The sequence below is a fragment of the Lithobates pipiens genome, unplaced genomic scaffold (assembly GCF_037356315.1).
Source record: "Lithobates pipiens isolate NorthernLeopardFrog02 unplaced genomic scaffold, aLitPip1_a1.2 Scaffold_23, whole genome shotgun sequence".
Lineage (NCBI taxonomy): Eukaryota > Metazoa > Chordata > Amphibia > Anura > Ranidae > Lithobates > Lithobates pipiens.
The window spans coordinates 259,317,006-259,605,363 of record NW_027507785.1 but is presented as its reverse complement, the minus strand read 5'-3'; the positions used below and the strand labels follow the sequence as shown (position 1 = coordinate 259,605,363).

Genomic DNA, 288,358 nt, shown 5'->3' with positions numbered 1-288,358 from the left:
AAGACAAGTAACAAATTACTTAACCACTTCAGCCCTGCAAGGTTTTACCCCCTTAATGACCAGGCCATTTTTTGCGATGCGGCACTGCGTTACTTTCACTGACAATTACGTGGTTGTGCGATGATGTACCTAAATAAAATTGATATCCTTTTTTTCCACAAATATAGCTTTCTTTTGGTGGTATTTGATTGCCTCTGCAATATTCTTTACTTCCTGCTATAAAACACATCCATTCCAGACAGATCAGACACCTGACACTTTTTTGGGGACCAGTAACATTATTACAGTGATCAGTGCTAAAAATATGCACTGTTACTGTACTCTCAGGGAAGGGGTTAACACCAGGGGCAATCAAAGGGTTAAATGTGTCCCTAGGGGCTGCTTGCTAACTGTGTGGGGGTGGCTCTGACTGGGTGAAGACAGAGATCTCTATCTTCTCCCCTGTCAGAACGGCGATCTGCCTTCTTTACATAGGTAGATTGCTGTTCTGCCTCTCGCGGGAGCTATTGCGGATGGTCCACCTGACCCTATGATTGGCTCCCCCTCCATCCAATTAGCATGTGAGCACGCCACGCAGTGACTATTGCACGAAAAGACATACAGGTAGAGCTGACCTGCCACAGTACGTGTACGTTAGGTGGTGACAAGTGGTGTTAAAGCTGAACTAAACTGTATCTGAGCACCACAAACTGAAAACGCTATTTGATTACATTTTTATAATTAAAGCAAGCTTGCCCATCCTTCTATGTCTAGATCCTTTATTTTGTTAATAAACCACTTTGAAAAACACCCCCACAACATTACTAGTCATGGCCATGATGAGTAAGGGCAGATAATTCATGTAGCATTTGCTTCCTGGAATCCATTTTCCCTTAGCTCTGGCATGCTGGCCAGAGGGTGTGCTTAGGTGAGAATGATCCTCCTCTCCTCCTCCAGATGAGACAAAAAAAAGCCCATAAAGACTCCTGGGATCTATGATCATTTTGGCCTAGGCCAGAAACAAGGATGCAACTGAAGAAATAATGTAAAAAAAAAGTTAAAACAAAAAAAGGTAATATCTATTTCCAAATGGCAGCAGCATAGGGATTAAAAATAGGTAAGGGCACTTTCACACTAATCCACTGGAAAAACACGCATTTGTGCTGTGGTTTTAAAAGGACATGTGACTCAAAAACCACATCAGAAACGCATTGTAGGCTCATTTTTGCTGCATTTTTACCTTTTTCCATTGCTTTCAAAGGGAAGGTATTTTTTTTAAGGCTCGCCAAACATGCTCCAAAGATGTTTCAAGCAGGATTTTTTTTTTTTCATAGCAGCAGAAGCGCACAGCCCCATTGTGAACACATTCATTGATTTTAACCACCTACCGCCCGCCGCCCATCAAATGATGGCTAGCAGCACGGCTCTCGTTCTGGGTGTACATCATATGATGGCCCTTCAGAATGACCGCTCTCGCGCACCCATGGGGGCGCGAATTGCACCGATAGGTGGTGCGGTGTGTTAGTCTGACACACCGATCTCGGTAAAGAGCCTGTGACGCAGGCTCTTTACCACATGATCAGCCGTGTCCAATCATGGTTGATCACGATGTACACAGGAAGAGCCGTTGATTAGCTTTTCCTCACTCACATCTGACAGACGCAAGTAGAGGAGAGCTGATCGGCTGCTCTCCTGACAGGGGGGGCCTGTGCTGATTTTGTATCATTGTTTACCCCCCCCACAGATGCCCACCCTAGACCACGAGGGAAATGCCCATCAGTGCTCAGGCAGTTGCCAATCAGTGCCCATCCCCAATCCCTGCCAGTGCCATCAGTGATGCTTATTAATGCCATCTATCAGTGCCCATCAGTGTCGCCTATCATTGCCAGCCAACAATGCCCATCTGTGCTGCATAACAGTGTCGACTACCAGTGCCCATCAGTGAAGGAGAAAACGTACTTAATTACAAAATTTTATAACAGAAACAAAACAAAAATGTTAGGCCTTTTTTTATATGTTTAGCAACAAATATAAAATGCAGAGGTGATCAAATACCAACAAAAGAAAGCTCTATTTGTAATAGCTCCTCAGTGTGAAAGGGCCCTAATATTGATTGAGAGGGTGAGTGTAGAACTGTATTATTACACAACCAGTTCCTAGTAAAGAATAAAAAAATTAAAAAATTATTTCAAAGGAACTTCCTGCAAGAAAACACCCTTCATCACCTCCCACTAATGCTGTTGAATAAACTAGACAGGGTGGCATTTGAATACTATGAAAAATGGATATTGAAAAAGGTAACGCAGGTTTATTCATGCGCACACAATTTGTAACTAACACTTTCATAATGCTTGAATTGAAAAAATATACTTTTGTTCTACTTTAGGTTGAGGGTTTCTATAGATACTTTTTTCAGTTAGATCCCCAGAGACCAAAATGCTTGGAATTGTTGTTTTTCTTTTTTAACACAGCAATACATCTTTTTCTTTCATGTTTCAAGAAAAATAGATTCTTCGATCAATTCTTTTAAACTAGGATACTATGGTTGGCTCCAATACCTGAGTATCTAAAGTTTAGCAGCCATGATGAGAAAAACAAATACATTTCTTTCAAGCTCAATTATATCAGTATCCATATTTAATAAAATTGGTTCTCTAGAGAGTTGAATGTTGTAATTAGCAATAATTTTAATGTTAAAGCCTAATCTGCCCAAAATTCTTAGAAATTGTATCAGCATCGTTATATTTTGTAGAATTGAGTAGCTAAATAGTTAGTTGAATCCATGCCAATTATTGTTTGAAAGGCTCATAAGGTACAGTTAATAGACTTCCCAGAGATGCAGTTCATTTTGGCACCACAGTTAAACGCATTATTGATTCTTGGCCCTTTATATGAGTCTAATAACAATTAAATTGATTAAAATTATCTATCAGGATTTAGGTGATACTAAACACTTTCTGTTTAATTGACATTGTCCCTTCTATTTCTGTACATGGATGAGGACACTGTATTTATTTCAATAAAAAAAAAACCCCCATCTAAATACCTGTTTCCTAATCGATATACAGCTGTCACATGACCCAGCTCTTTCCCAGCCTGTCTGCAGGGAAACATAAGCAGGAGGAGCTTCTAGTTCTCTACGGCTGGTCACATGTTCAAAATAAAAAAACAGTCTTTGGAATACAGAGTAAAAATAATAATTATTTAATATCAATAAACTGTTTTAAATTGACAATCAAATATATATTTGAAATTAAATCTTTATTATTTTGTGGCAATAACATGGTGTGGGCAGATTTCTGCCAGTGTCATACCGCTCCAGGCTGTGTCTTAGAATAAGAGGGAGGTGAAGTCTCAATTAATCCACATGAAATATCACGTCCCCATTGTGTTTGGTTAGTTATTGAACATGGAGAAGGATGGGGGGAGTGGGCCAGTGGTGGCTGGTGCTCAATATTTGGGGGGGGGGGCGCAAACAAAATCCCCCCCACTCGCAACCCCACCCCCCCCCCCGCAGGGAGACAGATGGCAGTCCGTGTTCTCATCCCCCCACTGCAGGAGACCGACGGGAGGCCGTGACCGGAAGCCTTACTGTAAGGAGAAAGATGAGAGCTGAGCCAAGATGAAGAGATGAGCTTGACGAGGGAAGAGCCGGGTTCTCTTCCTGGCTGAACAGAAAGCAGGGCCTGAGGACCAGCTTCCTGATTTTCTGGGAGGAGAATCATAAAGACAATATCAAATATTAATTTGCTATTGTCACACAGCTGGGTGGGCTCAGGGTGCAATGGTCTGCCCCCTAAGCCCACCCTTTTTTGAAGCCAATTAGAGCCTCAGGCTCTACTCATGTGCTTCAAAAAAAAAAAAACATTGGAATCCATGCGTCTGGTGCCCTGCATGTAGATTAGGGGCCAGGCATATGGTGGGGCTCAGTGAAAACTGAGCATGTGCAGGGTTACCACCACAGAATACAAAAAACGAATCTCATAGTGACTGAGTGAGAATGAACAGAATGTAATACATCATTTAGCTGAAGAGTTTTGCAGCAGTGCTCATTGAATCTGAATTAGTGTTCCTCCTTACAGTGCTTACAGAGTTCACCAATTGCAATATTTCCATAAATATTTCAAATTGTAATCTGTCTACAATGGGCCCTCTTTGATATTACTCCCCACTGCAATTACATTGTTGGTTATGACTGTGATTATACCCGCCATTAACAAATTTGCCAGTTGGCTACAACATTGTATCTTGGTGTAAAACACTGTTTAATTTCCTGTAGTCTATGCACACCATGGATGTGAGGTGTAGAAAGTACTGCAGATCACACTTTCCTACAGCTTTGCAGACAGTTTCCTGGACCACACATGGAGAAGCTATCAACAGCAAGATCCCAGCTCACAATCTAATGATGGATTTATCAGCTGTGTTACAAGAGCTGAACATGGGGAGATGATGATGCTTCTCAGTCGCACAGAAACATCTGGTGTTGGAGCAATGGCCATCTGGAGACAGAAGCTCAGGAAGAGATATCTTCAACAAGAGACAACCTAAGGGAAGAGACTCTTTGAAATAAATAACTTTGTTAAGAGGAATGGGAGAAAAAATGTGAAACAAAAATATATTTTATGTACATGCCTATTAATATTTTTCCTTAACAATAAAGAGGAACTCCATTCTTAGTACAAAAAACAAGATATGGGAAGCTGCTAAAATCACTTATACTGACAACCTGACAGCAGAATATTAGCATGCATTAAAAAGAGAATTTACTCCAGAGATAAAATGATAATCCTGCCACTTTATGAAAACTCTGGTTCGGCCGCATCTGGAGTATTCTGTCCAGTTCTGGTCATCAGTCTTTAGAAAAGATGCACTGGAACTGGAGAGAGTCCAGAGAAGGGCAACTAAATTAATATGGGTACTGGAGGACCTCAATTATGAGGAACGACTTCAAGCGCTAAATTTATTCTCCCTGGAGAAGAGTCGTCTGAGAGCAGATATGATATACAAATATCTCAACGGGAATCCCAGCTTAAAGAGGTTGTAAAGCTTTGTTTCTTATTTTCTAAAAAGGTTCCTTTAAGCTAGTGCATTGTTGGTTTACTTACCTTTTCCTTCGATTTCCCTTCTAAATGGTTTTTTTCTTTGTCTGAATTTCTCACTTCCTGTTTCTCCTCAGTAAACTTCACACCATCATCCGCGCGGTGTTTAGTCAGCCAGAACAGCTTACTGAACAGTTTACTGAGGAGGAACAGGAAGTGAGAAATTCAGACAAAGAAAAAAAACATTTAGAAGGGAAATCGAAGGAAAAGGTAAGTGAACCAACAATGCACTAGCTTAAAGGAACCTATTTAGAAAATAAAAAACAAACCTTTACAACCCCTTTAAGTATGAAACTTTTCAGTCCCATGTGGTGTAAGAAGACAAAGGGTCACATAAAACTGGAGGAGAAGCGATTTAATCTTAAACTGTGTAGGGGCTTTTTCACTGTCAAGGCCACAAGGATGTGGAACTCTCTTCCACAATCGGTGGTGTCAGCAGAAAGTATGGTTCATTTTAAAAAAACTCCTGGGCGTGCATCTTAGTGAAAACAATATACAGGGATAGGGGAAATTATTTTCTACACACACACACACACCAACACAGGTTGAACTGCATGGACTGTTGTCTTTATTCAACCTTACCAACTATGTAACTGTGTAAGGTATTTACCTGTAGTTTATAAGAAGTATATTGTCAATGCTCACTGTGGGTTGCATTGCTTGAACGCTATGCTAGTCAGTTGCAGTCTAGCCTTGGTAACCTAGCTCCTTTTAATGGGTTTGCAATGTTGGGATGCACACTAGAAAGCTCCAAGCAGTTCAGAGCAGTAAAAGCCACAGAGCTACTTTGTGACTTTGTTTAAACAAGCTGATGATCAGTGATACAGGCATATCAAATCTTCCCAGACATGACAGTATTTGCTGATGAAGGGTTTTCCAAATCCTTGGTTGGAAGTGGAAGCCCCCTAGCCATGTGCCTTCAGGCCAATTCTGACATTCTTCTCCTACATATAAAAATCTGGATTTTTTGCAAGAAAATGACTCAGAATCCCAAAACATTATATATATATATATATATATATATATATATATATATATATATATATAAAGATATATACACACACGCAGTTGTATGCAAAAGTTTAGGAACCCTTGACAATTTCCATGATTGTCATTTATAAATATTTTCAATAGTGAAATGAGGTTTATTGGATTAACAGAAAATAAGAAAATACGCAATATGCATCAAACCTAAATTAGACAGGTGCACAAATCTGGGCACCAAACAGAAAAATCACATCAATATTTAGTAGGGCCTTCTTTAGTAGAAATAACAGCCTCTAGATGCTTCCTATAGCCTTTAATGAGTGTCTAGATTCTGCATGAATGTATTTTGGACCATTCCTCCTTACAAAACATCTCCAGTTCAGTTAGGTTTGATGGTTGCCGGGCATTTACAGCCCACTTCAAATCACCCCACAGATGTTCAATGATATTCAGGTCTGGGAACTGGGATGGCCATTCCAGAACATTGTACTTGTCCCTCTGTATAAATGCCAGAGTAGATTTTGAGCAGTGTTTTGGGTCGTTGTCTTGTTGAAATATCCAGCCCTGGCATAACTATAGTTACTGGCTGCCAGTAAAAATATTGACGGTTGGCAACACTGACAAGCAGATACACATTATGAAGATTGAACATATTACTTAAAAGACATTTCAGAGCAAGTATTGCTGCCCTTGGACACGCTTAGTGGTTTAAAGTGGCATTACCTAAATCTCCAAAAAGGTAATCAATAGATCTGTCAACCAATGAAAATTAAGTTACATCTTCTGGGCTAGGCTTATTATAATTTTTATGAGCCTATTGTCCAAAATGGTATATAGAATCAGACAGACAGACACAGAGGGATCCATCAATTCATAACATCACCAACCTTCATGAAGATTGCTTGTCAGATTATATTTGGAAATTCTGAGGTCGCAAGACATAATTCCTCTTTAACCCTTTCCCGTCCATGCTATAGCCGAAAGGCAGCTACAGCGCGGAACTACATTGCTGGGAGGCTGTCAGTAGACATCCCCCCCTTTGCATGCTCCCTGCACGCCCCCTGTGAGGCGCGCTCTGTGATTACCAAGTCAATGAGACTCGGGTGATCACATATCAGAGTAAGGGGCCGATCCCAGCCCCTTACCACGTGATCAGCTGTCAGTCAATGACAGCTGATCACATGATGTAAACAGAAGATCGGTAATCATTTTGTTTTCTCCTCATGCTGACAGCTTCTGTGAAAGGGACATCAGTCCCAAAGAGGAAGAGGTGCAGCCACCTCACCTGTGCCCACCAGTGCTGCCTGACAGTGCCACCTGACAGTGCCCACCAGTGCATATCAGTGCCACCTGCCAGTGCATAACAGCGCCACCAATCAGTGGCACTTATCAATGCCCACCAGTGCCACCTATCAATGCCCACCAGTGGTGCCAATCAGTACCTCATCAGTGCCACCTAGCAGTGCAGCCTCAGCCTGCATCAGTCTAACCTACCAGTGCTCATCACTGCCACCCATTAGTGCCGACTATCAGTGGTACCTATCAGTGCCACCCATCAGTGCCACCTATCAGTGCCCATCAGTGCCAGCTCTCAGTGGCACCTATCAGTGCCACCTTTTAGTGCCCTTTAGTGCCAGCTATCAATGCCCTTCAGTGTCACCTATCAATGCCCCTCAGTGCCACCTATAAGTGCCCACAAATGCCACCTCATTAGTGCCCACAAGTGCCACCTATCAGTGCCCATCAGCGCAGCCTATCGGCGCCCATCAGTTGCACCTATTAATGCCCATCAGTGCAGCCTATTGATGATCATCAGTGCAGCCTCATCAGCTTACATCAATGAAGGAGAAAAATTACCTGTTTGCAAAATGTTATAACAAAATATGAAACTGTTTTGCTTTATTTTAAAAATGTTCGGTCTTTTTTTATTTTTTTAACAAAAAATAAAAAATACATTGGTGATCAAATACCACCAAACAAAAGCTCTATTTGTGTGAAAACAATGATAAAAATTTAATCTGGGTACAGTGTTGCATGACCGCGCAATTGTCATTCAAAGAGTGACAGAGCTGAAAGCTGAAAATTGGTCTAGGCAGGAAGGGGGTTTAAATGCCCAGTAAGCAAGTGGTTAAGCAAGAAACCATTTTGAATATCACAGCAGCTATTTTAAAACTCTGGTAACCATCATTTCAAACCAGTAGACATTTTGGAAAGGGTAATTATGTTGTATTGATATTTACCCTATATTCATTTGTGTTATCTTAAATATTGATTTGTTGATTATTATATACAGTTGGATAACTATTTCTCTCGAGTTGATAACCACTGTGTAGATTTTTCTCTAAGCTTAAATTTTTTATTATTTTCATGGTTTCCATCCTATTGACATAGCAAACATCTCATTTTATTTCATGTTATTGATCACTTACTAACCTGCAGTATAGTAAGGGTCCTTTCACACGGGGCGGATCAGTTCTGATCCGCCCCGTGGATGTCCGTTTGCTCAGCGGGGATCACTCCGCCGATCCCCGCTGAGCAGGGAGATGACAGGTCTGTCTCTGCACACTGCGCAGGGACGGACCTGTCACAGCGCCGCTCTCCCCTATGGGAGATCGGATGATGACGGACCGCAGTGCCCGTCGTCATCCGATCCGATCCGCAGACGGATGGAAAAATAGCTTTTTCCTCCGTTACACTTTTTCGGATCGGAGCGGGTCGGATGTCAGCGGACATGTCACCGCTGACATCCGACGCTCCATAGAGCTCTATGGAGCACCCGTTCAGGTCCGCCTAAAAAACTGACAGGCGGGCCTGAACGGGACGTTAGTGTGAAAGGGGCCTTACAGTTGAATTTGTGAAATACAGAAATTCTGTCTAATCGTCATATTTACCTGGTTATTGATTCTACAGGGACCTTTTTATCATTTCTGTGTTATTTGAAAAGTACACTAATTCCCATTAGTGGGTGTTTTAATTAGTATTCAAAATTTTATGTAACATTTTTTTCTGTCAGTCAATATATATATATAACTCTTTTGTATGAATACATGTCTGGTGAATAAATCTCCTATTTTTAGTCTGTGTTCATATTGATTGATCCTGTATCTTAAAAACATTGTTGTTTAAAAATGACTTATTCCTAAATACCGTGCAGGAAAATGATCCTCATAAGACAACATGCTGAGGAGCGACCAGACAGAGGCTTGGGGACACCACAGAGTTCTTCTGTATTGACATAAATGGCTTTATTGAACTCCATGAGGATTTGTGGTCATTTTATAATGCTTAGTTGAGCTTTCCCTTTTTTGACTACTGTTTTAAGTGTGATGTATTTATTAGCTTACTTTTCAGGATACTCTAAAAAGCCTTATAAAATGACAATACCGGACAAATTATTGTCCGTTTTATTTTTTTTTGCATGCTGGTCTCATATCAAAATTGATGCAAATTCTATGTATTTTTTTTGTTTCCAAGCGTGCATGGACTTGCTCTTCTGATTTTTTTTGAAGGAATACTGTACTGATTAAATGAAAATTGTATGATCTGGTATTGTACCAGAAAAATGTCCCTTTGGATACTTTTGGATCAGCTCTCGAAAGCTGTGTGCTAACAATCAAATTATCGTAGATCCCTTCGAAAGCAGTATTTTATCCTCCAATTCTCTGATTGTGTATACTAGGCTTTAGTCATGAGCTTTGAAAAAAAAGAGCTCATGGCACAGTTTTGTTGCAAATCTAATTATATAATATTGTACTGATCTCAGCACCAATGTATCCTCATAATCTACATTCACATCAATCCATATTAAAGAAAATAAAAATAATTCTTGAAGGTAAAATGCAGTTGATTAGATTTGCAGTGTCTACTCAATGGACTGATAAACGTTATAAGGTAGAAGACAAAAAAACAGTAGAGGAGCATTTGGGCAGAAAAAAAAACATGGCTTTTTTACAGTGTACGTCGGCAGAATGGTACGGGCAGGCATATTGGCGTACGGGTACGTCCAATCTTTAATGCCGCCTTGCCATCGCGAGCGCGCCGCCGGTCGGGACCCCCATGAGTCCGGTCGCAGATCCCGCGGACTCGATCGCCGCGGACATACCCGCGATCGTCTCACGGGGTGGCTGAACGGAGAGATGCCATTGTAAACAGTGTCTCCTCGTTCTGCCTAGCAACTAGTGATGCTGATCTCTGCTCCATGTGATTGGAGCAGATATCAGTGTTCACTAAATGAAAGCCCAGCCCCCAACAGTTAGTAACACACCCCTAGGAACGCTTAATCCCTACACTGGTTAACCCCTTTACTGCCAGTGTCATTTACACAGGAATCACTGCATTTATATAGCAGCGATTGCTGTATAAATGACAATGGTCCCAAAAATGTGTCAAAAATGTCCGATGTGTCCACCATAATGTCGCAGTCACAATAAAAATCGGTGATCGCCGCCATTACTAGTAAAAAAAAAAAAATTATTAATAAAAATGCCATAAAACTATCCCCATTTTGTAAACATTATAACTTTTGCGCAAACCAATCAATAATCGCTTATTGTGATTTTTTTTTACCAAAAATATATAGAAGAATATGTATCGGTCTAAACTGAGGAAAAAATGTTTATATATTTTTGGGGGATATTTATTATAACAAAAAGTAAAAAATAATGCATTTTTTCAAAATTGTAGCTCTATTTTTGTTTATAGCGCAAAAAATAAAAAAACGCAGGGGTGATCAAATACCCCCAAAAGAAAGCTCTATTTGTGGTGAAAAAAGGACGTCAATTTTGTTTGGGAGCCACGTTGCATGTCCGCGCAATTGTCAGTTAAAACGACGCAGTGCCGAATCGCAAAAAGTGGTCTGGTCTTTGGCCAGCAAAATGGTCCGGGGCTGAAGTGGTTAAATCAACTATTCTCATGCCAGAAGAAATCGTGTCCAGAGAAGCATGTGGCCTTAATGAGATACATGGAAATTCATAACCGCACCACACATATTCCATAAGCTACCACATGCAGACAAATGAGAGTAGGTATGAAATTTAAAGGGGTGGTTCACCTTTAGCAAAAAAACTGCTTATGTAGGGAAGGGAGATAAAAGCAAACTGTGCAGTCTGGCTGAAAAACTCCCAGAGATGGCATCATTGTGTCCTTTCATGTTTCTAGGACGTTGCACACCCAGCCATCCAGGACAGAGTGCTCAAATTCTTGCACATGTGTTGTCCACTATGTCCTTTGTCACAGCAAACCTACTGTGACAGAGAAGGGAGACTGCATGCAAAGGGTTTTTAATTGGCTTGGAGTGTCTTAGCAACATCCTAGAAACAAGGCAGGGTAGAATGATGCCATTTCTTGGAGTTTTTTCACCAGGCTTCAAAAGGTATGTAAATGGCTTACACCTATAGCATGGACATTAGTTAATTTTTGTCAAAACTGCACAGTTTTTTATTTATGGCAGGGATGTCCAATCTGTGGCCCAAGACAACTATGAATGCGACCCAACACAAAATCATAAACTTACTTACCAATTACATTTTTTTAGCAAACACATGCGGCTAATGCCGCGTACACACGAGCGGACTGTATGGCCTACTTAGTCCGTCATACAATCCGACGGACAGTCCGTCATACTTTCGAATGAACGGACATGACCACACACGGATGCACAAACAGTCCGTCAAAAGCTTGCGCGATGACGTGTACAGCACGTACGACGGGACTAGAAATAGGAAGTCCAATACACAGCAATGCACCCTTCCGCCGTGTAAATCCTTTCTGAGCATGCGCCATTCTTAGTCCGTCGAACTAGCCTACTGACGAGCGGATTGTCCGCTGAAACCAAAGTATGACGGACAGAATTACGGAAAATCCGAAATACTTAGTACGCCAGACTGCACGCTGAAAAAGTCCGCTGAAGCCCACACACGAGTGGACTGTCCGCTGAAATGTGTTTCGACGGACTAAGTAGGCCATACAGTCCGCCCGTGTGTACGCGGCCTAAGAAATCGACAGTGTCTCCTTACTGGACATTTATAAGTTTTATCTTCCCAAAAGAAAAATCTCCCACTCTTCACAATCACACCTTATTCATGTCTTCAGTTTTCTTTTCCAAAGGATTTTATTGGATTTTTCAGAATACAAAGCAATACAGAATACAAAGCAATACAGGCATAAGCGACTGTACACAAGACAGAATAATAACAGTTGTCAGAAGTCAGTCTGAACAGGATAAACCGCTAGTAGTATAACAATTCCTCAAAATTAGGAAAATAAGCAAAGAAAAAATGGAATGTGTACTTTACAAGCCAAGTAATGAGGTTCGAGAAACATAGTAGCCAAAGTTAGGGGGGAGGGGATGTGAATATAGGGAAGGGAAAATTGGGTATCTTGGGAAAGTTAGATTAATATATATCTGACTCCGGTCGCCCCTAGAGGGCTCTGACTGCGACCAGAGAAGGGATAGTGGAAGATAAAGAGGGATACGTAGAGGGAGACAGTGCAAGATGTGGCATAAGAATGTCAACTGCAATACAGGGAGAGCACCTCGAAGGACAATTAACCTGATGACCTAGTGAGGTGGAGTTGTCGGGGTGTTCAGGGAGCTGGGCACCCCTGTGTTCCCAGGATTAACGGATGACATGGAATTACGGAAATGTGTCCAACATGCCCATGTTGAACTATAAGTAGTGGGCTTATCAAGTGCCTGGTGTATAAGTTCCTCCATTTCAGCTATAGTATCCACTCTTTTTATCCATTCCGCTACGGACGGAGGTGTTGTGCTCCTCCAGTGTACAGGAACACACAGAGTAGCTGCATTAATGAGGTGAATAGTAAGAGATTTAGTGTATGCTCGTTTGGGTGTGTGAGTGTGATGTAATAAAAACTGTGCCGGCGAGAAGTCAGGGGTGTATGTTGTAATTTGGGAGATCAGTTTGTGTATTTCAGTCCAAAATGTTTGAATGAGTGGGCAATCCCACCATATGTGGAGAAGTGTGCCGATGGATCCATTGCATCTCCAACAATTAGGAGGGGTGGAAGGGTGAAATTTGTGAATTTTGTCAGGGGTTCTGTACCAACGTGAAAGTATTTTAAATCTGTTTTCTTGAGTAGTGGCATTAATCGAGGCCTTGTGAGTATTGTAAAAAATGTTTTCCCAGTCTGCGGTGGTGAGGTTCAAGTTAAGATCTGATTCCCAACGTTTCACTAAAGCGTCTTGCTTAATAACATGTGAGGAGAAAAGAAGCGAGTATACCAGTGAGATGACGTGTCTTTGGGGTTCCTGACTGGTGCATAAAGTTTCGAAGGGTGTGAGGTTTCTATGCCAACAACCACTTTTTTTTGGATCTCGGAGGAAGTGTCGAATTTGTAGGTATTTGAAGAAGGGAATGTGGTATTCCGAGAATCTTGAGGACATAAGGGAATGCGTGAGGAGTTCCCCATTTTGGAAGAAATTGTGTGCAGTTGGTTTAAGTGTAGAGGAATCTGTATGAGGTAGACGTCGGGATATGCCTGCTGGGAATTCTGGATTATGGTCTAAAGGCGTCAAAGGACCCGGGGTAGGTGTCAATTGTAGGAATTTGCAAGCTTCCCTGAATCTCTGTGTAGTGGCCTGAATGAAGGGTTGGGTAACGAATCTCTCGGAGTAAGCGATGAAGATATCCATGGCAGGTGTGTAAGAGGGAGCCGAACAAAGGACTGCTCCAGTCGGATCCAATCTTTGTGAAGCACCTGGGAGTGCCAGTCGACAATTCTATTCAAGTGACACGCCAAGTGATATCTATGGATATCAGGCACCCCCAGGCCTCCAATGAGTTTAGGTAGTATTAGCCTTTCCCAACGCAGTCTGGGTGCTTTAGACATCCAAATAAAATGTCTGCATAAATTTTTGTAAGTTGCAAAAAAAGACTGTGGGAGAGATATAGGGATCGTTTGAAGCAAGTAAAGGATCCGAGGGAGTATGTTCATCTTTAAGATTGCCAGTCTTCCAAACCATGAGAATGGACCTATTTGCCATTTGTGTAAGTCAGCTTGAATAGTGCGAAGAATCGGTAGGAAGTTTTTGGCGTATAAGTCTTTAAGATTGACCGGAATTTGTATACCCAAATACTTAATGGAATCTGGTTCCCAGCTAAAGGGAAAATTTTGGTTACATTGATCGACTATGGAAGGCGCAAGGGAAATATTAAGTGCTTTAGATTTAGAGAAATTAATTTTCAAATTAGATAGGGCCTGGAAAAGGGTAAAGTCTTTAAGAAGGTTGGGGATGGTAGTAATGGGATCAGATAGGAAAAGGAGAATGTCGTCAGCATATGCTGCTATCTTATAAATTTTGCCGCTAATTGAAAGACCTTTAATGTCTGGGTTTTCCCTCAACTTGCGGAGGAACGGCTCCATAGTAAGAATGAAGAGCAATGGCGAAAGGGGGCAACCCTGACGGGTACCATTGGCGACGGAGAAGGCGTTCGACAGTCGACCATTTATTCTAAGTCTAGCTGAAGGGGACGAGTATAGAACCATGATCATTTGAAGCAAACGATGAGGAAGTCCCATCATCCGGAGCACCAGCTCCATGTAATCCCATGCTACGCGGTCGAACGCCTTCTCCGCGTCGAGGGATAGAAAGAAGCCAGGGGTAGATGAGGTCGTCAGCCAATGGTGTATATTGAGAGCTTTGGTGGTGTTGTCCCTGGCTTCCCTACCAGGGACAAAACCAACTTGGTCCAGATCAATCAGACGTGGGAGTAGAGGTGAAATTCGGTTTGCTAGAGTTTTAGCAAATATTTTGACATCTACATTGAGAAGTGAAATGGGACGATAGTTGGTGATCAGCGTAGGGTCTTTTTCCGGTTTAGGAATAAGAGTGATATGAGCTTCAAGGATATCTCTAGGGGCTTCAAGGGAAGACGTGACGTCGTTGAAGGCATCAACCAGACGGGGAAGCAAGATTTCCGGGAAAGACTTGTAATAGCTTACTGTAAGACCATCAGGGCCTGGACTCTTCCCGGGCTTCATCTGTTTCAAGGCGTTTAGGGTTTCTTCCACTGATAGTGGAGCATCAAGGCCAATGACGTCTTCATTAGTGAGGGGGTCCGGGGAGTAGTCGTTAAGGAATGACTGAATAGCAGCTTTCCTATCAATTGGTTTGCGTTGGTGGGGGTCAGAGGGGAGATTATAAAGCTCTGAAAAGTAATGGACAAATTTGTTCATGATGTCTTCCGTTTTAGACACGTTTTCCCCTGAAGCGGTTTTAATGTTATGGATAGTGTGGGATGCTTTTTTAACCTGAAGGGCTCTGGCTAGCAATTTCCCGGATTTGTTGCTGTGTTCATAGAAGAACTTCCGGGATAGAGCGAAGTTGCGTTTCACGCGTTTATGCAATTCCCCTAGAAGTTCTTCTCGAGCATCAGTCAGATCTGCCAACACATCTGCGGCTAGGGAGGATTTATGAGCTTTTTCTAGCTTGTATATTTTGGTGATTAAATCCTTTATGCGTTTTCGCCTAAATCTGTGTCGAGCGGAGGCCATAGAAATAAAGTCACCCCTAATAACACATTTATGTGCTGCCTAAAGTACTGCGGGAGGGGAATCCACTGTGGAATTTTCAGAGAAATAGTTGGAAAGATTTTGGGATATCGTCTGTACATTGGCAATGTCAGTGAGAAGGGAGTTGTCTAAGCGCCAAATATGGGAGTGGGTAGCCGAATCTGGGATTGATATAGTTACGGAAATTGGGTTATGATCTGATAGAAACTGTGGTTCTATGGTCGCTTTGAGTAGTAGAGAAAGGTCATTTTGGGATAAAAAGAGATAGTCAAGTCTAGAATATTTATTGTGGGGCGAGGAGAAGAAGGTAAAGTCTCTTTCGTTGGGGTGAAGTGTGCGCCACGAGTCGTGTAACAATAGATCTTGAAACTGTAGCTTGATTGCTCGAAGGGCCCTGTATGTCAATGTGGAGGTTCCGTTAGAAGTGTCTAGGGGGGGATTGAGGGCAACATTGAAGTCACCACCCACTATCAGGGTGCCGGATTGAAATGCCGTAAGGTGTTGTAGAGTGTTACGAAAGAAAGTAACCTGATGTATATTGGGAGCGTAGATGTTGGCGATTGTGACATGTCTGTTATGCAATAAGCCTTTCAGGAATAGATATCTCCCCTGCGTGTCTGACTTAACATCAAGAATGTGAATGGGACAATGTCTTGATATTAGTATAGAGACGCCTTTAGATTTAGCTTCGCTATTGGGGGCATGATGAACTGTGGGGAAATGTGAACTATGCAATTTCGGGATGGAATCAGCTCTAAAGTGTGTTTCTTGGATAAGAGCAATATCGTATTTGCCATGCTGCAGGTAGGATAACAGATGTTTGCGTTTTTCAGGTGTGTTGAGGCCCTGAATATTGATAGAGCATATCTTAAGTGATCGTTGAGGAGTAGCCAGGGGTTGCAACGATGGTGAGGTGGGCATGATAACTATTAGATGGAGAGTTCGCGTCTAGTGATAGGGGTGCCTATCTAATGCTCCCAGGGAAGGGCCAAGAAGGGAAGGGGGGAGGGGGGAGGGGAGTACTTGTAGAGTGAACTACGAAATTAACCGAAGAGACAGTGAGAGAAGAATGTCTCGCTGTCTCAAAGTGAGGTGAATCGGTGTAGGTACGGCTTAGGGACTGCAAGCCTATCCGGGATCGGACAGGGTTATCAGGCACCTCCGCCGTATGGGGGTTGAAACCCAACTATGACCAGAAACAGGGGATAAAATGTACTGCTAGTAAGCCGACTCACGACTTTCGAGTGTGCAAGGGGGGAGATGTATGGCTAGGTCGAATTTGAGCAGAAAGAACAGCATATTGTGAGTAATCTGAAAACACAGGAATGTAGGAGGAGAGGACAGTAGGACAAATCATATAGATATACATTTGTATCATGTGAACTTAACAACAATATTATACAAATAGTGAACAGGCAACATAGGTAAAAGAGCAAACCATTCGTCAGAGGAGTCCTGTAGAACCCCTAAAATTGGGGATCCGGAGGACTCACCCGAGGCACAATAATGAGATACATATCAGCAAAAATTTGAAGTCGATAAACTGCTAACTGAGCAATTATACAACGGCACAAGCAGGAGGACCATTGCAACAATGCCAGAAGGACTTGGCTAAGTACTCCATCGGAGGTGTCATAAGTGTCGTGGACACCCCGCGGGATACAGAACCAGGTAAAAAACGTTTCGAAGAAAAAAAAAAAAAACCCCCCCATAAATTACACAGGCCGTAAAAGTACAGCAAAACGTGAAAACCTTCTAGGACAAACTGAAAAAGAAACATGCTGCCGTGGCCCAAAGGCAGAGTAATTTAATAAAATATTGCCATATGCAAATAACAGAGAATCAGCAATCATTAGTGATAGTAATGCTAGGTCGGGAAAGGGCTCAGAATAAACATTTCCAGGTCAGAGGAAAGAGGATGCTTCACGTTGAAAAGGAGAGGGGTTATTACAACAATAGAGTTGAAGTACCTGTAAGGTTACGGGATATGCGGCAGTCATAGTGGCTATAGCCCATATAAAATCAAGTGACCGGAGTATCCAGTCAGGCGTAAGAACATCCCACGATGAGGCGAATGAAGCTACAGTACAACCGCAGTAAGTAGGGACATTGAAAAGTTAGAACCGCACCACTGCAGGATGCCTGAGTCTCGATCGTGGTCAAGTAAACTGGGAACTATATATAGGCAGAAGTGTCGCCGGTTAACTTCATGAGAACGCCATGTAACTTCCGGAGACAACATCCTGTAGGGGACGGATTTGTAGCCGCAAAGGGTTTTGGGAAATGTAGTTTCAGATGACAGTTGCGGAAACTCTGAGAAGAAAGATCCGTTGGATGAAAAGCATTACCATTCCCCCTCAGGGTATGCGGAACAAAGAGTAAAATAATAATAATAATAAAAAAGAAAGAATAAGGTGTCCATAGGTAGCAGAACATTATGAACGGGCAAAGTTTTTAAATAAAAGTTAAAAAGAAAAAAGGTCAAAGAAATGAAACTCAAGCAGCAGGTAGTTCAGGTCATCTCAGTGAAACGCGAGATACATTTCAGCAAGGAGAAGGTAAAGGGAGGTCCGAATGGTAGGTAAAGTACTTCCAAGGAGAGTGTAGCTGCAAGGGTCCCGGGTAGAGAAATGCGGATGTTCGGTCAGCGGTCTCTTCTAGCCCTCCGGGAGCTCTGGGTGTAATATGGGCTGTGGCTACGGCGGGGTCCCCCGCGCGTGTCTCGGGTCTCTGAAGCAGAGGGCGATCTGCGCCGACGTAGGCCACTCTCCTGGGCTTCCATAGGGTATACTGGGTGCGTGTCCTTCTTCACCGCCAAGCGGCGGAAATCAGCCAACCAGTTGGGTACCTCCACAGGTGGAATATTGAGAGTGCGGCAGAACTGAGGTAAGTCTTCAGGTACCCTTAGGAGAGCCGTGAGACCCGACACTGTTGCAGAGAGGCCGAATGGAAATTTCCATTTATAGGCAATGCCATTGCTGCGGAGTACTTCCAGTAATGGTTTCAGGTCCCTTCGATGCTGCAGGGTAATGCTGGAAAGATCTGGATAGATTTGGATCGTGGAGCCTGCATGGGTGATCTGTGGTGTCTCCCTGGCTTGCTTGAGGATTTCTTCCTTCAGCTTAAAATCAGGGAGACAACAAACAATGTCTCGTGGGGGATCTGTGTCCCTCCCTCTGGGTTTCAAGGCTCGATGGATCCGGTCCATGGGTATGGGGGTCCGAGGAGATCTATTCAATAAGGTATTGAAAATTTCAGTCACAGAGGGAATGATCTGGTCTCCACCGACAGATTCAGAAAGGCCTCTGACGCGAAGATTATGGCGTCTTCCTCTGTTATCGAGGTCCTCCAAGTGAATTTGTAATGCCCTGAGTTGCAGGGTATGAGTGTCCACATGATGAGTTGTCTTGCGGAGCTGTGAGTCCTGTTTGGTCACCGTATCCTCAACCGCTCCTATCCTTTCAGTCAGGGAGCCAATGTCTAAGCGGAGTTCAGAAATGGCCGCCGAGAGCGTGTCCTTAATATCCGCAGCGATCATCTTAAGGTCGTGGATGTTTAAGTGTGGTTGAGAAGATAAAGGAGCTTGGTGTTGTGAATCGACGTCCTCTAGAGTTAATGCTGGAGAATGCGGTGGAGACGATCGTGGGCCCCTTGAGGTAGACGTTAGATCGTGTGGAGGCCTGTTGGTTGCGGTCGCCATATTGCCCCTGTTGGCGCGGAACAAATCAGGGATCGTGTTGCCGTGGGTCCCCGAATTCCGTCTGGGAGAACGGGACCGGGATGCTGATGAGTTCCGCGAGGCAGTCCCCATGAGAAAGTGCACTGCGGGTAGCTAATATCTCCGTTAAGCTGATAGCTTGTCGTGAGTCGGCAGGAGCTATGGAACTAAGCGTCCATCTTCTAGTCAGGTCAGGCCACGCCCCCCCATGTCTTCAGTTTTCAGCAGCACCTATATTTTAGAGCAACTATTTTCAAGAATGAAGCATGCATATGGCAAAATTAAAACCAAATTATCTGATGAGCACCTTGAGAATTCATTGAGAGTTGCTACTACATCGATCCAACCAGATATTGATGCATACGTTTATCGAAAATACACAAGCTTTATGTTTCCCTCTTTTACTTTTATAATAATAAATATTACAAAAAGATGAAGTTTTAGTACTCAGATCGGTACATAATCTATATCAGTGATCGATAACTTGTAATCTGCTTGACTTTTTCTGCTCATCAACTATCCTTATTGTTAGTGTATTGTGTGTGTGGCACAAGACTTCTTCTTCCAATGTGGCCCAGGAAGGTCAAAAGGTTGGACACCCCTAATTTACAGGCACTTACCTTCATGGGCAGTTTTTTGGTAAAGGTGAGCTAACAGTTTAACACGTTTATTGCAGTAATTAGATTGGATTTTTATGGTTGCAAGAAACCTTTTCTGAACCCTTTGGAATTATTTAGTTTGCAAATGAATGACTTGTAAAACATGGTATGATCCTCATTAATACCAGTGCAAATAAAACAGTTATGTTTAAAAAAACAGAAAGCACATTTTTACATTGTCAATGAATGTTAAAAGAGATTGGTCAGAGTGAGGTTCTGTCACCTGTAGAATTGTAAAAATTGGGCGATGCCATTAGATGCCATTAGACAATGTCGCAAAACACAGGAGTAAATCAACAACAGAATAGCTCAAGCTGTAAATGTTTGTATTCCAGATTGGAGTCCAGACCTCAACCAAATTGAGGGCTGTGGTTGACCTGAGACAGCTGTTCACAGAAGGATTCCCAGAAATATCAGTGAACTAAAACAGGTTTGGAGAAATGGTCTAAAATTCCTCCTATTAGGCTTGGCAGTTATAGAAAACATTTGGTGGAGATTATTAATGCTACAGGATGGTCTAAGTATTGCTGAATGCAAGGGTTCACAAAGATTTACTATCCTGGACTGTGAATATGTGGTCAATAAAGAAATGAAGGAGTACATTTGTTTGTGCGCCTGACTGTTGCTGTAACTTGATGAAAAATCTTGCAGATTGAAAAAGGTCATTTTTTTTAACAACAATTGAAAAATAACTTGAATACCAATTATTTCATTGACATTAATCTTTAATACCAGTGAAACGTTCCTTTAGAATTTAGGGATCTCTTGTATTTGTAGGGGATCTAGCCCTATATAGTATCCTCTATGGCAAAACACCTTGCTGGATGGGGCCTCAGATGGGATTATGCAGGAAAAAACACAATGGGGGAATTCCACATAACGTAAAACCATAGGTTTGATTAAAAATAGATAAGAAACAAAGGTAAAGAACACTCAAATTTTATGATGCCTAAAACCTGGCATCCGGTGTGTACAGCATGGTTTTTTATAGTTCACTCCGGACACCATGTAATATGTGCTGCAAACTACAACACAGCTAAACTCCGGGTGTCTCGTGGGCGGAAGTGATGTCGCGGTGACACGATCAAGCCCCGGTGCGTTTCAGCCAATCAGAAAGGGCTGTTATTAGAAGAAGACCAGCATACCAGCTTTTACAGTTCATATTCTGGACAAACATCATTATCATCACATCCCCTTTTAAAACCTGCCATTACTTTTGCCAACATAGGCCTATTTTGAGACTCCCTGATCTGGCCACAGCAATCCCTTAACAGCTGACAGCAGTCTGTGTGGTTTTCCCCCACAGTAATTCCTTTCCACCACTGGATCCACATTGAAAAGTTCTCTTTTTATAGGATTTTACAGGCAACCAATATGCACAAATTTCCACTTAAAATGAATTGATTCTTTATTATTGCCTTTAGCCTTTAAAATATTTTCATAAAAACATTCTATTTTGTATATCTTCAAGAGTATATTTTGCGACCACAATGCTTTGAGTGACATCAATTATATGCAACATGATAGCAGATGCAAAGTAAAAGAAGTGGTATTTGTCATGGTTTTGCAATAGTTTGCTTACCTGTTTCCATGTGTTCATCTCTAGAGACCAGCCGACCCTCACCTGACTGCTTTTGTAATCCATCCTCTGGCATGACTCCACCCTAGCTCCTATCAGAGAGCTCTATATTAACCTGTGCACTGCAGGCCAACCCTGCTGATCAACCTTTGTGTGTTAGCTTCCTGTTACCTGCCGTGCGCTCTTCTGTTGTTCCGTTACCAACTTTGGCGTGTCCTTGACTATCCCTGTTTGCCTGTGATCCTGACCTTTTGGCGTGTCCCTGACTATTCCTGTCTGCTTGTGGCCCCGACCTTGGCTTTGTCCCTCACTATCCCTATCCTTCTTTTGCCTACTGTGGGTGTGAGCTGGGGGACCCTGGGGGTCGTGACCTGGAGCCAGTTGCAGCCAAGTCCATCCTCACCACTAGAGGCGCTGGTGAACACCTGCTGGCTCTTAGACTCCGCGCCCCAGGGAATCTTACACTCTAATCCCAGTGGGATCTGTCTCCCGTCCGCAGCAGTCAGCCGTAGGGTCTACAACCTTGCGGTGCACTCCTGATCCCTACGGTGTGCATCTGTCACCTCGGCTCAAGGTGACCTGACAGTTTGATCAGCCATGGACCTGGCTGATGTGCCGCTTCCTGCAGTCGATCTGTTACAGGGCTTAGTTCGCAGACTTGAGACCCAAGAATCGCATCAGACCAGGATGATGCAATTCCTTCAGGATTTGGCATCCCGTTTTGAACAGGTTCAGGCCTCATTAGGACCTCCAGTTCAACAACCTCAACCGCTGTCTGCTGCTGCACCTATCGCATCAGTCGCAGCCACACATTCATTACAACTACCAGCTCCGGTCCGTTTCTCTGGGGACTCCAAGGCTTGCAGGGGGTTCCTTAGCCAGTGCACAATTCATTTTGAACTTCAGCCCCAAAACTTCCTGTCCGATTGGGAAAAAGTTGCATATATCATATCCCTCCTGTCCGGCGAGGCGTTAGCTTGGGCTGCCCCTCTGTGGGAACTGAATGATCCAGTGGTTTCTAGCCTGTCTGATTTCTTGAAACTTTTTCGGAATATCTTCGAGGAACCGGGTCGTGTCTCCTCAGCGGCTAGCGCTCTTTTACGTCTCCGTCAAGAGTCCGCGTCTGCGGGACAGTATGCTCTTCAGTTCCGTATCCTCACAGCTGAATTGAGCTGGAATAATAAGGCCCTAGTTGCAACCTTTTTACATGGCCTCTCTGATAGAGTGAAGGATGAATTAGCAGGTAGATCCCTTCCTGCTGATCTGGACAGTGTCATCACCTTGTGTAACCAGATCGAAATTCGCTTTCAGGAGAGGGCCCTGGAAAAAAAGACACCAGCACTCCCCGTTCTTTAGGCAGCCTGAGCCCCCAGTCCCTTCTCTTCGATCCGAGGAGCACCCCCTGCCTACTGAGGAACCTATGCAGTTGGGCTGGACTAAATTATCTCCCGAAGAATGTGCAAGGCGCAGAACTCTGGGCCTATGCCTCTATTGTGGGGCCAAAGGTCATTTCCGTGACACTTGTTCTCTTCGTCCGGAAAAACGCTCAGGGCTAATACATCTGGAAGCTGGAGTAATAGACCCTGAAATATCACCTTCACCTTCTCGTCTTCTCCTTTCTGTGTTGCTTCATGTCGGTGCTTCCTCTTGTTCAGTCTCAGCACATCTGGGTTCCGGAGCCGCTGCCAATTTCATGGATTGGGAAACTGCATCCTCCATGAGACTTACCCTTTTGCCCCTTAAAACGCCATTGGTGGTCTTGGCAATTGATGGCACTGTTCTCCCAGGGGGCCCTAACCGCTTCCAGACTCTTCCTGTTAAGATGTCAGTAGGGACACTCCACCAGGAGTGGATATCCTTCCTTGTCTTACCTAAGGCTTCATCTCCTATCATATTAGGTCTTCTTTGGTTACGGCTCCATTCTCCACACGTCGACTGGTCTGCTGGACAGATCCTGGCTTGGGGTTCCTCCTGTTCCTCTTCCTGCCTACTCAAGGGTACCCCAAAAGGGAAACTTCCTGTTACCCCCATCCCAGTATCTTCTGCTCTTCCCGCTGTATATAGCGATCTCTGGGATGTGTCCTGCAATAGTCGGACTGGTGCACCCTCTGGGTCATGTGGTACTCTGGATGAGGGGCCCACCTATGAACCTGAGTCGATCATTCACTCCAGTTTGCATAACCATTTACCTTTGCCTGTCCCTAATCTCCCTTGGACGCACAGCCAGGCTAACTTGTCTGCAAGTTTCACAGTTGCTATGCCCTGTGATGCGATTGAGATGGTCGCTACACCTGACAATACTATTCAGTTGGCCTCTGCCCCAGTTATGCCAGTCCAGCCCATGCCCAATGAGCTTCCTGCTTCTTGTTCTGGACCTTCTGTGACCTGACCTCACCCTACTGCTACTATGTCCGTTCAAACCCGTTTAAGAGGCTCAATCCATCCTTTGGATAGACTGCCTCATTCGGCCAGGTGGGGTTTTCAATCTTTTTCTCAGGGTTCTCTGCATTTTGTTTGTGTTTCAGCTATCCAGCTTGACTCTTGTGACATGTCACCTTTTAACCAACCTGACTTCAGGGATCCTCTGACCTCTGCCCAGTCTGGTGGTCCTGTTCTGGAGATATTTGCAAAAGACTGGCACAGCTGCACCGTAGACAGCGTGGCACAGGTGCACTGAGCATGCCGTTGCTAATGGCGATCATGCCGTTAGCAGCGGCTCCCGCGCGCATGCACGGGAGTGACATCATTGCGGCTTCGGCCAATCACAGTGCCAGAACCACGATACCCAGAAGGAAGATGGACGCTTCGTGGAAGAGGGGACAGCGGTGACATTGCTGGCTCCTGTGTCAGGCAAGTGACACATAATGGGCTACTGTGCGATGCTTTACCTTTGCAGGGAAACAAAGAGGAAGCAAAACCCATCAGGATTTACTTCCTTTTTAATCACAAACATGTAAGTGCAAAGTTGTGCTTACTATCTTTTTTTTTTTTCTTCTACGCGTGGGTTTTACATGTCTCTTCTCACCAGCTGATAGTAAGCACTAAAACACGGAAAAGGGAAAGCTATGATGGGATTGCACAGTTTGTAAAGGCTAAGACCACCATACATACTATACAACTCTTGTCTGATTTCCTTTAGATTTACCAAAACAGTGTAGTGCAAGGGCCTGCCTCATTGCATACACATTGAATCTCTTAGGCCGCGTACACACGGGCGGACTGTCCGCCCAACTAGGTTCGTCAAACAGTTTGACAAACAGTCCGTTCAAAATTTGCATGAGCGGACTTGACCACACACGACGAACGAACAGTCCACTGAAAACTTGCGCGATGACGTGAACGGCACGTACGACGGGACGAGAAATTCGGCGTCCGATACACTGCAATGCAACCTTCGCCGTGTAAATTCTTTCTGAGCATGCGCGAGACTTAGTTTGCCGAACAAGCCTACACGCGAGCGGACTGTTCGCTCAAACCAAGTTTCAGCGGACAGTCTTACGGAAATTCCGAAAAACTTTGTTCGTCAGACTGTCCGCTGAAACTGTCCGCTGAAGCCCACACACGAGCGGACTGTCCGCTGAAACACTGTTCAGCGGACAAAGTTGGACGAACAGTCCGCCCGTGTGTATGCGGCCTTAAGGTTTGACCTCATATTATATGGTTTTAGTAAATCTGAAGGGAAAAAATCTACAGAAAATTGTATAGTGTGTATCCAGCTTAACTGGCACACAACCCCAGAGATAGGCTTTATTGTCAGAAACCATCCCAAAACTTTATAGAACATTTTTTTTTTTTTTACAAAGGCATACAAATAAATGTAAGTTAGATGGCTTTGTTGTAGTTTGAAACCCCTGCAGAAGATGCAATGCGCTTAGTAGTGTAGCATGTCCTGTGTAGCCATGTGTGTCCATGTGTAGCACAGTGCACTCCACAAATCTGGCCTTTATGGAAAAGTGGAAAGAAGAAAGCCATTGTTAAAAAAATATATATATAAAAAGTCCCCTTTGCAGTTTGTGAGAAGTCATGTGGGGGGACACAGCAAACATGTGGAAGAAGTTGCTCTGGTCAGATGAGACCAAAATTTAACTTTTTGGCCTAAAAGCAAAACTCTATGTGTGACGGAAAACTAACACTAACATCACCCTGAACACACCATCTCTACAGTCAAACATGGTGGTGGCAGCATCATGTTGTGGGAAGATGGATGGAGCCAAATACTGGGCAATCTTAGAAGAACGCCTTCCAGCAGGACAATAACCCTAAACATACAGCCAGAGCTACAATGGCATTGTTTCAATCAAAGCATATTCATGTGTTAGAATGGCCCAGTCAAAGTCTTGATCTAAATCCAATTGAGAATATGTGGCAAGACTTGGAAACGCCCTCCGTCCAATCTGACAGAGCTTGAGCTATTTTGCAAAGAAGAATGGGGAAAAATTTCACTCTAGATGTGCAAAGCTGGTAGAGACCAAAAAGACTTGCAGCTGTAATTGCAGCGAAAGGTGGTTCTATAAAGTATTAACTCAGGGGGGCTGACTACAAATGCACGCCACACTTTTCACATATTTATTTGTAAAAAAAAATTAAAACCATTTATGATGTTTCTTTGCACTTCCCAATTATGTGCCACTTTGTGTTGACCTATCACATAAAATCCCAATAAAATACATTTATGTTTTTTGTTGTAACATGACAAAATGTGGAAAATTTTAAGGGGTATGAATACTTTTTCAAGGCACTGTATGTACCCCACAACTATACAAGGGGTGTCACTCAAGACCAACATTGAGAGACATCTTTGTACCCCTTTATGGCAGCTTTTTGATCTTTATACCAACCACTATGGGCCATTCTCCCAACGCTCCTGTGGTGCTGTGGGTGAACACTTTGGTCCAAAAAATTATAGCATATTATAGTGGTATTAAAGCGGGAGTAAACCCAGTTTAAAAAAACACTTACATTCCCGGCATGCCAGAAATGCTAACATTCACATTGGTTGTGCTCTCAACCAAACTATCAAACCATCCAATGGCTGGTGTCATAACTGATCACATGTGCAGCATTTTGGCAGTTGAAGAAATATTAGAGGCCAAGATGGCAGCTTCCTTGACTGAAAACAATAGGAGGGTTTACTTCCACTTTAAATCTCTGAAGAAGAATTTTTGAATATTTTAAGGATGACTGTAATAAATTATAGATACCAAATATTATAGTAAACTAAAGTAACAGGAAGAGGGGGATCCACAGCTTAATCCCAGCACTCTTACCTATAAGCAGGCTACAATATTAAAACCATGGGTAGTGTTGGTAGCTGGAGGCACTATAGGAAACATCATCCCCGGAAACTGAGGTGGCGGTGACTGCGGTAGCGGTGAACGGAAAACAAGAAGAAAGCATCAATAGAGATGTCATCCCCAATAAATGAGTGTGATTGTAATAAAAGTGCTGAATAAGGGCCCACAGGGCTTCTGTGGAAAAATTGTAAATAAAGTGTATCAACAAAGTGACTACACAATGAATGATTAGGGAAGATAAAAGAACCAGCACCGAAGGTAAGAAAAACAAAGACCAGATCGTAAGTGTAAAGTAGAAACAGTAGCTCACCAAAAAATTTGTGATAGTATGAAAGATAACACAAATAATTTGGATAGCTACAAGGCCAAATATTACCCTTGGTATGAAGTATAAAGCATTGTCCATAGATGGGAATAGTGTCATCAAAGTGCAAGGAGCAGACTGAGTGTGTGCTCCATAAGGGTGTGGAATAAATACCCACCACATCGCCACAGGACCGCACCCACGTCATCTTGCATGCTGCCACGAAGGTGGAGCACAACACCATTTGGGTTTGGTGTTGTGCTTCATATAAAGTCCCACCTTGCCAATTCCCCCCCCCCCCTTTTTTTTCTAGATAGGCATATAGTCTCAGCAGAAGCAGGGGCTCTGTTACAACCACAACCTCTGCTACCTACATCATCGCATGATAAATATTTCAGAAATATTGTTACAATTATAAAACACGATAAATCAAGCCCTTTCCTACTATATCAAGGACCTCCAGTGAACTTTACATTAAAAATAGTTAATAACGAAAACATTTTGTAAATCAATAACCGCTAGGTTAAAGATGCTGCCGTATATAACCCACCGAATGTGAGTATTCTTAAACAATTTAAAAAAAAACATAAAAAGCAGTGCTTAAAAATGGTAAATAATCTCCATTTTTCATAAAACTTTTCAAAAATGTTGTTACAATGTTTGTTACAATGTTTGTTTGAAATAAATGTTAACCCTGACTGAACATTTTGTATGCCTGTTTCTTTTTTTTTTTTTTTGTAAAATCTTTTTTATTGAGTTTTTCAACAGCATAGAAAATCGCCCACACCCGGGCCAACAGTACCCACGCAGGGGCAAACTCTCCACTACGGCTACAACCGCAGCAGGGCATATCAGGTAACACAACATGATCGGTCTGCCTCTGAGGCAACAACAGGCCTCAACCAGGCAGACCGATAAAAACAAAACTAAACGTATCTAAGCCCCCATGGGGGGAGGGTTAACAGCAGGAGAATCCGTGCTCAAAAGCATAAGTACACGATGTCAAAGCATAGAAGTACAAGTAATACCTGGGTCAGTCTATTACCATATCAGGACCTTAATGTTGGTCTAAGGGTTAGTTACTGCATCAGTCGCCGTAGTGCTATCAGCTAACCAACAAGTCCACACCTTTTCAAATTTTTTTGGGCATCCCCTACCCTCGTAGGTAGCTCTATAAAGGGGCAAACTAGCATTCACTAGACCCTTCCAGAACGTGACAGAGGGGGTATGCCTGTTTCTTTAATGTATGTGGGGAGGTGCAGAACGGTGTAGCGGCAGTAATTACACAGACTTCAGTTGCAGAGAACAGAACTTGTATTAATGCAGAATCCAATAATTCACAAAAGACTCAGCGGGACGGCACCCGACCGGGAACACTCACAGCATCAACACATAGCAGAGCAGGTCTCAGATGAACTGAAACACTCAAGGGCTGGAATGTGGCCTAGCCGGTCCGGACCAAAGTGGGGAGATCTCCCGGTAGGATGGTATGTCCCTATCCTTTCCCTACTTGTTGGGAACCTCTGCTGCCATTAATCACTGTCCCTGTCAGACAGGTGACCTGTCCCTACACTACCCACATAGAGGAATCATGTTCCTCTTGACTTCCTCTCCCCTGCAATTCTGCTGCGGTTGAGTGCCACCTGCAGTGGAGAAAGTATATTGCACCTGCCTACAAATAGATGTCAACAATAACTGATATGTAGTTAGCTAAAGCACTGTGTATCATTGAATTTTTATTTATTTTTTACATAAAGAAATATTTGTTTTCACCTTTTCGCTTCCTTTGTTGCATTTCTGTGCTTTTGATCTCTTACAGCCTCTTTGTAGCCACTTACTATTTATATGTAATATATGCAATGCCTACATGGCATTTCTCAGTGTGGATTAACTGATGGTGACACAGTCAACCATACCAGTATAAAGTGTGTTGAAACAGTCACTTGTACTCTTCATCAGAAGCCCATGTGACAACGCAGGAGAACAGTTAGAAGACAGGGACAGAGCGTTGCTATAGTATAACAGGAAGTGCTTGAACAAAGGACCTTCATGGCAGAAACACCAGGTATTTAATGATCACTACAGATTTAATTATATTGAAAATGACTTTTGAACATATTAAAACTTTTTAGTGCTTGGGTTTTTGTATCCTTTACAGCTCATCTCTGTGCAAACTCACCAGCACTTCCCATCTATTCATCAAGTTAAAAAAGAAAAATGTTCATGTACCTTTGCCGCTATCATGTGTCTCAGTTGTGCTAGAAATTAGACCAGTGATACAGTTTTGAAGTCCAGACTGCAGTCCAGAAGATCTAAGCCCTTGTACACACGGTCGGAGAATCCGTCGGAATGTGTCCTATCGGACCGTGTCGTCGGATAATCCGACTGTGTGTGGTATGCATCGGACTGATTCCGTCCGAATATCCGTCGGACCCAATTTTACAACACGTTGGAAATATTTCCCGACCAACTGGTTTGATCGGACATACTCCGATCATGTGTAGTGAATTTTGATCGGACCAAGTGCCACGCATGCTCAGATCAAATTCCTACATCAAAGCTATTGGCTACTAGCCTGAATGTAGTCCCATTGTAACGAAATTACGTCATCACGTTCTGAAAGATCGGATTTTTCGACAACTTAGTCCGACCGTGTGTATGCAAGAGTTTCGGACACAATCCGTCGGACTAAATCCAACGGACAAAATCCGACGGATTTGGTTGGCAGAATCTCAGACCGTGTGTACAGGGGCTTAGACTTGTCATGTGGCAATGGATTTAGGTGAGTATTTGGGGCTTTTAGTTTCTTTATTTTTTTTCTTTTAATGCTGTAGTGACTAGCTGGGGAAGTGTGTGTGTGTGTGGGGGGTAATTATTTGTAGGGGTGCCCTGGCCGGACTGAAACCTTAATCTGAACTCCAAGTATGATATTTATTGCTTACAGCTTGGCACATTGTAAGTATATCAAAAATCTAACATTATTGCGCTGGTAAATGAAACAAGGTGCTGGCAAAAAATAAAAACAATTGGATGGAATTGGAATTTACATGTTCAAAATTAGGTTTGCGCTCACAATCAATAGAAATATAATTTGACAATATAATACGTATATAAAAGATGAAAATGTGTCAAAAGGTGAGTACCATGTGATAAAACAATCAGTTATAACATTTCATGAAAGTTCCAAATGTGAAGGCTCCAATGCTTTTATACACCCAACAAGTGTGTCCTACACTGGCAAAGATGACAAGCCAAAAAAGTGAATCACCCAAGTGCACCTCCACCATAGGATAAAAAGTGGCTTCTTACCAGAAATTGTGGACTCTTAAACAAAAGAGTCAAAAGCGCTATGTGAATATAATTCACTTGGGATAGAAACCATTCACTCCTTCCTTTTTTTTTATTGTAGGGGGGCGTGGCCTGGCATATGACGTCACTGATCGTCTTTCCCTATAACAGGCAACAGACGATTGCTGACAGCCACAGTAGGAAGCATGGGGAGAGGTTTGTTTACACAGACCTCTCCTCGTTCTTCCGCTCTGTGACCCAATCGCGGAACACCAACGGCGATCGGGTCCGCAGGTCCTGCGGCCACAGTCACAGAGCTCAGGACTGGGTCACGATCAGGACCGCGGTCCTTAAGCGGTTAAAGAAAAAGAGAATTGTGCACTGCATTTGGAGATTTCATAATTTACCACATCACGAATGTTACTTCTACATTACAAACGCGAGTTTATGAGATTGACCACTTCTGGTTTGTCAAATGCTTCCGAGCATGCATGTTTGTACTTTTGAATTTTGTCCGACGGGCTTGTGTACACACGATCGGAAAATCCGACAACACACATTTGTTGGCGGAAAATTTGAAGACATGTTAGCTAATATTTGTTGGCGGAAAGCCCGAAAACAATTGTCCGATGGAGCATACACACGGTCGGATTTTACACCAACAGCCTGACATCCAACATTTCCCGTTGGAAAATCCGATCATGTGTACGGGGCTTAAAACTGAATACAGGCATACCCCACTTTCAAGTACACAATGAGGTTTATTTACTAAAGTGCAAAATCAGGTTCACTGCATAGAAACCAATGAGCTTCCAGGTTTTATCACCAAAGCTTAATTGAATAAGGTGGGGTTAGAAGTGAGCCTGATTCTGCACTTTCCAGCTTAGTAAATAAACCCCATTGTGTACTTAAAAGTGGGGTATGCCTGTAGTATATTTATTAAAAATAAGTAAGCACTAGTTACTCACAATGTTAATCATAAAATAAAGCATGCATTGAAAAATACCGGTCCTGAGATCCGATACAACCACCTTGTGTTTTCATTGTGCATGGCGATGTCATGAGCGTGAACTCTGCCCTACATGTTTCGTCACAATTTATGTCATTTTTATATATTGTCCCATTATATTTCTATTGATTGTCAGTGCGGCAAACCTAATTTTTCACACATTCTAAGTATGCATATTTCATATCTGAAGGGGCTCTGGGGAAGCTGACAATCATTGTAGTAGTTGAAACTACTACGCTGATAGCTGTGATCTTCCAGTTCCTGTTTTGCACACTGACCACAGGGGGTTGCTTGCTTGGTACTGCTGCCATTCATAAAACACCTTGTATTTTTTTTAGTGAATGCAAGGTGATTGGTGAAGGTAATGATCATGATGTCACCGTCCCTCAACTCCACCTTGTCTAATCAGAGAAAGCCATGTATTCATTGAAAAAATACAACGAGTGAAATTTATCAAGACCTGAGCAGACAGAACCTGGAGCAGTTTGGCATGGCAACCAATCAGCTTTTATCTTTAGCTTGTTTAAGCTTTGAAAATGAAAGACATCAGCTGATCTGCACAGCTGCTCCAGATTGGAATCCTATCTGGAGTTCTGCTTGGCCTGGATTTCAGCTTAGCTTGGAGTGAATGGCGACAGTGTCAAGCAGGCAACCCCCTGTGGTCAGTGTGCAGAGGGTAAGCATTGTGGCTATCACTGTAGTAGCTCCAAATACTATAGTAGTTGTCCACTTCCCCAGCAGCCCCGGTATGCTCAGGTATGAAATGTGCATTTGTAAATCATTTCAAGTTGTACCAATGTAAATATACAATAAAGAACATACCTGCATGAGCAGGACAACATGTTATCTCATTCTGATGATGGATTTGCTTTAAATGCAAGCATTTGATTATTAATAAAAAAAAATGGCTATCTTCTTCATTATGAGGTAAGAGATCAGACTGGCTTTGTAACGGCTGTCATAGCAGTGCAATTGGAAAATAAGCAAAATCTATGTTTTAATAAGCAGTACCTTTATGTTTTAAATAATGATGCAACACATGTGCTCTGATAAAACACAAATCCTCTGCATGTAGGAAATGGTATTGACTTTGTACAGAACTGTAGAAAATCCGTAACGACGTTGAAGTGGGCCCAGGACAGATGCCAGCAGCTGAACATCTGAAGAGAGTTATCTGCAGGGGAGAGTGAGACCTCTTTGTGAGGGTTGGTAGATCAGCTGTACACATGTGCTGTACAGACCTCCCTTCCCAGCTTAGTGTCAGCCACCTGATTCCACTTTAAATAATTCCTCGGTCAAAAGGGAGGTGGATGGGAAAATTGCTACCAGGGGGCTCCCTCTCCTGACAAGTCCTATGTACTTGTAAAGGATTAAAGGGGGGGAGTGCCTGTGATCTGAAGGGAAGCCTCTATCCCCCTTCTTAGGTTGACAATAGGGGATACTTACTTGCTTTGAAAATGCTTAACCCAGTAGGTCCCAGATGACTATGCCTATGACATCTCTTAGCAATCACATTTAGAGACTTGTCCTTTTCCTCAGGAAGCTTCCCATAGGGAAGTCACATCAGCGGCCCCCTCATTCTCGTTTGCTAATACTGAGCCTGGGAAAAAGCAGAAGAGGGAAACAGAAGACCTGGGGGCTTAAAGACAGACTGGAAAACCTGGGGGAGGAGGGAGCATTGGGATTCCTAACCCAAAAACCATACACTTGTAGATCATATATCCTGGAACATTCAAGGGACTTCAATAAACATCTGTCCGTGCATCTCGTAATGCATAAATGTTTAAAGATTAGCACGTTTTCCTGCACGGTGTATATGGATTTATTTAGGAAAGCAAAAAGTAAAGTTTAGTAATGCATGGCGACCAATAATAATTCATCTTTCACTGGTCTGAGTAGACTGAACCCAAATCTCATATCGGTATTGCGGTTGACACTTTGTCATTGCTCTTTGAACTTCATTTTTAACAAAAAATTCCAAACGAGTTAAATCAATGAGTAAGAAGGCCCATTCTCTCCAGAGCAGTCTGTTGTGCATTTAACGTTACTGTGCTTTGCAATGCGCTATGACACCAGTTAGTTGGAAAGCAGTAAATGCCTAAATGGTACAATAAATGGCACTAAAGTGCACCAACATGTATTGTGCATTACCGCAACTCAGTGGTGCGAATAGGCCCTTATGCAAGTTAATAAGTACTGATAATGTGCTCAAAAGTCAAAAAGTTTGCTTAAAGCAGAGTTCTAAACAAAAATGGAACTTCCGCTTTTCCGCCCCCCCCCCCCCAGTGTCACATTCGGCACCTTTCAGGGGGTAGCAGATACCTGTCTAATACAGGTATTTTTCTCCCACTTTCGTGCATAGATACCCAAGCCACCCGCAGGTATCTATGCCACTCCCCCCCCGCTTTATTCTGGGAGACACATGGATCCCAGAAAACAGCAGGGACCAGTGGAATAGCGCAGCGTGAGTCGCACATGCCCAGTAGGGAACCAGGAAGTGAAGCCTTGTGGCTTCACTACCTGATTCCCTTACCGAGGATGGCGGTGGCAGCATCTGACAGCCTAGGGATAGTTTGGCTTCAGGTACCGACATTGCGGGCGCCCTGGAAAGGTAAATGTCCATATTTTAAAAGTCAGCAGCTGTAGTATTTTTAGCTGTTGACTTTAAAAAAAAAACAAAAAAACGGTGGAACTCCGCTTTAAGGCTGAAATTCAGGAATGATATTTTTCACATACTTACATTGGGCCATCTTGGCTCAATATATAAGTATCCATATCTGGTGAGAGCGGTGTCACTAGCATCAGGCCTCCAGGACATGTTCCCCACATCTACTGTGGGATGCTCCAAGTCCCTGACACCAGGTGTCAGGGGAGACACATGCATGTGCACAGGCACATGGTTCCTGTAAGCCCTGTTCGTGGCTGTTTATCAGGTGTGTGAGTGCGCACACAGGTATGCACACGTGCTCAATGGCACCAGGTGGGCTATTTAAATTGCACTAGTGCCGTGCGTCTGTGCCGTTTGGTCTATTATGCTCCTGAAGCATCTGTGTATCTGTTCCTGTATTGCTTACCCATTGCTGACCTAATCTGCTCATGACTTTACCTGAATTCTGCCTGCACTGACCCCTGGCTTGCCCTTGGACTAAGCTTCTGCCCTATTCTTCTACTCATCTGCCTATTTGTTACTGACCCTGGCCTGATTTCTGACTACACTTCTGCCTGCCACCTGTGTCTGATCTGCCTGCTAGTTGCTGACCTGGACTGTCTGACCTTGCCTTGGCTCTTCTTCCTGCACCTGATCCAGCTGTAGCTGTGCCTGTCATCAGTTCCCGCTCCCAGTGGTTCTCAACCTTTCTAGTGCCGTGACCACTTAACAAAATTTCCCAAGTTGTGGGGACCCCTAACAGTAAAATGCTTTTCGTAGCATGGCTTGTCAGCATCCAAGGCAAGACAAGTAATTTGCGCCCCTAGCCTATGGACATTTAGTGCTCTCTGAGCCCCTACCACTCGTACAGTATTAAAACCCCTTATGGTACATTTTAGGATTTTTTATCCCTCTGTCTAGCCATTTTTCTTGTTTTTTCTCTTATTCTTTCGCTCCCTTTTTCTTTGTTCCCCCTCCTTCTTTTCCTCTCCCTTCCATGTATTCTCTATTTGTATTCCTTCTCTTACTCCTGGGGGGGGGGGGGGGGGAGTGGGAATGATGGGGGGAGTTCTGATCAGCAAACTACTTAGGTGCTCTTGATCAAGGTCATCTGCTGATCTGAGAACTGTAGTGGGGACTTTTAATGACAACTATAATCACAGGTAATGTTACTCACTGTATCTCCGGCTTCACTGTGTCTACGACTTTGTGGTGTCGTAGCAATGACACCTATGCCAAAATCAGTAGATAGGGTCTCCTCCAGCCCCTCCTACTTCACATTCCTCACCAGTCAACTGACCTCTAGTCTTTGGCCCACCAGCCATGCCGTGAACTGAGTGGGCGGCTGCGAAGAAGATGAGTGGGCGGCCGCGGGCTCCAGGAACAGCCCAGCTGGGCGGCCACAGGCCCTAGGGAAAGCCCCGCTGGGTGGCCACAAAAAGGCTGAGAGAGCGGTGCGGGCTTAAGGAACAGCCCAGGATTCAGTGACCCCTGGCAAATCATCATATGACCCCCAGGTTGAGAACCATTGTGCTAGAAGGACGAGAAGTGTGACCCGATTGCCCAGGGAGTCCTAAGACGGAAGAGAGCATTGTTCAGTGGGTGTCAAAATGACCTGGGGGGATAACAAAAATTTGTGTCTGAGGGGAGAGATTTTGTGCTAGGAATGGGATTTTGGGTGGGAAGATGATTTGTGCTGTGAGGATTTGGTTGGGAGGGTAGATTTTGGGGAGGTAGCAAATTTACACTGAGAGATGAGATGGGGGGGGGGTGTTGGGACTGGGAATTTAAGGGGGGGAGGCTTTGTGGTTGGAGGGAAGATATGAGGGAAAGAGGATTTGTTCTGGCAGGGGGAATTGGTGGGAGGTGGAATTTGGGGGGGGGGGGGATATTTGTATTGGCAAGAGGTGGTAAGTATTGCATTTTTATTTAGGGAGAATGTTTTGCTTTCAGAGGGAATTTGTGTTGGGGAAGATGAGCATTCAGCTCAGTGCAGGATTTTTTTTTTTGGGGGGGGGGGGATTTTTGCTAAGTGGGAGAGAATATTGCTTTCAGGGGGAATTGTGCTCTCTCCTGACCCCTACACTCTGCCCATTACACTCCTGACCCCCACACTCTGTGCGTTACGTATTCCTGATCTCTTGACTTTGTGCCTTTATGTCCTCCTAAACCCAACACTCAGCACAGCACACTGTGCATTACGTACTCCTGGCCCCTGCAATCTGTGTATTACTTATTACTAACTCCTACACTCAGGGGGTCTTTTTCATGATCTGGTCATTTTGTGCCTTACAGAATTAATCACTATATACACTATACTGTACAACATACATCTGAGCAATTGTTCATTGTATCAACAGCTGGTTGTTAAAAAGGAACTGCAGTTTGCTCATATAATTTGTAAAAACATCTTTGCCATTCTGAAGCTTCCCTCCTACCACTTTGCATATTCTTTTATATATATTGTGATTCTGTACTTGCCAAATATGCTGCAGAAATCTCCCTTCACTAAGTTTGGTTGCAGCCATTTTAACTGTGGGCAGCTGCTGCCTGTTTACTTCCTGGGTTTACACAGACACACACCTCCAGCTCTGCAGCTCTCATTAGCCCTCTTATGACTCACCCCCTCCCTTCCTGGCAAACTCTCACAAGAGTGAGAGAGAGAGAGCTGTGCAAGATGTCATAAGCCTAGGCTAATTACCAGACAAGAAACAGCAAGTGGGCTGTATAAGGTATTTACTTGCAGAAAAAAAAATGTTTTACTATCTACACTAGCTGTCCCCGACTATTTAATGAAGTTCTTTAAAGTAGGCTCTGACAGAGTATTAGCTCTCTATCCATATTCTGTGTAGAGAAAATAATATGCCATGGGAGCATTTTGTTTTTGTTAAATGATTTTCCTGAGGTTTACAGTATAGATGTCTGCCAGACTCTTGCTTGTGGCAATCAAATCAAAGCATATTTAGTGAGTACAAGAAGGCTTGGATTTCATTTACCTATACCCCTTTAAAACCCTCCCACTTTTAGCATGTCTTGGCTACACCCACTGTCAGTGGTGGCTTGTGTGCTTTTCTTCTGGGGGGGCCCCAAAAAACTAGCATTGCCCCCCCTCCGGGCGGCACGGCACTGATGTACCCCCCCACACCAGGGGTGGCCGTGGGGGTCGCGGTGCTGTCAGCCAGCCCCCCCCCCCACCCCGGAAGTCCAGCACTTACAATGCGGCTGGCTGTGTCCTCCTCTCCTGCTGTGTCCTCTGCACAGCAGCGGGTCCGGCTCTGTCTCTTCTTCCACAGCGCTAGGCATCCATTAGGATCGCCTGGTGCTTTGGCCAATTGGGAAACAGGTCTCACTGACCTGCCTCCTGATTGGCGGGGAGTAACTGTAGTGTGAAAATAGCGAAAATTAATTCACTATGGTCACACATTTGGGTGGGATTGGGGCACACTCTGTGTGCACTGAGCCCACCCTAGTTTGAAGCCTATTAGGGCCTCTGGCTCTAATCAGGTGCTTCAAAAAACACACCCCTGCCCACCCCTTCATAGCAATTAATGCGCCCAGTGTTCTGAAAGGGGCTATGCACATGGATAAGGAGGGCGGCGGAGGTGTTAGGGGAGGAGGTGTCCGTGCGCCCACAATGCATGGGCCGCCACTGCCCACTGTTCTCTTTTTGGGTGCCCAAAGGTTCCCCATGTCATTTACTATCCCAGTAATGCCCTTGTCCGGAGGGCCAGGGAGATGCTGTAAATCACTGTAGTAGTCTGTGCTGCAAACTTTGAGAGCTGTGATCTTCAGAGACCTGTTTGAGTGTTTTTCCTCTGCGCATTGAACATGCAACAGGGTTGCTTGTTTGGCCCTGTATTGTTTTCAATGATACCACTGCCCCTCCTCTCCACCTTGTCCAATTAGAGAATCTTTGAAATGCATATAGTGCCCACACCAATATTTAGGGCATATTTTACTGCTCCCAAAATGCTAAATCATTTCTTGTAACATACAATGGGAAAAATAATTATTCGATCCCCTGCAGATTTTGGATGTTTGCCCACTTACAAAGAAATGAAAAGTCTGTCATTTTTATCATAGATGTATTTTAAATGATAGAGACATAATATCAAAATACCAAAAATCCAGAAAAAAACATGACACAAATGTTATAACTTGAGTTGCAATTGAGTAAAATAAGTATTTGATCCCTAAGCAAAACATGGTGTTATATTTGATGTAGAAACCATTGTTGGTAAGCACAGAGGTAAGACGTTTCTTATAGTTGGTGACCAGGTTTGCACACATCTCAGAAGGGATTTTGGTCCCCTCTTCTTTACAGATCTTAACCCTTAATGTTTATTGGCTGTCGCTTGGCAAATTGAAGTTTAAGCTCCCTCCATAAATTCTCTATACGATTAAGGTCTGGAGACTAGCTGGGCCACTCCATGACCTTAATGTGTTTCTTCTTGAGCCACTACTTTGTTGCCTTGGCGGTATGTTTTGGGTCATTGTCATGCTTGAAGACCCATCCACGACCCATCTTAAGTGTTCTGACTGAGGGAAGAAGTTTCTCATCCAAGATTTTACAATACATGGCCCGTCCATTGGCCCCTCATTGCAGCAAAAGTCGGCCTGTACCTTTAGCAGAGAAACAGCCCCAACGCATAATGTTTCCACCTCTGTGCTTGACTGTATGGATAGTGTTCTTAGGGTCATAGTGAGCATTTTTCTTCCTCCAAACACAGCGAGTTGATTTAATGTCAAGGAGCTCAATTTTGGTCTCATCTGACCACAGCACTTTCTCCCAATCCTTTTCTGAGTCATTTAGATGTTCATTGGCAAACTTCAGATGGACCTGTACATGTGCTTTCTTGAAGAGGGAGACCTTGTGGGCGCTGCAAGATTTCAATCCAAGGTGGCATATTGTATCATCCAATGGTTTGTTTGGTGACTGTGGTCCCAAGTGCCTTGAGATCATTTACAAGCTCCTCCCATGTAGTTCTGGGCTGATCCCTCACTTTTATCATGATTATCCCCACCCCATGAGGTGAAATCTTGCATGGAGCTCCATTTCTTCAATTTGCACATAATCGCTCCAACAGTTGTCTCCTCCTCACCAAGCTCATTGCTGATGGTCTTGTAGCCCATTCCAGCCTTGTGCAGGTCTACAAACTTGTCTCTGATGTCCTTTGACAGCTCTTTGGTCTAGCCCATGATGGTGAGTTTTGAATGGGAGAAAAAGATTCTGTGGACAGGTGTCTTTTATACACATAACGAGTTGTTGTTAGGAGTAGTGGTGTTATGAGTGTTTAAGTAGGGAGCACCACAATAGTAGCAGACAAACTAAGCTAATCCCCATTAAGTCAACGAGTCTCTCTATCAAGTAACTGGTGGAAGAGCCTGATTGGACAAGGAAGGCTTCCCTGACACCTCTGACTCGGGGGCCCCTGATAGTGTGAACAGAAGGCGCAGGAGTGCAGAGTCACACGAGTGCCAAGGAGTTTTTCTGGCAGCAGGGCGGATGTCTTCGTTAGGCTGGTGTAGTCACCAGGAGGTCTCGGCAAACAGGTAGGCTGGTGCAGGAACATCCACAGATAGCAAGGTCAGGCAGGCTGGGTCATACACGGCAGGGATAATCAGATACAAGGTACAGGCATGAACGCAGTCAGGAGGTAAGCTGGGTCTGAAACCAGATCAGTGCAAACAGGAGCCCAAGGAGAAAGCAGAAGATAGGTCACAGGACAAGCCAAGGTCAATGCAGGTGGAGTTCAAGGGATGGTCAAGACAAACCGGGTAGACAACATAGATCAGGATACGGGTTTCACAGGTAACAGGATGCACAGGAGCTGAAGACAAAGCAGCACTGGAGCTAGGCACTGGCTGGGTTTAAATAGTCTTATTTGGCTCCAGCGTAAATCATGAGTGCACGCGGGCAGTTTGCAGGGGATCCTCATAAACTTGAGCCATAGTCTTGAAGAATGAAGTCAGACAGGCATTATTCTGCTCCAGCAAATGGTGGGCCCAGGACTGAGGCTCATCTTGCAGAAGGGAAATACATACTCCACCTTAGTAGCCTCAAGAGAAAAGATCTGGGGCTGTAATGAAAAGTACAGTTCTCAAGCATTATGAAAAGTCCTGAACTTGCTGCGATCACCTGAGAACTTTTCTAGAGTAGGTACTCGGGGTTCAGACAGCAGCATTACTACAGTAGATGCAGGAGGAAGTTCCACTGATGCAAATAAGACTGAAGCTGACATGGGAGAAGAAAGTCAGTGAATTTTCTCCTCAAGCCAACTGTAACCCACCTGCAGATTCTTCACCATTTGTGTGAGTGCTGTAAGGTGATGGCATAGCTAATCCACTGGTAAGGTGTCTTCGGTAGGCTGGTGTAGTCACCGGGAGGTCTTGGCAGACAGGCAGGCTGGTGCAGGAACATCGACGGATAGCAAAGTCAGGCAGGCTGGGTCATACATGGCAGGCATAATCAGATACAAGGTACAGGCAGGAGTGTAGTCAGGGGGCAGGCCAGGTCTGGAACCAGATCAGTGCAAACTGGAGCCCAAGGAGGAAGCAGAAGATAGGTCACAGGACATGCCGAGGTCAATGCAGGTGGAGTTCAAGGGATGGTCAAGACAAGCCGTGTAGATAACAGAGGATAATCAGGATATAACACAGGAACTGAAGACAAAGCAGCACAGGAGCTAGGCACTGTCTTGGTTTAAATAGTCTTATTTGGCTCCAGCATCCAGCGTCAGCGTCGGGCATGCGCAGGTGCGCGCAAGCGTTGGCGCACACGGTATGTGCGACGGCTTCTGTTTGCATGCCAGTTCGCGCATGCGCACTTCTATGTGCCAATGCCCAATTCCTACAAACAAATGGAAAGTGTGTTCTTCTGCGCCTCAGAGTTCTTCTAAGGGTGCGAACTTGCCACTGGCATGTGCACCCTGACACTCGCTGAGTGATCTATACTAACTGTCCTGACCGCATCACTCTATGCAATCTATGCTAGATAATCTTAATAATACCACTTAGTAAGATTTACTGTATGTCAAGATTTATTGTATAACATACTCCTGACCACAATCGTTTATGTTTCAGCTATTTAGGATGGTCAGAGGAATCAAAGATGACTGCTGAATGGTTGTTGTAGGCAAGAACACTTTCCTATTGTTCTTTATGGTGATGGGCAGTATTTGCAGAACAGCACCGAGAAGGGTATGACAACAGGCAGTATATGCAGCAGAGAAGTGTGGAAAATATGACAGTGGGCAATATCTGTAGGAGGGGAGTGCAGAGGAATTATGACAAATGTATTGTTTTGTAATAGGGATGGAAAAGTATGAGAGGGCATGTCTGGATAGCATACATGTTTTTACTCATGGTGTTTTAAGTTTCTTTATTGTGGTGACATATCCTCTCAATGAAGACATCAGAGGTCTTCTTATTGGACACCTCTCTATGAGTTCATCAAAGACAGAGATCCCAATTTGCTTGTGAGCGGGCTTTCCATTTGACTATTCAGAATTTGAATTTTCCTTCACATCAGTACAGATGACAGTGGTCACAAGGACAAGTAGAGATAGTGCATCTCCCTAGTGGGGATACAGGCCGCAATAAAAATCTGGCAGTGGTCCTAGTCCTTCATTACTCTTTCCATAGATGCACTTTAAGATATTTATTTACAGCTAACAAATGTAATTGTGTTTTGCTTTTAGTCTTAAGATCCTCCAAATTTATTTCCAAGTACAAACATTAAAAATCAGAGTAACCCAAAAAGACAAAATTTAGGTGCTGCACAGGTAAAGTTCAATTAGACCGCTGTGTACACAGGCAAGGACAGGGAGCTCATCCTAGCTCCAAACTGCAGCAATGTCAAAGGAAAAGATCCATAAGCCGCACATCATGAAGCAGACCCATGTGCGTGAAATGTGATGAATGGCAGCCTCTGCCTGGACTCCAGCCATGCCACGCCTCCAGCGTGTTTTGCTCCATTCCTTGGAGCCTAATCATGGGGGTTAAGTTCCAGTGGGTGGAGCAAAACACATTGGGGGTGTGGCCTGGCTGGAGTACGGGCCAAGGCTGCGATTCACCTTACTTCGTAGACATGGGTCTGCCTAATGATGTGTGGCTTATGGGTCTTTTCCTTTGACATTAAAAATCAGAACATAAGTGAAAATGATTGTCTAGGTCAGGGATATGCAATTAGTGGACCTCCAGCTGTTGCAGAACTACAAATCCCATGAGGCATAGCAAGACTCTGACAGCCACAAGCATGACACCCAGAGGCATAGGCATGATGGGACTTGTAGTTTTGCAACAGCTGGAGGTCCCCTAATTGCAGATCCCTGGTCTAGGTTTTTTTTTTTTAATATGATCAAATAGTAATGTCACCTATGTATTTGCCAATAGAAGGTTCCAATGCATATTTAGGAATTGATCTTTCCCCCATTGCAGTACCATATTATTTGTGTTAAACTTAATTTGTTTTACCCCCCTATGGAGCCGGTTCACATATCTCCAGGGCGGCTGCGGAGCGCACTGCAGAAAAAACGTGTGTGTCTTTGGCTCATGTTTTAGGGCTGAATTCAGGCATAGAATCGGCCCTGATTCGTCCCTGAAATGGGGAACAGGGACGCACAGCGCTCCTGTGCATTCCGCAGCCGGTTAGTGTGAACCCGGGCTTAATGAATGGGACAAAAGTGTTGGATGGAGGAGAGCTTGGTCATATGACCAAGCTCTTCTCCTATCATTAAGTGTTCCCTGCAGTTTTATGCAGAGAACACTCTGATGGGCACTACAGATCCCACACAGCTCCTTGCATTTTATCATTACAGGCACAGAACACCCTGCAGTGCTCACTGGAGAGTTGAGAACATTATAGGGCTTTAAGTCAAATGTGAGCCCTTTCAGATTTTATGAAGCTTAGCAATATGGTAAAACATTAGGAGCTCTGGATATTTGCAGTGCATTTTCAGTTAGCACATTTTTTGTTGTTGTTTTTAGGGTTTAACTTACATAATTTTTGATATGACATTCACATTTCTATAAGCTTCTCTTCCTTTTTATGCTTATTTTTTTTTTTTATAAATGTGAGGATATACATCATGTTTCAGCCTACGGTAAGCAATGTAAGAATAATTACTACAAGGACTCAATCTAGCATAAACAATTCTTCAGATAAGACATTCATACTACAGTTATGCAGTGCAATGTTGATGTGCATTGGAGTGCAATTAGCTCCACTTAACTATCTACAGTGTGTTACCATGCATTATATAAAGTGCATTATAATAAGGGTCATTATGGTGTGAACAAGCCCCTACTTATCCTTAAGTAGTTAGAGCTGTTTTATGAGGTCACACTGCCCCTGCTTCTCTACTCAGGGTCCAAATTAGTTTATTTCTCCTAGCCAAGTACATATGTTTTGTTCATTTTTTTATGTATTTTTTTAAAATTGTTTTCATACTTAATTATAAGTAGCTGAGCTGTTTTATGACGTCGGACTCCCCAGTTTCTCTACTCAGGGTCCCGATTTATTTATTTCTCATACCCAATTACATATGTATTGTTGATTTTTAATGCGATTTTTTAAAAATTGCATGTTATTTAAAACATTTAAAAACAAGAATGAAAGAAGAGATTAAAGAAACAAGGTAAGCAATGTTTAAAAAATTTTATTCGTGTAAAGTGACAGGATCTTCCCTTTCCTCCACCATTCACTGATACTTTCCCCATTGACCTGTATGAGGTTACACAGGGTTACTGACCTTCTCCGAACCACCGAGTGACAGTGTTGGAGGCTAAATGAGTAAAGTGACAGATTCTCTTGAAGGTAATGCATAACACAGGCATTATTAAGGTTAATATACTAAATGTCTGCACATCAAGGGGAGACTTAAATATTAAAGCATCAACGTATATTTAAAAATTACTCAGAGTAATAAAAGGCTCAACTCCCAAAGATAGCTCACCAGGATAACAATCCTTAAGGAAAATAAAAGATTCAGTTCAACAAGATGTAACGCAACATTTTTAACTTTTTGCTATAATAAATATCCCCCAAAAATATATATAAAAAAACAATTTTTCCTCAGTTTAGGCTGATATGTATTCTTCTACATATTTTTGGTAAAATAAAATCACAATAAGCATATATTGATGATTGGTTTGCCCAAAATTTATAGCGTCTACAAAATATGGGATAGCTTTATGGCATTTTTAGATAAATTATTATTAGTAATGGCGGTGATCTGCGATTTTTATCATGACTGCGACATTATGGCGGACAGATGGGACACTTTTGACACTATTTTGGGACCATTGTCATTTATACAGCGATCAGTGCTATCAAAATGCATTGATTACTGTGTAAATGACACTAGCAGTGAAGGGATTAACCACTAGGGGGCGGTGAAGGGGTTTGTGTGTCCTATGTAGTGATTCGAACTGTGTGGGGGATGGGCTACACCTCACATTACAGCTATTACTGCTCTCGATTACAGGGAGCGATGATCTCTGTCCTGTCACTAGGCAGAACGGGGAAATACTTTGTTTACAAAAGCATCTCCCCGTTCTACCTCTCCGTGACATGATCGCGGGCACCCGGCGGACAACGTGTGCACCCGCAGCAATGCTTCTTAAAAGGGACGTATCTGTATGCCCTCTTGCCACCATTGCCATTCTGTCAGCGTATATCGGCGTGCGCTGGTTGGCAACCCTGATGAAGCCTGAAGGCACCCCTGTTGAAAAAGGCTGCTCTACTTCAGGTATCCCAAGTCCATAAACATAGCTTTGGTCCTCAGTCATCCACTAGGCCTTGCTGCCCTCATCCACTACACGCAGAAAGACAAAAGAGGGCACAACAGCCTTGTGTGTTAACCAAGACACCATTTATGATAAACATATTTAATATACTCACAAATGGTCATTAAAAAAAGGTTAATTTCAAGTCTCAAGAAAGTAACAGCCAGGACTACTGTACATGTCACCAGATGGACTGGGAAGATGTCAGAAGGGCCCGCTGATGAGTTTCAAGTGTGCCCCCACTTCTTCAGAGCTGAAAGTCTGCTTCACTTTGTGTTATAAAAGAACACACATTGTGCAGCAGAGATTCAGCTCTGAGGAAGAGGGGGCCCCCCCGAAATGCGTCAGTGTCTGTAGGCCCTTGTGACATCTTCCCAGTTCACCTGGAGGCATACACAGCAGTTCTAGTTGTTCCTTTCTTGAGATTTGAGATGAGCCTTTTGTTGATGACCAATTGTAAGTGTATTACCTTTTTTTATCTTCTAAATAAATGGTGTCTTGGTTAACACACAAGGCTGGTGGGCCCTCTTTTATCTTTTTGCGATTTTTGTACTGCATATGTCCTTAAAACACGAGTCTTCCATTCGGTGAAAGTGCCGGGAATTTTAGCCTTGAGGACTTTTGGAGCCACTAATGCCTTGTTCACAAGGGTGTACTATGGCATAAATCCACATGAGGACCGTGTTTGCTCTGGTGGGGATGCACAGGTGTTCCATGCATCCTCGTGCAGTAAGTTCCATTCATACCAATTGCAATATGCCCTTGTAAAACTTAGCGTAAACAACCTCATGCATGTGACTTAAAACCTACAGTATGTGAGTTTTGAAATCTGAACTTCAAGCAAATAAAAAAAAAATAAAAAACAGTTAATACAATTATGCATTTATTGAAAATTGTGAGGGAGCAGTGAGAGCATAGGCATGAACTGGTAATTACTGTTCAATCACAGGTTGGGGGTAGGGAGGTAATCTAGCTTTATTGCATAACTGCAGTATGCCCTGTAGACACGGTCGGACATTCTGACAACAAAATCCCTCGGATTCTTTCCAACGGATTTTGCCCGAAGTTAGTCTTGCATACACACGGTCGCACAAAGTTGTCGGAAAAACCGATCGTTCAGAACGAGGTGACGTTCATAACATACGACGGAACTACGTAGAGGCTAGTAGCCAATAACTTTCATCTCCAAATTTTTTCTGAGCATGCGTTTCACTTTGTGCTTCGGAATTCTCTACACACGATCGGAAATAGTCAGATCAGATTTTGTTGTCAGAAAATTTTAGATCCCGCTCTCAAACTTTTTCCGTCGGAAATTCTGACAGAAAAAGTCCAACAACATAATCCGATCTGACTTTTTCCGTCTGAATTTCCAACCGTGTGTATGGGGCAGTAGTCAGGTCATCAGCTTGGATGTAGAGTCTAATGGACCAGTGTAAATATAAAAAATGAATGGCTAGCATTTCCTCTAGCATAGGGAGGAAACTATTCAGTCTTAGGTTGCTTAAGAGGGTACATGGCTACTCAATGAATTTGGACAAGAAGCGGGTTAAACCCTTTCATGACTAAGCCTATTTTTGACATTTGGTGTTTACAAGTTAAAATATTTTTTGCTAGAAATTTGGAACCCCCAAACATTATATATATTTTTTAAGCAGAGACTCTAGAGAATAAAATGGCGATTGTTGCAATATTTTATGTCACACGGTATTTGCGCAGTGGTGTTTTACATGCAACTTTTTGGGAAAAGGGACACTTTCATGCATTTAAAAAAACAAAACAGTAAAATTAGCCCAATTTTTTTGCACAATGTGAAAGATAATGTTACGCCGAGTAAATAGATACCAAACATGTCACACTTTATAATTGCACGCACTCGTGGAATGATGACAAACTACCGTACCTAAAAATCTCAATAGGCAACGCTTTTTAAAAAAATTCCGGTTACCAGGTTAGAGTTACAGAGGAGGTCTAGTGCTAGAATTATTGCTCTCGCTCTGACAATTGCGGTGATACCTCACATGTGTGATTTGAACACCATTTACATATGCGGGTGTGACTTCTGTATGCATTTTCTTTGCTGCGCGAGCTCGCAGCGACGGCGGGGGGGGGGGGGGGGCGCTTTAAAAAAAAAAATTCTTATTTATTTTAAAATTAATAAATAGTTTTTTTTGTTTTTTTTAAATAAATGTGATCACTTTTATTGCTGTCACAAGGAATGTAAACATCCCTTGTGACAATAATAGGTGGTGACAGGTACTCTTTATGGAGGGATCGGGGGTCTAAAAGACCCCCGATCCCTCCTTTACACTTCAAAGTATTCAGATCGCCATTTTCGACGACTCTGAATACTGTATATATTTTTAAATCCGGCACCATTGGCAGCCGAGTAAATGGGAAGTGACATCATGACGTCGCTTCCGTGTTTACAATTAGGAGACTGGAATGAAGCCGCTTACGGCTTCATTCCAGTCCCTCCCTAGCCGCCAGAACCAGAAGTGGCGGATCATGCATCGGTGCTCCCGATTGAACGGGAGCCCCGGTAAGAGCGCCGGGGGGGGGGGGGGGGAGTCCCCTCCCGCTCCTCCGGCATAACAGCTGAGTGGCTTTTAGCCGCATCGGTTGTTATGACTGGAAAGCCAATCGACCGCTCTGAAAAACGGTACTGGGATGATGCCTGCAGGTGCGGGCATCATCCCGGTATAACCCCCAGAAGCCGAGTACGCACATCTGCGTACACTTGGCGGCAAGGGTTAACCTTAAACTGCGTAGGATCTTGGTCAACATCACAGAGACTAGCGCCTACGTTCCTGTTAAAGACTTGCTTGGTTGACATTCCTTCTGGCTTCAGATCTTGTTTGCTGTTCCATTATGCTGATCCCTGGCTTCCTGACTTTCTGGCTTGTCTGACTATACGTTCCGTTTAACGAGCTTTGCCTATGTTTTGACTACATTTGTTCTATTTAGTTTTATTATTAAACAAGTGTGATTTAACTGTACTTCTGTCTTGGTCTGATTCATGGTTTCTGACAGGATAAAACTTTTCCATGCAAGGAAATTTAAAAAGAGACGTGGCCATTCACTAAAATTAGAAGAGAAGTGGTTTAACCTTAAACTGTGTAGAGGGTTCTTTACTGTTAGAGCAGTAAGGATGTGGAATTCTCTTCCACAAGCAGTGGCTTCAGCAGGGAGCATCGATACTTTCAAAAAACTATTAGATAGGCACCTAAACGACCACAGCATACAGGGATATACAATGTAATACTAACATAAAAGCACACACACAGGTTGGACTTGATGGGCTTGTGTCTTTTTTCAACCTCACCAACTATGTAACTATGTAAGTGCTAAACTCTAAGCCACTGTATTTATATACTGCACTGTATTGTGTCCCTAATAAACTTTTATGTATTCAGGTTACAAAAACCAAAAGAAGGAAAAAATGCCCACAAATGTTTTAGTCCCAGAATCCAATGCCAGCTATTTTAATAGAGTAGTTTGACAATCTTAACCATTTGCCCACTGGCTCAAGCCGTTATATGTCGGCAGAGTGGCACGGGTGTGCAAAACCATGCACAGGAGCGTGCCCGTGGACTCGATGGCCCGCGATCGGGAGATGTAAACAAGGCATTTTCCATGTTCTGCCGAGCAACATGACAGGGATCTACTGTTCCTAGTGATCAGGAGCAGTGATCTCTGTCATATTCTAGTGAACCCACCCCCCCTACATTTAGAACACGCTGAGGGAACACACTTAACCCCTTGATCGCCTCCTACTGTATAATCCCTTCCCTGCCAGTGACATTTACACAGTAATCAGTGCAGTTTTATAGCACTGATCGCTGTATAAATGTCAATGGTTCCAAAATAGTGTAAAAGTGTCTGATCTGTCCACCGCAATGTTGCAAGCACGATAAAAATCGCAGATCACCACCATTGCTAATAAAAAAAAAACAAATTCCATAAATGTATCCCCTATTAAAGAAAACATATTGGCCAAAACTGAGAAAAAAAATGAAAAAAATATTTTTTTATAGATTTTTTTGGAGATATTTATTATAGCAAAAAGTAAAAAATATTGCCTTTTTTTCAAAATTGTCGCTCTATTTGTGGGAAAAAAAGGACATCAATTTTGTTTGGGTACAACGTCGCACGACCGTGCAATTGTTAGTTAAAGTGACGCAGTGCTGTATCACAAAATAGGGCTTGGTCGGGAAGGGGGTAAATCCTTCTGGGGCTGAAGTGGTTAAAGTTCTTGAAGTTGTAGCAAATGTAGTCTAAACATGTAAAAGCAGCGTGATGAAAATTAGCCCAATTTCCTGGAGGGTACAAGTGTTTTCCTGCAAAGCAGTCATCTATTTAATAGGGAAAGGGTCTGGTTAAGTAACAGGGACCATCCAAAATTAGACCATCCATGCAATGTTTATTGGGCTCTGTTGTGTCTGTGCTGTAGACTTCCCCACATCTCAGCCAATGAATCCATATACATAGTAGATTGTTGGCACAGCTGATTTCCTTACTTATAACTGGCTGTACTACAAGACAAGTAGCCTGGGTGATCATAATGACTAATAATGGCATAGCGACAGAAAGAAGAAAAAATCTACAGCAGTTTTGCAGCAGAGATAAAATGCCTAAATATTAAAAGTAAATCGACCATTATATTAAAACAGATTTTATTATTTAAAGCATAACTAGTGTTAGGATTGGACTGAGTAGGGAATAGATATTTCTTACTTTACTGTGACATTACGAGAAATAAAGGTCAATCTCACAAATGGGAACACAGAGAGTAATGAAGACCCAAGAGGATCAAATTTTTCTATCAGGAATTCATTTTTTAAATGGATTGAGCTCATCTTTAACTACTTGGGTACCAGCCTGTAATACCCCTTCATTTCCAGGCCATTTTGTCTGACTGACAATTACTCCATGCATTGCTGTATTTTAATGAATATTATCTTTTTTTTCTTTTTTTCTTTAGACAGATAGGGCCTTTTTACAAATGTGAAAGGACTGCCCTGCCCCTGAGGGCATTTGACAGGTGGCAAGATGGCGATATGTCCTCACTGCCTGTTATAATCCCCTAATTGCTGCACCACCACACTGCACGCAGTGCCCACTGAATACGACCAGCACCTTTTTCTTCCTGTTTCTTTTTGTTTCTGTCTTTTTCATTTTCTCCTTCTTTCTCTTTTTTTCTCTTAATTGTTTTTTCTGACCTGTCAGTCGTTGGTTTTCCCCTTTCCCCCCTCTTTCCCCTCCCCATTCCTTTTTTCTCCCTTCCTCCCCCCTTCCCTTTCTCCCTCCCTTTTCCTCGCTTCTTCCCCCCATTTTTTTCAGCCACTTCCACTCCACTTTTCCTCCCCCCGTCTTTTTCCCCCCTTTTTTTCTTTTCCCTCCATAATTGATTATTTGATTATCAGACGACTATTTCATAAGTGATTATATCTATATAAATTCTTCATAACAGTTTTAACTGCCGTCTATGCTTTATGTGACCCCCATATTCGCTGTAGGGAAATCCTGGGTGCTGTGTTGATACAGATCCATCAGTAAGCAGCAGTTTTTGAAATCTCTTCCATCGTGTTTCCACGTTGTAAACCAAATGTCTTTCATGTATATGTACCTGTTGATTTTTGTTTACCATGTATATTTTTGTTAACTCACTACAGACAATACTCTCCTGATGAAGCAGTAAAATCCCACGAAACATGTTGAGAAAGAGTAATGCATGATTTCTGAAGATCCACTATACTTCTGTACCCCTCCTTGAAGAACATCCAGTAGTAGTGACACACGTGTAATGTTGGTATATACTTCCAAATGGCATTAGAACGTGTAATGTATAACTTTTTATGTTATCTTGGGATATAGATACGTGTCCGTATACGGAGCCCACTCTGCTCAGTGGGGGATCACTCCATCGATCCCCTCTGAGCAGGAAGATGACAGGTCCATCTCTGCACACTGTGCAGGGACGGACCTGTCAGAGCGTCACTCTCCCCTATGAGGGATCAGATGAAGACGGACCACAGAGTCCGTCGTCACCCGATCCGATTCGCAGACGAATGGAAAAGTAGGTTTTTCCTCCATCACACTTTTTCGTATTGGAGTGGGATGGATGTCAGCGGACATGTCACCTCTGACATCTGGCGCTCCATAGAGATCTATGGAGCGTCCGTTCAGGTCCCCCTAAAAAACTGACAAGCGGACCTGAACGGACAGTCCGTGTGAAAGATAGAGGCCTTAATTTTATAACAAATTGTGTACTCTGTTCACGGTACCGTGATAGTCCATCCTTCTCTCCCCCTTCCCCTTCTTGGTGACCTGTTGGGGACAGGTTTCCTTGTCCCAATCTTCTCAATGATAGGGCATTTACTTTTATGGACACTGGCCACTTTCTACTTCACTGGCCACAGTCCGGCCCCCCTAAAGTCTGAAGGACAGTAAATTGGCCCTTTGTTTAGAAAGATTGGAGACCCCTGCGCTAGAGGGATGGGGAACTGATCCCCATCTGTCTGTTTTTGGAGGATTGGATTGGATGTTGGCACTCCATAGATGACAATGGAGGGTCTGATCAGGTCTGCCTAAAAAACTGACAGGTGGACCCGATAGGTTTGTTCGTGGGGCGTAAGGCTCCATTCACAACTTTGCATTCTGGGAATCATTATTTCCTAATGACACCCCAAACACAACTAGGAGATGCACAAAATAAAGTCCAGGAGAGCCTTTTATTTTTTAAATCTGTCGTGCGTTCAACTGATGGGGTGTCCTATGCTGTTGTGCAATAAACACACAAAATAAGTGTGAAAAAGTCAGGCAGAAGCGTGTCGTCAGATGTGAATGGGGCCTCAAGTTTAGGATTTCCTCGACTTTCTTGTCAAAGGACACATAGAGGGTGAATCCCCCAGAGAAGGCATAGCAAAAACTTGGCAGAGGGTATATTTCTTCCCCACTTCATCCAGATTTAAAATAAAGTTTTGCCTTTAAATAAACTTTCCCTTTTTATTGTGGTCTGTGGGAGGGATCCCCCCAGGCAGTCAGGTGATGGATGTACAAACTCCATGCAGCCACCCAGATGAGATGAGAGCAGGATGGATCTCCTATGGTGTGTCTTCTCCCCCGTGTCCCCCTTCATCTACCAAAAACTACAGATCCTCCCCCCTTATCATCATCATCCTGTCTACCTCTCTCCCTCCCCTGAGCCATCATCTCTCCTTGTCCCTCCTGTGCCCCCCTCTCCCCCTCCCCCTGTCCCGGCTCCGAGCTCCCCCAGCCTCACACAGCTCCCAGCCTGTAATTACTTGGCCATGCGGGGAGGGAGCGGGCTGCCCCAGCCGGTCCCGAGGCTTTTCCTGCCGCAGCTGCAGTACAGGGATGTGCGCGTCTCTCTGCCGCCCCCCCGGGCTCACCCTGCTCTTCATCGCCAGCCTCTGCCTGCACCCTGCCTCTGCCTCCCGCACTAAGGTAACACGCACCCTGCCTCTGCCTCCCGCACTAAGGGAACGCGCACCCTGCCTCTGCCTCCCGCACTAAGGGAACACGCACCCTGCCTCTGCCCCCCGCACTAAGGGAACACGCACCCTGCCTCTGCCCCCCGCACTAAGGGAACACGGATCCCACCGGCACTGCACGGGTTAACCACCTGACCGCCCAGCCACTGACATGCATCAAGGAAAGGGACTGACACCGCAACACCACTTCTACTATGTGTGTGTGTGTGTGTGGGGGGGGACCCCACTATACACATCTATACATATCTCTATACATCACATCACTACTCTGAAGATCACACATTATATGATATAGGACTATATATATATATATATATATATCTATATACTGTACCATAAGGTGTGTAGTAGACTATATACTGTCATGTGTCATATGATGTGTAATATATGTATTACTCATCATATGACACAGGCCAGTATATAGTACAGTATATATATATATATATATATATATATATATATATATATATATATATATATATATATATATATATATATAAATAAATAAAACTCATCATATGGAACATATCATATGATCATATGGAACAATACTATATATATATATATATATATATATATATATATATATATATATATATATATATATATATATATATATATGTATATTACACAACATATCATATGGCACAAGACAGTATACAGTACACTACAAATCACATGGCATTATGGGGTGGATTTACTAAAACTGGAGCGTGCAACATCTGGTGCAGCTGTGCATAGAAACCAATCAGCTTCCAGGTTTTATTGTCAAAGCTTAACTGAACAAGCTGAAGTTAGAAGCTGATTGGCTACCATGCACAGCTGCACCAGCTGTTGCACTCTCCAGTTTTAGTAAATCAGAGTCGGTATATATATATATATATATATATATATATATATATTACATATCATATGACAGTGCAATCTATCTATCTATCTATCTATCTATCTATCTATCTATCTATCTATCTATCTATCTATCTATCTATCTATCTATCTATCTAATTTAAATGTCCATCAGACAGAAAAATTACAAGAAAAGCAGATGTCTTTCTTGAGCAGATAAAATGTCTTATTTCCAAAACTGTAGCCAAATTGTAACTTTTTTTGTCTGATGAACATTTAAATAAATGTAACGTGTGCTGAAATTCGCCCCCCCCCAGTATTATATTGTTGCTACATATTGAGTCTGGAAAGGAGGGCTCAGGTTGAGTGTATTAGCTACAATATAAGCATTTTTGATTGCACTCTGACTTTCCTGGTACTTGTTCCGGGTCAGTGACTCAAAAGGTATCAAAGCCAGAGGATGAGCATCACAACTTTGCAACAAGCAGGCAAATGAGGATCAGCATCATAGCCCACTGACTTACAACAAGCTGTCATATAATAATTTTGACTTTGCTCTGATTTCCAGGTAAATCCAATATATTTTTTGAGGTCAGTGACTCAGAAAATTGGAAGTCAGATGATCATCACAGCCAGGCAGCTAGCATTCAGCAATGGCAGCCCCCATAGTTTTCTCTCTACAGGTTTACTTTAAATAGCCATGTGTCTGCATAGCTTGTGTGTGTCTATAATTATATGTCTGTTTGTATAGAGCTGTACATTCTCTTTATATATCGTATGTGTATCTGCATAGCTGTCCTGTCTGGGCCATGCTGCATGTCATTATCTTTTTTTGTTTTGCAGCCTAAATAGTTACACGGAAGAACTGGCGGGTATATAAACATGTATATCTGGGTTGCGGAAATGACGCTGTCATGCATTTTGGATTGTTTATATCAAGCTGTTCTACCTGTACCTGGGAGTATTACTCCTTGTGAAAATATCCTAACAGTTTAGAGTTAAAGAAATCATAAAACCCATCTGAGTAAATATTTTACCTTATTTATGAAATTAAATAGAGTTAAAGAAATCAAAAAAACCATCTGAGTAAATATTTTACCTTATTTAGGAAATTAGGAATTATTTAGAAAACATTTACAATAGTGCTAGTGATAAATATATCCAGACTGATGGATACTGCAGAATAGGTCATCCACCCCAGGGTATACCCAGTATAGATTGTGTTAGCAACGTTGATTTATATCAGGGATATGCAATTAGCGGACCTCCAGCTGTTGCAGAACTACAAGTCCCATGAGGCATAGCAAGACTCTGACAGCCACAACAATGACACCCAGAGGCAGAGGCATGATGGGACTTGTAGTTTTGCAACAGCTGGAGGTCTGCTAATTGCATATCCCTGATTTATATATTCCTGTGCATGCATGTTTATCTTCTCATTTAAAGCGGTTTTGTACCTAAAAATTTAACTTCTTGTTATTAAAAGCACATGATAGTATACTTACCTAAATGAACCCTGAAAAAAAAAAATTCAGTACTTACCTTATATTTCAGATGTTTGTGCTGACTTCCGGGCTGTCCTCCCGTGGGAGTAGGCGTGGTTATCATCCTCGCAATGGTCCCTGGGAAATTTCTAAGCTATTTCACAAGAATCCATGGGGGACAATGAAATAGCGAAATCTCGTGAGATTTCGGGAGGACGCCGGTCACATGACGAGGGCGTGTCCGAAATCTAGCTGGTTATATGAGAGTTATCTTTGTTGCCATCACAACGGGGCGGGACTTCCTACGCCGCCGCCCGTTGTGATGACAACCTGTGCAATGGATGGCGGCGATCCTGCGCGTGCGCGAGATCGGCGCTCTAACGGGCGGTGCATGCTGGTCCATCAGCATGCCCGTATCCCGGAAGAGGATGCCTGTGGGCTTCACATGCCCACAGGCAAAATGGAAACGATCGTGATGAAATTTTATAAGTTATCCAAAACGGACAGATAATCGCGCTGAAAACAAAAGAAGCGAGTGCTATATTTAATACTAGTATTGATTGTCATATTGCCAACAAAAAAAATACTTGCAGACAGTGGAATCCCGCTTTAAGGCTCTGTGCACACCTATGCAAATGCTTGTAATGCATTTCCACGTGATGCAGTAACACACGTGTCAATGTATGAATTCCCACAACACATAGATCAGCCCTTACAGTGGTAACGCATGCGCGTTGCCTTAGTGCATTGGAATGTTGATTAAAATAAATGGAACTGTAATCCATCAAATCATGTATTGTGCGTTGTTGCACACCGTGGTAATTTGCATTAGCGTGTACATACGTGCAATGCATAGATGTAAATAAGCCCTTACAGTTTGTAATATATATGTGTGTTGTTTTAGAGAGTTGGGTTGATATTCAAAATGAAAAAACACAGCAATGCATCAACTCAGGTAATGCACATTCCTGCAATGCATAGGGGGAGATTTACTAAAACTGGTGCACACAGGGAGTTGATTTACTAAAACTGCAGAGTGTAACATCTGGGGCAGCTGTGCATAGAAACCAGTCTCCAGGTTTTATAGTCAAAGCTTAAAGAGAAAGTAAACCCTGATGGGTTTTACTTCCTCTTTTGCTCACTGTGAAGCCTGCAAATTAAAAGCATAATGCATAATCGCATACTAGCCCATTATGTGACACTTACCTGAAAATGAATCCATTGCTGTCCCCTGTGCAGGCTGCATCCATCTTAGCCCCTCTTCCTTCCAGGGGGGCGGGGACCCTGGCCAGTCACGTGTGACGTCACTCCCTCGCATGCACGCCGGAGCTGTCAGTAATGGCACACGCTGGGGAAAGAAATGCCACGGAGGTCCGTTTCTTAACAGCGCATGCCCCAATTACATCATCGGCGCACTACAAGTGAAATATCTCCTAAACAGCGCACGTTTAGGAGATATTTCCCCTACCTATAGGTAAGCCTTATTGTAGGCTTACCTATAGTTAAAAGTCACTGGGGAGGGTTACAACCACTTTAAAGTGATACTAAAGTCTCTTTTTTTTTCCTTTAAAAATAACAAACATGTTAAACTTACCTGCTCTGTGCAGTGTTTTTGCACAGAGCAGCCCAGATCCTCCTCTTCTCAGATCCCTCATTGGTGCTCCTGGCCCCTCCCTCCCATTGAGTGCCCCCACAGCAAGCAGCTTGCTATGGGGGCACCCAAACCAAGCCGCAGCTCTGTATGTCCATTCAGACATGGAGCCGTGGTTCTGCTCCACCCCCTCTTTCTCCTCATTGGCTTACTGACTTTGATTGACAGCAGCCGGAGCCAATGGTGCCACTGCTGTGTCTCAGCCAATCAGGAGGCAGAGCCCTGGAAGCCTGAGGCACTTGTGCTCATTGCTGGATAAAGACAGGGCTCAGGTAAGTATTAGGGAGGCTGAGGAGGGCTGCTGCACACAGAAGGTTTTTTTTTTTTTTTATCTTAATGCATATAGTATATTAAGATAAAAAAAAAAACCTTCTGACTTTACAACCACTTTAATTGGACAAGCTGAAGTTAGAAGTTGATTGGCTACCATGCACAACTGCACCAGATTTTGCACTCTTCGTAAATCAGAGTCAGTATCTAGTACGGCTGTGTGTAGTAACCAATCAGCTTCTAACTTCAGCTTGTTCAACAAATTGCCACATTTATTTGCCAATAAAACCTGTAAGCTGATTGGTTACTATGAACAGATGTAGCAGATTATTATTATTATACATAATTTATATAGCGCCAACAGTTTGCGCAGTGCTTTACCACGTAGAGGGGGAAAGTACAATTACAATACAGTTCAATACAGAAGGTCCGGGAGATTCTGTGTGCACCAGTTTTAGTAAATCTACCCCATAGATGTAAATCAGCCCTTGAAGTACAAGTCTTTCCCAAAGCGAGATAGTGGAGGTGTTTTCCAAAGCAACCAATCAGTTTCTAGTACAGGTTTGATTATGAAAAAAATCTGAGACTCCGATTAGATGCCAATTGCAGCAGATACCCTTTACCACTGATACCCTTTACCACCCCACCAAATTAATTTTGCTCCTCTGTTCATTTTAAAACCTTCCAGGGAAGTGATGAGTAATGCCTCTCAGTCTCATGTTGCAGTACAGAGTTAATGGGACCTTATCCTCAGATGACAACATTAATCTAGCTTGTACTGTATGTGCTAATATGAGTCCTTGGAAAACACGCATAGCCACAACCTTTTTATGAAAAGAGTGACTGGCCTGGGGGAAGAACATTCTCATATCCCAGGTTCTGTATTACCGGGTCACATAATGTGCTCTCAGAATTTTCAGATTCTTACTTGATGTGCCGAATCAGGAGGAATTTGCACATTCAGTGGTTTCTGAATTGTAAGACCTCAAGTTACCCTTAGTATAGAAGTCACATGTTTTTTTTTTTTCTAGAGCCCCCATGCAGCTAAAGACCACTATGCCATAGGATTCAACCCAGGTTAACCCTTCCTGCCCAGGCCCTTCAATGCCTGTCTGAGATAAAGGGATTCGTTCAAAGTTCAGAAATCCCAGATTGAGGACTATGCTTGCGGATGGTCTGTTTCATCTGTCAACATTTACAAAGCATCTTTCTTCATTTCCCTCATCCCCCCATTTATCACTTCACACCATCTTCCTAATCCTTTCCTTCTGCTCTTGCCCCTCCAGCAGTGAAGGGGTGGAACATCTTAACTGCTGGCGTCCCTTTTAAGTAGGAGATCAAACGCTTTAGCTAGAAGAGAGGTTTACAGCTTCTAACACCACCAGGCCTGGGGGTAGTGTAGAAGAAAGAAGGGGGAAGACAAATGACCTGCACTCAAGCAGAATCTCTCCCTACCTTTGTAGGATCAATCTTATACTTAAAGCTCTTTAGTTGCTGCGACTTTGAATTTTCCCTGTTGTAGTCCCTCTGTAACTGCATTTTAAATTCTTTGCATGTCTTGTGGATATAGTGGTTCCCTTCTCTATAAGAGCTGCAGAAATAAAGACCGGATAAGCTGACACTTCAAATAGTGCTTTTCTCTCTTCATTTTCTTACGATCGTTAATAGTTTATATTTTCTTTAAAAAGAATTATGCGTGTTATAGCAGGAGAGCTGCTGGATTCACGGTACTAGATACCTTGGGGAAATAACCATGATAGTATAAAAAGTCCAATAACCAAAAATATCCATCATTTCCCTTTTCATCATGATCATTCTTCTTTATAAATAAAGCATTATGGCTAGGTTCACACTTGTAATTCTTAATGGTACCCGCATGCATTGGCATAATGCCGACGTTTGCATGATATCACAGAGCCATCTCATTCCAAAAGGCACAATTAAAAAAAAAAGGGACTGGCACTTCTTTACCTGCTTTTCTGCAGGTAGGGCAGTACATTCAAATGAATGGATTGCCCTACTCACAGACCGTGGGTTGCATTGGTATTATTAGAACCTAACATAATATGTAATTGTGCATCATAGAATAATGGGGTACAAATACAAACTGTACACATGCTGTACAAAACCTGATACAGGATTAGAAGAGGCCCTTGCCAAAATGAGCTGACAGTGGTAGACTAGGTTGATATGCATAATAAAATGTGTAGATGCAATTTCTGTTATGGTAAAGACCATTTGAACTTTCAGTTTAAACCCTTTTGCTGCCAGAGCCATTTTTTGCACACGTTTGAAAATCATTTTATGCCTGAAAATTAGTTAAACCCCCCAAACATTATATATTTACTGAAAGCAGACACCCCAGAGAATAAAATGGTACTACTACAGGTAATTACAGGTCACACAAATCAATACATCACCCAATTTTTTTTGTGAAGCATAAAAGATGAGGTTGTCCCAAGTAAATAGATACCCAACATGTTAAGGCTTCAAATTGCCTGTGCTCGCGAAACAGCGACAAACGTTGGTACCTTATATTTTCCACAGGCAACGTTAAAAAGTCCCTAAAAGTTTACAGTTAACTGTAAATATTAGTTCTGGAATTATTTTTCCCACTCTGATGTGTGTGTATGGGGTCCCCTATATCATTACTTTTTAAGTGGCAGGTTCTGTTTAACCACTTGCGGACCGCCCACCATACATATACTGCGGTAGGGCAGCCGCTCTGTGCCATATCACGTACCTAGTATGTGATCTGACACTTCTGGGTCTATGGCACACGTGCCACTAGTAATCCACTCCCGCTGTGATCACACACATCGGGAGCCCAGCGGCAGTTACTGGGGACACGATTTCCTCTGGCACCCGCTGATTATACAGTACACAGGCAGAATGGTGATCTGCCTATGTAAACAAGGCAGGTTTCCGTTCTGTCAGTAGGTAAGGCAATGATCCTGTGTTTCTGCAAAGCAGGGGCAAGGATCTATTTCTTCCCTTAGTAAAGCACTTCCCACACAACACACAAGCACTGGCTAGGTTGTTGTATAGCAGTTTTTTGTATAGCAGGTTGTTGTATAGCAATTTTTTTACTTTTTTGTTTATAGCACAAAAAATAAAAACCTCAGAGGTGATCAAATACACCAAAATAAAGCCCCATTTGTGGGAAATAAAGGACATCAATTTTATTTGGGTACAGCGTCACACGACCGCACAATTGTCAGTTAAAGTAACTCAGTTCCGGAGGTCAAGTGATTAATAAGGCATCAGGGGTCCAATTAAGTGAATGGAGAGCTGATTGTTTAACACATCACTTTTGGGTCATTACCAGAAAAGTGATATCAGCGATCTCTCTCCCCTCTAACCAGCGGTGCCCACCATGCAGGGGTGGACTGACCATTCAGCTACTCGGGCACCGCCCGAGGGCCCTGGGCCACTAGGGGGCCCAATCAGGGTTGCCAGCCTCAGTAAAACCAGGGACAGTATGTCAAAATCTGTGTTTTTTTTTTTACATCTGTCTCTGAAATGTCCCTTACTGACATCCTTTTGTTCTAAAAATCCTGAGATTATAGCTGCCCCACCTCTCCAGTACCTTCTCAGCCAATAGAAACATGTCTGTGTATACTGTGTGTACAAGTATGTGTATACTGTGTGATTGTATACTGTGTGTGTGTGTTTTTGTATATTCTGTGGCCCCATAATCTCTGATTGCTTTGGGGCCCTATAATCTCCTATTGTCCGGGGGCCCCATGAGTTGTCAGTCCGCCCTTGCCTCCATGCCAGTCCTAGATCTATTGATGGGTTCGTGGAGCCCAGGAAACATGGCGGGTACACTGAGGTGTGTGTATGGGGGCGAGCATCCCTCTTTACTGACTGAAGACAGGTTCTTTTTAATGAGGAATCAGGGGTCCAAGCAAGCTAATGAAGAGCAGATCGTCTTAGCCCTGGTACACACGGTCGGACATTCTGATGGAAAATGTCTGATTGGACTGTGTTGTCGGATAATCCGACCATGTGTGGGCTCCATTGGACTGTTTCCGTCGGAATATCTGACTGACAAAGTCTGTAGGGAATTCCGATTGTACAAAGTGCTACGCATGCTCAGATCAAATTACGAGACCAAAGCTATTGGCTACTAGCCTGAATGTAGTCCCATTGTAACTAAATAACGTCATCACATTACGAACGATCGGATTTTCCGGCAACTTTGTCCGACCGTGTGTATGCAACACCAGTTTTGGACAAAATCCGAAGGATTTTGTTGGCGGAATGTCCGATCGTGTGTACAAGGGCTTACACGTCACATCTGGGTCATTATTACAAAGGGGAGATCAATGATCTCCCTCCTCTCTACCTGGCAGCGCATACATTGACAGTCCTAGATCCGCCAATGTTTCATGGAGCCCAGGAAATATTGCGGGTACTTACAGGGGTGTGTGAAACCTGTGCAGCTTCCACATGACAGTCAGCTTGTCAGATTTACACACACTCCCAGGGGACTGAATGTATGCAAAGCTCCCGACCGCCAAGATGTATCAGATTAAATCAGCTAAATACATTCCAGGTGCATTAAAACAAAATTTGTTCAAAGTCTTACATTTCATTTTTTTTAGAGAGTAGCCACACCCTGAATACAAAAGCCTACCCCCCTGGCATTTACTACATCTTGTGGCCCATGCTGACAATTTTTACTCTCTTGAAGACATGAGCTTGCTGAAGAATCTTCAGCATCTGACATGCTTACAGATGCTTTGGATGCCTGGTCCACCGCTTCTTGCTGCCACCTCATAAATATGCACTGTAGCGACCTAGAGACCAGCAGATAAACCATATTGTGCCCAAGAGGACCACACATCCAACCCTCCTGGTCACATGCTGAAGATTCTTTAGCAAACCTAGCTCTTCAAGAGAGCGAAGATAGGTTGTGTGGCACAAATAAGTATTAAATATTTTCTGGGCAGGTAAAAACTTTTTTGTTTTTTCTATACTAAATCCTGAAAGCCCAATTTAACTTTCAGTTTAAATAAACTATATACATTTTAAGTGCCTTAAAACAAAAGGCACTCATAGATTTACAAATTATTTTCTTTCTAAATCAGCTACAGCCTAAGAGCAAAACAGTCCCCTGGTAGCAGCTGCAAAGTGGGACAATTGTTCTCTTTGCGGAAGTGGTGGCCTCTCTGCAGAAGCCCAGCACATCCCACTGCTAAATCAGAGCCAGCGTTGTCCAATCTGCAGGGAACATGAGCTTTACTGATTGCAGAGCTATTGATCTGAGTCAGTAGGGAATGTATCGGGTCTCTGTAGTGTAGAGAGACCACTGCTACCCGCTGGCAGGGGACTGACTTTTTAACTCAGGCTAGTTGCTGTAGAAAGAAAATTAACTTTACAACATTGTGCACCTAGAATGTACTGTATATTATTGGAATTAAACTGAAAGTTCAGTTGGATTTTAAGGTTTTCATCCGTTGCCTTTAAAGTGACTAAAAGGTAAAAAAACAAATCAAAAAAGATGATACCTGCCCAGAAAAATAATTCATACTTACCTGTCTCACAAAACCTATCTTCGCTCTCTTACCCACTTCAGCCCCTAAAGGATTTATCCAGTTCTTGACCAGGCCATTTTTTGCAATACGACACTGCATTATTTTAACTGACAATTGCGCGGTCGTATGACGCTAAATAAAATTTTCTCCCACAAATAAAGCTTTCTTTTGGTGGTATTTAATCACCTCTGCCATTTATTTTTTATTTTTTGCGCAATAAACAAACAAAGAGCGACAATTTTGAAAAAAAAGCAACAATATTTTTTACTTTCTGCTATAATACATATCCATAAAAAAAAAAAAAAATACAAAATACAAATTTATTCATCAGTTTAGGCCAATATGTATTCTGCTACATATTAGGTTAAAAAAAACTCAATAAGCATATATTCATTGGTTTGCACAAAAGTTATAACATCTACAAAATAAGGAAAAGATTTAAGGACTTTTTGTTTGTTTTTACTAGTAATGGTGGCGATCTACAATTTTTAGCGGGATTGCAACTTTTTGGTGACCAGTGACACCAATACAGTGATCAGTGCTATAAAAATGCACTGATCACTGTATAATTGGCACTAGCAGAGAAGGGGTTAACATTAGTGGTGATCAAAGGGTTATGTGTTGCCCTAGGGAGGTGCTCACTGGCAGTAGAGAGAGATCGCTGTTTCTGATCACTAGGAACAGCTAATCTCTCTCTCCGCCCCCGTCAGAACAGGAATCTGCCTTGTTTACAAAGGCAGATCCTCATTTTTCCCACTATTGTGGGTGGCCCGTGGACACTGAGCCTCCGGCGGCGGGCCCGTGCCCAAAAAAGCCAGTGCCTGAACCGATGTAACAGTATGTCGATTTGAGCAGCCAAGCCACAGTGTAACTGCGGAGGCTGGTTGGCAACTGGTTAAAGAGCTAAGGCTGGGTACACAGGGGCCTCATATCATGCGCTTGAAGAGAAAACATCTGGTATTTGGTCAGTATGTACAGCAGCCTGTCCGACAGAAGCCAGTCTAACGTCCAGCTTTTGTTGAAGGGACATGCTGGGAAACTAGCATCTGATCACGCTGGCAGTGGAGTGTCAGGTGCCTGATCCCGCTATGTGTTCTATGGTTTTATCTGTTGACCCCTAGGTCACTACAGGATACAGTTATGAGGTAGTTGCAGATGGCTGGAACCACAGTGTGCATCAGGGGCTAAACATTCAAAACACCTTTAAGTGTGTCAGACGCAGAAGATTTTTGAGCAAAGATTGGCAGCATGAGCCGCTAGATGTATTTGTTCTTTCTTTTGCATGAAGCACCTTTTTTATTTTTTGGTTAAAGCGGAAGTAAACCCATCGATTTAATAGTAAAAAAAGCAGTTACAATCCCGGCATGCCGGAAATGCTAAGCCCTTGTACACATGGTCGGACATTCTGACAACCAAATCCGTTGGATTTTGTCCGACGGATTTTATCCGAAACTGTTGCATACACACGGTCGGACAAAGTTGTTGGAAAATCCGATTGTACATAACGTGATGACGTTATTTCGTTACGACGGGACTACGTTCAGGCTAGTAGCCAATAGCTTTGGTCTAGGAATTTGATCTGAGCATGCGTGGCACTTTGTCCGTTGGAGTAGGCTACACATGATCGGAGTATGTCTGATCAGAGCATTTTGTCAGAAAATTTTACCGGCAAGTTGGAAAAGTTGGTCCGTCGGATATTCCAATGGAAACAGTCCGATGGAGACCACACACAGTCGGAATATCCGACAAAACGGTCCGATAGGACACATTCCGTCGGAATCTCCGACCGTGTGTACAAGGGCTAACTGTCACATTGGTTGTGCTCTCAACCAAACTGTCAAACCATCCAATGGCTGGTGTCATAACTGATCACATGGGCAGCATCGTGACAGTTGAAGATTAAACAGAGGTCAAGATGGCAGCTTCCTTGGCTGAAAACAATAGGAGGGTTTTCTTCCACTTTAAATAGTGACAGAATTACTTTGAAGCAAAATGCACCTTAGACTGTAAGCAACTTGAGGGCAGGGACTGATGTGAATGTACAATATATATATGTAAAGTGCTGCATAAATAAATTGACAGCCCTATATATTGTAAGTACCTATAATAAATAAAATAAATGTCAATGCACCCAAAATGCAGCAAACAGGGCTTTTTCACATTACATTGCAGCTCAAGTTACTGGTGTGAGCGGGTCTTATTGAGAACAATAGATTTTCGATTGCCCATGCATTTTACTGTTTGAAAATATAAGGCAACACATTTTTGTGAGCAAGGCCTTAGAGGTAGGGGGCACCATAGGTTGGGCAGATGGTAGAGGCTGTTGGCATGGGGTTTTGGGGTAGTGAATGACTAGCTTAAAGATATAGATGGAAATGCAGATCAGAAGAGATCATTTTGAGAGGCTGTTTAAATATGTTGTAGGTTGGAACAAGACTAATAGGAACAGAATTCTCGAGAACAGGTATCTCCTATTCTGAAGTTATCAATGTGATGAACATTTGTAGGTCAGTAATGTGGTGGAGAGAGAAGTTAGGAGAGGATTTGCGTAGGAGGTCAGGTTGATTGGAAGCAAGTGAAAAAGGGTTGGCAGAGACCCATGGTACGCATAAATGGGAAATTTCACTAAATGACGGGCATGAGCTTTCATGATTCTGTCATCTTTCCCTGCATGGGCAAAGAAAACATTCCAAGATAAGGCTACCTGAATAAAGAATAGAGTACCTACCTTTCCCACTGCTAAAAGCTGCTCCATTCAAGAGAAAGCCTTCAGTGAAGTGCACTTAGAAGCAAACCCTTTCAGTAGTGTCGATCACCTGGGCCCCAAGCACTGGGAAACTAACATTTCTGGGAGTGTTGGTCTTCCTTGATCCCCTGCAGGGCTCAGTGGTTCTTCTTGACGACCTTCACGTGACGTCACAACTGTGTCCTGTAGTAGCACTGAGGTGAGAGGTAGTAATCACTGAGTGCATCAGGAGTTCGACATTAACTGAAGTGTTGGTTTCCCAATAGACTTGAGTAGAGGATTTCTCTTTTACAGAGCAGATTACCAGCAAGAAAGGTATTAGATCTCCTATTTTACAGGTATCCCTGTTTGTGATTTTTATTTTTTGTATTAACAGGGTGTCATTTTAAAGGCCCCCCCCCCCCCATCATGGAAAAGTCTGTATTCTGGTACCTGTTTGTGGTTAATACATGCATTAATAGAATTTATTATATGAATTCTTTTTTTTTTGTGTTTTTTTCACTTGTACATGCAGGCTATTTTTCTAACATCATATTGTAAGGTTGAGTTGCTTCAAGTCGCTTTATTTTTTATTTGCCTTTGTTTTACTGCCGAGGTGTTGTGCTGTTTGCTGACGCTCTCTGGTCTTGTCAGGACAGCAGTGAGGTGTGGGATGAAGATGTGACTGAGTGGTGGGGTGAATGGAGCTCCTGGTCTACTTGTTCTCGAACCTGTGGAGGGGGAGTGATGTCTCGCGAAAGACATTGCCTACGCCAGAGGTTAGTGGTTTAGGGTCTGCACTGTGACTACTTGTGCCCTATACTTTTGCATTTACAGATCTCCAATACTTCAATGAGCTGGTGTACTTGAGTCAACATAGCACAGTTTTGGTTATGGTTATGTCTGCTGTCCGGGGACCATTTAATTCCAGTACAGCTGTGAGATTTCCTGTTTAAACTGATCCACCCGCCTGATCCCATAGGGCAGGGTTGGCAACCTTGGCACTCCAAATGTGATGTAACTACAAAAAATCAGCTGGAGTGCCGTGGTTACCTACCCCTGCCCTATGGCTAGATGGGTTAATTCACCTTTTTTTTTTTTAATGCTGTTTAGTCACTATACACAATAGCTTCATGCTAAACTAATTGGATTTTAAAATTTAATGTGGTTGTAAAGGCAGAAGGTTTTTTATCTTAATGCATTCTATGCATTAAGATAAAAAGCCTTCTGTGTGCAGCAGCCACCCTCAGCTCCCCTAATACTTACCTGAGGTCCATCTAGATCCAGCGATAAAATACATTTGGTACCAGAGACCGAAGAGTTCTCTACAAGCACCACCTTCCCTAAATATATTCAAAAAAATACCAAGAAACACAATTGAAGTGCAAAAAATCTAATCAAATTGATATTACAAATTTCATAATTTTATTTAAACATACATAATTAAAAACTTAATAAAGTTTAAAACCAGAACATGAAAAGTCATGTGGCCACAATACAAAAGTTGGTTGCCTCTACATGTTTTGCCATAAGCATGGCTTCTTCTTGAGCTTTTGTAGAACCTTTATACAATGTCACCCAAATGTGATCAAAGTTCCAAAGGACCCTCAGGGGCCACTAAGAGGTCCAATGAGGTATCAGTGTGCCATAAAGGGGGGACATAAGCCCTAAATTCACACCCCGTAGTGATAAGAAGTCAAGGAATTCACAGACTGATAATTATATCACTCCTATAACGTATATTTCATATACTTGTAGTAAGCTTCAAAGGGACCGTGCTATCTAAACACTTCCTTCATTGTGTATAGTGAATGCATAGTGTTTTAACCCCTTAATACCTGAAGGTAAAACAAATATTAATGCTTGAACACAGTTTTGTAACTTTGGTATGTGTTAGTAGAACTGTACATATTATCACAACTACTTATCCAGGTAAGTTATACCTGTTTTTTTTAAGGATAAAATTAGCCTTCTTGTGCTGGTAAATGTTGGTGGATATCTCCTAATTTATTTATTTTTTTCAAATCTTTTATTTATTAAAAAAAACACAGAAACAAAAGAGAACACCCACATTTCTTCTAAAAATAATTCAATTCAATTTTTTTTTTATCAAAGGAAGCCTGGCCCAAAATAGTAAAAAAAAATTAAAATTTTACTTTTTCTTGACATTAGCATAACACACCACCAAAAAAAATCCTCAAAAACCTCCTGCTCCTGACATTGGTGGCGATACTGTATATGTGTTTTATTATTTGTTGTTTGTATCCATAGTGGGGAGTAAGAGTAGAGAGTGGGGAGAGTAGAAAGAAAGTTCAGAGGTTTTACAAGGTGATCACTGTGATAGCCAATCAAGAGCTGTCGCAGCAATCGTGACTGGGATCTGGTCCTTTCTCCTCCTTTTGGTAACGTGCTTCCAGCACAAATGCAGACGCACATATATGCGTCGCCTATGAAGGCCCATCTCTGTAACATTGAATATATGCATAAGACCAGCATTAATGGGTTAAAAAGGTGGACTAACCCTTTAAATATTCCCTGCATTTACATACATCGTATCCTATTCAATATTTTATCTTTTTTAAGTTTAATATTCTATCACAAATTTCTTGTTAAAGGCTATGCATAGGGGTATATTTATAAAGCAGTGAATGTGATCTTCACCAAACACTGACTGCAGGTGTATCTTCCTAGTGCATGCATTTTAAACTACAGTAATTGATTGACTTGCAGTGAATGTTTGGCGAATGTTACATTCACTGCTTTATAAATGTGGTAAGCAAATTTTTTTTTTCTGTTGTATTAGCTTTGTGCATGCATTTAGCACTACTGCTCAACACAGCTCAATGGTAATGCTGTTAACCTGCCCTAAATTGACTGCTTGTGGGTGTGGTGGTACTGGAGGAATGGGGTAATAAAGGATAGATTTACATGAGTAAATATATTCTTCAAAGATAATATATTGCAGCTGTCCATTCTTTAGACGTAGTGGCTTCATTTGTTTTCAGTTTTCAGGCTAAGAACATAGCAAGTACAGAACATAACTATTTATCTTTCCAAAAATGCAACATCCTTGTCACTTCCTGTGAGCTTCCTTCAGCAAACTACCAAATCCCCCCTCCCATAAGGGGAATAAGAGAGTAAGACATGTTTAACCCCCTCCCGCCACCACCTCCAGGCCCTTTAAGAGGTTCTAAAAGCAGGGAGGTGGCGGCGGGCATTCAGGTCACGTGATTGGCTCACTTTGGTCACATGATCGGAAAGTTCCTGATCGCAAGTGTGCCCCGTCGGTGTCTGTGCTAGGAGTGAGCAGAGTGCGCGCTCTCAGCACATAAAAGTGTTTACATAGGGCCACTTATATGCAGCCTCTTGACATTAAAGCTCACCCACTGGGTGACCACATATATGCGCCATGTAGGCGGAAATAATGTAAAGTTTATTTCTACTTTTGAAACCAAATGGAGAGAATGCCTATTTTTTATTTGTTATATGTCCCTATTCATATACAGTGAGGGAAAAAAGTCCATCGCTAAGCAGCTTGGGGAAAGGGTGACGACAGTTGGTGCAATTATTTGCAAATGGAAGAAACGCAAAATAACTGTCAATCTCCCTTGGTCTGTGGCTCCATGCAAGATCTCGTGGAGTTTCAGTGATCATGAGAATGGTGAGGAATCAGCCCAGAACTACCCAGGAGAATCTTGTCAATGATGTAAAGGCAGCTGGGACCATAGTCACCAAGAAAACAATTGGTAACACACTACGCCGCGAAGGACTGAAATCCTGCAGTGCCCGCAAGGTCAAGAGAGCACATGCACAGGCCCATCTGAAGTTTGCTAATAAACATCTGAATGATTCAGAGGAGAACTGGGTGTGTTGTGGTCAGATGAGACCAAAATCAAGCTCTTTGGCTTTAACTCAACTTTAATTGTTTGGAGAAGGAGGAATGCTACCTATGACCCCAAGAACACCCTCCCCACCATCAAACGTGGAGGTGGAAACATTATGATTTGGGGGTGGTTTTCTGCTAGAGGGACAGGACAACTTCACCGTATCAAAGGGACGATGGATGGGTCCATGTACCCTCAAATCTTGGGTGAGAACCTCCTTCCCTTAGCCAGGGCATTGAAAATGGGTCGTGGCCATGGGTATTCCAGTATGACAATGACCCAAAACACACGGCAAGGCAAAAAAGGAGTGGCCCAAGAAGAAGCGCATTAAGGTCCTGGAGTGGCCTAGCCAGCCCCCAGACCTTAATCCCATAGAAAATATGTGGAGGTTCGAGTTACCAAACATCAGCCTTGAAACCTTAAAGTGTTACTAAACTCAGGACCATGCATTCACTATATCTAGCCTCCCACAGTACACAGAACATGGAAATGCAATTATTTTAGTAAATATAAACATCTAAATACCTTTTCTCATCGGCAGTATATAGCAGTCTTGTGACTTCTATAAGTGTCTGGTTAAAGGTTTTAGGAGGAGTTTTCATTCTCCTCTGACTGTCCTATGAGGCTGCAGGACTCCTGACCCTCTGTCTGGACAATGCTGATTGGTCTTGTGCTGATCACATGCATCCTCCCAATAATAAAAAAACAACAACTTTCTAGTAATACACATCGAACTGAGCATGTGCAGAGTGCCCCAATGTTCTGTTCTATTGGGAGATGGATTGGGGACTGTGGGAGAAGGTGGGGGGGATCAGAGAAGACAGGATCAAACAGCTTTTTTACACAATGCGGAGGATTAACCCCTTATGTTCCACAGTGAGTATAACAAGCATGCTTTACTGCATATACAGACTGATTTTACTGTTGTGGGTTTAGTAACACTTTAATGACTTGGAGAGGATCCGCAAAGGGAAGTGGGACAAAATCCCTCCTGAAATATGTGCAAACCTGGGGGCCAACTACAAGAAACATCTGATTGACAACAAGGGTTTTGCCACCAAGTACTAAGTCATGTTTTGCGAAGGGGTCAAATACTTATTTCACTCATTAAAATGCAAATCAATTTATAACGTTTTTGAAATGCCTTTTTCTGGTTATTTTTGTTGTTGTTCTGTTTCTCACTGTTCAAATAAACCATTAAAATTATAGATTCATCATTCCTTTATCAGTGGGCAAACCTACAAAATCAGAAGGAGATCAAACACTTTTTTCCCTCACTGTAGCTAATGAATTGTAGCTTACCTTTTTAGAATGCTCTATTCTGGACCCTCCAGCAAGGAAAAATCCTACATCGTTCTCTTTGTTTATGAGGGGGCTGGGCGGCTTTGTTTGCCAAAATGTACCCTATCTGTATTGTACAGACATATCTATTATCAGTTGTAGCTAGATTTAAACACTGTCTCTCCTAGCCAAACATTAAAGGTGTAGAGGCTGGGCTTCTTACATTACGTGGTAATGAGAACAGACTAATGCCGCGTACACACGATCAAACAATCCGGTGGAAAAGTCCGGCAAACTCAAGTCCGCCAAACAATCCCCCCGTGTGTAGCCTCCGGCATACTTTTTTGACCCGACAGTACGGCGGACTTAGAATTTCGGTTTTTCCAAAATTCTGTCCGTCGGACTCGCATTTCGGCGGACAATCCGGCCGTGTGTATGCCAGTCCGCCGTACTTTAGAAATGAGCGGACTTTTCCCGCCCGGAGAAAAGTCCATCATTTCGAGCGGGTCTCCAGGTAGGCGGGGCCCGCGAAGGAGACGTCGCTGGCCCCGCCGCCTGGTATGGACTTAAAGGGGAACCCCAACGCCGAAAAAAATCGGCGTGGGGTCCCCTAAAGTCCACAACAGACCCTTGTCCGAGCACGCTACCCGGCCGGCCAGGAAAGGGGGGGCGAGCGAGCGCCCCCCTCCTGAGCCGTACCAGGCCACGTGCCCTCAACATGGGGGGGTGCCTTGGGGAAGGGGGGGCCCCGCGGCCCCTCCACCCCAAAGCACCTTGTCCCCATGTTGATGAGGACAAGGGCCTCTTCCCGACAACCCTGGCCGTTGGTTGTTGGGGTCTGCGGGCGAGGGGCTTATCGGAATCCGGGAGCCCCCTTTATTAAGGGGGCCCCCGGATACCGGCCCCCCACCCTATGTGAATGAGTATGGGGTACAATGTACCCCACCCATTCACCTGTAAAATAAAAGTACAGAAAAAAACACAACACACAAGATAAAATAATTTATTGCACAGCTCCGGGGGTCTTCCGTCTTCGGGGTTCTTCTCGCCGGACTCCTCCGCTATCTTCTTGTAGCTCTTTTGCTAGCGGAGGAGTCCGGCTTTCTTCCTAGCCGCCGGCCTCTTCTTCCGACTTCGGGGGTCTTGTCCCCCTCTTCGGTTCTTCTGCCGGGCCACCGCGCCTTCTTATAGCTCTTTTACAGGCGGTGGCCCGGTCTTCTGTCGCCGCCGCCGCCTTCCGTTCTTCTTCTTCTCCTTCTTCTCCTGGAGATGTTGACTCGACGCTCTCTCCGGCTACAATGCCAGGGACGCGCTGCGCGGCCACTTATATAGGGACAAGGGGCGGTGTCCTATGGCTTTATGTCACATGGGTTGGTCACATGGGTTGATGTCACATGGGGACTGTGACATCGTAAGGGGGCGGGGTCACCATGTGACACCAACCCATGTGACATAAAGCCATGTGACACCGCCCCTTGTCCCTATATAAGTGGCCGCGCAGCGCGTCCCTGGCATTGTGGCCGGAGAGAGCGTCGAGTCAACATCTCCAGGAGAAGAAGGAGAAGAAGAAGAAGAACGGAAGGCGGCGGCGACAGAAGACCGGGCCACCGCCTGTAAAAGAGCTATAAGAAGGCGCGGTGGCCCGGCAGAAGAACCGAAGAGGGGGACAAGACCCCCGAAGTCGGGAGAAGAGGCCGGCGGCGAGGAAGAAAGCCGGACTCCTCCGCTAGCAAAAGAGCTACAAGAAGATAGCGGAGGAGTCCGGCGAGAAGACCCCCGAAGACGGAAGACCCCCGGAGCTGTGCAATAAATTATTTTATCTTGTGTGTTGTGTTTTTTTTTGTACTTTTATTTTACAGGTGAATGGGTAGGGGTACATTGTACCCCATACTCATTCACATAGGGTGGGGGGCCGATATCCGGGGGCCCCCTTATTAAAGGGGGCTCCCAGATTCCGATAAGCCCCTCGCCCGCAGACCCTGACAACCAACGGCCAGGGTTGTCGGGAAGAGGCCCTTGTCCTCATCAACATGGGGACAAGGTGCTTTGGGGTGGAGGGGCCACGGGGCCCCCCCTTCCCCAAGGCACCCCCCCATGTTGAGGGCACGTAGCCTGGTACGGCTCAGGAGGGGGGGGGGCGCTCGCTCGCCCCCCCTTTCCTGGCCGGCCGGGTAGCGTGCTCGGACAATGGTCTGTTGTGGACTTTGGGGGACCCCCACGCCGATTTTTTTTTCCGCGTTGGGGTTCCCCTTTAAGTCCATACCAGGCGGCGGGGCCAGCGACGTCTCCTTCGCGGGCCCCGCCTACCTGGAGACGCGCTCGAAATGAGCGGACATTCCTCCGCGTGTGTGGGCGAGTCCGTTCATTTCGAAAGTACGGCGGAGTTAGTACGGCAGACTTAGTACGCTGTATTAGTCCGCTGAAAAAGTGCCGTGTGTGGGCAAGTAGCCCGTTCGGAATTTTCAACGGACAGTCTGGCGGACGTCCGCCAGACTAAGTACGTCGGACAGACGGCTACGTGTGTACGCGGCTTAAGGATAGACTCACTCTAAAGCTGGCAATACATGGAATGAAATTTTGCTGGTTCTGCAAGGACCAGTGGAATGTCAATCCATGTATGGGCACTGGGGTTGTACAAAAGTTGCTCTACCAATCAACTTCTCTATAACTGCCCTGTCAGATATTCCCCGCTCAATCAGCACTGCAGGCTTTAGCCTGCAGCTCTGAACAGTGTATTCTGATGGTGGGGAAGTCTCCCCACTGTCAGTATACAATAGCTCAGCAGGAAGGATCCCCCATTCCACCTTGAATGTGTGGACGGGGGAATCAGGTCAGTTTTTTTTGTTCAACTCACCGGTTAAACAGCAAAAACTGACTTATGTACTAATTGCCTATAACATTGTTCAATAAATCTTGCAATCAGCCATGATGCTTCCTCCTGAGAAACATCTAAATGATAAGAAATATGAAAAAAAAAACAGTTTAGGCATGCTGTGGAAATGGGGATTTTCTCAAATTTGACTGCAAAATTGGAAAGATGCTTTGAAGCGGTAGTAAACTGCATCCAAAAAAAAAAGTCATTGCATACTAGCACATTTTGACAGACGTATCTGAAAACAAAGCCCTCCAGCAGTGCACTGTCACCGCTGAAGGCGCATTCATCTTCCCCCAGTCTTCATTTTGGGTTTGCGGGCTTCAGCTATCTGGTGGAGTCGAACGATGACGTCACTGTTGTCACTGTTTACAGCATGGCTCTGAAGGAATGGCACAGGTCTGCTGTTCCTTCAGAGAGCAAGAGCAGGTGACTTTACTGGCTGTATCTTAAAAATATGTCCTAAACAGTGCATGTTTAGGAGATATTTACTGTACCTATAGGTAAGCCTTAATATAGGCTTACCTATAGGTAAAAATCATACGTATGAGTTTACCCCCTAGTTTAAGATCCAGCCTGGGTGACAACCATGGCAAAAAAGCCTGTAAAAATAAAATGAATGCAGACACTTCATGTAAGGACTGGTAATCTGCAATATAATAAAATGTATGCCAGTGTAAAGTATAAAAAAAAGGTATGCAGTAGATATGTACTGTTAAATCCAATTTAGGGGTCTCCAATCAAGACCTTTTTGTGATGAGGCAGTGAGTCCAAATCTTAAGATAAGGAAACTGTATTTTTATTCCATGCACTGCAGTGGAGAAACACAATACACAGTTCTCAATAAAGCAGTAAAGTGAAAGTGTTTCTGAGCTTTCATCTACAGGTTATACAATTTATATGTATGAATATGCATACGATTTGGGTGTGTATTAAAAGGGGTTGTAAAGGTAAAAAATGTTTCACCCTAATGCATTCTATGCATTAAGGTGAAAAAACATCCGACAATGCCGCCCCCCCAGCCCCCCGTTTTACTTACCTGACCCCTCGAAAGTCCCACGCTCGCCTCCGACATTCTCTTTGCCGCTCAGCCTGGCCGTTGATTGGTTACAGTGGATGGATTGAAAGCAGTGCAGCCATTGGCTTGCACTGCTGTCGATCATATCCAATGACGCGCCGCACCGGGGGTTGGGGTCGAGTGATACAGTGAGCGGCTATGACCACCGGCTGTATCACGGGAGAGCGCCCGTAAGCACTCCTCACCATGCGAGGGAGCTCGCATTAATGTGAGAAGTCCTTGCGGGAGGGAGCCGAGACAGCCGCTGAGGGATGCAAAATGAGCTCCACAGTGGAGGTAAGTATAACATGTTTGTTATTTAAAAAAAAAAAAAAATTACCTTTACAACCTCTTTAAGTGTATTCTAGGCGTGATATAGGTGTGATTGTATAGTGTAGTCCAATCAATGTCTATATGTTCTTAGCAGCAAGGGAACAGTTAAATGGCTGTTGTGACTCACAAAAAAAGACATTTCGGCAGTAGTTGGTTGGTTCAGACTGGTTTTGATAAGTCATTTTGAGCAGCTTTCTGGGTTCTTATCAGTAGTTTGTGTCCTTGCATATCCAGTAGTTTTGATTTCCCAGGAATTGAAACACAAGTGAAGTAAAGAAAGGAAAAAAAAAAAGGAGAACATCTAGAAGAAGAAGAAAAAAAAACAAGTGTATTACCAATTCTTAAAGTGATATTATATATATATATATATATATATATATATATATATATATATATATATATATATATATATATATATATATATAAAACTCAACATTGTCAGACCCCTATAATTCTACTCAGTACTACGCATGTAATTTCCCAATGTTCTATACCTTTAAAGACCCTGTAAGCATAGATACATACCTGTTGATAAGCCAGAAATGCACTTCTTTTTGTGGACTGAGTTTTCTTTTCAGAAACTACTCAAATCCTGTCACTGTTCCATTGATACAGCACAAAGACCAATCATTCTGTAGTGCCAGGATAAGAACTAGAAAGGCAGATTACTCCACCTGACAAACACAGGAAGTGTGCACAGGGCAAAGGACAGCTCTGAGTTTCTGACGTGGTCAACGTGTATTCTTTTGCACTTATTGAATAAATCTAACAAAATACTTTCAAAGGTATATGTAACCAACCAAAAGGCAGCCAATAAGAAAAGTTCATTTTTAGAAATCTGTGTTCACTAGAAAACAAAGTGGTCATCTTCTTGCCTGATTTTAGTGTCCTCTCTCTCTCTCACAGGCTCCAAACAGTTTTGGGAATTGATAACACTGTATGCGGAGGACAGTCTAAGCAATACCAGCTGTGTCAGAAGCAGGTAACTATGATGATTTACACATGCAATGTTATACTGCCGTTACAAAGAATGCTAATAGAGAGATGACAACATACTTGTGAATTCATTCTAAGGTCATGTTCAGACCTGTGTGGTTAAAACCACAGGATACTAAGACCAACGGTTTTCAAAGTCCACTTTATGTGTCTTTATAATGGGTCCTTGGAGTCACCACACTCTTTGTAATGTGCAGCCACACTACCACATGTTGAAGTTGCCTTAAAGTGAAAGAAAAGCCTAACAATATTAACTAACTATTCTATTCTATTCCCCCTTCTCCTACCTATCCAGCCTAACCTGTATAAAAAAGATCTGTATACCTACCTATTTTTAATTTGCTTCAGTCTGGTCATGTGATCCTGTATCTCTGTGCAATGGAACATGCAACAATGATTCTGAATTCCAGGAGTGTGATGGCACTCACAAGGGCATCCAGAGGTGCAGGATCACATGACCAGGCCGAAGCGGACTAAAAATAAGTAAGTATACAATTCTTTTTTTTTTATACAGGGTAGGCAGGATAAGTAGGAGGAGAGGGGAGGGAAAGTTTTTAAGAATGTATATCATTAGATTTTTCTTCAACTTTGAACCGTTTCTAAAGTCGTTTGGTTTTTCAGATTGGGTTAGAGTGGTGAGAGATTAGAACCCATACCTCCCAACATTTTGAGATGGGAATGAGGGACACCTACTAACAAATGTATGTAGGTGTAGGACACGCCCCCTGCCACAGCCCCTTAAAGGAGAATTAACCAAAAAAAAGGTTAATTAAATGCACAAGGACTTTTTTTTTACCACTACTATTCTTTTATTTTGGCTATTAGAAATTGGATGAAAGTGTTAACACTGGGAAACACTTTTTGGAAGATAAAAAGTGCATTTTATATAAAACTATATAGATCAGACCAAAATGAGGGACAAATGAGGTGGATGGAACATTGCTCCAAATCAGGGACAGTTGGGAGCTGTGTTAGAACCCCTGTCATGTCTACTATCTTCTTAAAGAGTGAATTGAAGAGCTGGAACCTTGAGATAAAATTGGTTGTTAGTTTTATATTTACTTAGATTTTTTTTTACAATAGTATACTGATAATCTCACTGTGGGCATTCCGAATATTAGGTAGGATGTTTCCAAACAATGAAGAATTACCACAATTACCTTGGTTTGTGAAGGAAATATTTTAATATGAAATTGAAATCCTGAACCAAAATGTTTGAGTCCTAGGCTTAATGTACACGGGACGTTTTAAAACCTCTCCTGAACGATTTAACTTGACAGATAGTAACCCACGTATAAAAACGTCTAGCAGTGTACATGGAGCCTAAAATGATGCTTATTCCAAACAAATTGAGTGCAAAAGACAACGCATTTCTGAGGCCAGGCATCGCCCCTTCATCAGGCTTGGCTGAAATATAGATAACGTGTATGAGAATGAGACTACTGAGAATAGTGTAAAAACACAGCAATTTTCTGCAGCTGGTTTGAGCAGCCCTATTAATGCTATCTGGTTTAGGCAGAGTCCTTATTTCTATTTGTCCTATTCACCACTGTCACCGCACTGGGATTTAGGGAAAATCCTACTTTTTTAATTGTTCACCAGAACAGCAAAAAAAGGGAAAATAGAGCTACTATCTAAGAGGATATTTCTCTCACTACAGAGAGATTTCCTCTCCTTCCTGTTTTGTCTACAGGACAGGAAGTGAATGGAAATCTCCCTAATGAAAAAAAAAAACCCTTCTGCACACTATTCAAAATGAAAAAAATGTGGGCTTTAGATATATTTTAGATGCTAAAATGATCTGAAATTATCTCATCTGAACTATATAATTTGCCTATAGAGATGTTACATAGTTACATAGTTAGTAAGGTTGAACAAAGACACCAGTCCATCCAGTTCAACCTGAGTGAGTGTATACAATTGTCCCTATCCCTGTACATTGCACACTCACATCAGTCCCTACCCTCAAGGAGCCCACAATCCCAGGTCCCCATTCATATACTAGGGCCAATTTTGGACAAACGCCAATTAACCTACCTGCATGTCTTTGGAGTGTGGGAGGAAACCGGAGTACCCGGAGCAAACCCACACAGGCACAGGGAGAACATGCAAACTCCAGGCAGGTAGTGTCGTGGTTGGGATTCAAACCAGCGACACTTTTTACTGCTAGGTGAGAGTGCTAACCACTACGCCAATGTGTTCTCATTTTACACGTGGAGGGCAAGTGCAGTAAATTGCACTGCAGTATTATGGTCTGTACAAGCCCTAAACTTCATCCCAGAAACCATATTTTGCACAGGGTGCAACAGAGAATTTGGAGGGATACAATCAATCTAAATAAACATATTTGGCCAATATTAAAACCAAAATAAAAATTTCAACTCTTCTATTTAGGGCTCATGCACACAGCCACTTGGGGCTAGTCATAAAAGTCAGGACTGTTTTCCCACCCAGGTGCAACAAATGGTGCATATAGCCGCCCATAGCAAGCCCATAGCAAGCAATATCTAGCCGCCCATAGCAAGGAATATCTGGATTTACACCGGTACTTGCATAACCATACCTGCCAACATTTTGAGATGGGAATGAGGGACACCTACTAGCAAACATATGTAGGCATAGGTCACACCCCCTGCCACACCTCTTAAGGCTGGGTTCACACTGCTGCGGGGGGAGATCCGGATGTGATTCGCACCGCAAATCACATCCGATCTCCGTAGCGATGCGAGTTCAGCCATACAGATAGTATGGCTGAATTCGCATCGCTCCCGCAGCAAACTCACAGGGGACCCTTTTTTTGGTCCGCAACAGAATCGGATCGCATGGGGGTTCACACCATGCGATCCGATTCCTGTGCGAGTCGGCAGATCGCACTGCGATATGCGGACGGATCTGGGGGTGTCATTAACATATCATTGACACTCCCAGCTGTCCGCATAGGGCAGTGTGAACTGCCGGCGGGAGTAATGCGATGCGGGAAAACGCCGCGGATTCGCGGCGTTCCCGCATCGCAGCGGTGTGAACCCGGCCTAAAGGAGAATTAACCAAAACAAAAGGTTAATTAACCACTTAAAGACTGAGCCTCTTTCTGAGATTTGTTGTTTACAAGTTAAAAACATTTTTTTCTAGAAAATTACTTAGAACTCCCAAACATTATACATTTTTTTCTAAAGAATAAATTGGCGCTTGTTGCAATACTTTCTGTCCTACCGTATTTGCGCAGCGCACATTTTCTGGAAATAATAAACTTTTTTGAATTAAAAAATAAGACAACAGTAAAGTTAGCTCAATTTTTTTATATTGTGAAAAATAATGTTATGGCGAGTAAATTGATATCCAACATGTCATGCTTCAAAACTGCGCCCACTTGTGGAATGGCGACAAACTTTTGCCCTTAAAAATCATAGGCAGCGTTTAAAAAATTCTACAGGTTGCATGTTTTGAGTTACAGAGGAAGTCTAGGGCTAGAATTATTGTTCTCACTCTACTGATTGCGGCGATACCTCATATGTGTGGTTTGAACATCATTTTCATATGCGGGCGCTACTCACGTATGCGTTCGCTTTTGCACGCGAGCTCGGCGGGACGGGGCGTGGTTAAATTATTTTTTTCATTTTTTTTTATTTTCTCTTTTCTTTTTTCTTTTTACACTGTTCCTTAAAAAACAAAATTGTGTCACTTTTATTCCTATTACAAGGAATGTAAACATCCATGTCACACAAGGGACAACATCTGATCGCCTCCGCCGCTGCCGATGGCTCCGTAAGTGGTGGAGGGCACCGGTGCACGGCGGGAGGGGGGGCCCTCTCCCGCCGCTGATAAAAGCGATCTTGTGCTGAATCCGCCACAGAGACCGATTTTATCTTGAAGCAGACCGTCCTCTGAAAAAGAGGATACGGGGGTTATGGCAGCTAGCTGTTGCAATAACAACAATATTCCTCTTCAAAGTACAGACTTATGACGACGGTGGGTGGTCCAGAAGTGGTTAAATCCACAAGAGCTTTTTTTTTTTACCACTACTATTCCTTTATATTGGCTTTTAAAATTTATAAATGCACCAATTTAGAATTTGGATGAAAAGTTTAGCACTGGGAAACAGTTTTTGAAAGATAAAAAGTGCATTTTATATACAATTATATGGTTCAGACCAAAATGAGGGACAAATGAGGGGGAACGAGGATCAGAGAGACATTGCTCCAAATCAGGGACAGTCCCTCAAAATCAGGGACAGTTAGGAGCTATGGATAAACATGTGCATTCATTTGGACATATGACTCTGGATGCAGACTGTCTGTGTCAAGGGACATACATCTGTACGCATGCACGTGTTTATGCAAGTAATGATGTATACCCATGTGTACAGCTATTGCTTTCATGGCAGGCTGTGGACCTGGGTGGGAAAATATACACATATTTTACAGTATATGGCCATGGGTGGTCATGTAGCAAAAGTGGACTATGTCTGTGTTATTTGTCGAGGGGAAACCTTTATGAAAGGGTGACAACACACGGGAAAAATTAGGTGACAGGGACAGTGTTATCACTCTATAACAGGTGGTGCCAAAACAAAGACCTCCATGGCAGGATCACCAGATGATATTTTTATGAAAGTCGAGATATACAAATATTGAAATCACTTTTGTAACATGCCAAACCTTATATGAGATTTTGGGTGTTTGGGTTTAGAGATAGATGACCTCTGCTGCTTCTCTTTTAAACTCTTATTAGGCTCTTAGTAGGCTGGGGTAGGTAGGTAGATGTTTATTGCATCCGTCACACACCTCACAGGCTTGCCACATTTCATGCATGTTGCTGCATGAATTGGCAGATAGTGCCACCATTCAATCATAATTTACTATGGGATGGGGAGATGACACCATTGTATTCCTTAAAGCGGAGCTTTGCACTGCAAATAAAGTTTGGTTTTGTGCCTCTGCTCCCACTCCACAATATTAACCTCCCTGGCGGTATGATTCGTTCTGGTTTTAGGTGCTGAAAGCGGTACAATTATTTTGCATGGAAATTTGGCGTTTTATATTGTAGTCCTGTAATTCTTAGGAATAACTCTCTTAAATCTGTTCAAACCAGAGTCTAGCAGACATCCCGGGTATGATAAAGTTTATAAGATAATAAATAATAATAAAAATTATTCAATAATGTAATCAAATCCAAAAACACAGAAATTTGCTCATTTGCAGAATTGTCGCTGTCATTAGATTTAGTGTTTGATGACGAATTTCCCCACAAATCGCTATCGCTCAATTCTGCAAGTGCTTATGATTTATTATCGCTGTTTTCTAGTTGGTCTAAAAATCACTTTTGACATAAAGGGACACTTTTTGGTTGCTATGGACAATCTCCAAATTCCAGGCAGAAAAAACAGTATTTATAATATAAAAGTGCATACAGGGCACTGCACAGACCACTAGGGACAAAGGGGGTGTGTAATTTTTTTATACTGTGTGTGTTTTGTGTGTTTTTACTTTTTTGAATTTGGCGCTGATCTCCGCTCCCGAGCGCCATAACGTCGCAGGGAATGGAGCTCGGCGGCACTCGGGCACTGTGTGAATCGAGCGGAGGACAGCTCGATCACACAGCGCGGAGGACATCGCTGGATCCAGGGGACAAGGTAAGTAACCTCTCCCTGTATCCTGCAATGCGATCCGAGTCTGGCTCGGGGGTTACCGCTTATGATAGTAAATTCCCAACCTGAGCCAGACTTGGGATCACCGCCAGGGAGGTTAATCGTTTTTTTTTCCTCCTGGGAATTTTGTCGCCATTGGCTTAGGCCAAGATGACATGTTCTACTCCCACAGCCCCCTGGGAAACCCCTGTCACATATCCCAGGAGGCTGCAGGAGTCCATTCACAGAACTCCTGGGAAGTGTAGCTGCTGCATCATCACCGGCCACGTTGCTTGAGCCCAGGAGAGGCAGCCAACTGAAAAGGACCAAGGTGGAATGGGACACAGGCACAGACACCTGTAAGGTGGATTGCCGCAGGACAATGCTGGATCTGCTGGGCAGGTAAGTGTGTATTTTGAATTTAACCCAGCATAACAGAAAGTGGAGATGGGGGAGGTAGGTGGGTTAAAGTGTAGCCTCTAAGTGTAGTCTCTAATTAAAAAGCTGTGAGTAGGCTTTTTTTGCAGGCAGTCTTCTGCAGAAAAATAAACTTACCTGCCTGCTCACAGTCTTTTTTTTAGAATGTACACTGAGCTGCACATGCCTCCGGCACAGATTCTGTGGCCCGGGGTAACTGAATTCCCGTGCAAGCACAGGAAGGACTTTGGCAATGAAGGTGGCCATTGCCCGGTATGGGGAAGAAGACGAGTAGAAGATGCTGAGGGACCTTGCAGGTAAAGTGATCTTTGTGAACTTTAGTTCCGTTTTACCTGTTATGCCTTGTACACACGGTCGGCCATTCCGACCTCAAAATCTAGATTTTTTTCAGACGTATTTTGGCCGAAACTTGTGTTGCATACACACGGTCGCACAAAGTTGTCGGAAAATCCGATCGTTCTGAACAAGGTGACGTCAAACGCGTATGTCGGGACTATAAACGGGCTAGTAGCCAATAGCTTTTGTCTCTTAGTTTATTCTGAGCATGCGTGGCACTTTGTCCGTTGGAATTGTCTACACACTATCGGAATTTATGCGATCAGATTTTGTTGTCTGAAAATTTTAGATCCAGCTCTCAAACTTTTCGGAAATTCCGATGGAAAAAGCCTGATAGAGTCCACACACACAATCGCATTTTCCGACAACATAATCCGATCAGACTTTTTCCGTCTGAAGTTTTGACCGTGTGTATGGGGCATTAAAGAGAAATGGTTGAGGTTGAAAACCTGGCTGAAACATGTTCCCGGTACAGCTTTTGACAGGACGGTTTTCTTTAACAAGAACCCCCCTTTAGATATATTTGAAATGTGTTACCAGTATAAAAATCATGTGATATTTTTGTTTTATGACCTCTTCAACCCACACAAAAGCTATACATAGCTCCGTTTGCATTCCACTTCAACCTAAACACAATTATTTCTATGTTTCCATAATATTCTGAAGTATTAGCAGGTAAATAAAAATACGTATGACATCATTATGACATAGATATATAACATACATAAAGACACACAAATATTCAAACATTGTTTATTACTTTAACAGGTACCTAGAGTAATTAGCATCTGTTTTCTTGCAAAAGATTGTACAATAAACAAGCTTATTTAATATGACTAGTTACACTTTATGCTCTGTACATAACTCTACAAAACCAATGTACAATCCTATAATTATCCACACATTGCCCTATAATTACTCTCATGTTAAACATGTAATTACCCACATATAATCCTAACTCATATGTCAGTGTGGACAATAAATAACCATGACTAACTCATTCACGGTCATAGGCACCCAAAAGGTTTGGTACAGGATATGAATGGATTTTAAAGGGGGCAGTCTACCCTTTTGGCCTTTTCCTTGGCTAAAGCTTGTTTGCAATATTTCTGACTGAGAAGCGTTCCTTCAGTTTTAACCCTCTACTAGTCACTTTGTTCTCCTCCATATTTTGAAAAGGTTACCTTTCTTTCCAGTTTACCTCTCATTCTGCTATAAATTACACAATTTAACAGGATAAAAGTATAATTTTTCCAGACCCTTATGAAGCCCTTCTATGTAAACCTATTCTTGAACTCCTCTGCCCGGAACGCCAATTAACTCAACACCTTTTTAATGCAACCACCAAGTTGACCATTGCTAGGGCTTGGAAAACCCCTGTATTTAGCTTTGATGCAGTAAAAAAACGCATGAATGATATTGTGATTAATGAGAAACTGACGTCCCTTGCTTTTGACACGCACGATAAGTTTCTCAGGGTTTGGCAACCATGGATACTTTGTGATCAACCCTCCAGGTTCAACAACCTACTTCTTTCAATCTAAAGGCCTCTGGATGCACCCCCCCCCCCCCCCCGTGGACCCTTGCCTTCTCTTCCCTCTTCTCTTCCCCCCCTTTTTCTCTTTTCTCTCTCTCTCTCTCTTCCGCTCCCCCTTCCTTCTGTAGTTTACTTATCTTTTTTTGAGTATTCTCCTCATGACGCCTGATAACGAGGAGTTGATTTAATAATGATGATTGCAGTGGTATGGAACAAACTAAATAAACAGTCTGAACTATGAAGGGGGAAAATAACGAAAATTGTAACAAAGAAGAACTTTCCATTATTATATTTGTTTTTTTGATTTTTATTCTTTGATCACTGCCGGCCCCTTTTTTTTCTGTGGCATATTGTTATTGCTTTTTCCCTCTTATTTCCTTATTATTCTAATGAATGTTGTACTACATATGTACCCCTTTGTTGGGATCCTCTTCTTCATCTCATGTCTGATGTAACCATCATATTGCCGCACTTACGGTACTTGTATTTACTTTTTTCTTAATAAAACTTTGCAAAAGCAAAGTATAATTTTGCCACTATATCTGTGAGGGTTCTCATTTATCTCGGTCATCTTATATCTAGTGGTAGTAAGTGACATTCAACTTGATTTGTTGAGGATGTTGGAGAAGCTACAAAAGTTTTCAACATTACAGTACAAGATCAGTTGAATGTACTCAATTACTATGATTATCATTTTTTCAGGATGGAAAAGCTGCAAGGCTAGATTTCACCTGCTGGTGGCCCTGCTGGTATAATGTGAAATGTTAGGGTCCGTTCACACGGGGCCCCGTGCAGTTCTGTGTTTTCCTGGAACACGGATGCACAGGTGTTGTGTGCATCAACATGTCGGCGTCCCATTCATTCTAATGACCCTATATGCGTTTGGGAACCTCAACCCACATTCACCCATATGGCATATGTCACAGCGGCTGTGTCCGTGCAGCTGCGTATCCTAATATAAATGAATGGGACGCTGGCACACATCACATGTGCTACCCTGTTCTGGGAAAACACTGACCTGCATGGGGCCTGCAGTAAAGCCCCCTGTGTGAATGGACCCTTAGTTGCTGGTATTGGTAAAGTGGAGGAACTTTGAAGGTGGGGAGGCGTACATTTCTGATTTCAAATATATTATACGCTATACCAGGAGAGCTCAGAATCTACGCTCCACAATCGCTTCTCACGATTATTACATTTTATTTCTATATGCTTTTTTTTGTAATCTAGCGTAATATTCATTCCAATGTAAATGTTGTGATATTTATTTATATTGTAATAATGTTTTAATTTTTTTTAATTGCACAATGGAATTAAATGTGTTTAAATAATGAAGGGGTTTAATGATTATTTATAAATAATTAATGTGTATAGGTAGTTGCTTTGTGGTTCTTTGAGAAAGCGATGTGCCTTGTGAAAAACAGTTTAGAATACAATTTTTACTTGCTGGCTATTTTAGTAATGGAAGACTATTTTGCATCTTGGTGTGTGGCATTCCTGTTTGATACATTTCTAGTAGTGCTAAAAAAAAACAAGGGAGTTATTTAAAGTATAACTAAAGACAAGACTTTTTTCATTTTGTATAGAGTGGATAAGGATTAGAAACACCTGTCATATTTTTATTGTTCTCTGTGCCCCCGTTAGAGAGATTCACCCAAAAGTGAAAATAAAAGAAAATCTCACATTTTGAGTTGTCACCAGAACAATTATAGAAGGGAAATCTTTCCTCACTTCCTGTTTTGGCTATGGGGCAGGAAGTGAAGAGAAATCTCACCAATGGGACACAAAAGCAAGGTCCATAAAGACATGGATGAGTGAGTTTGGGGTGGAGGAACTTGACTGGCCTGCACATCAACCTCCTTGACAGTCCTGACCTCAACCCAGTAGAACACCTTTGAGATGAATTAGAGTGGAGACTGCGAACCAGGCATTCTTGTGCACATTAGTGCCTGACCTCACAAATGCACTTCTGGAAGAATGGTCAAAAATTCCCATAGACACACTCCTAAACCTTGTGGACAGCATTCTCAGAAGAGTTGGAGCTGTTATAACTGCGGACTAAAGCCGCGTACACACGGGCGGACTGTATGGCCTACTTAGTCCGTCATACAATCCGACGGACAGTCCGTCATACTTTAGAATGAACGGACTTGACCACACACACCACTTTTTGAGCGGACTAATACGGCGTACTAAGTCCGCCATACTATCCGCCCTACTTTTGAAATGAACGGACTCGCCCACACACGCGGAGGAAAGTCCGCTCATTTCAAGCGCGTCTCCAGGTAGGCGGGGTCCGCGAAGGAGACGTCGCTGACCCCGCCGCCTGGTATGGACTTAAAGGGGAACCCCAACGCCGAAAAAAATCGGCGTGGGGGTCCCCCCCCAAGTCCACAACAGACCCTTGTCCGAGCACGCTACCCGGCCGGCCAGGAAAGGGGGGCGAGCGAGCGCCCCCCCTCCTAAACCGTACCAGGCCGTGTGCCCTCAACATGGGGGGGTGCCTTGGGGAAGGGGGGCCACGCGGCCCCCCCACCCCAAAGCACCTTGTCCCCATGTTGATGAGGACAAGGGCCTCTTCCCGACAACCCTGGCCGTTGGTTGTCGGGGTCTGCGGGCGGGGGGCTTATCGGAATCCGGGAGCCCCCTTTAATAAGGGGGCCCCGGATACCGGCCCCCCACCCTATGTGAATGAGTATGGGGTACAATGTACCCCTACCCATTCACCTGTAAAATAAAAGTACAAAAAAAAACACACCACACGAGATGAAATACTTTATTGCACAGCTCCGGGGGTCTTCCGTCTTCGGGGGTCTTCTCGCCGGACTCCTCCGCTATCTTCTTGTAGCTCTTTTGCTAGCGGAGGAGTCTGGCTTTCTTCCTCGCCGCTGGCCTCTTCTCCCGACTTCGGGGGTCTTGTCCCCCTCTTCGGTTCTTCTGCCGGGCCACCGCGCCTTCTTATAGCTCTTTTACAGGCGGTGGCCCGGTCTTCTGTCGCCGCCGCCGCCGCCTTCCGTTCTTCTTCTTCTTCTTCTCCAGGAGATGTTGCCTCGACGATCTCTCCGGCCGGAATGCCAGGGACGCACTGCGCGGCCACTTATATAGGGACACGGGGCGGTGTCACATGGCTTTATGTCACATGGGTTGGTCAAATGGGTTGATGTCACATGGGGACTATGACATCGTAAGGGGGCGGGGTCACCATGTGACACCAACCCATGTGACATAAAGCCATGTGACACCGCCCCTTGTCCCTATATAAGTGGCTGCGCAGTGCGTCCCTGGCATTCCGGCCGGAGAGATCGTCGAGGCAACATCTCCTGGAGAATAAGAAGAAGAAGAAGAAGAAGAAGAACGGAAGGCGGCAGCGGCGGCGACAGAAGACCGGGCCACCGCCTGTAAAAGAGCTATAAGAAGGCGCGGTGGCCCGGCAGAAGAACCGAAGAGGGGGACAAGACCCCCGAAGTCAGGAGAAGAGGCCGGTGGCGAGGAAGAAAGCCGGACTCCTCCGCTAGCAAAAGAGCTACAAGAAGATAGCGGAGGAGTCCGGCGAGAAGACCCCCGAAGACGGAAGACCCCCGGAGCTGTGCAATAAAGTATTTTATCTCGTGTGTTGTGTTTTTTTTTGTACTTTTATTTTACAGGTGAATGGGTAGGGGTACATTGTACCTCATACTCATTCACATAGGGTGGGGGGCCGGTATCCGGGGGCCCCCTTATTAAAGGGGGCTCCCGGATTACGATAAGCTCCCCGCCCGCAGACCCCGACAACCAACGACCAGGGTTGTTGGGAAGAGGCCCTTGTCCTCATCAACATGGGGACAAGGTGCTTTGGGGTGGGGGGGCCGCGCGGCCCCCCCTTCCCCAAGGCACCCTCCCATGTTGAGGGCACGCGGCCTGGTACGGCTCAGGAGGGGGGGCGCTCGCTCGCCCCCTTTCCTGGCCGGCCGGGTAGCGTGCTCGGACAAGGGTCTGTTGTGGACTTGGGGGGGACCCCCACGCCGATTTTTTTCTGCGTTGGGGTTCCCCTCTAAGTCTATACCAGGCGGCGGGGCCAGCGACGTCTCCTTCGCGGGCCCCACCTACCTGGATACTCGCTCGAAATGAGCGGACTTTTCTCCGGGCGGGAAAAGTCCGCTCATTTCAAAAGTACGGCGAACTGGCATACACACGGCCGTATTGTCCACCGAAATGCAAGTACGACGGACAGTATTTCGAAAAATCCGAAATACTTAGTACGCCGGACTGCACGCTCAAAAAGTCCGCTGAAGCCCACACACGAGCGGACTGTCCGCTGAAATGTGTTTCGGCGGACTAAGTAGGCCATACAGTCCGCCCGTGTGTACGCGGCATAAGACTAGGATGCCACTAAAGTTCAAGTGCATGTAAAGACCGGTATCCTAATACTTTTGCTAATATAGTGTATATTATATTAGAACGTGATTTAAGCAATGGGATAAGGGTATGTAATTGTTTTATAAATTATGAAATATTCTGTACATCAGCCTTTTTCAACCTTTTTAAAATGGAGGAACCCTTGAAATAACCTTTTGGTTTCAGGGAATCCCTGCTAATTATTATATCTACAGCTCACAGTACATTAATATAATATTAATATGAATTCCTCCTTTACAGATAACTAAAAGATTATTGGTGTGAGTGGTTACTCATCTAAGAGGCAGAAATTGCTTATTGCCCAAGGATCCCCTAGCAACCTCTGAAGGAACCCTAGGGTTTCATGGAACCCTAGTTGAGAAACCCTGCTGTACATTATTAGTTAATATTATGATAGAAAGTATCTTGATATTATTAACAACATCAGTTGGTATCTGTGTGAGAAGGTTTGATCATACGATTAATCAATTCTCTATTCTTTTTTTCTTCAGCTTTGTCCTACTGGCTCTGCAAGCTTTAAACAGTATCAATGTTCAGCTTTCAATGCTAAGGCCTTTGGAAAAATGTATCATCGCTGGGTACCTCTATATCCAGGTCAGTTATTGTGATGTATTTGCAAAATATATAAAATGCTCAAATTAGTTTGGTATGAACCCACTTGTAATAGGATTGGTCAGGTCCAACAATATAAATGTTTTTATAGCTATGTAATGATCTAATGTGATTGTTTATAGGATCTGTCAAGGTCAAGAGTGCTATTTCATTTATAGTCAGTCTCTGGTGAGCAGTATCCCCTGCGTGTTTCTAAGCTTTGCTAGAACCCTGGCAGCAAGTTGCTGACTCAACCTGAAGTTTTTGATATTCCAAAAATCTATATTTAAAGAAGAGCTGAGAGTTTTCAAACTTGAACTTGCAGTCAGTTGCAGAAAAACTTCAAACAAATTTAATATCTCTGGAGAGGCAGCTTTTACACAGCCAGGCTTCCCCTAATTAGGACCCAACAGTAGCTCAAACCATAGAAATGCAGACAGGACCTAAAGACGAAGGAAAGGATCTAAATTGATGTTACTGGTACTGGTTCCAGTAATCCATGTCTTTAGTCTGCTTGTCTTCAGCAAACTGTTTGCAGCCTTTCTTGTGCATCATCTTTAGAAGAGGCTTCCTTCTGGGATAACAGCCATGCAGACCACTTTGATGCAGTGTGGGGCGTATGGTCTGAGCACTGACATGCTGACCCCCCCCACCCCTTCAACCTCTGCAGCAATGCTGGCAGCACTCATACGTCTATTTCCCAAAAACAACCTCTGGATATGACGCTGAGCATGTGCACTCAACTTCTTTGGTTGACTATGGTGATGCCTGTTCTGAGTGGAACCTGTCCTGTTAAACTGCTGTATGGTCTTGGCCACCATGCAGCAGCTCAGTTTCAGGGTCTTGGCAATCATCTTATAGCCTAGGCCATCTTTATGTAGAACAACAATAATTTTTTTTCAGAACCTCAGAGAGTTCTTTGCCATGAGGGGCCATGTTAAACTTCCAGTGAGCAGTATGAGACAGTGAGAGCGATAACACCAAATTGAACACACCTGCTCCCCATTCACACCTTGTAACACTAATGAGTCACATGACACCGGGGAGGGAAAATGGCTAATTGGGCCCAATTTGGACATTTTCACTTAGGGGTGTACTCACTTTTGTTGCCAGCGGTTTAGACATTAATGGCTGTGTGTTGAGTTATTTTGAGGGGACGGCAAATTTACACTGTTATACAAGCTGTACACTCACTACTTTACATCGTAACAAAGTGTAATTTCTTCAGTGTTGTCACATGAAAAGATAAAATAAAATATTTACAAAAATGGGAGGGGTGTACTCACTTTTGTGAGATACTGTACATTTTCAAATTTTATCACTAAATCCAATTTCATGTGACAAATTATGTTGACATTAAGTTTCTTTTTACAATTTGTGGTATAAAAACAGTTTTATATTTGTTCTAATAGCCCTGACAAAGCAGGAGTGGATTGGGTCCCCAAAATTTTCATGTACATAAAAATGTTCTAAAAATCAACATTATGATTATGTTTTATATGTATATAGCTCTGATGAAGGGGGAGTAGTTTGGCCCCCAAAACGCTTTGGATTTATATGACCTATGTACCAACAATTAAAGTGGTTGTAAAGGCTAACCTATTTTTTATTTACTTACCAAACATGTTATACCTAGCGGCTCTGTGCAATGAATTGCGTCCCAGAATCTTCTCTTTTGGGGTCCCCCTGCTGGTGCTCTTGGCTGCTCCTCTTCCCTGTGGGCAACCATAGGAAGCTGCTTCCTATAGGGGCGCATGTGTGGGCTCACTCTTGAGCTAGGCTGTGTGCTTCCATAAACACACAGAGTATGGCTTGGCCCTGCTCTCCACTCACAGAATTTGATTGACAGCAGCGGGAGCCAATGTGTCCCGCTGCTGCTTCTCTGTTCTGTCCTGTGAATGCAGGGACAGAGGAGAGAGTCGCTACAGACAGGCAGAGCGCTGGATCAAGTACTTGGACATTTTTTATCTTAATTAATGGAATGTATTAAAGTAAAAAATGTTATGTCTTTACAAAAGCTTTAAATTTAGCTTTGACTCTTTAATCAATCTTTTTGTCTGGCTCTCCTTTCTGTGTTTTTATAGATTGAGGTTTATGGTATTCCAGCTCATCTTTAGGTGTTTCCAATTCTTCCCATTGTATTTTCCATGCTTTTATTTAAATAAAAAACAAACAAAAGGTGAGTGGGCCCCCTTATAAAAGAATTGTAGGTGTTCAAGCATAATAACTCAAATGCAGAGATTTTGGAACCAGAATCCAAGAGACATTACAAGGGAGAGATGGAAGCCCACACCAAAAGCCTCTCTACTGCAAATGTGACCGGAAGGCTTCAGCTCCATCCCCTCCTGAACCTAATCGTATAGGTCTCTCTTGTATGTTTCTGAGAATCGGCCAAGACAAACCCGGTGGGATCAGCACCTGACAGGGATTGACTCACCGAGTGATTGAATTAATGGAACTTGGAGTGGCGCTGCATATTAGACTTGGGTTCAGAATCTCAAGGAGATATTGGAAACTGCTGTCTGCCTAAATGAGTTCTCTGTTTTTTTTTTCTCCTCTCCTCTATCAGATGATTACACAAGTATTTCTAGCAAACCCTGTGATCTGCAGTGCACCAGCACCACCAGAGAGCGTCAGCTCTTAGTACCAGCCCACGATGGCACAAGCTGCAGAGACAGGACGTTTCAGGGAGTTTGTATCAACGGCAAATGTGAGGTACCGCTGAGGCTGTGGCTATCATATATATGTCGTATTATTAGGAAATTCCTAATTTTTTAATGCTTTCTTTTTAAAATACAGGAACTTTGTTTGCCTTACACCTGTAAACATTCTGGGGTGTGATTTCCTAAAGGCAAGTGTGCTTTAGATTTTTTTTTTTTAACTGGCCAGATATTGTTAAGAATCTTCTTCTGAATTGAAAAGAAGTTCAAGTCAAACCTGAACCCTGCCGGCCATGGCAGGACCAAGAGTTGGGCAATATTTTCCACTCTTTTAAAGTAACCCTTTTCTTCTCTAACATTCAGTAAACTATCTGCTTTAATTGCTCTGCAGGCACTATGGTATGCCTTCATGTACCTCTCATAGAACATCCAAGCTAGCTCCCCCTTTCCTGCCTACCACAGTTTATTGTTTGCTCTTCATCATGATGGGCTTCAGCAACGTCCAACAAGGAGCTGCAGAAGGTTTGTAGCTCCCTATTGGACACTGGTTTGAGATTTGTAGTGCTTTTGTGAAGACAACAAAAAATAAAGGCACACACTTGAGGGTCCTTAATCTACCTTTAAACACTTATGCTGTGTACACACGACCGGTTTTTACATCAGAATAAACTCTAAAGTTTTTTCCGATGGAGTTTCCGACGGAATTCCACTGAAATGGTCTTGCCTAAACACGATCACACCACAGTCCGACTGTCTAGAATGCAGTGACGTACAACACCTACAATGGGATTAGAAAAGGGAAGTTCAATAGCCAATTACCAATAGCTGCCCATGCAGCGTTTTTGGTCCGTCGGAACAGCATACAGATGAACGGTTTTCCCGATAGGAATTGATTCCGTTGGAAAGATTTAAAACATGTTCTATTTCTAGGTCTGTCAGAATTTTCGAAAAAAAAAAAAGTCAGATGAGGCCCACACACTATCGGAATATCCGATGAAAAGATTCCTGCTGCTGTGTCCATTGATACAGACAGCAGGGAGCTGCTATCAATCTATCCAATCAGGTCCCGAGACACCGGCTGCAATGGGTTTGCTCGTCCCCAGTGCAGGAACGATCGGGCTCAGGTAAGTAAAAGGGGGGCTCTGGAGGCTGTTGCACTACAAGAGATTTTTCACCTCAATGCATAAAATGCACTGAGGTGAAAAACCATGAGGGTTTACACCCCTTAAGCCGACCATAGATGATTCAAATCTTATATATTAAACTGTCTATGGGCAGGCTGAATGTACCCAAGTTGGCCAATAGATCAACTTGGGTACAACCAGCCTGTTGGGTTTTTACATGCAATAATAACTAGTAGTCATCACTGTGTTCTCCTGGTGGGGAGGGCTCCGCCTGCTGGAAAAAAAACAATGGTTCAGTGGGAAGGATTCCACCATCAACACTGACTATAATGATGGGGGAATAGAGCGATTTTCTTTCCTGCAACCCGTGGTTGCAGGAAGGAAAATCGTTCAGTCTATGACCTGCTTTACATGCATTCCAGTTCAAGGTATTGTCCATTGTTTTAATTTTTCTGTTTGCTCTAGAAAATGCCTCAATGACTGATCAAAGCATTGCTATAAATACTCTTCTGTAAACTCACTAAGGAAACAGAATAAGCTGTAATATCTCGCTGCACAGGTTTTTTGGCTTTGACCATCAACTATTTGAAAGTGTCTCTGTGGCTACATACAGTATTGATTTATTGATTTCTGTGACTTTCCAAGGCAGGCTTTCTTCTTAATAGAGTCGACTTGTCCTGAGTGGTCCCAAAGCGCAGAGCAGTTTGCTATTAATACATTTATAAGGGTTCAAAGGACATTAAGAGGAGCTTGCTTACTATAGAAAGCTTGATTTTGTACTCTGTACAAATTGCTTTGTGTATTTTTAGTTTATTTCTGAAAGTTTCCATATAATGTCCCAGTCCAGCAATTGTTTTGGAGTGGAGAGGCTAGAACCTCTTGCTAGATTTTTGGGGTCAGAGACAGCAGTAAAAACTCTACATAGCTTATTACACTTCTCTTCTACCAACCCACTTAAACACTTTGGGTAGATTTCTACTTTGCTAGCTATGATTGATTTAAATGTATTGTTATTTTGTTAATACTTTTACTAATTCAGTTAATGTCCCAGTTTCCATGTGCTTTTTTTTATCTACAGCCAGTAGGATGTGATGGGAAGCTATATTCAGCCAGATCATTGGATAGATGTGGCGTCTGTGGAGGGGATGGAAGTACATGTTACAGGGTCTCAGGAAGCTTCAGAAAATGTGTTTTGGGTAAGTTACCTAACAATAGACAATGTATTACATAGCCAAAGATGTGTGATATTGGATGTAGGCATGATGTGCTGCCAGAGCCGCGAGCCCCGCGAGTAATGGGGGGGGGGGGGGTGGACACAGTGGCTGCATATGATGGGCACAAGTGGCTGCATTTGACAGGCACAAGTGGCTACAGTTGATGGGCACAAGTGACTGTATATGATGGGCACAAGTGGCTACATTTGGCGGGCACAAGTGGATGCGTTTGAGGGGCACAAGTGACTGCATATGATGGACACACATGGCTGCATTTGACAGGCACAAGTGGCTGCGTTTGATGGGCACAAGTGACTACATATGATGAGCACAAGTGGCTGCATTTGATGGGCACAAGTGGCTGCGTTTGATGGGCACAAATGACTGCATATGATGGGCACAAGTGGCTGCATATGATGGACACAAATGGCTGCATTTGATGGGCACAGTGGCTGCATTTGATGGGCACAATGGCTGCATATGATGGGCACAAGTGGCTGCATATGATGGGCACAAGCTGCTGCATTTGATGGGCACAAGTGGCTGCATATAATGGGCACAATTGGCTGTGTTTGATGGGCACAGTGACCATGTTTGATGGGCACAATGGCTGCATATGATGGGCACAATGGCTGCATATGATGGGCACAGTGGCTGCATTTGATGGGCACAATGGCTGCATATGATGGGAACAAGTGGCTGCATATATTGGGTACAAGTGGCTGCATTTGACAGGCACAAGTGGCTGCATTTTATGGGCACAAGTGGCTGCATATGATGGGCACAAGTGGCTGCATATGATGGGCACAAATGGCTGCATTTAAAGGGGAACAGTGACTGCATTTGATGGGCACAATGACTGCATATGATGGGCACAAGTGGCTGTATATGATGGGCACAAGCTGCTGCATTTGATGGGCACAGGTGGCTGCATATGATGGGTACAATGGCTGCATTTGATGGGCACAGTGGCTGCATTTGATAGGCACAATGGCTGCATATGATGGGAACAAGTGGCTGCATATGATGGGCACAAGTTGGTGCATTTTATGGGCACAAGTGGCTGCATATGATGGGCCAAGTAACTGCATTTGATGGGCACAGTGGCTGCATATGATGGTCACAGTGGCTGCATATGATGGGCACAGTGGCTGCATATGATGGGCACATGTGGCTGCATATGATGGGCCAAGTGGCTGCATATAATGGGCACAGTGGCTGCGTTTGATGGGCACAATGGCTGCATTTGATGGGCACAGTGAGGCTGCAATTGATGGGGGGTTTCAGTATTTTTCTGTTTGTTTGCGCCCCCCCAAATATTTTAAGCAGAACCTTAGGCATACACGTATTTGGGAAATATTATTGGCTGTGTAGAGATCTAGTTCATGTAGACAAATACATAAATTTATTATAAAATCATAAACCATGCTCACAGATACTTCAGAAGAATATCACCTATCAGAGCCTGTAGCAACAAGGTGAAATCAGGCAACCCTCCATGTCCCACAACCAGGGTCGTCTTTAAGGCAGGGCAAAAGGGGCAGCTGCCCTGGGCCCTGTCATTGTTTTGGGGCCCAAAACAGCTGCCTCATACTTGCCAACTATCCAGGTTTAAATAACCTTGCCCCTTGAAGTTTTATTCCCAATATCTCAGTGTGAAGTGCTGGTACTAATGCTGCCCAGCTCTGCCATATTGTTGTGTGCAGATGACTCACCTGCAGACCCTGTGTTTACATGTAAATAACTGGCATTCGTATGTAAATAGCGGTGACAATACTGAGTAAATAGCTGCGGCTGGTGCCATTGATATGTAAATAAAGGTGGCATTCCTATGTATATCATGCTCCTGCTGTGAGGAGGTGATGTGCTGTAACCTCTAGCAACTAATCAGTCAGCCGTAATGTGTGCTGTAACCTCTGGCAACTAGTCAGTAAGCAGTAATGATATGCTGTAACTGCTGGCAACCAATCGCAATTGCTGTCTGATCTGATACTGAAAACTGATTTTAAGTCAAGCTGCTATTTATTATATGTCTCAGAGTAGGTGGAGAGGGAAATTGCTTGGAGGGGGCAAGAAAATTTTTGCCCAGGGTCCAATCTATATTAACCACTTGCTTACTGGGCACTTAAACCCCCCTCAGTCCCAGACCAATTTTCAGCTTTCAGCGCTGATGCACTTTGAATGACAATTGCGCGGCCATACAACACTGTACCCAAATGAAATTTTTATCATTTTTTTCCCACAAATAGAGCTTTCTTTTGGTGGTATTTAATCACAGCTCAGAGTTTTATTTTTTGCTAAACAAACAAAAAAAGATGCAAAAAAAAATAAATTATAAATCATGTTTTAATAGTTTGTTCTAAAATTTTGCAAACGGGTCATTTTTCTCCTTCATTGAAGTGCGCTGATTAGGCAGCACTTATAGGCTGCATTGGTGGGCACTGATGGGCTGCATTGGTGGGCACTGATGGGCTGCATTGGTGGGCACTGATAGGCTGCACTGGTGGGCACTGATAGGCATAGTTAAGGCGGCACTAATAGGCACAGATAAGGCGGCACCGATGGGCACAGATAAGGCGGCACTGATGGGCAAAGATGGGCACAGATAAGATGGCACGGATGGGTGGCACGGATGGGTGGCACGGATGGGTACCACTGATATATGGGACTGATGGGCACTGATAGGTGGCAATGATAGGAGGCACTTCTGGGCACTGATGAGCGGCACTGCTGGGCACTGATGGGCGGCACTGCTGGGCACTGATGGGCGGCACTGCTGGGCACTGATGGGCGGCACTGGGGTGCAGCACCTTTGAGGCAGATTGTGGGCACTGTGGGTGGCACTGCTGGGTGGCACTGCTGGGTGGCACTGTGGGCACTGCTGGGTGGCACTGTGGGCACTGCTGGGTGGCACTGTGGGCACTGCTGGGTGGCACTGACGGGGGGCACTAACTTTTATTAAATGTGGCACTGCAGGGGGCAGGTGGGCACTGGCAGGGGGCAGGTGGGCGCTTACATTACTGGCCGTGATCAGGACTGATGTCCCGATCACGGCCGCCGGTGAACGGCTTTTTTTTTTCTCCTCGCGCTGTCAGCGCGAGGAGGAATAATAGCCGATTACCGGCTCCGTTCTATCACATGATCAGCTGTCATTGGCTGACAGCTGATCACGTGATAAGGGGTCGGGATCGACCCCTTGCACGGATCGGTGATCAGGTGAGTCTCATGGACTCGGCGATCACAGAGCGCGCCGCGCGCGCCCCTTAGGGGGCACGCAGGCCGCTCGTGCACGGGACGACGTCAATAGACGTAGTCCCGGAAAAGTAGGATCCGAAGTGGTTAAAGACGGCCCTGCCCACAACAGGGTTTGCATCAGTAAGCCAGGAATTGTAAATTGAAATGTTGTTGATCAATGTGTACTGAATGCTGGCAGATGCATTGAGTGGTAGAGGGTGACTGGGGCACCCACATAACTCCAAGCAACACTTTTGGGTTGTGGGATCGCTATAGTTTAGTTCATCATAGGAATGATCTATGATCCAATTTTAATTATCAAAAGGAATAATCTAAGTTTGCACCCCCGAATATACAGTATATTCATATAAAGTTGTATCTCCCTTTTTTTTTTTTTTAATAAACAAGGACAATAAAAAATACAAAAAAGGGGAGTGACGAGAGAAACATTTTTTTTTTAAAATATACATGTCAGCCTAGTTTCACCTATCATTGTGAGTGGTTTTAATTAGGGATGCACCGAATGTTTTTTTTGGTGCCGAAACCGATACCGAAAATGAAAAATACACTAGGCCGAAAACCAAAACCGATACCGAAACAGCACCGATACCGAAAATGACTGTTTTTTAAAAATATTTTTATACAGGAGGTGGTCAGAGACTGGGGACATGGTACAGGAGGTGGTCAGAGACTGGGGACATGGTACAGGAGGTGGTCAGAGACTGGCGACATGGTACAGGAGGTGGTCAGAGACTGGCGACATGGTACAGGAGGTGGTCAGAGACTGGCGACATGGTACAGGAGGTGGTCAGAGACTGGAGACATGGTACAGGATGTGGTCAGAGACTGGCGACATGGTACAGGAGGTGGTCAGAGACTGGCGACATGGTACAGGAGGTGGTCAGAGACTGGCGACATGGTACAGGAGGTGGTCAGAGACTGGCGACATGGTACAGGAGGTGGTCAGAGACTGGCGACATGGTACAGGAGGTGGTCAGAGACTGGCGACATGGTACAGGAGGTGGTCAGAGACGGCATGCATGCTACAGGAGGTGGTCAGAGACTGCATGCATGGTACAGGAGGTGGCTCAGAGACTGGGGACATGGTACAGGAGATGGCCAGAGACTGGGGACATGGTACAGGAGATGGTCAAAGACAGGGGACACGGTACAGGAGATGGTCAGACTGGGGACACGGTACAGGAGATGGTCAGACTGGGGACACGGTACAGAAGATGGTCAGACTGGGGACACGGTACAGGAGATGGTAAGACTGGGGACACGGTACAGGAGATGGTCAGACTGGGGACACGGTACAGGAGATGGTCAGACTGGGGACACGGTACAGGAGATGGTCAGACTGGGGACACGGTACAGGAGATGGTAAGACTGGGGACACGGTACAGGAGATGGTCAGACTGGGGACACGGTACAGGAGATGGTCAGACTGGGGACACGGTACAGGAGATGGTCAGACTGGGGACACGGTACAGGAGATGGTCAGACTGGGGACACGGTACAGGAGATGGTCAGAGACAGAGGATGTGGTACAGGAGATGGTCAGACTGGGGACACGGTACAGGAGATGGTCAGACTGGGGACGTGGTACAGGAGATGGTCAGAGACAGAGGACGTGGTATAGGAGATGGTCAGAGACAGGGGACATGGTACAGAAGATGGTCAGACTGGGGACATGGTACAGGAGATGGTCAGAGACAGAGGACGTGGTACAGGAGGCATCCCCCATTGCAGGCCAGTGTGCCCCATTGCAGCCAGTGTGCCCCATTGCAGCCAGTGTGCCCCATTGCAGCCAGTGTGCCTCATTGCAGCCCATTTCAGCTAGTGTGTCCCATTGCAGCCAGTGTGCCATTTTGCAGCCAGTGTGCCATTTTGCAGCCAGCCTGTGCAGGGAAGAGAGCCGCCTCCGCCGCCTGTTTGATCACAGCCCCGGGAACATCACAGCTTTCATTTCAATAGCTGTGTTTTCCCGGCCGCGCGCCGTCACACGCAGCCCCTCCCCCTTATCCGGGCACTTAGATAGACAGATCATCCGTCCAATCCTGCGGATGATCTGTCTATCTAAGTGCCCGGATAAGGGGGAGGGGCTGCATGTGACGGCGCGCAGTTGGAAACACACAGCTATTGAAATGAAAGCTGTGATGTTCCCGGCGCTGTGATCAAACAGGCGGCAGAGGCGGCTCTCCTGCGCTATACACCCCCCATGATGGGCGTCACCGGGGGCGGGGGGCGGAGCCCCGCCCCCACCCAGGCCACGCCCAATTTTCGGCTCCATTATCGGCCTTTTTTCTCTTTCGGCAAATTGCCGAAAAGGGCATTTTCGGCCGATATGTTTTCGGCGGCCAAAATTTCGGTGCATCACTAGTTTTAATCATATTTAATAAATGTTCACATGATGGTTTTTGTTATTTGCCTTATGATATGCCCATACTGGTAATCAAAAGGGATGAATTTCCCAGAAGGGTGATCATTGGAGTTTTGTTTGGTGATGGTTTACATGGTACAGCACTTTGAATTTTGGATGCATAATTTTAGGTGGAGTGTGGCTTGGTATTGAGTAGTGATGCACTGAAATTTAGTCCGCCAAAAACTATTGGTGGAAAATAGAGTTTTCAAAATAAGTGCCAATAATAGCTGCCAAAAACGCCTGCGATTTTGCGGCGATTTTACCACAATTTTGCTGCGATTTTACCTTGCATATGGTGTGTTTTTCATAGGTCATTTGACTCAAAAAATGCATCAAAAACGCAACACGGGTTAATTCTTGCTGCATTTAAAATGCATTTTAGGGGGGAGGTGTGTTTTTGGTATGGTTTGCCAGATATCCACTAACATTGCAACAAGCAGGATTTTTAACACCACTTCAAGTGGTGCCGATAATGGCCAACAATAAATTCATATTCATTTAAATTCATGATATTAATCTAAAGTCGAATATGATACAATTATTTATAAAAAAAAATAAAAGTATTACAGTAGTATAACCAGAGCTAAAGTCCTCCTTGCATCAGATAAATACTAAAACAGCGCTAAAAATAAAATAAAAATAGAAATAAAAAATTGATGGTAATGAAACCATAGGGCAATGGCGAACACCACGGCCAACAGTCTTTATGTAGCAGATGGATATGTGGGCAGTTCAGATAATTCACAGTCACTTTTCTTTTAGCGTGCACCTTCCACCAGAGTAAGCCCACGTACACACGGTCGGAGAATCCGTCGGAATGTGTCCTATCGGACCGTGTTGTAGGATAATCCGACTGTGTGTGGTATGCATCGGACTGTTTCTGTCGGAATATCCCTCGGACCCAATTTTCCAACTTGTTGGAAATATTTTCCGACCAACTGGTCCGATCAGACATACTCCGATCATGTGTAGAGAATTTTCATCGGACCAAGTGCCACGCATGCTCAGATCAAATTCCTACATCAAAGCTATTGGCTACTAACCTGAACGTAGTCCCATCGTAACGGAACTACGTCATCACGTTCTGAATGATCGGATTTTTCGACAACTTAGTCCGACCGTGTGTATGCAACAGTTTCGGACAAGATCCGACGGGCAAATCCGACGGACAAAATCCGATGGATTTGGTTGTCGAAATCTCCGACCGTGTGTACAGGGGCTAAGAATGCAATTATCCACCTCGTGAAGCACACACCCCTCTGGGGTACAAACTCACCAGACGCCGCTAGAAATAAAGCCTTGTATCTGTGTCCAAACACCGCTCTGTGCTGACACCCCACTTATCCAGAAGGTCCACTGGTATAGGAACTCTGATTGTATCATAAAACACAAGGATAGATGTACATAGCATAATCCTGTTTATTATGATGCAACATACCCATACAGCAGAAACCCCCCTTAATCCTAGCTGCTTACATTTAAAATGTAAGAAAATAAGACTGGCTTCAAATTTGTCCACTGGTCTCGCTTTTTAGCAGACAATCCGTTCGTCTGTGTGCTAGTCCAACGGACTAAAACTGATCCTAGGGCAGCTATTGGTTACTGGCTATGAACTTCCTTATTCTGTCATCACACTCGAATCCTTCATACTTTTGGAGTGATCGTGTGTGGCCAAGTCCGTTTGTTTGAAAGTCCGGCGGACCTCAGCTGCAAAGTCTGTCAGATTGTCCGCCGTGGGAAGTCCGTCGAAAAGTCCAGTCGTGTGTACGCGGCATTACTGTTGCAGCCCCGCTGTGGGCCATAAAAGGATGCCTCATGTCACCTTGTTGCTGCAAGTTCTGATGGATGTTAGATGGATGATATACTTCTCAAGCATTTGTGAGTGCAATTTATGCTTTTATAATAAATAGATGTATCTGTTTTAATGCACTGGATCACTGTGGCATTTTCTTCCTCTTTATCTTCGGAAATGATAACCGTCTGTCTTACTGATCTCATGCTTTCTCACTTTCTGAGATCAGTTTTGACATCCCTTGAGGTATACTCATTCCGGGTCAATGACTCAGACATTATTGAAGCCAATGAATCAGTATGAAGTCCAGGCAACTCACATTTTTACAAGAAGATCAGAAATGACAAACCCACATTTTTCTCATGGCGGGTTTCCTTTATAGATCTCTCTCTCAGAGGCAACTGAATAAAGTACAACACAACAAAGATCCTTTCCTTCCATGACAGAAATATCAAATACATAAAATTATCAGTTCTATACTTGGGAATTCTTTACATATCCCAGCATACTAACATATCCCCAGTCTGCCTATTTATAATGACCCCGTCATGGTGGCAAGTATCAATGCCTTCACTTAGCAAAATTATTTTCTTTATTATTCATCATGTATAAATAGAGAGAATATTTTATCTTTTGACCTCCCCCTGATCCCCAGACTTTTATGATCATAGGATGGCTGAACTTTTTCCACATTCCTCCTTAGCCTTTGAACACACGGTCGGAGATTCCGTCGGAATGTGTCCGGTCAGAGCGGTTTGTCGGATATTCCGACTGTGTGTGGTCTGCATCGGACTGTTTCCGTCGGAATATCCATCGGACCAACTTTTCCAACTTGCCGGAAATATTTTCCGACAAAATGCTCCGATCGGACATACTCCGATCATGTGTAGAGAATTCCGATCGGACAAAGTGCCACGCATGCTTAGATCAAATTCCTACACCAAAGCTATTGGCTACTAGCGTGAACATAGTCCCGTCGTAACGAAATAACGTCATCACGTCGGATTTTCCATCAACTTTGTCCGACCGTGTGTATACAACAGTTTCAGACAAAATCCGTCGGACAAAATCCGACGGATTTGGTTGTCGGAATCTCTGACCGTGTGTACAAGGGCTTAGGCTGGATTCACACCTATGCATTTTTAGTGCTTTTTGCTTTTTGCAGATTTGCACTACAGAACGTGTTCCATAGGAAACCATATTAAATGGACTGTAGTAGAAATCTGCAAAATGCAAAAAGCACTAAAAATGCATAGGTGTGAATTAGGCCTAAGTGGACATTTTTAGTTTAGATATTTAAAGGTTGTATTTCATGCACCACGTCTTTAAGATCCTCCCCACTGATTTTCAGCCATTTTCAAGTCAGGGGTGCTGGGTTGCCAACTATCTGTATTTTTATTGACAGCCTATAAAGAATTGCCAACTATCCGCATTTTCATGGATAGTCTGTAAGAACAACATTCTTCTAATCAATATCAGCTGCTTTTTTTCCTCTGCTGGTCCATCCGTCTTTATTTCTGTTGGTTCATCTACCTAACTTTAGCAAAGACTTGGACCATGCTGTACCTGCAAGATTAGCTGCACAGCAATTGTGAAAGCCTCTTGTCTACCCAGATAGTGAAATCACAGACCAGTTACTTGATAAACAACATAATAAAATAGCGCAGACTGTTGAAATGTTGGCTGACCTCAGGAAAGGAAACTCAATTTAAAGCGGGAGTCCGCCGGGACTCCGCGTTTTTTTTTTTTAAAAGCCAGCAGCTACAAATACTGCAGCTGCTGACTTTTAAAATAGTGACACTTACCTGTCCAGCGCGCCCTCGATGTCGGCACCCGAAGCCGATCTCTAGATCGTCTCTCGGGTCCTGCCGCCGCCATCTTGGGTATGGGAATCAGGAAATGGAGCCTTTCTGCTTCATTTCCCGGTTCCCTACTGCGCATGCGCGAGTCGAGCTGCGCAATAAGGACGGTCCCCGCTGCCTCTGGGATCTGTGTGTTTCCCAGCAGGCAGCGGGGCACTTGCGGAACGGGGCGGGCACTTGCGGAAAGGGGCGTAATCTATGCCCCTTTCCGCAGAGAGCTATCCCGGAAGTGGGTGCAGATACCTGTACTGTACAGGTATCTGCACCCCCCTCCCCCCTGAAAGGTGCCAATTGTGGCGCCAGAGGGGGGGAGGGTTCCGATGATCGGAAGGTCCACTTTAGGGTGGACCTCCGCTTTAATTTTTTTTAGGACATATCGTGCTGTTTGTTGCATTACCTAACTATATTGATCTAAGGCTCGATTCACATCTATGCATGTTTCTTTTGAGCGTTTTTGCAGTGCTTTCTGTGGTGCTTGTCGCGTTTTTGGACATTCGTTTTTACCACGATTTTGCTGCGTTTTGTGGTTTTTTACACTGTGGTTGCTTAGCAACCAGCTATATACAGTAAAAAAAACCCTCAAAAAACCCGGCAAAATGCTAATCGCGGCAAAATCGTCGTAAAAACACGGTACTTGCCTTTTTGATGTGGGTCCATTGACTTCTATTACATGCAAAAAGCTGCATTTTGCATGAAAAAAAGTCCCCGACCCTTTCCAAAAACGCAGAGGCACAAAAATGCATTGATGTGAACATGTTCCATAGGAACCCATGTTAAAAAATTTCCCTGCATTTCTGCAAAATGCATTAAAAAACGCATTAGTGTGAATCAAGCCTTAAGGAGATCAGTCAGCCTATTTTAGTGCTTACTAATGTTTTCTACATGTTATCATAGGCATGCCCCCCCCCTGTGTTGCGCTCCCACCTGCAGTGCTGCTGGCTTCCCTATTCTCCTCTTCCCCTGGCTGCTGTGGGTATTTTACAGGATGGGGAGCAGGGGAGGGCGCTGCTTAATATGTAATTCCCCAGCCCCTTCCTTAGCTAAATAAACACACTCACTCACTGTGTTCATTTATAACTGATGCATAGTAAACTTTGTTTACTATGCTTCAATTTGTGAATGAACATGAAGCTGCTCAGCAGAGAGCTCTTCCCATTCATTCACTGTCCAGTGCAGCTGAGGCTGCAGAAAAAGACATGCCTGTTTAAGTTTTGAGGTGCGCATCCTAATGCAATAGTCTGCGCACACCTATGGATGTTATTTTTGCTAAAATGCTAACATAACGCTTATATTTGCTATATTACTCTTGCGTTAAGATGAATAAGACCATTTTTTAAAAGTTTCGATATGTGGCAAGTCTATAATCACTGTCAGCTGTTAGTCAAACTGCAGTATTAACTGCCTGTAAAAATGAAAAATGCATTTTATGTTGTTAGGCTGGATTCACACCTGTGCATTTTTTGTGCTTTTTGCATTTTGCAGATTTCCTCTACAGACCGTGTCCCATAGGAAACCATGTTAAATGGACTGTAGTGCAAATCTGCAAAATGCAAAAAGCACTAAAACTGCATAGGTTTGAATCCAGCCTTTAAAGCGGGATTCCACCCTAAAGTGGAACTTCCGCTGATCGGAACCCTCCCCCCCTCCGGTGTCACAATTGACACCTTTCAGGGGGGTGGAGATACCTGTCAAAGACAGGTATTTTCACCCACTTCCGTGCATAGACTCCCGTGGGAGTCTACGCCATTTCCTGCCCTGCCGCGCTGTCTGCTGGGACACACACGGGTCTCAGAGACAGCGCGGAGAATTCCTATTGCGCTGCGCGACTCGCGCATGCGCAGTAGGGAACCGGGAAGTGAAGCCGATTCACTTCACTTCCTGATTCCCTCACCTAGAATGGTGGCGGCAGCAGCCGAGGGCCGAGCGATCGATCGGCCTCGGCTGCCGGCATCGCTGGAACCCGGGACAGGTGAGTGTCCATTTATTAAAAGTCAGCAGCTGTAGTATTTATAGCTGCTGGCTTTTAATATTTTTATTTTTTGGTGGAATCCCTCTTTAAGTGTATTGAACTCCAAGAACAAAAATGTAATATATTGCATCTTACTGGTTCCTACATTTTCATTTCACCTGGTGATCCTGAAAGTTCAACATTTCCTGTGATAACGCTCATCGCTCAAGTTCCTTACTTCATTATGTTTAGTCACTTTGTTCCATTCAATAATCTTTGATGATTGTCTAAATGATGCATGAAATCCCAAGTGTGGTCAAGGATCATAAAAACATTGCAGACACCATATTATGAATTTCTTTGTTCCTTCATGAAAGATTAGAGCCTCAGAAGATCATTCGACATGCACATCAATATTCAGAGCATGCAGTGCGACTGCACCCATGGCAGGGAAGCCTTAAAATTTCAAGCTTCCAGTTGTGTGCAGAGAGTCTGTTTGAGATTTCTTCTGCAACACGTTTTCTCTGCTGGTGACTATGACTGTAGTGAAAACTTCATTTTTAATTTTTATTTCACCCAAAGATTTTTGTAAGTTTGGAACCAAGAATAAATTCACAAATTCTGACATTGCTACAGTGTAGAGAATACTGGGATTTAATGTTTCGAGTGTGGGGTGGTCAGCCTTTTTCAACCAGGTGCCCAGGCACCCTGGGGTGTCTTCAGGTTTTTTCAGGGGTGCCTTGGCAAAATGCCTAAAAATTACCCAAAAATTGTATACAAGCCAGAGGGTGGATCAAGCCTGCCTTTTGGTTATGCAAAGTCACAGGTTTTTATTGTGCATCATTACAAACTTCTAGCTGCTGCTGGCATCCTAACAACCAATGGTGTCATTTGTTGATACAGAGGACATTGGGTGCCTCCACAGCTTCCTTTTTTGACCTCCTCCTGCCCCTCTCCATCAACGCTGGGGTCACATCAGCGTGAACGAGAAAAAAAGGTTGAAAAACACTGATGTAGACTGTGTCTGCAGATTGAACCCTACATTTTGGAGTCATAGTGTCACCCCGTAAGGTCGTGTTTTGGTCCTAGGCTGCTCAAATCCTGGGTGATGGTCCATTAACAAAAAGTCACCAGTTTGCGGATGGTGAGAAGTGCCCTGTGACAGACCCAACCAGGACAGAGGCTTTTGGAGGGGACTGCAGGCTAGCCACTTGCCTGCTAACTATGGACCCTGACATTTAAGGGAGCTGCAAGCATTTAGGAAGATGTCGTGTTATATAATTCAAGAGGACATTATTACATTTAAAGTGGTTGTGAACCCACTAACAACCACCCTCCCCCCCCCAAAAAAACTTCCAAGACAAAGGCATAATGAGCTAGTATGCATAGCATCATTAATTACCTTAGACTGAAGCCCCCGCAGCGGTCCTCGTACACTGCTTCGGCCGGCGACATCGCTCCCGGAGTTACTTACGGGTATCGCGGGCTCCGGCAATGTGATTGGCCAGAGCTGCGATGGCATCACTCCCGTGCATGTAGTAACAGAACACTAACTGAAGCAATGGCATGTACGTGCCGTTGCTTCAGTGCACATGCTCTGGTGACTTTGGCACATGTTGATACAGGGAATATCTCCTAAACCGTGCAGGTTTAGGAGATATCTGGGTTTACAACCACTTTAACAATTAAGGAAGCCATGATGGTCTCTGTCAACTTAGCCATGATGGTCTCTGTCAACTTAGCCATGATGGTCTCTGCCAACCAGAAACTTAGTAAGCAGATGTATGTAAAAAGAAAGCTAGTTAATGAGATTTAGACAGCCCTGGGTCTTCATGAATGCTGTTGCCAGACAGTCTGGGATTCCTGATTAATCAAAGCATTGTCTAGGTGTGAATTCCCATTCACCAATTCTTTCTGTCTGTTGGCTAACATGACTAATGCCCCGTAAGCACTAGCGGAATTTCCGTCAGAAAAATCTTGGATTGTTTTTAACTACGGAATTCCGCTCAAGCTTGGCCTGCATACACATGGTCACACAAAAGTTCTCTGAACTTTCGACTGTCAAAAACGCGGTGACGTACAACACTACTATGAGCTGAGAAAATGAAGTTCAATGCTTCAGAGCATGCATCGAATTGTTTCCGAGCATGCGTAGGAATTTTGCTCATCGGAATTGGTACAGACAATTGGAATTTCCGATCTGAACTTTTTCCAAACTAAAATTTAAGAACCTGCTCTCAAAATTTTGCTGGCGGGAATTCCGCCAGCAAAAGTCAGATAGAGCATACACACGGTCGGAATTTCCAACCAAAATCTTACATCAGTCTTTTGCTGGCGGAATTTCCGATTATGTGGCATAGCTCTTGGAGGTTCCTATGATTCGATTAGCCTTGTGTCAGCTCTACCTCATTATCATTATCTGATGTTTTTGGTAAATATTTGGTTTTATTGGCTGACCTACTTTTGAAGTGTATAAAAACCTGTATTTCTGTTCAGTAAACAGTCATTCCTTTGGTCCTATCCCAACATCTTGTCTGTGTACGATGCTTGTGGTAAAAGGCGGGTATTAGCTCTCCATCTGCTATAATGGTTTAGAGGGCAGAAGACATTGTTTGGCTGAAGGAAGCACCCTAGCGGTTCCATCTCATGCCCTAAAAATTAAGCCATACTTGGTGGTTATGATCCTATCTTTTATTGATGAAATGGGTGGAAAAATACAGCCATTGGATTTCAGTGGTTACAAAATTACCCTTCTTCGGGGTTCAAGTTTACATGTATCATCTTCTATTTAAACTGTAACAGTGTCTATCAGAGTTTCTTTGCAGTTGGTCATTGAGATGGTTTGAGTAGCAGAATTCTGATACCTGCCAAATACTGGAATGCTGCTATTCAGACCAGTCTTATCCCTTGTACACACGGTTGGACATTCTGGCGGAAAATGTCCGATCTGACCGTGTTATCAGATAATCCGACCGTGTGTGGGCTCCATTGGACTGTATCCGTCGGAAACAGACAAAGTTTTAGAGCTGAGCTATAAAATTTTCCGACAACATGGTCCGATGGGACTTTGTCCTATCGTTTGTAGAGAATTCCAATCGGACAAAGTGCCACGCATGCTCAGATCAAATTCCTAGACCAAAGCTATTGGCTACTATCCTAAACATAGTCCCGTTGTAACGAAATAATGTCTCCACGTTCTGAACGATCGGATTGTCCAACAACTTTGTCCGACCGTATGTATGCAACACAAGTTTCGGACAAAATCCGTTGGACAAAATCCGACAAATTTTGTTGTCGGAATGTCCGACCATGTGTGCAAGGGCTAACAGTGACCAATTTCATAGAAACTCTGATACAAACAGTTGGACCTAACAACATCTGCTTAAAGTATAACTAAAGGCAATCGTTTTCGAGTGAAGAGGGATTAGAACACCTGATCATTTTCAATGAAACTGAAAGTTAAAGAAAATACCAAATTTTGTCCCCAAAACAGAAGTAAGAATATTTTCTAATGAGGATGTTAGTCCCGATAACCAGGGATTCACTCAGAGGGATTTTCTGTTACTTCCTTTTTTGGCTATGGGACAGGAAGTGAAGAGAAATCTCTCCAATGGGACACAGATGGCAAAAATAAACCTGATAGGGGTTATAACCCTCTTTTATGCTATCAAAAATTGAAAAAAAAAAGCTTTTAGTTCTACTTGAAGTCCTGAAGAAGCAGGATTATGTAACCCTGAAATTCTTTGGCTGTATTTTTCCCAGTTTAAGTCGTGTGGCTCCACTTTTCTGAAGGTTTTACGGCTGACTTTTTTGACACTGCCTTGCTTATAGACTTCTGGTACTGGTGGTTTCACTTGTGAAGGCTGTAGCCTCATGCAATCTAATGTCCCATACACACGATCGGGAATTCTGCCAGCAAAAGTCTGATGAGAGCTTTTGGTCGGAAATTCCTACCGTGTGTATGCTCCATTGGACTTTTGCTGGTGGAACTTCCACCAGCAAAAGATTGAGAGCAGGTTCTCTATTTTTCTGACGGAAAAAGTTCTGATCGTCTGTAGCAATTCCGACGTGCAAAATTCCTACGTGTGCTCGGAAGCAATTTGACGCATGCTCGGAAGCATTGAACTTCATTTTTTTGTCTCGTCGTAGTGTTTTAAGTCACCGCGTCTTTGTCAAAAGTTCAGAGAACCTTTGTGTGACCATGTATATGCAAGCCAAACTTGACCATCCAAGATTTTTCCAACGGAAATTCCGCTTGTGTGTACGGGGGCAAATTCCACTCGTGTGTACAGGGGCAAATTCCACTCGTGTGTTTAGCCATCATGGAGCTGGGCATACCTGCATGATGACATCCCTTGTGATTATTTACTAAAAAATAACACTGGGATATGATGTGATTTTGTTAGCAGCATGCAATATACTTTAGTAAATGCGGAGCTATTATTATACTGCACAGACCACCAGACAAGAGAAAGTAGAGCTGCCTTTTATGTCTTGTAAACTTTAAAAAAAAAAACTAATGATTTCTCTCAACATCCCAGAACCGCTTTGTCATTTACAGTAATTTATTTGCTGAATTTAAACATCACAAAATATCTTCCAATCCTGGAAAATGCCATAAATCATCATATATTGGGGATATAGAAATGCCATGTAAAAAACAAGGGCAGAAAATAAGACTGACAACTTAATACCAAAAGCTTTACATACAGCAGATTATTGATATTACTCTATTATTTGCTGAATTTATACAGAAATGTCCAGAGGTGGACAAAAGAGGGAAACAATGTAAAAAAAAAAAAATCAAAAAATCAATTTGTATATTTTGAAGCGTAGCGCTGCCCTTTGCTTGCTTTTTGCGTCTTACACCCATGTATACCCAACTTAGCTCTAAATACAGACATTTTATGCAGTATTATATATATCAAATACTATAGAATTTTATGTCACATCTATCTATTACATCCTTGTTATTTTTTCAGGTTATGCTCTAATCACAACAATCCCAGCTGGTGCTTTTGACATCTTGATCACAGAAAAAAGAAACACAGAAAACATACTAGGTGAGAAAGTATGGTTGGTATTCATGGATTCATTTAGGTAATTGTAATCTGCTTTTTACAGGTCTGTATTTGTTTGCACTCCATTTAGATGAAAACTTTTATCTAAAGTTGGATTTGTTTCAAATTGGAATGAGTAGGGAATGGTTAAAGTGATTCTAAAGGAAAAAAGTAAAAATAACAAACATGTTATATTTACCTGCTCTGTGTATTGGTTTTGCACAGAGCAGCCCCAATCCTCCTCTTCTCAGGTTCCCTGCCGGCCGGCACTGCTGGCTCACCCCCCCCGCCGAGTGCCCTATATCAAGTCACCTACTGGGGAGAGTTTCCTTCCGTTCCTGCCCTGTAAACACAACAAAAAGTGATATGAATGCTCTCTAAAATAAATACTTCCTTAAAATGATTGTAAAGTCTCTGATTTTTTTTATTTTTTTGGGTAAAAATAACAAACATGTCATCCTTGCCTGTTCTGTGAAGTGAATTTGCACAGAGCAGCCCAGATCCTCCTCTTCTCGGGTTCCGCTTCAGCTTTTCCGGCTCCTCCCTCTTGTTGAGTACCCCCACAGCAAGCAGCTTGCTATAGGGTCACCCAAGCTGAGTCACAGCTCCCTGTGTCCATTCAGACACAGAGCTGTGGCCCGATCCGCCTCACTTTCTCTCCTCATTGGCTGACTGACTTTGTTTGACAGCAGTGGCAGCCAATGGCGCTGCGCTGCTGTCTCAGCCAATGAGGAGAGGAGTTTCTTGCAGCCAAGACATTCCTGCAACATCACTGGATGGAGGGACCCCAGATAAGTATTAGGGGGGCTGAGGGGGGCTGCTGTACACAGACAGCTTTCTATCTTAAAGAATAGAATGCATTAAGATAAAAAAAAAACCTTCTGCCTTTACAACCCCTTTAAACAGTTTTCTCAAAAACAGGGCCTGTCCCCTGCCAGCAGCTGCAAAGTGGGACCCTTGCTTCCTGTGGGGAAGCAGTGGTCTCTTTGCAGAGGTCCTGCTGAGTCAGACTAATTTCTCTGCAATTAGCAAAGCTTACACTCCCTCATGCTATCTCTGACTCAGCAGGGTGCGCGTCAGAACTCTGTTTACCCACAGAGAGAAAGGATCCCATTCTACAGCATGCTGGCATGGAACAGGCTTTTCTACCAAAAATCAAACTGTAAGGTTTTACATATTTTGTTTGATGCACCTGAAATGTTCTTAGCTAATTTAAAGCAGTAGTAAACCTAAAAGCAATCATTTAATATACTGTATTGCAGCTTACTGTTCTTAGATGTGATAACTGCATTAGTCTTCTTTTTTAGACTTTCTTCCCCTAACTTCCATCTGGAAATCCAGCCAGTAAGTCTGTTGTTTTTCAACAGACCAAGCTGTCCTGCAGCTGTTCCAGTTATTTATTCATGTAAAACCTTTAACGCAAAAGAAAAAAAAAACGTTGTTGTAACTGCAGTGTGAGCTGGAGTTTGGCTTCAATTTGTTTGTTTATTGAAATCTGCTAGACCTTCTAACACCCCCCTTATCCCAGATTGACAATGCTGCCATCCAAAGGTGCCCCCTGTGCTCATTCAGAGTGGGGGGCACCCTAATACAAGAGGAGTGTTACTGGTTAGATCATTAGGTGAAAACAGAGGGAAAAAAGCATACATAAAGAAAACAAATGCAGCCACCACATCTAATAATTGATAAGCTGCAGTATATTACATTTTTGGTTTTGGGTGTAACACCGCTGAATGTTTAGTCTGACTTTATACTGTATTATATGCTTTCTTGTTACTTTTATCCTATTTTATTTTTTTCCTCTCAGCTCTGGCAGACTCTGCAGGGAATTTTTACATCAACGGGAATATGATGATGGACAACCCTCAAAATTTCCGTGTTGCTGGGACGCTGGTCAAATATAGGCGGCCATCGAATGTACAGAGTGAGGGACTGGAATATCTGACTACTCCAGGGCCAACCAACCAGTCCCTCAGCGTCATGGTGTGTGTGTGAGACCCCAGCCCTTCTCTTTACCTTTAAGAAACTTGTCTCTCACTATTCAGATTCAGTATAGAAAAAATATATATTGCGCTCGGTGTGTGTGAATAAATTCAAATAAATAATGATAAGACAGCAGCACTCACAACATTGTACACAACAAAATCCAGATAAATATAAAGAAAACGTGTTGCGCTGTCTAGTATAGATGTGAATCTGACATACAATGTATTAACATGTATGAAAACAATATTTAAAACACCAAAGTCCATATAGTGATGTAGTGCAAATTCCTAAATTCAGTGCAACACCCAATGTTTAATAAACAGGAAAAAATTTCTTCTTACCAGATCCAAAGGCCTATCAAGGTCTGTATTCGCATCTTTGAGCTTTGTTACCCCTCACATTAGGTGCAGATCGTCCATAGAGGATCGTTGGTGAAAACAACTAGTAATGGCAGCGATCAGCGACTTACAGCAGGACTGCGATATTGTGGCGGACAAATTGGACACTTATGCCGCACGCACACGAGCAGAATTTCCGTCTGAAAAATCTTGGATGGTTTTTCTGACGGAATTCCGCTCAAGCTTGGCTTGCATACACACGGTCACACAAAAGTTCACTGAACTTTCGACTGTCAAGAACGCTGTGACGTCCAACACTACGGCGAGTCGAGAAAATGAAGTTCAATGCTTCTGAGCATGCGTCGAATTGCTTCCGAGCATGCGTAGGAATTTTGCGTGTCAGAATTGGTACAGACGATTGGAGTTTCCGATCCGAACTTTTTCTGACCGAAAAATTGAAAACATGCTCTCGATCTTTTGCTAGCTGGAATTCCACCAGAAAAAGACAGATGGGGCATACACAGGGTCGCATTTTCGGACCAAAAGCTCTCATTGGTCTTTTGCTAGCCGAATTTCCGATCGTGTGTACATGGCATAACTGACACTTTTGAGACTTCTTTGGGGACCAGTGACACTAGTACAGTCATCAGTGCTAAACATATGCACTTTCACTGTACTAATGACACTGACAGGGAAGGGGTTAACATCAGGGGCAATCAAAGGGTTAACTGTGTTCCTAGCTGGTGTTCTAATGTAGTGGGGGAGATGCTTGTACTAGTGGAGGGCATGGCTTCCTTTCAGACAGATTGCCGTTCTGCCTCTGGCAGCGCCTACTCGTGCCCGATACCCAGAAATGCAGGATCACGTATAGATCCTACACAGTGCAGCCATCCTGTAGCAGTAAATGCGCTATAAGGTGGTCGGCAACTGGTTAAAGCCGCATTTTGTGGCGATTGCAGCACAATTTCTGCCACGTGACTAGCGGGGAAAAAAATCATACTATGTTTGGGATGCCATTTAGAATGAATGCCACCTAAATGCCCATTGCGTGTTTTGCACCGATAACCACATGATTTGGAATTGCCAGCAGGATCTCGGAGAAACCGCCTGCGATTACAAATTGCGAGGTGTGAATGGAACGTAAAGTTGGGTATCAGTTGTTTCTAAAAACATAAAAACATGAAAACATCTGCTGGTTGTTTTCATTGGAGGGCTGGCAAGTGTCAAGATCTGCCCGAAAAAGCAAATATTTAACGCCTGTGTTGTGAACTTGGAAAATCAATTTACTGCTTGTTCAGAGTATTTACATACTTTAAATATAATGTTACCTGCCATGTTTTTCTTTCTTTTTTTTCTGGATACGACTCGACAATTTATACTGTGTCTTGTAGATATTGCATTTCCAAATCCAGCCAGAAATATCTTGCCAGTTTTGGATGGAGTGTGGAAAGACTGGTGACACCCTATCACATTCTGAGCCTGACAAACAGTATGACAATAGGACAGAAAGTATAGGGAAGTCTGCCCAAAACTTGGAAAAGGTTCTAACCCTTTCTCTCTCTATTCAAAACGAGAACACTAATTTGTGTTGGAGTTGGGCTATTTGCCATATTTATCGGTTTATAACATGCGCCGGCGTATAACACGCACCCCAAATTTAGGAGGGAATTTAAAAGAAAAGAACTTTTAGGAGGGAAGTTTATGCAAAAAACTTACATTTAAATGCCCTTCAATGCAGCCTTGTCCGTGTCATTTGCAGCCTTCCATTTAGCCTTGTCAGTCATTTGCAGTCTTGCCTGTGTCTTTGCCATTTAAAAATGGCGCTGTCAAGATACAGAGAGGATTTTCTGTGTGTCTCGGCTGCGCTCGGTAGTTCTCGGCCGTTCTCTGCGGCTTTTGGGTATTTTTGGGTGCACTCGGCCGTTCTCAGCTATTTTCGGCCATTCTCGGCTATTTTCGGCCACACTCAGCCATTCTCGGAGGCTTTCGGCTTTCCGAAAGCCACCGAGTATGGCCGAGTGCGGCCGAAAATAGCCAAGAGCGCCCGAAGATAGCCGAGAACGGCCGAGTACGGCCGAAAATACCCGGAGGCCATAGAGAACGGCAGAAAGGCTTACAAACAGCGGGGGATCGGCGTATAGCACGCACCCCTGATTTCCCTCTGGGGGGGAAAAAAATGCGTGTTATATGCCGATAAATACGGTAATTAAAAAATATGTGCCCAACATGGGTGATGTTCCATGTATTTATTGTAGAACTTTCTTATTATCTAGTAATTTATTAAAATATTACATTAGAACGTATATGTATCTTATTTAATGTGTTCTTCTGTATTTAGTACTACAATTTTAATGGAAAGATTCCCCACATAACGTATGAATACACAGTACCTCATGTGTCAGAAGTACCTCTTCCTCTACATTCTGAACCAGTACAACAGGCTCCTCTTCCTCCAAGCAACGTACAAAGTGCGACCCAGAGAGGGTCTGATAGAAGCTTACCGGATACACCTGACACATGGAACTGGGGAAACGCTCAAGAGTCAGAGGGCTCATTTATACCTCGGGCAAGTAAAGAACAAAGCATAGTAGAAGACGATCAAACAGAAGGTAACCTTATTCCCGTGGTCATGGTTTCTAATCTTCTTGGTTATATATATATTTATATATATATACATATAGTATGACATTTTTGTATTGTTTTGATCCATGATTTGGCCCATCCCTTGCTACACATGAATATCTGTACTTCATCACCTCTTAGCCCTTGTACACACGCTCGGAGATTCCGACAACCAAATCCGTCGGAGTAATTCTGACGGATTAATTCCGGAAGAGGTCCGGAAGCGATGTTGCATCACTTCAGACTAAGGCCGCGTACACACGGGCGGATTGTCTGTCCAACTTAGTCCGCTGAACCGTGTTTCAGCGGACAATCCACTCGTGTGTGGGCTTCAGCGGACTTTTTCAGCGGACAGTCTGACGGACTTTGTCTTTTGTAATTTCCGTAATTTTGTCCGCTGAAACTTGGTTTTGTCCGTCCAAACTTGGTTTCAGCGGACAGTCCGCTCGTGTGTAGGCAAGTTGGGCGGACTAAGTATGGCGCATGCTCAGAAAGGATTTACACGGCCGAAGGTTGCATTGCAGTGTATAGGACGTCGTTTTTCTAGTCCCGTCGTACGTGCTGTACACGTCATCGCGCACGCTTTCAGCGGACTGTCTGCTCATCGTGTGTGGTCAAGTCCGTTCATTCAAATTTTGAACGGACTGTCTGTCGGATTGTCTGACGAACTTAGTTGGGCAGACAATCCGCCCGTGTGTACGCGGCCTTAGTTGTCGGAAAATCCAATTGTACATAACGTGATGACATTATTTCGTTACGACGGGACTACGTTCAGGCTAGTAGCCAATAGCTTTGGTCTAGGAATTTGATCTGAGCATGCGTGGCACCTTGTCCGTCGGAGTAGGCTACACATGATCGGAGTATGTCCGATCGGAGCATTTTGTCAGAAAATTTTACCGGCAAGTTGGAAAAGTTGGTCCGTCCGATATTCCCGACGGAAACAGTCCGATGCAGACCACACACAGTCGGAATATCGGACAAAACAGTCCGATAGGACAGATTCCGACGGAATCTCCGACCGTGTGTACAAGGGCTTATGGCATTGGTAGGTTTTCTAAAGCTAATAAAGTAATTTCTATTGCTAAATTATTTAAAGCCTAAAACCAGATTTGATTGAACTTTAAAGCTAAAGGCAAAACTTTTTTTTTAAGTTTTGGATAGAGTGGAGAGGGATTAGAACACCTGTCAGTTTTTTATTGCTGTCTGTGTCCCCATTAAAGTGTACGTAAACCATCTTTGCCCATGTTTAATCTACAACTGCCATGATGCTGCACATGAGATCCATTATGACACCAGCCATTGGATGGTTTGACAGTTTGGTTGAGAGCACAACCAATGTGAGTGTTACATTTCCGAAACTGTTTTATGGATGGGTTTACTTCCACTTTAAGGAGATTCAACCTCTCTACTTATCCTTTTTACCATTACCATTGAAAGTAAAAAAAAAAAAAACTCTAATTTTGGGTTGCTCTTGAAAAGTTACAGAGGGGAAATTTTTCCGATGGGGATACTAGTTTTGATTACCTGGGGGTCTCCAAGGAATTCCGTTAATTTGCAGAGATTTCCTCTGACTTCCTGTTTGGCTTTGGGACAGGAAGTGAAGGGAATTCTCCGCAATGGGACACAGATGGCAAAAATAAATTTGACAGGGGTTATAACCCACCCTTACTGTATCCGAATTGAAAACAAAAGTTTTGCCTATAGTTCTACTCTAAAAAGTTTTAACCAAGCTGAGCCAAACATATCATTCTCTCACTAACAGATGCATTAGCAGTGAGCGCTATATAAACTGCAAATAGCATCAGCTACATGCATTATACAGTGCTATGTTCCTGCAGCGGAGTGGAGCTGTCAGATGGAGCTGACTAAAGCCTGGGTGCTATTAGCCAATCGGGAACTGTTTTAGAGGCAAAACTATGCCTCCTTTACCAGATGAGGCACTTTTGTTTGTCCAAAAAAAAATATTCTTGTATCGAAACTTGGTTTTATTTATAAAGAAGTTATATATCATAAAATCGAAGAGTATATATCATCAGGGTTTACTTCCTCTTTAAATAATGCATTACAATTTAACTAAACCCATTAGAGTCTAGTCTAATAAAATATACAGGAGATTTTAGTAAACTAAAATATACTGGAGATTTTAGTCGACTAAATTACGTCCCATTCCCGGCACAAAACTGAGACAGGCTGAGTGCTTTTCAGCCATTCAGTGGAAGCTTTGTATTTTCTGAATGCCTACAAGGCTTCCTCTTTTCACCTGAGGTGGAGAGTGTGACATCATCTGCCCACCTCTCCACCTTAGCCAGCCAGAGGAAGCCTTGTATTTATTCAGAAAATACAAAGCTTCCTCTAAATGGCTGAGCAGTGCCAAAGTCTATGGGGTTAATTTACTAAAAGCAAATCCACTTTGCACTACAAGTGCAGTCGCTGTAGATCTGAGGGGAAGATCTGAAAGGAAGGGAATCTCTGCAGTTTTCTATCATCCAATCATGCACAAACAAAAATGCTGTTTTTTATTTTCCTTGTATGCCCCCCTCAGATCTACAGCGACTGCACTTCCAAATGCACTTACAAGTGCACTTATAGTGCAAAGTGGATTTGCCTTTAGTAAATAAATCCCTATGTCTCGCTGTCAGAACATAGCACTGTATACTTTATGTAGCTGATGCTATATACAATTTTTACAGTGCTGACAGCAAGCACGCCCATTCGTGGAGGAAATAAAACATCCAATAAAAAAATCGAAAAAAATAACATTTCATAAATTTAGAAGTTAGTTTGGATCAGCTTGAATTGAAATGTGATGGGCTCCATCAACAAAGGCCAGAAGATTTGATGGAGGAGGTGGCGGCATCAAAACGTTAATTTTATTTGATGGTTCTCTTTTAGCGCTTAGGGATCAGGGGACGTACACGTACTGGTAAATCAAAATATTCTTATCTTATGTTTACTCATGAGCAGTTTTTGTGTTCCTCCATTGTCTGGTCCTGTCACAGGACATTCTAGTTGGAAATACGTTGAACAGCTTTAGTAGAAGTCTCCCAGCTGTGTCCTTGTAACATACCTATACTACTTCAACTGACTTCTTACAATTTCAGAGCAACAGCTGGACTTTCATCATCTATTTGTATCCTGTAGTCATCTCAGTGCTGACATTGGCCAGCATTGCATATGGCACTATGACATGGAAATTTAGATGTTTTCCACTGGACCAACATGACAGCCAGGGATCTAATGTTTCAGAAAAATATGTCAGCTCTCTCAATGCAGGTTTCTTTCATGTTGGAGTATTTTATCAGTAACCTGATTGATTTATAGATATTATCACTTTGTCTTGATGCATCATGTTCTTTTGTAAAGTCTGTTACAGCAGTATAGTGAATATGAAGAGATGATAATAAAAATAGATGTTATTAGCAATGAAAACTGGCCACTATTAGGCTGGGATTTACTACTATTGCAGCTCTTACGCTTAACAACAAAGTAGTGGGAGTGTATTATTTTGTAGCTGTCCAGGAAGTGCCATCTGATGGTTTCTAGGAATAGTATGGGGCACTCACATTTCACACTGGCAGTATGTATTAGCATTGACAGCTGGACTTCTAAAGATACCGTACGAATATAGTCTATGTCCTGTGGCGGAATTCTAATTCTATTTCACCAAGGGCCTCTGACACTCCATCAATTCCAGTAGTGATGACAACTGGGCGAGAGTGAAGAAGATGTAAAATTGCAAACTGGCCAAAATGATTTTTGTATTTGTCAAAAAATTGTAATGGTGTGATTTTGGAATATTGTTGTGCCCATCCCAAACTGTATACAAAGAAAAAATAGTGGGTGACAGGGACTTTTTAGGACACCATAAATTCTTTTTAACAATACTTCATTACTCCAAAGTTAAAACTTAGATACATTTACACAGGCCATGAGTTGTTGTACTGCATGTTTGGGTAGTGTATATCATATTATATATCCATAGACATGCCACCAAAAACAACAAATAAATCCAAAATATAAGTAAAGTGCCAATACTACTAATGAAGACCATACCACGCCCACATGCCCAATATGTTTCAAGACTTGTTCTTCCTCTGAGGCAATCTGATGGACAAAGTGGAGTACAGTAGTGGATAAATGATGCCAGTGTTAACTCTGTTGACGAAAATATTTTCATCATAATTTTCGGCAGAAAAGTGACGAATTTTAAGAAAACTAGACGAAAATTAATTCCAATTTTCGTTGATTGATGAAAACTATAACGAAAATGAATGCCAATTTTCATCAACAAATGAAAACAGAACTAAAATGTAAGGGAGGGATTTTTTCTTTTATAGTAAGGGGAGAGAGAGGTGCCAGGCCGGCAATAGTGCAGCAAAATTTTATTGATATAAAATGTATAAAAACAATGGTAATGCACTCACAAGCTTCAGTATGAAACAGACATAGAATTAGCTTAATGTGAAGCCATCAGTAGTGGTAATAGTCCCAATTGGAGCCAGTTGGATCATGGAGACGCAGAAGCCAGTGATAAGATCCAGAGAAGTCAGATGGAGCTAACTAAAGCCTGGGTACTAATAGGCTATCGGGAACCGTTTTAGAGGCGAAACTACGCCTCCTTTATCAGCTGAGGTACTTTTGTTTGTCCAAAAAAATTTTTTTTGGTAACGAAACGTGGTTTTATTTATAAAGACGTTATATATCACAAAATCGAAATGTGTGCCCGTAGAGCATATACAAAAACCTTAAAACCATAAGAAAAACATGTTATTATAAATGCTTAAATAATGCATTATAATTTAACTAAACCCATTAGAGTCTAGTCTAATAAAATATACAGGAGATTTTAGTTAACTAAAATGTACTGGAGGTTTTAGTTTACTAAAATATGACTAAAACTAAAAAAATGTAGATGACTACAATATGACTAAAACTAAAACTACAGTTGTGCTCAAAAGTTTACATACCCTGGCAGAATTTATGATTTCTTGGCCATTTTTCAGAGACTATGAATGATAACACAAAAACTTTTCTTTCACTCATGGTTAGTGTTTTGCTGAAGCCATTTATTATCAATCAACTGACAACAGAAACTACCCAAATGACTCTGGTCAAAAGTTTACATACCCCAGTTCTTAATTGTCTCCTTTAACATCAATGACAGCTTGAAGTCTTTTGTGGTATTTGTGGATGAGGCTCTTTATCTTCTCAGATGGTAAAGCTGCCCATTCCTCTTGGCAAAAAGCCTCCAGTTCATGTAAATTCTTGGGCGGTCTTGCATGAACTGCACTTTTGAGATCTCCCCAGAGTGGCTCAATGATATTGAGGTCAGGAGACTGAGATGGCCAATCCAGAACCTTCACTTTATTCTGCTGTAGCCAATGACAGGTCGACTTGGCCTTGTGTTTTGGATCATTGTCATGTTGGAATGTCCAAGTACATCCTATGCGCAGCTTCCTGGCTGATGAATGCAAATGTTCCTCCAGTATTTTTTGATAACATACTGCATTCATCTTGCCATCAATTTTGACCAAATTTCCTGTGCTTTTGTAGCTCACACATCCCCTAAACATCAGTGATCCGTAAGCTGAGGGGAAAAAGAGGAAGGTCAGTGTATGACTGCAAAGATTCCAGGGGCCCTTAAAGCGGTTCTTCACCCTAAAGGGGAAGTTCCGCTAATCTGATCCCTCCCCCCCTCCGGTGCCACAATCGGCACCTTTCAGGGGGGAGGGGGTGCAGTTACCTGAATAATCCAAGTAACTGCACCCACTTCCGGCCAGACCGCCGCAGACCCCCGCAGACGCTCCGCCTCCCCCGTTGTGTTCTGGGAAACACACAGTTCCCAGAGACACAGCGGGGGACCATAAGAGACGCGCAGCGCGACTCGCGCATGCGCAGTAGGGAACCGGGCAGTGAAGCCGTCATGCTTCACTTCCCGATTCCCTGACAGAGGATGGCGGGGGTGGCAGCAGCGAGACGAGCGATCGCTCGTCATCTGCCGCCGACATCGCTGGAACCTGGGACAGGTAAGTGTGATTTTATTAAAAGTCAGCAGCTGCAATATTAGTAGCTGCTGGCTTTTAATATTTTTTTTTTAGGTGCAGCTCCTCTTTAACACAAATTTTCAAGGGAGTCATCCAGCGGCATTATGGACCACCTCTACAAGAAGCCAACATTGCCAGGCAGCAGGATCACAGGTGTAGGCAACCAGCTTCAGCCGACAAGCCTGTAAATGACAGGCTGACAGGAGCCATTGCTCTCTGTCAATAGCTGCATGTATTAGAACAGTGAAGGCGAACCTTGGCATCCCAGATGTTTTGGAACTACATTTCTCATGATTTTCAACTACACTACAGAGTGCATGAGCATTATGGGAAAGGTAGTTCCAAAACATCTGGGGTGCCAAGGTTCGCCATCACTGTATTAGAACATGTGATGGGCCCTGGACTCAATTTTGGAGTGAACAAAATTGATTGGGACAGGTTTTGTCCAAGTCCCTGAGAGCTGCTGGCCAGAAAACATTACCCTTCAACATAGACATGATATCGTTTTGCAAACCAGCTGAGACTCTCATGTCCATCTGCTGCTCAACATATGTATCTGAAAGTTCATCCAGACCCTGTAAAAACTATAATGCACATTGAGGTACATATGTTGTATTAAAGGTTTTTCTGACAAGTTCTTAGAAGTCTTTAGGTGAATGAATCACTCTAGCTCCAGATGTATTCGATCTAGTGTGTCAGATGTTGTGTGAATGTCAATATCACTAGCTTTCCCTGTTACAGGCCTCCAGCCCAGCACAGACACTCCTCAGGGATTACTGCAGAGTGAATTATGGAGGTTGTGTGATCAACAGAGTCACTCTGCGCTCTGCCAATCTCTCTTTGGTGGCAGTCCTGGGGGTCTGACCCTGGCAGAGTCCACACAGGAATCAGAACAATTCAGGGACAGTCTAATGCTGCCAGCTGTTTATGAACATCTTGGATCCATTCCCAGGACACAGCCGTTACAAGCACCCGGCTTCAGCAGGTACGCAGCTGTGCACAGTGTAATTGAATGCAAGCTGGCGCTCTTCCTCTCTTCCCTCATTACTGTTGCTTGTGTTATAGGTCTAATTTTCTATTGTTTTAATCCAGGATTATGTGGTTTTGTAGATTTTTAGTATGCACTATTTGCAAGTAAAAGAACCATATATAATCAAAAAAGCTAGAGCGCTTTCTGTAAAAAAAAATACTTTCCTGCTTTCCTTTTTTTCGAACTGCCAGACACAGCTGTAGAAATGTAATTTTTCCTTTTACTGTGTGTACTTACTCTTCTTCCTTAGCATGTCATAGTTTATGCTGGAAATAAATAACACAGAAAGCATGACCTATAAACTCAACTTTCAACCCAGCAGCTTAAACAGTTTTTTTTTTTAAGCCTGGATAGCTTGGTGAGAGATTAAAACCTCTTTAATTTTTGTTTGCTCCCCAACAGTGATGCACATGCTAATAAGTCATTTTCTTTAAGTACAGTAGGTAGGTATAAGTATGGCCATAGACGGAGCAAATTTCTTTACTGCAACCACAGAAAAAATACATTTGCTTGGTTCTCCCATCAACAAAGACAGTGTTGACAGGGGAATCCCTTCTATGGAGCCATTGGCGCTAGCAATAATTGCATGTAAAATCCAGCAGGCTGTTTGTACCCAAGTTGGTCCATCAACTTCAGTACATTTGTCTTGCCCATACATGGTTTAACTCTTGTCTGTTTTCCGCTGAACTGTCCAATATTCGAATCGTCTATGGTCGGCTTTATAACCTCTGTCAGGTTTTACTGAAACCACGGAAAAAATGTATTTGCTTGGTTCTCCCAACAACAAAGACAGTGTTGACAGGGGAATGCCTTCTACGGAGCCATTGGTGCTAGCAATAATCGCATGTGAAATCCAGCAGGCTGGTTGTACCCAAGTTGGTCCATCAACTTCAGTACATTTATCTTGCCCATATATGGTTTAACTCTTGTCTGTTTTCCGCTGAACTGGCCAACATTTGAACCGTCTATGGCCGGCTTTAGAACCTCTGTCAGGTTTTTATTGTCAACTCTATACCCGTTGAAGAGATTTGTCACTTCCTGTGTTATCACCATAAGACAGAAAATGATCAGTCTTCTTTGAGTCTACAGTAGTGTACACCAAACATAAAAATTACATAAATAAAACAAATTCCAAAATAAAGAGTTCCATGTGCCATGACAGGCCAAGACTCCAAATCCAAGAGTTATAATATTTTTCTGTAAATACCACCTCATGATTCACACACCATCACCACTAGCAGCTCGCCTTATATCTTGGCCAACAAAGGTCACATTGCGCATGTCCCTTTAAGGGCAAACCTTTCCATGGTATAAAATAAATCTGGGATTACCTCATCGTTCCATTGGACCGATGTATTAAAATCCACCAAATTCCAAACATGGTACTCAAAAACCATTAGTGGTGATGGTGTGTGAATAATTTGGCTGTAATTGGGCTTTAACAGAAGATTTCCCTGCCATGAACCTTTATGAGCTACATGCATTAGGCTGGTCATAGATAACAGCAGGCTGCATGAAATAAACGAACAGATTTCTTCATTCACACAAGTGAAATAAATGGAAGAATCGCCCTGCCAGGACATTGTATTCTGACATCAGGACTCTCTTCTGTTAGCATACATGGATCTGCATATGCTGAAAAACTAAAGTTTTCCAGCTTGTCCATTTAACAGAGGTCTATTGGGGATGGCCATACACAAATCAGAATTTGGCTGGCCCCCGCTGAACTGGCTGAATTTTGATCCATCTATGTCCAACTTTAGAGTGGTTTAGTGGAAGGCTCATAGGCACACACATAGCTTGATTTTTATTCCAAACCTGCTGGGTGCAGTGTGGTGCAAACCACAAAATTCCACAACAGGGCCCAGCACAAACATTGCATGGTTACCAGTTTATTTCAGTTGTGAATGACTCCTGCCCTAAGGGTCCTCTTACCAGCCTCCAATAAAGAAAAAGTTAATTGAGTAATACTTACACTTGTAAATCTTGCTATTGTTACTCCGAATGGGTTTTTGCAGCTCGCAAAGGGTGGTGGAAGTAAGGTATTAGGTGCAGAGGTTGGGTGCTAGGCTTAGACCCCTAAATGGTGTTCCTACATACCATGCGCAAGCAGCAGATTAACAGATTGATCTTATTTAGTGTTCTTGATTTGCTCTGTCTTCTTTATATGCAGCGATTTAATATCAGGCCAGGACATCAGCAGGGCTGACATGTATCGCTGGAAGATCTCCGCCTATTCACCTTGCAGCTCAACCTGCAGCTCAGGTAATGCAGAAACACTCTGAAAGGGATTGGATAATTGTATTATACATATTTTATTTATTATTTACCATTAATAGACGTAAAACATACTTTTTTTGTAGTCAGGTCAATATAAAGCATGGGTCTTCAAACTATGGCCCTCCAGTTGTTCAGGAACTACAATTCCCATCATGCCTTGTCATGTCTGTGAATGTCAGAGTTTTACAATGCCTCATGGGATGTGTCGTTTCGCAACAACTGGAGGGCCGTAGTTTGAGGATCCCTGATATAAAGTATTAAATGTGACTATTTTGTATTTTAAGTACAGCCAGTAGGTAATGCTCTTGGCCTTTCCCTGCATCTGCTTGCCTGCTTTGTTGAAAATGCCTGCTGTTTGCATAGTACAGTAGCTAAAGCTGATACTTTATATAGAGATAGCTGTGTGCAAGATTTTAATGTGACATCGTGCCTTTTGCTGTGCTTTTTTTTTTTAGCTAACTTAAAACCCAAACTGATTCAAAACCATTATATATATATAGTTTAACTTTAAACATTTCTAAAATTTAAACTCAGAAACTTTTAAAATTCATGTGCTGTCTGAATATTGTCTTGACTTAATGTCAATGTCCTGTCTACAGGAATCAGCTCTGCCTATGCTTTGTGCATCCGCTATGATGGTAGAGAAGTAGATGAATCACATTGTGATCCAATGACAAGACCAGAGCCCACTCAGGAATTCTGCTCTGGAAGAGAGTGCATGCCCAGGTGAGAAATACATGAGGAGAAAATACCATTTTGCTGGCAAAGCTACTGCAAGTATCTAGTAAAATCAGTAAGTGTTCATTTTAAAAAAAAGGGAAAACTTATGCTGTCTACACACGGCCGGATTTTCTAGCAAACTAGGTCCGATGGTCTTCCCGACTGACTTTTCAGCGGAGTTTTGACGGACTTTCCGAACGAACGGGCTTGGCCATACACTATCACACCAAAGTCCGACGGATTCTAACGTGATGACGTACGACCGGACTAGAATAAGGAAGTTCATAGCTTGTAGCCAATAGCTGCCCTAGCGTCGGTTTTCGTCCGTCGGACTAGCATACAGACAAACAGATTTTTTTCGACCGGACTCGAGTCCGTTGGAAAGATTTGAAATGTGTTCTAAATCTAAAGTCCGTCTGATTTTTTCGTCAGCAAAGGTCCGATGAAGCCCACACACGATCGAATTGTCCGGTGGATTTGTTCCATCGGACCTTTGCTGTCAAAGTCCGGTCGTGTGTACACAGCATTTCGCGCCAAGGCCACCACAGTATGTAGACTAAGCTGCTAGCACAATACCCCAGCAGAGTATCACAATATAAAAAAGACAGCAATAAATGCGGTGCTAAAAAAATATAAATGCAAAAATTATTAAACAAACAATCCGTGATACCATGATTAACATGTGCAGATTGACATGCTCATAGTAATCATATGGACTAAAATATCAGCGCAAACAATGAAGTGACTGTGCGCATATAGCAATACATGAGCAGAAATCATATAATATGAATGTGGAAATAGAAAAAGATCTAATGATAATCCTAAACCAATCACCGAAAATGATGGCTGTAATTCATATAATTTCTTAAAATATGAAACCTTGTGAATTAAAAACAATCAATTCATATGAAGTGCCATAAAGTGCTAGTGCATACCAATCCCAAATTCCAAAGTACAAATCGGTGCAAATACAGAGATCTGCAAACCCAAAAGGACAGCTCATTAGATAGATGGACAGTAGAGTGTCTTCACAGCAGAAGTGGGAAGAATCCAGATTCCCAGAATAGAGGGATAGAGGTGACGCCACCCAGGTATGGTAAAAAGGGAGGCTTACCAGAAGTGTTTGACCACAATGAAGTGGTCAGTAAGGACCTTCGTTTAACATACATCTCCAGTCTCGGTCTCCCAGCTGATACAGGATAACAGCTCAGCAAGTTGGATCTATAAAGTGCACCATTACATAGATAGTGGAGATAGAGGGGAAAAAAAGGCCAACCACAGTGAAGGTCCGCATATAAACCAGTATTTATTAAAAAGGTTGTGCACTTAGAGGTTATCTATACACTGACTGCTTCATTGTGGTCAAACACTTCTGGTAAGCCTTCCTTTTTACCGCACCTGAGTGGTGTCACCCCTATCCCTCTATTCTGGGAATCTGGATCCTTCCTACTTCTGCTGTGAAGACACTCTACTGTCCATCTCATGAACTGTCCTTTTGGGTCTGCAGACCTCTGTATTTGCACTGATTTGTACTGTGGGATTTGGGACTAGCACTTTGTGGCACTTCATATGAATGGATTGTTTTTTATTCACAAGGATTCATATTTTTTTGCAATTATATGAATTACAGCCAATATTTTCAGTGATTGGTTTAGGATTATCTTTAAATCTTTTTCTTTTTTCACATTCATATTATATCATTTCTGCTCATGTATTGCTATATCTGCCATGTCACTTTATTGTTTTCACTAATATTTTAGTCCCTATAATCACTATGGTCATTACAATCTGCACACACTAATCATGGTATCATGGATTGTTTGTTGAATAATTTTTGCATTCATAGGTTTTTCAGCACTGCACATATTGTTTTTATTTTTTAAAGTGTGATTTTAAAATTGTTAACATTTCAGAAGCTGATAAGTTTACATTAAGTTTTATGGAATCCATTAAGGACATATTTTCTACGTTTCTTTCTGTGATTCTCTGCCCTGTTGCCCAGCCTTGTCTCCCTTTGCTACTTGTGGTGTGGCCCTTGGGCCCCAGCAACCAGTAGTGGGAGCATTGATTTGTAAAGGGGCTGTAATGGCGGTGATCTCTAGCAATTGCCTGTAACATACCCCGGTCTCTGACAGTCTCATTCGGCATATCTCCAGCCCTCAACTACACATTTAGCATTTTACCAGTCTCTGGCCTTCTCCAGCACTATGTCCCTGTAGTCTTGGGCAATCCTCTGTTGCTCTGCATATATTGAATATTACATGCAGCCCTCTGGGAGTGATAGTGGGCCATTTCTTGACTGTAGTGGACTATGGCCTCGTACACACGGTACGAAAATCAGAAGGAAAAGTCTTAAGACAAGCTGTCTGCAGATTTGTGGATCGCTAGCACGCTGCTTTCGACAGGCGATTTGACTTTTTCATCAGACAAAACCTGGATGTGCAAGCTATAAAATTTTTGTCGGATGTGAACTCAACATCTGATTTTCAGATGGTCAGTACAGAAATCACCACACAAAAGTTGAAAGTACAAACACGCATGCAAGGAATCAAGGAACAAGCCGGAAGAGTTTGGTTCGTGACGCGGCAGCTGATGAAATGTCGAAATGCAGCACACATTCTCATCTTCTTTAATGGGATAATAATGAAGATGCTGTGCTGGTGATACTGATGGAGTTATGCCAAACATATTTTAAAAGGCATTTGTTTTGTACGATTTGAAAATCACAAATCAACCAACATTCTACTAACTTCTACTAACATGAAATTAGCAGAAGGGGCCCAAAGAGCGACGCTTAAGAAATGAACTTCCTCTTTATACTCTCATAGTACGTCACTACATTTTTGACAAAAATCAGATGCTCAGTCATCCAACAATCAAACCGTGTGTACGAGGCCTAAGAAAGAAGGGGGCGTTTTTACCAGTGAAAACAATAATGTGAATTTTTTGCAGGATTTGTTTTAGGGCCACTCAGGAGATTAGCATTTTTGCTTTGGGCTTTGGGTAGCAGGGCAGCCTGTGGTATTGCTGTTCATCAGAGAGTGCTGCATCTCAGAAAAGACACCACTTAAATATGTATACATAATACATTACACTTACCTCTAGCATCCATTTCCACATACTCCAAAGACATGCTGGTAGGTTGATTGGATCCTGTCTAAATTGTCCCTAGTATGTATGAATGTGAGTTAGGGACCTTAGATTGTAAGCTCCTTGAGGGTAGGGACTGATGTGAATGTACAATGTATATGTAAAGCGCTGTGTAAATTTATGGCGCTATATAAGTAACTAAAATAAATAAATAAGTATACCTATTGGAGTTCTGCAAGTTAGGGAGCACATGCTGCCTGCTGGGTAGTTTTAATTTTTATCCTGATCTACTGCCATCTGCAGAAATATGGGGCCACAACCTGGTACACACACCAGTAAGGGAGCTCAAGCGAAGGTCTGGCAGTGTATACTTATACTCTGCGCCTAGGCCCTTTTAAGGAATCACATCCTCTTCAGCGCGCATATAACACAGAAGGTCCACTATTCATTATTGCCTGTGACAACCTGTCTCTTCAAATCACTTTTCTTAAAGTGTAACGTTACACAAAGCAACTTGATAAAAAGTAATGTTTTTTTAGCAAGGAACATACATTCCACATTAATAATTATGCTACCAACATTAGTGTGTGCTGTACATTGCCTTCAGCATTGTTCCTGTTTCTTCTTGCTGGACGCTGCCATTTTGCTGAAGCTCCGGGCCCCTGAACAGCAGTAAATCTGTAGGCTGTCAGCAGATCAGTCTCTACAAATTCGGCACAGTGCCTAAAAATAGAGCGCAACTATGCATGTGCAGGTCAGGGTGAGGCGGTTTATCACTGGATTTTAAACAGTATAGGCAAAGGGCCAGCCTAAAGTGATCTAGCAGGACTAAAGTTCCGCTTTAATCTGACTTTGAAAAGAACTCTAATAATGACTTTAAAGTCAGAAATTTTACAGACGGTGGGCCTTAAACTTGTTATCAAGCAGCAAAGTTCTTTCTGCAGCATTAAGGAAAGAGAACTCCCTGCAGGCCCCACATGAAATAAATTGCACCTAAAATGTGGGCCATGGTATAAAGTAATATTGCAATGTCCACTGGAGAATGGATAGTGGTATCCACTTTACCTATAGGGGACTATATCTCTGCATGAGTGGAACAGAGAGACGGTGCGTCACATTATCACAGGACATCTTCATGGGTACACTGCAACAGGTGAAGGTCTAATTTACTCAGGTTAATCAAACCCTTTTACCTCGTTTTAGTTTTTACTTGAGTTAGCTGGACGATTTGATCCTTACTGTTGTTTGTGAATTTTCTTTGGAGATGGGAATCCAGTGGATGGAGTGAATGTTCAAGGAGCTGTGGGCAAGGAATTCAAGTGCGCTCTGTTCGGTGCTGGAAGATGTTGGCACCAGGGTTAGACAGTTCTGTGTATGATGAGCAGTGTGAAGGTGCCCAGCTTCCAAGACCACCTCAGAAGAAGGTCTGCAAGAACAAACCATGTGGACCACAGTGGGAAACTTCAGAGTGGGCAGAGGTATGCTTAAAATGACTACATACTGTACATTCTAAAAAATCTTACATTTTGTTTGTGATAGTTGTCAGTGAATGTGAAAACTGCATTTGCATGCAGCTGCTATGGGGCCTAGGGGCAGAGGGGGCCTAGGTCATATCTGAAAAGTTAATGCTTACTTGCTTTATTTATCCATTAACTTCTGGAAGTAAATGATTGCTTCTGATTTATTGTGCATTGATCCAACTGTCTGAGTTATCTTAGTTTGGCTGACCACAAAGGAGAACCCCTTCTCAATTAGTACACAGCAAGCTCATTCCTAAAAACTACACAGACCTAGACAGCACAGCCAACCTGGAGACACGAGTTTTCTGTACTGCAGTTAAATAATCCAACTTGGCCTTGTCTCTAAACCCCAAACTGTGACTGGCCAGTGAAGGCAATGCCTTAGACTGGGAGTCAGTGGAAGGAATAGATGTTGCCAGATCAGATGGCGTGCCTTATGGATACTTTTCACATAGCTTAAGGAACGATGTACAGCATTTCAACACAGCATTATTATTTACACAGGACTTTGATCAATGTCCTATTCTGAACCCTACTGTGTGATCTTTTATAGAAGCTAAAAAGTTGGGGGACCACTGACGCATTCCTTTCTTAATTCAAATCTATAGGTTGACTTTGCCCTTGCACACACGGTCGGAGATTCCGACGGAATGTGTCCGATCGGACCGTTTTGTCGGATATTCCGACTGTGTGTGGTCTACATCGGACTGTTTCCGTCGGAGTATCCGACGGACCAAGTTTTCCAACTTGTTGGTCAAATTTTCTGACAAAATGCTCCGATCGGACATACTCCGATCATGTGTAGAGAATTCCGATCAGACAAAGTGCCACGCATGCTCAGATCAAATTTCTACACCAAAGCTATTGGCTGCTAGCGTGAACGTAGTCCCGTCGTAGCGAAATAATGTAATCACGTCAGATTTTCCAACAACTTTGTCCGACCGTGTGTATGCAACAGTTTCGGCCAAAATCCGACGGACAAAATCCGACGGATTTGGTTGTCGGAATCTCCGACCGTGTGTACAAGGGCTTAGACCTGTACACACGCCATCTACTGACAATGTTAAATTCAGTCTTGCCTTTATACTCTTGTGTTTGATTGTGGTGCCATTCACCATATTTCTAATTTAAAATCTCCTATACAAATACCCCTGATGAAAGAACTTTGAACCTGAAACACGTTGGGTACCGGATATCTTTCCTTGGATTTGGTTACCAGAAAGTGTTCTCGGTTACTGGAGAGAAACTACTTCATATATGTACTCGTGTTTTCTGTTGCAAGAATACCATTGCTATTTTTTTCATAACCTTTATGTCAACAGATGATAACTTAACACAAAGCACGTGAACAAATATTATATGTGATACATCAAATAATTACTGCATAAAACTACATTTCCTCAATCCTGCATAGCGTAGCAAAAAAATATATAAGATACAATAAAATAAAAAGAATGATAATAATCAAATGATACCCAGTCCTTTTGATCCTCTGTATACAGGTATATGGAATATGTAAATTCCACGTGCACAAATTCACATCCATGACTGGAATAAACTTTTTTCTGTGTCCTGAGATCGGCGTGTGGTTTAAGCCTCGATCTGATGTGGGCTGGGGGCAGGAAGTGACATCGGCGTTTATCTGCACAAATTCACATCCGTCATCTGTCAATAAACTTTTCACCAATTACTGAGACACCACCACCTTCTGAAATGGGCACTCACCAAAAACAAGTAAAAAATGCGCATTTTGTTTATGCTGGGTTAACCACACCACTCTCTTGAGGATTTCTCAAACTGGTTGCCAACGGTTACTCCTTTTACCTCATCAATCTTGATATCTCATGGAAAGCAGACAACCATCATTGCGCAACATGTTTAAAAATGTATTTAAGACAATAAAATAGGTATGTAAATGTACACTCTCCAGGGGTTATTTTTAGGGCTAGCTAGCACAGTTTTCTGTCTCCCCAGATCAGCATGCGATTCAAGCCTCGATCTGATGCTAGCCGGGGCAGGAAGTGCTGACATCACTTCCTGCCCCAGCCTACATCAGATTGAGGCTTGAACCCCATGCCAATCTCGGAAAACACGAAAAAAAAGTTTATTCCAATATTTATTAAGTGAATTTGTGCACATGGGATTTGGATGCTCTATATATACAGAGGGTCAAGGGGACTGTTTATCTATTGATTATAATCATCAATTTTTATTTTATTCTGTCTTATATTTTTAAGATCAGTGCAGTAGCACTTTTCACTGTAAAAATTTTTAATACCCCGCATTCATTACTGCAGCAGACCTGACTTTTAATTTAAAGACACAGTTATATATATATATATATATATATATATATTTATTTTTATTTTTTTACACCAGTGACACGCATTTTTTAACAGATGATAACTGGCTTTATCTATAGAACTGCAGTTAATTTTTCATGTCCTTTGTGCAGTGCTCAGCTTCCTGTGGATTGGAGGGAGTGGTGAAGAGGGAGGTCAAATGCTCAACAGAGGTCAGCCAATGTGATGAGAGCCTAAAACCTTCATCTGAGAAGCCCTGCCTGGGACCTCCATGTGACCATCACTGGACAGCATCTGAATGGGAACCAGTGAGTTTTATTAGGGACAACCATGACTAAAAATTTAGAAATTATAGCATGTACATTCAAGATGACATTATACATTTTCCTAATGTTAAACATATTTAATTTTTTTTTAACTTGTTAAAACAAGATATTATAGGTCATGATAGAATTTGAAATCTTAGAGGTGTAGTCTCTCTTGTAGGTGTAGGTTGATCAAAACTGCTGGTTTACTAATTTTTTTTATACATGAATATATTCAAGCCTCTAAAAACAACGTTTGGTTTGTCTTTACATGTGACTATAACGGCCTCTCTCTCCCCCAGTGATTCACCATACATTATACAATTTTCTTTCAGATTTACCAAAACCATATACTATGAGGTCAAACCTATACACTTTTAGTTTGTATGAAATCATCTAAAGGAAATTGTATAAGAAAATGTATAGTGCATGGCCAGCTTAAAGGGGTTGTAAAGGTTTGTTTTTTATTTTCTAAATAGGTTCCTCTAAGCTAGTGCATTGTTGCTTCACTTACCTTTTCCTTCGATTTCCCTTATAAATGTTTTTTTTCTTTGTTTTCTTTGTCTGAATTTCTCACTTCCTGTTCCTCCTCAGTAAGCTGTTCAGTAAGCTGTTCTGGCTGACTAACCACCAGCTCGGATGATGGTGAGAAGTTTACTGAGGAGAAACAGGAAGTGAGATATTCAGACAAAGAAAAAAAACATTTAGAAGGGAATTCGAAGGAAAAGGTAAGTGAACCAACAATGCACTAGCTTAGAGGAACCTATGTAGAAAATAAAAAACAAACCTTTACAACCCCTTTAAGTCCTCTTTCCTTCTCTTAACATCACAATTCCTATTTGGGCAGTGAACTGGAAGCACTGCTATGTTGCAGCAGGTGGGCATACAATAAATGGAAACTATATTTTTCATTATTTCTGTCAAATCTATCGTTTCCAAACAAAGATTTAATAAACAGTGCATAAAAAAATCTAAAAGCAAACAAATCTGCAAAAAAAAAAAAAATGCAGATTTATTTGCTTTTAGCTTGTTTCTCTGCATTGAAAAATCTGTACTGAGTCCTACAGAGCAGAAGGAAGATAAGACGACCCTATGAATCATTCAGTTATGTATGTAATTTGAACTTTAGCTACTGAGAATTGTAAACAGGCAGCTTTTTTTAAGTAGTTAAAGTAGTTGTAAAGGCACAGTGTTTTTTACCCTCATGTATTCTAAAAAACCTGGGTGCAGCAGCCCCCCTAATACTTACCTGATCCCCCTTCTTGATCTAGATGTCCACGTGAGCCTTGCACTCCTGATTGGCTTTTGGCAGCAGCGGAATCCATTTTAACCAAAGAGCCAATCAGGGGTGGGGGCCGAGGAGTTTTTAGTCCCCCCCCAAAAAAAAGTCCTCTTGCTGCATTCTCTGTAATGTAAACTAACAAGATTCCAAAGAGTTACATTTCCAAAGTAAAACACCAGGATCAGTATATTTATTTTTAAAAGGTAACAGTTATTTTCAGCTGAGTCCAATGAGATCTGAATCTTTTTTACACAGTGCAGTAAGACCTGTGGCTCTGGACATCAGCTGAGAGAAGTGAAGTGCTATCAGGGAGAAGAGATGAGCCAAGGATGTGATCCGTCTACAAAACCAGAAAGTAGCCAGACTTGTCAACTTCAATCTTGCCCAACTGAAGCTCCAGGTAAGATGTTATTGTTTAATTCTGCCTCTTCAGAAAAAGAATGGAAATTAGAGAATCATATCAGAGTAAAAGCCAATCTATGTAACCCCTTCCTATACGTGATATCAACTTGACATGACCATGTGTCATAAATTGTTTTGTCATTATTTCTAACATTATAACACAACTAGCTTAACCATTGCCAAAGCCTGACGTGTTTGAGCTGCTTTTATCAAATAATACTATAGATCTGCTATATGTTGAACTATACTGTACATGTCAAGTGGGGTTAGAGGTAAGCCACATACGGGCATGTTTTGGGTAAACAGGATCAGTGTAATGGTCAGTCATGTTGGAATCAAGGGATAGAGTAGTCAGAGCTATGACTGGGCTCCTGTCTCATTGGAAAACCAGGTTTGTCCTTATACCACAGCAAACTCTTTCCTGCCGCACAGTAAATAAAAATACAGAATGTGATGGGCAGACAACTGGTGTTAGAAGATCCTCTATGGTAGAGGAAAGAATAAAAGTTGCTGATCGCTAGCATGATGCTCTCAAGAATGTCCCCTGCACTTTATCCTGTGATTTGATAACACATGACTTAGTGCCAGGGAAGCATCATTTCACCTTGCACCTCGAAGCATTAGGTTCCCATGTAGTGCTGCCACAGAGCACCTCTCCACTTGGTGCAAACTGGTAATTACATGCTCACTGCATGGTAATGGAGACCAGAAAGGAGCAACACAATAGGAAGGGTCCAAGAGGATGGTGTTGGATTCCATTTTCAGGACCTCTATATTTATAGCTTTGCACTGATAAAGGTGTACATGGTTTGTATAAGAACAATATTTTGAAGTAATTTTTTTAAACTGGCCATAAAGCTGATTCCTGCTGAATAGACCAAAATTTGTCCTGTTGGTGTCTCTGTCGGCACCACCCATTTCAACAAAACTCAATTCAGCAATCAACTTTTTTCAAAGGAGCCAGGTGGAAAATTCTCGGACGAACAACATCTACATCCAGTCAGATGCAGTCACTATTAAGGTATTTTGACAGCCATGGGTGCCTTCTGTCAGACTACAGTAGTCGGCACAGCAGACTCAACCATCTACGTTGTTTAGCGTAAATGGGTGAATCAAGTGATTTCTAAGTCCATGAGCTGAACAAGAGAAATCTTTATGTGTATAAACAGCTTTATTGCCTCCTCTACCCTGGAGAGAGGTTCCAAAATGACACCAGATTTATGCATATTCCTTTCCTAATAGTCCCTTTAATTGGCATTAGGTAGAGTAGTGAAAGGATAAGTTCACTTTCCTGAACAACATGGAGTGGTGCGTTTGCAGGACAGTACAAAAAGTCCTGCAAGCCACATCTTTGGAGATGTGTATTCACCACTCCTAAAGTGCCCCTTCCCATTGAAAAGAATGGGGCAGTGCCGCTAAACTGCCGGCATAGCGCCGCTGTGGAGAGTTTTAACCCTTTCTTCAGCTGCTAGCAGGGGTTAAAACCACCCCGCTAGCGGCCGAATAGCCTCGCTAAAACAACAGTAAAGCGGCACTAAATATAGCACCTCTTTACCTCCAATGCCCACAACGCCCCAATCTGAAAGTAGCCTAACAGTTAAACCCTAAAATGTAATCTGGTCCATAAAATAACCCTCATAGCTCAAGCTTCCCTTAATTCAGACAAAAATGCACTTTTGGTTGATTGCTGCACTCATTTAAAGAAATTTTCATAAATTGTATTTACTTTTGATGCTGATACCCCTTATGCCGCGTACACACGAGCGGACTTTACAACATCCAAAGTCCGAAGGACTGAGTCCGTCAGACTATCCGATCGTGTGTGGGCTGCAACGGACTTTTGACTCGCCAAAGTCCGAAGGACTTTAGAATATGGAACATGCTTCAAATTTTTCCGAAGGAACTCCGCCGGACCCGGTCCCCTTCGAAAAATCCGCTCGTGTGTGTGCTAGTCTGACGGACTAAAACCGACGCTAGGGCAGCTATTGGCTACTGGCTATGAACTTCCTTATTCGAGCCGAGTCGTACGTCATCACGTTCGAATCCGTCGGAGTTTAGTGTGATCGTGTGTGGCCAAGTCCGCTCAGCCGAAAAGTCTGTCAGAACTCCGTCGGAATTCCAGCAGAACTCCGACGGAACTCCTTCGGAAGTCTGTCGGACATAAGTCCTCTCGTGTGTACGGGGCTTTAGTCTTACTGGCTCTCTTCTCAATGATATTTCTGCCTTTTTGTCACAGCTGACGATGGTTTCTGTGTACAGCTTCTCTCCCATTATATTAGTCCCTTGCATACAGATCTGTAATGAGTCATAGCTGTATGAACAGGTCCAAAGATTCTTTATGTTTCTCATCAAAGAGCATGAGCCATTGTGTAACGCTAACCTTACCTATAACCCAAACCCACACACTTACCACCTACCTTTATTCGTAAAACAAGCACAAGCATGGTTCATTTATTTAAAGTAAAAAAAAATAAAAAATCAGTGGACTGCATAAGAAACATTAGGCATGCAGCACATATTTTATATTACAACCAGAAAAATGTACACAAGAAAAGGGTATTTTGTCTCGCCAGCTAGCAAAAAGGGACCGATTTTAGATTTACTACTGTTTTTTAGTTGTAAAATAAAAAACCGTCTTAATGGAGTTCAACTTTAGATGTATTTTTATAAATTAGTAAAGTCCTTGGCTTAACATTGGCCCTAATACAAAAACTCATATGTATTCTTACATTTCATATAATAGAGGGTAATATTTTGTTGATGCTGTAAATTGCTAGCTTTTTTTTTTGGTCACTGGATTAGACTGTCTAATGTAATATTTTAAAGACAGTAATAGATTCAATTTACAAAGCTTATCCACCAGGATTAAGATCCCGATTTTAAAAAGCCGCTTTTTTCAAATCCGTTGAGATTTAAAAATTGCAATAGTGAGGCTGAAACCAAAGATCTTTATTAAAGCGATAGTAAACTGCAGTTGTTGGGAAAAAATAAATAAAACTTCCCTGCAAGGCAATGTCATAATGTGCTAGTATGCATCACAAACTAGCACATTATGAGAGACTTACCTTAAAATCGAACCCCTCCAGTGCTGCACTATCACCGCTGAGAAAGCTGACGTCTTACCCGGTCTTCCTTCTGGGTTTGTGTCCTCCAGGTATACGTGTGGCCAGGGGCGCGATGATGTCACTCCTGCAAATGGGTCCTGGAGCTGCCATTTGCGGCACGGGCTCTGAAGGCCTGGGACTGTAGGCAGCTTCATGCACTCTGAATATCTCCTAAACTGTGCAAGTTTAGGAAATATTCACAGTACCTACAGGTAATCCTTACTGTAGGCTTGCCTGTAGGTACAAGTGGTAGTACAAAGTTTATTACCTCTTTAAGCCTACTATATCTTTTACTTATCTTTTACTTACTTATCAGCTATGATTGGACACAGCTGATCATGTGGTTAAGAGTCTCCGTCAGAGACCCTTTACCTAGATTGGAGTTGAGGTGTGTCAGGGTGACACACCGCAACAACGATCAGCGCGATCGACGCAGCTGCTTAATATGCTGGAGATGTCATATGAGACCAGCCTATATGGCGGGCGGTAAATGGTTAAATGAAAAATTCTGATACATTCGTTTTCAGTGTAGCTGACATTTAAACACACATACTTACCAGTTCATGAGGTCCAGCGCTGTCTTCTCAGCACCTAAAGTCTTCACCGCTTGTTAGGCATTCAGGCCGCCATCTTGGATTCAGGATGACTCACTGCCAGTTCCCTACTATGTATGTACAAGACAGTGGACTGCTGTGAGAACCTGTAGCCTGCTGGGATGTGTGACGTGGTCACAGCAAACTGCAGGCAGACGGGATTGAGTGCAACATCTTGAATGAGATAGTGGGAGCAAGTACATGCTGAAAATTTTACTTGCTCCCTCCCCCCCCCCCCCCAAAAAAACAATTACCAAATGTGTAACCGGAAGGGGGGGGGGAGGTGAACGTGGAGGAATGTTAAAAGTAGGCAATGGTGAAACTGTGAGTGCAGGTCCACCTTAAGATTATTGTATACCTTTGATTCCGTGTTCATTTAGTCTTAAAGGGGAACTTCACTGCATCTGAACACCACGATCTACAAACTAAATGTATTCATTTTTGTTATTCAAAACAAACTCCCCCCATCCATCCATGTCTTATTTTGTTGATGAGCCATTTTGGACGGCACAGTGGTGTAGTGGTTGGCACTCTCACCCAGCTGTAAGAAGGGTTGCTGGTTCAAATCCCAACCATGACACTACCTGCCTGGATTTTGCACCTTCTCTCTGTGCCTGCATGGGTTTCCTCCCACAATCCAAAGACATGCAGGTAGGTTAATTGGGTTCTGTCCAAAATTGGCCCTAGTATATGAATGGGGACCTGGGATTGGGGGCTCCTTGAGGGCAGAGACTGATGTGAGTGTGCAATATACAGGGATAGGGACAATTGTAGACACTTACTCAGGTTGAACCAGATGGACTGGTGTCTTTATTCAACCTTACTAACTATGAAACTATGTAGCATTTACTTCCTGAAATCCATCAGCCCTTACCACAGGCATGCAGGCAGGAGGGTGTGCTTAGATAAAAAAAAAAAACCTCCTCCCCTCCTGAATGAATGAATGAATGAAATACTTGTATAGCGCACAATGCGAACTGAATCGCCTCTAGGTCCTGAAGACTCCTGGGATGTAGGACATAATTTACCTAGACATGGAAACCAGCAGGTAACTGATAAAATGTAAAAAAAAAAAAAAGTTTAAGGCACACAGACGTTAAAATGACAGTTACTAATGAAACTTGTGACGCCCGTGTGCAGGGGTCCAAAAACTGTGTGTAAAGACCTGAGAAATGTTGAGTATAGATGAGTAAAGGTATGCAAGCGTACCAGGGGTGGGTGGGGGTGGGAGATACGGCACCCTGGGAGCAATAGTTTACTGTACCTTTCTTCTGTTGCAAGGCAGACAGGAGTAGTGGCATAGGCAATGATTTGACAAGTGAGTAACTGCTGAGTGTAGGAACCCCTTAGCTTGCACATTATGGGTGGGCGCAATTTGGCATCTTTGCCATGAACGCTGGATAACCTCATCTGAACACTGAAGCGTATAGACAGTTAAAAATCCTCATTGCCAGTATTATAATATACTCACTTTTACTCGTGTAAACATTAAATAAGTTAACACACAAGTTATTTACTGCACTTAAATGTAACATTTTCTATTTACTGGTATGTTTTACTGCTCTGTACTCAATGCCGTATGACTGATCTTTACTCAGCTTTGTGCAATGTCTCATAGACAACAATGCATCTAATTTCAGAACAGTAAAAAACACATCTTTTACTCCAACCGGTGCAACCGGTCTTAAACAAATAACTATGATCCCTTTCCTTTCTATTTACTAATGCTAGCAACATAAGGATTACAAATAGTCAATGTTGATTGAGAGAGTGAAGTTCCACTGCCCAGCACAGCAGATGGCGATGTTGAGGCATTTTCCTACAATTTAATTGCAATATGACATATACTGTAACAATTGTGCATACAGTATCTTTGTATACTTCTGAATCATCCATTAGATTGTGTTTTCTTTTATGAAAGCAGGCAATCAGTAAAAGGTAAATGGAGGTTTAGAAACAGTAAAACACCAGCCATGTGTAATTACTCTTGGAGTAGCTCTACTCCCACGCAAGGATTGCAGAATGGATGCAGATCCGTTAGGGACAGGTCTGAAATCAGAAGAGAGTACACTGTGATACACCTAATCCATCCCTGACATATTCTTTCCCAACTGATCTGTGCTGCCTCATCCTCTTTGTACTCAGCCTGTAACTAGAAAGTTGAATGGTTGCCAGAATTCGCCTCCTCATTTTAACCTACCAAAGAAGACAATAACCTAATTAATTACAATTTCCCACATTTTTAAAGTCTTTTGATTGCTTTTCCGAGCTCTAGATGTTATGTGCCAAATTGTACTTAAAAAGAAACTGCAGTCTGCTCACATAATTTGTAATAAAAACATCTTTGCCATTCTGAAGCTTCCCTCCAACCACTTTGCATATTATTTTATATATACTGTGATTCTGTACTTGCCAAAAGTGCTGCAGAAACCTCCCTCCTGAGTCTGGCTGCAGCCATTCTAACTGTGGGCAGCTAAAGCTGCTGCCTGTTCACTTCCTGTATTTACAGAGGCAGACCTCCAGCCCTGCAGCTCTCATTGGCCCTCTTATGACTCACCCCCCTCCCTTCCTGGCAAACTCTCATGAGAGTGAGAGAGAGCTGTGCATAATGTTATAAGCCTGGGTTAATGACCAGACAAGAAACAGGAAGTGGGCTGTATATGGGATTTACTGGCAGAAAAAAAAATGTTTTACTATCCAAAGTTAAAACAACAAGGGCAGAAGATTTAATAGATGGAAAGTTGAAAAAATGACTGAAGGTACACTTTAACTACTTGCCTACTGGGCACATTTAGACTCTTCCTGCCCAAGCCAATTTTCAGCTTTCAGAGCTGTCACACTTTGACAATTGTACAGTCAGGCAACACTGTACTCTAAATTTTTATAATATTTTTCACACAAATAGAGCTTTATTTTAATCAAGACTGAGTTTATTTTTTTATTTTTAACTAAATATATGAAAAAAGACAGAAAATCTTAAAATGAAATTTTTAGATAATTTTTCTCCTTCACTGATGGGCACTGATAAGGTGGCACTGATGGGCATTGATGAACACTGACGGGCTGCACTGATGAGATGGCACTGATGGGCACTGATAGGCCGCACTGCTGGGAACTGATAAGATGGCACTAATGAGGCTGCACAGATTAGGTGGTGGTACTGAAGGGCATTGATGGGCACTGATAGGCTGCACTGGTGGGCCCTGATGAGAAGGCACCAATAGGGAGGCACTGATGGGCACTGATTGACAGCATTGCTGGGCACTGATTGGCAGCACTGGTGGGCACTGTTGGGACTGCACTAATAATCAGGACACTGCTAATCCATGCCCTAATTATCAGTGTACATGGCTCTGTTACACAAGCCAGTTATCGTCTCTCTTCTCCTCACTCTGTCATCGTAAGGAAAGGAGTGCCGATAACTGGCTTCTGTTTCCATCCTGATCAGCTGTGAATGGACACAGCTGATCATGTGATAAAGAGTCGCTGATTGGCCCTTGACCTTAATCTGTGATCAGCAGTGTCACACACTGCAGCGATCACAGAAGGACCTGATCCTGTGCTCCCCTGGTAGATGGCGCTCCCCATGTTCCAGTGGTGCCCCTCAATGTCATCACATCCAATGCAGGGCTATTGACCTTGCTTTGGTCTTGATGATGTCAGGACCCTAGACCACTGGAGTGTGGGGGAGAAGAAGCTAGCTGCGGGGAGGAGTGGAGAATCGGGTAATTTAATTTTATTTTATTTTGTTCTGGTAGACCTAATTGAGTAATTAACCCTTGCAGTGCAGGCAAACTCCCCATTGCTAGGGGTAATTTTTTAGTTTACCAGGGTTGGGCTTTAAAATGCATTGACACTGATGAAGGAAAAATGTTGTTTGCTTTTAACAGCTTGCTGACCACATAATGCCATTATACAGTGGCAAGGCAGGCTCTTTTGTGCTGCCACTTCTGGGTAGGGGGCATGCAAGCGTGCCGCTGGGTCGTCACAACAGATGCCGGTTACCAGGCGTCGGCCACTGATAGGTCCATTGGCACCCGCTGAACAGCGAGGAGAATGTCAGAGCTGAGCTCTGCCTATGTAAACAAAGCAGAGCTCTGTCCTGTCATCGGGGATGTGCTGGATTTTTCCTCCCTGTGGAGCAGCGAATAAAATCCAGCACATCCCTTTGTAAAAACACCACATAGGAAGCACAAAAACACTGGTCAGGCACACATTTAACCCTTTGATTGCCCTATATGTTTTGCCCCTTCCCAGTCAGTGTCAGTAGAGTGACAGTGTATATTTTTATCAGTGATCACTGTATTAGTTTCATTGGTTCCCACAAAGTGTCAAAAGTGTCAGGTAGTGTTAGATAGTCCAGTACAATATCGCAGTACCACTATAAGTTGCTGATCACTGCCATTACTAGTATAATATGTTTTTTAATTCCAGTTTATATAGGTTGCACTTGATGGACTTGTGTCTTTTTTCCACCTCACCTTCTATGCAACTATGTAACTATATATATCATAGTTTGTAACTTTTGCCAAAACCCAAACCTTGCTTTGTGCACGGGTGCACAGTCATGTTGAAACATGAAGGGGCCATCCCCAAACTGTTCCCACAAAGTTGGGAGCATGAAATTGTCCAAAATGTCTTGTTATGCCAACGCTTTAAGAGTTCCCTTCACTGGAACTAAGGGGCCAAGCCCAACCCCACCCCATAATGCCCCCTCCACCAAATGATTTGGACCAGTGCACAAAGCAAGGTTCCTAAAGACATGGATGAGCGAGTATGGGGTGGAGGAACTTGGCTGGCCTGCACTTCAACCCGACAGAACACCTTTGGGATGAATTAAAGCAGAGACTGCGATCCGGGCCTTCCTGTCCACATCAGTGCCTGACCTCACAAATGCACTTCTAGAAGAATGGTCAAACATTCTCATAGACACGCTCCTAAGCCTTGTGGACAGGCTTCCCAGAAGATTTGAAGCTGTTATAGCTGTAAAGGGTGGGCCAACTAAGACTAAGACTGGGATGCCATTACATTTCATGTGCGTGTAAAGGCAGGTGTCCCAATACTTTTGGTAATATAGTGTATATTTCACAGATGTTATTGAGAGAAAGAAAAAAATGCAGTGAGGGGAAAAAAAAGAAGATAACAGGGAGATGTGTGGAGAGAAAAAAAAGGGAGGCTTGGGGATTTTGGTAGGGTAAGGGGGTGGTGGAATAGGAGGGACAGTCCTTCGACAAATCACTGATCTGGTCACAATGAGTTGGTTGTAAGCAGTTCACGGTATCTCTTAGTAAAGCTGAACTGGGTCCAGTAGAACCATGTCTTACGGAAGCAAGCTTCCTGTCTCCTCAGGGATGAAGTGAGGTCCTGGGATACATGCTTTGTCCGCATTAATAGGATGTCTCACCAGAGAATGCTGGTATTTTCATTTAGACAAGTAGCTGCGGTGTAGGGGGTATGTTGCTGAGTTCTGTTCAGTAAAGTTATGAATCGGGGCACGTACATCCTTCCAGAAAGGTTGGTGTCGCTGACGTGACCAGAAAATGTGGAGGATCAAGCCACATCTCCAGCACTTGGGACTGACATTAGAGAATATGCGTTGTCCTGCAACCTCTAGAAGTTAGAAGACTTGTGAATCCTTTTCCTATTCGGTAAGGAAGGGAGGAACATAGTTCTCTTGAGTAGCCCGAATCAATGTTCTTAAAACAAAAAATGATAAAGGAAATTCTACTAGCATATAGCCAGCTTTACTTTCTGATGTTCAGAACTTTCCTCATAGATTTTATCCCAGGAATTGCTGAGCCGGAAGGTTTAGTGAAATACAGTACGCATTTCAGGGATGGTAACTGACATACAATACTGCACATGTAAAAATATAAATGTTTCTACATAAATCGCTTTAAAGTAGAATTATAAGCAAAACTTTTTTCTTCATTTTGGATAGAGTAAGGGAGGGTTATCGCCCCTGTAAGGTTTATTTTTTCAATTTTTGTCCCGTTGGGGAGATTTCCCTTCACTTGCTGTCAGAGGAAATGAAGGTCATCTCTTGGAAACCTCCAGGTTATCAGATTCAGTGTCCCCATTGGAATATTTCCCTTTTATTACATTTCTGGGGACACCCCAAAATTTTCTTTTACTTTCACATTCAATGATAATAGTAAACAGGACGAATAGAGAGGGTGAATGTCCCTAACGGGGACACAGACAGCAATGAAAATTGACAGGTGTTCTAATCCATCTCTCCTCTATACACAACTAAAAAAAAAAAACATTTGCTTTTAGTTATGCTTTAACCACTTGCCGACCAGCCATCCTCATTACACGGCGGCAGGTCGGCACATTTGATGAGCCGTAGCAGGTGCGCACACGATGTCCGGCGGGGACATGATGGGTGCAGCCTGAGGCCGCAATGTCCGCTGGCCACCCGCGATCATGGAAATGAGAGCCAGAACGGGGATCTGTCAATGTAAACAGACAGATCCCTGTTCTGAGAGGGGAGTTAGAGAGAGATCTACTGATCCTAGTAATCAGGATCATCGATCTCTCTCCTCCTCCAGTCAACCCAGCCCCCATACAGTTAGAAACACTCCCAGGTAACACACTTAACCCCTTAATTGCCCCCTAGTGTTAACCCCTTCCCTGCCAGTGACATTTATACAGTAATCAGTAACTATTTTTAAGCTCTGATCGCTATATAAATGTCAATGGTCCCAAAAAAGTCCTGCTAAAAATCGCTGATCACCACCATTACTAGTTTAAAAAAAAAAAAAAAAATTAAAAAAAATGCCATAGGTCTATCCCCTATTTTGTAAACGCTCTAACTTTTGCGCAAACCAATCAGTATACGCTTATTGCAATTTTTTTACCAAAAATATGTAGAAGAATACATATTGGCCTAAACTGATGAAGACTTTTATTTTTATTTGTATTATAGCAAAAAGTAAAACATATTGTTTTTTTTTGTTTTTTTTTTTTCACTTTTTTTGTTTATAGCACAAAAAATAAAAAACGCGGAGGTGATCAAATACCACCAAAAGAAAGCTCTGTTTTTGAAAAAAAAAGGACATCAATTTTGTTTGGGTACAGTGTCGCACGACCGCGCAATTGTCAATTAAAGCGACATAGTGCCTTATGGCAAAAAATGACCTGGTCATTAAGGGGATAAATCTTTAAGTGGTTAAGGCAAACAGTACAAGAATAAGGCCTTATAATATGCATAATTTTCTTTTTTTGATCTAGATGAAGCTTGTGAAGACAAGGCTACTGCAAACTGCTCGCTGGTGCTGAAGGTGAAGCTGTGCTCACACTGGTATTACCGGAAGGCTTGCTGTCGGGCCTGTGGAGGAAAAGCTTCCTGACTTCCACATACCCTCTCCCTTGTATTTGTGAATTGTGTACATTTCAGATTGTGCCTGATGCTCCTTCCACGAATAACCCTGCCTTCAATTTTTTGGTAGTAGAACATGTGCGTCTGGCAAACAAAATTGTTACCTCTTCATTGTGATTTAATCCTTTGGTGCCTAGTGATCAATTCGCTGTTCGTTGTATGTCTTCATTTTTGGAAACTGCCCTGTAGAAGACTTTTTTTTGCATCCAAACTGACCGCACAACATAGACACAATGCAAAACAACCCTTTAGATAGAAAAAATGATTATCCTGTTTACTTGGTGTCCATACCTCTAACTGTATTTGTAAGGCTTCATTTATATGAGGGCAATAAAGTGTACAGGCAAGCAAAGGGCCGTTTTTACCCCCACAGGATGCCCATTCCCATAGACATGAATGGCACTGCCTGCATGTGGATGCATAAAACATCCATGCCTTCCATGTGGGAAAAAACAGTCCTTCGCGTAGATGTAAGCTTAAGCACGTCTATGTGAACGAGACCTAAACCATTCAAAACACCTGTGTCTGGCAGCTCCTTTTCCCCCATACTTCAATGCATGATGAAAGAAAGGAAAAAAAGATAGTTTTTGGAAGAAAGAACAGACACACAATTTGTTAGGCACTCAGGTTGTGAACTGTAATCTACTGCTTAAAAGGCTTTAGCGCACACAGGACCCAAATACTACCTACTAGGTGGCATTTAAATAAAAGTGGAGTTCTCAGTTGCAAATATTTTTTTATATTTGTTAACTCACCACAATCAAGGTGCTTGGCATGCATGGACCTACTATAATTCATATGACTATTAAAGCTAGCCTTAAGATTTTTCTTGTTCAGACCTGTATAGTGAATGAGGGAAGTCATTTGATTCTTTCATCCACACTAAACAGCTTGGAAGTAAAAATCTCCCTTGCTGGTTATTGTATTCATACCACCTTTCTCTGATTAACTGCAGTTATTGTTGGTCTGAGAGTTTTCTAACCGACTCCCTAAATTTTCATATTGAATTTGTTGAGCTGAGTAGTGCCAATAGGGCCACCCTCAGCTTGGTTTATGGCCAGTTCAGCAGGAATCACCTGGAATTTTGAGCCACGTGTACCCAGCTTAACATATTTTGATAAGTTTAAACAATGAGAAAATCTTAGCTGAAGCTTACCCTATGATAGAATTAATTAGTGCCCGCATCCTTAAAGCTCAGCTGAACTTTCAGAAGAAATGTGCTTAATACACTGTTCAAGAGCGGATGTCTGGATCTGAATGCAGGCACCCGCTCATAAACACATGTCAAATTTTGACATGTGTCTGTGCCCAAGCTGTCGCTGTATCTTCACCCACTTGTATAGGCTGCTTGCATGCAGCTCCAAAGCGGATGCAGATGCAGAAAAAAGTGTCACAGCACGCTGGATGGGTTCTACAGCCATCTGAATGAGCCCTATATGTCTCCATTGAATTTGTTGAGCTGAGTAGAGTCAGCAGGGCCACCCATGGCTCGGTTTATGGCCAGTTGAGCAGAAATTACTTGGAATTTTGAGCCATTTAATTTTTTGAGCTGAGTAGTGCCAACAGGGCCACCCATGGCTCGGTTTATGGCCAGTTGTGCAGACATTACTTGGAATTTTGAGGCATTTAATTTGTCGAGCTGAGTAGTGCCAACAGGGCCACCCATGGCTTGGTTTATGGCCAGTTGTGCAGACATTACTTGGAATTTTTTTAGCCATTTAATTTGTCGAGCTGAGTAGTGCCAACAGGGCCACCCATGACTCGGTTTATGGCCAGTTAAGCAGACATTACTTGGAATTTTGAGCCACGAGTACACAGCATAACATTGGGACATATTTTGATATGTTTAAACGATGGGCAAATCATAGCGGAAGCTTACCCTATGATAGAATGAATTATAAAGTGCCTGCATCCTTAAAGCTCAGCTGAACTTTCAGAAAAAATTAGCTTAATATATTGTTCAAGAGAAGGTGCATGGATCTGAATGCAGACGCCCGCTCATGAACATATGTCAAATTTTGACATGTGTCTGTGTCCAAGCTGTCGCTGTATCTGCATCCACTTGTATAGGCTGCTCGCATGCAGCTTCAAGGTGAATGCAGATGCAGAAAAAAGTGGCTCAGCACACTGGATGGGTCCAAGAGCCATCTGAGTGAGCCCTATATGTCTCCATGCTGGTGCTCCCAGATTAGAGTGCAGATTAGTAAACACATATGCAGAGGTTCTGAGTTCTGGGAAGCTTTACTGCAGAGATATGCAATTAGCGGACCTCCAGCTATTGCAAAACTACAAGTCCCATAATGCTTCTGCCTCTGGGTGTCATGCTTGTGGCTGTCAGAGTCTTGCTATGCCTCATGGGAATTGTAGTTCTGCAACAGCTGAAGGTCCACTAATTGCATATCCCTGCTTTACTGGTTTATACATTAGTCATCAACTGCCTCCACCACATCTTTGTAGTTTTTTTCACTTTGCATCAAACTGTATATTAACTGCTTTTCCGTTCAAACAATGTAGGCAAAATTGTCATTTAGTCATATCGGTTCTTCCATGGACAGTAGTTCTTCAGGATGGAATGTCAGACACAGAATTAAATGCACAGTTGACCTGACAAACAATTTTTTTCCCCATATGTTTTGCAAGTGTAAGTCTCAGGTTCCAGTTCTTGTATTCATTGTCATAAAGATGAGCTTTGAATTTCTTTTACTTTTACCAACTGAAAACGCTTGGCAGCTACAATTAGATGGTCAATTCATGTGACAAAATAATTTCACACGTAACCAATAACTAAACATTTTAGGAGTAAATTATCTGAGCTAAAATAAGGAATATACTTAAAATAATTCTTGTGTCTTAGTGAATTAATCCTATTATTTGGTCTTTCTGTTGGCTCAGCTTCTATTGGAATTCTTCTCAGTGCCCTGCTATACGATAAAGCAGTTTTGAACATGGGAAGGCTTAAAGTGTCTGTAGGAAACAAATAATGTTTTAGGCATGGACCACGGGTAAATAGTGTTTAGATTTATTACAATCCTTGCTACTGTATATGGTTATGTTACTCTGGTAACTTGACAGAGCCAATAAGCCGTCAATGTATTCTTTCATCAAAGGTGCTATAGCATTAATGGGCTGTGTGTGGCATTATATGCAAGACTATACACTGTTTTCAAAGTGACCCCTCTGTGCATTCTGGGCAAAAGAAAACATATCTTCTCCCCTTTAGCATCTTTAAATACTCATTCCTTTTCCTTTCTCATGCACAGCTTAGTTTCTCCATTAGAACTTCTGGGTATGAGTGATTTACTCCCCCTCTTCCATGTGACAATGCCGGTGCCTCATGATTGGTGTAGGGCTGACATATGAGGTCCACAGTCTGTGTAAGCTTTGACAAGCAGGTCTGGAGCTTACAGAGAGGGCTTTCTTTTCCATGCCCGGAGACCATACAGCACAGCAAGGGGAGCTAGACAAGATGAGTATATGGTGCTAGGGAGAGGGGGTTAAGTTTCCCATTTATTGTATACACTGCATGCACTGACTAGCAAAGGAAAGGATCACTTTGTTGTAGTCCAGCAATATCTTAAGAGCCCTACTTTTCCCATGCATGAAAACAGCAGCATTCATATAGTTACACTGTTGTTATTTGTAGGGTCATACCAGTGTTTTGTCACCTCTCCCATGTCCCACACAAGTATCCTGCCCTAGATATTTAAAGATGAAATCCAGGTATGGATTTTATTGCATAGTTACATTGGTCCAGCTTGAATACGCCATACTCGTGGGAATGCTGTGAAATCAGAGAATCACTGTGTATTCAACACCATTGCACTGGTTGCCTCTGTCTTCCGGGTCCCATGCCAAGCAGCTGCCTTGCTGCATACTAATCACAGGGGGGTTACTCATTCAGCACTAATGCCATTACTAGAGCACCTTGCATTTTTTCAGTGAATTAAAGTTGTTCTCTGATTGGGGAAGGGGTGAGGCATCACTATATCCACCTTAACCAATCAGATAGAAAAACAATCTGTTCTTTGAATGGCAGCCATGCCACGCAAGCAACTCACTATGGTTATTATTAGCAGGGCAGCCACTTGGCTTGGGGACCCAGAAGACAGCCATGATCATTGTAGTTGTGGTCACTACTACAGTGATTCTCCGCTTTCACAGCAGTCCTTCAGGTATAGTATATGTATACATAAATTAGTGAAAGCTGGACCAATTTAAAAAAGAAGTATAGAAATTTAACAAAAAATAAACATTTGTACTCGCCTACGTAGGTGGGTGGAGCATCAGATCAATGTCCCCTGCTACCTCTAAGCCTTCAGTGACCAGAGAGTCAGTCACTGTCTCTCTGCTCTGCCCCTCCCACACACACTGGAATGCTGGGTTGTGGAGGGGACAAGAGGGGCTGGGTCAAGCTCTCAACTGCATGCTGAGAGGCTGAGCCAGCTGCAGGTCCAGGCATCTGGGTGGATCCTGACATTAAAGTCAGGATTCCTCCAGAGCCGGATGACATCACCCGACAGCAGATTTAAGCCCACTGCTGAACACGGGCAATAGGAATGCATAACAAAGTGCAATCCTGTGACCCACAGGAGAGGTAGGGCCAAATAAGCTTTGGCCTTATGGAATAAGTAAAGTGAAGTGGCTGTTCACTACTTGAAGCAAGATCAAATTCTATCAGTGTCAGTGTGTGCCAGTTTTTCCTCGGGGGTAGTCAGCGCTCAGGAGTGCAAGAAATGTACATTAAAAGTATATTGGTCATTTAGCCATGGATGGGGTGTGGTCAGTGCATGGTGAATATGTCAGACAATAATCACACTCATTTAATTGTCAGATATATGTTTTTTTTTCTTTTACTGATTTAAAAGATCAGTTCTGGTTAGATGAATCACCCACTGAAATCATACACCCTTCTGGCAATGTGGTTTTGGCACCTCGGTTACTAGATTGAGTCACATGGCCTGACATGTAGGGCCATTGGCAATCATTTCCTTTCATTGGCCTGTAATGGCATAGAATCAATAACAAAGTAAATGGTGAGAGAGTGATATCTCACTGGACTGATCTATAAGCAATCCAACGCACCAGCAGATTTGCTTATTTAACAAGGCCTATACTAAGAAAGATCCCAACACTGGAGTCATTTAAAGATATTAGTAGCTGGTGCCTGATTCAGGCCATTAGCATTATAATTTAATAAAATGGTTACATTCTGACAAAAATTAACATATTCAGTGTCAAGTCCAATCTATTGGAAGGTAAGAATATAATATAATATATGTCAGATCCATCAAGGCTAGCCATGTGGACTGTTGCAGCCCCCTATATGTAATTCATTCATGCATTTGTGTGACATTGCATTCATTCAGTACCCACTAGACAATTGCTATTAGTTAATCCCAAAGCATCATGGTAGATGTAGTGTAATCTTAAATGGAGAAACAATATTTCTCTTTTGTAGAGCCATCAAAATTTGATCAACAAACCAAAGCTGTGTCTACGGCCCATGGCAGAATATATTGTATTCTTGAGACAAGGGCCGCCATGCCCCGGCTCCTGCTATAAAGACGTTGTTTGAGAAAGATGTATTTTTATTATTCTAAATAAAAGATCTAAACAGAGGAATGTGGTTTTATTCTAAATTTGCTAATTTTGTTGTAGTAAAGTTTTACATAAATGGTCAAATATTAACACTTTTATTATTATTTTTTTTTTTTAACCAATAAGAGTTTATTGAGGCATTTGACATCACAATACAGTACAATAAAAAGCTAAGAAACAGTCATGGGTTCAAGCCCACAATGCACAAAATAACATATTGTTCAGTCATAGAGACCGCTACAGAGTACCTTATATTTTGGTAACATAAAGCACCAGGGAGAGGAAAAAGCTCCCCCTAATGTAAATCACGACCTCTGTAAGTGCGGGGTCCGATGAAATAATCAACCATAAACCCCCGATAATCTAGGCACTAAGATACTTGCAACTGGTGGGGGTGAATTTTGAGTGTCTGTAAAGAAAGGAAAGAAAAGAAGGTTGGGGATGAAAGGAAAAGTGGTGGGGGGGGAAGGAGTGGGAGAAAAGGAGGGGGGAACCGTGACCTGAAAAATGTACAGCTCACCACACGTTGGGTGGGGTGCGAAACAGAAAGAGCGAAAACCTGCCAACAACTTGTTCTGAATACACTAGCTGACTTCAGAGCGGTAGCAGAGGTGCTACAGTATAACCAGCACAGAGCCGCAGGCCAATATGCATATTAGTTGAAAACTTTAATACAGGGCCTAGGTTATGTCACATGAAACCGTCTTACTGCTCACCAGATAGATGTATAGCTGCTAGGGAGTCAGCCGTTTAGAAGTTTCGCAAAAGTGTCTGAGTATTTGAAGGTAAACCAAGGTCTCCACAGTCTGTGAAATTTGTCGGTCCTTTCGGCAGCTATCGCCACCGTTTCCTCCATTTTATCCAGGGAGTCCACTTCTAACAGCCACTCTCTCAGAGAAGGAGGGCGCGTGGACTTCCAGTGTCTAGGAATGATCGCTTTAGCGGCATTCAGCAAGTGGCGCACCATTGATTTTTTGTATTTTCCTAGCAAGTAGCTGGAGATGTGGAGTAAACAGCATTCAGGTGTAAGGGCAAGGCCCGTCTCCGTGATGGCACGAATCTGCGTGCAGATCCCGTCCCAAAACTCCCGTAGGCTCGGACAGTCCCACCATATATGTATCATATCACCCCCAGCACCTCCACATCTCCAGCAAGACTCTGACGTGCCTGGAAACCATTTATTAAGTCTAACTGGTGTAAGGTACCAGTTCGTCAAAACTTTGTATGCTGTTTCTTGTGTGCTAGTGCTTATAGAGCATTTGTGTGTCAATATGCATGCATTGGTCCATTGCTCGTCCGTAAAAGTCTTGGAGAAAAACCTCTCCCAGTCTTGTTTATGTCTGGTCGAGCAGTCAGTCCTGGAGGCCTGTAGCCAATTGTAGATCAGGGATGTCGCCCCTCTCACCGGTTCACCCGTGATGCACAATTGTTCAAACCACGTCTGTTCTCTCAAAACGTGCGATCTGTTGGTCGAGCAGTGAACATAATCATGTAGCTGTCTGTATTGCCAGTATGTGAAGTGTTTTGCCTGTAGGTCCTGCGCCAAGACCTGAAAGGTCTTAAGTTTGTTCCTCTCCAAGCAGTGTGCCACAGTCGTAGGTGTCCCATCGGCCCTATGTGGGAAAGACACCGTAGAGTGCCCAGACGCAAATGAAGGGTTGTGAACCAGGGGTGTCAAGGGACCCGGCGTGGAGGCCAGTCCACATCGTCGCGATGTGTCCCCAAAGACTTCTAAAGTTGGCCCTATCAGAGGGTGTGTCGTCAGTATGGCCGGTCGGGCCTCCTTCGCTACCCACGGCAGAAACCTCAGTGGGGTGTCCGTCAGGCCGGCTTCCAATCCCACCCAGTCTTTGGTCGTGGCATGGCAGTTCCAGTCCAGAATGCGGACCAGGTGTGCCGCACAATAGTAGAATCGGAAGTTTGGTAGATTAATCCCCCCTTTCGCCTTCGGCAAAGTCAAGGTGGAAAGATTAATTCGAGGTTTCTTGTTGGCCCATATAAAATTTCTCACTATTGCTTGCAGGTGGATGAAGAACCGTCTAGGCAGTTTAATGGGAAGAGTGTGAAAAAGGTACAGTACCCTCGGTAGTATTGTCATCTTAATGGCAGCCGCCCTCCCGAACCATGATAACGGGTGAGCGTGCCAGGCCTGAAGTTCCGCACGCAGGTCGCCCAGGAAGGCTTGGAAATTTTGTGTGTAAAGACTGTCTGAGTTGGGTGTGAGCCAGATTCCTAGATATTTGAGTTTGTGATCTACCCACTTAAAGGGGCAATTAGACTTGGCAGTCTGCAGACATGCGGGACCTAGGGATATGTTCAGCACCTCCGATTTTTCGCAGTTGATTTTAAAATTTGAAAGGTATCCGAACATCTCAAATTCAGTCAATAAGTTGGGGATCGAAATGTGGGGCTGGGTCAGGATGAATAAAAGGTCATCCGCGTAGGCGGCTAGCTTGAAGTGTGCGAGTCCCTGCCTAAGGCCGCTAATTTATGGGTTTGCATTGATCATGCGAATGCACGGCTCAAGTACAAGGATAAACAATATTGGCGATAACGGGCAACCTTGGCGCGTACCGTTACTTATGTTTACAGGTTCGGAAAGGGACCCATTTATTTTCAGACGAGCCGTCGGGCGGTGGTATAGCGCCGAGATCCAAGCCAGCAGTCGCGTCTGAAAACCCACCCGCCTGCACACCGCGAACATGAAATCCCACGCCACTCTGTCGAAGGCCTTCTCCGCGTCCGTGGACAGGAGAAGGCCCTCGACAGTGCTCCCCCCAATGCAATGTAAGAGATTCACCACCTTGATAACATTGTCCCGGGCCTCTCTCCCGGGCATAAAGCCCGCTTGCTCCGGACCAATCAGTTCGGGCAGAAGTGTGCTCAGCTTTGTAGCTATAATTTTCGACAGCAGCTTTATGTCTAAGTTAAGCAGCGAAATCGGCCGGTAGCTTGAGCAGGCACTAGGGTCCTTCCCCGGCTTGGGGAGCACCGTAATGTGTGCTAAGTTAAAGGTTGGCGGGACCTCCTGGAGCGCGGAGAGAGAATTCAGGGCCTTCAATAAGGGTGTCACCAAAAGATGCGTGAAGGTCTTATAGTAAATGGCTGAAAAGCCATCTGGGCCTGGGCTCTTCCCGGTTTTCAATGTTTGAATAGCCTGTGTGAGCTCCGAGGCTGCAATAGGCCTGTCCAGTTCCCCGGCATCCTCTGCCGAGAGACCCGGCATGCCGCTGCGTTGAAGGTACTGTTCTATAATCTCGCGTCTCGACCCCTCTACCAGTGCTGGCTTATGCGGGGGCGGAATGTTATATAGTTTAGAGTAAAACCCATGAAATTCCGCCGCAATACCGTCTGTATCATGTATCAGTCGATTCTCGCGGTTCCTGATCTGGGTGATGGTATGGGAGGCCCGCACTCCCCTCAATGCTCGTGCCAAAAATGTGCCACTTTTGTTGCCATGCTCGTAGAAAAAGCCCCGGCGGAAGAACAAGATCCGCTTGGCCTGTAGGTCTAACTTATCCTGGAGAGTCCTGCGTGCCAGTAGGAGGTCCTCAGCTAGTGCCACTGCCGCCGACCTCTTGTGTTGTGCTTCTAGAGCCCTCACTCTTGCAAAAGCGTCTTTTAAGTCCTGTTCCGCTACTTTCTTCTTCTGTGCTGCCAGGCCCATCAGTCTGCCCCTAAGGTCACATTTGTGTGCCTCCCAAACAGTCATATGAGAAACGTCAGCAGTCGTATTTTCTCTGAAATAGTGTTGTATAGTCTCCCTTATCTGTTCCAAGGTCGTGGGGTCCGTCAACAATGCTGGGTTAAGTCTCCAGCTGCTCGTCTGTCGACGGGTCGACTGTAGTGTTAAGGTCAGGGAGATCGGCGCGTGATCAGACACCGATCTCGTCCCAATGCGTGCGTCTAGCACAGTGGGTAGGTCCCTTTGTGTTAGAAATAGAAAGTCTATGCGAGTGTATTTGTTGTAGATAGCTGAAAAATAAGTGTAATCTCTACCCTGGGGGTGCTTGACCCGCCACGACTCCATCAGCGCCATGGAATGCAGCAGAGATCTTATTTTCTTAAGTTTACGATACGAAATTGCGGACTTGCCATCTGAGGTATCCAGAAGGGGGTCCAACGAAATATTGAAATCCCCCCCCAGGAGTACGCACCCCGCGGCAAACCCAGAAAGCTCATCAATCAACCTCTGACAAAAACTCACATGTGCTACATTTGGGAAGTAGACATTCGCCAGCGTGATGGGGAACCCCCCCACCGTTCCCTTGAGGAAGAGGAACCGTCCCTCAGGATATGTCATTTGCTGTGTGAGCTCGAAGCCAGTGTCTCGTCCCAGCAGGATCGAGACCCCTTTAGTTTTCGAGTCAGGGCTAGCCGCATGAAAAGCTTTAGGGAAGCATTGGTTCGTCAGTTTAGGGATCTCACTAGCCCTGAAATGTGTTTCCTGTAAAAACACAAAGGACGGTCTCCCCCTCCCCAAGTGGCGTAGCAGTTGCGACCTTTTTTGTGGAATATTGAGACTACGCACGTTGTGCGAAATCACGGTAGGATTCCCACCCAGAGCAGAGTAAATCATTATGTAGCAGGAAGGGGGGCGAGTAAAGGAGAGAGAAAATGGGAATCAGAAAAAAGAGATGAAGGAGGGGAGCAGGGGGGAAGCCACAGGAGGCAGGGGAAGCAGGGGGGGAGAAGGAAAGAGAGGAGGAAAGAGAGAGGAGGAGAATGTGTAGAGTAAAAAGGTGGAAAGGGGGGAGAAGTAGAAGTAAGGGGGGGCCCACTAACCGACACCAAGGAAGTGGGTCAAGAGAATTGGTAATTAACCTCTGGAGGGCAACCCCCAGGGGTGATTCCTGAGAAGTGGGGCCGTGAATTGACCCACCTAACGACAACCCTAGCAAGCCAGGAAAGTCAGTCAAGGAGCCAATTCACGTTGCCCCTTGTGGGGGTAGTGGGAGTAACACCCAGAACAATGTCAACAGTCCAGATCCCAGACAATCCGGGACAAGTGGTCTGTTTCAAAGTGTCTGCCACTCTCCGCACCCCCCCAGCCCCATGTTTAACATGCTAAAACTTAACCAAATTATAACCTATATATATCACCATAACCATAGTCCCCAGTAATGGGAAAAACCACAATAAAGCCACCATGTGGCACCTGCAATAATCAGTTCAGCTGGCCGCTGCTGCGGGTCACCCGGCTTCTACAAGTGCAGTGCGGCCCACGACATCCGTCTATAAAAGCGTAATGACATGTCTTGTCTCCAAACTCGGTATGCAGAAATCAGGCGACATCAAACCATGGGCCACACTTACGCTGGTGATCAAGTCCTTCTCCGGCATATGTTGGGGTAATGTATCTTTGAAGCCTAACCAGTCAGGGCTGCTCTGTATGGTTGCAAAATTGGAAGAAACAAAAATCGCCTTGAGCCCTTCGTGCTTCCGAACGGTAGGCCACTATGCGGTCTGCAGCTACTCTCATACGGGTAAGTAAGCCTAAAAACAGAACGAACCAACCGTACGAACAAAAAGAAAAGATGCCAGAAACCAAGGGAAAAAAAAAGAGCAAGGGAGTAAAAAAAAATACCCACTGTCAGCGAACGTTAAAACGAAACTTGTATCCGAAGAGTCGACTCAAGGTTCCCGTCTGGTCTTGGCCGTCCCTAAAGACTAAAATTCGGGCAGAGCATCCGTAGCCGAACGAACATTATTCTGGATCCGGATTCATCTGTAGAGCTCTAGGCGCAGAGGAGCGTCTGGGAGTAGCGCTGGAGCCTGGGGTAGGTTGTTTCTGGAACTTCCCCCTTTTGTGCGGGGGCTTAGAGGGGGTAGAATGGGGGGACCCCCGTGAGGATTGGGAAGCAGGTGCATAGTGAAAGTCCCTGTACCAGTCAGGAAGCTCAATCAGGGGTATTTGAATGTCCTGGCAGAAACCTGGTAGATCATCAGGTGTGCGCAAATACAGTTGTCTGCCCGAGGAAGTCACATTCAAAGCAAAGGGGAATTTCCACTTGTAAGGAATATTTTGTCTCCGTAAGGCCTCCAGCAGGGGGCGCAACGCACGTCTGTTGCTCAATGTTATGGGTGAGAGATCCTGGAAAATGGAGATTTCAGTGTCATTAAATGTGATGTGGGCATTGCGCCTTGCTTTCGACATAATTTCCTCTTTCAGTTTAAAGTCCGGGAGGCAGCATATCACATCTCGTGGGGGGGCCGTGTCAGCAGGCCTGGCTCTCAGGGCTCTGTGAGCCCACACAAAGTCAATTGGGGTGTCGGTTTGGCGTTCCAACAGTTCATTAAACACATATTGGAGAGCAGAAGGGATGTTGCTGGGTTCAACCGACTCCGGGATGCCCCGCACCCTAATGTTGTTCCTTCTCCCCCTATTGTCCAAATCCTCCAACTGCCTGTTCATTTCAATGAGATGGGCCGTGTGCGAGTCAGTGATTTTGTCCAGGCGTGCTATAGCTTTGTCTCGGTGAGTGCCAGCCTTCTCAACTCTCTCTAGCTTCTCTGAAATAGACAAAACGTCTGCCTTCAGTTCTGTGATGGCGGATGAAAAAGTGCCCTTAATATCCGCAGCTATTTTCATCATGTCTGTGAGGGTGAGTGGGTGATCCACCTGTGCTTCCCTTACCTCCTCCTCATATGCGGATTGGGAATCCTCGCTGAACTCGTCCTCACCACGAGGCAGCGCCATCTTGGATAGGGCCTTGTTGCGGCGGGGTTGTGTCTTAAAGATGTCCGGGATGCTCCTGGTGCCCGGGGTCGGTGTGGAACGACGGGAGCGGCTTCCAGAGTTGTGGCGGGTGGGTCTGCTCATGATCGCCGGTGGTTACAGTGAATATTGCGCTGTCAGGGCTGAGGGTATAGCGGAGCTCCTCTAGTCTGCTGCCATCCGCTCCGAGCTCCAAGCCACGCCCCCCAACACTTTTATTTACACAGGTCCAGACTGAGCTGTTCCATTTTTTATGCAAAGTATGCTGCATAGGGCTAAAGTGTAAATAGTGGGTGACATAAAACTACAGTAAATAAAACATGAGCAAGTGTTAAAATGTTTCCCTCCTCAGCAATTAGATTCCTTGTTTTATTATAGTTGTGTAGAAAAAAAAGCGAATGAGCTGGTGGACAGGAGGACATTTACCCCCTGGGCCAGTACAGATAGATTATGTTGGGTTAGTGGCCATGAATGGAGATGCTCAAGCATTTGTGGCTATACATTTTTTTTTTATCCAAGTGATCTGCAATTCAATCAAAACAGTTGAATCTGCAAAGCTGGATTTCACCAGAATCGGGCAAAAAAATGATTGATCAATAATACAATCACATTTTGATCAGCTTATGGAAAAGAGATGATGGTGGAAAGAGATGAGATTGATGACTTATGGTTGAAAGATCCAATCATATCTTAATCATCAATCGAAATCCACTTACCAGTGTGTAACATATTGAGGATTGTTGACTATAGATCGATTATCCCAATTGGAAAAAATTGATTGGAAAAAAAAAGTAAATTATTTAAGCGTGTATGGCCATCATTGGACTCAGATCAGGGCAGTCATTACTACATACTGGATATTAGATAGCAATCTGCTCTCTGTGTAGATCTGCATCTGGTAGAGGGAAGTGTTCCAGCACCAAATTACTTTGTGGTTCTAAGGAAGCTGATGCTGGAAGATGTAAAATGGAGCATAAAAATAAACCATTTATTAGGAATACTTATCTTCACCAAACCCACCAATCAATGAGGCACCATAACACACTTTGTATGATGCACTTGCTTTAGCCTACAGAAATCTTTCACTTGTAGGCCAAAGATTTCCCAACCCTTTCCTAGATTCAGACTTTGATTGTAATGAAGGAAACGTAATACCCATTTGGCTGCCATGAGCAACTGTTTTTGTAGTTACCTTTACTCTTGACAAATCACCTTTAGTGGTCAGTGGGCAATAGCTAGTCAAATTCAGGGGAAGTTGCATAAAATAGAATTTAGGAAGTACAGTAAAATCTCAAAGCACCTGTGAGCAGGTCTTTGGGTACTTGCTGAAGACTATCGAGAACTCTGAATAGGGTAAACTCAATTTTCTGGTTTTAGCAAAGTTACAACATTTGCTAGATAGAATTAGAAGTTCACCTATTGGTTTCACTATGTGCCCAGGATTTTCCTTTAAGATGAATCTGTCACTATGCCCATTCAAAGCAACATGAAACATTCTCCTATTAGTCCATCCTTCCGATTTCCCTTATCTTCACAGAGCTCCCTCCCTTCTCTGTATTTCTAGTGAAGTTCAGAGTAGAAAGCCTTGTGTCAGATTCAGGGATACTGACCTTCCTCCTGGCTGCCCCCTTGAGTGCTTGGGCATGATGTCTGATGGCACAGGTGCTGAGCACTGCATCATGGTAGAAAGGGAAGGAAGTCACCTTCTCCGCCTACCTACCTTCTACCTAAACATACCTGGTATTGCAAAGCAGGCAAGAGCTCTTGCAAAGCGCAAACCAAGGTAAGTATCAGCGTAAGTGGGGATCCTATCTAGAGAACCTGTAATTTTTCCTTAAAAAGGCAAAGTGATATTTTTTTCAGTATAAATACATATAGTACATTCATAAAAATTTACTCAGACCCCTTCACCTTTTTCAAGTTTGTTGTGTTGCAGCCTGATACCACAGCTGTTAAAAATATTTTTTTTCTCATTAATTTACACTCAGTTACCCATAATGACAAAATGAATTGAATAAAAAAAATTTATGGAATAAAAATAATTTCAAGAATAGCTGTACAATTTATTAAAAAGTAAAACTGAAATATCACATGTACTCAAAGTGATATTAAACACACACACTGTTTAATTTACGTTGTTTCTTCTTTTTCTGGATGTGGATGATGGCACTGTAATTATTGTAATTGATAAACAGTTGTCACATGACCCCGCTCTTTCTCAGCCTTTCTGCAGGTAAACATAAGCAGGAGGAGCTTCTAGTCCTCAACTACTGGTCACACATTCAAAATGAAAAAAAAAGAAAAAAGCAGCCTTTGGAATACAGAGTAAAAATAAGTAATATCAATAAACTGTTTTAAATTGGTATACAAATATATATTTGAAATTAAATCTTTATTATTTTGTGGAAATAACATGGTGTGTATGGATTTCTGCCAGTCACAGGCTGTGCCACACCCCTCCAGCCTGTGTCTTAGAATAAGAGGGAGGTGAATGGTTTACATCTTGTGGTGAACCCCTTGTATTCACTCTGATGAAGTCTACTCTTGATTGTTGACTTTGACACACATACACCTACCTCCTGGAGAGTGTTCTTGATCTGGCCAACTGTTGTGAAGGGTGTTTTCTTCACAAGGGAAAGAATTTTTTGGTCATCCACCACAATTTGGCCACACCTAATGTTTTTGCTATCCCTCCGATGGGTTTGTTTTGTTTTTTCAGCCTAATGATGGCTTGCTTCACTGATAGTGACAGCTCTTTGGATCTTATATAGAGATTTGACAGCAACAGATTCCAAATGCAAATAGCACACTTGAAAAGAACTCTGGACCTTTTATCTGCTCCTTGTAAATGGGGTAATGAAGGAATAACACATACCAGGCCATGGAACAGCTGAGTAGCCAATTGTCCCATTACTTTTGGGCCCTTAAAAAGTGGGAGGCACATATACAAACTGTTGTAATTCCTACACCGTTCACCTGATTTGGATGGAAATACCCTCAAATTAAAACTGGAAGTCTGCAGTTAAAGCACATCTTGTTCGTTTCATTTAAAATCCATTGTGGTGGTGTATTGAGCAAAAAAGTTTAGAATTGTGTCAATGGCCCAATATTTATGGACCTGACTGTATGCAAGGATTTCAGTGCAGTCATGTTAAAACAATAAAGATTTTAGGTGCCTTTTTGTAACATTTATTTAGCTGATACCCTAGAAACGCACACATATGTATGACATTCACAAGCCCTTGAGCTTACTGCTGCTCATCATTTTGCTTCTTCAAAATAATGTTTTCACCTAGGTTTTAGTAGCATCCTAAAAGAAACTGATACGTTTCAGCAGCAAAATGTGTTCCTTTGTCCTATCAGTGATAACAGCCCAGTATCCATCTTGTCATCCACCAAGCTAAGAGGAAGCAAGGTCAATAAATCTACAGATTAGCCACTTGTATCCAGCTGGGTTTTTTATAATAATACTACAGGGACTTATCATGATGCCTGATCTGCTGCACTGCAAGTTGAAGGCAGTGACAGGCTGTTGGGTTGTAACCAGCTTCCACATCAGTAGGCCAGCAACAGCATTTACCTAAGTGTTTCTTAACCACTTGACCACTGGGCACTTAAACACCCTTAATAACCAGACCAATTTTCAGCTTTCGGTGCTCTCGCATTTTGAATGACAATTACTCAGTCATGCAACACTGGACCTATATGAAATTTTTGTCCTTTTTTTCACACAAATAGAGCTTTCTTTTGGTGGTATTTAATCACCGCTGGGTTTTTTATTTTTTGTGCTATAAAAGAAAAAATACCGAAAATTCTGTAAAAAAATGAATTTTTCTTTGTTTCTGTTAGAAAATTTAGCAGATTAGTAATTTTTTTTTCATAAATTTTGGCCAAAATTTATACCACTACATATCTTTGGTAAAAATAAGTACAAATTGGTGGATATTATTTGGTCTTTGTGAAAGTTATAGAGTCCACAAACTATGGTGCCAATATCTGAAAATTGATCACACCTGAAGTACTGACGGCCTATTTCAATTCTTGAGACCCTAACATGCCAGAAAAGTACAAATACCCCCCAAATAACCCCTTTTTGGAAAGAAGACATTCCAAGGTATTTAGTAAGAGGCATGATGAGTTTTTTGAAGTTGTCATTTTTTCCCACAATTCTTTGAAAAATCAAGATTCTTTTTACTTTTTTTTTTTTTTCACAAAATTGTCATATTATCAGGTTATTTCTCACACACAGCATATGCATACCACAAATTACACCCCAAAACACATTCTGCTATTACTCCCGAGTACGGCGATACCACATGTGTGAGACTTTTACACAGTGTGGCCACATACAGAGGCCCAACATGCATGGAGCGCCATCAGGCGTTCTGGAGCACCCAGGACAATTCTGACATTTCTCTCCTACATGTAAAAATCATCATTTATTTGCTAGAAAATTACATAGAACTCCAAAACATTATATATGTTTTTTTAGCAAACACCCTGGAGAATACAATGGTGGTCTTTGCAACTTTTTATCTCGCACGGTATTTGCGCAGTAATTTTTCGAATGCTTTTTTTTGGAAAAAAAACAGTTTTGTGCTTAAAAAAAAAAAAACAGTAAAGTTAGCCCAATTTTTGCATAATGTGAAAGATGAAGTTATGCTGAGTAAATAGATACCTAATATGTCACTCTTCAAAATTGCACACGCTCGTGGAATGGCGCCAAACGTCGCTACTTAAAAATCCCCATAGGCGACGATTAAATTTTTTTTTGAGTTACAGAGGAGGTCTAGGGCTAGAATTATTGCTCTCGCTCTAACGTTCGCAGCGATACCTCACATGTGTGGTTTGAACACCATTTTCATATGTGGGTGGGACTTACGTATGCGTTCGCTTCTGCATGCGAGCACATGGGGACAGGGGCGCTTTTAAAAAAAACATTTTTTTTATTGTTCATTTTACTTTATTTATTTTAGTTTGACATTTTTTTCCCCAAAAATAATTTTTTTGATCACTTTTATTCCTATTACAAGGAATGTAAACATCCCTTGTAATAGGAATATGGCATGACAGGTCCTCTTTACAGTGAGATGTGGGGTCAATAAGACCCTGCATCTCACCTCTAAGCTGGGAAGCCTGAAAAAAAAAAAAAGATTCTGGGCGGAGGGAGGGGGGGGGGGGGGGGGGATTGTCTATGGCTGGGTATTGCAGGGTATCACCGACTATGGCTGGGTATCTCAGAGTATGGCTGGGTATCTCAGAGTATGGCGTTGCAGAGTACTGCGTTGCAGAGCATTGCAGGGTATTGGCGGGTGTTGCAGAGCATTGCAGAGTGTTGCAGGGTATTGGCGGGTGTTGCAGAGCATTGCAGAGTGTTGCAGGGTATTGGCGGGTGTTGCGGAGTGTTGCAGGGTGTTGCAGAGTGTTGCAGAGTGTTGTGGAGTGTTGCAGAGTGTTGTGGAGTGTTACAGAGTGTTGCAAGGTGTTGCAGAGTGTTGCAAGGTGTTGCAGAGTGTTGCAAGGTGTTGCAGGGCGTTGCGGAGTGTTGCAGGGCATTGCGGAGTGTTGCAGGGCATTGCGGAGTGTTGCAGGGCATTGCGGAGTGTTGCAGGGCATTGCGGAGTATTGCAGGGTATTGCGGAGTGTTGCAGAGTGTTGCGGAGTGTTGCAGGGCGTTGCAGGGCGTTGCAGAGTGTTGCAGGGCATTGCAGAGTGTTGCAGGGCATTGCAGAGTAATGCAGAGTAATGGCAGGGTATTGCAGAGTAATGCAGGGAATCCGGGGTTAATTTTCGGTGAGCAGCGATGTGGGCACTGCAGATGCAGCCCACATCGCTGCTGACACCGATCTCTTCCCCCTCCGCTGTACCGATCGGTACAGAGAGGGGGAGGGAGGAACCGGCATCATAACATGACGCCGGCTTGTTTACAAGTGTTCACTCCTTCATTTGACGGAGCGATCACGTGGTAAACGGCCGCGATGAGCGGCCGTTTACCGTGATTTGTGATGCGCCGGGTCCACTGGACCCAGCAGTCACGGATGCTCTCGTGTGCGCGCCCCAGGGGGCGCGCGAGAGCAGAATTCTGGGAGGCCGTTAATTAACGGTCTCTCAGAGTTAAACAACCGCCCTGAAGCCGTTAATCGGCAATGGGCGGTTGTTAAGTGGTTAAAGATAGAATAGCATTAAAAAGCATACTACATGAAGAAACTCTGGCAAATACAGTTAATTTGCTGCCATAAATGCAAACAGCATAATTTCTAGCTAGGCTGTGCACTGGCACATAGAAGGATGCATTAGAATGATTATGCCAAATCGATATGGGAAAATGAGCATGAAAGTATCCAGGCAGTAAACACCCAAGTGATACAGATGCTAATACTTCGAAACTGTCTTAGCATCACGTTAATTCAACTGAATAAGTTGAATTCCTGAGTAAAAATACACAAATTTCAAGTATCAAAGTTATTTCTGTGAAAATCTCAGTTATCCTTTCAATATTCCTTTCCTTTCTGGTATAGAAACAGGAAACAACAGCCACATTGTGTGTGCTACTCTACGGTCCTTGGATGTGTACTGAGGAGAGCCTGGTACAATAGTTCATCTCACTTGAAAGACTCTTTTTAAACATTTATTAGTTAGGAGTATCAAGTACTCCAATGCATTTGGGGGGGGGGGGGGGGGGGTTTCCAAAAGCCATCTTCCTTTAGTGCCATCAGGAGATGTTTGTCTTCAAGTCTTAGCAGAGGTCCCCTGGTGCATTTTGTCGTGATTTTATTAACATTGACTGCTCAAACCCTGAAGAAGGGAAAGGCTTTTACCCCCTGAATATTGTTGGCTGTATTTGATGCTCTTAACCAGTAAATGTTTCATAAAGTCCTTCAAGTGAGATTAACTTTTGTATCATGCATTCCTCAGTATGTTTTCAAGAATTTACCGTCTGGTGAGCGCTTCCTTTGTTGCTAACAGAGAGATAGCTGCCTAGAACCAAAATAGGGTTCACCTATTATACAGTGGGGAAAATAATTATTTGATCTCCTGCAGATTTTGTGAATTTGCCCACATACGAAGAAACGAAAGGTCTATAATTGTTATCATAGGTGTATTTTAAATGATAGAGACAGAATATCAACCAAAAGTCCAGAAAAACACAATAAAAAAAAATAAGTATTTGATCCTCTACCAAACAATAATTCTGGCTCCCAAAGACTGGCTAGTATGTGCTCATGTGGTAAACAGATTAGTCCTGTTAATTTAAGAAGATGCTCCTAACGACAACTTGTTATGTGTATAAAAGACACCTGTCCACAGAATCTCTTCCATTCAAACCTCTCCATCATGGGCAAGACCAAAGAGCTGTCAAAGAACATCAGGAACAAGATTAGACCTGCACAAGGCTGGAATGAGCTACAAGACCATCAGCAAGAAGCTTGGTGAGGAGACAACTGTTGGAACGATTATTTGCAAATGGAAGAAATACAAAATAACCATCAATCACCCTCGGTCTGGAGCTCCATACATCTAAATGATTTAGAGAAGGATTGGGAGAAAGTGCTGTGATCAGGTTAGACCAAAATTGAGCTTTTTGGCATTAACTCGACTTGCTGTGTTTGGAAGAAGAAAAATGCTGACCCTAAGAACACCATCTATACAGTCAAGCATGGAGGTGGAAACCTTATGCTTTGGGGCGGTCTCTCTGCTAATGGTAAAGGCTGACTTTGCCGCATTGAGGGGCCAATGGACAGTGCCCTGTATTGTAAAATCTTGGATGAGAACCTTCTTCCCTCAGCCAGAACACTGAAGATGGGTGGTGGATGGGTCCACCGAGGCAACAAAGGAGTGGCTCAAGAAGAAGCACATTAAGATCATAGAGAGCTTAGCCAGTCTCCAAACCTTAAACTTATAGAAAATGTATGGACAGAGCTGAAACTTTGAGTTGCCATGCAACAGGCAAGAAGCCTTAAAGATTTGGATCTGTAAAGAAGAGTGGACCAAAATCCCTCCTGCAATCTATGCAAACCTGATAACCAACTACAAGAAATGTCTTATCTCTGTGCTTGCCAACAAGGGTTTCTCCACCAAGTCATGTTTTTCTTAGGGATCAAATACTTATTTTACTCGCTGAACTGCAATTCAATTTATAACATTTGTATTGTGTTTTTTTCCTGGATTTTTGGTTGATATTGTGTCTCTATCATTTAAAATACACCTACGATGGAAATTATAGACCCTTAATTTCTTTGTATGTGGGCAAACTTATAAAATCTGCAGGTGATCAAATAATTATTTTCCCCACTGTATATTTCATGCATGGATCTGAAAAAAATCAGTTTATGTTACAGCAAATTCCTTGAAACTAACTTTCCCATTTGGTCCAGTGCTATCACACACACACACACACACACACACACACACACACACACACACACACACACACACACACACACACACACACACATCAGACACTGTGATCCTGGAAAATTAGAGGGAACATTTAGTCTGCATGGCAGTAAGGAGGTCTGAACAAGTCTAAGCAGATATTTCACCGACTGCCTGTCTGTATGGACATTTTAATCTGTAGAATAAGTCAGAGATATGACTCAGCAAAAGGTCAGACAGTGGCTTTGCTTTATTATATTATCACATTTCTTTTTTCTGGAAGGGTCCATGCACACTGTCTTAAAAATAAAAATGTTGCTTCTAGAGGAGTTTAGTGTTTTCCCTGTAGAAGCAGCTAATGCTATCCTATGTGTCCATGTACATTAGAACATTTAGAGGCATTTTTTTAAGCTCAGCATTTAGAGGCCGAAAAAAACCCCTACTGGTTTGCATTTTTGAGAGCAGTTTTCTGGGAGGAAAGAAAAAAAGCGAAACACTTGTACAAAAACATTTTATGTGAGAGTTGTTTTCTCACAAAAGAACTGATGTTTTCTTAAAGCTCAATGTGGATGGACCCTAAAGGTGACCTTAGATATTGGTTGAATGTACAGGCACAATCTGAACAGAGGAAGAGCTTTTTTTTCTAGCTCTGGCATCTTCTGAGTGGCATTTGTGTTATGGAGATAAAACTCAAATAAAAAAGCACGTAGAACTGACTAAAACAAATCTTCAAGGTCGTACCTACATAAAGCAGATGTAAACACTAACAAAGCAACATTTTGTTTGCTGAAGCACAATGTATCAAACAATTTCCAGTTTTTAAAATCTAATTTTGGTTTTCCATTTTTTTGAATCTCAGTGCTGCTTTTAACCTGGAGTCTCTTGCCAGCCACTTCCAATCTACACACACTCCAGGGATGGCTACGTGGTATTTCTTCAAGTAGGTTTCTGGATGGAAATAACAGTCCCCACAAAATTTATGTTGAAACAGACAAGCACAACTTGGAGTCACTGATAGATCATTGTCACCCCATAACAGGATGTGCCTGAACTTTTATAGCAGGATCACCGGGTGTTATTTTAATAAAAAAAAAATTGCAGAAATATACTGAAAAGTACTTCTGCCAAGGGCTGCAAAGAAGTAGTACCATGGGACACAAATGTCACCAGTTTGACAAGATTGCTAAGGAGGCTGGAAGGGAAGAGAAAGCACTTCTATCTTGGAGGAACCAACAAAAATGGAGCATAGTTTGAAAGTCTGTATAATCGATATTCCTTTCACTTCTTGTTCAGTCACTAGAGCAGAAGCGGGGAAGGGATAGAACCTTTTTCAGGGTTTTACTGCTTTTTGTATACTTTTTAGGGAGATTTCCACTGTTCATTTTTTTTGATCAGCCCATGGCTTCAAGCAGCTGATTAACAAAAGTTTTCCAACAGCCCTGTTCCAAAGAAGTCGATTGTTAGATTGACTTCCGTTGAGTGGCAATGGTCATAGATCGACCGAAATTAGACCAGTCTCCGCTGAACTTTGGCCATCCTAAGCTTGTGGTCATCATTTAACTGTACCGTGAACAATAAAACCAGAAATTAAGGAAAATTATATTGACAGTTTTATTTATTTTGATATAAAAGTCCATATAATAATAACAATAATGTTCTCATTTTACTTATTTGGCAAGTTCTGTAACAATAGTATTCATATCATATGTCCTCATTATTCCTTTTCTAAGCATGAGGGCAACAAAATTGTTTCATGAACTTAAAATATGGGAATTATTTCTGTTTAGTTATCCTTTGTAACATATTTGAAATGTGGGCTTAAAACTAAATAGAGATTCAAGTGATAAATTGATCCCGGTGGATCAATAATGTTTATAGATTGATCATACTTTACAACATTTTAAACTAAAGGCAAAACAGTTTTACTAACAAGGTCTAATGTCGAGTACACAGCAGCTTCTGCTTACCCAAAAATGATTATAACCATGCCAGCTCTTTTGGAGTAATCTAAAGTTGGGTGGAAACTAGTAAAGCCAGTGGAATCCCTGAAATAATTCGGGACACCCGCACCTCAGCCACAACAGTTACCCCAGGCAATGCGCGGGCAGTCGGCTAGCTTCACCTGCTTCTCATGTCCTCGTGGCAGCCAGCGTAGCTTCTACTTTTGGTCAATCGGAAAATGGGTCTATTTGGCTGGGAGGAGAATTAGCTAGTGTCACACAACTGGGTGGGCCTGGAGTGCAGTGCTTTGCGCCCCAAGCCCACCCTATTTTAAAACCTATTAGAGCCACTGGCTCTAATCATGTGCTAAAAAAAAAATCAACCACCCCATTGGAAACCATGCATCTGGCACCCCGAATATAGATTAGGGGGCCGGACGCCTGGATGGGGAGGCGGTGTCTGTGCGCCCCTAATAGATGGGCTGCCATTGCAATTCACTGGAGGTCAGTGGAAGGAATGCCCCTTACATTGGTGGTCATTGGGAAGAATGGTCCTTACACTAGTGCTCAATGAGAAGATTTCCTCATATTGGTAGTCAGTGGAAAGAATGTTTGTTACATTGGTGGTCAATGGGAGGAATACCACCCTTACAGACAGCTAAAAAAGGTCCTTAGTGTCTTATCACTGGCTCTACCAAGTAGAGTTGGCCCCAGGCACAACCTAATGTGAGGTCAGTCAGACACAGCTCAATGAACCCCTAGCCTCTTCTGGAGGGAACCTTAGTTGAGAATGACTGCCTTAGATGTACAAAATGGGTTTCATTTGGACCCTGAATGGTTTATGAAAGTCCATTTCATACTGAATAAAATTGGTCTTCTTAGAGAATAGATATTTTCCCTTAAATTAAGTGTTTTATCCATCACTCATTACAAAAAAACTAATAAAAAAACATTAAATTAACCCATGACTAACTATTGCAAGTACTCAAATGATAATAAAAAAGCAACATCAAAGTTGAGAATGCTGACACCATATTCCACTTTTTAATATGATTTCCTGTTTTCCCAAATAATAATGCTTATGTCCGTATTATATGAACCATAAAGCAGATCAAAATCTTAACAGGATGACATTTAGTTTGCAAAAGCACTGTGTATCATAAACAGATCCCATGGTACTTTTTTTCAATAAAATAATGTTTTTACCTTTATTCATCCTATTTTGCATCTTATGAGGCTGATGGTATTTTCCAGCCCCTTGCTGTGTACATGCACTTGCTCCAGTGCTGTATGTGGACCATGCCTATGCAACATGTGGCAACAAGGCCTTCCGGAGCCTCCACTGAATGTAACAGGCTGACAACTCATGAGCACAATTGTCATGCTATAGCAAGAAGTGCCCGAATAAATACCTTCACAGTAGGATCACAAGGTATTATTTTAATTAAAGCATTCTTCTTTAAAAACAATCAAAATTACTTTTGGAATTACATTAACATGTTAAAATGTATAAAAGGCTTTAGTGATTGGGTTTGGATATACTTTTGAGAACAGCTGAAAAATACATTTAGTTGGGCTGGAATGGCACATCTTATACATTTAAAGAGGTTTTCATAACCCAAGTTGGGTCCTCAATTTCTTTTGTTTAGTCAATTCCAGTCTTGTCTGGAGGAAAAAGAGACTTCGTTACAGCAGAATAATTAGAACATTGTAATTGTACTTTTGCGGCCAAATTGGGATAACGCCTACTTTATATTTGTTACATGTTCCCATTCACGTAGCATAACTTAAATAATATTCAAAAAATACTGCTTACCTTTCAGAATTTAGAAAAGTAGGGTGGGGGTGGGGGTAGGTGGGATGAGAGGAGGGGGCCGTTAGAGCAGCAGCAATATCAACTGGATTGAGATATGAACAAAATGGATCCTGGCAGTAGGGCTCCAAGAGGAATTCATTGTAATCTGGGGCAGGAACTTGTCAACCAAGGGCTGCCAAATGCATGTCATGCAAAGTAGTATCAATCTTAGCATGCATCATCCCTTGAGTAACCCTATGTTTGGTAGCAAGGGTATAACATTTTCAAGATCTGGCACTTGTTTGATTAGCAGCTGTAGCATTTTGGAGCAGGAATTTAAATTGGTTCTTGGTCAGCTCCAATGAGCTACTGTTCAACAGAGCAATCTGAGGGTCTGGTTGGATGGTAATACCAAATATTTGAGAGAGGTTTTGGAAAACTTTGCACCAGGCGGACCGTATCAGTGGGCAGGTCCACCAGATATAAAGGTATGAACCTTGCGAGCCTCCTGGTGGCTTCAGTGATCTGTTGTAGTGATGGCTGCTACTTCCGGGTTCCACCTCTGTCCTGAGCTCAGCCGAGTGGTCATCCATCTACAGCGGGGATCCTCTGTACCTGTTACATACCTAGAGTCCCTGATAGTTTTGTAAGTGCATTATACAATGTTGTTTTTACATGTCAAATAAACTCCATTCCTACACCATATGACTTTTTGGTGCCCTTCTCTCCTCCCTCTTCTTATAAAGCTTAGAGATCACCCCTTTTGTGCACGGATCAGCTGTAAATAAATTCTCAAACACGGTCATTCGGTCAATGTGATTAGATTGTCATGGCTAAAAATTGCCAGATAATGTAGTCTCGCTAGACATAAGTGAGACCAACGATGAAAAGTAGATAGGGAAACAAATGCTGGAGAAGAAAGAAAGCATTGGGTTATGTGAAGATAACAGTTCTGACGTGCATTTTTACCCTGTCCCAAAAAGCTAAGTGGTGATTGGATTCGTAGGCAATCCCCAGACCATATCCATACTGTGCTGGCAGATCTCAATTAAGAGTTGTAAACTAGATGTCCCCATTCTGTCCCTCTGACATAGCTTGCCCATGTATAATTCTGCTCCAAAGAAACAACTAGAAAGGTAAGAAATGTTTTTTTGTTGTGTGAATGGAAACACATAAGAAACAATGTGGGCTTCAAATTTGACTGCAAAAAAGTAAATACATTTAAAGTCCCGTGCCACACTAGCAAACCTGTTGCTGGCAAATTTGCCAACTGTGGAGAATAGAGAACATGCACCTGTACCTACGGTATTTCTGCCTCACTGGGCAATCTAGGGGGAGCCCTTCTATCATTGATCAGATGTGAGTAAACTTCTGCAGCTTTTGTCCAAAAAGGGAGTTAAAGCAGAGTTCCACCCAAAAGTGGAATTCCGCTCATTGTACTCCTCCCCCTTCCGGTGCCACGTTTGGCACCTTTCGGGGGGACAGATACCTGTCTTTTACAGGTATGCTTTCCACAATTCCGGGAGCCTCAGCTGTGGGTATTGACGTCACAATGAAGGCAAAAGGCTACACTGCTGGTCTCTTTAATCACAATGGAGGTGGCATGCTTCCGACAGCTGATGAAACATCAGCTGCGGTGCCGACATCGCTGGACTCCAGGAAAGGTAAGTGTTCGATTATTAAAAGTCAGCAGCTGCAGTATGTGCAGCTGCTGGCTTTTAATTTTTGCAGCGGTGGGCAGACCTCCGCTTTAAGCCATAGGAATTTTCTTTTCAGCAATCCTTTCAGTGTCAGGATTAGTAAAGTCACATGGCCTAAAAAGCATTACAAGGAATAATTAATTACATTGCATACCTGACTGCAAGTCTTTGATGAAAGCAGCTATTGTCTGGCCCCTGACCACAAAACAGTGCACTGGAGCTTGGCAGTTTCTTGGTGGGGTATGTGTTGTGATCAAATATTCATTTTTACAGGCAAGGCAGGTGTAGCATATTCTTCAGTTTTCTTAATGTTGTAAAAATTTGAAAGAATAAAAAATAAAATACCTGTAAAATCTCTCTGGAACCCACAATTTAGGTGTTGGACTATGAAAGGACAAACTTGGTATTTTGCTGTAAGAGTCCTGTTTTATCTGTGACAACGGTTCTGCTGATCCTACAGGTTATTACTGCCTTCTCCATGCATTAATCAGAAGCAGGGTTTCCATTTACATTTATATTGGTAAATTGCTTTTTTACTTCAGAAGCGGGAAACACATGCTTTCAGTCAGTCAAGTTTCACTTAAGTTCATGTCTTAATTTGGAAGCACAGCATTAAATAAAATTTGCTAACAAACTCAACATGGAATGCAAAGTACCAACCATTTCTCCTAAATTTTGTCAAAAGACAGTCTAAACCTCTTGATAAACCTGAATCCAAACTTTACTAATCGCTGATCCTAAATAGAAAAAAAAATGTTTTCCAATGCCAAGAAGACATTACTTACCTCCCAATACCCTTTTCAATCAGTTATATAAGCCTAAGCAAACATATGTTGAAAATGCCCTACAATAAATATATATTTATATATATAATATTACTGTGATAAATTAAGTTTTAAAAATTCATACAGTTCCTTTTTCTACAATTCAATGTTTTGTTTCAGGACAAAATAAAACTTTCCTGACATAATACTGGAATAAAAGTTACTTGTTCACATAAAGTAGGAATCTCCAAATGCCAGACACATCAAATCCTATTCTTCCATGTGACCAACAAGGAGATGTACGTTAGTCCTCTCTATAGCTAACATGATGTGAAAGTATTCAGATCATACCTACAGGTCGTATACAAGTTCTTAGACCTGGAAGGTTCATGGAATGACCTTCAAAATGGCCAGTCACTGTGTGACCACAGAGGTGGTGTGATATCCTTGAAACGGTTAAAATGCAAACGCATTCCACAAAAGAGTGGCTACCTCTCAGGTCATACTTGGGTACTGAGAGCCTGTAGCCCTCTAGAAAGATTTGGAGTGCCCATCACAAGTAAGGGTCCAGCCTCTGCATAGTGAGTTGGAGTGAAGGAATCTCTCTCTCTTCCATTGCACATGGTATCTGCAGTCCGTATGATATAAGGGGAGCCGTATGGAGAGTAAGCTGGTGCCACATAAGGAGGAAACATTCCATCAAGATGAGCAGGGGAGCAGTCATGGCAAGGAAAGTGGGAGTGAGGGTGGTGACCTGGATCCTCTTCTGCCTCACCACGCAGCTCATCTTTTTTACAGCAGTAATACTACAATAAGAAAAAAAATAACAAAATTATTATTTTACCTTAGACCTTGTATTGGAGGCTTTTATGGAACTTTCTGCATACAGGCAGTATGTTACTTATTGTAAATAAACACAAATTTTATTTTCTAACCTGAAAAATAAAAAAATGGCTTTAAATTGGTCAAGCACCCATTTTTATAAGACTTAAAAGGCTCATACTACACTATAAATCAGGCATGATGTAATGATTAGAGGAGCAAATTGTCCGAGGTGAAAGAGTTCCAGTATCTTCTGCTGATTGTAAAGGACCATCCTTTTAAACTAAATTTGGTGTGTATCTACCACAGGGTGGTCCTGGGGATACACCATAGAAAAACCCGCGTGCCACGTCCTTTATGTAGTCTTTTAAAAAAAAAAAAAAGGAGAAAGGAGGGAGAGAAACACAAAAAAACCTCAACAAAAATTGTTGATTATGTTGGACTTTTTAGGCATAAGTGTATATATATATATATATATATATATATATATAAATAAATAAATAAAAAAGGGGGGAGGAAAAAAGAATTTTGAATAAAAATATTTTATTTTTTTTAAAAATGAAGAGAAAAAAACACACCAGGTCTTGATATTACATATCCTGTCTAATCTGATAAATTCTAACAATATCTATATGTGTTCCCATACATATCTAATCATATGAGCCTAAGGCTCTTATGATTAGATATGTATGGGAACACATATAGATATTGTTAGAATGTATCAGATTAGACAGGATATGTAATATCAAGACCTGGTGTGTTTTATATATCTTTTTTTCTCTTCATTTAAAAAAAAATATATATATTTTTATTCAAAATTCTTTTTTCCTCCCCCCTTTTTTATATATATATATATATATATATATATATATATATATATATACACTTATGCCTAAAAAGTCCAACATAATCAACAATTTTTGTTGAGGTTTTTTTGTGTTTCTCTCCCTCCTTTCTCCCTTTTTTTTCAAAGGACCATCCTTAACCTACATTCAAATTAATTAAATGTAGCTATGTTTAAAAAACCATTCCCATTTTATTAAATCCCCACCTTTTCTAAACCTTTCTGTTTAGGATAAAACATTCCTTATACTGTAGAGTTGGACGCTATGACAGACATACATTTAGAAATGAGCAAGATGCACAATGAAAACCACATTTACTAAAGCTATTACAATTTGCATGTAATGAAATCCTGCTTTATGGGGATGTTTCCTCCCTCCTTCCTGATGGAAAATGATGAGTTTTTACGCTACATTACCAATAACATCTTCCACCTGGCAAATGAAAGGGAGGGTAGACACCCAACCGAGCCAGGATTCCTTCTTTTAGAGGTTTAACTGTGCAGGCCAAAAACCTCTTGCTGACTTAGTGGTAGACAAAAGAATGAAATCTAGACTCAGGCAACCTTATCACTAAATTACTGCTAGACAAATCAGTTTATGATATTACATTTACAGTATGCAGTCTGCAGCTTCTCTTTTGCTGAGGCCCTCTTTTCATCTACGTGAAAGCGCAGTACGAATGCAGTATTGCCACCAAATAAGTGGAGCTTCATGCTATCCCCAGGCAGCTTTTTCTGACCCTGGACACCTTGATAAAATCATAAATGTATTCCAGTAATCAGAAGAATGAATGGGCAGGATATGGCTCTGATGATGTCACATTCCCAGTGGGCTCTTGTGAGCCTAGAAGTACAGATCATTTCCAGGTAGTGTCACATGTCAGGAATTGCTCTGCTACTTCTAATCAGAATGAGAAGCTAAAGGTACATTTTTACTGACTTGTGATAATAAATTGTACTAATGAATCTGGTAGGCTGACAGTTTTTAGATTTTAATATTTTGAGATCTGCGTACTAGTCTTACCTGAAGCCTGCAGTAGCATAGTACTCCAATAATACAAAGTAGTATTACAGACGCTAGGATTCCTCCTGTGATCACTACAGTTCCAGCTGTCATCCGAACAATCCCCCATCAAACCTAAATAGCAGGAAAATGAAAAAGAGCATATTTTAGTTAAAGTCATGGACAAGCAGGTAAAGTTTAAACAATGATCATTTAACAAGCTCTTTTATGACGATACCGCAGTGCCGCGGAGCCCAGGTTGGCCTGGGATAGCTGGCCACCACCACCCCTTCGCTGGGGCGGGGGCGGCGCGTAGTGCCACTCGCCTCGGGACCAGAGCGCGGACGGAAGCGGGCCGACTCTCTCCCGGAGCGCATCGCATGTTCGTTGGGAACCCGGTGCTAAATCATTCGTAGATGACCTGATTCTGGGTCAGGGTTTCGTGCGTAGCAGAGCAGCTACCTCGCTGCGATCTATTGAAAGTCATCCCTTGAGCCAAGCTTTTGTAAAAAAATAAATAAATAAATAAAATAAATAAAAAACAAGCTCTTTTATAATTTGTATTGTCTAAAGGGAGTCTTTCAAACCAATGAAATTCGTACATTTAAAGTAGGTCTAAACCCAGTCACTAAAATCTTCTAAAAACCTTAACATCTCAAAATAATTTCAAAAGTTGTTTTGAATCTTTTTAAATCTGTGACTTTTATGAATTTTTATTATTTTTTTATTTCCTTGCTCATGCACATGTGTTATGGGGTGACAAGTGTCTCCTAATTGTTTTTTGTTTTCTTTGGATGTGTACTGAGGAGCACCTGGTACAAGAGTTTATCTCACTTCAAACATTTAATGGTTAAACTGATTGTAAAGGTAAACTTAAAAAAACAAAAAAAAACAAAAAAAAACAGACAACAATCATACTTACTTGCTCTGTGCAATAGAGTTGCACAGAACTGCTGCAAACCTTTTCTTTTCATTTCCCCCGCCGCCACTCCAATCTGTTCAGTGCCCCCATAGCAAGCTGCTTCCCATGGGGGCACTCATGTGTGCCCACACCTGAGCCCCACTGCTGTGTCCGTTGACATGTCCCCGCCCCCCCCGCTCCCTCGTCGCTGGCTGTGATTGACAGCACTAGGAAACAATGCCCCCCCCCCGGTGCCCCAGCAAAGCCAGTGAGACCCCAAAGTGAGGGGAGAGAAGATCTGCAGATGTGTGTGGTGCTGAATCGAATGAGGGCTCAGGTAAGTACAAGGGGCGGGATGCTGACCCCTAAACATTTTTTTACTTATTTTTTTTCCCCCTGAAACACATTGGCTGCATTTAATGCTCTTAAAGTGATTGTACAATCTTAAGGATTTAAGCGAAAAACCTTTTTTGCTGCAGCTGCCCCCAGAGCCCCCCTTTTTCTTACCTGAGCCCATCCATTCCAGTGATGTGCATGAGCCCAGTGGCTCCAGCCGCTGTCTCTATCCTCATTGGCTAGATTGATAGCAGCAGGAGCCAATGGGCAGGGGGCAGGGCTGTGTCCTACTGCTGCATCCATTGACACAGACAGTGGGGCAGAACCTGCACGGGTGCACCCATGGAAAGCGTCTCTCTGTGGGGTACCCGATGAAGGGGAGGATCGGGGCTGGTTTGTGCAAAACCCTTCAAGTAAGATGAACTTTTGTACCCGTCACCTGGGATATACTTCCTTTGTTGCTTTTAAAGAGGTAGCAGCCTAGGACCATAACAGGGTCCATGTACATTATATTTCAACCACGGGATCTACCTCTTTAAAGGAAAAAAAATCACTTTCAGGACCAACTTTTACTTCTATCAGTCCAGTGCTATCACACACACATCAGGCATCCCAATGATTTTGTCACACTGGGGTTAATTTACTAAAACTGGATCGTGCAAAACCTGATGCAGCTCTGCATAGAAACAAATCAGCTTTCTGGTTGTATTGCCAAAGCCTAATTGAACATGCGGAAGTTATTAGTTGATTGACTACCATGCACAGCTGCACCAGATTCTCATTGTTCCAGTTTTAGTAAATATCCCTCATTGTCACGTGTACCTAGGGTTGCCACCTCATCCCTTTAAACCTGGACAAATTCTAATTACACAGGTTCTGTGGTTGATTAAAGTAGTGGTAAACCCTTGTTGTGCCCCCATCCATTAATACAAATAATAAACCCAAACAGGCATACCTAAAAAAGAAGAAAAGTAATACTTGCCTTTTCTGCTGTTCAAAAGAAATCCTCTGCAGAAGTCTGCTGGCAAACCAGCACTTTTAGGAGTGTTGATCACCTGTGCCCACGTAGGGCTCTGTGGTTCCTCCCACGATCTCCATGTCACTACAGGGCAACCCTGAGGGGACCAAGAAGACTGACACTCCTGGAAGTGAGTGTTTCCTAGCAGACTTCAGCAAAGGATTTCTTCTGAACAGAGTTGCATTCTGGCAGAAAGACAGCTGAAAAAGTAAGTATTTACTATCTAAAAGGTAGTAAATGTTTGGAAACTAGTTTAATAAGGTACATCTCAGTTGTTAAAGATGGAATATGATTGCCTGAATAAAGGAGTTTCAGGGATTGCCTAAAGGCAGGGTAGGAGATAACCATGCAAGTTGGTGTAGGGAGTTCCAAAGGATGGGAGAGGCTGTAGAGAAGTCCTGGACATGAGCATGCGAAGAAGTGACAAGGTAGCTAGAGAGGTCTTGGGTGGAACAAAGAGGGTGATTTTGTTTATATTTTGTGATTAGTTTGGTGATGTAGCTGGGGCAAGAGTTGTGGATGGCTTTGTATGTTCATGTTAGTATTTTGAGTTAGGTGATTGGAAGCCAGTGGGGGGATTGGCAAAGAGGGGTGGCAGACATTGACTAGTTTGTAACGTGAATGAATCTGGAAGCAGCATTCATGATAGAATAAAGGGGGAATAACCTGTGTAGAGGTATTTCTGGCACAGTTTTTTTTTATGTAATTGCAGCGTGTTTAATAATAAAAATATGGGTACATTTGCATGAATTTCAGAGATTTCCTAAATATTTTTTATTTTGTCTTGACATACATTTAAGTGTTAGGATTATGGCGAGTGTGGCGGTTAAGGGGAAGTATATATGTAAATTGGTGGGGAAGACATTAAAGCCTGGTACACTAGCAGGGCTAGGGCTGAACAAAAAAAAACCTGACAGCCCAGGAGGAGCCACTGAACTAACTATGAAATGTTAGTACAGTAATCTTCCTTGTGTTCTCACAAGGACTGCCAGAACACTCTGGTCAGCGCTCTCAGCCATTGGTAGACCTTTTTTCGGCCATGCCCATTCGACAGAAGCCGACTCGGTGGCAGTACACACGGGTCGAATGTCAGCCGGCTTCTACTGACCCGGGCGATGCCGCCCAACATTCAGCCCATGTGTACTAAGCATAAGAGTTAACCACTTAAGCCCCGGACCAATTTGCAGACAAAGGACCAGGCCCCTTTTTGCGATTCGGCAATGAGTCACTTTAACTGACAATTGCGCGGTCATGTGACGTGGCTCCCAAACAAAATTGGCGTCCTTTTTTACCCACAAATAGAGCTTTCTTTTGGTGGTATTTGATAACCTCTGCGGTTTTTATTTTTTGCGCTATAAACAAAAATAGAGCGACAATTTTGAAAAAAATTCTATATTTTTTACTTTTTACTATAATAAATATCCCCAAAAAATATATAAAAAAACATTTTTCTCCTCAATTTAGGCCGATACGTATTCTTCTACATATTTTGGTAAAAAAATCACAATTAGCGATTATTGATTGGTTTGCGCAAAAGTTATAGCGTTTACAAAATAGGGGATAGTTTTATAGCATTTTTTTTTTTTTACTAATAATGGCGGCGATCAGCGATTTTTATTGTGACTGCGACATTATGGCGGACACATTGGACATTTTTGATACATTTTTGGGACCATTGTTATTTATACAGCAATCAGTGCTATTTAAATGCACTGATTCCTGTGTAAATGACACTGGCAGTGAAGGAGTTAACCACTAGGGGGCAGTGTAGTGTTATGTATTTTTTTTTTATTGTAGGGACGCCTGGCCTGGCATGTGACGTCACTGATCGTCTTTCCTTATAAAAGGGAAGAGACGATCCGTGACAGCTATAAGGATTATCGAGTCTCCATTTTGTTATACTGTATTCCATTTTGTTATACTGTCTTCCATTTTAAACTTTGTATGACCAAGCTAGAATTCTAACTACTAAGACATAGATGCTCGCTATTTGGAGAATATGCTGTTTTCTTAGAATGCCCTTGGCCGCGAGAGTTTGTACAGAGAAAGCCAGATATGCAGTTATCACACATTCCAATAACTGCGTCTGTGACATATAACGTCTGGGTCACAGGCTACCAACAGAATGTTGATGAATATTGTTGTATATTGCAGAATGTTGATGAATATTGTAGTCTTATTCTTATCTCGTGAAGGTTAATGACGTGCTTTGCCATGAAGACGATTTCTGCTTATTCTGCTTATTCTGTCAATAAACCTGTTACTAGGAAAAGTTTGGTGTATAGCTACGAGGGGATCCCTGATTGGCTACTCCACAGGGTACCACCCCAACTGTCTCAGCATATAACCTGTTGTATTCAAAACATTAAATGTAATCATTATTCACATACATCTCGTGTATGAGTCTTGGTTATCTCACCGGTGAATGGGACTCCCAAGTACATCCAGACCACGGCCTAGGCAAGATAGGAAGAGGGAAATCGAGCACCTAACAGAGCAAGGACCTACCTTTACAACAGCCATAGTAGGCAGCACGGGGAGAGGTTTGTTTACACAGACCTCTCCTCGTTCTTCAGCTCTGTGACCCGATCGCAGGACACCAGCGGCGATCGGGTCCCCTGGTACTGCGGCCACGGTTGCGGAGCTCAGGACCGGGTCGGCGCGCTCCTGACCCATGGCTGGGCACTTAAAAAGCAACGCACAGGTACGTGCTTGTGCCCAGCCGTGCCATTCTGCCGACGTATTTGTGCAGGGGGCGGTCCTTAAGTGGTTAATAGATCACTTTGGGATAAGTGTTAGAAAAGGTGATGCAATAGAGTAAGGCTTAAGGATTCAGCATAGGTAGTAGTAGTCACTTTCAACTACATCGGTGTTCAGTGTTTAGATGGAGGGTTAAGTGTTTAGGGCACTCAAGTGAATGGGGTTCTTTTAGTTACTTAACCTTAGAGCAGGCTTTATACTTATTCTAGGCGCCAAGAGCTTCACACCAGAAATTACCACCACCAGACTCCCGGCACTAAGAACAAATCTATCCCTGCAAATGGTTGAGTCGTTTTAGAGCTTTTCAAAAGAGCAAGTAAATAAATCATTACATAGAAGGGCCCCATAATGGAAGCCCTTTAAGACATTACATGAGTAAATAGATATTAAAAACATGATTAATAATTACACCCAAAACTCCTTTTGTGCCATATTTCTCAGTAGCGGATAATACATTTTTAGATTACATAATTAAAGATAAGCAAACATGTTCCTGCTGCTCCTTTGGGAATGGTACTTAAGACAGCTGGGAATAAAATTCTATCTAAGGCATTTGATGAACACTTAGGTCTATACTGTACATAAATGTTTTTACACAAATTTTCCCAGTTAAATACAATCAGAAAAAAAAGTTTGAATCTTGGCTAAAAAGCTGTATGAATCTTGTGTGAAAATATTTATAAGTAGACCTGTTAAAGTGTATCCATACTTATTATAGTTTTGTATAGGGGAGGGTTTTCAGGTGTGGGAAATCGCATGGTGCAAAAGCATCATAGGATCTCCCTGCGGCTGTGTTTTGAAAGGTGCAGGGACCTTTTTCCTGCATTTCCTACAAAGTACAGCAACCCATTCAAATGAATGGACTTCTGTGCTCACGAAAACGCATAGATGTGACGCATAGGTCACATAGGAAAACGCATAGGTGTGAACCTAGTGAAATGAAAGCCCATTCACATTTACTTTGCACATGGACACAGAGAAACAAACAGTTATTTCTTCCGACTAACAAAAGGTAGAAAACTGCAACAAAGTTTGTTAAAATCCATGCAATGTACATAGATCACACAGAAAGGTTATGCTTTAAGGTTTCCGTTTGTGCAGTATGTGGGTTAATTGATAAAACAAAAAAGAAGATCTACTTATTTCATTATTTTTGAAAGAAGTTCAAAATCATAGTATGCCTGTCCATGTTTACAGATGTGTACAGCTGCATTGCTTGCCAGGGCATGTAAATCATGGTGCAAGATTACTCCTTTATGTTCAGGACTGTGTGCACACATGCTGCCTCCCACAGATCAGTTCTCTGCTGCTTCTGAATCTCACCTCCTAACCGGCTACAAAGCTACTGTATTTATTAATACAATTATGACTGGAGGATGGCAGACCAGGGAAATGCTACTTACTGCCTGCAGATGATTGCTTACATAATTTCCCAGATTTCTTCCTATCCAGCCTAGGAACAGTTAGTTGACTAAAATACAAAGATTGATTTTTGTAAAAATGAAATTTTTTCTGTATAATAATAGCATTGCTGTATATTGTGTCATGTAAGTTAAAAATGTTTCCTTTAAGGGTACTGATTGTTGTTGTTCAGTCATTTAGTCGTGTCCAGCTCTTCGTGACCTCATGGACCATTAGAGCTTTCCTGTCCTCCACTGCCTCCCGGAGCGTGCTTAACGTCATGTTCATTGTTTCGATGATGCTCTCTTTTCATCTTGTTTTTTTGTCGTCCTCTTCTCCTTTTTCCTTCCATGTTTCTTAGCAACAGGGTATTTTCCAATGAGTCGTCTCTTCGCATTCGGTGGCCAAAGTATTCGAGTTTTAGCTTCAGGATCTGTCCTTCCAGTGAATATTTAGGGTTGATTTTCTTGCCATCCGAAGGACTTTCAAGAATTTTCTCCAACACCATAGTTCAAAAGCATCAATTCTTCAGCGTTCAGCCTTCCTTATGGTTCAACTTGCACAGCCCTAGGTTCCTACTGGGAATACCATAGCTTTGACTATACAACAATTTGTCGGTAGGGTTATGTCTCTGCTTTTTATAATGTCGTCTAGGTTTGCCATTGCTTTCCTCCCAATTTCTCTTAATTTCATGGCTACAGTCACCGTCTACTGTGACATTCGAGCCCTGGGGAGATAAAATCCATCACTGTTTCCATCTCTTCTTCTTCTATTTGCCAAGGAGTGATGGGACCGGTTGCTATGATCCTAGTTTTCTTAATTAATTTGTTTTCTTTCCTTAAAGCGGAGGTCCACCCTAAAGTGGACCTTCCGCTCATCGGAACCCTTCCCCCCTCCGGCGCCACAATTGGCACCTTTCAGGGGGGAGGGGGGTGCAGATACCTGTACAGTACAGGTATCTGCACCCACTTCCGGGATAGCTCTCTGTGGAAAGGGGCGTATATTATGCCCCTTTCCGCAAGTGCCCGCCCCTTTCCGCAAGTGCCCCGCTGCCTGCTGGGAAAACACACAGATCCCAGAGGCAGCGGGGACCGTCCTTATTGCGCAGCGCGGCTCGCGCATGCGCAGTAGGGAACCGGGAAATGAAGCCGAAAGGCTCCATTTCCTGATTCCCATACCCAAGATGGCGGCGGCAGCACCCGAGAAACGATCTACAGATCGGCTTCGGGTGCCGACATCGCGGGCGCGCTGGACAGGTAAGTGTCCCTATTTTAAAAGTCAGCAGCTGCAGTATTTGTAGCTGCTGGCTTTAAAAAAAAAAAAAAAACGCGGAGTCCCGGCGGACTCCCGCTTTAAGGGTACTGATAGGTCCACTTTAATATTACTGGCATTGTGTTTAACAAAAACAGAGTGGATTTGATGTGGGAATTCTATTAGCAAAAAGGCTAAAGTTCATAGGTGGAGGCAAGGAATAGATGTTTTTTGTTGTTTGTAATTGCTTTAGGACATAAATGTCACAATGACATTTTAAAAAGTTGAACAAAGAGAAATGTAGTGTATACCTGTACTGAGTTACTCAAATTTTGGACATGGAATCTTTGCTGGGAAAAAGAAGAGAACAGATCTGTTTACCACTTTCCCCATAAATCTTTTCCCCCCTCTCTATATATTACTCCACCTTTTTTATACTTCTTTATAAAAATAAAAACAAAAACATTTACACCCTGAGCTGCTTGAAGTTTCTTTATTTTAGTTGGTACATCGACATATCAACATAGCAGGGCAATTTGTGGGGACTTAGAAGCCTCATCTTTATTTTGACTTGTACGAACTGAATAACACTATATATATATATATATATATATATATATATATATATATATATATATATATATATATATATATATATATATATATATATATATATATATATATATGCACACACACACACATATACACACATATACATATACATACAGTATCTCACAAAAGTGAATACAGCCCTTCGCATTTTTGTAAATAAATTATATCTTTTCATGTGACAACACTGAAGAAATGACACTTTGCTACAATGTAAAGTAGTAAGTTTACAGCTTGTATAACAGTGTAAATTTGCTGTCCCATCAAAGTAACTCAACACACAGCCATTAATGTCTAAACCGCTGGCAACAAAAGTGAGTACACCCCTAAGCGAAAATGTCCAAATTGGGCCCAATTAGCCATTTTCCCTCCCCGGTGTCATGTGACTCGTTAGTATTGCAAGGTCTCAGGTGTGAATGGGGACCAGGTGTGTTAAATTTGGTGTTATCGCTCTCACTCTCTCATACTGGTCACTGCAGGTTCAACACGGCACCTCATGGCAAAGAACTCTGAGGATCTGAAAAAAAGAATTGTTGCTCTACATAAAGATGGCCTAGGCTATAAGAAGATTTCTGAAACCTTGAAACTGAGCTGCAGCATGGTGGTCAAGACCATACAGCAGTTTAACAGGACAGGTTCCACTCAGAACAGGCCTCGCCATGGTGGACCAAAGAAGTTGAGTGCATGTGTTCAGCATCATATCCAGAAATAGAAATAGTGCTGTCAGTGCTCAGACCATACACTGCACACTGCATCAAACTGGTCTACATGGCTGTCCACCCAGAAGGAAGCCTCTTCTAAAGATGATGCACAAGAAAGCCCAAAAACTGTTTTCTCAAGACAATCAGATTAAGGACTTAAATTACTGGAACCATGTCCTGTGTTATGATGAGACCAAGATATACTTATTTGGTTCAGAAGGTGTCAAGCATGTGGGGCGGGAACCAGGAGAGGAGTACAAAGGCAAGTGTGTCTTGCCTACAGTCAAGCATGGTGGTGGGAGTGCCATGGTCTGGGGCTTAATGAGCGCTGCCAACACTGGGGAGCTACAGTTCATTGAGGGAAACATGACCGCCAAAATGTACTGTGACATATTGAAGCAGAGCATGATCCCCTCCCTTTGGAGACTGGGCCGCAGGGCAGTATTCCAACATGGCTAAAGAAGCTGAGGGCAAAGTTGATGGACTGGCCAACCATGTCACCAGACCTAAACCCTATTGAGCATCTGTTGGTATCATCCTTAAATGGAAGGTGGAGGAGCTCAAGGTCTCTAACATCCACCAGCTCAGTGATGTCGTCATGGAGGAGTGGAAGAGGATGCCAGTGACAACCTATGAAGCTCCATGTCCAAGAGGGTTAAGGCAGTGCTGGAAAATAATGGTGGCCACACAAAATATTGACACTTTGGGCCCAAATTTAACATTTTCACTTAGGGATGTACTCACTTTTGTTGCCAGCGGTTTAGACATTAATGGCCTTGTGTTGAGTTATTTTGAGGGGGGCAGCAAATTTACACTGTTATACTAACTGTACACTCACTCCTTTACATTATAACAAAGTGTAATTTCTTCAGTGTTGTCACATGAAATGTTATTGTAAAATATTTACAAAAATGTGAGGGTGTACTCACTTTTGTGAGATACTGTATATATATATATCTAAGTCACTCACTGACATAGGTCTAAGTCTCCAAGTAATATATTCTACGATGAAGTCCTTCGCCATGCATCACTGACTACTGTGCTCGATTACTTTGAGCTGCAGAAATAAATGAAGAGTTAAAAAAAAAGGCTGCAGGCCAGGGATGTTGCTAGATCTACAAAAGATCTGAGACTAGAGCATAGCAGCGAAGTGAAGAAAGTCATACGATTGGGTGGGCATACACATGTAAATATAATATACTTGTGTGTGTGTATATATATATATATATATATATATGTATATATATATATATATATATATATATATATGTATATATATATATATATATATATATATATATATATATATATATATATATATATATATATATATGTATATATATATATATATATATATATATATATGTATATGTATATATATATATAGATATATATAGATATATATATATATATGTATATATATATATATAGATATATATAGATATATATAGATATGTACTAATTTTATGGCTCAGACTTGCCTCTTTATCTGTATGAAGGCAATACACAGATGTTCTGTACTTCCAGGTTCTTTGCATAATTGGAGTGTGTCTGTATGGAGATTTACACATAGACACAGACCATACCCCAACAGGCCCCTCTGCCGTTCGGACCATCAACTGGCTTTTACACTTTTTCTTCTATTCTGCGTATACCACCCTACAGATGTCCCCTCCGAGGACTTAGGACATCAACTTCCAAGGCATTGAGAGCGCCAACTTTACAGGAATTTATTTCGCTTGCACCCATTGAAGGTTGCATGTTCTACTCGGATGGTTACTACAACCTTGTCAGATGTAAGATATCCTACTCTTTATTTAAACCAGAACTCTGGGAATAAATATATTCCTTTTATATACTTACAACACTATAATGGCTCTCCTGTCTCTTTTCCGTAAGGTTTTATTCTGAAGGAAACCCTGCATTATTCTGTGAGTCCTCTCCTTGCCTTATTAGCTCCACCCTGTGTACTCTGGGGAGCACCACCACATGAACACTCTATTATATAGGTACTTCATTGCCACCAGAGCACAGGTAGACAAACTTGTGTTTACGCTAAATCACATTCAGATATCTTTCAAATGCACGGCAGCATGTGGGGTCATGCAAGCCAACTAAAAACATAAGTAAAACCAGGGAAGAGTTCACTGAACTTGGATTTTTCACCTCACATTTTCTAATAATTTCATTACATTCACGAGAAGGGCTAGACAGATTAAAGGTAGATATTATAATTTATTTCTTTTATTTTCCATGACCAAGGATATGGTGGAGTACAAAAAAACGCATCCCCGACTTTAAAATTTGTGGAATTCCCGAGCACCAGGGGGTAACATATGGATTACATAGGATGTTACACAGTACAGGCTTCAGATAACACACTCCCAAAGACCCTGTGAAAAATTCTGTGGATTTTGACAGCAGAGGATTAGGGAGAACTGCAATTAGGATAAACTTTGTGAACTCAGATTCAGTATTTGATACATACCATAAGTAGCTTGTGCATTGGATCTGTTGTTGATTATTTCCATCCTTATAACAATCTATCCCTGTGCGATTAGTTACCAGCACTTCATATAAAATAAGGATGGGTATAATGTGTAAAAATGGAGGATTTCTTTTTTTTATGATCTCTTGTTTACAAAAGGAGGGAAATATGCATAGATAAAAGAAAATCCTTGTATCCACCCATTAAACTCTGTCAGCTTGGTAATAGGCTGTCATATTTCTATAGTTCCAGGCTAGGGTTCTGCAGAATTTGCTTTGTTCTCTTGTAGTTAAAAGTGGTTGTAAACCTTTACAATTACCCAAAGAAGTGACTAACCTCAGATGATACACAGAGATGCAACACATCCTCTGCATAAGTTGTACCTGTTTATCTGCTGTCCTCTTTCCTCTACAGCCTTCTAAAACATACAGTTCAAAGGCTTTTTCTCAGCTCCAGAAGGCAGGGGGCAGGGATCTGAGGCTTGAGTGGAGGGAATGTACACATTCCCCTCTAAATGTGTCATAGAGAAACCTGCACAGGTGAGCCTTCTGTGTTCAGGAGTGGGGGAAGAGACTCTCTTGGGATTCTGTGGTTAGACTAACAGAAGTGACTTGTGCAGATAATAGAGGGAGGAGAGATCAGAGAGGAACCATGCTATAGGGTTACACTATGTTAATTTCTCATTCCAGAGGTATACTATCACTTTAACCTGTAAGGTCTGCAGATCTGCATGAATACAATACTAACACATGCGCAGTATACAGCAGTAGTATAAATTATCAAAAAAAGCTGTATCTTTAACAATCAGTATCATTAAAAAGCAGCTTAGGGCTTATCCACACCAAAACTCTGAGCTGCAGGGTACACATTGACGCTATGGTGCGTTAAACTACCAATTTTGAAAATAATGAACTGGAACACACCACAACACACCTGAAAATGGGGCAAGCTGCACTTTCCCACAGAGTATGTATTACACTATGCTGTGATGCGTTGCACCATATGTGTGGTTTTAAGGTGTATTGGGGTGCCGTTCACAATGACTGACACTGCATCACACAAACATGTATAATGCACATTACTGCCTTTACTATAGCCCTATGATGTAAACAAGCCCCCCAAATCAAGCAATTTTGCTTAGGCTTACCTGCATTTACACCTGAGCATAGCAACTTACTGTCATTTTTATTTGCATGTTTTTGAGCATTTTTAGAATTGTATTATAAGCCTTTTTAGAAGCTTCAGGCACTTTGATTAACCAATAGAAAGTTCTAGGGGAAGGAAAAGTGGAGGAGATTAGGGGCTGGAGCTGCTGTTTTAGCAAAAAATGCACAACAAAACGTCAAGCGTTTTCAGGCATTTCTATTGAAGTCTATGGGGCCAAAAATACTTGTAATATGCCAAAAATAAACTCATGTACTTTTTTAAGCAACAGGCGTTTTGCTTCAGGCGACGGAGCACTCTTATGTAAACAGAGGCCACTGAAATTAATGGCATTTGGCTTGTTGAGCGTTTTAGAGCTACAAGCTTCAAGCAGAAAATCGCTCAGGTGTGAACAAGGCCTAATGAGCGGATTTTTCGTCGGAAAAATCTTGGATGGTTTTTCCGACGGAATTCCGCTCAAGCTTGGCTTGCATACACACGGTCACACAAAATTTTTGCTGAACTTTCGACCGCCAAGAACGCGGAGACGTACAACACTACGACGAGCCGAGAAAATTTAGTTAAATGCATCTGAGCATGCGTCGAATTGTTTCCGAGCATGCGTAGAAATTTTGAGCATTGGAATTGGTACAGGCGATTGGAATTTCCAATCGGAAATTTTTCCGACAGAAAAATTGAGAACCTGCTCTCAATCTTTTGCTGGCAAGAATTCGGCCAGCAAAAGTCTGATGGAGCATACACACAGTGGCATTTTCCGACTAAAAGCTCTCATCTGTCTTTTGCTGGCCAAATTTCCGATCGTGTGTACGGGGCATTATGGTATCTGCAGGTGGAAGGTAGTATTTCCTCATCCTCCTCTCCCCAGTAGTGATCAGATGGCAACATTTTAATATAGCAAATCACAAGGCAAGAGACTGCAGAAAGGGCTGATCTATGTCTCACATTTCTGAATACAGGAAAGAACTGCCCAGGCACCAAGATTTACAGGATTGTATCATTTTTGAGATGGCATCTCAGTCTAGGAAGTAAACGCTGACCCAGGATGATGCCTCAACAAAGATGGTTCCATCTCAAACCGCAAGCAATTGTGCTGAAAGCTTGAAAATGACTTGGTAAGCTATTGCTAGACTTGCCAAGCTTCACAAGTTTGTTGCACAATTGCCGCAAGTCCACATTGCATGACTCCAGATCAAGTTTGTTTACAAAAATTCTGCAAATCTGCTGCAAGTTCTGGTTCAGTTATGTTGTGCAATAGTCATCCCACCAAAGGGGTCACTGTGACTTGCAGAGCTCTTGCTGTAGACTCACCACTGCAACTTTGCTCTTACTAGAGACTTTCCTAAAAGTTGCTACAGACTGAAAAAGTGTCAACTAGAACTTGTGCTTCAAATGCTCTGCAAGTGTACAATTTGCCAGTGAAAATGTGCAGCAAGTTAACAAGATTTACAGTTTAACACTGTCACAAACTTGTGGTAAGTAATTCTTGCTATCTGGGATCTTTTTGGAGAGAGAAACAGATGAAGGCAGTATCAGAAGAGTTAATGTAATCTATATGAGACGTAGTAAGTACTTGAGATGCTTCACTTACACATTACCTAAAGCTGAACTCTTGGCACAAAAACTTTACATATATTCCCCAATAAGTCAGAAAGGATAAACAGTAAAGCCAATTGGTGTAAATCAAATGCTTTTTCAGACCCAGACTTTACATTGTAAAAGTGGCAGTGACACCTTTATTGTTCTGTACAAAGCCACTGCCTAGAGCAGAGCTGTGGGAGGGGCCCAGCAGGCACCACCAACTACAGGCAGCCTGCAGAAAACTACAGAAGTGGGTGGAGACAAGACCAGTCACCCTGCAAAAGCAGAGAGAGAAGCAGTGACCAGTCTTTATCACAGGAGGCTCCTGCACAGAAACAGAATTTAACGCTGGATTACTGCACAGATCTGAAAGAAATACACAAAGCAAACCAAGATTCAGGGAAGAACACACATGCCTTTTGTATTTCGGCAATATTTGCTTATCCTGGAGTCCAGCTTTAACATTCAAGCACTCAAAATGGTTCTAAAGGCTAAAGTTATTTTTACTAGGGTTGCATCAATACTGATACTAGTATCGGTGCCAATACCAAGTATTTTTCGAGTACTTGTACTTAATCTGATACCTGGACAGTCAGGGATGATCAGTGCGGCACTGGGGGGGAGTTGCAATCACTGATCTCCCTGTATACAGCAGTTGACAGCCACTTCTCCCCCCCCCCCCCAAAAAACCCCCAGCTTTCAGCTGCTTTATTGAAATGTATACAAGGAGATCGGTGATTGTAACTCCCCCCCAGCGCCGTACAGATCGTCTGCTGACTGTCCCCCATATCCTCCTCCAGTCTGCCCCTGTGCTCCGGTCCCCCTCTGTGCTCTGGTCCCCCTCCGTGCTCCGCTTACCCATGACCTCCCTCCGTGCCCTTCTCCCCCTCTGTGCTCCACTTTGATTGCTTCTCCCTTGTGCTCTTTCTCTGATTATAAAGTAACTGGGTAGCCTGACATTTTTGTTACAGATGGGCAGGGGAGGACTGACAACTCATGGGGCCCCCGAGCAATAGAAAATTATGGGGCCCCCGGGCAATAGGAGATTATGGGGCCACACAGTATACACACACACAGTATACACACACAGACGCACAATATACACACACAGTATACACACACAGAATAGGTACTGGAGAGGTGAGGCAGCTATAATCATGGGATGTTAAAAAAAAACACAGCTTTTCACATACTGTTCCTGGTTTTATTGAGGCTGGCAACTCTGATGGGGCCCCTTAGTGGCATGGGGCCCTCGGGCAGTGCCCGAGTGCTCGAATGGTCAGTCCGCCCCTGAAGATGGGAATGAATAATAATAAGCTAAAATAATAAGCTAAAACCAACTGTCACAAAGCCTAGGTTCACATTGGATCGATCTCTCAAATTGCATGACAAGTTTCAGCCTATTGGAGGCAATGGCACTGTTCCAATCGGTGCAACAATGATTTTGCGGCGCAGCATCGATTTGCAAAAGTGGTTCCTGCACTACTTTTGTCAATTTCAGGTGCGACTTCAATAGACATCTGTGTATGAAGCCACACAGATGTCTATCAAGTAGCACCTGAAATCGCACTGAACTTGCTACTTTGAAATCGCGCTACTTCAAGAGAAGTGGCGCGATTTCAAAGTAGCATCAATGTGAAGCAGGGCTAAAAGATAGTATTTTTAGTGTTGCTACTCACTTTATTTATTTTACCCAGTCATGGTTGTATGAGCTCAGCAAAGAACAGCAAGAGCTCTTTATACTGGCCTTAAATATGTTAGTGCCATAAACAGTGTGTAATTATATTGTGCTGTAATAATGATAGATGATAGCTGTTAGCAGAAATGAGTCATACCACAAGTACTGTAGGTCAAGGTAGTGCAGAAGCCTGGAAACCAGAAGGGTAAGATAGAGAAGCAGTGCTGTCAGTCTGCCTTAGGTCACACAAACCGCAAATGAACTCAACCAGATATCCGGTCGTTTTATTCTGCAAAGACACAAGACAGGAGAGGGGTGTTGGCAGAATGTAATCCCAGACATACAGCATATAGAATTATAAATACCTTTATTTATAAAAGCATACATAGAAAAAATAGACACCTAAGATAGTATATAGCAAGCATAGCTCCCAGCTGTCCCTGATTTTAAGGGACTGTCCCTCTTGCCCTCTTTCCTCCTCATTTGACTCTCATTTTGGTCTGATCTATATAATTGTGTAGCGCCGGTACTCCTGAAGAGTACGCACTATGTCTGTAAATTTAATTTTTTCCCAAGACTATAGTTGAGTCTTGAGGTTATTGCTCTAAATTCTGGTTTTGGCATCAGTTTGGCTGGGCTGTACTAATGCTCCGCCTGGTCATAGGTGTAGTTAGCACCTTTGACAGGCATTGGAACGCAGTCTGGTTGGACACATTGGGTACCAATCTCTATCTCGGAGCCAATCAGTGGGTGAGTTGTCTCGCTGTGTATTCCGGAAGAGGGTACTTAAGGTGCTGAAGTCACGTGGTTCTGGGTTCTGGTCCAGAAGTATGTTCTGGCTCCGTGGTCCTGGTCCTCCTGACCAGCCCCCAGAGGCCCTCATGGCCTGGGGTGCGGATCCATCCGTTTCCGAGTCTCGGAACTGGCTAGTCCGAGGCACAGTAACTGGAAGGGGGATTCTAAAGTGGTCTGGTGCCGCCTCGGGTTTTGGAGAGGCCCAGCAACTCGTCATGCAACCGGGGGAGGACTCTTCGGAAGAGGGCCACACATGAGGCTGGCTGCTTGGTAAGAGCTTGGATATTGAGCTGTATGGACACTAATTGAATCCACATTTCTTACGGTATCGCAGGACCGGCTGCAAGATACTAGTACCGCAAGAATGTTCCTATTTCCATCCTTCTGTTACAACTAAGTTCCTGTGAGAGACTTTCTGTGCTCATCTAAAAGTTTGCAACCAAGTCTGTGGCAGAGACTTTGCTAAGTTTGAGTCATGTGTCGGCTGCTAAATCCATAAACTGGGATTTATCCGACAGTGGAAATATCCAGTTGTAAGTGGCTACTCCCTGGAGTACTTAGAGAGAGACATTTATTAAGTGTCAGCAGTTTCAAAGTGCCTGAGCTTCCATACCTATACCCTCTATTCCCAACTGAGAGACTGTGTTTCTGTTCAACGTTTTAAGCAAATAAAAATTCCAAAAGGAATTCAGGTGTCGGTCTCTGCAGTTATTGGGCCATCAACCTCGGGAACCCCTAGACAAGAACGACGAGCTACGAGGTGGAGAAGGTAAACGGTAAGCCCAAGAAAAACAGCCGCTCCTTTGGGGGTCAGTGCTACAATTGTATATCAAATGCACTTTTCCCAATGCTAAACCTTTCACCCAAATTCTAGATTGCTGCATTAGTAAATTTTAAAAGCCAGTATAAAGGGATAGTAGTGGGAAAAAAAGCACTTGTGGGTTTAATCAACAATTTTTTTTGTATAATTCTCCTTTAAGGGGGCGTGGCAAAGGTGTGTCCTATATATACATACTTTTTCTAATAGGTGTCCCTCGTTCCCATCTCAAAAAGTTGGGAGGTATGAGAAAGGAGGGTTCATTAAGCAAGGGGCTAATGATATTTGGTGTGTACCTAAGTCTTCATGTACATGGCCGCCTACCATTGATTTGTAGCAGCTACCTTAAAAAGTGATCCTGCAAGGTCCAGGAATGTCAGCCTGTGATGCCTGTTGCTTTGTGGCTAATGGACAAGATTATCACTTTATCAATGTGAGATTGTGAATATGCTTATTTTCCTGTGATTGTATGGTGGTTCCATCCACCAATTCACTCCAGCATGAAGGTAAAAATCCTTACCTGAGCCCCCTCCAATCCAGTGATAGCCTTGGCTGTCCCGGGACTCTACCTTCTCATAGGCTGAGACAGCAGTGGGAGCCCATTGGCTCCCACTGTTGTCAATCACAGCTCGTGAACCAATAAGGAGAGAGTGGGGTAGGGCCAAGCTATGGCTCTGTGTGCCTTATGGATGCATAGAGCAGTGGCTCAGGAGCGTCCATGCAACGGTGGCCCCAAGGGCAAGCAGCTTTCTCTGGGGGCACTGCTTGAGGGGGAGGAACCAAGGGGACCTGAAAAGAAGAGGATCAGAGTTGCTACATGTTGTTAAAATGTTGGGATGATTTATGTAGGGTATTATATTATTATATATGTGTACACATACAGTACAATACAGTACAGTACCACCTAGGTGTGGCCTGTTAATCTAATTACACATTTCAAAGGGGACTTGTTGATCAAAGGGCATACTGACCAAATAATATTTACTTCACATATCAAAGGGGACAGATAGTGACTCTGTGCTATATTGAATTTAATATGCAAGAATGCAAATTAGGGCAGTTTATGACTGCAGCGGTTTACGGCTAGGGGTCATTATCCGCTATGACTAAGCAACAGTGATGTTGCAAAACGCGTCAACTGTTTGTCCTGCTTCTGTTGTCACATGAACATTGACTATTCATTACAATAAAGGCTTTTTATCAAAGTGCAGCTGTCCAGAATCCATTTCTTCAATAGGGGTCATTATCTGTCACTCTGAAAGACAGAAGCAGATCAAAGGCCTAATGGAAATGACCAATCGAATTGCTCAGCCCTTCGGTGTATAAGCTGGCAGTCTGTCTATTCATTCTCCACGAATGAACTGTTTGTTGTCATATTTACTCTGTTGGAATTTGTCATCTGTTGCAAGTATCTTATGGACTTTGTTCTGTCTGAAGTTTCAATAAATGCATCTCTCTGGAAGAACCGGGTTGCTGCTGGAAATTACTCACATTATAATAATAACTAAATAATTATCATTACCCACTCACACAACTACATCACTACACTACACAGGGCGGGTAAGTATAGCAGTATAGCATGTGGCTTATTTAAATAAAAAACAAAAAACAAAGCTTTAATACCACTAGATTATTGCAATACTACCTTGGAGCAGGGAAGAAAAGATTTATGTATCAGGCTAGGACCCTACAAAAATGTTTCTGATAATCTGCTTCATTCTTAAGCCTCGTACACATGATCGGATTTTCCGATGGTAAATGTTTGATGACAACCGTGTGTATGCTTCATTGGACAATTGTTGCCGGACTTTCGCCAACAAATTTTCTGCCAACAAACGCGTGTTGTTGGGTTTTCCGATCATGTGTACACAAGTCCGTTGAACAAAAGTCCAAAGTACAAACAAGCATGAACACGCAGAGAAGGGCAACCAAAGAGGCATGGAGGAACTCAGCTATGAGTAAAGATTAGATGAACTGAATTTATTCACTCTTGATAAGAGGATATTAAGGGGGGGATATGATCAACATGTACAAACATATAAGGGGTCCATATAGTGAACTTGGTGTCGAGTTATTCACTTTACAGTCAACAAAGAGGACAAGGGGGCACTCTTTACGTCTAGTGGAAAAAAAATTTCATCTCCAAATATGGAAAGGTTTCTTCACAGCTGTGAAAATGTGGAATAGACTCCCTGCAGAGGTGGTTCTGGCCAGCTCAGTGGATTGCTTTAAGAAGGGCCTGGATTATTTCCTAAGTGTACATAATATAACTGGGTACTAACATTTATAGGTAAAGTTGATCCGGGGACAATCCGATTGCCTCTCGGGGGATCAGGAAGGAACTTTTTCCCCTGCTTTAGCAAATTGGATCATGCTCTGCTGGGGTTTTTTTGGCTTCCTCTAGATCAACTGTGGGTATAGAATTGGGTATATGGGATTGTATGATGTTATTTTTTTTTTTTTTTTTTTTTGTGGTTGAACTGGATGGATTTGTGTCTTTTTTCAACCTGACTAACTATATAACTATGTAACTATGCATGCAGTCGGTCTTGTAAACTAGCGTTCATAATGAAGAATTAACATTTGTGACATGGCAAATTATGAAATCTCCAAATGCAGAGCACAATTCTCTTCTTCTTTAATGGGATAATAATGAAGCTGCTTTTCTGGTGATACTGATGGAGTTATTGCAAATACATTTTCATAGGCTTTTTTTTCTAGTGATATCAAGAATAATATTATGATGTTTTTTTTTTTTTTTTTTACCACAAACACCATTATCCCCTAGTTGATAAAATCAAAGATACAACTATGTTGGTGTCCCTTGTTAATTTTACATTGTATTTTTTAAAATGTAATTGCCTACTCCCAAACTGTCATTTAAATTAAAACACATAGCCAAGTAATATTCTCCACAATTTTTTTTATTGTGCATTAACAAAAAAATAGACATGCTATCTGCCAATAGAACTAAACCAAAAAGTGCATTCTATGCATCCAAAAATATAGAAAGTATACCAAATCAAGTCATTCAAACAAAAAAAAAGTCAAAGCAATAACGCCAAGGCCAATAATATATAACACGTTAGCTCCTCCGATTCCACAACATGTCTGGTTGAGGAACGGCCATTCAGTAACGAACTGAAAAGCACGAAATGAAAACGCGAAAAGAAAAGCGTGAATCAACACTCACCAAATTTCTACTAACATGAAATTAGCAGAGCCCAAAGGGTGGCACTAAAGAGCTGAAAAACCACTTAGTACGTCTAGTACGTCACTACGTTTGTAATTGTGGGCCAACATTTGTGTGACCGTGTATATGCAAGAAAAGTTTGAGCTAGGGCTACAACTAACGATTATTTTCATAATCGATTAGTTGGGCGATTATTGTTTCAATTACCGTATATACTCGAGTATAGGCCGACCCGAGTATAAGCCGAGGCCCCCAATTTACCCCCAAAAAACTGGGAAACCTATTGACTCGTGTATAAGCCGAGGGTGAGATATGCCTGTCCATCCCTGTGTGTGTGTCCATCCATCCATCCATCCCTGTGTGTGTGTGTGTCCATCCATCCCTGTGTGTGTGTGTGTCCATCCATCCATCCATCCCTGTGTGTGTGTCCATCCATCCATCCATCCCTGTGTGTGTGTGTGTCCATCCATCCATCCATCCCTGTGTGTGTGTGTGTGTGTGTGTGTGTGTGTGTGTGTGTGGCCTTGTGTGTCCAGCCTACCTGTGTCCCGAGCGTCCGTCCGGTCCCGAGCCTCCGTCCGGTCCCGTCCCGTCCCGAGCCTCCGTCCGGTCCCGTCCCGTCCCGAGCCTCCGTCCGGTCCCGAGCCTCCGTCCGGTCCCGTCCCGTCCCGAGACTCCGTCCGGTCCCGTCCCGTCCCGAGCCGAGCCTCCGTCCGGTCCCGTCCCAGGATCACCGCTCTTCGTCGGCGCCCATTCCCCTGTTCAAATGCCGCGCCTCCCTGTCTGTGATAGGCGGAACACAATTTCCCAGCAGCCTGTGTTCCGCCTATCACGGACATCGTCTCATCCTCGTCCGTAGTACGAAGATGAGACGATGTCCGTGATAGGCGGAACACAGGCTGCTGGGAAATTCAGTGTTCCGCCTATCACAGGCGAAGGCGGAGCCGGAGGCGCGGCTTTTGAATTATAGAATGGCCGCTGTCTGTCTGCTCGACACGCTGATCGAGCAGGCAGACAGCGATGACTCGAGTATAAGCCGAGGGGGGTACTTTCAGCCTCAAAAAAGAGGCTGAAAATCTCGGCTTATACTCGAGTATATACGGTAATCGATTAATCAGTTAATAACCTTAAAAAAAAAAGTGGGTCAAATTGACGTTCATTTTCAACCACAGTGATGGGAAAGTTTGGAAATAATAGAGAACTTCTCAGTCAAATGAATTTTCAGACAGTGTATGTGGTTTTTGTTCAGAAATTAAGTAAAAATTTCAAACAAAATTCAGTCATTCAGCGAATGTACAAAGATTTTTCATCTGAATATTCTCACCTGAAAATTGATCCGTGAGGCCAGCATAAGGCTCATTTTGCCCCATGATCTGTTTCTGCAGTGCTTTTTTGCTGTGCATTTTGATTTTTGCGCACGTGATTTTACTGCAATTTGCGTTTTTTGCATTTTTTTGGGCAGATTAAAAAACACAAATTGCTGTAAAAACACATTACATTCTTTTTCTGCAGCTTCTCCATTGAAGTATATTGAACCAATACAGCCCTGTTTTGCGTTAAAAGTCCCTGACCCTTTCCAAATATGCAGCAGCTGAAAAAAGCACAGATCTGAACGTGTCCCATAGGAAACCATGTAAATGAACTGTAGTGCGTTTCTGCAAAAAGCACCAACAAACACATAGATGTGAACCAGGCCCAAGACGTTAAGTAACATAATGGGGTTAAAAAGACTAAAATTAGCCCGTTATAGTACAAAAAAGAAGATACCGTATATACTCGAGTATAAGCCGAGATTTTCAGCCTCTTTTTTGAGGCTGAAAGTGCCCCCTCGGCTTATACTCGAGTCACCGCTGTCTGACTGCTCGATCAGCGTATCGAGCAGACAGACGGCGGACATTAAAATTCAAAAGCCGCGCCTCCTTCTCCGCCTCCGCCTGTGATAGGCGGAACACTGAATTTCCCAGCAGTCAGTGTTCCGCCTATCACGGACATCCGTTCATTCTCATACTACGGACGAGTATGAGAGGATGTCCGTGATAGGCGGAACACAGGCTGCTGGGAAATTGAGTGTTCCGCCTATCACAGGCGGAGGACGGAGGCGCGGCTTTTGAATTGTAGAATGGCCGCCGAGAAGAGCGGCGATCCTGGAGCGGCGATCCATCGGCACGACACGGGACGGAGGAGGCACGGGACGGAGGAGGCACGGGACGGAGGAGGCACGGGACAGAGGAGGCACGGGACAGAGGAGGCACGGGACAGAGGAGGCACGGGACAGAGGAGGCACGGGACAGAGGAGGCACGGGACAGAGGAGGCACGGGACAGAGGAGGCTCGGGACGACGGCGGCTCGGGACGGAGGCTTGGGACACAGGTAGGCTGGACACACACACAAGGCTGCACGGACACACACACACACACACACACACACACACACACAGGGATGGATGGATGGATGGATGGATACACACACACACACACACACAGGGATGGATGGATGGATGAATACACACACACACACACACACACACACACACACACACAGGGATGGATGGATGGATGGATACACACACAGGGATGGATGGACGGACACACACACAGGGATGGATGGATGGATGGATGGATGGACACACACACAGGGATGGATGGACGGACACACACACAGGGATGGACGGACACACAGGGATGGACAGCCATGTCTCACCCTCGGCTTATACACGAGTCAATAAGTTTTCCAGTTTTTTGGGGGTAAATTGGGGGCCTCGGCTTATATTCGGGTCGGCCTATACTCGAGTATATACGGTAATCATTCATTTGTTTACTGTAGAACAGTGAAAGTAATATTTACAGTAGTGATTATATTTTTGTACTATAAAGGGCATATTTTAGTTTTTTTTTCAACCCCATCGATTATGAAAATAGTAATCAATTAATTTCATAATCGATTAGTTGTCGATTAATCGATTAGTTGTTTCAGCTCTAGTTTGAGCCAACACCCTTTCAGACAAAATCCCACTGTTTTGTTGGAGGAAAGCCCGATCGTGTGTATGAGGCATTACAGTTTTTTCTCTTTTGCTGCAGAGCATAATGTAGTTGATAAATATTCTCTATAGCAGTGATAGTGTAGCTTGGCACCCCAGATGTTTTGGAACTACATTTCCCATTCCCCACACAAACTGAATAGGCATGGATATAAAAAAACAATGACATCCATCCCGTTCAGCTCTGATTCAGCAGTGGATCCACTCACAGATGTCCTTATGAACATAGCAGAGCGGCTCTGTGTGAAGGAGCCCTAAATCCTCATTGATACATGCAGAAATTAATATCTGTGGCAAACCAACATCTGTTGCTATTTCTCCACAGAAAATGGAACACTGCCTTCACCACAAATACTGTACATATTGTGTGTACCTACTGAGCAATTTCATGGTCTTGCATCATCTGCTGTTCTTGGTGACAGGGCCAGGCCCCATTTTTCTGTTTGTGTATAGAGGGCTATCAGTTTCCTTACAGGCATCCAGGGCACTGCTGCTCTGGATAACAGTATGTATAGAATACTCCCAGGCACACTATTTGATCTCAAGTGCTGGGGTGATAGAAATGAATGAAGCCATTCTGCGGGTGCAAGTAAGAATGTCACGTGCATTCCAAAATATTGTTCCTGCATCTGCTATAACCAAGTCATAATAAGCTAAATGATCAGAGCATGCGGGCCCCTTCACTGGACAACATTAAAGTAATTGTAAAGGTAAATAAAAAATAAAAAAAAACATATCATACTTACCTCCACTGTGCAGCTCATTTTGCACAGAGTGGTCCCGAACCTGCTCTTCTCAGGTCCCCGGCAGCTCTCGCAGCTCCTCCCCACATCTAATAACCCCCTCGGAGAAACACTTCCCTGAGGGAGTTACCTTGCGGGCGTGCTCCCGAGTTCAGCATTTGGTGTCCATAGAGGCCGAATGCAGGACTCGGCCCTGCCCCCGGCGCCTGTATCATTGGATCTGGTTGACATTAGCAGGAGCCAATGGCTTCGCTGCTATCAATCTATCCATTCAAGAGCCAAGAACCTCGGGCAGACAGACAGCACATCCCCGCGGGTCAAGTTTGAGGGTTCAGGTAAGTAAAAGGGGCGGGGGGGGGGGCTGGTCACTGACAGGTGTTATTTCACCTTAATGCCTAGGATGCATTAAGGTGAAAAAACAACATACCTTTACAACCCCTTTAACCGCAGCTGCCTTGATGAAGAGCACCCTGCGTGGTCCAAAACATCACATAGCTTATTATAACTAAGTAAAGCTACAAATCTGAAACTATGTATTGGAGTTCTAATGACATTCTTACCATTTTAGATGCATCACACTGGGGAGGGGGAGGCTCCTTGTATATATATATTTTTTATAGAGTAAGGGAGGGTTATAACCTTGTCAGTTTCTGTTTCAGTAATTTTTATTAGTATTTTGAAAAAGGCAAAATTTGAGTTTTCCCTTCACTTCCTGTCACATAGCTAAAATAGGAAGTGAGAGAAAATCCCTCCAAAGTGAGGGAATTCCGGAGTGTCACCAGGGTCGCCAGAACTAGTATCCTTATCTGAAGATTTCCCCTCTATTATGCCCTGTATACATGACCGGTTTTCCCGTCGGAATAAACTCTGAAGGTTTTTCCAATGGAGTTTCAACTGAATTCCTCTGAAATTGTCTTGCGTACACACAATCACACCAAAGTCTGACCGTCAAGAACACGGTGACGTACAACACGTACGACGGGACAAGAAAAAGGAAGTTCAATAGCCAGTAGCCAATAGCTTCCGTCTCGTACTTGCTTCAAAGCATGCACTGTTTTTGGTCCGTCGGAACAGCATACAGACGAGCAGTTTTCCCAATAGGAATTGGTTCCGGCGGAAATATTTAGAACATGTTCTATTTCTAGGTCCGTCAGAATGTGACGTAAAAAGTGGGGCATACACATAATCGGAATATACGATGAAAAGCTCCCGTCTATCCTAAAACTTTTAAAGCCTGGTCTAAGGCTGGCATTACTTGCCTATATGATATGACATCATTGTCCTCGATACGACCTTTCCCAGAACTATGTGAGACTTCGGGGTTACTCCAATCTGAACTATTTAGATACCTACAAATAAAAAACTTTTATACTCCTTTCCTTAATTCTAGTGAAAATCTACAATCTATTTCCCAATTTGAAAAAATTTGCCTCAAAGAACCTCACGCTAAGAGTTGTATCTCTACAATTTACACTCAATTGATTACTAAATCTAACACAATAGTACCTACATATACATCCACTTGGGAAAAAGATCTTGAGCGCACGATTGATCTCAAAACTTAGTCTCATATCTGGTCTAATACTAAATCTTCTTCCACAAACATTTTGGCAATTGAGACATCTTATAAGGTGCTTAAAAGATGGTATTTAGTTCCTGCCAGATTAGCCAAATTCACAATTGGTAATTTAGGCCTCTGTTTTCGCGGCTGTCCAGAACAGGGTACATATATGCACATCTGGTGGCATTGTCCTATTGTGTACTCATTTTGGAAAAAAGTCTTTCTGATTATCTCGAAACTATTCGATTGTTCTATTTCACCAGACTCAATGCTAGCTCTTCTTAATCTAAAACCGGATTCTCTCACACAGAACCAATTCAAACTATTCCTCACGTTTCTGATAGCTGCAAAACAGACAGTAGCCAATGCATGGAAAACATCTGTTGTGAATATTTCAGAAACCAAAACTAGAATGAACCAATCTTTCATACATGCCAAAATGGACGCTTTAGATAAGAATCGTCTGTCAAAATTTAACCCTTTCATGACTAAGCCTATTTTTGGAATTTGGTGTTTACAAGTTAAAATCCATATTTTTTGCTAGAAAATTACTTGGAACCCCCAAACATTATATATATTTTTTTAGCAGAGGCTCTAGAGAATAAAACGGCGATTGTTGCAATATTTTATGTCACACGGTATTTGCGCAGTGGTGTTTTAAACACAACTTTTTGGGAAAAGGGACACTTTCATGAATAAAAAAAAAACAAAACAGTAAAATTAGCCCAATTTTTTTGCGTAATGTGAAAGATAATGTTACGCCGAGTAAATAGATACCAAACATGTCACACTTTATAATTGCGCGCACTTGTAGATTGACGACAAAGTACGGTACCTAAAAATCTCAATAGGCGACGCTTTAAATTTTTTTTACGGTTACCAGGTTAGCGTTACAGAGGAGGTCTACAGCTAGAATTATTGCTCTCGCTCTGACGATCGCGGCGATACCTCACATGTGTGATTTGAACACCGTTTACATACGCGGGCGCGACTTCCGTATGCGTTTTCTTTGCTTCGCGAGCTCGCGGGGACGGCGGGCGCTTTGAAAAAATTTTTTTTATTTTTTTATTTATTTTATTTATTTTAAAACGACTAAATTGTTAAAAAAAAAAAAAAAAAAAATTTGATCACTTTTATTGCTGTCACAAGGAATGTAAACATCCCTTGTGACAGTAATAGGCGGTGACAGGTACTCTTTATGGAGGGATCGGGGGTCTAAAAGACCCCCCACCCCTCCTTTACATTTCAATGTATTCAGATCGCCGAAAACGGCGATTCTGAATACCGGATATTTTTTTAAAACCGGCGCCATTGGCAGCCGAGTAAACGGGAAGTGACGTCATGACGTCGCTTCCGTGTTTACGATGAGGAGACTGGAACGAAGCCGATTACGGCTTCGTTCCAGTTCCTCCGCAGCAGCCGGAGGCGTCGGACAGGGAATCGGTGCTCCCGATCGAGCGGGAGCACCGGTAACAGCGGCGAGAGGCGGCGGGAGGGGGGGGACGTCCCCTCCCGCTCCTCCGGCATAACAGCCGAGCGGCTTTTAGCCGCATCGGTTGTTATGGCTGGAAAGCCAATCGCCCGCTGTAAAAAACGGTACCGGGATGATGCCTGCAGGTGCGGGCATCATCCCGGTATACCCCCCGGAAGCCGAGTACGCAGATCTGCGTACGCTCGGCGGGAAGGGGTTAATAACATATGGAGACCATGGATTAGATACTATATGTCAGATAATTTGGATAATCGAATGCTCTTGTCATGGTAATATATATATATATTTTTTTTCTCTCTCTCTCTCTCTTTCTGGTACAATATTTAGCTATATAAACTATAATTTATACCTGGAGTTAAATAATTATCTCTCCCCCTCCTTTCTGTCCCCATCTCCTTTTACCATTTTCTCTTCCATACTTCTTCAAAAAACCTTTAATTATACCACAGTATTTGTTATCTATATAGAAGGATTTCGTTTTGCTCAAATATGTAAAATTGATATATTTCTGTCTTTTCTAGTTTATTGAGCTCCTGACATTTCAGATATAAACAACTTTATACTCTAGTCTTCTCTAGATTATATAATAACCACACCTTTTTTTTTGGAATGTTTATTATTCCTCCTTGGTATTTTATTCTTTTTTACTTAGATATCTGTAGTTATAATTTGCATTCATCTCCATAGGTTGTAAATGATGGAGCACCCCTCTCTTATTTTAGTGTGTTTATTTTTATTTATTTGCATATTTATTTATGTATTTAAATATTTTTATATAACATTTATACTTTAATGTTATATTTTAATATTTTTGTTTTGTCAAATATTCTGTATTTGTTGTTATTTATTATTTCTAAAACAAATAAATCTTTTGAACGAGAAAAGCTCCCGTCTGACTTTTTCTGTCAGACATTCCGCTCGTGTGCGCGCGGCATAACTGTTTTGAAATCAACCCAAAATTTGGGATTTTCTTTTACTTTCATTTTTGATAACAGTAAACAGAACAAATAGGGAGGGGAAGGAAGTACTAAAGGTCGCATATCACAGCAAAACCCCGTGAGGAGGTGTATGACAGCCTCAGCCTGGGCTCCCTGGCCTGAAGATGTCATACACCTCCTTGCAGGGTTTTGCCGTGATGTGCAACTTTTATGACTTCCTTCCCCTTTCTATTTGTCCTGTTTACTGTTATCATCGAAAATGAAAGTAAAAGAAAAAAACTGGATTTTTTGAGCTAGGATGAGTTCTGTCGTTGTTGGCACTCCTAGCGGTTTGTCCCGCAAGAGGACCTGGTGGAGCCTTGAGCGGCATCTGTAATTTTTGTTGTGGGTCAAAGGACAAATAAAGAGATTAAATCTCACTAATAGGGGCACAGACATGAAGAAAAGCTGACACGTGTTCTAAACCCACTCCACTCTATCCAAAACTAAAAAAACATGTTTCGCCTTTAGTTATACTTCAGGCCTCATGCACACTGGACGTTTTGCTAATTCTCCTAGATTTTCTTCCTGGTAGCAGAGTTTTGGCAAAAAAAAAAAACACTTGTAAACTTGTGTAATAAGTTTATACGCATTATTAAAATCAATAGATGAAAACATGCCTAGTGCTTAGGCTTGTTTAGATGCATTTACACGTAGCGTTTAGGTGCGTCAAGCGTTTTTTTCTGCCAAAACTCTGCTGCTCCTGGATGCACTGGCTGTGGGTTTGTTTCTGCCTCTAAATGCCCTAGCCTCTAAACTCCTCTAAAGCCCTATGTGTGCATAGATGCAGAGGCTAACATGCAGGGGAATTTAGAGGCAGGAAAAAAAAAATAGGCCAAACAGCCCTATGAGCTACAGAAAAAAGTCCAGTGTGCACGAGGCGTTAATGCCTAACTTTCCATATCTAATGACCAAAGTCAACAAACTTACTGTTTAGGATTCTGACTTATGCTGCCTAAAGGGAATAACTTACACCACCACCAGATTTGAAACAGTTTATCAGACTTGTGTGGCCAATGTTTTGATTTAGTAACTTTTTTTTTAATCCAAACTTCTTTTTATTGAAAGAAAAAGGGAAGGGTACAAATACATCAGTAACACATATGGATGGTACAATTGTAGTTATACGACCAGATCACCTTATTTCAAACATAAACAAGATATTGATATAATCCTTAGTATTTGCATTAAGAGCGTTAGTATATTGTATTTGGGATATTTAGTTATTGGTTTAGTGTTTTGCAGAGAGGGGGGTGTTGTGGTTCCAGTTGGGCGACTTGTGGCAGGTTGCGTGTTTTTGTTGATGTCATTCCATCCCCCCCCCCAAATGTGTTTGCTGGATGTCAGTTTTGGTGTGGAATATTTTGGAGGATTATGTTGCGTAGTGCAGTTGTTTGCTCATGGGAGTATATATGTGACCTGCACACCATATGGATTTGTTCTGGTCCGGGTATTTGATAGAGGATGGGAGAGTGGGAATGTTAAATGGGAAGTAAGGGAATGCGGGGTTCAGGTATTGAGAAGTAGAGCAGGTGATCTGGTGATGTATTGTGGGTGTTAATTTTGTGGTGGTGTGATGGTCTGTGCGGAGAGTATAACGGGTTTTCCTTTCGGGGGAGGTTAATGTGCCCCTTGCTTCATCAATTTCTTGACTTGTCCACCTTGCTTTGCATACTCTAGGACAATGTTTCTCAACTCCAGTCCTCAAGGCGTCCCAACAGGTCATGTTTTCAAGATGAAATGGCTGTGGTAATTACTAAGGCAGTGTAACTGATCAAATCACCTGTGCAAAATAATGGAAAGCCTAAAAACATGATCTGTTGGGACGCCTTGAGGACTAGAGTTGAGAAACACTGCTCTAGGAAAATGCAAAACATTCTCTGAATGGAAGAGACGGATATTTGCCGATCGTCAGTGTTCAGAATGCAGTGGTGCAGCCAATTGGCATGGGACTACTGGACTACTGGAGGTCACTGTAGTAGCAAAATCTACTACAGTGATTTCCAGCTTCTAGAGAGATCCCATAGGTTTGGTATGTGCATAGTTACATTGGTTCATTCAGGACCAATGTTAAGGCCCCTTTCACACGGACGGATAGAATGGTACTTTTAGCTGCGGATTTTCTAGTTTTCTACCGCAGCTAAAAGCACACAATGCTTTCCTATGGCCCCATTCACACACTGCGTTTAGCTGCGATTTCGTTAAATGCGGTTCGGTGCGAATAGAAAAAATAGAATTGAATGCATCCAGGTGCGATGTAGCGCAGCTATATGCACATGACCGCAGGTAATCGCAGTCTTTTGTGCCAATTGCGTATAGCAGCGTGAGAAGGGATTCAAGGGACCAAAAAATCAATAAAAAAAAAGGTTGCTATGGGAACGACTATATTAGATAACTGCAGCTGAACGCAACTGCACAGAAATGCACATAAATGCAGGTAATTGCACTGTACAAATGCAGCTGATCACTGTGCCTGGAGTCTTGAATTTCACAGAAAAAAATAAACATGCTAAACTGCGGCAGAACAGCCGTCCGTGTGAAAGGGGCCTAAGGCCCGTACACACGATCAGACTTTTTGACAACAAACATGCAAATTAGCTGTTTTAAGGCAACATCCGATCGTGTGTATGCTCCATCGGACAAACTTTTTCGGTTTTCATCTGACTTTTGTTGGCTGTGTGAACAGACTTTTGTACAAAGTACAAACACGCATGCTCAGAACCAATGCAAAAGATCAGACAACAATACAGAAGTTGACCAAAGGTGGCGGTAAAGAGCAGAAAAACCACGTGATTTGGTGAAAGTTGGCTGAAAAAGTCCTGCCGTGTGTATGCAATACAAGTTCACGGCCAACGCTCTTTGTACAAAAATCCACGGGAAAGTTTGTACAAAGTCCGATCGTGTGTATGAGGCTTAATTATGTATAAAATGCCATACCTGGAATTCTTCTGTACAAGGTCACCTAGCTCTAAGCTGAAGACAATCAATTATTGCAAAACTATCTTTCCAGGCAACAAAATCTAAACATAAATATTTGAAGATAATCCATGGTATACTGAGCTCCTTTATTACTACATACCAGATTTTAGGCATCATCTCTTATGCAAAATCTGTAGACCAACATTGCACAAAACAATCAGATGGTATCACAAAAACTTCAAAATGCTTGTCTGGGCTGGTCATTTTTTAAATGTATTTGTTAACATAAGGAATGATGGGGTTTAAATTACTGCAACATTGTGCAGCCAAATACAAAATGTAGAAATGAATAAGACCTTCCTATACAGTAACATATTCATTACTGAGCTATTTGTTGCCTTGCCTGTAGTTTTACTTTAATTCTTTATTTGTGGTTACTTTGCCTCATATTAACCACATTTCTTATATTAGTCCGCTTAGTATACAGTTTTTAATTAATCATTCATGACCACATACAATATTAATATTGTCAGTTATCTCACTCGCCAATAAAGAAAAAAATATGCTTCTTGGTTTTCAAGCAAATGCATTTTTTATGCATTGACCTAGTAAGGAAATCCACTATACCCAAGACAAAGGTTTGTACTAGGGATACACTGTAGTCAAACATGAACATTTAAACTCACTTAGGGGACATACGCTGAGTGGTTCTAGTTTTCATGCTGGCATTACACAGCTGGCTGTATCTTTCCCTATAATCCAGTCCTCATTTTCTGAATAGTCCTGTATTGGAGGCTTTGAAAATGCAAGCCATGTGTTCATTAGTTTTATTCTATAATTCCCATTTAGTGAGGTTACACAGCAAAGAAACACATGACCAGAGGCAACAGACCTACCTAGAAGCACTGAGGCAAACTAAGGATTCTGTGTATATTTGTATATGATTGTAAAGATAAGTGCTGCTCTTAGGCTCTGTCAGCCTTTCTCAACCCTTTCAACATAGAGGAACCCTTGAAATATTTCTCCAGTCTTGGGGAACCCCTGCTAAAAATTTGAAATCTACAACTTAGGATACATTAGTGTGTTGGTCAGTGGGAAGAACGGTCCTTACACTTGTGGCCATCGGGAAGAATTACCTCCTTACAGATGGCTAAAATAATCAATGGTGTCGGTGGGAACTTATCCGAGAGGCAGAAATTGCCCAATGCTGAAGGAACCCCTAGCAACCTCTGGAGGAACCCTGGTTGAGAATAACTGCTCTATGTGAATAACCCCAAAATATAATATATGTCAGTGTTTCTCAACCTTTTTTCAGTTAAGGCACCCTTTAAAAGTATGGACAATCTTAACGCACCCTCAATTATGGACAGTCTTGAGTTGCCCCATTCTAAAATGTAAAAAATATTCTGATAGTTTTACATAATGCAACAACATCAATACATGTAGGACACCCAATGTTAAAGGTGATTTAATCTTCAAAAGCAAATAAACTTTTGCAAACTTGCACTGACTAACATTGGTGTGTGCAGCATGTTGCATTAGGGCCATGCACACTGGAGCTCAAAAAAGCCTTTTCTGGATGCCAGATTGCTGGCAGAAAACGCTGGTTGAAAAACATGATTTTAAAGCGGGAGTCCACCGGGACTCCGCGTTTTTTTTTTTTTTTTTTAAAAGCCAGCAGCTACAAATACTGCAGCTGCTGACTTTTAAATAGTGACACTTACCTGTCCAGCGCGCCCGCGATGTCGGCACCCGAAGCCGATCGCTCGCTCGGCTGCCGGGTCCCGCCGCCATCTTGGGTATGGGAATCAGGAAATGGAGCCTTTCGGCTTCATTTCCCGGTTCCCTACTGCGCATGCGCGAGCCGCGCGGCGCAATCCGGACGGTCCCCGCTGCCTCTGGGAGCTGTGTGTTTCCCAGCAGGCAGCGGGGCACTTGCTGAAGGGGCGGGGCATTGCGGAACGGGGGCGTAACCTACGCTCGTTCCGCAGACAGCTAGCCCGGAAGTGGGTGCAGTTACCTGGATTATCCAGGTAACTGCACCCCCCTCCCCCCTGAAAGGTGCCGATTGTGGCGCCGGAGGGGGGGAGGGATCAGATGAGCGGAGGTCCATTTTAGGGTGGACCTCCGCTTTAACAGCATTTTGCACTAGCATTTATGCGCGTTTTATAGCGTTAGCGTTTATGAGCGTTTTTAATAAAAATACACAGAGGACACTCCAAAAATCCCACAGTGCATTCTAAACTCCCACAATGCATTGAAAAAACAGAACGCCGAACGTTAATTAACGTGCGTTTATGAGAGTTTATGCACGTTCAGAGAACAACCCATAAATTCCACTGCTGAGAAAAGCTAAAAAATGTCCATGTGTGCATGGACACATAGGATAACATAGAGCGGAGTTTATGGGCTTTTAAAAAAAACACCCAAACTCCCAAAAACGTCCGTTTATGAGGTTCAGTGTGCATGGAGCCTTAGGGTGTGCAACCCAGAGCACAAACACACATGCGTGTATATCAGCAGAGTTGTGGATGGTGTCAGTAGAGCAGAATTGGTGTCAGTAGGGCAGTGGACGGTGTCAGTAGTTTTTATTTTTATTCTTTTTTTAATAACTTTTTACAACTGTATTTTTTACTATTTTTTTTACAATACATATATATTTTTACAATTTCTTTAGGAGCCACATTGGGTGACATATCAGGGGTCTAAACAGAGAGAAAGGGACAGAGGACAGAGCTTCCCCAGTCCCCTTCTCTGCAGCCTCAGTTGCAGTAGACAGTGAACGAATGGGAAGTGCTCATTGCTGAGTAGCTTCCTGTTCGTTCACAAACTGAAGTATAGTAAACATAGCTTACTATGCTTCATTAAGAATGAACACAGGAGCGATCACTGATCACAGATCACGCACTGTGTTCATTCATTAATCCATCCATCCTGAAACATCCCCCACAGAAGCCGGCAGGAGAGGAGGGAAGCTGGCAGCACTACAGGGGGACGACGGGGTGCCAGGAAGCAGGGGGAATCAGCACCGCACAGGGTGATTAGTTTGTGCCCAGGCACACCCAGCACACCCTGTGCGCATGCCTATGCTGACATCACTTAGCTAATGAGACCCCAAAGCTGATGGAGAGACACAAGGGAGGGTCAAACAAGGATGATATGCAGGCTATTGACATCCTCCTTATCAACTGATGATGTCATTGGTCATTAGGAGGTTGGCAGCTAGAAGGTTGTAATGGTGTACAATGAAAACCTGTGGCTTTGTGTAAGTAAAAGGCGGGCTTCATCCCCCCACCGGCTTGAATACAATTTTGAGGCAATTTTGCATTTTGCCAAGGCACCCCTGAAGAAACTTGAAGGCATCTTGGTGAAAAAAGGCTGGTATATGTGATACAATATGTGAAAACATTATATAGTGTAGCTACAAATCCCCATAATAACAAATCATACACTTAAAAAACTCCTCAAATTAGTGTCCAAAAGTCTATAGGATATATTTCCAATTAGGTTATGATGCCAAATATGCAGTCCATATATACAGATACTTAAACCCAAACACCATTTCTTTAAAGGATTATTGACACCTCTTCAAGGACTGTTTCCACTTTACCACGGCACCACATATACTGTCAATAAATGTATGTGTTATTCCCACACACCGTGCCTATCCTGCATTCCTCTGCAGCTCCTCTCCCCCATTCAGTAGAAATCATAGCTCCAAAGAAATTAATATGTTCATAGTGCAATACATTTATTTAAAAACAGTGATTCCAGTACACACAAATATAATGCACTTACACTGATCTGTGCCAATAACGCCTCAACACAAACAGCCTGTAATGTCAGAAGCGCACTGCGGTTCTCCACAGAGTATCGGCGTGCGTGCCAACACGGACGTGACGTCACCAATGACTCAGAAATACTAGCCGTGGCCTAGCCTCAATGCATTTCACCCATCAGTCTTCAGGAAACAAAGGATTCTGCTGCAATATATTAGGGGGGATTTAATAAAACTCATTCATACAGAATCTGGTGCAGCTGTGCATAGTAACCAATCAGCTTCTAGGTTTTCTAGCACAGTCCCCGGCCTCCTTCAGTCTAATGAGAACCTCCAGAGCCAGAGATAGCTGACATCCTTCTGTATATGGTGGGTTGTGAGGCATAGTGGGTGCAAAGTAGCCACAGTAATTGGGCATCAGACACTTCTTGCAAAAGAGATTTTATTTCTCTTAACAGAACTTTTGGAGAAAGGTTTAGGGCCAGGACACCCTTAGGTAGTTGCAAGATTAATTGGCAGACTCTAAGACTTCAACAGGAGGACATCCATGCAGGGAGAGGCATCCAGTAAGACATCACATCTGCGCATGTAGAAATGCTGTCTCCTATGGCAACAGAATTTAACAGTTCCTAACACAAAACGCAACAGTTCCTTCACTTTCACTACAGCTCCCAGTCTCTCACTAGACTAGCTGATTCACTGCCACTGAATCCCTTGAGCTCCTCCAATCTTCACGGTGGTATCTTCTTCAAGCGTCTACTCCACTTCTCTGCTGGGATCCTAGCTTGGCACTCAAGATACTTTTCAGATTCACCCCCACTCGCCTGCTCGGCCCGCTGGCTGGGTCCCTGGCTTGATACCCACTGAAGTTTCCATATTCTTCACTGCCCCCCGGCTGGTGAGAATACAGCTCCGGTACTTGCTTCATCTACTCATTGTGGTCCCTGGTAATAAGGTGGATGGCCCCTTAGTGGCAACAGCTTTCCCTTCTACCTCTGACCCGACAGGTTCTCTGGCCGGCAGAACCATCCCTTCTGGTTGGACTGCAAGCTGCAATCCCAACCCTGCACTGCTCTCTTACTTTTGGATAGGCCCTCAGACAGACTAGCAGCCAGATGTGCCCAGCATAGGTCCAAACTCCCGGCTAGCAGCCCGGGCAATACAACACACTTCCACCCAGACAGCCATCCACAGAACCACGATCACCTGACTCCACCCAAATATATAGGTTCTCAAGAAAACCCCTGCCCATTGGCTGAAATACCCCATATACTCATAATCTGACCTTGCAGTGCCCTTCTCATATCTAATGATACTAAGTACCCAGCCACCTAGCGGCAAAAGAGAGAAGTGCAGCAATTACAGACTTAGAGTGAAATCAACCGATCCTCAACAATTAGCCAAGGTAGCTATACCTGGCAGGGAAATTTAGGAGCAACACTGCCTAACCTCCAGGTGCTACAGTTTTATTGCCAAAGCTTAATTGAAGAAGCGGAAGTTAGAAGATGATTATTTACTATGCGCATCTGCATCAGATTCTGAGTGCACCAGGTTTTAGTAAATTTAGCCCATAATATACATTTCAAATCATTTAAAGATAAATTCCAGGAATGATATATTTTTACATAGTTACATTGGTCCAACTTGGACGAATTTAACTCTGCATATACCATATCTGGCTGAAGCACCTGGAAGCTGAAAATCATTGAAGTATGTGGGTAGGTGTAGTATGATGCAGTGGCAGAAAACGCACAGTGGCTGGTTTAATAAAACTGGAGAATGCAAAATCTGGTGCAGCTCTGCAATAGAAGTCCTGCAATACAAACAGGCCCTGTGGGAAGGCAACCCGACTGGAAACACTCACAAGTTCTAACAGCACAGTGGCAGTAGACTAGCAGATCAGAGGTGCTGACAGTGTCTGCCTCAAGGAGTGGAATGCCGCCTGGCTAGGCTGGTCTGCACCCAAACGGGAAGGCTTCCAGGAAGGATGGCGTATACCTGCTCTTTCCCTACTCTTATGAAACTTTTCCTTGATGCTAAGCACTGTCCCTGATAGTCTGTTGACCTGTCTCTACACTAGCTAGCTGCAAAATACATGCCAAACCCAGGAGCCAGGGCTTTAAATAGACCCTGCCTAACCCAAGATGGCCACCAAAATCACATGGGGTACCAGCATTTAATCAGATAGCTGCCTCCCTGTGACCGAGGAAACAATATAGGAACTAGGTTCCTCTCAACTTCCTCATCCACCTGCATTGCTGCTGTGGACAAGTGTCACCTATAAGTAGACATCACTACCCCAGTGATCCCCGTTTTCTTTTGGGTCCTGTGCTGAGCAGCATTCTGAAAACAGGAGTTTTGCCGATAAACGTGGACCCCAGTCAGAGAATACTTTACATCTTCTGAATGAATGCAGAGGCAGGGCAGTGGTGTCATCATAGTGCCACCTTTGCATGTTCCATCTAGTAAGGGACATCAATCTAACACAGAAGGGGTTAACTGTTCTCCAGTAGAGCGTCAGGTCACACAGATCATTATTTCCTATTACAGATTTTCTTGTTTGTCTGCTCTATACACTTCAACACAAAGTGACACAGGACAATTTAGCACTCAACTGTCTCTTTCTCACACAATATGTTGTGCAGCTGTTCACATTGCATCATGCAGGGGTAAGGGCTGTCTGTATCCTGAATATGGATTGCGGAAGGCGGTAGAAATTAAGATAATGCAATTAAAAATGTAGAGTAAAATAACTATACAAGCTGGCCAGACATTCAACAGGACATTTCTAAAGCCTTGTACACACGGTCGGAGAATCTGTCGGAATGCGTCTTATCGGACCGTGTCGTCAGATAATCCGACTGTGTGTGATATGCATCGGACTGATTCAGTCAGAATCTCCGTCCGACCCAATTTTCCAACATGTTGGAAATATTTCCCGACCAACTGGCCTGGTCGGACCTAATCCGATCATGTGTAGAGCATTTTCATCGGACCAAGTGCCACGCATGCTCACATTCAAATTCCGACACGGAAGCGCTCGTTCAGGTAAAACTACTGCTCGTAAGCGATATAGCACATTCGTCACGCTGCAATGTTAAAAAATCATTCATCAAGCGCATTCTCTTGTTCTTTACAATGCTGCAAGAACCAACTTCTTTTGATGCTCATAGTCACACACACTTCTCCCGAACGGATTTCATTACTCTTTTTTAACCATTTCAGCAATACAATTTTAGTTTCGTCACATCTACACAATGTTTGATTTGTTTTTTTATTTTTTGGATGGTTTTTTTTGGGGGGGGGGGATTCCCTAAAAATCTCCTTTAAAGACACTGCTCATTTCTCCTTTTTTTTTACTTTTTATTTTTGGGTGTAAACTTACAACAACAACATTATTGTATTTTTTAGATTTTCTTTTTCTTTTTTAATCTACAGGAGGTTGTTTAGTGTTGGTACCCCTTGTTCTTTAGTTCACTTTGTATTTTGGAAATGTACCTGCCTGCTCACAAATAAACTCTACTTTTTGAAGGAAAACACATTACACAAGTATTTCATCAAACAAAAATAAAATGTATTTTGTTTGCTCGAAAATAAAACTAGGAACGCAGCACTGGAAACATTTCTTTACTTTGGTGCAGCCTTTGGCCCCCAGGGCAGACATGACTAAATGAGATATAAAAAAATTGGTGGCCTGAGGAGTAGATATCTCAGGGAGAGAAGTCTGCTCCTGAAGTCCTAGAGAGCAGGAAATTCAGATGCCATTTCTGTCCCCAGGATGGGGATCTTCAAGAGGCTGCATCTTCTGGCAGACCAGACTCAACCCAGGCCATCACTCTCTGATCTTCCTTTGTGACTTCCCACCAGGCATCCTTCCAGGCTGTGGCTGGGCTCCTGTAGCTGGGGCAGGAGGAGAAGGAGGGCGTTGGTGGACCTCCTGGCTGCCACTTGCCACAGCCTCCCCCGACTGAGGTCTTCCTGTGTATGAAAAGGGGACATAGTTTTAGTTTTTTGATCATCAATCACAACATTTTGTGCTCCTGGCTTTTGCTATTTGAATGTTACCAAATAGAACAGACTATCATTCTGACACCAGCATTTTTCTTTCCCGTCCCAATCTGTTTTGGTCACTACTGTCTATTGAGATGTAAACCACTTGGAGAAATCTCAACTTACTGATCAATAAGAACATCTAGTTAACATCATTAAATGTAACACAAGAAATATGTTCAACAATGCAATACCTGTCTCAAGCTGGACCCCACCACATGGTGCTGCCTGGAAGGCCCAGGTTGTACATCAGAAGCCTCAGCTGGGGGTGAAGGATGCCTTGGAGGAAGCATGGAGAGTGGTGGCCTGGGTACCCCCTGGTTTACCAGAAAATGCAGCCTGTCAAAGTGCACCAACCTGGGGTAATAAACAGCATCTGGATCTCCTGCTCTCAAGGACTCCAGGTGCTTCTTTCTCTCCCTGAAATATGTAAGCTTCATGGCCACAATTTTGCGATTCAGATATGTCATGTCTGCCATAGGGACCCTGATCTGCACCAAAGCAAGCAGTTTCTCCAGTGCTGCATTCCTCTTTGATCTGTCATAATAAAACTTGCTGTGGAACTGCCACAGGCAGGGCATCTCCATGTAGAGCTCGAGGAATAGCCCCATAAAGTTGGCATTGTTGAATGGGTCCATTTTGTCTGCAAGACGTTGTGTCTTGCAAGACAAACCCTAAAATACTAATAATGCAATTAAAATCCCTCCTAATCTTGTCCCAACAGCGGCCTAGATACAAGCAGTCTAGTCTAGTGAAGCACAAAGTTAAAAATGTTACCTTCGTTTCCACGTTCGCCGCGTCCGTGACTCACACTCTCCTCCCAGATCGTACGGACGATACACATGTGTGACGTTTTATATACAGTGCGCATGCGTGAAACTCCGCCCGCCCCTGACGTTCTTTCCAGACTATTCCCCGCCCCTTCGCTTCCCGCGCAGTGGGGAGAGCACATGGCGGAGAGAACGCAGGTGCGCAATAATAGTTCCACTAACGAGGAGGAGGGTGAGGAAAGCCCGGAGCCTGAAACGTCCCGATCCAGGAAGACAAGATTTAAGGCCTCAAATATGTCTTTTGGAGAGATGTTGGAGATGGTTGACATATTGAACAGGACCGACTATGATGGGAAGTATGGACCTTACCCAAACCCAAATATCAGAAAGGCCAAGATCATGAATAAAGTTGTGAAGAGTCTTCTGAAGAATTTTGGGGTACGCCGATCCAAGGATCAACTGAGAAAACGCTGGTCAGACCTGAAACTGAGGGAGCACGAGCAGTACCTAAGGATCAAGCGTGTTCTTAAAAAAGTAAGTAGTTGTCGTGTGTTCATATGATTATTCTTGCTTGCATACATGCTCCATGTGCTTTGATTTCATGTTGTGCATTTTAAAATGGCCACTTTCAAGGTCATGGTTTCGTTCGTTCGTATGAAACATCGTTCTGCAGGGAAGTATTCCAGCTTAACAAAGTGGCCCCAATAATGTTCTCACCTTGTAACTCGGCCCAAAAACACAATTGTACAATACTTCCAAGCAATGTTTCAGATTCCTATTTCTGCCCTCTGTGTGCTAATTAATCTTTGTTTACATTCTCATAGGGGAGAGAAGACTCGGCAAGTATGAGGACACCAGGGACCATGAGGACACCAGGGACCACACCTCTCCCAAAGAAGGGCAACTTCCAAAAGAAGAAACAGAGGAGCAGGAGCAGGAGGAGGAGGAAGAAGGAGAGATTGTGAAGGTTGGCCAAATTGTCACCACAACAGGTGAGTGTCAGAGAACACAGCTTCCGGTAAGCTCATCAATGTATATCACCATATTTGGATTACATGGTGTGTTTGTTTTTTTTCTAGGTCATGTGGAGGAAGATTCCCGTTTTACCAGTGAAAGTGCCCAGATCTTGATTGGGGAGATAATGGGGTGCAATAGGGATTTGGAAATTGTACAACAAAACATCAATGATGTTAAAAATAAAATGAAGAACATCATTGATGTTTTGGGGAGAGTGTGAAAACGAAAAAACTAGATAGGGTTTTATTTTTGCTTTTAAAAAAAAAAATGTTGTATTTTGCATAATTTCAAATTTGGAAGATGCACAGAGTGATGGGAGTTAGCACATGTTGACACACTGTGTGCATCTTCCAAATTTGGATTTTTCAGGGGTCACACCCCATGTGATGAAGGCAATATCAGCCCAGTTTGTACATACTCATGTCTGATATTGTCTTCACTTTTCCAAGTTGAACTTTGTAAGTTCCTGTGTTCTGTATTTTACGCTTTGATACATGCCTGTTTACACAAAAAAACAAGTAAAAAATAAATATGATTAAACTCGGTTTTGGATACATAAAATATCTTGGTTTGTTGTAAAAACCTTTACTAAACGCACATATGAATGTGCTTGTATTAAAAAGTTGAATTCTCAACAATGTGTGGCTTCCTTTTTCATTGGGCTTAAAATGTATTTGTAGTCAAATTTGAGTTTGTGCTGAGAAGGAGTGTGATTTACTAAAGGCAACTCCACTTTGCACTCCAAGTGCAGTTTCAGGTGTACTTTTGCAGTGCACTTGTAGTGCATAGTGGATGTGCCTTTAGTAAAAAGCACCCACAGTGAGGTGTAAATTTGGGCAATCATGCCATTTTCCTGCCATGGTGCTGAAAATGAGCATGATTTAGATCAGTAATGCACTACACATTAGTTAACAAAAAGAAGGTGTGTGTGTGTGTAGCAGACCCACAACATAATAAGATTATCTGAAGAAGAGACTGTCCCCTCATCTCGCTCTGAACTTGGGTTTGCACTGTTGGTGAAAAAGGCACAACTTGACGAAAAATGGCAAAGTGGGAGACCACAGTCTGCCATTCCTGTGGCGTTGAAGGACACTGTGTAGTGACACAAGAAAAAAAACGAGTAATTTTACAAAATCAACATTGCATGCAGATTAGACACCCACATTTTTTGACAAAATTTGTATAACATTTTTTTAACTGAGTATTTAAAGCCTAAAGTATAAGGTCCCCTTATGAGAGTCCTAACCCCCCCCCATCCCCCCCATCTGATGGGCCCTTGCTAAAAAATGAGGGGGGATGTTTAGGACAGATAACTCTCTCCACTTGATTGAGAGCTGAATGCCTAAATAATGTGTGATACTTTGTGAAGCCCCCTCCTTAGTTACACTATTGGCAGCCCACCGGACAGGTAAGAAGTGTCAGAATAACAAAATGGAAGCACATTTTGACATTCTGCTATTACATAGCAAGAAAATTTATGTGTTAAAAAAATAAAAATAGCATTTGAAAGTATTGAGGCAGGCCCTTACACTACATGCTTTGGTGAATTTGTCCATAAATGTGATCATGAAAAAGGTATTTAGAGTGTGTATTGGGTTGGGTCAAGTCATCAGATAGAAGATTGCTAGCAGCTGACCTAGCAGTTGGGGGGAGGGGGGTTCCTAATGAGTTTGGCACAACTCCAAAAAAGGTCACTTTGCATGAATTGAAGCACACACATCACATTTGTAGAAATTTTAGGGGGTGTTTAGGGGAAAGCAATACTATGGAGCTGACAAAAGACATTGTCAAGTGACTAGACTATAGTTTGAGGGGCCAAGAAGAGCATGGTGGGGAAGTTAGTGAGGCAAATATGCATGAGGACAAAGGGGCAGAGCATATGAATTAGAGCATATTGCAATGATGGTAATTAGGGAATGAGGAAAGAAATGCAAGACATTAGCAATCATGAAATACATAGAATGTGATGTTTAAGGATAAAACTTAGCAGAATATAGTCCTTCTGCAGGAGCTGAATGATGGCAGAACAGGTCTCTGGAATAATGATCCCCAGAGCCTGGGGGGAGATGCCTGTAAAGAACTTGAGGTCCTGAAGGCTTCTCCCTGTCGCCAAGTAGCGCAACGTGGCGATGAGCCTCTGCTCCAGAGTGATGGCTTGCTGTATGCAGGTATCCTGCCTAGTGATATAAGGGGACAGCAAAGCCAGCAGACAGTGAAAAACGGGGTCCGTCATCCTGAGAATAATCCAGAAATGATCAGGATTATTCTTGCGGATCTCACGGAGCAAAGGCATGTGGGAGAACTGGTGACGCTGGCGCAATCAATTCTTGGTCGTCCAAACATGTTTCGTCTACGTACTCATCGTACAGTTTGTGCTGTGCAGGGGTTCTTACTTTGACATTGACACAAGCCCTTTGTGTCAAAGTCCAACGAAACATGTTTGGAAAACAGTCGGCTGGTCAGAACGGGCACCAGAAAGCAACGCTAAACAGCAAGGCCTGAAAGGACGACCTGAATAGCAGAAGCAAGCAGACAATAAAAAATGCCTTTCAAAGCGTACTATACCAAGATAGAGTCCACAATGAGAAGCAAATACTTAATGACTGCACGCACTGATTATCAGATACAGCACAAACTGAAGAGCAGTAGCGATCTGAATCACTAATCTGAAAAGCACGAATCGTCTTTCACCAAACTTCTACTAAAACACGAGATCAGCAGAAGGAGCCCAAAGGGTGCCGGACGTGGTGCTGAACTTCCTTTTTCTAGTCCCGCCGTACACGGCTTACATCATCGCATTCTTGGCAACCGCGAAATCAGACAACTTTGCCCCGACCGTGTGTATGCAACAGTTTCGGACACAATCCGTCGGACTAAATCCGACGGCCAAAATCTCCGACCGTGTGTACGTGGGCTAATACTGTTCTTTATAGCATACTTTGTACTGGTACCAATTTTAGCTGTTACAGAAAGTGAGTCCTAGAGCATATTGCCGGCCACTGGTACCCTCCTGGCAGCCTGGCAGTGGGAACGGACTTCTTGGTTTTTAACTAGTAGATATAGTCCCTAGCTCCATCCTTTTGTCTAGGTGTGGCCACCTAACAACACACTGCACATAGGAGTAACATACTTACCAACTGTTCTGGATTTGCCGGGAACAGTCCCCCTTTTTTTCAGCAGTCCATCGAAGGATGTGTCTGAGACTAAAAAGTCTATCTGCCACCTCTGCCCAGAAACCCTGTCCCTGTTACATTGTGCCCACGGTTAACTCATATGCAAAACATGTGTGTTTCATTCATATGCAAATTCTTCCCCCACTCCAAGGCCATTCAGCACATTGCCCAGCCTATGCTTGTGCATGTCGGGGAGTGGAGCATTACCTTCTTAGGGTGAAGCCAGGTACTGGACTGGCGCTGGAGCAGTCCTGAGAAGAGGAAGCAGTGAACAATGCTGGTGAGGGGGAGTTGAGATGCTGCACACTATTCACATTGTGCACCCCACAGACACCTGGACACTAGGGGTCCTCTTTTGGGGGAGGCAAAGAGCTAGCAATTTAGAATGGGGGGGGGGGGGGGTATATTGTTCCAGTTTGATACACCAAATGTGGGGCATTTTTTCTTCCACTGACCAGCAGTAAGTGGCACAATATTAGTGGCACAGTGCTGTATCTTAGATAAAGGAGAAAAAGGAGAGAAAGGGGCGCCTCTGGGTGCAGATTTTTTTAAAAGGTTTTATTTTCAGTGTAAAAAACATAAAATTTTGCACTCACATTTAGTAGGCAAAAAGTAAGCATTAAACACCAGGGGTCATCTGGTATATCTGATTTTTGGGACGTCAGCCAGTGGTCCGGTCCACATCTGTCATCTCATCACGTTGTTCCTGTTCCTCTCACATGCTGTCCACTGCAGGTGTTTTGTATGAAGCAGCCGGCTTGTGGTGGACACGAGATGTGCGGTCTTCAAAACGAGGCTTGGGAGGCAGAGACGACCAGGGCGCGGGGCTGTGACGTCAGCGGGTATGCGACGCGTTTCTTGAGCGTGCGGGTCGAGATTGTCGGACGACCGCGCTCTTTCATCAGGCAGAATCAGAAAAAAATATAAATATTTATATCCTGAGTCCCCTGCATTTTTTTCTGATTCTGCCTGATGAAAGAGCGCGGTCGTCCGACAATCTCGACCCGCACGCTCAAGAAACGCGTCGCATACCCGCTGACGTCACAGCCCCGCGCCCTGGTCGTCTCTGCCTCCCAAGCCTCGTTTTGAAGACCGCACATCTCGTGTCCACCACAAGCCGGCTGCTTCATACAAAACACCTGCAGTGGACAGCATGTGAGAGGAACAGGAACAACGCGATGAGATGACAGATGTGGACCGGACCACTGGCTGACGTCCCAAAAATCAGATATACCAGATGACCCCTGGTGTTTAATGCTTACTTTTTGCCTACTAAATGTGAGTGCAAAATTTTATGTTTTTTACACTGAAAATAAAACCTTTTAAAAAAATCTGCACCCAGAGGCGCCCCTTTCTCTCCTTTTTCTCCTTTATCTACAGCAATCCAGGAGCTCAAGTTTCAGCTCTTTTAAGGTGGCAGCCCTGCATGCGGATCCATCCCCCCCTCCCCATCCCTTTTCCCCTCCCCCTCTCCATGAACTAAAGAACATCTATTCCCTCCTTTTTTTGGTCTGGACAAAGTAGTGCATTCCCTGCACTCACCATATGTAACCTTATAGACTCCCTTTTTTTCAAGTGGGAACCTAATATCTTTGATTTGCGCCAAATACTTGTCTTATGTCTGTATCTTACCTAGTCCTGACCCCTGAACTGCATTAACTTATAAAATATATGCCTAACCTCGGAATTGCATTCACTATGTTGCACATTATATTGCTGAGCTCTGAACTGTATACTCTGTCTTGTACATTGTACTCCTAATCTAAGCACTGTATACATTGTATTGTACAGTATGCTCCTTACGCCTATACTATATTGTATAGTATGCTCTTGACCCCTGCAATGTATGTGCTATGATGTATATTATACTACTGGCCCTGCACTGTATATGCTATGTTGTACATTATACCGCTGGTCCTGCACTGTATATACTATTTTGTACATTATACTGCTGGCCCTGCATTGTATATGCTATTTTGTACATTATACTGCTGGTCCTGCACTGTATATGTTATTTTGTACATTATACTGCTGACCCTGCACTGTGTATGCTATGTTGTACATTATACTGCTGGCCCTGCACTGTATATGCTATGTTGTACATTATACTGCTGGCCCTGCACTGTATATGCCAAGGTGTGCATTATACTGCTGGCCCTGCACTGTATATGCTATGTTGTACATTATACTGCTGGCCCTGCACGGTATATGCTAAGGTGTGCATTATACTGCTGGCCCTTCACTGTATATGTTATGTTGTACATTATACTGCTGGCCCTGCATTGTATATGCTATGTTGTACATTATACTGCTGGCCCTGCATTGTATATGCTATGTTGTACATTATACTGCTGGCCCTGCACAGTATATGCTATGTTGCACATTATACTGCTGACCCTGCACTGTATATGCTATTTTGTACATTATACTGCTGGCCCTGCACTGTATATGCTATGTTGCACATTATACTGCTGGCCCTGCACTGTATATGCTATGTTCTACATTATACTGCTGGCCCTGCACTGTATAGGCTATGTTCTACATTATATTAATCTGGGTGACCTAACTAGTTTTATTGCATGCAATTTTTGCCACTTACAAACACCTTAAACCTATCACCAGCCCAAACAGGTGTCATAGTACTTGATAGAAAGCACAATGTAAAATAAGTCAATAAATCATGTGGAGTAAATACCTCCTTGAAATACCACATGTTGCCTACCAGTACCCAGAAGACAGCAAGTTATCTGGGTGAAGCACATGCCAAATTACCGACAGAGCAGCCGGCATTGGCTTTGTTATCAGAACAAGTGTTTATCATCCCAGTGGGACCTGCTGAAGTTTTTTCACACCTTTAGATGCTTTTTTTTACTACTTGTTTTGTGAGTATATTAGCTGTAAATAAATGCATTTACTTTTAACAATATATTATGCAATATGGCATATTTTATGTTTTATTAATGCTTGGCTGCATTATGCTGGAGATAGAGGAGGAGAGGACATTGAGCTAACAGGAGGGATCCTTTTGTTTAGAACTGCTGCACTTAAGAGCAAGCTTTTCTGATCTGCAAAAAGAGAGGCAATCAAAGCTGGTGAGTTCCTGTCCTTCAGATTGGTGAAGGGACACAGGAGCACATAACTATCCTCCCATGCTGGTCTTCAGGATTTCTCCAGAGCCTCTACTATCCTCTGGAACTCACTACCTCCACTGGTCCGGCTATCCCCTACTCTCGCTACCTTCAGGCGATCCCTGAAAACTCATCTCTTCAGGGAAGCCTATCATGTCTCCAACTAATCTCCTACTACTTCCATCAGCTCATTCCCCACAGGTAAGGCCTTTTGTACCACCTGCCCCACCCTATTAGATTGTAAGCTCTTCTGAGCAGGGCCCTCTTAATCCTCTTTTATTTTATTGTATTATAACTGTATTGTCTCCTTTTATATTGTAAAGCGATGCGTAAACTGTTGGCGCTATATAAATCCTGTATAATAATAATAATAATAATAACTAAGACAAGAGCGTGGTTGTGGGACACTGAATTGAGAAAAACCTGGAAGGTGATTGGCTTCCATGCAGAGCTGTACTCTCCACTTTTAGTAAATCACCCTCTTTATGTCAAAGATGTTTGCAATAAAATTGGCAATTGTAGTTGCCAGACTTTAAATAGATTATTCGGAATACAAATTATAGCTGAAAAAAAAAAAACAATTCTGCTAATGAATGAATATATATATATATATATATATATATATATATATATATAAATATTTTATGACAATGTATCTGTGAGCAGTATTCTAAAATTAAATTGTACTGTAGGTGAATGATATGCCTGTTGTAAAACTACAAACTTTTTAAATGAATGTTCAATGTTCTGTCCCTAATTCAAATATATTCTCCACCTACAATGGCTTGCTTTACAGCAAGAAACTATAACGTAACCATCGTCCAAACTATGGGATCCAAAGATTGATAAGCCTCGATATATAAAAGAGGAGGTTATTTATAAAAGGGGTTCGGCGCCACTGTAAATTTGCTCAAATGGGGTGTGTACATAAAATAGAGGTACACCTCCACCATTAGCCTATCACAGAGCCACAAGAGGTGTCATATAGATATCAAATCCTATCCAGAGGAGTGTATATATGAATTACACAGGAGGAGAGAGGGAAGGGAAGTACATATATAACCCCCCTAAAGCTAACTACTACTAATATGCAGAATATAGAAAATAGAGACACACTGCCAACAATATTATACAACAATTCCTGAACACAGCCAATCAGGTACCACAAAAGATGGCTATAAATTAGGCCAAGCTTGACTACGTAGACACAAAACTAGACAACTACTACTACTGCATAGCGTGCAGCAATGATAAATACGTGGTAAATAATAAGATATATAAAAGCCCAGCAAATAAAACATACTTTGGACCACCTGTCCGATGTTCTACTCCATTCCAATAAAAACAGTACTTATATTGCCGTTCCCTTTTGTTCTCCTCACTAGAGGGATTTATAATATTTTTTGTAAAATTTAAAGCAGATTTAAACCCAAAAACAAAAATGTATTGCAGTTTACCAATTCTTGAATGTGGGGACTGCAATAGTTTTCTATTTTAATGAATATAGCGATGACAAGACAATTAGCACAAATAAGCCCCCTAAAAAAAAAAATTTTTGAGCAATAAAACAACAATAAATGTGAAAAAATGCCGCACAGCCAAACATAGTGTAAGTGATTCCACAACACTTCTAATGAATAATCAAAAAATATATCAGTGTAGCGTAGCAATGCTATCCAAATGTCTCAATATAGATGTGAAGACATACACATCCGTATTGTAAATATATTGTGAATGAATAAATAAAATACAAAACAATGTGGATTAAATCCTCTGTGGATATGTGATCAAAACCAACTACCAGTACTTCAAAGCACCCCGACCCGTGCCTAATCTCTTCATGCACTGTGAATATTCGACACCAGATGAAAGGACCTGCTCACCTCCATACAAATAAAAGAAAGCTTCTCTTTAAACCTGGGAAAATCTCTTCTCTCCTCCTCGATAGAACAGAAACTTACGTCCTCACAACTCCCTGGGGGTAATATGTAACAAGGGAGAAAGGACAGAGACATAGTGTACTCCATAACAACTCTTTATTTAAAACACAACTTAAAATTCCACTTACAAGAAGATGAATAATACAAGCTTTTCAAACAATGTTGTCCGGCTCACCACCTCTAATGGCGCAACTCCGGTGTAACGTCACAAAGCTCAACTCCTCCCCTAGACGTGTATCGCCACATGATGGGGCTTCTTCAGTAGGTCTTTTGAGTTTTATTTTTGGCTTTTTCCCTTTTATTTTCACCTAGTGCTCTGGTCAGTATGTGGGTTATTTTTTTTTTACTTCCTTTAAATGACCAAGCGGTCCAGACAAAATAGAAGTTAGAGGGTTGAGGCGAACCATTTAACATTGACTGGGGTGCTTAGAATGGTCAGATTTTATTAATTTATGTAAAACCTTTTATCCTAAAAAGGTAAAAAAATTTCACTGTAAAGGCCCATACACACAATCAGACTTTTTGACTTTTTAACAAACATGCAAATTAGCTGTTTTAAGGCAACATCCAACCATGTGTACGCTCCATCAGACAAACTTTTTCGGTTTTCATCGGACAAAAGTTGGCTCTGTAAACAGAAAAACTTTTTGGCAACAAAAGTCCGATCGTGTGTACAGAAAACCATCGGACTTAAGTCCAAAGTACAAACACGCATGCTCAGAACCAATGCAAAAGATCAGACAATAATACAGAAGTTGACCAAAGGGTGGCAGTAAAGAGCAGAAAAACCACGTGATTTGGTGAAATTTGGCTGAAAAAGTCCTACCATGTGTATGCAATACAAGTTCAACGTCCTTTGGACAGAAATCCACGGAAAAGTTTGTTTAAAGTCCGATCGTGTGTATGAGGCTTAACTTTAGTTTCAACTTGTTAGTCAAATCTACTATTCTAAGGCTGGCTATACATTATACAATTTTCTGGTTCCATTTTCTAGATTTACAAAAACCATATAGTATAAGGTCAAACCTAAACACTTACAATTTGTATGCAATCAGACAGGCCCTTATGCCCCGTACACACAATCTGACTTTCCGACAACAAAACCTTGGATTTTTGTTCAAAGGTTGTTGGCTCCAACTTGTCTTGCAAACACATGGTCACACAAATCTTGGCCAACAATTACGAGCGTAATGCCGTACAAGACGTACGTGTTATCTTCATTAGGAATGCTAATTTTACAAGAGCCAGCTCATACTTGATACCGAGCATGCATGGACTTTTGTACGACGGACTTGTGTACACACAATCAGAAAGTCCGACAACAAAAATTTGTTGGCAGCAAATTTGACAACCTCCTAGCCAACATTTGTTGGCGGAAAGTCCGACAACAAATGTTCGATGGAGCATGCACACGGTGGGACTTTCCGCCAACAAGCTCACATCCAACATTTGTTGTCGGAAAATCAGATTGTGTGTATGGGGCATAACACTGCATAGCTGAAGGTAAATCTAAAGGAAATTGAACAAGAAAATTGTATGATGTATGGCCATCTTAACACTCCCCTCTCCCCAGACTGATAATGCTGCTGTCCAAAGGTGTCTGCTCTGCTACTTCATCTGGAATGCAGACACCCTAAGGCTCCGTTCACACAGGGGGCGACGCGAGGCGACACGACTTGCCGTGCCGCGACCTGACAAGTCGCCCCCGTTCTGTATTACGGAACCGTTCTAAGAGGAGCGACTCGAGTTGCTCCGACTTAGAAAAAAGGTTCCTGTACTACTTTTGGGCGACCTCGGGGCGACTTGCATTGACTTCTATACAGAAGTCATTTGCAAGTCGCCGCTGAGGTCGCGGCAGGTCGCGGCGAGGCAAGTCGTGTCGCCTCGCATCGCCCCCTGTGTGAACCGAGCCTAATACCCAGTACACATGATAGGATTTTCCAGCAACATAATCCTGGATTTATTTCCGACGGATGTTGGCTCAAACTTGTCTTGCATACAAATGGTCACGCAAATGTTGTCGGAAATTCCGAACATCAAGAACGTACAACGAGCCGAGAAAAATGAAGTTTAATAGCCGGTGCGGCTCTTCTGCTTGATTCCGAGCATGCGTGGAATTTTGTGCATCAGAATTGTGTAAACATGATTGGAATTTCTGACAACGGATTTTGTTGTCGGAAAATTTGAGATCCAGATCTCAAATTTTGTTGGTTGGAAATTCCGACGGAAAATGTCCGTTGGAGCCTACACATGGTCGGAACAAGCTCCTATTGAACATTTGTTGTTGGAAAATCCTATCACTTGTACAGGGCATAAGACAGGAAGAGTTTTACTGGCCAGATTACCAAGTAAATTAATTTGGGGAAAATACTAAACAAGAAAACTAATGCAGCTACCACATTCAAGGACTGGTAAACTGCAATACAGTATATTATTTTTGTTTTTGGGTTTAATACTACTTAACCGAGACTTCTATCCACAATCTAAAGAAATGTAGCTTGAGTCTGACTTGAATTCCGTACATTCCCAACAACATATGGTAGAAGGAGAGAATTAAAAGGTTTAAATCATACTTTGTTTATGGAACCAAGATGGATAGTGGATACATCATTCATCAGAGAAAAACATTTACACAATTATAAAACTTTTGTGGATTTAGCAGTGAGAACAAGATGTGAAATTGGTTTGGGTGCTGTTGAGTCATCAGGGCATAAGAGCAGGAAGTGCCTTTTAGATCCATTTGCTGTGAGTGCTGTTTAGACTCTGTTCTTCTACCTACATAGGGTCAGAGGAATAGGAGAAATGCATTTCAAGTGTACCAGCCGCTGACGGAGAGAAGATCTTTCACTATCACACTATTTGTACTGACTCTATGACTTTGAAGCAAAAACTACATGACCCAGTTGGCAGAAAATGTGAATAATTTACTGTACTGCACATACATAGCTGTAGCAAGGGAAGCTAGTGCCCAAGGCTAATTTCAGCCATTTACCCATCCTTCCATTATTGGTTTAACATGCAAAGGACAAAGAACAGATCCCAGTTCATTTGTTAATTTTGTTTGATTACATTGGAGGTTAAAGCTGAATAAATGAATGCAGTAACTATTATTCGATCAATAAATGCATATTTTTGAATACACACAGTGTGAGAGCCTGGATTTGACTTGATTTCAACCTTTTGCAGTCTACTGTATAGCAGTGCTTAGAGAATGGGAGAGGAAGCAGTACATGGAGCCAGTCTAAGGCCCTAGTCAGTTTTATTTATGTCTGCTATCATACACTTTCCTTGCTTCCTTTTTAAATGTTTGTTTGTTGCATGACTTCAAGCGTTGTGGATTTTTGGTTTTGAGAATACTTTCCTCGTAGTGACATTATGAGGGAATGTGCTTCCTGGGTTTCTGTATCTGGAGTTGAGGAAGAACGGCTGAATTTACAGCTGTTGCAGCGACTGTAATGCCGCATACATACGACCGGACTTTTTGATGGACTAGTTCTGACGGTCTTCCCGAGGGACTTTCGGCGGAGGTCCGATGGACTTTCTGAACGAACAGACTTGGCCACACACGACCGGACTAAGTTCGTTTGAAAGTCCGTTCGTTTTGAACGTGATGACGTAAATAGGGCTAAACAAGGAAGTTCAATAGCCAGTAGTCAATAGCTGCCCTTGCGTTGTATTTGGTCCTTCGGACTAGCACATGGACGAACAGTTTTCCCAATTTTTAGTCCGTTGGACTTGAGTCCATCGGATAGATTTGAAACATGTTTTATTTCTAGGGGCGTTGGACGTTTGGGAAAAAAAAGTCAGCTGGAGCCCACACACGAATTGTCCGACCGATTCAGGTCCACCAGACCAAGTCTGCTGGAAAGTCTGATCGTGTGTACGGGGCATTACAGTCTTCATTTAACATCAGGGGAAGAGGAAGAGGCGCAGATTCTGGTTCAATTCAGTGCTAGAAAATCGAAAGCAGATCAGCTCTGCTCTTTGCAATGCTTCATTCTTAAAGGTTATCTAAAAGTTATTAAAAAAAAACAACAAAAAAAAAACAAACATGTCGTACTTACCTCCTCTGTGTGGTTGGTTCTGCACAGAGTGACCCTGATCCTCCTCTTCTGGGGTCACTCCACTGCGCTTCTGGCTCCTCCTCTTCTTGAGTGCCCCTTTGGAGAGCCTCTCTCCAAAGCCTCTCTCCAAAAATTGGGGCGAATTGGGGCCGGTGTGCACCCGTGTCCTGCTGCTGTGTCTATTGACACAGACAGCAGGACTTGGCCCCGCCCCCCAGTTTTCGCATCGTTGGATTTAATTGACAACAGTGGAAGCCAATGGCTGGGCTGCTATCAATCTAGCCAATTAGGACCCAAGACACCAGCTAGAGTGGGTGTGCTCGTCCCCATCATTGGAAAGACCAGGTTTTGGTAAGTAAGGTACTGCGACTGATTACTCAGAGTTGTTGATTTCATATGTTGATAATACTTTCCAGTTTTGTCACCACACTTCTGCTGTCCTTAGGATGCTGACTACCTTTATAGAGAAGTATGGACTTTTTTTTTGCAGAATCATACTTACCTAGGTGAATGCAGCTGTCTGGTGTGCCCCCCTCACTCACTGGAGCATTGGGCTGTGGAGGGGGTGGGAGCAGCTGGCTCAGGCTCTCAGCGGCTTGCTGAGAGGCTGAGCTGGGTGTCGGTCCAGGTGGGTGCCGGTCCAGGTGTGTGGACAGACCCCGACTTCATTGACGTGATCTTCAGCCCACTGTCAGCTGACAACGGGTCACAGGTTTGCAGAATCAGCTGCACTCCTGTGATCCATAGGAGAAGTACAGCCAAATAAGCTTTGCTGTATTTCCCCGTTAAACACTTCCCAGTCGCTTCATAGAAGATTTACTGCTACAGGGCAGCTACACTGTGCATAATCACCTATATATATACACTGTGCAATTGTCAGTTAAAGCAACGCAGTGCCGTATCACAAAAAAATGGCCTGGTCATGAAGGTGAGTAAACCTTCCGGAGGTGAAGTGGTTGAATAAAGAATTTGCAAAAAAAAAATATGGTGGGTGCGAATATTTTACGGTGGGGTCACCTAGGCCAGGAACAGGTGGAAAAGGGCCGTTTTACCATTTCTTTATCATGCATGATTCAAGGGCACTAGTCAGTTTCCTTGTTATGCCATGGAACAGACTTCAGGAGTCACGTTTCTCTCCAACCTCCCTGAAATAGAACAAAACTTGAAGATCTAGATTTTCAAAAAAAGTTTTTGCTGTCCTTGTCCATGTTTTCTGGACCTGACCATGGATGGCATTAAAAGAAAAAAAATTATGATATTCTCGCACTTTATGTAAATTTGTTTGGACATGAATTTGTACAATTGCATGTTATATGTTATATAGGAATGTAATATGTAGTCAGGTTTTAGGGGTATAGTTTTCTATTTATTATTAGTACAGTGTCAAAGGTTCACTACTATTATTAGAATAAAGATTATTCTGTAGGATTCATACTGTATATGCAAAGAATATGTGTGATATTTAGGGCTCTTTCACATGGGCAGATGGGGGGGGCAGTAAAAACAGGTGGCCGAGTCATAATTTTGCCCCCCTCGCCGACCCCAGTCACCCTCCCAAACTTTATTGGGATCAATGGGGCCGCAGCTGAACTGTGAGTTTTGCTTGCAATTGAGGTGGCCATACACTATACGGAAAATCAGCCGAAATTTGGTCATTTAGACAGTTTGTTTTTCGGCCAGTTAATGGGCACAAAAGCGATCATCATTGAGACAAGTTTGGAAATTTTCTGCCGAACAAACAATAAATTGAAAGGTTAATGTGTTTGCCGTCCGAGCTGTCTGCGCTAGTTATATGTAAAAAAAAGGAAAAAAAGGGATTAATTTATGTACACTGAACGATGTATCGGTCATTACATGATGGCACTATCATTTGCGCTCATGGCTGAATGTTCGTTTTTCAAAAATGGGTTTGGCTGATTATTCGTATAATGTATGGCCAGCATAAGAGTCCTGATTTAAATATACATAAAAAAATGGACTTTCATATTAGTTGAAAAGTGAATGTTTGATAATAAGTCTGAATGCATCTTATATTGGTCCACAGACTGGGGTTCAAGAAGCCCTGCTAGATAAAGAAGCCCTGCTAGATAAAGAAGCCCTGCTAGATAAAGAATCCTTGCTAGATAAAGCAAAGGGAGCTCAGTAGTCCACTTATTTGTAGAGAACATAGTTAAACTCGATGAATTAATAATGCTGCTGAGCAGCTCACAGAAGCTCTTATGCCGTGTACACACGACCATACTTTCCATCAGACTAGGTCCGGGATTAGTCCGTTGGACAATCCGATCGTGTGTGGGCTAATCCGATCGGTTTTCAAAAATCAGACGGACCTAGAAATAGAACATGTTTCAAATCTTTCCGCCGGACTCAATTCCTATCAAGAAAACCGTTCGTCTGTATGCTGGTCCAACGGACCAAATACGACACAAGGGCAGCTACTGGCTATTGAACTTCTTTTTTAGTCCCATCGTACGTCCTCACGTTCAAAAGGAACGGACATTCGAACAGACTTAGTCTGTACATGTGTGTCCAAGTCCGTTTGTGCGGAAGTCCATCGGAACTCTGCTGAAAAGTCAGTCGGGAAGACCGTCGGACCCAGTCTGCCGGAAAGTTCAGTTGTGGGTACGCGGTTCATCTGGAAAATGGGTAGCCTGCTAATCTGGGCCACTGTTTATGCTTTCTTTATACAGCATTACATGTATAGTTCTCTCTGTTTTATCCAAAAATATATTTCCTCCTTGTAACACATGAATGCTTGCCATGTGTGTGCATAATGTGGCCACACATGTCCTACTGTTGGCATTATGTATATAGGTCAAGCACTACACAGAATAGGTTTTATCTTGGTTTCACAAAGGAGACATCTACTGTCTCTTTCCCACTATTCTCAACTGCCACCTCATGTTACATAAGGGTTGTATTTTAAAGTTTATTTCAGGGTGACATGGATGGGCTTAAGGGAGCTGTGGGATACTCCAGAACACTAAGGCCGCGTACACACACGGGGACTGTTCGCCCAACTTTGTTCGTCAAACAGTTTGAGCGGACAGTCCGCTCAAAATTAGCATGGACGGACTTGGCCACACACGACGAACGAACAGTCCGCTGAAACTTGCGCGATGACGTGAACGGCACGTACGACGGGACTAGAAATACGACGTCCTATACACTGCAATGCAACCTTCGCCGTGTAAATCCTTTCTGAGCATGCGCGGAACTTAGTTTGACGAACAAGCCTACACACGGGCGGACTGTCCGCTCAAACCAAGTTTCAGCGGACAGTTTTACGGAATTTCCGAAAAACTTTGTTCGTCAGACTGTCCGCTGAAACTGTCCGCTGAAGCCCACACACGAGCGGACTGTCCGCCGAAACACTGTTCAGCGGACAAAGTTGGGCGAACAGTCCCCGCGTGTGTACGCGGCCTAACAGAAATGTGAGGATATTCTTCCCTTTGCAGTTGCTTCAAAGATCTGTCCTTTATGCAGTGGGACATCAAGTGGACAGCACTGGGACACCATAAACAATGTTCCAGGCCAGACAAGCCTTAATGCTAGTCCACCAGGGGTTAAAAGCAGCAGCAGTCACTAGAATTCCACTATCAGGTCTGTACTCCCAGTGTTCCTGGGGATTGGATGTCTCCCTCCAGACTCAGGCAGAAAGTCTAATCAGTGAGCCTCCAAACTGGATCCTAAGTGAAACCCCTCTTTTAACTCCCCCAGGAACTCAGGGCCGCTGAGTTGTGTCCTACGTTCTTCTCCCGCTAGTGCAGAGGCAAACAGTGACATTCACTCCCCTTCAATCTAGGGGTTGCCTTTTTTAAAGTTTATTTCACATTAACTTGGATGAAGCTTAGGGAAGCTATGGGATACTCCAGAACACTGAATAGGAATGTAAGGACACTTCCTTTTGCAGCTACTTCCTAACACAGTCCTTAGAGCAGTGATGCAAAGTTGCAAGCCAGGTAAGCCCTAAACTCAGTGCACCAGGGGTTAACAGCAGCAACCGTCGCTAGAATCTCTCTCCCAGGTCTGTACTCCCAGTGTCCATAAGACTTGGATATCTCCCTCCAGACTCAGGCACACAGTTTCCATTGTGGAGCCTCCAGACCAGATCCTCTGTGAAACCCCTCTCCCAACTTGAGCAGCAGAATAGGCCCCCCAGCTATAACTGTAACCTTCATGAGACAGGCAGAATCTTCTGCTAGTCTACCAGAAAGGTCTGCTAGCCCTTCTGGCTGGGAATCTCTCTTCCTGTAAAGGAACACTGAGCTCTGGGGCTCCAAACTATAGATTCACTACTCAACCACCATATGGGCACACCTCCCCAGGGATTGGCTGGAGCTGCATAAATATTCAGGCTGCTCATTTGACACTCCCACCCACTATATTCTGTAAATCTCTACAAGGCAGGGGAAGCAATCAAGCTTGTAGCCTAGAGAGCAGCCTAAAGCAATCACATGTGGCTCTGCTGATTACAGAACAGCCACAGAACCATATTTGCCTAACCAAGCCTAGCAGCCTATTTAGAGGCGTGCTACACATGCGGTTACCTTGATTTTGTATGAATGTTCTTCACTCATGCCCACATGCTCATGTTTTTTGCTGTTGTTTTTTTAACTTGTGAAAAAGTATTAAGCATTACTCTGATATAAAGACTGAAGAGCAACAATGTATCGAAGCTATCTAATTCTATTAAAAAAAAGCCCTGTGAACCCAATAACAATATTAAGCAGAACTACATCAAAAACTGATGCTTCCAATAACTGAAGTTTCCTGAAATCAACAGTACTACTCCATAGGCTGTCTTCCAGCTGACGCATTTTGCCCCCCCCCAGCCTACCCCAGTGGAGCTTAATCATACAGTCATGGAAGGGTAAACCAATATATGATCGGTTAAACAGGGGGAGGGGTATATATATATATATATATCTCCCTATATCATTTTTGGATGATGGTACTATTTCATGCAGAGGTTTAGGTTTTGCTATTTGAATTTTTATAATGTTATTATCTTTTTTTAATCATTAGACACTTGTGGGTGGAGCCTTTAAGCAATGATGCAGGTGTGACTTAATAAAAGTGATACTAAAGTCTCAGTTTTTTTTCTTTAAAAATAACAAACATGTTATTACGTGCTCTGTGTAGTGTTTTTGTACAGAGCAGCCCAGATTCTCCTCTTCTTGGGTCCCTCTCCGACGCTTCTGGCTCTTCCCTCCTGCCGAGTGCCCCCACAGCAAGCAACTTGTTATGGGGGCACCCGAGCTGCTGCTAGTTGTGTCCATTCAGACATGGAACTGAGGTGCGGGCCAGCCCCACTCTCTCTCCTCATTGGCTCACTGACTTTGATTGACAGCAGCTGGAGCCATTGGCACCTCACTGCCGTCTCGGCCAGTGTGGAGGGAGAGTCCCGGACAGCCGAGACTCTCCTGCAACATCACTGGATTGAGATGGGGCTCAGGTATGTATTAGGGGAGTTGCTGCACACCGAAGTTTTTTTTTATCTTAAAGCGGTTGTATACTGTTTTTTTTTTTTTACTTTTACCTACAGGTAAGCCTATAATAAGGCTTATCTGTAGGTAAAAAAAATCCCCTCGCAATGTGCCACTGATTGCAGCAGCGCATGGCACAGGGGATTTTCGGCTGAAAGCCTGGCAGACGCCCGACTTTGCCGAAAATAAGTCTACCGCGCGCATGCACGGGAGTGACGATATCGCGGCTCCAGCCACTCACAGCGCCGGAGCTCCCTCGGCTCGTCGGAGATATCGGGGCCTCGTTCTAAGGTAAGCATTTCATAATGAGCTAGTATGCGGTGCAGCGGCACATCCTAGCTCATTATGGCTTTTCTCTTGCAGGTCAGATAAAAAAAAAATGTGAGCGGGTTTACTATCGCTTTAATGCATACAATGCTTTACAACCACTTTCATTTAGTCCCCCTATATACATTTATTGGTCTATTCCTTTTCTCCCTCTACGATTAAGTCCAGAATTACAGCCTGCGGGTTTTTTCCTTCCACTTGTTCTCAATAAAGTTGTGGAAGCATCAGGGACTGATAGGGTGTGACTCAATCTTGTATCTATTTACTGACTTATGGAAACTGGCAGGGCCCAGAGTGAATGAGTTTCTGCAGGCCCGCTTGGGGGGGATGGTGGTGCAGTGTCAGAAGGGGATTGCTGTGTGTACTGTATGAAGTTCTATCACCCCCCTCATTGGTATAAAATACATTTGACATCACTGCTTGCTATTTTCCAGGCATTCACTCATTTATTATGCTCTCTGGGTTTATGGTGCGCTTCTCTTTTTTCTGGTATAAAGTTTTTATTGAGATGCAAAGGAGAAAATACAACCACAGTATTCCCGAGCAGGGCATAAAAGTAATCGGCACATTGTAGAACAACATGAGTAACATAGGATGTTCAAAGGAATATGAACGGTCAAATAATAACCCTGCGGCATGGACTGGATGTCTGAGTCCTAAGACCCAGCGGCTGAAAAGGGTTTCAGGTGTGGACTCACCGGTCTACTTTAACCATTTTAATACCGCAGGACATCAAATGATGTCCTGGGCTTTTAATGGTGATATCTGAATGATACCTCAGTAGTAAGAAGAGCCAGCAACACTGTAATCCTTGAAGTGTCGTTTATTGGTACATCAGAGTGACAATAAAACAATAAACTGACGCATTTCGGCAATAGCCTTAGTCGTAGATAGTTACATAGTTAGCCAGGTTGAAAAAAGACCATCCAGTTCAACCAAAAAAAAAATATATATATATATATATATATATATATAATAAATATCATACCAACCCATATACCCAATTCTATACCCACAGTTGATCCAGAGGAAGGCAAAAAACCCCAGCAGAGCATGATCCAATTTGCTAAAGCAGGGGAAAAAATTCCTTCCTGATCCCCCGAGAGGCAATCGGATTTTCCCCGGATCAACTTTACCTATAAATTTTAGTACCCAGTTATATTACGTACACTTAGGAAATAATCCAGGCCTTCAGATGAAGGAATCTGCAAGTTTAATATAGAGCTGACCGAGAACCAGATGGTCCCCGATCAGCTCTATGACTCGGAGGCCAGGCGCAAGGTTATGATGTCACGCCCGGCCCCAACAGTTGTAAGCACTGCCGTGTGTTGGGCTAGAAAGCCTGAAATTCTTTATTTTTTTATCTCAGGGTTTCTAGCCTGGAGGAGAGATGTGGGGTCTTATAGACCCCACATCTCTCTATAAAGAGGACCCGTCATACCCTATTCCTATTACAAGGGATGTTTACATTCCTTGTAATAGGAATAAAAGTGATCAAAACTTTTTAAAGAGAAAGTGTAAAAATAAAAAAATTCAACAAAAGAAACAGTAAAAAAAAAAAAATGAAAGCGACCCCGTTTCTGCATGCTCACACTCAGAAGCGAGCGCATTCGTAGGTTGTGTCTGCATATGTAAACGACGTTCAAAACACACATGAGAGGTATCGCTGCCAACATTAGAGTGAGAGTAATAATTAGAATAAGACCTCCTCTGTAACTCTAAATTGGTAACCTGTAAAAAATTTTAAAGCGTAGTTTATGGAGATTTTTAAGTACCGAAGTTTGGCATTTTTCCACGAGTGAGCGCAATTTTAAAGCATGACATGTTGGGTATCTATTTACTCAGTGCAAAAAATCATCTTCCACAATATACAAAAAAATTGTGCTAACTGTTTTTTTTTATTACATTTTTTCCCAAAAAAGCCATGTTTGACAAATTGCTGCGCAAATACCGTGAGACATAAACTGCAATGACAGCCATTTTATTCCCTAGGACAGTGATGGTGAACCTTGGCACCCCAAATGTTTTGGAAGTACATTTCCCATGATGCTCATGCTCACTGCAGTGTAGTTGAGCATCATGGGGAATGTAGTTCCAAAACATCTGGGGTGCCAAGGTTCGCCATCACTGCCCTAAGATCGCTGCTAAAAAAAATACATATGTTTGGGGGTTCTGAGTAATTTTTTAGCAAAAAAATTATAACTTTTACGTGTAGGAGAGGAATGCCGGAATTCGCCTGGTATGGAAGTGGTTAAAAATGGGGTGAACAAAGCACAAACCAAAAAAAGGGGGGGGATAAAAATGAGAGGAAGGCATGAAAAGAATGAAAGGGAACGAAACAGAAGGGCATGTAGAAGAAGCGATTCTTTCTATTTTCCTCCTGCAGCCGCTGAATATAGGATGCAGGAGGAAAATGGAGGGGTCGGTTCCTCTACATGCTACCCCACCTATCCACCTCCTGCTGTGATTGGACCCATGTGTGATTCCCTGGCCCCCTCTCATCCCCTGCAGCACTCCCAGGTTATCCCCCTCTCCCACCAGCTGCTGCAGGGGATGGAGAGCGTGAAAGGGGCCAGTAAATGTGTAATTTACCGCCCCATCCTTGTCTTAATGAATCTGTACCGATCACTGACTTTATTGATTCATAACTGAGGCATAGAAAACTGTGGTTACTATGCTTCAGTTTATGAATGGACATGAAGCTCTGTACAGAGCTATTCCTGTCTATCATTCTGTGCAGCTGAGGATGCGGAGATGGAGAGCCATGTCCTTAAAATGGAACGCCACCCGAAAGGGAAAGTTCTGCAACCCAACCCCCCCCCCCCCCCAACCACATTTGGCATTTCATTTTTTTTTTAGAAGGGGGGAGTGGGTACCTAGTTTTGACAGGTACCCATTCCCACTTCCGCTCCCCTAGAAAATCCAAGCAGAAGCCATGCTCTCTCCCTCCCTCCCTGCTGTGTTCTGGTACATTTTAAAGGTCCCACAAGACTGCTGGACCATTCAGGAGGCACAGCGTGACTTGCGCACGTGCAGTGGGCACCCAACTGTGAAGCCACAAGCTCTTACAGCCCAGGGTGCCCACAGTTGATGTACCGGGGAGAGAAGAGATGGCTTGGTTGAGCACATTGCTGGATTCTGGGACAGGTGAGTGTGTGTTTATCACTAGTCAGCAGCTAAAGTTTTTGTAGCTGCTGATTCTTAATAAACACAAAAACGACTGGAGCTTTGAATATCCTTTCTCTGTCTCAAAGGTTAAACATCAGAGGTCTGTTTAGATCTATTCACCCAAAAAAATGCTGCTAAAAAAATAGTAAAAAAAAATAATAATAAAAAAATAAAAAAATTAAATTGTAAAATAAATAAACATAAAATGGCAAAAAAACAAAACAAAAATCGTCTGAAACCAGTGGCGGAACAACCAGGGTCGCAAAGATCACAGTTGCGACTGAGGCCTAGCTTTCTGCCACAGGCCAGGGGTCAGGGCGGCCCTTTATGGTTTCTTGTACTGGAGCCCTGAAGGTTCTAGTTACACCTCTGATCTACAAGAAAAGTGAATACCAGACATGGAACATCTCGTACTTTTGAAATATGGCTTTAGGCAACTACAAGCACCTGTGACAATAAATATATATGTAAATGTTAAAACGATGAAATATTCACAGATACATGTAAGCTGGCAGCTGTTTTGTTCTTGCTATGGACAATGATGTTATAACGATGTAAAAGATTCAGTTCTGTAACTGTGAATATTTGTATGACATTTTATATGTTAGGCAAGAAACCATTAAATGTTTCCCGAGTCCCTGATGGGCTGAGAACAGGGCAAGTGAGAGAGAGATTCAGAGTGCAGTCAGGCACATGATGTGAAGTGAAAGGTACAAATGCTAGCATGCCTACAACATCAATCAAGAACATATTTTGTATCTTGGGACTTGTACCAGCAGTTAGTGGTGAGAGAGTGATATATGCATACAAGGTTAGGTTCAGCCAATCAAAAGTTCCTTCTTATTAACCATATTCATCCCTAACTGATGCACCTGGATCATAACTTGTGCTCTTTATGTGCAACTTTTATGGGGTAAAATTATTTAACTACTTCAGATGTATGAGGTACACGTACAGTATATGGTTTTTGATGATCTTTTACAAGACATCAAAATAATGATGCATAATAGGTAAGTGTATTAGGCCCCTTTCACACGGACAATCCGTTCAGGTCCGCCTGTCAGTTTTTTAGGCTGACCTGAACGGATGCTCCATAGAGGTCTATGGAGCGTCGGATGTCAGCGGTGACATGTCCGCTGACATCCGACCTGCTCCGATCCCAAAAAAGTGTGACAGAGGAAAAACCTATCTGTCGGTCTGTCGTCACCTGATCTCCCATAGGGGAGAGCGGCGCTGTGACAGGTCCATCCCTATGCAGTGTTCAGAGACAGACCTGTCCTCTACCTGCTCAGCGGAGATCGCTCCGGTGATCCCCGCTGAGCAAGCGGATATCCACGGGGCAGTTCAGCACTGATCCGCCCCGTGTGAAAGAGGCCTAATATGTATGGTAAATCAAAAACACTATGGGGTTTATTTACTAAAAGCTAATCCACTTTGCACTGCAAGTGCACTTGAAAGTGCACTGAAAGTGAACCTGGAAATAAAGTCACTGTAGGTCCAAGGGGGACATGCAAGGAAAATAAAAAAACAGCATTTTAGCTTGCACATGATTGGATGATAAAATCAGCAGAGCTTCCACTCATTTCAGATCTACCCCTTAGATTTAGAGCGACTGCACTTCCAAGTGCACTTTCAGTGCAAAGTGGATTTACCTTTCGTAAATAACCCCCCATATTTCTTACCCTGATCATAAACACCCTAATATTTGTTTTTCAAAGATGTGCTAAATCCAACTTGTGCAATAATTTATTGAACTGTAGAAGCTGCACCCAAAAAAGGCAAGTGAAGATCAAAGGAATAGGTCTAAACCTTAACCGTACCTTGTTCTGCACTGCTTAAGGGTGGCTATCTTCATAGAGAACTGCCCCCGAGGAGCGGAAAGCATAAATCAGAGTGGATGAAGGCACCAGTGCCTTAGACAAGCGCACAGATCTACAGCTATAAGTCTAAAAACACAGGAGTGCCTAGGCACGTGTAGTAACTGCATGTTTAACATTTCAGAATATGCCCTATAAGATAGCAAATCTTGACTTTTGGTGATAACATCTATTTACAGATGGCATTTTTGCTGTAGTCTTTAAATGTAGCAGTCCCCTTTCTGATGAACTCTACATGTTCAATTGTACCAAGCTGGTCTTAGGATATACAGTGGGTATAGAAAAGAATCACCCCCTAATAATTTAATTTTAGTTTCATCTGACCATAACACCTTTTTCCATGTGAAAATGTCAGAATCTTCAAGGTGATTTTAAGGTGGTCTGAAGAGACTAAAATATATTTATTTGGCCTCAACGCCAAACGATATGTCTGGTGGAAATCCAATACAGCTCACCATCCAAATAACACAATTTCTACAGTAAAGCATGGAGTTGGGAATATTCTGTTATAGGGGTGTTTCTCTGCAGCAGGGACTGGAGTACTTGTCAGGATAGAAGAAAAAAAATATATATATCAATGGGAAGAAGGTTTACCTTCCAACATGACATTGACCCAAAGCACATAGCAAAAATGAGTACGCAGACCACTGATCGCTCAGTTCTTGATCTTCAGTGAGCCGATTGTTGGTGACTGTCACTGACTCTCTATAAGGGGGCTATTGCTCCAGGCTCCCCCTGCCAGAGGGGGCCCCAGACTTCCTTAAAAAAAAATGAAACGTATTTTCCCATCAAAGCTTCATTAGTGTGGTCGTTGAGGAAATTGTCCAGTTTGCAGTCTTTGCACAAGCTCTGTTCATGTCTCATTCCATCTCAACAGGCATCTTTATTACATGATGAATATATTTGGGCATGATGGTCACTAGTTGTTTGGGAGAAAGGTCGTTCAGTAAACTGACAGTGATAGGAAGTTATTTGAGAACCATGGAAACCCATGAAAGACAAAATGCTCTGTGTCTACTGGCTGTTGAGAGCGGTGTTCTCAAGATGACACAGCATGATGAGTTAGTTAAAGATTTTGCAGATGCTAACGAATAAAGATTTTTTTGGTAAATATTGTAGTGTCATGCATAACTGAGATGTATGACTTGCCAGTTCCAATTACCTGTGTAATGTATATTCATACAGTCAATAAAATTGAGGAAACAAATCAGACAAGTGTCTTCTTTGGAATCTAACATATATATTTTTTTAAAACCAATGCATTTATCATTCATTACAGTTTACTTTTTTATTTGTCATATCATTTAATTTCTGGAGTGGCTGGCTCAGGCTCTCAGCGGCTCACCTGCCTAAACCTTTTGAACAAAACTGTATGTCACATGGTATTTGCACAACGGTTTATCAATCACATTTCAGCCAAAAAAAAACCCTTATGTTAATTTTAGGGTGCACAAAGGCAATATATTATCCAATATTTTGGTAAAATATAAAAGTTGAGGTTGTGCCAGGTAAATAGATACCAAACATGTCAAGCTTTAAATTTGTGTACGCCCTGCAAAATTACGACAAACATATTATATAAGTATCTTATATTTTTCCATAGGTGATGCGTGAAAAGCTCATACAGGTCAGTACTTTAGAATTAACGAAATAATGGGCTTAGAATTATTACTATCACTCTGGCATCTGTGATAATATGTAACATGTGTAGCGCAAGAGACTTTTGGTATGTAGGTGCTCCAATGGGTATGTATGTACACATACATTGGGGCAGGGCAAGCGCAGGTTTTTGTGCTTGCGCGAAACTTTATTTTTTTTTACACTTTTTTACTAAAGCCTTATTTATATAATCTAAAGGACAAAAGGTACCTTATGTGATATAAACCCTTTCAGACAAGGTATTTCTAATGAGACATCAAGGGTCTTTTAGACCCCTGATGGCTCATCTGCCTTCCACTGAAGCTAATGGAGTACAGATCAAAGAAACCATAATGTCGCGTACACACGACTGGGCTTTCCATCAGAATAAACTCTGATGGTCTTTCCGACTGAGTTTCCGACTGAGTTCCGACCGAACGGACTTGCCTACACACGATCACACCAAAGTCCATTCGTTTCGACCTTGATGGCGTACAACGGGTCTAGAAAAGGAAGTTCAACAGCCAGTAGCCAATAGCGGCCCTTGCATCATATTTGGTCCGTTGGACTAGCATTCAGACTAATGGTTTTCCAAATAGGAATTAATTCCGTCAGAAAGATTTAAAACATGTTCTATTTCTAGGTCCGTCAGACTTTAAAAAAAAAAAAAAGTCCACTGAAGCCCACACAGGATCGGAATATCCGATGAAATGATTCCGTCTGAGCTTTTCTGCCGCAAAGTCCGGTCGTGTGTACGCGGCATAAGTGTGTCTTCTGGGTTCTATAGCTGAACTCTATGGAAACTACAAAACTAAGGCTCTCTCGACACTGCAAAGGTCAAATGCTCCTTTAGTCTAGTCTATCAAAAAAAAGTACTTTAAATACCTTATTCCTTGATCTCACAGACTTCTTCCTCTTAGTGTGGCCAGACCCCCAAAGCTGTTTTCTTTGGACTGGTCATAGCTCTGCAGGGAGCCTGCTGGAGTGAAGAGTAAGGTAAGTATTTATTCCTTAATCATAACCAGGGGCGGACTGACCATTGGGCCACTCTGGCACTGCCCGAGGGCCCCATGCCACTAGGGGGCCCCATCAGGATTGCCAGCCTCAGTAAAACCAGGGACAGTATTTAAAAATTTGTGTTTTTTTTTTTTACATCTGTCTCTAAAATGTCCCTTACCGACATCCTTTTGGTCTAAAAAGCCCAAGATTATAGCTGCCCCACCTCTCCAGTACCTTCTCAGCCAATAGAGACATGTCTGTGTATACTGTGTGATTGTATACTGTGTGTGTGTGTTTGTGTATACTGTGTGGCCCCATAATCTCTGATTGCCTGGGGGCCCCATAATCTCCATAGTCCCCATATCTCCATAGTCTGCCGGCATCCTCTGATCAATCTGTACACAGGCAGAACGGCGATCTGATTACGTAAACAAGAAAAATCGCCATTCTGTCAGTAAGGAGGGCATGGATCCTGTATTCCTGCAAAGCAGATGCATGGATCCATGCCTTCCCCTAGTAAAAGCACCTCCCACACTACAGTAGAACACCAGTTGGCACAGTTTACCTCTCGATTGCCCTTGATATTAACCCCTTCCCTGCCAGTAACGCAGTGCCATATACCAAAAGATGGCCTGGTCAGGAAGGGGGGTAAATCTTCCAGTGCTGAAGTGGTTAAAAAATACTATTTAGCCACAGAGTCCCTTTAACTTCGCTCCCCTGCTACTTCAGTCTGCCAGTGTAGAGACCTGAAAATCCCAAATACCAGCCATCTGAAAGGTAGGATCTGCTTAGGGTAAGCCTCTTTATTTAATACGCTGCTTAAGCGCTAAGTGCTGAATTAACGGAGGAAGGGGAGTGTTACCCATACTCTATACCTGAAAATCCCTGGAGCTAAAGCAGTGTATTGGGGTGTTGTGGGTACACGGCAAGGCAAGTTCCATCTCCATAGGGTGCTATCAGGCCTAACAGTTACTGTACTAATCCTGTATTGAGTATAGATTTACTTTAATATGGGCCCAACTCTTTAGCTGCATACACACAATCAGACTTTCCGACGGGAAATGTTCAATGACAGGCTGTTGGCGGTAAATCCGACCGTGTGTATGCTCCATTGGAAAATTGTTGGAGTTTCCGCCAACAAATGTTGGCTAGCATGTTTTCATATTTTCTGCTGACAAATGTGTGTTATCGGATTTTCCGAGCGTGTGTACACAAGTCCGTCGGACAAAAGTCCAAAGTACAAACACGCATGCTCGGACGCAAAGGCGAGCCAGAAGCGGTCGGTCTTGTAAACTAGCATTCGCAATTGAGAATTAACATTCGTGATGTGGCAAATTATGAAATCTCCAAATGCAGAGCACATTCTCTTCTTTTTTAACCACCTCAATACAGTGCACTTACACCCCCTTCCTGACCAGACCAATTTTCAGCTTTCAGCGCTCTCACAGTTTGAATGACAATTACTCAGTCATGCAACACTGTATCCATATGAAACTTGGGACCTTTTTTCCACACAAATAGAGCTTTCTTTTAGTGGTATTTAATCACTAGTGGGTTTTTTATTTTTTGTGCTATAAATAAAATAAAAAGTAAATTTTGTGAAAAAAATGCCTTTTTCTTGGTTTCTGTTATACATTTTTGCTAATTACCGTATATACTCGAGTATAGGCCGACCCGAATATAAGCCGAGGCCCCCAATTTACCCCCAAAAAAACTGGCAAACTTATTGACTCGTGTATAAGCCGAGGGTAAGACATGCCTGTCCATCCCTGTGTGTGTGTCCGTCCATCCCTGTGTGTCCGTCCATCCCTGTGTGTCCGTCCATCCCTGTGTGTCCGTCCATCCATCCCTGTGTGTGTGTGTGTGTCCATCCATCCATCCATCCCTGTGTGTGTGTGTCTCCATCCATCCATCCATCCATCCCTGTGTGTGTGTGTCTCCATCCATCCATCCATCCCTGTGTGTGTGTGTATCCATCCGTGTGTGTGTGTGTGTGTGTGTGTGTGTGTGTGTGTGTGTGTGTGTGTGTGTGTGTGTCCAGCCTACCTGTGTCCTGAGCCTTTGTCCCGAGCCTCCGTCCCGTGCCGAGCCTCCTTGCCTCCGTGCCTCGCCGCCGTGCCTTGCCTCCGTCCCGTCCCGTCCCGTCCCGTGCCGTGCCGTGCCTTGCCTTGCCTCCGTCCCGTGCCCTCTTCGTTCGTCGGCGCCTCGGCGGCCATTGTAAAATTCAAAAGCTGCGCCGCCGCCTTCGCCTGTGATAGGCGGAACACTGAATTTCCCAGCAGCCTGTGTTCCGCCTATCACGTACATCGTATCATCCTCGTCCGTAGTACGAGGATGATACGAAGTCCGTGATAGGCGGAACACAGGCTGCTGGGAAATTCAGTGTTCCGCCTATCACAGGCGAAGGCGGAGCCGGAGGCGCGGCTTTTGAACTATAGAATGGCCGCTGTCTGTCTGCTCGACACGCTGATCGAGCGGGCAGACAGCGATGACTCGAGTATAAGCCGAGGGGGGCACTTTCAGCCTCAAAAAAGAGGCTGAAAATCTCGGCTTATACTCGAGTATATACGGTAGTAATTTTTCTTCATAGATTTTGGCCAAAATTTATACTGCTAAATATCTTTGGTAAAAATAACCCACATTAGTATATATTATTTGGTCTTGTGAAAGTTATAGAGTCTACAATCTATGGTGTCAATCGCTGAAAATTGATCACATCTGATCAGGCCTTCAGTACATCAGGTGTACCTCATTTCTTGAGACACTAACAAGTCAGGAAAGTACAAATGCCCCCCAAATGACCCCTTTTTACAAAGTAGACATTCCAAGGTATTAAGTAAGTAGCATGGTGAGTTTTTTTAGGTTGTCATTTTTTCCCACAATTCTTTGCAAAATGAAGATTTTTTTTTACAAAATTGTCATATTATCAGGTTATTTCTCACACACAGCATATGCATACAACAAATTACACCCCAAAATACATTCTGCTACTCTTTCCGAGTACGGCGATACCACATGTGAGAGACGTTTACACATCCTGGCCACATACAGAGCACCAACATTGATGTAGTACCTTCAGACGTTCTACGAGCAAAAATGACGCATCTCATTTCTCAACCACCTATTACACTTTTGAAGGCCCTGGAGTACCAGGACAATGGAATTTCCCATAAAATGACCCCATTTTGGAAAGCAAACACCCCAAAATATAATCTGTGAGGCATAATGAGTCTTTTGAACGGTTAATTTTTTTTCCAGAAGTTTGTGGAATATGTGGAAAAAAATGAAAACGCATTTTTTTTTACACAAAGTTGTCAATTTATAAGATATTTCTAACACATAGCATGTATATAGCAAAAATTACACCCCAAAACACATTCTGCTACTCCTCCCGAGTATGGCTATACCACATGTGTAGGACTTTTACACAGCCTGGCCACATAGAGAGGCCGAACATTGAAGTAGTACGTTCAGGCGTTCTAGGAGCATAAATGACACATCTCATTTCATTCCTACCCATCACACTTTTGAAGGTCCAAACACCCCAACATATATTCTATGAGACATGGGCTGCAAATAGGTACTCGGGTACTCTGATGGCCTGGTGACAGGTACTCGGCTACTCTGATGGCCTGGTGACTGGTATTTGGGTACTCTGAAGGGCGGTGACAGGTACTCATATGGACAGTGACAGGTACTCGAGTACTAAGATGAACTGTGACAGGTACTCAGATGAACTGTGACAGGTACTCGGGTACTCATATGAACTGTGACAGGTACTCGGGTACTCAGATGAACTGTGACAGGTACTCGAGGTACTCTGATGGGCTGTGACAGGTACTCGGATGAACCGTGACAGGTACTCGGCTACTTTGATGGGCTGTGACAGCTACTCGGGTACTCGGATGAACCGTGACAGGTACTCGGGTACTTTGATGGGCCGTGACAGGTACTTGGGTACTCTGATGAACCGTGACAGGTACTCGGGTACTCTGATGGACCGTGACAGGTACTCGGGTACTCTGATGGACCGTGACAGGTACTTGGGTACCCTGATGGACCGTGACAGGTACTCGGGTACTCTGATGGACCGTGACAGGTACTCGGGTACTCTGATGGACCATGACAGGTACTCGGGTACTCTGATGGACCGTGACAGGTACTCGGGTACTCTGATGGGCCGTGACAGGTACTCGGGTACTCTGATGTGCCATGACAGGTACTCGGGTACTCTGATGGGCTGTGACAGGTACTCGGGTACTCTGATGGACTGTGAAAGGTACTCGGGTCTTCTGATGGACCGTGACAGGTACTCGGGTACTCTGATGGACTGTGACAGGTTCTCGGGTACTCTGAGGGGCCGTGACAGGTACTCGGGTACTCTGATGTGCCGTGACAGGTACTCTGATGGGCTGGGACAGGTACTCAGATGAACTGTGACAGGTACTCGGGTACTCAGATGGACTGGGACAGGTACTCGGGTACTCTGATGGGCTGTGACAGGTACTCGGGTACTCTGATGGACCGTGGCAGGTACTCGGGTACTCTGATAGACCGTGACAGGTACTTGGGTACTCTGATGGGCCGTGACAGGTACTCGGGTACTCTGATGTGCCATGACAGGTACTCGGGTACTCTGATGGGCTGTGACAGGTACTCGGGTACTCTGATGGACTGTGAAAGGTACTCGAGTCTTCTGATGGACCGTGACAGGTACTCGGGTACTCTGATGGACTGTGACAGGTTCTCGGGTACTCTGAGGGGCCGTGACAGGTACTCGGGTACTCTGATGTGCCGTGACAGGTACTCTGATGGGCTGGGACAGGTACTCAGATGAACTGTGACAGGAACTCGGGTACTCAGATGGACTGGGACAGGTACTCGGGTACTCTGATGGGCTGTGACAGGTACTCGGGTACTCTGATGGCCTGGTGACTGGTATTTGGGTACTCTGAAGGGCGGTGACAGGTACTCATATGGACTGTGACAGGTACTCGAGTACTAAGATGAACTGTGACAGGTACTCAGATGAACTGTGACAGGTACTCGGGTACTCAGATGAACTGTGACAGGTACTCGGGTACTCAGATGAACTGTGACAGGTACTCGAGGTACTCTGATGGGCTGTGACAGGTACTCGGATGAACCGTGACAGGTACTCGGCTACTTTGATGGGCTGTGACAGCTACTCGGGTACTCGGATGAACCGTGACAGGTACTCGGGTACTTTGATGGGCCGTGACAGGTACTTGGGTACTCTGATGAACCGTGACAGGTACTCGGGTACTCTGATGGACCGTGACAGGTACTCGGGTACTCTGATGGACCGTGACAGGTACTTGGGTACCCTGATGGACCGTGACAGGTACTCGGGTACTCTGATGGACCGTGACAGGTACTCGGGTACTCTGATGGACCGTGACAGGTACTCGGGTACTCTGATGGACCGTGACAGGTACTCGGGTACTCTGATGGGCCGTGACAGGTACTCGGGTACTCTGATGTGCCATGACAGGTACTCGGGTACTCTGATGGGCTGTGACAGGTACTCGGGTACTCTGATGGACTGTGAAAGGTACTCGGGTCTTCTGATGGACCGTGACAGGTACTCGGGTACTCTGATGGACTGTGACAGGTTCTCGGGTACTCTGAGGGGCCGTGACAGGTACTCGGGTACTCTGATGTGCCGTGACAGGTACTCTGATGGGCTGGGACAGGTACTCAGATGAACTGTGACAGGTACTCGGGTACTCAGATGGACTGGGACAGGTACTCGGGTACTCTGATGGGCTGTGACAGGTACTCGGGTACTCTGATGGACCGTGGCAGGTACTCGGGTACTCTGATAGACCGTGACAGGTACTTGGGTACTCTGATGGGCCGTGACAGGTACTCGGGTACTCTGATGTGCCATGACAGGTACTCGGGTACTCTGATGGGCTGTGACAGGTACTCGGGTACTCTGATGGACTGTGAAAGGTACTCGAGTCTTCTGATGGACCGTGACAGGTACTCGGGTACTCTGATGGACTGTGACAGGTTCTCGGGTACTCTGAGGGGCCGTGACAGGTACTCGGGTACTCTGATGTGCCGTGACAGGTACTCTGATGGGCTGGGACAGGTACTCAGATGAACTGTGACAGGAACTCGGGTACTCAGATGGACTGGGACAGGTACTCGGGTACTCTGATGGGCTGTGACAGGTACTCGGGTACTCTGATGGCCTGGTGACTGGTATTTGGGTACTCTGAAGGGCGGTGACAGGTACTCATATGGACTGTGACAGGTACTCGAGTACTAAGATGAACTGTGACAGGTACTCAGATGAACTGTGACAGGTACTCGGGTACTCAGATGAACTGTGACAGGTACTCGGGTACTCAGATGAACTGTGACAGGTACTCGAGGTACTCTGATGGGCTGTGACAGGTACTCGGATGAACCGTGACAGGTACTCGGCTACTTTGATGGGCTGTGACAGCTACTCGGGTACTCGGATGAACCGTGGCAGGTACTCGGGTACTTTGATGGACCGTGACAGGTACTTGGGTACTCTGATGGACCGTGACAGGTACTCGGGTACTCTGATGGACCGTGACAGGTACTCGGGTACTCTGATGGACCGTGACAGGTACTTGGGTACCCTGATGGACCGTGACAGGTACTCGGGTACCCTGATGAACCGTGACAGGTACTCGGGTACTCTGATGGACCGTGACAGGTACTCGGGTACTCTGATGGACCGTGACAGGTACTCGGGTACTCTGATGGGCCGTGACAGGCACTCGGGTACTCTGATCGGCCGTGACAGGTACTCGGGTACTCTGATGGGCTGTGACAGGTACTTGGGTACTCTGATGGACTGTGAAAGGTACTCGGGTCTTCTGATGGACCGTGACAGGTACTCGGGTACTCTGATGGACTGTGACAGGTTCTCGGGTACTCTGAGGGGCCTTGACAGGTACTCGGGTACTCTGATGTGCCATGACAGGTACTCTGATGGGCTGGGACAGGTACTCAGATGAACTGTGACAGGTACTCGGGTACTCAGATGGACTGGGACAGGTACTCGGGTACTCTGATGGGCTGTGACAGGTACTCGGGTACTCTGATGGCCTGTGACAGGTACTCGGGTACTCTGATGGGCTGTGACAGGTACTCTGATGGACTGTGATTGACAGGTACTATGAGGGGTGGTGACAGATCCTCTTTATTGGGGAGGGGCAATCAGTGTGATTGGTGTACACTGTAGGCGGTAACGAGATGTTACCGCAATCTCCTCCTCACACACGATCGGTGTGTGAGGAGGAGAACTCGGTAACATCTTGTTACCGCGGTTTGTTTACATTTTAGTGATCGGCTGTGAAAGGATCACAGCCGATCACGTGGGTAAACAGCCGGCCAATGGCTGTTTACCAGCGTCGGTGACGAGCAGTGTTCCCGGGGAACACGCCACCACCAACGTGCAAGCGCAGCGCGCTAGTGATCGCGCGCATGCGCCGTGCACAGTGGGGGTGTGACCATCTGTGATCGGCCGTGACTTCATCACGGCCGATCACGTGGTAAACAGCCATAACCAATGCCTGTTCACCCCCTTCGGTGGCGAGCGGTGTCTCCGTGACACGCCGTCACCGAAGAAACAGGGATGTACGCGCACGATCGCGCGCATTCCCTGTTTAAACAGGAGGCCTCATATGACGGCCTCCCGCCACAATAGGTGCGCCGCCTGGCCGTCATTTGACTGCCGGCGGTCAGCAAGAAGTTAAAGGCATAATAATGAAGCTGCTTTGCTGGTGATACTAATGGAGTTATTGTAAACAAAATTTCAACTGCTTTTTTTTTCCTAGTGATATCAAGAATATTATTATGCTTTTTTTTAGATACAACTATGTCGGTGTCCCTTGTCAATTTTACATTGTATTTTTTTAAATGTAACTGCCTACTCCCAAACTGTCATTTGAAGTAAAACACATAGCCAAGTATTATTCTCCACAATTTTTTGTGCATTAAAAAAAAGAAAACAAATAAAATTAGACATGCTATCTGCCAATAGGACTTAACCAAAAAGTGCATTCTATGCATCCAAAAATATAGAAAATATAACAAATCAAATCATTATTCAACCAAAAAAATAACGTCAAGGCAATAACTCCAAGGCCAATAATAAATAACACATTATCTCCTCCGATTCGGCAACATGTCTGGTTGACGAACGGGCATTCAGAAACTAACTGAAGAGCACCAAATGAAAAGCGCAAACTGAAAAGTGTTAAATTAAAAATGCAAAAATCAAAGCGCGAATCAACACTCACCAAACTTCTACTAACACAAAAATGGCAGAAGGAGCCTAAAGAGTGGTGCTAAAGAGCTAAGAAACCATGTAGTACATCTAGTACGTCACAATGTTTGTAATTGTTGGCCAACAATTGTGTGGCCATGTGTATGCAAGACAAGTTTGGGCCAACACCCTTTGGACAAAATTCCACGGTTTTATTGGTCAACAATCTGATCGCGTGTACAGCTTTAGGCTCCATAAACACGGGTGCTTTTGCCCACATCTAACCCTAAATTCTCATCTACAGCACTGAGGAATAAGTCTCAATGGGGGTGAGTTACTAAAACTGAAGAGTGCAAAATCTGGTGCACCTCTGCATAGAAACCAATCAGCCTCCAGGTTTTTTTTTTTCTCGAAACTTAATTGAGCAAGCTGAAATTAGAAACTCATTGTCTATCATGCACAGCTGCACCAGATTTTGTCTTCTCCAGTCTTAGTAAATCAACCTCAACATGTCATGTGTTACGTCCTGTACACGCGGTCGGAAATTCCAATGGAAAAAGTCTGATCGTATTAGGTTGTTGGAAAATCCGATCGTTTGTGGGCTCTATTGGACTTTTTCCGTCGGATTTTCCAACGCACAAAGTTAGAGAGCAGGATCTAAAATTTTCCGACAACAAAATCCAATCGTGTGTAGACAAAGTGCCACACATGCTCAGAATAAACTAAGAGACGAAAGCTATTGACTACTGGCCTGTTTAAAGTCCCGACGTACATGTTTGATGTCACCTCATTCAGAACAATCAGATTTTCCGACAACTTTGTGCGACCGTGTGTATGCAACACAAGTTCGGACAAAATCCGTCAGAAAAAATCAGATGGATTTTGTGGTCGGAATGTTCTACCGTGTGTACAGGCCTGGGGTCAGGCTTTAACCACTTAACAACCGGCCCATAGCCAAATGACGGCTACAGGGTGGTTGTTTAACTCTGGGAGGACGTCATATGACGTCCTCCCAGAATTCCGCTCTCGCATGCCCCCTGGGGCACGCACACGAGAGCATCCGTGACGTCCGCTCATCGCGGATGTTTACCACGTGATCGCTCCGTCAAATGACGGAGTGATCACTTGTAAACAAACCGGCGTCATGTTATGATGCCGGTTCCTCCCTCCTCCTCTCTGTACCGATCGGTACAGCGGAGGGGGAAGAGATCGGTGTCAGCAGCGCTGTGGGCTGCATCTGCAGTGCCCACATCGCTGCTCACCGAAATTTAACCCCTCAATTCCCTGCCATTACTCTGCAATACTCTGCAATACCCTGCAATACACTGCAACACTCTGCAATACCCTGCAACACTCTGCAATGCTCTGCAACACCCGCCAATACCCTGCAACACTCTGCAATGCTCTGCAACACCCGCTAATACCCTACAACACTCTGCAATGCTCTGCAACACCCGCCAATACCCTGCAACACTCTGCAATGCTCTGCAACACCCTCCAATACCCTGCAATGCTCTGCAACGCAATACTCTGCAACGCAATACTCTGCAACTCCATACTCTGAGATACCCAGCCATACTCGGAGATACCCAGCCATACTCAGAGATACTCTGCAATACCCAGCCATAGACACCCCCCCCAAAACCCCCCCCCAAACCCCCCCCCCTCCCCACCGCCCTCCGGTGCTTTTTTTTTTTCAGGCTTCCCAGCTTAGAGGTGAGATGCGGGGTCTTATTGACCCCATATCTCACTGTAAAGAGGACCTGTCATGCCATATTCCTATTACCTGGGATGTTTACATTCCTTGTAATAGGAATAAAAGTGATCAAAAAATTTTTTTTTGGGGAAAAAAATTTCAAACTAAAATAAATAAAGTAAAATGAACAATAAAATATTTCTTTTTTTTTTAAAGCGCCCTTGTCCCCATGTGCTCGCATGCAGAAGCGAACGCATACATAAGTCCCGCCCACATATGAAAACGGTGTTCAAACCACACATGTGAGGTATCGCTGCGAACGTTAGAGCGAGAGGAATAATTCTAGCCCTAGACCTCCTCTGTAACTCAAAACATATAACCAGTAAAAAAAAAAATTAATTGTCGCCTTTGGGGATTTTTAAGTAGTGACGTTTGGCGCCATTCCACGAGCGTGTGCAATTTTGAAGAGTGACATGTTAGGTATCTATTTACTCGTAACTTCATCTTTCACATTATGCAAAAATTGGGCTAACTTTACTGTGTTTTTTATTTTTATTTTTTAAGCACAAAACTGTTTTTTTTCCAAAAAAAAGCATTCGAAAAATTGCTGCGCAAATACCGTGCGAGATAAAAAGTTGCAACAACCACCATTGTATTCTCCAGGGTGTTTGCTAAAAAAACATATATAATGTTTTGGGATTCTATGTAATTTTCTAGCAAATAAATGATGATTTTTACATGTAGGAGAGAAATGTCAGAATTGTCCTGGGTGCTCCAGAACTCAAAAATTGAAATAGGCCGTCATTCCTTCAGGTGTGATCAATTTTCAGATATTGGCACCATAGCTTGTGGGCTCTATAACTTTCACAAAGACCAAATAATATCCACCAATTTGTACTTCTTTTTACCAAAGATATGTAGTAGTATAAATTTTGGCCAAAATTTATGAAGAAAAAAATTACTAATCTGCTAAATTTTATAACAGAAACAAAGGAAAATTCATTTTTTTACAGAATTTTATAGCACAAAAAATAAAAAACCGAGCGGTGATTAAATACCACCAAAAGAAACTCCATTTGTGTGAAAAAAAAGGACAAAAATTTCATATAGGTCCAGTGTTGCATAACTGAGTAATTGTCATTCAAAATGTGAGAGCACCAAAAGCTGAAAATTGGTCTGGTTATTAAGGGTGTTTAAGTGCCCAGTGGTCAAGTGGTTAAACTGAATCTAACCCCCAACTATATTGCCACACAAAAAAAATATGATTACTACTAATATACCAAAAAAGAGAGAAAAGGCCACAGATACTGAGACAATGGCAGAACTCAGTCCCTGAAACTTGTAAGAACCAAAAAGAAAATTTTGCCCGTGGAACTTTTGTGAGTTGCGCCAAATAAAGTTGATAAAATGTTAAAAAAACAAAACACAATTTATTTCATATTACAATAAAAAAATCAGACATATTGGACATTGTATATGTCATGATAAAAACAAATCACAGTTACATATATACAAAGTTGCAAGGACATTCAAATGGGTGCATTTTTTGAACTGTACTACTACTGTAATACTAATAATATATCATCACGTCAATAAAATTTCCAATAAAACTGCTGATATTCCATTGAAATTTTCAGTTAACCATGTTCATAATTTTGTGAACAAAAAAAGAAAAAGCACTGAGAATATTGCGCCTAAATCTAATATTCTGGATGTGCTTGTACTGTCATTTCTGATTTGCAATGGTGATATCACATGACAATATAAAAAAGACAAGGCATGTGTCAGTATAACAAAAACAAAGTAAATGCTATTATGGGATATAAAATGCTAACTGAAAAGTATGTGTTCTCTACCTTTAACATTTATGCAATTAAGAAAATATTTGAAGGGTTCCAATGGAGCAAGTGTTCTGTTACTCGATGAAAATAGCGAGGTGACAGAATGATGGATGGCGTCACCTCTGCGCTCAGTCGTATTGATTTTCCGCCATACCTTAATTTATAGATCTTTTTATTTATGTGGCTTCTGCCTTGAACAGCAATATGATGATACGTTTAGCACATGTTCCTACATGTGATGTTTACAAACAGGGCAACCGTACTCTGTAAACAATGGCAGGATTGGCACATGCCAACAAGGCACATGCCAGTAGACCCGTCTGCTCTTCTTAAAAATGAGGATGGACAGGTTTGATTTATAGAGAGTGCAAAATCTGGTGCAGCTGTGCCTGGTAGCCAATAAGCTTCTAACTTCAGCTTGTTCAATTAAAGCGGGAGTCCGCCGGGACTCCGTGTTTTTTTTTTTTTTTTTAAAAGCCAGCAGCTACAAATACTGCAGCTGCTGACTTTTAAAATAGTGACACTTACCTGTCCAGCGCGCCCACGATGTCGGCACCCGAAGCCGATCTCTCGATCGTCTCTCGGGTGCTGCCACCACCATCTTGGGTATGGGAATCAGGAAGTGGAGCCTTTCGGCTTCATTTCCCGGTTCCCTACTGCGCATGCGCGAGTCGCGCTGCGCAATAAGAATGGACCCGCTGCCTCTGGGATCTGTGTGTTTCCCAGCAGGCAGCGGGGGACTTTCGGAAAGGGGCGTAATCTACGCCCCTTTCCGCAGAGAGCTATCCCGGAAGTGGGTGCAGATACCTGTACTGTACAGGTACCTGCACCCCCTCCCCCCTGAAATGTGCCAATTGTGGCGCCGGAGGGGGGGAGGGTTCCGATGAGCGGAATGTCCACTTTAGGGTGGACCTCCGCTTTAAGCTTTGAGAAAAAAAACCTGGAAGCTGATTGGTTTCTATACAGAACTGTGCCAGATTTTGCACGCTCCAGTTTTAGTAAATAACCCCAGTGTCTGCCTCCTTCACTGCTACACATACTTGCATGGTCACACACATACTACTTTTTTTTTTTTCATGTCACTCATTTATTCACATCTGTCCAGTCAAAAATGAAAAACACTTATGCCTTGTACACACGGTCAGAAATTCAGACGGAAAAGGTCTGATCGGATTATATTGTTGGAAAATCCAATCGTGTGTGGGCTCTATCAGACTTTTTTCCAAAATTCAGACGGAAAAAATTTGAGAGCAAGATCTAAAATTTTCTGACAAAAAAAATCCGATCTGACTTTTCCGATTGTTTGTAGAGAATTCCGATCGGACAAAGTGCCACGCATGCTCAGATCAAATTACGAGACCAAAGCTATTGGCTACTAGCCTCAGCGCAGTCCCGTCGTAACGTTCTGAACGATCGGATTTTCAGACAACTTTGTCTGACCGTGTGTATGCAACACCAGTTTAGGACAAATTTTTGTTGTCGGAATGTCCGACCATGTGTACAAGGCATTAAAGTGTTACTAAACCCACAACAGTAAAATCTGTTTGTTTATGCAATAAAGCATGCTTGTTATCACAGTAGAAACGAAGGGGTTAACCCTCCACATTGTGTAAAAAGGCTGTTTGATCCTGTCTTATCTGATCCTCCCCTTCTTCCACTGTCTCCAAACCACCTCCTGATAGTAAAGAGCATTTGGAGTCACTCTGCACATGCTCAGTTTAGTGTGTTTTGCTAGAGAATTTTTTTTATTCCCTGGGAGGGTGCTTGTGTTCAGTACAGCGCAAATCAGCACTGTCCAGACAGAGGGACAGGGGTCCTGCAGCCTCATAGGACAGTCAGAGTAAAATGAAAGCTCCTCCTACACGCTTTAACCATACACCAATAGAAGTCACAAAACTGCTATATACTGCTGATGAGAAAAAAAAATAGCAGTTTATGGTTACTAAAATAATTGCATTTCCATGTTCTGTGTACTGTGAGTGACCAGATATAGTGAACGCAGGGTCCTGGATTTAGTAAAACTTTAATGATTACAGTTTATTGGTTGTTATAAAACAATAAAAAAAAGTCATATTGAACCCAAAAGCACACATTTATTATATTGCAGTTTACCAATTTTTAGATGTGGTGACTGCATTAATTTTCTTTATTAGGCTTTGTTTGTCCTGCCATTAAGTCTGCTGTTTTTCAACAGAACAAGCTGTCCTGCAGATGCAGCAGTTAAGGGCTTAAGGCAAACCATTTACTACTGACAGGGGAGCTTACAATGGTCAGCTTTTATTTCTTTATGGAAAAACAGTTTTCTGTAACTGCTTATAAAGACCCCATTCAGATCTGGTGTAGCAGGAGTGCTAGTTCCTGCTCCTGATCCTTTTAAGCATGATATATACACACGTTTCCACATGTCATGCATAGGGCAGCCCATTTAATTCAAGGTGCTGCCCTATGCACGTTTTTAGCCAAAATTAAGCTCCAGTTCCTTTTTGGGTGATGAGCTTCATGCGATTTTAAAAAGGCGTGTTTTGTCACGTTTCCACGCAGCAAAAACGCACCGTGTTTGGTGTTTTAATGGCAACAAAATGCATGTTGCGTGCTGTACTGCGGTTTGGAATTATGGGAAGAATCACAGAAATTCTGACAGTTATTCCAAGTGTGAAATGTTAGCTGGAGTTTGGCTTCAATTTGTTACCACCATATCTAATGATTGGTAAGCTGCAATATATGACATTTTGGTTTTGGGTTTAATATCGCTTTAAATACATTTCTAATGCAGGTTCTTCTATAGTGGACATGTGCTGACAGTGCACATGCAGGCTGAAGGAAAGAGCAGAGTGAGCAAAGGGATGCCCCTAGAAATCTGCTGCTGTTCCTTCATTGTCCAATCAGTAGGTTGGGAATGTTTTTGACCGAGCTATTCTGCTTAGATTCAGTTGTTTTGTGTGGCTGGGGTGCCTGATAGCAAAACTGTCTGCACAGAACAACAAATCCTTCAGTTCCCACATATAAAGATTATAATGGTTCTAAACTCAAAAGCTTTTTTTACTTTAATGCATTCTTTGAATTAGTAAAAAATGCCCCACTACTTGTTCTACCCACTCCCATTCCTAAACACTTACCTGACTACCGTCACTGCTTCAGTATGATCACGGCTGCAGTGCTGCTCCCCTCACTTCTTGCTTTCACAGGAGACAGTGAGTGCAGCAGGAGCCATAGGTTCCTGCTGCTGTCAGTCAACCCCCTGCGAGGTGGTAGCGGGAGCGTGGCTTGCTGGAGCTGTGTGTGTCACAGCCTGGCTCAGGAGCACATGCTCCATAGCATTCATCTTGCAAGGAGGCACCTGGAGGAGGGAGAAGTGGACAGCTGAGAGGGGAGGTGGGGGACTTCTGGAAAAGGAGGAAGGTGACCATTCCTTGCAAAATGTTTGTACAGAGCAGGTAAGTATGTATTTAACATCTTTCCAGGAGTTTAGCCTGAATGCACTCAGCAAGTTAAATGTTTAGCTTAAAACATCCCTTTATGCATATATGAACATAAAATCTATATCGTAAAAACAAGTGGAATACAGCTGATTGTTAAGGGCTGATTACACTCTATACCTCAGAGTCCTACCATATTTCATATTGTAAAATCATTTAAACACCTCTGTACGTGGGTTTGTTATTGTTTACTGAGCTCTGCCAAGGAGCAGGCACTTACCAACACGTTTCTTCAAACCAACATCTGCTTCTTCAGGAGAACATATGCAAAATGGTATATATATATATATATATATATATATATATATATATATATATATATATATATGTATGTATAATCAGCTCTCCAGCTACTCTATAATCATCCTCAGATAAGTAAAACAGACGTATCTAGAACTGGGCATTACCACAGCATCTGACATTGAGACCATGGGGAGAAAATCAAGAATGACACCAAAAGTGTGTACTGTCAAAGTACCTTAGAGAAATTGGAGATCTCATTGAGCAAAAGAATCCTTGTGGATAACCTTACCATTTAACCTTACCATTGTTTCTGGGTGTCAAAGAACTGAGCCCAACGTAAGCAATTCAAGAGCTCTTAATCCTGGAATACTATTATATACTATTGTTTATGTATGCCCACTCTATTGGGAATTGCTGGCAAAACAGAGATCCAAAGAATCCACAAACTGTTCCCCCCGTAGATCTCAGATCGTCCTCACAGCTCCCTTCCAGAGGCCGCTGCAGCCCAATGGACATCATAAAAACTACACATAGGTTTTATAGAACCCGCTCACATTTCCCTACAGAGCAATAGTAAAAGGTCCTGATTTATTTTAGGCTCCATGCACACTGGGCTAAAAAAATTCCAGTTTCCGTGGCAGAAAAAAAAACTCATATATATATTTTTTGTACAAAGGTTAGGCGATTTTAGGAGAGTTTTATTTTTTTCTGCCAGAAAGCTCCAATCAGAAAACGTAAACCAGAAGGATTTTTTTCCTGGCTCTAAACTTTGAACATCAAATATACATCTAATTGCCCTAATGTGTATGAACACATAGGATATCATTGAGCCGCTTCTACAGGCAGAAAACAAAACTACTGTAGAAGCAGCGATTTTTAAGCCAGTGTGCATGGAGCCTTAAATATGACAATGCAATTGCCACTGCATCAGCCAAGCCAATGGGATCCTTTTACCATCACAAAAAAATGTAACCCATCACAAGCTGTCACAATGTCTGAATAATGGTGAGAATGAACCTTTACACACTGACTGTCCCAATGTTAAACATGCCACATCTGATAACAGCTCTGACCCCACCTACAGTGACACAAATATACAAAAATGTAAAATATGACAAAATGTTGGGTAAATGTTTAAAAACATTCTATTTCCAAAGTACAAGCCCTGGAACATGATTTCATTAGTTTCCATCACACCATGGAAACAAAATTTTGCACATAATGGTGCCAAACTTGATTACCATACCCAGTCAACCCATTTCCTCTTATTATTAGATTTCAAAATACTTTCATAAGTATTGCAATATTTTATGAGATACTTTGTGTGAAATGGACAAGTACTCATTTTATTAAGAAGTAGGAAAAGATGTAGCAGCGCCAATAAGTGAGTAAAACTAGTCGAATAAACAAACAATATGATGGGCATAGGCCAATAAAAATGTAAAAAAATATACACTCAAAATTAATAGTGAAATCAAGAAAACAATATATATAATATATATCTCAATATAAATAAAAGTCCGTGGGTGATATAAGGTAGAACTTCTTCCACTAAGAATATGGTCACAACCAAGAATCTGTGAAAAAATGTACATACCGTATTTATCGGAGTATAACACGCACTTTTTTCCCCCTAAAATCAGGGGGAAATCAGGGGTGCGTCTTATACGCCGATCCCCCGCCCTTCCTAACCATTTCTGCCGCTCTCTGCGGCTTTCAGGTATTTTTGGCTGTTCTCGGGTATATTCGGCCGTTCTCTGATATTTTCGCCCGTTCTCGGATATTTTCGGCCACATTTGGCCGTTCTCAGCGGCTTTCGGAAAGCTGAAAACCGAAAACTGTCACTGATTTCAAATTATTATGTACATTTTTTCACAGATTTGTGTTTATGACCATATTCTTAGTGGAAGAAGTCCTACCTTATATCACCCACAGACATTTATATTGATATTTATATATATTATATATTTTTCTTGATTTCACTATTAATTTTGAGTGTATATTTTTTTCAATTTTTATTGGCCTATGTCCATCATATTGTTTGTTTATTCGACTAGTTTTGCTCACTTATTAGAGCTGCTACATTTTTTCCTACTAACTATATGTGTGTATCTCACTTCTAGTGGCTGCTCAGTTGTTCATTTTATTTATTTTTGGAGGTTTGTTTTAGGTGTTATCAGCATGGTATTTTTCTTTTACTAATTTTAATAAGACAATCTGGTCTTATCACTAGGTAAGCCATGTTCAGAAGGACATATAAATTCTATAGTGGAATATTTCAGCCAAGGAATGTATACCTCAAGGGCGGCTTTTATGGGGGCCTTCTGATTAAAAAAAAAAAAAAGGTACATTTATTATTTGTTATTACATGTATTATTTTAGAAAACATAAAGCATTTTTTTTTTTTTAACATATGGTATTGTGTGTAAAATATAAACAAATAAAAGTAGTACTTGTAATAAGTCTACACGTGTCATAGGTAGATATAAAAAAAAAATTTAATTCACCAGGGTATAACTGGTAAAGAGAGATGAGAAACATTTGACTATCTATGAAATGTGTACATCTGATCATTTCTATTGGTTCTGCAGACGAAGGAAAATCCTATTTTTCTATCCGTCTGCAGAGCGGATCGGATGAACACGGACAGACGGTCCGTGCTCATCCGATCCCCATAGAGGAGAGTGGAGAGCTGACAGGGCGGTCCCTGCACAGTGTGCGGAGACCGCTCTGTCCGCCGACGGCTCAGCGGGGACAACGGACTGATCCCCGCTGAGCGAGCGGATCATCACGGGGCGGATCATTACTGATCCGCCCCGTGTGAAAGGGGCTTTAGAATTTTGTCTGTTCAAGAAACATTTTCCCTACTCTCAAATTTTCTCATCACTATGGCTGAAAACTGAACCTCACTAACCATTAGAAAATTAAATTCGCCTTCCAAAAATGTAATATTTTGACCAAAATTCTACTGGTGTGAGGCCAGCTTAACAATCAAACACACTGGCACAAAAGAATTGCGAACATCACATATCACCCGGAAAGCATAATTTCCCTCAATCCACCAAAAATGGTAAAGAATATTTCTAATCTTGGTAAATAAACATTGGTTGCTATACAGGCACATACTGGGATAAGCTTGAGAAGCAGTGTTCTCTACTGTATACATTATATACCAAGCATAATATGTTATAATGAAAATCAGTGAATGATTTGGATGGGACAAGATGACTTGTGTACAAGAGAGAGTTGAAGGAGAAGCAGCCAGTACAAGGACATGTGAGATCCAATGATTCTTCATCTTCTATCTCCAGGCTCAGTAGAGCGTGGGACCTCATGATGCCTTATCTTCTATCTCCAGCCTCTCTGTTTCTGTGTAGTAAAGCTCAGTAGAGCCTGGGATCTCATCATACTTCATCTTCTACTTTGTCTGATACTTTATCTTTATCTTCTCTATCCAGCCCCTCTGCTCCTGTGTAATAAGGCTCAGTAGAGCCTGGTATCTCATCATACTTCATCTTCTCTCTCCAGCCTCTCTGCTCCTGTGTACTAAGGCTCAGTAGAGCCTGGGATCTCATCATACTTCATCTTCTCTCTCCAGCCTCTCTGCTCCTGTGTAGTAAGGCTCAGTAGAGCCTGGGATCTCATCATACTTCATCTTCTCTCTTCAGCCTCTCTGCTCCTGTGTAGTAAGGCTCAGTAGAGCCTGGGATCTCATCATACTTCATCTTCTCTCTCCAGCCTCTCTGCTCCTGTGTACTAAGGCTCAGTAGAGCCTGGGATCTCATCATACTTCATCTTCTCTCTCCAGCCTCTCTGCTCCTGTGTACTAAGGCTCAGTAGAGCCTGGGATCTCATCATACTTCATCTTCTCTCTCCAGCCTCTCTGCTCCTGTGTACTAAGGCTCAGTGGAGCCTGGGATCTCACCATACTTCATCTTCTCTCTCCAGCCTCTCTGCTCCTGTGTAATAAAGCTTGGTAGGGCCTGGGATCTCATGATACTTCATCTTCTCTCTCCAGCCTCACTGATCCTGTGTAATAAGGCTCAGTAGAGCCTGGGATCTCATGATACTTCATCTTCTCTCTCCAGCCTCACTGATCCTGTGTAATAAGGCTCAGTAGAGCCTGGGATCTCATCATACTTCATCTTCTCTCTCCAGCCTCTCTGCTCCTGTGTAATAAGGCTCAGTAGAGCCTGGAATCTCATGATACTTCATCTTCTCTCTCCAGCCTCTCAGATCCTGTGTAGTAAGGCTCAGTAGAGCCTGGGATCTCATCATACTTCATCTTTTCTCTCCAGCCTCTCTGCTCCTGTGTAATAAGGCTCAGTAGAGCCTAGGATCTTGTGTACTTCATCTTCTCTCTCCAGCCTCTCTGATCCTGTGTAGTAAGGCTCAGTAGAGCCTAGGATCTTGTGTACTTCATCTTCTCTCTCCAGCCTCACTGATCCTGTGTAATAAGGCTCAGTAGAGCCTGGGATCTCATCATACTTCATCTTCTCTCTCCAGCCTCACTGATCCTGTGTAATAAGGCTCAGTAGAGCCTGGGATCTCATCATACTTCATCTTCTCTCTCCAGCCTCTCTGCTCCTGTGTAATAAGGCTCAGTAGAGCCTGGAATCTCATGATACTTCATCTTCTCTCTCCAGCCTCTCAGATCCTGTGTAGTAAGGCTCAGTAGAGCCTGGGATCTCATCATACTTCATCTTCTCTCTCCAGCCTCTCTGCTCCTGTGTAGTAAGGCTCAGTAGACTGATCCCACTGAACACAGCCATGCTGCACCATTATGGAAATAGGAGCATCCTTCCTCTATCCAGCACAGATGGATTCCTCACACCTGATCACACAGCAGCTAGCTGGTTTCTTGGATTCTCCTATACACTATACTAGTGTTGCTTCTCCAGGGTGTATGAGGAATGTATCTATCCTTCCTGACAGCGCACATCCAACAGAACAAACAGCATAGGGGAGGGGGGCAGGGACTGCATAAACATGACACTTGTAACAAATCCAGCAAGGGCTGCTAAATAAATGAGGTCAGATGCACATTATAATGGCCATTGATACCATAATTCACCAAGCAGCTAAGGTGATCAAGTGACAACAGCAAATGCATATGGCAGAACAGAAAATTCAGCACGAAATGGCATGCAAGCCAACTTACTCTGGATCCCCTGATCCTCCTGGTAGGTAAGGCAGCTGTGTGGATGGAGGTGGGTGAAGAGCTGCTGCTGCCCGGTCACAGGGGAGGTGAGTGCATCCTTCTCTCCCAGCTGCTGCTACATAAGACAGACAACATGGGTATGTGATATTGCTGCCTCCACCCCCTCCCCCAACTCTACCACTTGTCCAATGAAGGGAAATCCTATTGGAAACATGGGGAGATCAGCCCCTTCCTCTGAGCAAAGAGCTCCATCACCCTATCACAGACACAAACAAACAGGATAATCATTCATAAAGACAATGCCAGCCCTTCACATGTGCACAGAGCAGACAGACACACAGCCTCCCTCCTCTCTATACTTCCCAGGGCTGTCACCTCCGTCCGCTCTGCTGTCCATGGTGCTGAAATCACACACACTGCTTGGCTGCTGAGAGCTGAAGTCTGCAGAGCAAAGACAATTGCTGCACTCCCCCATAACAACTAATCACCTCTAATGAAAGGACTACAGGAAATTCACAGGTAACAAGTATACAGGAATATGCAAAATATATACTCTATATTAGGGGTGTCCAAACTTTTTTTTAAAGACGGCTAGATTAGATCCATGAGGGCTGACCATTTTGCCTGACATTCTTTGAACCATTAAAATTCGGTCTAAGTGTGTTCCTCCGAGCAATAATACAATGCCCAACAAGAATTCTCTTGCCCTCGTGGCTGTGTGTGAGTAAAGAGATGAGCTCAATCGGGTTATTCATATATACCGTATTTATTGGCTTATAATACACACCTTCACTTTAAGAGGGAAGTTTCAGGGAAAAAATAATGTAATTTTAAATACAGAACTGAGAAGCAAAATAAGGGTCATTGCCCATCTGCAGCCCCACCATTGCCATGAATGCAGCACCCCCATTGCCATCAGTGCAGCACCCCCATTGCCATGAATGCAGCACCCCCATTGCCATGAAAGCAGCACCCCCATTGCCATGAAAGCAGCACCCCCATTGCCAGGAATGCAGCACCCACCATTGCCATGAATACAGCTCCCCCATTGCCATCAGTGCAGCACCCCCATTGCCAGGAATGCAGCACCCACCATTGCCAGGAATGCAGCAGCCACCATTGCCATGAATACAGCTCCCCAATTTCCATCAGTGCAGCACCCCCATTGCCATGGGTGCCATGAATGTAGCATCCCCATTGCCATGAATGCAGCACCCACCATTGTCAGGAATGCAGCACCCACCATTGCCAGGAACCATTGCCAGGAATGCAGCAGCCACCATTGCCATGAATACAGCTCCCCAATTTCCATCAGTGCAGCACCCCCATTGCCATGGGTGCCATGAATGTAGCATCCCCATTGCCATGAATGCAGCACCCACCATTGTCAGGAATGCAGCACCCACCATTGCCAGGAATGCAGCAGCCACCATTTCCATGAATACAGCTCCCCAATTTCCATCAGTGCAGCACCCCCATTGCCATGGGTGCCATGAATGTAGCATCCCCCATTGCCATGAATGCAGCACCCACCATTGTCAGGAATGCAGCACCCACCATTGCCAGGAACCATTGCCATGAATGCAACACCCACCATTGCCAGAAATGCAGCACCCACCATTGCCAGGAATGCAGTACCCACCATTGCCAGGAATACAGCACCCACCATTGCCACGAATGCAGCACCCACCATTGCCAGGAATGCAGCACCCCCATTGCCATGAATGCAGACTCATCATTGCCATCAGTGCAGCCGGATTGATTCCCCTCCATCTGCAGCCTTGGAGGGGACAGGGAGGGTGGCGGGATGAGCGACAAAAGATTACATACAGGAAAAACGCCTGTTTTCGGTGGCCTCTTTAATAGAAAGTCCCGCCTCCTATGATGGACAGAACAGTCATCCAATGGCAGCGCAGGGACTTCCTATTACAGAGGGCGCCATGTAAACAGGAAATTCTTCTGTGTACGGCACTCATCCCACCCTGCCCTCCCTGTCCCCTCCAAGGCAGCCAGCATATATATCTTTTGTGGCCCCGGCACTGGGAGATCGTTGGGGGCCACAAAAGATATACATGTATAAATAACCAGGCGGGCCATTTTACAACGGGAACGCGGGCCGCGATTTCATGGCCGGACTTTGGCCATGCCTGCTCTATATACATATCTATTGCCAAAGAGGTGCATGCTGCACACAGACTCATCATCTGAGCTGTCTATACATCCCAGGGCTGTCACCTGTGTCCGGACAGTGCATGCTGTCCATGGTGCTGAAATCTGCAGGATGCTACCAACCATTAATAAAGTCTGCAGCACAAAGCATAAAAAATAATCAAACAGCTTCTGTCTGTCTGTCTGTCTGTCTGTCTGTCTGTCTGTCTGTCTGTCTGTCTGTCTGTCTGTCTGTCTATCTATCTATCTACCTATCCATCCACCCACCCACCTATCTATCTATTCATCCACCCACTCGCCCCATCCACCCATCTATCTATCTCAATTAAGCGTTAAAAAATTTGCAATCTAGATTCAACCCCCCACGATCTTAATCTGGCATTTCCAAGATTATGTGTAAGCAGTGCGGAGCACTTCTCTGCTCACTCACAGCTATTTAAAAAAAAAAAAGAAGAGAGCCTCCAGAAAATGTTTTTCACAGCTGAGAGATAACTATAAACATTACAACAATAAGTTCTTTTAGATCAAAGGGATGAACTTTGGATTGTATATGAGGTCAGTTTAACCACTTAAAGTCCAGGCCTTTTTCTGACACTTGTTGCTTACAAGTGTAAAAATCAGTTTTTGCTAGACATTTTTTGCTAGAAAATTACTTAGAAACCCCAAACATTTTATCTCTATCGCTATCTCTCTCTCTCTCTAGCTCTATATTTAGCAGAGACCTTAGAGAATAAAATGACAGTTTCAATATTTTATGTCACACTGTATTTGCGCCTCGTTCTTTCAAACACATATTTTTTTTTGAAAAAAATACACTTCAACTTTTAGTCCGCTTTACCGTCGTTTTAGCGACGTTAATTGGCCGCTAGCAGGGCAGTTTTAACCCACAGCTAGCAGCTGAAAAGGGGTTAAATTTGCCCACAAAATCCTGCTGCAGTGATGCTTTGCCAGCAGTATGGCGGCACTGCCCCATTGTTTTCAGTGGGTAGGAGCGGTGTATTCACCACTGCAAAGAAGCTGCTGGCAGGACTGTTTGTGATGCTCTGCCAGCACAGCGCCCCAGTGTGAAAACACTCAGACTTTCACACTGGGTTTGCAGCTGAGGCTTGTTTCACCTGCAGCACCTGCAGTGTGAAAGGGGTCTAAGTAAAAAAAAATGTGATTCTCATTTTTTCCAGAATCATGTAGCTCTACTATCTATCTATCTATTCACCCTATCAGTTGGGTCCAGACTGACTGCTGTCCATGGTGCTGAAATCACACGCTGCTCCAGCTTGTCTGCTACATGCTTCCAACTATGTGTAAAGAATTTCAGTATCCCATACCATAGCAAAGAATATATACTGTATACACTGTATACACTATATTGTCAAAATTATATGGACATCTGCCTTTACACACACACACACACACACACACACACACACACACACACACACACACACACACACACACACACACACACACACACACACACACGAACACACGAACTTTAATGGCATCCCAGTCAGGGCCGTCTTTAATATTGATTGGACCCTGGGCAAAAATTTTCTTAGGGCCCCCCTCCCCTCATGCAATTTCGCTCTCCACCTTCTCGGAGACATACAATAAATAGCAGCTAGACTTAAAATCAGTTTACTGTATCAGATCATGCAGCGATTGCGATTGGTTGCCAGAGGTTACAGCATATCATTACTGCTTACTGACTGGTTGCTAGAGGTTACAGCACTCCTTAAGGCTCACTGATTAGTTGCTAGAGGTTACAGCACATTTCTGCTTGTTGATTGGCTGCTAGAGATTGCTGTACAGTAATACTGCTCACTGGTTGCTATAGGTTACAGCACATCTTCTCCTCACTGCAGGGGGTCATGATATACCTATGAATGCTGCCTTTATTTACATATCAATGCAGTTGGCCTCAGCTATTTACATATGCATGTCACTGCTATTTACATATGAATGCCAGTATTTACATGTAAACACAGGTCTGCAGGTGAGTCATCTGTATACAACAATAGGGCAGAGCTGGACAGCATTAGTAGCAGCACAGGACTAAAACTTCAAGGGACAAGGGAATGTAAACTGGGATAGTTGGCAAGTATGAGACAGCTGCTTTGGGCCCCACAACAATGACAGGGCCCAGGGCAGCTGCCCCTTTTGCCCTGCCTTAAAGACAGCCCTGATCCCAGTCTTACTCTGTAGGGTTCAATATTGAGTTGGCCCACCCTTTGCAGCTATAACAGCTTCAACTCTTCTGGGAAGGCTGTCCACAAGGTTTAGGAGTGTGTCTATGGGAATGTTTGACCCTTCTTCCAGAAGTGCATTTGTGAGGTCAGGTACTGATGTTGGACAAGAAGGCCTGGCTCACAGTCTCCGCACTAATTCATTCCAAAGATGTTCTATCGGGTTGAGGTCAGGAGACTGTGCAGACCAGTCAAGTTTCTCTACCCTAATCTTGCTAATCCATGTCTTTTTGGACCTTGCACTGGTGAGCAGTCATGTTTGAACAGGAAGGGGCCATCCCCAAACGGTTCGTACAAAGTTACACTAAATGTATCACCCTAAGAGTTCCCTTCCCTGGAACTAAAAAGCCAAGCCCAGCCCCTGGAAAATAACCCCACACCATAATCCTCCCTTCACCAAATGATTTGGACCAGTTTACAAAGCAAGGTCCATAAAGACATGGATGAGCGAGTTTTGGGTGGAGAAACTTGACTGGCCTGCACAGAGTCCTGACCTCAACCCGATAGAACATCTTTGGGATGTATTGTAGCAGAGACTGCGAGCCAGGCCTTCTCGTCCAACATCAGTGCCTGACCTTACAAATGCGCTTCTGGAAGAATGGTCTAACATTTCCATAAACATGCTCCTAAACCTTGTGGACAGCCTTCCCAGAAGAGTTGAAGCTGTTATAGCTGCAAAGGGGGGGGCCAACCCAATAATGAACCCTATGGACTAAGAATGTGTGTGTATATATATATATTTTTTTAAAGATGAGTTCTGATTAGTTGCTATGGGATACTTCAATTCTCTTCTCTCTAATCTGTAAGTATGTGGCCTTTTGACCTTAAAGCCCACCCAGCGAGAGGCCGCCTATATGCTCCATGTTGGTGTGAAGAGGTTATGTCCTGTAAGTTGTGAGGTGGGGCCAGGGGCGGCCCGTCCATAGAGGGCGCCTGGGCGCCGCCCCCCCTCCCTCCAGGTGGTCAAAAAAAAAAATATATATATTTTTTTTAAAGCTGGCCCTTTAAAAAAAAAAAAAGGTCCTTAAGTGCATTGTGTTCAGATGCCGAACACAATCCGACGCCGGACACAGTGCACCTATGGGAAGCGCCACGTCTATGCAATCACGAGATTGCAGACGTGGCACTTCATTTGTGGGCGTTAAGCCCACCTTGCGGCGCTTTGTGAAGCGCCAAGTAGGTTCTACCCATTCGTAGTATATATTACTACGGACGGGCGGTTTGATTGACATCTGAGTTGTTGTCATTTCCTGTTTTCTCTCTCCAATTGCACCCAGGAGAGTGGAACCAGGAAGTATGAGAGGCCGGACCTCTCTACAGGAGACATCGCTGGAGAGAACAAGACACTGCAAGTTAAGTAAGGGAGGGCTGCAACTTGATGACACATGCTTCTGCAACTTGGTGACACATGCTGCTGCAACTTGGTGGGACACATGCTGCTGCAACTTGGTGGGACACATGCTGCTGCAACTTGGTGGGATGCATGCTGCTGCAATTGATGGTAACACATGCTGCTGCAATTTGGCAGTGACACATGCTGCCGCAATTGGTGATGACACATGCTGCTGCAACTTGGTGGGACGCATGCTGCTGCAATTGATTGTAACACATGCTGCTGAAATTTGGCAGTGACACATGCTGCTGCAATTGGTGATGACACATGCTGCTGCAACTTGGTGGGACGCATGCTATTGCAATTGATGGTGACACATGCTGCTAAAATTTGGTTAGACGCATGCTGCTGCAACTTGGTGGAAAGCATGCTGCCGCAATTTGGTGGGACGCGTGCTGCTGCAATTGGTGGTGACTCATGCTGCTGCAACTTGGTGGGACACATGCTGCTGCAGTTTGGTGGGATGCATGCTGCTGCAATTGATAGTGACACATGCTGCTGCAATTTGGTGGGACACATGCTGCTGCAACTTGGTGGTGACACATGCTGCTGCAATTTGGTGGTGACACATGCTGCTGCAACTTGGTGGTGACACATGCTGCTGCAACTTGGTGGTGACACATGCTGCTGCATTTTGGTGGTGACACATGCTGCTGCAATTTGATGGTGACACATGCTTCTGCAACTTGGTGGGACGCATGCTTCTGCAATTGATAGTGACATATGCTGCTGCAATTTGTTTAGACGCGTGCTGCTGCAACTTGGTGGGGTGCATGCTGCTGCAATTGGTGGTGACACATGCTGCTGCAACCTGGTGGGACTCATGCTGCTGCAATTTGGTGGGATGCATGCTGCTGCAATTGATGGTGACACATGCTGCTGCAATTTGGTGGAACACATGCTGCTGCAATTGGTGGTGACACATGCTGCTTCAACTTGGTGGGACACATGCTGCTGAAATTTGGTGGGACACATGCTGCTGCAATTTGGTGGGATGCATGCTGCTGCAATTTGGTGGGACATATGCTTCTGCAATTGATGGTGACACATGCTGCTGCAATTTGGTGGTGACACATGCTGCTGCAACTTGAAGGTGACACATGCTGCTGCAATTTGAAGGTGACACATGCTGCTGCAATTGATGGTGACACATGCTGCTGAAATTTGGTGGTGACATATGCTGCTGCAATTTGATGGTGACACATGCTGCTGAAATTTGATGGTGAAACATGCTGCTGAATTTGATGGTGACACATGCTGCTGCAATTGATGGTGACACAGCCTGCTGCAATTTGGTGGGACACAGGCTGCATTTGGTGGGACACAGGCTTCATGTAAGGAGGGACTCTGCTGGGGGCACCTGATGTAAGGACGGACTCCACTGGGGACACCCGATGGCATCTGGTGGCAGGCGACGTGGCCAGTGACACGCTCAGGGCTCCCACTGATTATGCATTATGGTGAGTTGAATGATTTCATTTAATATTACAATGTTATAATATAAATAATGCTCTTCAATCATCCTGACACCATAACAACCATGGTGCCGGGATGAATGAAGTGCTAACACCAGGTGTTTGAAATATCTTTATCTGCTAAATTTGTTAAACTTTCTAGAATACACATATTTCTATTGTTGTGTAGGATCTGGGCCTGCTGTCCCTCCATCCCTCTCTCCCTCTCCCTCCGTCCCTCGTTCATCTCAGACATTAACCACACCACCTTAGAGCCACGCCCACTATTTCCCTGAAACCATGCCCATTTTCACCAAGTGGGAGGGGTAAAAAAAGGAAGGGCAGGGTCTGGCGCCCCCCCCATCCTAAAACGTCACCAGCCGCCACTGGGTGGGGCCTCCATGGATCTGACTTGTTTTTCCAGCACACCCTTGGGTTGGGATCTTTAGAATTTGGAGGCCAAATCAACACCTCAAAACACTTATTGTGTTTCTAAAACTATTATTGAATTCATCAGATTAGGCCACTTTCTTCCATTGCTCCGTGGTCTAGTTCTAATGCGCATGTGCCCATAGGCACTTTTGGCTGTGGACATGGTTCACACCTGACACCTTTCTATTGGAACCATAATGAACTTTTTTCAGCAAACTGAGCTACAATAGCTCTGTTGTTACATTGGACTACACATCCCAGCCTTTACTCCCCAAGTGCATCAATGAAACTTGGCTACCTAAGACCCTCTTACCGGTTCCCCGGGTTTCCTTCCTTGGACCACTTTTGGTAGGTCCTGACCACGGCAGACTGGGAACATCCCACAGGAGCTGCAGTTATGGAGATTCTCTGACCCAGTCTTTTAGCCAAATTTTGGCCCTTGTCACTGTCACCCAAATCCTTATGCTTGGCCATTTTTTCTGCTTTTACCACATCAACTTTTGAGGCAACATGTTCTCTTGCTGTCTAATAAATCCCTCCCACTTTCAGATGCCATTGTAATGAAAAAATTAATGTTACTCATTTCACCTGTCAGTGGTCATAATGGCTGATTGGTGTGTATGTGTATACATACATAGTGTATCTCACAAAAGTGAGTACGCCCCTCAAATTTTTTGTAAATATTTTATTATATCTTTTCATGTGACAACACTGAAGAAACGACATATTACTACAATGTAAATTAGTGAGTGTACAGCTTGTATAACAGTGTAAATTTGCTGTCCCCTCAAAATAACTCAACACACAGCCATTAATGTCTAAACCGCTGGCAACAAAAGTGAGTACACCCCTAAGTAAAAATGTCCAAATTAGGCCCACTGTCAACATTTTCTGTGGCCACCATTATTTTCCAGCACTGCCTTAACCCTCTTGGGCATGGAGTTCACCAGAGATTTGCAGGTTGCCACAGGAGTCCTCTTTCACTCTGTCATGATGACATAACAGAGCTGGTGGATGTTAGAGACCTTGTGCTCCTCCACCTTCCATTTGAGAATGCCCCACAGATGTTCATGTAGCACGGTCCCCGGCCTCCTTTGGTCTAATGAGAACATCCAGGGCCTGAGATAGCTGACATCCTTCTGTATGTGGTAGGTTGTGAGGCATAGTGGGTGTAAAGTAGTTAAAGTCATTGGGCGCCAGACACTTCTTGAATGCAAATTCTCTTAAAATAACTTTTGGAGAGAGGGTTAGGGCCAGGACACCCTTAGGTAGTTGCAAGATTAATTGGCAGACTCTGAGACTTTAACAGGAGGACAGCTATGAAGGGAAAGACATCCAGCAAGACACTACTTCTGCATGTGTAGGAATGCTGTCTACGATGGCAACAGTCTTTAACAGCTCCTAACAAAATGTAACAGTTCCTTCACTTCCACTACAATCACTTCTTGTGGTTATTCAGCTCACTGAAGTGCCACATTCAGCTCCCACCTCTCTTGCCTCTTGATAAGCCCTCAGACAGTCTAGCAGACAGATGTGCCCAGGATAGGCCCAATCTCCGGCCTAGTAGCCCGGGCAATACAACACACATCCACCCAGACAGCGATACACCCAAAAATATAGGTTCTCCCAGCAGGCCAAGGGATTTAAGAAAACCTCTGCCCTTTGGCTGGGATACCCCATATACCCATAATCTGACCATGCAGTGCCCTTCTCATATCTAATGCCACTAGGTACCTGGGATCATGCTGCACTTCAGTATGTCACAGTACATGTTGGCATTTCTTGGTTCCCTAATGAACTGTAGCACCTTAGTGCCTGCAGCACTAATGCAGCCCCAGACCATGACACTCCCACCACCTTGCTTGACTGTAGGCAAGACACACTTGTCTTTGTACTCCTCACCTGATTGCTGCCACGCAGGCTTGACACCATCTGAACCAAATATGTTTATCTTGGTCTCATCAGACCTCGGGACATGGTTCCAGTAATCCATGTCCTTAGACGGCTTGTCTTCAGCAAACTGTTTGTGGGCTTTCTTGTGCATCTTTAGAAGAGACTTCCTTCTGGGATGACAGCCATGCAGACCAATTTGATGCAGTGTGGCGTATGGTCTGAGCACTGACAGGCTGACTCCTTACCTCTTCAACCTCCGCAGCAATGCTGGCAGCACTCATACGTCTATTTCCCAAAGACAACCTCTGGATACGACGCTGAGCACTTGCACCGAGCTTCTTTGGTGGACCATGGCGAGGCCTGTTCTAAGTGAAACGTGTCCTATTAAACCGCTATATGGTCTTGGCCAGCGTGCTGCAGTTCAGTTTCAGGGTCTTGGCAATCTTCTTATAGCCTAGGCCATGTTTATGTAGATCAACAATTCTTTTTTTTTTTCGGATCCTCAGAGAGTTCTTTTCCATGAGGTGCTATGTTGAACTTTGAGTGACCAGTATGAGAGAGTGAGAGCGAAAACACCAATTTTAACACACCTGCTCCCCATTCACACCTGAGACCTTGTAACACTAACAAGTCACATGCCACTGGGAAGGAAAATGGCTAATGGCCCAATTTGGACATTTTCACTTAGGGGTATACTCACTTTTGTTGCCAGCAGTTTAAACATTAATGACTGTGTGTTGAGTTATTTTGAGGGGACAGCAAATTTACACTGCTATACAAGCTGTAAAATCACCACTTTACTTTGTTGCAAAGTGTAATTTCTTCATTGTTGTCACATGAAAAGATATAATAAAATATTTACAAAAATGTGTGGGGTGTACTCACTTTTGTGAGATACTGTGTATATATACTCTCTCTCTCTCTCTCTCTCTCTCTCTCTCTCTCTCTCTCTCTATCTATCGATCTATATATATATATATATATATATATATATATATATATATATATATATATAATCTATATCTCAATATTATTTCGCAATTCTCTTTGAGATTTAGAATCTATTCATAATTGGCAGCCACTTACAGACAAGCTGGGGTTGTCTGTGTGATTGCAGCACCATGAATAGCACCCTGGACCCAGGTGATAGCCCTGGGAAGTATACAGAGCCTCAGGGAAATGATACACAGTAGACAAGGCACGAAGTAGACAGAAAGGCTCACATCATTTTCCTGAGACACTGAACGCTTCCCAGGGCGATCACCTGGGTCCAGGCTGTGACTGCTGCCCATGGTGCTGAAATCACACACACTGCTGAGCGAGCTTGTCTTGAACAATCTATAAAGTGTACAGAACAGATAGAATTGCAGTATCTCTAATCAGAACTCATATCTAATTATATAAGTACAATAAACACTAATGCCGCGTACACACGGGCGGACTGTATGGCGTACTTAGTCCGTCGAAACACATTTCAGCGGACAGTCCGCTCGTGTGTGGGCTTCAGCTGACTTTTTCAGCGTGCAGTCTGGCGTACTAAGTATTTCGGATTTTTCGAAATTCTGTCCGCCGTACTTTGGTTTCAGCGGACAATCCGCTCGTCAGTATGCTAGTTCGACGGACTAAGAATGGCGCATGCCCAGAAAGGATTTACACAGCGGAAGGGTGCTTTGCTGTGTATTGGACTTCCTATTTCTAGTCATCGCGCAAGCTTTCGACGGACTGTTTGTGCATCCGTGTGTGGTCAAGTCCATTCAGTCGAAAGTACGACGGACTGTCCGTCGGATTGTATGACGAACTAAGTACGCCATACAGTCCGCCCGTGTGTACGCGGCATTAGATAACATGTATATATGGATATACAGTACAATGTATAACCATATATACTGCATATATATGTAGCGCCGGTACTCTTGAAGAGCACGCACTATGTTTTGTCAGTTTAGTTTTTCTAAAGCCCCGTACACACGAGAGGACTTATGTCCGACAGACCTCCAAAGGAGTTCCGCCGGAGTTCCGCCGGAATTCCGACGGAGTTCTGGCGGACTTTTCGACCGAACGGACTTGGACACACACCATCACACCAAACTCCGACGGAGTCGAACGTGATGACGTACGACTGGATTCGAATAAGGAAGTTCATAGCCAGTAGCCAATAGCTGCCCTAGCGTCGGTTTTAGTCCGTCGGAGTAGCATACACACGAGCGGATTTTTCGACGGGGACCGGGTCCGGCGGAGTTCCGTCGGGAAAATTTGAAGCATGCTTCATTTCTAAAGTCCGTCAGACTTTGGCGAATCAAAAGTCCGTTGCAGCCCACACACGATCGGATAGTCTGACGGACTCAGTCCGTCGGAGTTTGGATGTCGAAAAGTCCGCTCGTGTGTACGGGGCTTAAGACCATAGTTGGGTCTTAGCCCTTGTACACACGGTCGGACATTCTGACAACCAAATCCGTTGGATTTTGTCTGACGGATTTTGTCCGAAACTGTTGCATACACACGGTCGGACAAAGTTGTCGGAAAATCCGATTGTACATAACGCAATGACGTTATTTCGTTACGATGGGACTACGTTCAGGCTAGTAGCCAATAGCTTTGGTGTAGGAATTTGATCTGAGCATGCGTGGCACTTTGTCTGTCGGAGTAGGCTACACATGATCGGAGTATGTCCGATCGGAGCATTTTGTCGGAAAATTTTACGGACGAGTTGGAAAACTTGGTCCGACGGAAACGGTCCGATGGAGACCACACACAGTCGGATTATCTGACAAAACGGTCTGATAGGACACATTCCGTTGGAATCTCCGACCGTGTGTACAAGGGCTTAGGGTTAAATTATGTAAATTGTGATTTTGGCATCAGTTTGGCTGGACTATATTGTGTTTTTCCTGGTCAAAGGTGTGTGTATCATCTCTGACAGGCATCTGAACGCAGTCTGGTTGGACACATTGGGTACCAATCTCTCTCTTGGAGCTAATCAGTGGGTGCGTTGTCTTGCTGTGTATTCCAGGAGAGGGTACTTAAGGTGCTGAGGTCACGTGGTTCTGGGTTCCGGTCCAGAAGTATGTTCTGACTCCATGGCCCTGGTCCTCCTGACCAGCCCCCAGATGTCCTCATGGCCTGGGGTGCGGATCCATCCATTTCCGAGCCTCGCGACTGGCTAGTCCGATGCACAGTAACTGGAAGGAGGATTTCAAGGTGGTCCGTTGCCGTCTCGGGTTTTAGAGAGGCCCAGCAACTCAAAACGCAACCAGGGGAGGAGTCTACGGAAGAGGGCCATGCACGAGTCTGGCTGCTCGGTAAGAGCCTGGAAGCTGAGCTGAAAGGACACCAAGTAATTCCGCATTCTTACGGTATCGCCGGATCAGCTGCAAGATACTGGTACTGTAAGAAAGTTTCTAATTTCATCCTGCAGACTTTGTTAATCACATGTTGGCTGCTAAATCCACAAACAGGGATTTATCCAGTAGTTTAAATATCCAGTTGCAAGTGGCTGGATATTCGAGAGAGAGACAGTTCAAGTGTCAGCAGTTCCAAAAGTACCTGAGCTTTACTAACCATACCCTCTATTCCCAACTGAGAGACTGTGTTCTGTTCAAAGTTTCATGCAAATAAAAATTCCTAAAAAGGGATTCAAGTGTTGGTCTCTGCAGTTATTGGGCCATCAACCTCGGCAACCCCTAGACAAGAACAACGAGGTGGAGAAGGTAAACAGTAAGCCCAGCAAATCCAGCCGCTCCTTCGGGGGTCAGTGCTACACACATATACACACACACACAGACACACACATATATATGTTCAAGTGCACAGTAGACAAGCAATACATAAGTAACATGTATGTATGGACTCTAACAATAACAATTAAATATACAATTGAAAGCACTTTGTTATAATAGATTGACAAGTGCAAAAGAATTGTTGATCATCCAGCCAAAAATCATGTAAGCTGTCTGCCTCTGGACTGTTATCAGTTAGCATTGTTCCTAGCTATCTCGGTGGACTACAAAGCACATCTCCTTCCTATGTTATGGAGAATAGGAGAAGCGTTTTGTAGTCCTAACACACTCCCTGTCCCAGGGTGACAATGCTCCTCCTAGCTACAGTATGATTGTCACCCCAGGGCCGGAAGTGTGTTCCCGGTAAGATCACAAACTTCAAATAAAGAAAAAAGAAAGTGGGGAAGAAGAAAACTTTCATCTTAAACATTCCAGATTAGTTACAAATAATATAACGCTTCCTACATCCTACATCATGGTGCGATAACTGCATTATCGTAGACATAAGAGTATTGTGTAAAGGTGAATGAGTCACTTGCTAAGAATCTCTGACTCCTACATAGTAAGAGAAACATTTACAGTACAATAAATAATATTTACAGACCCAACAAGGCATTATAAAGAACCCCTAACCTTTACATTTCAGCCTTGACTTATCTGTGTAATATTTTTCATCTTCAATTTTTAAAAGGCATGGTTCTTTGGTAAAGGATGAATACCTGGGTAAGTGAAGAACAAGCTTAAAGCATATAACCAGAGACAAGAGTTTTATTAAATATTTTGATCAGCCCAAGTTCTTAACCACCCACTTTTTTCACATTAACTACAACTTACCTGCCTTCATTACGTTAGTCTTCCACGTTTACAATATATGTAATATGGTAATATGAAATCAAGGATGGCTCAGTTCTGCAATAATAATGATAATAATAATAATAATATTTCTTCTCCTTGGGAACCCAAGAGCTTATCAAACTGGTGTTGGGATCTTTAGGCTAGGTTCACACTGGAGCGATGCGGGAACGCCGCAAATCCGCGGCTTTTTCCCGCATCGCATGTCTCCCGCCGGCAGTTCACACTGCCCTATGCGGACTGCTGGGAGTGTCAGTGAAATGTTAATGACACCCCCAGATCAGTTCGCATATCGCAGTGCGATCTGCAAACTCGGACAGGAATCGGATCGCATGGTGTGAACACCCATGCGATCCGATTCTGCTGCGGACCAAAAAAAGGGTCCCATGCGAGTTTGCGGCGGGTGCGATGCGAATTCAGCCATACTATCTGTATGGCTGAACTTGCATCGCACAGAGATCGGATGTGATTTGCACTGCAGTGCGGTGCGAATCACATCCGGTTCTCGCTGCCGCAGCGGTGTGAACCCAGCCTTAAAGGGAAGGATTTTCCAGATGTTGCTAGACAATACACTATGGGGGTTATTTACGAAAGGCAAATCCACTTTGCACTACAAGTGCACTTGAAATTGCACTGAAAGTGCACTTGGAAGTGCAGTCGCTGTAAATCTAAGGGGTAGTTCTGAAATGAGGGGAAGCTCTGCTGATTTTATCATCCAATCATGTGCAAGGTAAAATGCTGTTTTATTTTCCTTGCATGTCCCCCTTCGGATCTACAGCGACTGCACCAAGTGCACTTGTAGTGCTAAGTGGATTTGCTTTTAGTAAATAACCCCCAGTATTACCAAAAGTATTGGGATGCCTGCCTTTACATGCATATGAACTTTAATGCCGTCTTAGTCTGTAGGGCTCAATACTGAGTTGGTCCACCCTTCTGCGTCTATAACAGCTTCAACTCTACTGGAAAGCCTGTCCACAAGGTTTAGAAGCGTGCCTATGGGAATGTTTGACACATTTTGAGGTCAGGCGCTGATGTTGAATGGGAAGGCTTGGCTCACAGTCTCCGTACCAATTCATCCCAAAGGTGTTCTAGCAGGTTGAGGTCAGGACTCTGTGCAGGCCAGTCAAGTTCCTCCACCCAAACTTGCTCATCCATGTCTTTATGGACCTTGCTTTGTACACTGGTGTGCGGTCATGTTGGTAGGAGTCATCCACAAACTGTTCCCACAAAGTTGGAAGCATGAAATTGTCCAAAATGTATTGTTATGGTGACGCCTTAAGAGTTCCCTTCACTGGAACTAAAGGGCCAAACCCAACAATAAAAAACAACCACACACCAACCCCCCTCCCCCCCCCACACCAAATTATTTGGACCAGTGCACAAAGCAAGGTCCATAAAGACATGGATGAGCGAGTTTGGGGTGGAGGAACTTGACTGGCCTGACCTCAACCCAATAGAATACCTTTCGGATGAATTAGAGCGGAGACTGCAAGCTGGGTCTTCTCTCCAACATCAGTGCCTGACCTCACAAATGCGCTTCTGGAAGAATGGTCAAACATTCCCATAGACACACTCCTAAACCTTGTGGGCAGCCTTCCTAGAAGAGTTGAAGCTGTTATAGCTGCAAAAGGTGGGCCAACTCAATATTGAACCCTACAGACGAAGACTGGAATGCCATTAAAGTTCATGTGTGTGTAAAGACAGGTGTCCCAATACTTTTGGTAATATAGTGTATATCTCGAGTATTGCCTGCTGATTTAATTTAATTTTTTTACATGTATTTGTATATTTTACTAAAGCCAACTAAATTATAATTATTATTATTTTTTATTTTTACAATTTTTGCATAATTCAGCCCACACCATTTTCAGGTAAAAGTATAGAAAAAAAATCTTGTCCATTATCCATTCTTTCAATATCCCACCTGCAAAACTATACACAAGGCAACTTTGCAAAATGTTCCTTAATGCTAAATGATCTGAGCTTTTCACCTGGGATTTGCTGTATATCAAGCATTGAATACTGTATATCAAGAGCAGGCATATCTTGGAGGTAGCCCCCAGCTTTAACAAAGGTACAGCAGTACACCAGAAGCCCATTAAAGGCAGCGGAAGACCTCCAGTGTGTGTTAGCATCCAATCCAGCAAAGCAAAAGTGGCAAATGTATCTGTAACCAAAAACTTTTTCTTACTTTTAGATAGAATGGAGGAAGGGTTAGAACACCTGCCAGGCTTTTACTCCTATTCCTGGCTCCGTTAGAAAGAGATTTCCACTCACTTTGTGTTTTGGGGACAGCGTTTTACCAGAAAAGAAGTGAGGGGAAGTCTGCACCAGGGAAACAGGCATTGATTAAAAGCTGACAGGGGTTCTAGTCTTCCCCTTCTTAAATATTTTGGTTATAGATACACATTAAAGAATCAAACAATATAATTTGCAGCCACATCAACTAAAATTAGAAGTACATTTGGCTTGTTTGTATGGACTATACTATAGAAATCAATGAAAAGCCGTTTGAAAGCAGATTTATGATTGGATGCCATGTATTACACATAACATTATATACTGCACTAATCTATGAACTATTGTCTCTTTTTTATTGCTCTGGCATATTATGAAATCAAATTCCATATTATGTTAGGAACTTGAAGGCGACATTTTTTAACATTCAGTAGCTGATAGTCTGAGGGCAGCTCTAAACCATATCCAGTACTTCTTAAGCCCCATACACACTATCAGATTGTCTGCTGATTTTTTCCATCAGATTTACCAAAACCATATAATATGAGGTCAAACTTTAGGGGTTTCAATGTGTATGCAATCAGGCAGGCCCTTGTACTACATGGTTTTGGTAAACCTGAAGGAAAAAATCAGCAGACAATCTGATAGTGTGTATGGGGCTTTAACAGGAGGCGGCAGTGTAGTAATAGTATAGTAGTGCTTGTTTACTAAAGCATCTCCCTGTTCATCCTCTCCATGAGGCGATTGCGGGTATCCCCACGGCGATCGAGTCCGTGCGACCCGACTCACGGAGCTTCCCACGAGCGCGCCGCCTCTTAAAGGGCAACGTACAGGTACGTGATTCTGCCTGTACGTGCCCTTCTGTTGACGTATATCAGCGCAAGGCTGTCAGGAAGCGGTTAAAGTTATTGAAAAGGTCTTTTTTTTTTACTTACCTGCTCTGTTCAATGGTTTTTCACAGAGCAGCCCTAATCCTCCTCTTCTTGGGTCCCCTGCTGGTGCTCATGGCTCCTTCTTCCTACTGAGTGCCAAGTGGCTTGCAATGGGGGCACTCATGCAGGCTTACTCCTGAGCAGCGCTGTGTGAGCCCATTGACACACACACAGTGTGCCTCAGACTCGCCCCTGGTCTCTCCTCATTGGCTGTGGTTGACAGCAGTAGGAGCCAATGGCTCCCACTGCTGCCTCTGAGCCAGTGAGACGTTAGAGAAAGAGTAGCAATGCTGATCAGTACCATTGGGCTCAGGTAAGTATAAGAGGGGTTTGCTGCACACAAAAGGCTTTTTTTACCTTAAAGTGGTGGTAAAAAGGCAGAATTGTTTTTACCTTAATGCATTCTATGCATTAAGACAGAAAAACCTTTAGTGTGCAGCAGAGCCCCGAATACTTTCCTGAGTCCCATCTCAATCCAGTGATGTTCCATGAGAGACTCGGATGTCTGGACTCTCCCGCCTCATTGGCAGAGACAGCAGTGAAGCGCTATTGGCTCCCGCTGCTTTCAAAGTCAGTGAGCCAATAGGGGGAGAGAGGGCGGCTCCATGTCTCAATGGATGCAGGGAGTTGCAGCTCGGCTCAGGTGCCCCCATAGTAAGCTGCTAGCTGTGGGGGCACTCAACAGGAGGAAGGGGCCAGGAGCACCGGCAAAGGACCTGAGAAGTGGAGGATCCAGCTGCTCTGTGCAAAACCACTGCACAGAACAAGTAAGTGTAGTGCTGGCTCCTGACAAGCAGGCGCTATGGTTTTTGAAAAGTTAATTTGCCTGAATCCACAGTTTGGTTTCAGGGCTATTTCTCTAAATTTCTGGTTTCGGTATCAGTCCAGCTGGGTTGCACTGGGTTCTCCTTGACCGCAGATGTTGCTGTCTCTGCCAGCAAGAGTAGAAATGCAGTCTAGCTGGGTGCATTGAATGCCATTAGTTCTCTCTGAACCAGCCCAGTGGGAGTGTTTTCCTGCTGTACATTCTGCGGGGTGGTATTTAAGGTACCAACTCCACGTGAGTAGGGGTTCCATTCTTTATTTTCTGTCTGTTTGGTTCTGGGGGTCCTCCTGATCCAGCCCCAGAGTCCTCCTGGCCTGGGGTGCGGAACCATGCATCCAAGTCTCAGGGCCGGCTGGCCCGAGGCGATGCAACTGCAGGGACAGGCCTGACTGGATTTTGGGGCATACTGATCCAAGGGTGGTTTGGTGCTGCCTCATCTGAAGGGAGAGGCCCAGCAACTGAAGGTCCCCAGGGTAGGACTCTTCAGGAGAAGGCTGTGCACAAGGCTGGCTTCTCTGAAGGAGCCTGGAAGCTTAGTTGAAGGATGCAACCTGGATCAACACACATATGGTATCGCCAGTTCGGCTGAGAGAACCTGGTACCGTATGTTAGCTCTTTAAATTCATCCACATCCCTCAGTAATGCTCAAGTGTACATCGCAAGTCTGTGGCAGAGACTTTGTCAAGCACCCTACCGGCTGCTAGGCCCAGTGAGAGCAGGTCTATCCGGGGGTTGTTAAATAAAGTTGTGAAACGGTCTTTATCCTCTGGATTTTCTCGAAGGACTTCCATTATTTTTGTAATCTAACTACCTGAACTCACTCCTAACCCTTTACCCTTTATTGAAAGACTCTGTTTCTGTTCCAAATAAATAACCCAAAAGAAGATTCAGTGTCAATTTCCACATTCTTTGGGCCATATATCACGGGAACCCCTAGAAGGAGAAGCAAACAAGGAGGTAATGGTAAACCCAATAAAACCAGCAGCTCCTTCAGGGGTCAGTGCTACATAAGTATAACATGTTTGTTTAACCCCTTCCCCACCAGCCGCTATAATTTTACTGCGGCAGGTTGGCACGATCCCGCGAGCCATTGTAGCTATACGTCTGCTCACAGGATCGGGATAGCAGGGGGGGTGCCGCGGTCACGATGACCACCGGCCATGAGTGATTATGGGCACAAGAGGCAGAATAGGGAAGTGTGGATGTAAACACACAAATCCCTGTTCTGTGAGGTGTGAAAGATCGTGAGTTTATCTATTAGCTAGGAACCACAATCTGTAATTTCCTCTAGGTCAGTCCCCTTCCCCTACAGTTAGAAACACACATAGGGAACACAGTTAACCCCTTGATCACCCCCTAGTGTTAACCTTCCCTGCCAGTGACATTTTTACAGTGAACAGTGTATTTTTATAGCACTGATCGCTGTATAAATGCCAGTGGTCCCAGAAATGTGTCAAAATGGTCCATTGGGTCCGCCATAACGTCGCAGTCCCGATAAAAATCTCAGATCGCCACAATTACTAGTGAAAATACAAATAATACAATTTTGTAGATGCTCTAACTTTTGCGCAAACTAATCAGTATACGCTTATTGCGCTTTTTTTTTTTTTACCAAATATATGTAGAAGAATACATATCGGCCTAAACTGAGAAAAAAATTGCTTTTTTTTTTTTAAAAAAATGGGGATATTTATTATAGCAAAAAGTACAAAATATTGCATTTTTTTCAAAATTGTCCCTCTTTTTTTGTTTATAGTGCAAAAAAATAAAAACCCCAGAGGCGATCAAATACCACCAAAAGAAATCTCTATTTATAGGAAAAAATGGACATAAATTTTGTTTGGGTGCAACATCGCACAACCTCACAATTGTCAGTTAAAGCGACGCAGTGCTGAATCGCGAAAAATGGCCCGGTCATTCAGCAGCCAAATCTTCCCGGGGCTGAAGTGGTTAAAAAAAAAAAAAAAGAAGAGACCTTAGTATCACTTTAATGCATTAAATGCATTAAGGTAAAAAAAAAGTCTTCTGCCTTTCAAGCGCAGCATATCCCAGAGCAGAATAAGTAATTATCCAAACAAGTGGTAAACCATTAAACTGGGTTAGTGTTAGAGAGAAGATTAATGTGAGAGTTAGTGTTGGGGTTGCAAGGGGGGGTTATTGCTAGTTTCAGGGTTTTTCTGGCTAGGAAATGCAATGTACCGTGTTACTGTATTACTTCACAGGCTTGTGCACTATAAAGTAACATTACAGATACAGGTAAAAATGTAATGCTTGCATTATTGATGTGGTTATTTAACCTTGTTCTCATTTCCACTGCAGAACTCAGGTCATTTGAAATGCTGTAATTGAAGCAACAGAAAATGCAGTGAAACGTCTAAAGAAGAGAAGCTGTGTGCAAAAAATACATACTGACCGTGGTAGAGATTTAGGGTACTCCTGTACTTACCTTTTAGTATTGCTAAAATAATAACGGTATACAGTGCCTTGAAAAGGTATTCATACCCCTTGAAATTTTCAATTTTTGTCACGTTACAACCGAAAACATAAATGTATTTAATTGGGATTTTATGTGATAGACCAACACAAAATGGCACATACCGTATTTCTCAGCGTATAACACACACTTTTTTCTCCTTAAAATCAGGGGAAAATCGTGGGTGGGTGTCATACGCCGACACCCCGCCAATTGTGAGCCTGTGGGCAGGCTTTGGCTGAAAGCCACCGAGAACGGGCGAAAGCCGCAGAGAACGCCCGAAAGCCACTGAGAACAGCCAAGAGTGGCCGAAAGCCAACGAGAATGGCCGAGAGTGGCCGAAAGCCGCAGAGAATGTCCAAAAGTCACTGAGAACGGCCAAGAGTGGCCGAAAGCCAACGAGAATGGCCGAGAGTGGCCGAAAGCCATAGAGAATGTCCGAATGCCACCGAGAACGGCCAAGAGTGGCCCAAAGCCAACGAGAATGTCAGAAAGCCACCGAGAATGGGCAAAAGCAGGATATCCAGCTCTGTATCTCGGCCGCGCCATTTTTAAAGGGAAAAGCTGAAAAAGACCCTGACAAGGCTGCATGACAAGGCTGCAAATGACACTGACAAGGCTGCATTGATGGGCATTTAAATGTAAGTTTTTATTCCTTAAACTTCCCTCCTAAAAGTTTTTTTCCTTAAAATTCCCACCTAAGATATGGTAATTATGAAGTGGAAAGAAAATGATTTTCACATTTTTTAAATAAATAAATATCAGATAAAATCCAAATAAAATATACTTATGTTTTTGGTTGTAGCATGACAAAATGTGGAATGAAGAAGATATAAATACTTTTTCAAGGGACTGTATGTGCAAGAGAAAAGAGAATGAGTGTTGAATCTTGGAGATCATTAATCATACAGTAGCATGTAGTATTCTGAAAATGTTTTATTTCTGTTCCTTATAAAACTTTCCCATATCAGGAAGAATTTCCCTTGTGTGTTTCATTTCACTCCAGCTTTCTATTTCTCCAAGGCCAGGTTATAAACCTCTTTTTAATTTACACTTGCTTGTTACCACACACTTAAACCAATGAGCTAATATTAAAATCTGCTTTTCAGGAAAGCCTGAGCACACACACGTATGTTAGACCCAAGGGTATTTTTAGTATCTAAAATTGTGAAATCGGCAAGCATGACAACTGCTATATTACAAACATCTGCCTATGTGTTCATTTCCATCAAACTGAAAGTGTCATGCAAGCATCTTTGTAAAATATCCATAAAGGCATATTACAAACCTGAATGCTATGGTAACCTATTCAATATTTTATGGCTAACCAAAATGCTGACTTCACAGAAAAATTTCGTTATTACTAGATAAGCAAATTCCTGTAAACTGAACACAGTTGCCATTTAGGAAAAGTCTCCATCTAATAGCAGAATGCAAGATATTAGGCTACATCTAGGACATCGCTCCAGTCAGTACGGTGACCCACGTACAATGTGACCATGAACAGAAACTGTGCTGTGCTTGCAAATTCTGCAAAGGGAATTCCCTAAGCGTATTTCATTAGTTTAATGTGGAACTCTGGCTTTGCCCCCCCCCCCACCAGATCTTTTACTTATATTACAATGATTTTAGAAATCTGCACTTCAGATTCCTAAAAGCTTCAATTCTAGATATACAAATACATTATGTCTTTGGGCTTTTTTATTTATAGAATGAGGTTTTGCAGAAAGAATAAAGTGAACAAATTGGATTGAACCTGCTTAAGACACATAGGGGGTTATTTACTAAAAACAAAGCCACTTTGCACCGCAAGTGCACTTAAAGTGGTTGTAAACCCTTACAACCAACTTTGACCTACAGGTAAGCCTAGATTAAGGCTTACCTGTAGGTCCAAGAAATATCTCCTAAACCTACAAGGTTTAGGAGATATTTGCCGAAAGACAGGCACCACTGTCTACGGTGCATGCGCCGTAGACAGTGACGCGCAGGCGCACTGAGCGGGCCGCGGTCAACGGCGATATGCTGCGAGTGGCGGCTCCTGTGCGCATGCGCGGGAGTGACGTCATCGCAGCTTCGCCGAATGACAGCGGCGGAGCAGCGAGACCCACCGAGAAGATGGATGCCCCGGACTACAGAGGACAGCGGTGACTTTGCTGGCTCCTGTGTCAGGTAAGTGACACATAATGGACTACTATGCGATGCATAGTAGTCCATTATGCTTTACCTTTTGCAGGGAATGAAAGAGGAAGTAAACCCATCAGGGTTTACTTCCTCTTTAAAGTGCACTAGGAAGTAAAGTTGCTGTAGATCCGAGGGGGACTTGCAAGGAAAATAAAAAACAGCATTTAATTTAGGTTGCACATGATTGGATGATAAAATCGGCAGAGCTTCCACTCATTTTAGATCTACCCCTTAGATTCAGAGCAACTGCACTTCCAAGTGAACTTGCAGTGCAAAGTGGATTTGCCTTTCGTAAATAACCCCCACACTAAGCTTATTGTCCCCCTCTGTCAAGGTTTTCTGGGTACCCACTAGGGAGATTCACGTCTTTGTACTGGTGACCATTGTCAACAGAACTGAAAGTGGGATGAAGTCCTACATTTTAGAATTGTCAAAAGAGCAAGATTTGAAGGTGAGTCTTCCAACTGGGGCAACTTTTTTAGTGACAACTGTATAAGTAGGGAACACCTCAAACGTTGGGGAGATTTCCTCTAACTTCCTGTTGCATATAGGAAAAGGAAGATGAAGCTTCTGATTACTTGGGTCAAGTGCATTCTATGTGTATTTGGGTAAACATGTAAGCAAACACATGTTCAGGCAATGTAACCCTCACGTTCAACATCATAGATGTGTACACCTTGGTCTTTCAGCCATTCTAACTACAAGCACCAGCATATATAAGGTTTTCAGTTCCTTCAAAGGTCAGCAAGACCTCATCTGTTACAGCATTTTGTGACTTCTAGTTCATCATACTCATATGATGTCTATATTATACCAGCAATCCTGTGTGAATTTTTGCCTCTTGCGCAGTTCAATGCATCCCACAAAATATACTTACCATACATTAAATGGCAGACAGTGGTGGTGAGGTACTACTGAGAAATAATAATTGACGATTAACAGAAAATCAAGCTCTACTTACTGTAGGTGTATTTCATGTTGACACTGTTCACTCCACATATATACTCCTACAGTCGTAGCTCTGCTTATTAAGTTATTGATGGCTGTGTCTATTGATTATTTTATACCCTAGTGATGAAGGTGCCAAAAGTCAGACTGTGACTGATGACGAAGAATCCTCCCATCCCCCAAGCACTATCATATTTTCAATCCTCTGTGTGATGTCAGATGACCACTTTTAGAGTCATTTTTAAGTGAACATAAAATAATGTTTTCTTAAAAGGAAGTGTTTTGGTGGATGGGGGGTAAATTGCCAAAGGCTGTGTCTCTAAAGTTAATGATAGACAATGTCCTATTTATTTTCATCAGCTTCTCCATGGTTCTTTAGGACATAATTGTAACACATTGTAATAGGACCACAGATCACCTTTAATAAGACTCCATATACACTATACAACTTTTGTTGTCAGATTTCCTTCAGATTTACCAAAAAAAATGTAGTGCAAGGGCCTGCCTTATTGCAAACAAATTTAAGGTTAAACCTCATATTATATGGTTTTGGTAACTCTGAAGGAAAAAATTTACAGAAAATTGGATAGCGTGTATCCAGCTTAAAAGAGTCAGAGAAAAATGTTTTCTTCAACTAGTCTCAACTCTTCCAACACTTTAAAGCGGAGGTCCACCCTAAAGTGGACCTTCCGCTCATCGGAACCCTCCCCTCCTCCGGCGCCACAATTGGCACCTTTCAGGGGGGTGGGGGGTGCAGATACCTGTACAGTACAGGTATCTGCACCCACTTCCGGGATAGCTCTCTGCGGAAAGGGGCGTAGATTACGCTCCTTTCCATAAGTGCCCGCCCCTTTCCGCAAGTGCCCCGCTGCCTGCTGGGAAACACACAGATCCCAGAGGCAGCGGGGACCGTCCTTATTGCGCAGCGCGACTCACGCATGCGCAGTAGGGAACCGGGAAATGAAGCCGAAAGGCTCCATTTCCTGATTCCCATACCCAAGATGGCGGCGGCAGCACCCGAGAGACGATCTAGAGATCGGCTTCGGGTGCCGACATCGCGGGCGCGCTGGACAGGTAAGTGTCACTATTTTAAAAGTCAGCAGCTGCAGTATTTGTAGCTGCTGGCTTTAAAAAAAAAAAAAAAAATGCGGAGTCCCGGCGGACTCCCGCTTTAAGCCACTGGTAAGGTAAACCTTGGTACTGGCTAAGCACTATGAATCTGCATTGTTTGATTTTTGTTTACCACTTCAGCCCCGGTAGATTTGGCTGCTCAATGACCTGAGTATTTTTTGTAATACGGCACTTTGTCGCTTTAACAGGCAATTACGCGATCGTGTGATGATATACCCAAACAAAATTTACGTCCTTTTTTCCCACAATTAGAGCTTTCTTTTGGTGGTATTTGATCGCCTCTACGGTTTTTATTTTTTGCGCTAAGAAAGAAGAAAGCGACAATTTTGAAAAAAAAAAACACAATATTTTGTACTTTTTGTTATAATAAATATCCCCAATTTTTTTTAAAAAAAAGCTTATTTTTTCTCAGTTTAGGCTGATATGAATTCTTCTACATATATACAAAAGAAAAAAAATTGCAATAAGCGTATATTGATTGGTTTGCGCAAAAGTTATAGAGTCTACAAAATAGGGGATAGATTTATGGCATTTTTATTATCATTTTATTTTTTTACTAGTAATGGCGGCGTTCTGTGATTTTTATCATGACTGCGACATTATGGTGGACACATCGGACACTTGACACATTTTTGGGACGATTGACAATTATACAGTGATCAGTGCTATAAAAATGCACTGATAACTGTATAAATGTCACTGACAGGGAAGGGCTTAACACTAGGGGTTGATCAAGGGGTTAAACTGTGTTCCCTGACTGTGTGTTCTAACTGTAGGGGGAGGGGACTGACTATAGGAGATGACAGATTGTGGTTCCTATTAGGAACTCATGATCTGCATCTCCTCTCAGAACAGGGATTTGTGTGTTTACACACACACACACACGTCCCTGTTCTACCTCTTGTGGCCGGCGATCACGTGCATTGCCACCCCCGCAGTGCATCCGGCGCGTGCCTGCTATCCTACTTAAAAGAGTTGACGTATAGCTATGACGTCTCACAGGAACGTGCCGACCTGCTGCAGTATAATGACAGGGGCTGGTCGGCAAGTGGTTAAAACAGCAGTGGGATGGTACTTTTCACCACTAATATTGCACATTGTTCTATGAAGGCATACCACATTTTTGAATAATGGTTGAAGCAAAAATGAGAAAAAAAAAAAAATATATATATATATATATATATATATATATATATATAGAGCAGACATTGGTGTCTCAACCTTCTTCAAAGTCAGATTAAACACAATAGAATATCTAGTGGGCAAAGAATACTATGGTAGGAAGGATGACTCTTTCATTATGGAGGAGTACAGTGATTTTGCTTACTGAGCTCCTTAGGCGAGTTTTGATTGGAAAATATGGATGTACTTTTATTTATTTTTTCTAGTGGGTGAAGTGTTTTACTTTGGTGGAAAGGGGGAGGGGTTATATTTAAGGCAGTTTAGTCTCATTTTTGTATCTGTATATATCATTGCTGTTTGTGTTCTGTTTTATTGTACCTTATTATTCTCCTTTTTTCATTTCTGAAAAATAAACTAAAACCATAAAATAATAAGGCTAAAAAGGGGCTAAACAGGTCCAGGATAGTTGAAATTAGCTTTTGTAAGTCAGCACAGCTCAGCCTTGCCTCTCGCTCTCTCCACACTGGCTGGGATTGACCGCAGAAGGAGTCAATTGCTCCCACTGCTGTGTCTGAGCCAATGAGAAGGGAGAGAGCCGAGAGACCTGGATCCTCTGTTGG

The 288,358-nt window shown here is 43.1% G+C and overlaps 2 protein-coding genes across 4 annotated transcripts; one reads left to right on the top strand and one right to left on the bottom strand.

The window, feature by feature from the left end:
- The first annotated feature begins 52,134 nt into the window (after window positions 1-52,134).
- On the top strand, window positions 52,135-150,201 carry LOC143928289 (ADAMTS-like protein 2). 2 transcript variants are annotated; one of them, XM_077453079.1, is made up of 16 exons: window positions 52,135-52,355; window positions 65,576-65,700; window positions 75,255-75,330; window positions 88,162-88,264; window positions 90,831-90,976; window positions 93,124-93,241; window positions 109,503-109,583; window positions 111,388-111,563; window positions 114,243-114,513; window positions 121,312-121,555; window positions 123,774-123,865; window positions 124,480-124,606; window positions 128,955-129,168; window positions 131,666-131,821; window positions 133,356-133,500; window positions 144,436-150,201. In XM_077453079.1, the coding sequence occupies exons 1-16, from the start codon at window positions 52,266-52,268 to the stop codon at window positions 144,552-144,554; spliced, it is 2,283 nt and encodes a 760-aa protein (XP_077309205.1). In that variant the 5' UTR covers window positions 52,135-52,265; the 3' UTR covers window positions 144,555-150,201. The 2 variants fall into 2 exon arrangements, with proteins under 2 accessions (XP_077309205.1, XP_077309206.1); XM_077453080.1 differs by having other exon boundaries at window positions 52,154-52,355; window positions 65,581-65,700.
- An 18,434-nt stretch (window positions 150,202-168,635) lies between these two features.
- LOC143928288 (protein FAM163A-like) lies at window positions 168,636-261,905 on the bottom strand. 2 transcript variants are annotated; one of them, XM_077453077.1, is made up of 4 exons: window positions 261,676-261,896; window positions 190,186-190,317; window positions 174,165-174,278; window positions 168,636-172,280 (listed from the first exon to the last, which is right to left on the bottom strand). In XM_077453077.1, exons 3-4 carry the CDS (start codon window positions 174,255-174,257, stop codon window positions 171,975-171,977), a joined length of 399 nt encoding a protein of 132 aa, XP_077309203.1. In that variant the 5' UTR covers window positions 174,258-174,278; window positions 190,186-190,317; window positions 261,676-261,896; the 3' UTR covers window positions 168,636-171,974. The 2 variants fall into 2 exon arrangements, with proteins under 2 accessions (XP_077309203.1, XP_077309204.1); XM_077453078.1 differs by lacking the exon at window positions 190,186-190,317 and having other exon boundaries at window positions 261,676-261,905.
- Window positions 261,906-288,358: the final 26,453 nt, after the last annotated feature.

Bases quoted from the DNA above. Each gene is read 5' to 3' on its own strand.
- LOC143928289 (XM_077453079.1), top strand. From the start codon at position 52,266: ATGTGCGCGTCTCTCTGCCGCCCCCCCGGGCTCACCCTGCTCTTCATC. The intron at 65,701-75,254 runs GTTAGTGGTTTA...TCTCTCTCACAG, and splicing joins AGACATTGCCTACGCCAGAG to GCTCCAAACAGTTTTGGGAA. The intron at 133,501-144,435 runs GTAAGATGTTAT...TTTTTGATCTAG, and splicing joins TTGCCCAACTGAAGCTCCAG to ATGAAGCTTGTGAAGACAAG.
- LOC143928288 (XM_077453078.1), bottom strand. From the start codon at position 174,257: ATGACAGCTGGAACTGTAGTGATCACAGGAGGAATCCTAGCGTCTGTA. The intron at 172,281-174,164 runs GTAAGACTAGTA...TTCTTATTGTAG, and splicing joins TATGCTACTGCAGGCTTCAG to TATTACTGCTGTAAAAAAGA.